Source organism: Notamacropus eugenii, chromosome 3 (genome assembly GCF_028372415.1).
Source record: "Notamacropus eugenii isolate mMacEug1 chromosome 3, mMacEug1.pri_v2, whole genome shotgun sequence".
NCBI lineage: Eukaryota > Metazoa > Chordata > Mammalia > Diprotodontia > Macropodidae > Notamacropus > Notamacropus eugenii.
The window spans coordinates 387,930,390-388,218,747 of NC_092874.1; the positions used below are offsets into that span (position 1 = coordinate 387,930,390).

Genomic DNA, 288,358 nt, shown 5'->3' on the forward strand with positions numbered 1-288,358 from the left:
GGGAATGGAAATATTTGGAAATGGAGGTGATACCAAAATTAAACATATGGATCTCTCTTTTTTTTTTTTTTTTAAAAAAAAGAGAGTGTAAGTTCTATGCTCCCAAAGCTGTTAAACTGTGTATACACTTCGACCAATAAAACTGTTATTAGGTCTGTATACCTCAAAGAAAAAAGGAAGAGGACCTATAGGTATAAAAATATAGCAGCTTTTTACATTGTTAAAGAATTGGATACTGAGGGGATGCCCAACAATTGGAGAATGACTGAACAAGTTATGGTATATAAATGTCAATCAATCAAAAAACATTTGTCAAGTGCCTACTATGTTCCAAGCATTGTTCTTAGTGCTGGGAAGACATAAAAAGGCAAAAGGTAGCCCCTGCCCTCAGGGAACTTCCAGTCTAGTAAGGGAGACGACATGCAAAGAAATGTATACAGAATACAAGATAAACAGGAAATAATGGGAGGAAGGCACTAGAATCAAGAGGAGGTAGGAAAGGTTTCCTGGTAAAGATGGAATATGAGGGAATACTACTGTTGTATAAGAAATGATTTTAGAAAAACCTAGCAAGACTTCTATGAACTAATTCAGACTTAAGTGAGCAGTATGGGGTATAAAATTGTCCAATCTGTAATAAAAGCCACTGAAGCAGACCTCCCAGACAATAGCAGTTTATTAAAGGGTCCCTAGCCCCCTCTAATGAAGTGGACCTCAGCTCTTCCTCATGATCTGAGATATCCCCAGGGCCTTTCTTTTTATAGGACTTGATACCCAGACATACAGAAGAGGAAAGTAAAATGCAAAATCTCATTGGTTGGTAGACCTTGATTTTATGTAGAAAGACCAGAAAACCAGCAGGATGGGCAAAGGTCATCTGTGCTGACTAAGTGATCATAAGATGGATTCCTCCTCATGTTGGGCAAGAGAGAGTGGTCTGGAGATATAAAAATAAGTTTGGGGACTTTCCATATTGTAGCAAAGCATCCCACCCACGCTAGGTTTGGCCACAGCGATTGCAGCAAAAAGATGAAAATACCTTGGTCAACATTCTTGTGGTCACTCAAGTGAACCTTATAACTGTTAAATAAGTGATGAACAGTAAAATCATAGTTTTCAAGTTTGAGGTCCACTATAAGAATGAATCTATCTTATCTAATTATCCCTACACTATTCCTATATGATATATGTGAAATATACATTAATATATTGTCATTCTTGCACAAATAGTGGACTGGACTAACTAAATATATATCACTAGATGAGAAAATCACTAAAAATTACTTATTGTCATTTCCCCTATGGAATCACATTGAACTGATTAATACTGTTTGGAATAAAATAGTTGTTTCAGCAGAACCAGGACAACAATTGGTATAGTAATAGTAACATAGTAAAGAAAAACAACTTTGAAAGATTCAGTAACTCTAATCAACCAAAATTCCAAAGAACTCACGATGAAAGATGCAATGCACCTCTGGAGAGAGAGAGCTTTATGGACTCAGAGTATAGATTAAAATATTTTTCTTTTTTTCCCCTCTTTATAGACGTGGTTAATTCAGTAATTTGTTTTGTTTTAATATATTTTTCTGTCCATCTATGTATACTACATATGTGTGTATATACACATATACATACACACACACATATATATATATACACACACTTATACATGTATGTATGTAAAGGGTTTGTTTTCTTGCCTTCTCAGTGGGTGGAGGAGGGGAAATGAAAGGGAAGGAATCTGGAACTGACAATAAAGTAAAATAGAATTTTTAAAAAGGATTTAAATTTCTTGAGGGAAAGACTTTTCATTTTTTGTCTTAGTATGTCCAAGATATTCATATGTACATAAATATACACACATAGATACACAAACATACACATGTGCACATACATATATGCTTCCCCCTTTTTCTGCCCTCTTCACTCTCTATCCTGTATTATGCTCAACTATATTGATTTCATATCCACTCATTCCCCACAATTTGACCATTAATTCCTTGAGGACTAGGAGTTTTTCACTTTTGTGTTTGTATCCCCAATGACATGTATACTGCTTGGTACACAATAGGTGCTTAATAATTTATTTAAAATTTAGTCACAAAATCATAGAATCACAGAATTTGAGAGTTGAAAAGGACCCTAGTGGGCAGCTATTCCAAATCACAAACAAAAGGAAAATCAGACTATCCCATACCTCACAAGTGGTCATCCAACATCTTCTTGAAAACTTCCAAGGAGGGATAAACCACTACGCCAGAGGCAGCCTATTCCATGTTTGAACAGCTCTGATTGTTAAGTTTTTCCTGAGTTGAATCTACTTTTGCTTCTTTGTAACTTCTACCTAGTACTCTTAGTTGAGCCATTTGAGGCCAGGCAGACTAAATCTAATCTCTCTTAACACATGAGAGCCTTTCAAGTGCTTGAAAATGGCAATTATATTTTCCTCCCCCTTAATCTTCTCTAGGCTAAACATCCCCCAGTTCATTCCAATAATCCCCAAATGACATGGATTCAAGACCCTTCATCATCCTTGTATCCTCCTTTGTATGCTCTTCATCTTAGCAATAATTTGATTTTGAAAGAATTTGGTAATGAGGTTGTTAGGGTTGTTTTTTGATATGTAATATAATGAGGACTCAATGAGGATTTTTTTTTTTACCAAGGAGATCACATTAATCCAAAATATTTATTAAGTACTTCTATGCACGAAGTGCTATCATAAGCACTCTACAAATATTATCTCATTTGATCTTCACCACAATCCTGTGAGGTACATACTATTATACCCCAGAGCCAGACAGCATTCACTTGCCCAGGGTCATATAGCTACTAAGTGTCTGAGGCTAGATTTGAACTCAGATCATCCTGATTCCAGGTCTATCTCTGTATTCACCATGCCTCCTAGCTACCCAAAAGGAATGCTCATGGACCGTGTTCCTAGATACAGACTTCCTATGTAAAAAGTAGGGAAGAAAAAATTTGGATTTCCTTGATAGTATAGTCCCGGAGCCTAGGCTTCTATCCAGAGGAGGGAAATTTCCTGAGTCACACCAACTTTGGGAGATGCATTGCGGGTGACTTCAAGTGCAAGAATTACCAGGTTTGAGAATTTGGGCATCAGAATTTCTGGAGAGAAAGGGAGTTTTCTGAACAACAACCCTTTTGGGGAAAGAAGTGAATCGTCCACATCATTCCTGACCTTCTTAGACAACAAAGCCACTATATGTTGAGGGGTGGGAAGAAAAGAGCCTGGACGTTGCCAGTCCCTGACATCTATTATTATAGTGAGTGATTTAAATAGCACCTCGTAAGGGAAGAGGATCACTCATTCAGTAGACCCTCAAATATGTTTGCATTGCTGGGGAATCCAAACCACAGGGTTTTACTTTGAGTCTTGAAAAGATGATAGGATTCTATCAGGAGAAGGGACTCACCAGAAAGTCAAACAATTAAACCAATGGCAACCCCAAATTCAATTTCCTTCTGAGGAAGCTATTTGAATACTTTGTGTTTCTGTGTATTTGTGGGGTCCTTTGATCATCTGAATCTTCTGTGTTTTCTGTGGGGCGGAAAAAGGGTTGTGCTATGCCTAATCTGAATTACTGCCTTCAGTACCTATATAGGAATTGGGACTCTATTATCCACATTTGGATAAACCAAGACCAGAATTCTACCTAAGTTACCTTCAGAGATTTTCTAGGAGAAAAGTTCAGGTGGGAACAGGAGAAACCAAAGAAAGAGAAAGTGATCCCCTTTGATCAGCCTCCCCTGACCCCTTGCCACACACAGCTGCCAGGTCTGTGTGAGGATTACTAATCCCTAATAGGATCCTCTTTGGAAGGAACTGGATCAGGTGTTAAGCCATTATTACTGCTCTCAATATTCTTATTTTATATCAGATTCAGTTCAGATGTAAATGGTCTCATGACAAGTTGCAATTCTACTTTCATGTTTAATGTTCAGCAGACTATTTCACAGGTGGATAAAATTATTGCTTTTGTAATAGAATAACAATGTTGGAATATAAACTCATCTTTTGCAGGCTCCTGAAATCATCTCTGGGAGAACTCCAGTAGCAGACAGAAGAGTAGAGAGAATATAGAATTCATCTTATTGCTCTACAGTTTTTATTACTTCTACTAGGTCTCTTTCTCTCTCTCTCTCTCTCTCTCTCTCTCTCTCTCTCTCTCTCTCTCTCTCTCTCTTTCTCTCTATCTCTGAGGTTTTCATAATTTGGAGATTATTAGCAATATGGCAACATCTATTAGCAACATCATTCCTAACTTTTGTGGGTCGATGTTATGTTCAGCAATTCAGTCATCTGTTATTAAAAATAAATTTTATGGATATATATTGTTTTATATCACCTACATTTCCCAAAGTGTGTGTTTGTCCTTCATTGCCAAAAAAGACCATGCCATTAGAGAAATAATGACATGACTTGCACTTGACTTTGTTTTGAGTGAGGGAGGGCTGTGCAGGTCACCAGCCTCACCTCCTCCAGAGCCATCTGAATACAGTGACCAGATATTCATCAGGATGACTGGAGATGACCCAGGATGAGGCAGTTGGGGTTAAGTGACTTGCCCAAGGTCACACAGCTAGTCAGTGTCCAGTGTCTGAGGTGAGATTTGAACTCAAGTCCTGCTGGCTCCTGCACTGATGCTCTATCCACTGCACCACCTAGCTGCCCCAATTTCCCAAGGTATTCCTCCCTGAGAGACATCCCTCATAAAGAAGAATTCAAAAAGGGAGAACGTTCATCAAAATTAAACTACATATTTAAAAGTTCTGATGTTCTATTCAGTATTTCATGCCTGAAGCCCCGCTGTTCTACAAAGAAGAGAGGGCAGTACATTCTTGTGTCTTCTCTTTGGAACCAAGCTTAGCTAAATAGTTCTACAGATTCAGCTTGGATTTTCCCCCATCCACTTAATTGTTATAGTTATCGTGTAAATTCTTTTCCTGGTTCTGCTTGTTTCACTTTGTATCAGTTCATAAGACTCTTCCAGTGCTCCCCTGTATTCTTTCTTTATAGTCACTATTTCTTACAGTAAGTAATATCCCATTATATTCCTGTACCACAATTTGTGTAGCTATTTCCTAATCAATGAATATTTAATTAATTTGCATTTCTCTATCTTCATTAAAAGTGCTATTATAGGAGTCAGAGCCAAAATGGCAGAGTGAAAGCAGGGACTCGTCTGTACTCATCCACAAATTCCTTCAGATATCTCTAAGAAGCAAACCTGAACGAATTTGAGAGTGGCAGAATCCACTGAGAGACAGAGTATGGCGGATTTCCAGCCCAGGACAATCCAAAAGATTGACGAGAAGGATCTGTTACACTGGATTGAGGAGTGCAGAACTTGAGGAAGGCACCACTGCAGCAGCAGCCATAGCAGAGTGGGAACAGCCCAGGTGGGCTAAATCACCAAAAATAATATGGATTCCCAAATCACTCTGCACAGGACAGGAGTCCAGCAGAACTAGGTGAGAGAGAACCGTGAGACCTGCGGCAGAAACAGCAGCTGTTCCTGGGGCAATCAGCCCACAGACTAAATGTTTGAATGTCACCTACTTGAACTTCTGGAAGCCAAGATGATGGAGTAAACTGTAAGTGCTCTCACCCTCCCTTGTTAACCTTGAAAAACCCAGAGAATATTGCCCCTGGAAAATTCCTGGAATAGTGGAGCCAGCAGAAGGGGTAAACAGTCTTTTAGCTCAGGAGGCTAGGGAGATCAGTAGGAAGGGTCCCTCTTGCTGCGACTGAAGTGGACCAGTGCAGGACCAGAAGTGTACCAGCAAGCCCCACCTGAGTGGACCAGCAGGAGATCCTGAGCCCCAGGGGGATGGAGCCAGTAAACATCAACACCCCAGGCATGCCTTAGCACAGACAGGGGAATTGGGCAGACACCAGAGCAGACAGGGTCTGTGCAACCCTAGGGGAGGAGGAGACCTCCAGCAGCCAAACCACCCCTCCCCTACACTTCACACAGTGAGCTTCAATGTAACCCTTCAGACTTCACCTGGCTTCAACCTTGGCACATACCAATCAACTCAACACCAGATAAGCTGCAGGATTATATGACTTCTAGTTGAAAAAACCAGAGGCCACAGAACACAAAACCGGTAACCAGGACACTAGCTACCAGCACAAGAAACATTGGACAGAACTCCCGGTGCCCTAGAAGCAGAGATCCACCATAAAAGCCATGAAAGAGGCAACCACCATGAGCAAGAAGCAAATTAGAAAAACAAAGTCCTTAGAATATTATTTCAGGGACAGAGAAGAACAAAATCCAAATTCAGAAGAGGACAGCATTGACACTGTACCCACATCTGAAACCTCAAAAGGGAATATGAACTGGTCTGAAGCCCAAAGAGCACTCTTAGAAGAGCTCAAGAAGGATTTTAAAAGTCAAATCAAAGAGGTAGAAGAAAAACTGAACAAAGATTTTAAAAATACAATTAGCTCCTCAAAAAGTAAAATTGGCCAAATGGATATGGAGATAAAAGTGCTATTACAAATATTTTGGTATATTTGGGTTTTTCCTCCTGTTGGGGGTATCTGCCTGGTAGAATATCTGGGTCAAAGGGAATGAATATTTTATTCTCTTTGCATAATTCTAATTGCTTTCTTGAAGGACTGGATGAATTTACAGCAGCTCTATCATACATCAACAAGAATTGTGTCTGTGATAATACTTTGATTCTAGTATGGTTTATTTGTTGAATTTTCAAAGATCTTTTGGAATGTGTGTTTGTAATATGCAGATTTGTTATCTTTTAGATTATTAAGGAAATTGAGTTCCAGTAAGCATCCAGAAAGTTGTTCAAGCATGAGGGACAACAATAAGTATTTTTTTTTTAAAAAAAGACCTGACAGTTGCTACTAAAAACCAGAAAATATCTTGGAATACAATATTCCAAAAGCAAAAGACATAGATTTACAACTGTGATAGGTGAAAACTGAAAAAACTGAAATAACAAAGGTTCAAGTTTCTGAGCCTATCGATTTATTAATCAGTGTATGCCAATTACATAATAAATCAGGATTGAGCCTCCTCAGCTTGGCAATGTACCCCAAATACAGAGGAGACTGGCTTTTTATGCATTAAAAGAACACAGATAACAGGATATAAACCAGGATACAAGATTAGGTAATCTGGTTTCTAAGTGGAAGAAAAATTAGGGACTTTCTGAGTTGAGGGCAGAGAGGTAGCAGGTGGACTTTCCTGGATGTGAAACAGGATGTCACTTAATTCCAAGGATTAGCAAGCTGGTGGAATTCACAGGAAAATGAAACTTAAGTGTCAAAATCAAGTCAGTTTTACAAGACAGAATTAGTTTGGTTAAGAATTTCTCAATTCTCCTTTTGATCCATGGGAGAGGGGGATAATGGACAATGCTTTTGTGCTTTCCCAGTCACCAGTGGAATGAAGCAGGGCTATGTGCTTGCTCCCATGCTTTTTAGCATGATGTTTTCAATAGTATTTTCCGATGCTTTCAGTGAGGACAAACACGGCATCAAGGCCAGCCATCATACTGATAGTAAATTATTTAATTTGAATTTAATTTGAAAAGGCTACAAGCCAAGACTAAAGTGGAGGGAAAGATGGTGTGTGACATTTTGTTTGCATATGATTGTACACTCATCTGATTGTGCATCCTCTGAGATGCAACAGAATATGGATTGATTTTCTGCTGTTTATGCTAATTTGGACCTAACAATTAACTCCAAGAAAATAGAAGCTGTCCACCAGCCAGCACCGCACCATCCATACATGGAACTATCCATTACAGCAAATGGGGAAATTTTGAATTCTGTGGATAAGTTCACTTACCTTGGCAGTATACTTTCCAAGGATTTACAGATAGATGATGAGATTGATTTATGCATTTCCATTGATAGCTCAGCATTTGAAAGTCTCCATAAAAATATATGGGAGAGAAGAGATGTTAGATCACCTGCCAAACTGAAGATCCTACTGAGCTGTCTTGCTGACATCATTGATGTATGCCTATAAAAGCTAGACAGTCTACCAGCACCATGCCAGAAAATTGAACCACTTCCTCTTAAATTATCTTAGGTAGATTCTTAAGATTACCTGGCAAGACGAGGTATATGAGGTACTCTCTTAAGCTAACTGTCAAGTATTCAAACTACTGCAGAGAATGCAACTTCAATAGGCTGACTATGTTGTAATGCCAAATGTACGTTTGCCTAAAAGACTATCTTACAAAGAACTCATACAAGGCAGCCATTCACACAGTGGTCAGAAGAAGCGATTACAAGCATACTCTTAATATCTCTCTGAAGAATTTTTGGTATCCATTGTGAGACATGGGAGACATTGGCACAGGACTGCCCAGCATGACTTACCTGTGCCCTGTTACAAAAGCAGAATTGTAGTAACTGGAAAGAAACATAAAATATGCAAATTTAGAGACATCTCCCTCCCAAATGGTCATATGGACTATTTGTGCCCAACCTGTGGCTTTGACAAGGAAAGAGAGAAGGGATGCTATTTTTTAGTTCTGTGTTCTCAACCTTCAGTATTTTAGAACTTTACAACATGCGGCCAGCAAGGCTGATAAGATATTATGATCCAGCCTAAATACAAAGTCTCAAAGGACCTCAAAGATAAAGATACCATAATTGGTCTGTGCCACTGTTTTCCCCTAATAGCAAATTATTATTATAATCTATATTAAAACAAAATATATCCCATTAAATATTTAACAGTTTTCAAATATCTACTTTTATCACATCCTTTTAACAGCTCAATTTGTAATCTAACAGCATCCACAGTAAAAAAGAAGTTATCTAACAGCATCTCTGACAATTGTTTCTCAAATCTGACAATATCAGAAAAATTTTTAGAAACACAATATCATGTATTTAAAACATGAAACAAAGCTAATTATAAGTCAGTTGACTTCAGTTCAGTTGAACGTATTTCCATATTATCTTACATAGAAAATCATCCATTTTATCACCTTTGGCATTTTATGCTAATCACATCTAAAAACTTGGTATAGACTTATCCAATATGGAGCAATTATCTTTAATTAAAGAAATAATAATTATAATAGTTAACATTTACAGCCTGCTTACCATATTCCCAGCACTGTGTTAAGCACTTCACAATCAGTATATTATTTGATCCTCACAAGATACCATTATTATTTTCCTCAGGAAACTGAGGTAAACTAAAATAAGGTAACTTGCTTAAGATCACACAGCTAATAAATTTTTGGGACCAGAGGGCAACTAAGGTTTCCCTGCATTTTTCCAGCAAATTTTTTGTTGCATTTGATGCCACAATTAATAGAATATCCTTTACCACATCATAATTAAGTTACAGGACAAATTTCAACCAAATTAGATCTGGATTTACAACCACAAAATCAAAATCTTAATTTTCCAGGGCTATTAGACACCGGAACTTTAAAATTTAAAGCCCAGAGTTAGTAATTAACTCATTTTCAGAGGTTTATGACAGCACTTTTGCCTTTCCATTAACTTTTAATTTATTTTTTTTCAAAAGTCACCCAGAGGGCCAAATCAATTCCTTTCATGTTCATAACGTGGCCCTACCCTCTCTTTTCCTGAAGCTTCTCATTTTTAATCCCAGCCAAAAATAAGAAAAAGCTCCAAGTAGTTGCCCCAAATTCTCTTTCCCTTGCTTTGGGGCTCAGAAGGTTTCAGAAACAGAGTAATGTATTTCCCAAACATATCCAAGACTACCTAAAGAACTAGTCTTCACTCACTGTATTTCTCTTTTGTAATTTAACATAAAAATTTTATACAGCCCTGATTAATTGCAGTAACCATTTTGGGTCCTTTGGTGACCTTGCTTCTGATTTACCTAAACAATTAATTCTGTTATAAAAGGCTTTGAAAATTCTACTTCAGCCTTTCCAAAAGATATTCCTAGTTCCTGATCTCCTCCCTCTCCCACTCAATATGGTAAAAATCCCCATTATTAAGAACTGAGTCTGAGTCCTGATGATTGTAGGGATGGGATAAGTGGTCCCACATGACTAGGGGTGAGGTTTGTCAGTCTTTCCTCAGAAGCCCCTTTTTATTATAAATCTCCCTTTCCATACTTAATTAAATTTCACTTATTTTTAAGTTGCTTCCTGATTTAAATAAGCCTTTCTCTTTTCATGGTCAGGAAAGAGTTAATAATGGGCAGTTCTTAAGCAACAGACATATAATTTTTTTTCTCAGTGAAGTTGTTTTCCTTCCTTGCACAAAAACAATAGTTCTGTCAATCTCCAGGAAAGAGTGATAACTCTCTGTAACTTTCACTCTCAAAATCTTATTCTTATTTTTCCTTAAGACAAATGCTACAGAGCAGTACCATGAAACTCACAAAGACATTTCAACATTTGTTAAGCTTCTGCTAAGTGCCTTATCATTCAGGACATAAGAGAAGGGGCTGAGTTTCTTATTCAGTACTTGCCTCAAATCTACTTATCTCAATGGAATCAACTCTTCTCAGACCTCTTTCTCAGCTCCAAATTCTTCCTTCCAGAAAGGGGAGAAAGATGTTTAAGCTTATAATCAGCAAGCCTCCCAAATCTTCTAAGATGTTTTTAGCAGTTACCATAATTTGGAAACTTACAGTAAAATTATTATTTATAATTACAAATTTAGTCTCTAATGCACTTATAATGCCACAAATCTCTACAAATCAAGAAAAGTTTTCTTTCTTTGATTATCTAACTTTATCTCTATAACCCCAACCTAACCAGGGCTAAAGTGACAGAAAGAAAATGTCTTACAGTGCTTTTTCTTTCTTTGTTTTTTTTAACCTAATCCCTCACTGAAAGCTGCTTACTGGGACAGAAAGTTTATCATCAGAGTATGAAAAGCTGGGAGAACTGTTTCAAGAATGAAACTACGAAACTTCATTAATTTTCCTTAGCATTCTAAATTCTTTGGCTGTGGCTTTTCAGCAGTCTTTCTGGCTGGCTACATTTTCCCCTTAGAAATCTTCCAAGGTAACAAAATCTACAAATGGCACTAAACACAGCACAAAATAAAGATTTTTCTAAGCATTTTGCAAAGACATAGAAATATGATAGGACGGGAAAGGTTAAGGTGCATAATTTTCTAAAACTTGTAGTTATTCAAAGTCCCTTCTTCAAGTCAAATTTGGGACCTGATGGGGTGATGGAGCTTGGACCTCTAAAAGGAAAAGACCAAGTCTTTGAAAGCAACCCAGCTCAGATTGCTGAGGGCTCATCCAAGGCTTCAGGCCCATTGCAGCCCAGGTAGATAACTGACAGTCCTTTCACAGTTGCTCTTGACCCACCCCAGACTACTTTATTCCTTTCACTGTTGCACCTGGCCTACCCCAGACTCTTTACCACTCCTTAATAACATCCCGATCTTTTCACTGTCCCTTCTCTTGAGTATTAGTATCACTCTCACCTTCATCAAGTTGTAGATTCACTAGGAATCTCACTGGGTGTTACAGTAAACCTTGTCACTTTGACTGGAAGATGATTGGAGTGCTTGAATTCTTTCCAAGCAGAAGTCACTCTGCATCCTGACATTTCAGGGTTCCCAGCAACCCCAAACCACATCAGACCCATTTGGATTTTTATATATTATAGACCGATCTCAATTTCTTTAATAATCTAAAGTGCCAAATGCCAAAATAGGTTATAAACTGAATTTTTTGCAGTTTTAAATCAAATTTGACACCACTCAATAGCTTCTATCAGTCTGTCAGTCACTGGCCAATATGGTTATTTGTGATACATGGTACATTTTTCTCTAACTTTAGTATAAGCTTGCCTGTTCTCTCAAAAAGACTTCTTGGGAAATATCTGCTTCAACAATGTAAGAGCTTACCTTAGCTTTGAAGAATTTTAAATTGAAGGAGAGTTTGACCTCAGCCTGGCTTAGCTCGCCAAAAACTGCGACAACTGAAATCTGAAATAACTGAGGAAACAAAGGCTGGAGCTTCTGAGCATATCTACTTATTTATCAATGCATGCCAGCTGCAAAACAAATCAGGACTAGACCTCATCAGCTTGGCTTTGGACCCCAAATACAGAGGTGAGACAGATTTTATGCATTAAAAGAAAACAATGGGATACAAACCTGGATACAAGATTAGGTAATCTAATTTCTAACTGGAGGAAAGATTAATTATTTTACCAGTTGGGAGGGGGTTGATTGAGCTTCAGGAGTAGAGAGGGAGGTGAACAAGTAAGTAGACTTGCCCAGATGTGAAACAGGATGTCACTTAATTGCCATGATTAGTAAGCTGGTGAAATTTGCAGGAACGTGAAACTTTAAGTCTCAAAATGGAGTCAGTTTTACAAGATGCAGTCAATTTGATTCACACAGTTCTCTCACAACCAAGAATAACTTATCCTGAAAGACTGATTATAATTCTAGGGGACTGGAGGTGGGGAATAGATTTTTAAAGTAAAGAACTTGCGATCATTTAAGATGAAAAGACCACAGTTGAGTAGGAACGTTGAAATACAAACATAAGAATCAAGAGAAACCTAGAAAGGTAATTTTATTTGAGCATGTATACTCATGTACTCCTAAAATTCTATAGTGATGACCCCTCCAAAAGAGGGTCATTGAAACATTTGTTTTAATTCACAAAAGGGAATAGAAGGAAGCACAGATGAACATAAGAGTTTTGAAAATAATGTGTGGAATTACATCTTTTTTTTTTTAAGTAGCATGAAATGGAGATTCACCGGTTTTTATCCTTTTTTGGCTCCTGATGTATGTGTTGAAATGCTCTTTCTTTTTGGCATTTATGTTCATTCAAAATAAAAACAAAACAAAATTTAAAAGGTTTTAACTGTTGATTCTTGCAAATTGATTGTATCTGTCTAGGTCCTCCCTAACCATACCATGAATAACTATGCTCTTTCCTCTAACATCACCCCTGCCCTTTTCAGGTTCTGGAATTATGATGAAATCAGCTGCCATTGTTCCTGGAAGGGGTGTGCCAATTTATTCCTTATGGCTTCACCTACCACTTACCTGTAACTACCTAGATCAACTTGCTCTTTCCTTCCTGTGTCCAAACCTCTTGTTTTTGAATGTTTTATAAGCACCTTGGATATGCTTTTGTATAAATACACTGAAGGCAGAGACTGTTTTTACTTTTTCTGTTTGTATTCTTAGTGTTTAACACAGTACTTGGCACATAATTAACATTTAATAAATACTTTTTCACTCATTCATATTTAATTATCAATATTTGCAATCCACAGTGGCATATTGTAGTTTCTACTATTTCATTGCAAAATCTACATCCATCTATAAATCTAATCTCTAGAAGAAAGACCTTTCTTTAATTTCTAATAGTAATGACCGGGTCTTGTATTACTATCTTAAACCCCTACATTTCTTTAAACAAAATCACGTGACTCAGCTTTGATACTTGACATTTCTGCGTCCACATATTATCAACTGCATTCATGTGGATGATGCCCCTGGAGGCCCTTTGAATTCTACTCTTAGAACTGTTTAATAGTCTCCATTTGGGGATCACATACAACACTTTTGGTTACATTTAAGAAATCCAGTGGCATCTATCTAAGGTCAGTCTTTTTTTCTTTTTCTCTGTAATTTGTTCCAGAAGTGTTCCCTAAAGTTTAAGAACATCTATCAATCCTCTTCCTCCTTCTGGGCAGAGAAGTGTTCATCTTTATTACTACTTCTGCTTTATGGCACCCACACACACACCGGTCCATGGCTACCTCCCCAACTTGGAACTCAAAGTTTGCAAATTAGGTCCCCAGGGGTTTATAATACTATGGATCTGTACCCCTAAAACTAAAATCCATGACCCTCTATTGGTGCATTTACTTTTCAGTAGTAGACACAATTAGCACAAAGCAAGGACATATACTAAGAGGGCATAATAACCATAGGAGTGATAAACAATTCTACCATAAACTTGGGACACACATTCCCACGTATTTACATAGCATCTATGAAAAGAATGCGCACACACTTAAAGCACACTGGTATTGATGTGGCCACGCTAAGTCATATTTCTTGCATTTCCAGCCTCCACTGTCCTTTCCCCTTTCTTTGTGTCTTTATGCTGCTTCCTATTGGGTGAAGCATCTGTTCCACTGACTTCCCTGGGACTACACCTTTCTGCAATTAGACTTGTAAATGCAAGGACTAATTTTCCCTTGAAACTATGGTTAGCACTCTTATTTACTGCCAACAGTTACACACCTTGAAGCTACTTCTCTAATTTCCCTACTTTTTCTGACTCTGTTGGATATGTTTGTCCTCTACTGGGTGAGTAGCTCTCATCACTGCTAATGTAGAAAAAGGAGAGAAATCCCCTTCCACATTCATGTCATTATGGTCCTCTAGAGGAAGGAGCAGATCAACTCCACAAAACTGCTTTCTTCCTGAATTGTATATCAGACTCAGTGTTGTTGTTTAGTGGTTTTTCAGTGATGTTCAACTCTTGGTGACCCTTTTGGGGATTTTCTTGGCAGAGATACTCGAGTGGTTTGCCATTTCCTTCTCCAGCTCATTTTATAGATGAGGAAACTGAGGCAAACAGGGTTAAGTGACTTGCCCAGGGTCACACAGTTGGCAAATGTCTGAGGCTGGTGTTATTGTTGGTATCTGAAGTGCTACTTAGTATCTTCCTAACTCCAGTAGGTTTGCTTTTTAAGGGCCACAGGGAGTATGGCATAGTCAATCTTTTTTTAAAAAATTATTTATTTTTAGTTTTAAACATCCATTTCCACAAGATTTTGAGTTCCAAATTTTCTCCCCATCTCTCCCCTCCCCCCATCCCAAGACATCATGCATTCTGATTACCCCTTCCCCCAATCTGCCCTCCCTTCTGTCACACCCCTTGCTTCCCTTCTCCCCATCTCCTCTATTTTCTTGTAGGGCAAGATAGATTTCTATAACCCATTACCTGTATAATTTATTTCCCAGTTGCATGTAAAAGCAATTTTTAACATTTGTTTTTAAAACTTTGAGTTCCAACTTCTCTCCCTTCCTCCCTCCCCATCTATCTCCACTGAGAAAACAAGCAATTCAATACAGCTGTATATGTGTAGTTATGCAAAAGACTTCTATAAAAGTCATGTTGTAAAAGACTAACTATATTTCCCTCCATCCTATCCTCCACTTCATTTATTCTAGTCTCTCTTTTGACCTTGTCACTCCCCAAAAGTGTTTACTTCTAATTACCTCCTCCTCTCTTTTGCCCTCCCTTCTGTCATTCCCCCCGCCCATGCCCCACTTCTCCCCTTCCTGTAGTGTAAGACAGATTTTCATACCAAATTGAATGTGCATGTTATTCCCTCCTTAAGCCAAATGTGATGAGAGTAAGCTTCACTTTTTTCCTCTCACCTCCCTCCTTTTCCCCTCCTTTGAAAAAGCTTTTTCTTGCCTCTTTTATGAGCAATAATTGACCCCATTCCATTTCTCCCTTTATCCTCCCAATATATTCCTCTCTCATCCCTTAATTTTATTTTTTTAGATATCATTGCTTACTAATCAACTCACCCTGTGCCCTCTGTCTATATGTATATAATCCTTCCAACCATCCAAATACTGAGAAAAGTCTAAAGAGTTACAAATATTATCTTTCCATGTAGGAATGTAAGCAGTTCAACTTTATTAAGTCCATTATGATTTCTCTTTCCTGTTTCTTTTCATGCTTCTCTTGATTCTTGTGTTTGAAAGTCAAATTTTCTATTCAGCTCTGGTCTTTTCATCAAGAATGCTTGAAAGTCCTCTATTTCATTGAATGACCATTTTTCCCCCGAAGTACTATACTCAGTTTTGTTGTATAGGTGATTCTTGGTTTTAATTCTAGCTCCTTTGACTTCTGGAATATCATATTACAAGCACTTTGATCCCTTAATGTTGAAGCTACTAGATTTTATGTTATCCTGATTGTATTTCCACAATACTCGAATTGTTTCTTTCTGGCTGCTTACAATATTTTCTCCTTGACCTGGGAACTCTGGAATTTGACTACAGTATTCTAGGAGTTTTTCTTTTCAGATCTCTTTCAGGAGGCAATTAGTGAACTCTTTCAATATTTATTGTACCCTCCATTTCTAGAATATCAGGGTAGTTTTCTTTGACAATTTCAGGAAAAACGATGTCTAGGCTCTTTTTTTTTTTGATCATGGCTTTCAGGTAGTCCCATAATTTTTAATTGTCTCTCCTGGATCTGTTTTCCAGGTCACTTTTTGCAATGAGATATTTCACATTGTCTGATATTTTTTCACTCCTTTGGTTTTGTTTTATAATTTTTTGATCTTTTCATTAAGTCATTAGCTGCCATCTGCTCCATTCTAATCTTTAAGAAATTATTTTCCTCGGTGAGCTTTTGGACCTCCTTTGCCACCTGGCCAGTCCTGCTTTTTAAGGCGTTCTCCTCCTCATTGGCTTTTTGGGTTTCTTTTGCCATTTGGATTAGTCTATTTTTTAAAGTGTTATTTTCTTCAACATTTTTGGGTCTCCTTTAGCAAGCAGTTGACTTGTTTTTCATGATTTTCTTGCATGATTCTTATTTCTCTTCCCAGTTTTTGCTCTACTTCTCTTACTTGATTTTCAAAATCCTTTTTGAACTTTTCCAAGGCTTGAGACCAATTTATATTTTTCTTGGAGACTTTGGATGGAGGAGCTTTGACTTTGTTTTCTTCTGTTTGCATGCTTTGGTCCTCCTTGTTACCAAAGTAAGATTCTATAGTCTGATTCTTTTTCCGAGTTTTGCTCATTTCCCCAGCCATTTACTTGACTTTGGAGCTCTTTGTCAAGGTAGTTCTCTGCTTCCGGTGGGGGTGGGGGGTGTACTATCCACTGCTCTATTCCTCCACAATCTGTGGGCCTAGAGCTACAGCAACAGTGGCTGCAGCTGCCCCTGCTGCTGCTATGGCTGCTTCAGTTTCCTCCACCCCTTCCCCCCTGTCACCCTGAGGCCTGCACTGGTCCCACAAGCTTTTTCCACTAACTCTCCAATTTATCCTCACCATTTTGGGATGGTGAAGTCTGGAAACCACCACAGGTGTGAGAGATTCAGTCCCCCCAATGCCTGTTCAGGTGCTCTCTGTGCATGTGTGGCCCACACTGGACTGCACTCTGCTCCCAGCATGGCATGATAGACACTTCCTGGAGACCTTCTAGGCTGTCTTGGGCTGGATATTTGTTTCACTCCATCGCTCTGTGGGTTCTGCAGCCCCAGAATCTGTTTACAGTCATTTTTTACAGGTATTTGGCTGGGTATGGCAGGAGCACTCTAGAAAGTCAGTGCTGTTATTCTACCATCTTGGCTCCAGCATAGCCAGTCTTTAGCTAGTCAATAGTTACTCCTCTCTTTCCATCAGGAAGAACTCTTCATACTTCTTAAAGGGGTAACCAGGTGTAGATACATTAATACCTCATCTCTGTTAACCAGTCTCCTTCTGTGATTTTAATAACTGAGCAGGAGGGTGGGAGAAATCAATTGCTTGGGGGACCTTCTCACTACACTATTACTTCCATTACTACTACTATTAATACTACCCTCTTGTTCTTATCTTTTCTGATGAAGTTAAGATAGAAAGCATCCAGGGTCTGCCAGAGTCATTCTCAAGGTTTCCAGAGGACAGGAAGTACTAGGGCAATCTGGATAGGTATCTCCCATCTCCACCATGAAGCAGCTTTCATCTGTAATCTACGTTCCCATCAGCCTTGTCCTCCTGTCTTCGTCCTTCTACACAACTTTCTTAGCAGAAACACACAACTCCTCGATGGTTCCTTCTCTGGTGTCAGACTCGGCATTCATAGCATAGTGCTCTAATGTAGATTTCTGCTCTAAGGCTGCCCAGTGCTGTAAGCATGGAATGGATGAAGATGGTTGGATTGCAGCAGTTATTGGCTGGAGTCTCTGGTTTCTTACACTCATTTTGCTCTGCGTGGGTAAACTCCAAAAGATAACACCTGATGAATCCAAGTAGACACAAGCATAAAATTTGGGACTCCATGGACAAAACTAGCAAACTCCACCAGTTTCGTACATGAAAGGAAGAAAATAGCCTTGAAATAAGATTTAACTTCCATTTTCAGCAAGGATAACAGTACTTTCACACCTAGTTTCAAAAGGTTACTATTTAATCCTGATAGTTTTCCTCTCTCTATAGCTTAATATCAGATTTGTTTCCATAATTTGCTGAATTGAATCAACAGGAAGAATTTATGAACTATCAGTTGTGTTCCCAGCACTATCTTGACACTCAAGGATACAAAAAAGGAATAACCAAGAGCCATTCCTCAAAGATAAATGATAACAAGATAGGGAGTTTTGGAGGGAATTGAAAACTGTAAATTACATTAATTGCCATTTGGAAACTTGCTCCAAATCAATAATAATAAGAGAAATACAAATTTTAAAAATTCTGAGTTTTCACCTCTCACCCTGAATATTAACTAAGAAAACAAAAATGAGGATAGTGCTGAAGGAGTTGTGGGAAGAAAGGAATACTTGTACACTGTTGGTAGAGCTGTGAATCAATCCATCCATTTTGGCTATCCATCTGGAATTATGCAAATCTGTGACATTACTTCATACTTTTTGACCAAATAAATCTCTCTGCTAGATATATACCCCAAGAAGTTCAAAGATGAAAACAGTTTCTGCAGGACTCTGTGGTAACAACTGCTACAACAAAAGCTGGAAACAAAGTCAAGCAAAAATCATCTGGTATATAAATGTAATAATTCCTGCTACATAGAAAGGAGAAAAATCAGAAGAAGGAACTGGAGCTCTGAGAAACTGAGAAAGCAAAAGAGAAATGGTGCTAGGGAATAATTAAGAGAACATAGCTGCCTCCCTTTGACAGAAGTGTGGGAGAGATATACAAAAGGAGACTGTTAGAGCCACTATCAGGTAGTCTTGTTTAATGAGGTTTTTTTGTTTGTTACAAAGAAGAGTTTGATAAGGAAGAAGGTGGGACAGTGGTATAGACCAAGAAATAACTGTGATGTAAAAATAAAAGGCATCAGTAAAACAATTTTTTAAAAAAGATAGAAAGCATCCAGAGGCAAGTTACCATCTTACTATTATTCTTTTATACCTAATGTTCTGCAAAACCATAAAATAGCTCCATTTCTTTTTTCAAAAAATTTTTTTCATTTACATACAAAAACAATTTTTAACATTTGCTTAAAAAAAAATTTGAGTTCCAAATTCTCTCTCTCCCTCCCCACACTTTTCTTGAGAAGGCAAACAATTTGATATAAGTTATACATGTGCAGTTCTACAAAATGAAAAAACATTCATCATGTTGTGAAAGAAAATGCAGACAAAACAAAATCCTAAGAAAAATAAAGTTTTTTTTTTTAAGTATGCTTTGATCTGCATTCAGACTCCACCATTTCTTTCCCTGGAGTTGGATAGCATATGTCATTATACCTCCTTTGAAATTATCTTGGATCACTGTATTTCTGAAAACAGTTAAGTCATCAGCAGTTGATCATCATCTCATATTCTGTTACTGTGTAACAAGGTTCTCCTGTTTCTGCTCACTTTGCTTCGCGTCAATTCATATAAGTTTTCTCAGGTTTTTCTGAAAGCATTCTGCTGATCATTTCTTACAGTACAATAGTATTCCATCACAATCATATACCACAACTTGTTCAGCCATTCCCCAATTGACGGTCATCCCGTCAATTTCCAATTCTTTGCCTCCTCAAAAAGAGCTACTATAAATATTTTTATATATTGAGTCCTTTTCCTTTTTTAAAAAAAATATAATTTATTTATTTTCAGTTTTCAACATTCACTTCTATAAGATTTTGAATTCAAATTTTCTCCCCATCTCTCTCCTCCCCCACCCCAAGACAGCATGTACCCCAAACACCCCAATTTGCCCTCCCTTCTATCATCCCCCCTTCTCTGATCCCCTTCCCCTCTATTTTCCTGTAGGGCAAGATAGTTTTTATACCCCACAGCCTGTACAACTTATTTCCCAGTTGTATGCAAAACCAATTTTAACATTCACTTTTAAAGCTTTGAGTTCCACATTCTCTTCCTTCCTCCCTCCTGACCCACCCTCATTGAGAAAGCAAGCAATTTGATATAGATCATACATGTGTAGTGATGCAAAACACTTCCATAACAGTCATGTTGCGAAAGACTAACCACATTTTCCTCTGTCCTGTCCCATTCTCCATTTACTCCATTCTCTCCCTTGACCTATCCCCCCACAACAGGGTTTGCTTCAGATTACTCCTTCCCCCACTCTGCCATCCCTTCTCTTATTCTCCCTATCCTATCCCCTTCCCCTCTGACTTCCTGCAAGGTAAGACAGATTTCCTTACCCGATCAAATGTGTGTTATTCCCTCCTTACGTCAAATCCAATGAGAGTAAGGCTCATTTATTCCTTCTCACTTCCTCCCTCTTTCCCTCCATTGTAGAAGCTCTTCTTTGTCTCTTTTATGTGAGATGATTTACTATATTCTCCTTCTCCCTTTCTCTTTCTCCCAGTCCATTCCTCTCAACACTTAATTTTATTTTTTAGGTATCCTCCCTTCATATTCAGCTCATCCTGTGACCTCTCTCTCTCTCTCTGTATATATATATATATAATATATATATATATATATATATATATATATATATATATATATATATATATATATATATATATATATATATACATACATAACCCCACACACATTCATATATGTATGTATATGTATGTATTATATACATACACATACATACACACATATATACACATATATCTACAGGTATATAATACACACACATATATGTGTGTGTGTGTGTGTGTGTGTGTGTGTGTGTGTATGTATGTATTCCCTCTAACTACCCTAATACTGAGATACTGAGAAAGGTCTCATGAGTTACAAATATCATCTTTCCATGTAGGAATATAAACAGTTCAACTTTACTGAGTCCCTTATAACTTCACTTTCCTGTTTGCCTGTTCATGTTTTTCTTGATTCTTGTATTTGACATCAATTTTCTATTCAGCTCTGGTCCTTTCAATGAGAATGCTTGGAAATCCTCTGTTTCATTGAAATTCCATTTTTCCCTGAAGTATTACATTCAGTTTTGCTTAGGTGATTCTTGGTTTAATTCTCTCTCCTTTGACCTTTGGAATATCATATTCCAAGTCCTCCTATCTTTTAGTGTAGAAGTTGCTAAATCCTGTGTTATCCTGATTGTGTTTCCACAATACTTGAATTATTTCTTTCTGGCTGCTTGCCATATTTTTCTCCTTGACCTAGGAACTCTGGAATTTGGCTACAATATTCCTGGGAGTTTTTCTTTTAGGATATTTTTCAGGAGGTGATCAGTGGGTTCTTTCTATTTCTAGTTTACCCTCTGGTTCTAGAATATCAGGGCAATTTCCCTTGACAATTTCTTGAAAGATGATGTCTAGGCTCTTTTTTTGATCATAATTTTCACGTAGACCAATAATTTTTAAATTATCTCTCCTGGATCTATTTTCCAGGTCAGTTGTTTTTCCGATGAGATATTTCAAATTGTCTTCTATTTTTTTTCATTTTTTTATTTTGTTTTATAATTTCTTGATTTCTCAGAAAGTCATTAGCTTCAATTACTTCCATTCTAATTTTTAAGGAATTATTTTCTTCAGTGAGCATTTGGGGCTCCTTTTCCATTTGGCCAATTCTTCTTTTTAAGGCATTCTTCTCCTCATTGGATTTTTGGATCTCTTCGGCCATTTGGGTTTGTCTATTTTTTAAGGTGTTATTTTCTTCTACATCGTTTTAGATCTCCTTTAGCAAGCTGTTGACTCGTTTTTCATTATTTTCTTGCATTGCGCTCATTTCTCTTCCCCACTTTTCCTCTACTTCTCTTACTTGATTTTCAAAATCCCTTTTGAGCCCTTCCATGGCCTGAGATCAATACATATTTCTCTTGGAGGCTTTAAATATAATAACTTTGACTTTGTAGTGTTCTTCCTCATCATCATTGTAACTTTCTATAGTCACAGATGTTTTTTCTGCTGTTTGCTCAGTTTTCCAGCTTGTTATGTGACTTTGAATTGTTTGTTAAAATAAGGTTCTGCTTCCAGGGTGGAAGCATTCCAACCTGCAAGGGTTTTGTGCAGCTGTTTTCAGAAATACTTCTAGGGACCTGTAAGTTTTCAGTTCTTTCACAGTGGTATGATCTAGGGCAGGCCTGCACAATATGTGGCCCATGGGCAGCATTTTGTAGAGGCCTGCTTTACATCCTCTACATTTTTTGCAGACCACCTGAAATTTTTAGGAAGGCTGTAAGTGGCCCTTGGGCTGAATGTTGTACAAGCCTGATCTTAGGAGAGGGGTTTGCTATTTTTTTGGCCTATACTCTAGTCTGTGAGCAATCATAAGCACACTTTTCTGCCCTGGAACTGTGAGCAGGGTTCCCCTATCCACTGCTGCTGCAAGCTCTGCTACGCCAGTGCTCCTCCTTGCCTCAGGACTGCCACCCAGAACTATGACCTGGATATAAGTGTGGGCAAAGCAACAGAGTCCTACCTCAGTGCCAGCAAAAAGACCCCGGTAATTTCCTTAGCTCCAGAATAAGGCACTATTGCTGATTCAGTCACCCCCAAGATCTGTCCCTGGTTTGCTGGGGCCAGGGTTATGCTGGCACAGTCTGTGCTGGACTGCACTCCACTCTCACCCAGGTGCAACAGACTCTTCCTCCTGACTTTCCAAGTTGCCTTTGGTATCTGTGGGCTAAAAGGTCTGGAAACTATCACTGCTGCCAATGATTCAGCCCTGAGGTATGCTTCTGGTTTGCTGGGCCTGGCCTCCTCTGGCTCAGCCTGAACTGGCAGGGTCTGTGCTCCTCTCTCACCCTTGTGCAACAGAGCTTTCCTGCCAGCCTTCCAAGATGTCTTAGGCCTGTAATTTATTTCATTCTGTCTTTCTGTGTGTTCTATTGCTGTAAAATTTGTTTAGAGTAATTTTAAAAAGATATTTGGAGGCTTTTGGAGGAAAGCTCAGGTCAGTCCCTACCTTTACCCCACCATCTTGTCTCTGCCTCCCTGGATTTTGTATTTGAAAATCAAATTTTCTATTCAGCTCTGGTCAGCTATTCATCAGGAATGCTTGAAAGTCCTCTCTGTTTCATTAAATATCTATTTTCCCCCTGAAGGATTATACTCAGTCTTTCTGGGTAAGTGATTCTTGGTTATAATCCTAGCTCCTTTGCCTTCTGGAATATCACATTCCAAGTCCTCTGATCTTTTAATGTAGAAGAGGCTAAATCTTATGTTATCCTGACTGTGGCTTCATATTTGAATTACTTTTTTCTGGCTGCTTACAATATTTTCTCCTTGACCTAGGAGCTCAGGAATTTGGCTATAATATTCCTGGAAGTTTTCATTTTGGGATTTCTTTTAGGAGGTACTTCATTTCTAAATGAATAAAAGTATTGCAATATCCAGTCATCTTATATACTTGCACTGAAAGTATCTTCAGGAATAATATTACAGAGACAGGATTTCAAAAGATGGAATGTTCAAGGGTCTAGAGGTGTGCATTTTAGATGGTGGTGACAGTTTTACATTAGATTATCACTTTAGGAAAGTACCACTTATCTGAGTCCCAATTTTCTCTTTTGTAAAATAAGAATGTTGAATGAAAACTCTTTGGGAGTTCATTTCTAATTCTAATTGAAGCAATAAGCACATATTAAGTGCTTACTATATGTCAGGTACTGAGCTAGGTGCTGTGGGAAGAAACAAAATGGGAAAGGGACTGAACCTGTGATTTCATTGATATATATAGAATTCCCAGGGGAGGAAACTCCTTCTACCAATACAAGTCAGCACCTTCTCTGCAATTAATAGTAATAGATACTATTACCTAGAGCACTGAGAGGTTAAGTGACTTGCCAAGAGTCACACAATCAGTATGTGTCACAGGCAGGACTTAAAGTCAGGTCTTCCTCTCCAAAGCTGGTTCTTTATCTGCTATGCAAAGATAAGAATGAATTATTAAATAACTATCTTAAGGTAAATATTAAATTAAATGAATAAAATGTTATTAAATAAGAGTAATTATTAAAATCTAGATGAAATGCTTACCTGTGTTCTACCTACAAATATATTAAAAATGGGGCAGCTAGAGGGTACAGTGGATACAGCACCAGACCTAAACGCAGCCTCAGAAACTTACTAGCTGTGTGACCCTGGGCAAATCACTTAACCCTACCTCATCTGTAAAATGATGTGGAAAAGGAAATAGTAAACCCCTCCAGTATCTCCGCCAAGAAAACCCCAAATGGGGTCATGAAGAACTGGGTACAATTGAGCCACGATATCCAAAATAAACATAAAAGGATGACCAAGGGAGGTGCTCCCAGTCTGGGTGAGTGGGGGAATGTTCTTCACCTGAAGTCCTGAATGTATGTGTTTGTTTGTTTAATTCTGACAGCTACATCCAAACAACTGGTTTTCTAGGAATTCCATATATTTTTATTTTATTCCTCTAATAGCAGCTAATACTCATACAGCACCTACTATGTGCAAGGTACAGTACAAATATCTCATCTGAGATTCACCCAACCACCCTGGGAGGTAGGTGCTGTTATGATCCCAATCTTACAGATGAGGAAACTGAGGCAGACAGATGCAGTGATCTGCCCAGGGTCCTTCAGCTAGTGAGGGTCCGATCTGGAGCCCTCTCCAGGGCTCTACCTGGCTGCCCCGTAAGCAGTCCTCAGGGAAGGCTTGCGCTCCCAGCGCAGGTGGCCTCTGCTTTCCTGGAGCATCTCTTCGCAGCCCTTGGGATGCAGGCATGGTGCACAGGTCCTCGGCGCTTGCGCTCTGCCGCCCCCAGCGGTCATAGGCAGAACTGCGGCCCGGCGCCGGCGCAGGGAACGCGGCCTGCGCTCCGCTCGGCTGCGCTCCGCACGTGGGCGCGCTATGGAGAGGTAAGGCCGGGGCGCGTGGGGAGGGGCAGCGCTAATGGCCCCTCTCCCCTTCGCCAGCCGGGGCCCCGGCGCCTCCGACTCTGCTGGAGCGAGGGCCCGATCGTCCGCGGAGGCGAGCCCCCGCCCTGCAGGTGCAGGCCCAGAAGCCCCGGCCTCGCGTAGCACGGCAGCCCGCCGGGCTTGCCCGATGCGCGGCCGCTGGAGTCTCCGCGTCCCCACCTGGGCAGCCTGCGGCCCTGCGCACCGGCAGAGGGGGAGCGCCTCCCCGGGGCCCCTTTGTGCCCACGCCTCCCTGCCCCTACCCCTTCCCTCCTCTGCCCCAGTGCTCCCCCTTCCCTCCTCTGCCCCTTCCCCGCCCCGTGCCCACAAGCGCCCTTCCCCCCTCTGCCCCAGTGCCCCCCCTTCCTTCCTCTGCCCCTTCCCCCCCCGTGCCCACAAGCTCCCTTCCCTCCTCTGCCCCAGTGCCCCCCCGTGCCCACAAGCGCCCTTCCCTCCTCTGCCCCTTCCCCCCCCCCGTGCCCACAAGCGCCCTTCCCCCCTCTGCCCCAGTGCCCCCTTCCTTCTCTGTGCTCTAAGCCCGGTGCCCATCTCCATCCCTTTTCTCCCCCAAGGGGCACCCCCCCCCCCTCCTTTCTGTGTGCTCATAAGCTCCCTCCCCTCCATAACCCCATACCCTGGTGCCCTGGTGCCCTGGTGCCCCCTCCCCACCCCTTTCTTCCAGCAGGCGCTCCTCCCCTCCTGCCTCCCTCCCCCACATCCCCTGGGTGCCCTGCTGCAGCCGGGTCTTTCCCCTCCAGGCCTGCATACCCCCTTTGCCCCCTGTGTGCCCATCATCTCCTTGCCCACTGTGCAGTGCAGGTGCCCCTTATCTCTTTTTTATGCCCCTCCAGCCCATACACCCCTCTTTCCCTGTGCTTGCCTCCTTCCATGCCCGGGTGCCCCTCTTCTGCACCCTAGTCTCTACCTCTCCCTATCTACAGCCCTTGAGCTTGGGCACAGCTCCCCTATATCCCAGTCCCATCCATGTGCCCATCGATCCCTCAGGGCCTCCTTCTTCACTCTTACAGACTGTGGGCTTTCATGGTGCCCAGGGTTGTCTGGCACACCATAGGCGCTGAATAAAAACTCCTTGACGGATTGCTCTCTAGGCTAGATAGCCCAGTATGTGTTGGGGATTTTAAAATCTTAGCCCTACTGCTTTGAAAAAAACAAAATGCAATTTGGAAATTTTAATCAGTAAATTGTGTCTCAGTCCTGGGGTAAAAAAAACAGGTTTTATTTATGCCCTGGCTGTTAAGCAGAAGTATCTGGGGTATTTTCATTCAAAACAAATAGCTCTTAAATGACTAAAGGCCTCCCAAGATTTAAATGAGGACAATTAGATCAGTAGGAAACCACAAAAGAAATAGCTGAATTTTCAGAGAGATGGGAACATACAGGTCTCTGAAGGGAAAGTTAAATACGTCCGGTGCCGCTCCTGCTGCAGACATCGGCTAATGATGCAAATCATCTTTCTGCCTTTTGCTTTCTTTGCATTATGTGCCTATGTAAGTATATTCTCTACACCCAATTAAGGTGGTCTTTTTGAAAAATGTAGAGGGTGAAAAGTTCCCTGTTTCCAACGTGTCAGCTTTTAAACGAGCCCATTTGTGTCTCTTCGCTTATTGTGCGCTTTGTTGTTATCACCAAATCACGTTCATTTTTCAGCTCTTATGGGTATGCCCTGGCATTATGTTGGACTGCAGGGCTCATGGGCTGATGTGGACCTTTTCTTTATATATTTTAGCTGTCACTTAAACGACGCTGCCATGGAAGCCAGACCAATTGTGACCTCCAAACAGAAGGTTGAAGTGGTTTGTGGTGTCCCCACCCAGGTGGTCTGCACAGCTTTCAGCAGTCACATCTTTGTGGTGGTGACTCAGTATGGAAAAATGGGCACTCTGGTCTCTCTGGAGCCTAGTACGGTAGCCAACGATATCTGCAAGCCTGCCATCACTACTCGAGTACTCCTCGGGCAAGATGAGGTAAGGTAGTCAAGAGGGGATCCCAAAGATGAGGAGAAGCATCTCCTTAGTAGATTTTGAGATGACTTCAGGGCTGCTGAATGTCTGGAATATTCATGCATCACTTCTGGGATGGCTTAAGAGTTATTTCCAGGAATAGTGTCTTCTTTGTATGGGAATGTTCCCTGTGTTCTCAGTCAACGCTTTGGTTGCTCATTTGGCCCTCTGTTCCACAGAAGAATGACTATATTGCAATGCTCCATAACTTGTTTCTGTTCTTTCCCGTAGTCTGAACCTTTCCTAGTATTGTGACTTTAAGAAATGGCTGGCTGGACTTGTTCCAGTCTGGAGAGATGATCAAAGAGATTTAATGAAGGTCTCTTTGCAGACTTGCCTTTTCCTTAGCCTTCCCAGACTAAAGATAAGCAGGAGAGACCTGGGGATTGGAAGGCATGAGGAAAATATACTTAATGATACTACTTCGTCAGTTTGTTTGCAAGTGGTTGTTCTGGGTGTATTTTCATTGGTGCTGAATCACTGTCACATCAGATGTAATGTATGGTAATTTAATGGCGGTGCAGGAAACCTGTCTCTGTTTCTAAATAAGGGATGCTTGATGGAGGTATTAAGAAAAAAGGCACAATTTCTCACCACTAACGTGACTCTCAGTGACTTTTCTCCTTCTTTTGCCTCTCCAGCCCCTTATCCATGTCTTTGCAAAGAACCTAGTGACGTTCGTGTCTCAAGAAGCAGGAAACAGGCCTATTCTCCTGGCTTTGGCCTTGAAGGAAAAAAGTGTGGAAGGGGTGAAAGCCCTGAAGGAAGTGATTCGGAGCTGCCAGGTGTGGTGAGACAAGGCCCTGCCTGCCAGCTGGATATTCCTGAGGAGAGCTCTTGAATCAAGAAGTCATATCCCTTCCTCCGAAGGAACCTTTCATTTTCTTATGGCTCATAGCCCTTACAGCTGAGAGAGAATTGTTTTCACATCTCAGGACAAACTCAGTTTGGTTTTGATACTAATATTGGGGGAGGGGGAATAAGGGAGGGAATTTGTGAATTGTTTTCCATTGAGGTACACAGAGTTGCGTGTATTTGATGGATAGGATCCCCTGCTGGATGGGATCGCCTGTGTTCTGTGTACAGCATCAGTTGCAGGAGGAATTTGTAAAGAGAAAACAAAGCCATGTAATAGTCAATGCTCATCTTACCTACTTTATCACTTTTCTTCTTATGTAATAAAAATCTCAATTGCACAGGCCCCTACATTCCATAACTATGAATGTAATTAAAAGTACGCTAGGTGTATGAAAACTTGTTTTGTAAGGAGTAATAGGTATGTGACTCACATTGTTCAAATAAATGCTGGAAATCAGTTTTAGCATTACACAAAAATTAGAATTTTTAGGTTCCACTTTTTTTCTCTCTCCCTTTTCCTAGGGTTCTTCTCTTTGTAACTTCTGGAAAAGAAAATCCGTAATTAAGTGTTCTAACTAAGAATGGCAATTCTATGCATCAAGCATCAAACAGGATCCAATGATCATAGGCCCAGAAGGAACCTCAGAGGCCATTTGGTCCAGCATCCCTTATTTTACAGATGAGGAAACTAAAGTTCTTTGAGATGAAGTGACCCACCAAAGGTTTCACAGGTAGTGTCAGAAGTAGGATTTAAACCCAGGTCTTATCGAATCCAGAGCCCGAACCCTTTCCACTGAACTTGGCTACCTCTGGCATTCCATTGTCCTTAATCCTTTTTCTCACTGAACCTTACAGAAACCTTTTTTTGTTGGTAGAGAAAGTAGCAGTTTTACATGGTTGTGCCCAACAGCAAGAAGCTTAAAACCAGTAAATTGGGTCTTCTTGCAAATTGAAAGGACTTTTATAAGAAAACAGGTGACATAGGATGTGAGTGACAGAAACTTGCTTTTCAGGCAAAACCCAGGCTTGGTGCAAACAGGGAATAAATGCATTTAGACTTACTTCAAACCACTGTCTTCTGTTCATAGGAAATAAAACTTAAGACTTTATTCTTTGAAATAGACTGGTAAGGAGCTTGACATCAGAGAATTGGGAAAATGTACTTCTCACCTTTTATTGCAGACATAGGAAACTAGACGTATAGGATACTGCATACAGTGCCAGCTCCAAGAGATGTTGTTTCTTCTGGGAACCGGTTTCTTTTGAAATTTTTGCCACAAGGGCAGGGTTCATAAGGAGGTAGAAAGGAAAGATATTCATAAATGAATGTGATAAACAAAAGACATTAATAATTTTTAACAATAATGGTTAGAAGTATCTGACCTCAGTTCCTTTATAAGGTCACACAGCAATACTTGAAAATAATTTTTCCTCAGACTAAATGCTTCAGAAATTCTCCTGGGATTGTCTTTGTCTTATAAACTCTTCTGTGATGTGATTGGAGGGAGCATTTTAAACCATTGGTCCAGAGGAAAAATAATGACAAATTTGCAGCAAATGGGAACCAGGTAAAACTAATTATCTCTCTTATTGGCATATCAATTTGTGATTTCTGACATTTGATTTGTTTTGTTTATTTTGCTTTTTACCTTACAACCTTGATTTCTGTGTAACAAATGAAGAGACTGAAACTCAGGGTAGAAGGTGTGTCAGAGACAAAGACCAGACAGAGTTTGCTGTCTTTGAGTTTCTAGGTTTTTAATTGGTACCTAAATGAAGACTGCTCAGCCTGTTATCCTTTTTAGATTTTAAAGCTGTAACCATGAATCAAGGAAACTGATTTTAAACAAGAGCTCTTGAACGACAGTTGTGCCTCCATGATTCTGACACTTATCATGAATGTGGATCTGAAACTGGGGTGTTACTGCCTTCTGTAAGACGTGTTTATTCACAGCCACCTAGAGCTGGATGGTCGCTGTTAAAAACAACAGCCAAACCTGAGATTAAATGCCTCAGTCTGTTAAGCCAACACCTTCTTGCTCCATCCTTCTTTATAAATCAGGGCATGTGACTGGTGTGCAAAAGGCACCTGGCTCCCGCCTTCCGTCAGTGCTCAGCTCACAGCTACTATAATTCAGTAGGTGAGATACATGCACCAATAAAGAGATCTATAAACCTGGCGGGTTCCGCAGGAAGGAGCTGTCTGCTTTTTAGAAATCGTTATTCCTTTAGCAGGAAAAGCTGCATAAGGTGCTTACCCAGTGATCAAACTGTAATTACAACTTTTAGCAGGTTTATAGCCAGGAGTAAATAATAAGAATTGGGCTAATTTTCCGTCCCCCATAGCACTGCTGGTAGATTCAGGCTGACTTTTTCTAGGCAGTGCCCTTGGACAAACGGTGTGATTTGTCAGCTACTGCTTTATGCTGAACTGGTAACCAGAACTCCTATTAGACCCAGCTGCTCCAATTCACCCTTTGTAAAAAAAGAACTTTGGGGATAAGGGTTCAGGGAATTGCCTCTTGAGGGGAGGCTCACAAAAAAAAAAAAAACAAAAAACATGTTCACTTGTAGTCTGTGATGGACTTTCAAGCATTTTCTCTGCGTGTTTTGAGGAACCTTGGGAACAAATTACGACAGATAACCCATGGAATAAAATAGAAAACACAAGGAGGTAAGCTTGAGAGTGTGTTGGCTTTTGTTATTTGTTTGGAACGTCACAGTGAAATTGGAAATCAGAAGAACAGTGACCAGAAAAGTGACGAGAATGATGGACCGGATCGATGGGAATGAAATGAAAAAAACCCTGAATAATGTGGAAGATGACCACAGAAAGGTTTTCTGTCATCTTGGTTTTATAGTTTGGCATCACAGTAAGAAAAATAGAAGACAAACCTCGTCTGTGTGTATATGAAGGATAGTTTCAGTCTAAAATGAGGACTCATAAATTCCAGAGAGATTGTGAAAAGGTAGAGGGCATTCAATGAGTTGGAGAAGTAGGAGAGCTTTTCAGAAAGCAGCTTAATTTTGTAACTCTTTTTTACGAGGATTTTGCTATTTTATGTTACCAGGACTCTGATGAAAATAAGTGAATCTGAACGATCCCCCACTTTGAATTATTGCAGTGAATAGCAAAAAACTGGGTGTACCTGGGGGTGTGTGGGGGGGGGGGCACATCTTGTCTCCGCAGAAACGGCAATGGCTCAATGTTTAGAACATTCATCCTAGAGTCAGGAAGACCTTTGATCAAATCCAGTCTCAGACACTTATTAGTGGGGTGACCTTGGGCAAGAGGTTTACCCTCAGCTTCCCTCAGTCTTTTCATCTAAAAAGAGATAATTGCATCTGCCTCCCAGAGTGGTTGTGAGGATCAAAGGAAGTGATAATTGTGAAGTGGTTAGCATAGTGCTTGGCATTTAGTAAGCACTAAACAAATGTGAGTTATTATTATTAAGTCGTATTCTTCGAGGAGGGGAGAAATGTGATATTTTGGAATGGGGAAAAGAGAGAAATTGGAAGAGGGACAGTGGAGGAGTGGATAGAAAGAAAAAAAGGCTCCAGGAGAAAAGAGGCTTGAACTAACAAAGGCACCTGGCAGAAAACAGGGAATCGTGCCCATGTTAGAGGGCACAGGGCATGTTTGTTAGCATTGGTAAAGAAATAAAGAGTCTCCTATGCCCTTTATGAATCATTGACAAGGTTCTGCTTTTTGTTGTTTTTTTTTTTTAAGAGGCAGCATGTTAAGGACAAATGGTCTTCAGATAGCTTGAGAATTGAGGAGAAATTTATATAGGAGAGAATACAGTGGGCTCTGGGTAAATTTGATGGGCCCCAGGTGCTGTAGGCTGGCACAGGCATAAGGACAGAGGCTGGGGAGTGAAGGAAAGAAGGCTCTGAGGAGTACAGAAGAGGAAGGAGGGACTTAGGGTTAGCAGGGCGGAGCTGGATGTACCTGTAAGCTCAATAGGTACAAGACTGGGAGGAGTTTGGTGCTTAGGAAAAAAGCAGATGCACTATTGGGAGTCTTGTAGAAGCCATTGGAGAGGGGACTAGGGCTGTCCCTTGGGAGAAATTGGGCCAGGATAGCTTAAGAGGGAACTTGGCATTTCAGGTGGAAAGTGGGAGAATCTGATTAGGATTTCTCTCCCCTGAATCCCTTCTGCGCTACTGTAGGATCTGACTAACCCTCGAGAAGCTGGGAGAGGCAATCAGGTTGGAACCAGAAACTAACCAGTAAGGTGAGTTACCACCAGGGAGAGACATACTAGAAAAGGGGATTGCTTTTGAGTTAACTGGGTGAGTCTGGTCACCTGCCTCACTACTATTCTCTGAATCTTGGATCCTAGGATTTAATAGGTGTTTGCATAAAATGAGATGGGGTGTGGGGGAGGAGGATAGAGAGAGAACATGCACCTTGGAGAGTCTTTACCCAAGTCAGAGAGGAGAAAAATCACAACCCCATCATCCATAACCCCAGATGGGCCAGCTGTGTCTACATGTCAGTTCTTCCTCACTGTGGCCCAAGCCAAGCTTGGGAACTAGCCCATTCATTCCTTCCCTATTTACAAGGAAGTTTCCCCAAACCCATAGACCTACCAGACTGTCCAACTCTATTGGACAGGTCAGAAAGGTACCTCTTTCCTCTCCACGTCATTTTTACCCAGAGCAAAATTTTTAATATGCCCTGCAAGTAAGAACAAGTCCTGAGGCAACAACCTTCTAGAAAACTAGCAATTGGTTCCTAGAGCAAAGCTGCCCCACAGGCTTTTAGGAACAAAGGCTACGGATTGGAGAACGCCCTTTATGAAAGCGAGTTGAGCACTGAGACCAAGAAAGAGTTCACTTGTGACAGACAAATAGGAAAATTGTAGAAGTAAAGACAAAAAAAAATGGAGAAGGGTGAAGAAAGAGTAGGGCATAAAGAAAAAGATGTCCCCAGACAGAAGGGAGAAAGTATGTCCCTGGGACCAGGAGACACAGTGGTCACTGGTTTTACTCATTCTTTGTTCCCCATGATAAGTGAGTGCCAAGAGAGCTGCAGATTGACGGCTGGGTATGTGGAAGTTGAGCACAACAGAAAGGCCAAAGGTGTGCTTGTAATGAGTAGGAATGTAAGAAAACCTGAAATAATTAGAGTGTGCTAGGAACTGTTTGCTCCAAGCCTAGAAATAGCAGGAGATTTGATTCTACCATCCCACCCCCAAGGCTGTTTAGCTGTATGTGCTATGAGATATCCATAAACATGTACATATTGTTTTTCCATCCAGTTCAGTGATGGTGCTGAGACTTATCTATATAGGAATAGATGGAATAGGTCCTGGGCCAAGTAATCTATGACAAAAGCAGGATTTGAACCCAAGTTCTCTAAGTCCAGATCGAGCACTGCTTCTATCAGCCAAACCTTAGGGAGAGCTTGGCATGTAGCCCTGAGCAGAGCATTGGTTCCATATTAGGTAAATAACCTAACTTCCAGTCTTCAACCTTTAAGTACAGTGGAAAGAATTCTAGATTTGGAATCAGAAGACCTGTGTCCAAATACTAGCTCTGCTCATTATTGCCTAGGTGACCTTGGACAGATTAATGTCTTTGGGACTCAGTTTCCTTATCTGTAAAATTAGGAGGTTGGGCTAGATGACCTATAAAGGTCCTGATCAGTCTAACTTTATAATCCTTGTTAAGACTGGAAAACCTATCCATTTGTTGTAAAGGGGCAAAGATAGATCCCAATCATTATCAAATTGATCAATCAACAGGCAGTTATTAATTGTCTAATATTAACCTGCACCGTTCCTATGACTGGGCTGGGTAACAAGGAAGTGGAAGACACCATCTCATTTGACAGAGCTCCTGGACAATAGGGACTGGTTTTTGAATTTCTTTATATCCCTATCACTTAGCTCAGTGCCTGGCAGTCAGTCAGCATTTATTTAACATTTGCCAGGTGCTATGTTAAGTGATGGGTATAACCAGAAAGAGTAAAACCCGTCTGTTTTCTCCAGGAGTTCACACTCTTAGTGGGATGAAGTCGGTGTTTAAGAAATGCTTATTGATGTGAAATCCCTATTGGCTCAAGGTTTAGGGTTTTGAAGATCAGGTAGCCAAGAGGAAGACACCTTCATCATTTCTCTTTCCATATTCCTAGTCTCCAGTCCCAAACTTCCCACCCTGATTTTAGCCTCACAGATGCCCCACATTGGAACTGGAAAAGTTCAATGCTCAGTGACAAAAGAGTCCCAGAGCAGGAAATAGTCTTTGGGGCTGCCCAGGAAAGCCTCTCTGGAATGTTTGGGACTAGCTCCAAGAGCCACAGGGGGCTGGAGGGGTTTTTTTTTTTGGTTGTTTTGTGTGGGTGGGTGTGTGTTTTAAGAGAAAATAATGATATCTTACCAGCTAAATCCTTTTATCTGGGCAATTAACCACAGTCAGAATGGCACAAGGTCTAAGATGACTGAAGGCCAGGAGCCAATTTTCAAAAGTAGCAAAAAGGATATTTTGGTGAATTCTTGTTAAACCAGTGCAGAAGTTTAAAGTGAATTTAGAAGAGGTGATAAAAGTAAAGTAACTGGAATAGTTAAAAGGTAGTGTGGCTGGGTCAGCCAGTGAAATGGACAACTGTAAATGGTCAAGGTAGATATTGTTTGGCTGTTTAGAAGGGGCTAGACAATGTCATGAACACCTTAGAGCTGAGTGAGCCAGAAATCCCTCTTGGGCACTAGTTGATTGGGGGTCAGGGAAAAAACATTCAATAATTTGTCTGAAGTGTATCTGCAACCATCTCTTGAGAGACTGGTTCAAGAACTGGAAGCCAGAAGGACCTTAAGGTAGATTGGCGGAATTTCTGAATAGCTGGGGCTGTGCCAGAGGAGGGGCTTTGTTAGACCACCAGGGCCAATTTAGGTGAAATCTGACCCAAGGCTCTTAGCGGTGCCCTCCCCCGGGGGTGGGTGTGGGACCTGACGCATTCTCCTCCTCTCGAGCGTTCATCTTTACCTGATCTCTGTGATTTTCAGAAAGTTCCAGACAGCCTGCCTGGGGAAAAGGCCCTTCTGCAAGAGAGTGTCTAGGGTTTCCTTCTTTCTTGCAGTGCTCTCTGAATGGTTCCACTCTCACCTGCTTCCTCCCCAAGGACATCATTTTCCAGTCCCCTCACTTTCCCAAACCCAGTTTCCTTTGTTCATTGTGAGTGGTTCTTGGCACAGCTGCCACTCTTTCCCACTCTTCTGGTGGCTGCAGTTACCAGACTGGGAAGTTGGACCAGAGGAGGAGAAAGGAGAAATGCCATGTCGTAGGGGACCTCTCAGCTCACCACACCCTACTGCAGATTGGTAGACAAATCTCCCAAATTTGGCATCCGATCCCTTAGAAGAGAAAGTATGATAGAGAATGACTTATTTCTCAGGGAAAGAGAATTTTACCTGAGCTTAGGTTCCAAGTTAGAATTTAATTTATTTGTGGCTAGAGCTGGTCCAGGGATAAAGTAGGTCGATCAATCTGCCTGTGACTCCATGTCTGGAGAACCCCCTCCATTGCTGTCAGACCCAGGCCCTTGGATTGGCAAAATACCTCAGACAAATGACAGGTAATGATAATGGTAATAAACAATAACATTTTTGTTAGAGGTTCTTAACCCTGCTTGTGTCATGGATCCCTTCCCAGAATAAAATTTTAAATAATATTTTAAAATGTATACATACATACATAAGGTTACAAAGAAAAACAATAATATTGAAATATAATTATCAATTTTAAAAAAGTTCCCAGACACCAGGTTAAGAAGCCCTGATTTACATAGCATTTTAAGGCATACATTAATATTATCATTATAAGGGTCACATTATTATCTCATTTGAGTTCCATAGCAACCTATATTTTTACAGATGAGGAAACTGAGGCCCAAAGAATTTAAGTGACTTGCCCTGGATCTTCTCACTAATGTGTCAGAGACAGGATCCGAATGCAGGTCTTAGGGACTTAAAGGGACATCTACCATGTCACCCAGATAGAGAAAAGGTGGTAGTGCATTAAACAGAAAAATTAAGGCTCATATATTACCATTGCCATGTTAGTTATGATTGGGATTGATTACCTGGAAAAAATTACATCCTTTAGTTACATTTATCTCAACTCTGACACTTAAATTTAAAAAAAAAATCCTATGTGACCTTGAGCAAGTGACTTGACCTCTGATCCTCAGTTTCTTCATCCTTAAAATGACATTGGAGTAGGTGACCTCTGAGGCCCCTCCCATCTCTAAATCAGTGATCCTGTGTTTTTCTCCTTGGCTTCTGCTTTATGCTGACATACTTCTCTGACTTCTGTCTTTCTGGTTATTCTCCGACCTCTGCTGAGCAAAGTTGCCTCTGACATTCATTTGTAAATGTTAGCAGTCTAATTTCTCCATCCAATTCAGTCTGCCCCAAGCTTTGTACCTCACAAAGAGTGGGCCTGACTGTGTCTTGTTCCACAGCTCCTCACCAGCGAAGCCCTGAACAATGCTCAACTTCAAATCAGGTGGGACCTGGCTTTGAATCCTGTCTCAAGATCCTAGCTTTTGTGAGGCTGGAAAATGGAATCTCTCTGGACCTCAGTCTCCTTCCCTGTAAAATGAGAGTGTTGTACTTGACCTCAAAGGTCCCTTTTTAGCTCTGTATCTCTGATCTGGTGGAAGCAGTCCCTTCGGCTTTTTTAGGTTAACTCGATATAAAAGGGACTGTGGACTGCATTTATGGCAAAAAGTTGGAGGTGGAGAGAGGATAGATTTGAGTGCACTTTCAAGCTTGACTCCTGTTCTTTCATTTGTACCTGTGGTTCAAGGAACACCTCCTTAGGCCTGGCCTCAGAGATATGTGGAGTAGGGAATTGTACCACTGTGAGGGGAAGGACACCAGGAAGCCCCCCTGCCCAAATGTAGCTCTTGGACAGCTCTGTCCCTGAAGTCTTAAGTGCTACCATCTTTCATTTCTTTTGAGTTAAGCCCTCTCCCTGGGTCATCTTTTGAAAATACAAATACTACAGTGAAAGAGGTAACCAAATGTTAAGTTCCTAATATGGAAAGGGAAATGCACTTATCAGGGACTTCATTCCTTAGCCAGAGAGAACAGTGCAGCCTGGGAGCTCAGGTTAGGGGTAGGAGTGGAGAGAAGAGGGAAAGAACTCTACTAGGAATTCAGGGCCAGTAAATACAACTTTGCCAAAGACTAGCTTCAGGCTTGCTCTTTTTAACTTCATTTGAACAGCTACCCGGTGGTGTAGTGGATAGAGTGTAGGACTTGGGGTTAGGAAAAGCTGAGTTCAAATCTTGCCATAGGTACTATGTCACTCTACACAAGTAATTTAACCTTGGGTTTCCTCATCTGTAAAATGAGGACATTATACTACATAACCATTGGGGTGTCTTCCAGCTTGTGAGCTATAATTCTAAGGCAATACTTCCTCTTGAGGTGCTAAATTCCATCAGAATACAAGCTTTTTAAAGACATGGATTGTTTTTCATTTTATTTTTATATCCCTACTGTGTAGTGTAGAGTTTCAGTTTGCACATATTATCTCATTTAGGCCTCATCACAACCCAGAGGGGTAAATATTATTACCCTCATTTTCCAGTTAAGGAAACTGAGGAAACAGAGGTTAAGTGATTTGCCCAGGGCCACCTAGCTAGTAAGTGTCAGGCAGGATTTCAGTGAAAGTGTTCCTGACTACCATGTCACCTAGCTAGGGAAAAAAAGATGTTAGGGAGTAAAATCAGTAATAAGAACGTAATACACAGTTATAAACAAAGTCTCATTTAAGTGTCTCGAGCCAAGCAATCTAAATTTTTATCCCTAAATATAGCTATGAATCTGCTTGAAATACTCAAACTGTCAGATGAAAAAAACCTCACATATAAAAATATTAGCTGGCATTTGTATATTACTTTAAGGCTGGTTGCAAAGTTATTGACATGTTATTTCATTTGGTTCTCACAACCCTATGAGATAAATCATTTTATGATCCTCATTTAGATGAAACTGAGACTGAAGGCATTTAAGTGATTTCCCCAGAGTCACACTGCTCTTAAAGTACCTGAGGCAGGATTTGAACCCAGACCCTCTGACTCTAGAGCCTTTTCTGTACCATGAAGAATCATTTCAAAGGTAACCTAGTCTTTTTTTAGGACACTAAAATCCCTACAGCTCCCAGTAATTGGAGCTGCATTATGGCAAATTAAGGCCTAGGCCAAACTCATCAGGGCTGTGCTTTGCGATGAACCTGCCTGATGCCCAGTCTGATACCCAATTCTGGTTGCCTGTGCTGTGGGCTACAACCCCCTTGCCTTTTCCCCTCTGACTCCTCCAATACATATGCAGATCACAGGCAGATGGGTCATTAGCTGCCCTAACTGACCAGCCTCCTGACACAGCTGGCTTCTAATTATGCAGCAAAGGCAGAGATTCTGGCTCAGTCCAACCCAGAGGTTTTCCTTTTTAATTAGTGTTGTTATAAACTGTTAATTAAGTTTTCCAGCAGCAGCAGTTGTTCCCTCTTGGAATGGAAGTCCACAGTGACTGGAGCAGTCCTGCTGTGTGCTGCCCTCACCAGCTTCAGTTTGGGATAACACATCTTTGAGAGACCTCTCTGATTTTAAAAGGTCTCCTTGCAGAGCAGAACATCTGTCTGCAGCCACCTAGATCTAAAGGACATACAAGGAAGCCTTATGCCTTGAAGGCGAGATCTGGGGTTTTATGGGACCTGGGCAACACCCATAGTGACTATAATAAACACAACCTTCCTGCTTGCTGGGACTGCTTCCAATGGTGCGAGTTAATAAAATAATAGAATGTAGACAACAACCATGGCGGCCTTGGGTGAATGATGAACCGTTGTGACCTCTGGTTCCTATTTGGAGATCAGATAAGGGCTATATTTGGAGTCAGGACTATAGCTCATATCTGGTTACTATTGGTCTCACCTTGGGTAAATCTGGACCTTAGTTTCTGTGTTTGCAAAATGAAGGGATTGGAATTATATGACCTCTACTAGACTCCCTTCTGGCACCAAATATAAGATCATATGGCCCAAGTGAACAAATATTTCTTTTAAACAGATGCTATGAGCCAAGCCTTGTGCTCAACAATGTACATGCAGCTTATAGCTTGTCAGAGAGACTCGAATGAAACAATTAGATAAAAATACAATGAAGTGTATGGTTCTTAAGGGCACAGGTCATGTAGCTGATTAGTATAATTGGAGTTCAGAAAAGGGAGACTATTAAGGTGGAGGGAAAGAGTCTGGCTATGTAGGCAGACAGACAGAAATAATTAAGAAAGGGCCCTGCCTCCAAGGAGCTTAGAATTTCAGAGACAGAGCAAATGAAACAGTGGAAAGTACTGGTCTTGGAGTCAGGAAAACCTGAGTTCAAATCCTTCCTCACACACTTACTAGCTGGTGTGGCCCTGGGAAAGTCTTAGAGCCAGCCTGCACAACATATGGCCTACACTGCTTGCACCCCACCAAAGGATTTTAGGTGGCCCTTGAAAAATGTAGAGAATGTAAAAGAAAGTGAAGATGTAAGGAGTGCTTTGTCCGAGCCCACTTAACCCACCTTCTACTAGTCATTGTTGTGCCAGTCGGGCAGCTAGGTGGTGCAGTGGATAGAGCACCAGTGCAGGAGTCAGGAGGACCTGAGTTCAAATCTCTCCTCAGACACTTGACATTCACTAGCTGTGTGACCTTGGGCAAGTCACTTAACCCCAATTGCCACATCCTGGGTCATCTCCAGTCATCCTGATGAATATCTGGTCACTGGATTCAGATGGCTCTGGAGGAGAAGTGAGGCTGGTGACCTGCACAACCCTCCCTCACTCAGAACAAAGTCAAGTGCAAGTCATGTCGTTATTTCTCTGATGGCTTGGTCTTTTTTGGCAACGAAGGACTAACATACACATCATGCCCATCATGTGCTCACATTGCATCCAGGGCCATCCCTAGTCATCCTGGTGAATATCATGCCACTGCAGCCAGATGGCTCAGGAGAAGACGGTGACCTTGCACAGCCCTCCCACACTCAAATCAAAGTCAACTGCAAGACATGTCATCATTTTGATGTCATGGTCCTCTTCGAGGGCAAAGGACAAACAGCAAGCCAGTCATGTAACTTGGCCAATGGGTTGTCACTATGTACACTCTCCTGTTTGCCACATGACCTGTAACAATCAACCATCATCAGTCTGTCTCTAGTTATCTTGACTTGGAAAGTGAGCCACTAGAATGCTATCTGTGGCATGAAGAAGTTTAGCCTAATTTAATTTTGACCACAACCCACTGCCAAGTTGTACAGGACTGATTTAGAGGAACAACCACCTCCTTCATGATTGACCCTGTGCCTCTCTTAAGGAAGCCTACAGATCTGTCTGCCTCAGTTTTTTTCGTCTATAAAATGAGGATGATAAAAGCACCTCCCTCCCAGACTCCCAGGGTTGTTTTGTGAATCAAATGAGTTCACATTTGTAAAGTGCTATATAAATGCTAGCTATTAACATTATTATGGTTGTTGTGATATGAAAAAAGACATACATAAAAGTGCATAACTAATCCTAGATGTCCAGGGTAAGATTTCTAGATATCCCGATTCTAAGTCCTGGTCTTACCCAGGACCTCAGAGTTGAAGGGGATCTCAGAGTATGTAGTTCAAATGATCCCTAAAACTTCATCCCTCTGCAACACCCTAGACAAGCGAACTTATTTAGAGCCTCTGCTTAAAACACCCAAATCGTAAAGAAGCCCATCTATTACCGGTTCCATTCCAGGATTCCTCTCATTGTGAGGCAATTTTTCTTGACACTGAGCAGAAATCCTGCTTCTCTATCTTTTCTACCCACTATTTCTAGTCATACCCTCTGGGGCCAATTAGAGCAAGTCTAATCCCTCTTTCACAAGATAGCCCTTCAAATATTAGAAAGCAACCTTCCTGTTCCCCCTAAGACTTTTCTTTTTATAGCTAAATATGCATAATTTCTTCAGTAAAGTTTCCTGTGCTCTGGACTGGGAATGAGGGTAGAATGGAGGGAAGGAAATAAGCGTTTATATAATACCTGTGTGCTAGACCTTGTGCTAAGCACTTTACAGGTATTAATTCATTTGTTCCTCACAACAACCCTGGGAGGTAGTGCTGTTATTATCGCCTTTTTATAGCTGAGGAAACTGAGGCACATCCAGGTTAAGTGACTTGCCCAGGGTTCCCCAGCTAGTAAATGTCACAGGCTGGATTTGAACTCTGGTCTTCCTCAGGTCTACCAGAGACAGCACTTTCTCCATCTACTGCGCCATATAGCTCTAAGCCCCTAACCATATTGATTGCCTGTATCTGAACATTGTTTATAAAGGTGTTAATTTGGTGGTCCAGTCCTCTAAAGTAGCATATAGTAGATAAAGGTCTAGTCCTCTAAAGTAGCATATGGTGGTTAAAGGACCTGACTTGAAGTAAAGAAGACCTGAACGCAAGTTGTGCCATTTCTACTTGCTAGCTGAGATCCTGGGCAAATCAGCCACAACTTCACAGGGTCTCTCAGCTACCCCTCGGTCTATAATTAGGTTGTTGATCTGTATCATGGGAGAGCATTTCTCCATAATAATGAAATCAGTGGCCTGGATAACCCCTAACTCCCTCCCTTAAAAGTCTACCAATGTTCTTCCTAAAAATGTATTTGGAACTGAATACAGTATTCCAGATGTGATTTGATTAGGGCAAAGTTTAGATTTTAAACTTTAGAGGGAGAGCCACCTCCCTCCTACTAGGCAGACACTGTGCCTCTCTTGATGGAGCCTATGTTAAAATAAACCTCCATTTACTACACTGCTCTGTCTCTAATTTGAAAGGGAATCATTCCTTTCAACCAGTCATTCAACCAGTTCTGAGTCATTGTGCTCCATATCGATCCATCTTGTCCACAAAGAGATCATGAGAGCTCTTGTGAAATACTTTGCTGAAATCTTAGGATACTTAATCAACCACATTCCCCTGATCTACCAGTCTCCTGACCCTGTTTAAAATATACAATGAGGTTAGTCTGGCATGACCTGTTTTTTGATGGAGTCATCTTAGTGATCACTACTTCCCTTTTTGGATGTTCACAAACCACTCATTCACTACCATCTTCTAAAATTTTGCCAGAAATAGAAGCCAATCTCTCAAACTATTGTTTATAGACTATTTTCATTTGTTCAATCAATTTCTATCTGACTCTGTGACCCCATTTGGAGTTTTCTTGGCAAAGATACTGGAGTGGTTTGCCATTTCCTTTTTCAGTTCATTTTATTGACTAGGAAACTTGAGGCAAAGAGGGTTAAGTGACTTGCCCAAAGTTGCACAGCTAGCAAGTGTCTGAGGCTAGATTTCAGCTCAGGGAAATGAGTCTTTCTGACTTCAGGCTCAGTGCTCTATCCACCTACTTTCTTCCTAAAAAACCAAACAAACAAAAAATAAAACCCCAAGACATCTACCCTTCTCTTATTTTGCAGCATCTCTACCATTCTCCACACTTTCAAATACAGTATCATTCAAGGTTGGGCCAACTAGGTGGCTCAGTGGATAGAATGCTGGGCCTGGAGTCAGGAAGACTCACCTTCCCAAGTTCAAATCTGGCCTCAGGCACTTACTAACTGGATAACCTTGGGCAAGTCACTTACCCCTGTTTGCCTCAGTTTCCTTTTCTGTAAAAAATGAGCTGGAGAAGGAAATGGCAAATCATTCGCACCATCTTTGCCAAGAAAACCTCAAATGGAGTCACAAAGAGTCAGATATGACTGAAAATGACCAAACAACAACTAACTCAAAGTGGTGGTGGCTCTGTAGTCATTTCAGTTAGTCTTTTTAGTACATGGGATTAGATCCATTCAAGACTGATGACTTGGAACTCTTTGAGGGAAGAAGCCAAGTACTCTCTTCCTATCTCCTTACTTATCTTGGGTTTCGACTCCTCATTGACTATTTTGTTTTGTCTCTTCCAATCTATAGACCATTCTTCTTGGCAGAAAGAAAAGAAACAAAAATATTAGTTGAATAGTTGAACCTTCTTTCTGCAAACCCGTATCTTAATCCTACCAACCCCAAGCAGCATTTTCTTTGATCCTTCTCTTTTCTCCAACATAGAAAGCCTACTATGCCTACTTCAAAGTTCTGCACACAGAGACAATCAGTAGATGTTAACTGATTTTTTTAAGCAAACCAGAAAATAGTTTTCAAATTGCATTTCAAAAGTGAACTTTCTACTTTTTTCTACACTGTCTTAAATACATGCAATATCACCTCACTCCCACCCTGGAAGTCAGTAGTAAAAAACCTTTCCCCACCCCCAAATACAACATAAACTCTAGTTCAGAAGTTCCCAAATTTATTTGGCCTACTGCCCCCTTTAAAAAAAAATAACTCAGTAACCCGCTGGAAATCTACTTTCTTTAACTCTTTAATGTTTTCTTTACATTTGCATCATTTCAAAAAAATGTAAATTTTTAAAAAATAATGCATCTTAAATTTAATAATTTATGGTAAACTTATGGGGTTTTCCTGCATTGACATTTTGATGATGCAATATTGCCTCATGTAATCATATAGAACTGTATTATAAACAAGTCATTACATGCACATGTTCCTGCCGATGCATGTTGGACTTCCTGGCAATGTGCAATACTCTTGCCTGCCAACACTTGCTTGTTAAGATCTGTCAGTGGACTTGATCACTGATGGGTTATAATTTGCATTTTGTGTGTTTATTTGGAAAGTAATGTAATCACTATGATTTTACTATGTTACATAACAGATGAAATATGTACAAATAGTTTTTCAAAATTTTCCTATGCTTCCAACACCCCCTTATTTTTATTCAATACCCCCCAATAGCACCCAAGGCTACTACCGCCCCCTCATCATCATCATTCCAGCGCCTCCCAGAGGGTGATACTTCCTACCTTGGGAACCTATGGGATCAATATAGGGTTTCCCAAAAATCTTAGTGTAGGTTTAAGCCTCTTATATACTTTAAATAAGGGCAGCCAGGTGGTGCACTGGATAGAGCACCAGTGCAGGAGTCAGGAGGACCTGAGTTCAAATCTATCCTCAGACACTTGACATTCACTAGCTCTGTGACCTTGGGCAAGTCACTTAACCCCAATTGCCTTGTCCTGTGTCATCTCCAGTCATCCTGATGAATATCTGGTCACTGGATTCAGATGGCTCTGGAGGAGAAGTGAGGTTGGTGACTTGCACAGCCCTCCCTCACTCAAAAAAAACAAAGTAAAGTGCAAGTTAAGTCATTAGTTCTCTTATGGCATGGTCTTCTTCAGTAACTGAACACACATAGATACTTTAAATAAGTACCTTGGGGCAGGGACTGGTTTTTAAAATTTGTTTTTCTTTTCTTTTGTTTTTGTCTTTGTGTCCTTGTACCTAGTACAGTGTTTTGCATATATTAGATGCTTAATAAATGCTCAAGTTATTGGATTACTGTCTAGAATGAGAGAAGTGGTTGTCCTCCCTAAACTTTGCCCTAGTCAGTCTACCCAGGGAATACTGTATTCAGTCCCAAACACTATGTTTTTAGGAAAGACATTCACAAACTTAATCAGTATAACATCTTTGACTGGGATGAAGCCCTAGACTTGGAATAAAGAGAGATTTAGGTTCAAGCCCAACCTCAGATCCTTCAGACCCTGGGCAAGTCATTTAACCTCTAAAATAATAGCTCAAATTCCTAGGACTTATCTATATTGGTAGTTCCCTACACAGAAGAAATCTTAGATCTCTGAGGATGAGTTGGAGATAGTGATGGGGTACAGGCTCTGGAAACCCTCTTGAACTCTCCTTGAATCTTCCCACTTGATCTGGCATTGCCCTGAGGCTGTAATCCCCTCTGTCACTCTTAACCTAGCCCAGTCCTTCTTGTCTATTACCTCCCGATGACCTCTGGCTACCTCCCATCCTTGATCCTATCTAAACCTCATTCTCTTGGTTCCTGGCCTCGGACCTCTAGTCACACCAGACTACTGACTGCTCCCGTCAAGATCCTCCCCAGACCCCTCTTCCAATGACCCCAGACTACTTAGCCAATCCTAGATCCCTCCCACAGTCTCTAAGATCCATCTCAGCCTCTGAAGATGTTCATATTCAATTTGGCCTACTTACTTGTCAATATAAGAATCACAAACGCTCAGATTCCTTAAGAGTCTGGCTAATACGGTGGATTTGTTTTAATAAACCTTGTCTTTGGCTAACAGAAGGCTTGGGCTGAATTCATTTGGGCAGGATCTGCATATCACTATTTCAGGGTCCCAGCACCCTAAACCTCAACAACCCAACTCTAGTAGAATGACTGTTTAACGTAAAAAAAAAAATCAGTGGAAAACATTTTTGTCATATTAATCAAATTTGAAGGCGATAGATAATTCTGAAAAGATGTAATTAGACAGAAAAGACAAGCCAAATCTAGGAAGTTGAAATTTAATAGTGATAGGAATACTGTTCATATAAAATATAATATTCTCTTCTCTATCAAGAAGATACCTCCTTCTTAATAGAGATAAGTCTACACAAGTCTTATAGAATTTGGGTGGTAAGATGGCACTGTACTTTGCCCTGGTAAATCTTAGAATAATGTATTCATTCTTTGAGGGAGTGGGGAGGTAGGGGATAAGATTGGGACATTTTTAGGAAGCATATTGATAAACTGGAGTGTCCAGAGGAGGGCGACCAAGGTACAGTATCAGAGACCACTTTCTATTAGAACTGGTTAGTGGAGATCTTTAGCTTGGAGACTTAGGGAGGAGAACATGACAGCTATTTTAAAATATCTGAAGGATTGTCCATTTGGAAGACAGTGTCCTCTTGTCCTTGGAGGACAGAAGTAGGAATACCAGGGATGAGCTGCAAAGAGGTACATTTGTGCTCAGAATAAGAAAAGACTTCCCAGAAATCAGAGATGTCAAAAAGTGGAATGGTTTACCCCAAGAAATAGTAGGTTCCTCTCAATAGGAGTCTGCGGGCAAAGGCTGGATGCCCACTCGCTGGGAAGTTTGTATATGGAGGGAAATCCAGTTCACAATATGAGCTGGGTTAGGCCAGTCTCTGAGGCTGGTTCTATGTTCTGAAATCCTCTGAGAATTACAAAATTAATCATTCTTGTGCCTGAGACGGGATTTGAGACATCTTTTTCTGGAGGCATAGGGTGCTGAATTTCCGAGCCCAGAAGACCTGATTTCGAATGTTGTCTTAGACACTTATTTAGCTGTGTGACCCTGAATAAGTCATTTACCACCCCCCACCTGGCCTTTTGACCCCAGTCTCTTCATCTATAACAATACCTATGTCACAGGGCTGTTGCGAGGAATCAATTAGATGAACTTTGCACACTTTAAGGCACTATAAAGATGCTCCACCTAATTGCTTCTCAGCCAACCCATGTAGCAAGGGGGACTTTTTCTAATGCATTACTGAGATTCAGGTATAACATATCTATGACATCATCTGATAAAGAATGTTTAAAACTGACATTTCCATGGGTTTCTAAAGTGCTTCGCCTCTTTTATTACTCATAACAAGCCCACGAGGCATGTGCTCCAGGCAGGGGTGTTGTGAGGTTCAGATGGAATGCTGGATTTATGGGCATTTATATAACACCTTCTCTGTGCTAATAAGCACTGTACAAATGTCTCATTTGATAGAAGAACTCAGGGATATAGGCGTTACTATTATCTACTTTTTACTGTTGGGAAACTGAGGCAAACAAAGGTCTAGTGACTTGCCTGAGGTCACAAAACCCAAGCACTTTGTAAACCTTAAGACTTAAAAATGCTAGTTATTCACATTCGTATTCAAACTAGTCTTAATTAAGCTCCTGGACTTCGTTCCCTGAGGCTTCTACTACTCCCCAGCTGAGCTCAAAGTTTTATGGAACCATTGCGGGGTGTGCTGGGAAATGGTTAACCATCAGGCTGGGGGTGGGGAAAATGGGTTGCTGGAGGACTACGTAGGCAAACAAACTTTTAATTCAATCTGCATTATTAATACTTTCTCTGTCTAGACTGCCCACAAAACTATAAATCTAGTCTCCATTTATCTGTGGAGAGTGCACATTTCTTAGGTGTGTGTCAGGGCTCCCACTGAAAATTTAACTATCAATTCTGGCTCTCTAAAGCAGGTCAGAACAGGCCCCAGCACACTCTTTGCTACAAGTGTTATCAGTATTTTAAAGTTCGGGAAACCAAGACTCAGATGAAGTAACTGGTCTATGAAAGCATGGCATGTAGTGGCTCAGAAGTGCCACCCAAATGCACCACTGCCCCGATTCCAGGTCCAGAGCTCTTGGTGGTTTATGATTCAAACTCTCCCATCTGATCTACCAATAATGTGAGCCTACCAAAAGAAGGGCTGAACTTAGTCTGGCATGCCCAGTTTTTCATGACGCCATGCTGGCTCTTGGTAATTACCACTTCCCTTTTTAAGTGTTCAAAAAAACACATCCCTTTCATAATAATACTTTCTAGAATTTTGCCAGGACTTGAAATAAAGCTCAACAACTTGAAAATCTAGGCATTTGGTTTTTTTTGTTTTTTTTTTTTTAAGTTAAACCTAGACAGCTGGAAACTCAATGGGCTATTGAGTGAGGAAGACCTGAGTTCAAATCCAGTATCAGACACTAGCTGTTTGACAGAGGGCAAGTCACTTAACTTCTACCCTATTTTTCTCAATTGTAAAATGGGAAGAATAACAGCATCTCCCAGGGTTGTTTTGAGGATCAAGTGATATATTCATAAAGCACAGAGCCTGGCACATAGTAGGTGTTTCATAAAAATACTTATTCCCTTCCTTTTCTGTTCTTTTTTCTATTTTCTTTTTACTATAAACTTATCTCGAACATTTCAGTAACAAAAAAAAAAAGGGTGATTGTATATGCAACTGAATTTCTATTATATAGTTTTTTTAATGTATATTAAATTTAACGCAATAGTAACAAAACAGTCCTGCTTATGCGTCCCTTTCTGTACATCCTTTTGCTCCCTGGTGCCTTTTCAGTGGTTCATAGTATAACTTTCTTTTTTTTTTCACCACTCCCATTACCCACAACTCCATACCCCCATGTGAGATGGAGGTACATTCCCATAAACCCAGCTACCAAGGAAACTCAGGCTGGATCACTTGAGCTTAGGAGTTCAGAGATGCAGTCTTTCCTTTGCACTAAGTTTGGCATGAATATGTGAATCACAGAGTTTCCAAATGGGAAGGGGAAACTAGCCCAGGTAGAAAAGAGCAGAGGCAAACTTCTCTGCCTATCAGTAGTGGGATAAGGCTCCTGAGTAGCCCCTACATTTATAATCTAAGCAAGAAAGGGGGAACCAGCCTTGTAAAAAAATAGACACTCCCCTTATAGCCAACCATTAAATATAATAAACCAAAGCAAAGAAACATATTGGCTATATTTATAAAAATAAGATTTTCTGGTTCATCACCTCTCTTCTAAGAGGTGAGAAACATACTTCTTCATCCATGTTCTAAAACCACTGGTTCATATCTCTGAAGTTGTTCAAATTAAAGCAATAGGTATCATTTATATGACACTACAAGGCTTGCAAAATACTTTATATATATCATCGCCTTTGATCCTTCCAAGTTTATGACAGGTGCTTTTATTTATCCCCTTTTTATAGCTGTGTAAACTGAGTCTGGGGCAGCTGGGTGTCATGATGGGATAGAATGCCAGTTCTGGAGTCAGAAAGACTCATCCTCCTGAGTTCAAATGTGGCCTCAAAAGTAGCCTTACTGGTTGTGTGACCCTTGGAAGTCACTTAACCCTGTTTGCCTCGGTTTCTTCATCTGTAAAATGAACTGGAGAAGGAAATGATAAACCACTCTAGTACCTTTGCCAAGAAAACCCCAAATGGGGTCATGGAGGAAAAGCATAACTGAACAGCAAACAACAAAAAACTGAGGCTGAGAAAGTTGTCACTTTTTGTGATACTTTCCCAGTATCACACAGTTAAATAGTGACTGAGACAGGATTTGAATTCAGGTCATCTTGACTCCAAGTCTAGCAGCACTCTAACTACCATGTGAGTGAGTTACCTTCCACCATCATGCCAACTGCTCTCCTGGTTCTGCTTAGCAATCTTCTGTTTTTTTAATACCTTGGGATTGTAATTCACACAGGGTTAATAGCTAGAACTCATTGAGGACAGCTAGATGCTTTCTTACTAATTTCTTGTTTCTCGTTTATGTAACAGTACAAATGGTCTACGATCTGGGTCCAGGATTGAACAGGAGATAGAGAATGGGCTAGATTGCCTGTGGGAAACTTTCCAGGTCTTTTAATGATACCAAACTTCAGAAGTCCGTCTTTTTAGCACCAATATCTTTCCAAGGATGTTGTATGTAGATGACCTGCATACTCTCTTGATATCCATTCAATGTCAAGATGCATAGAGTAGCTAGAATATTGGGTAGGCCTCTTGTGGCAGATTTATAGGAGAATACAGACAAGAGTCACAGACCAAGAGGGGTAAGCATGAAAAAGCATGCAATCTTCATCTTTGGAGGAAATACCTACATTGAGAAAATCGCAGATCCATCAAAGTGTCAAAGAAATTTAAAATTCCTATTTGCCATTTTTGTTTCCTTTCTAAAGATCATCATCCCATCTCCCCTGAGCTAGGCAGGTGGGGCGGGGGCCAGTGGTTAGAGTGCTGGGTCTGGAGTCAGGAAGACTTGAGTTCTAATCTGGCCTCAGATACTTCTTAACTATGTGACCATGGGCAAGTCATTTAACCTCTGCTCAGTTTCCTCAGCTGTAATAAGGAGATAATAGTTCCTACTTTACAGGGTTGTTGTGAGGATGGAGTGAGATCACATTTATAAAGTTCTTAGCATAGTGCCTGGCACATAGTAGGCACTTAATGAGTGCTTATTCCCTTCCCCCTCAGAGCATTGGTCCCATTCCTCTTTTCTCCTCCGTCGTAGCTTCCCTCTTTAGCCTCAGCTCATTTTGAGCTTTAGTGCTTTGGACACCATTTCTATATGACCACAACACACTTTGGTATCCATCATCTGTTACCCACAATTGGCAGCTGCCTTCTTTCTCTAAGCTTGGTGGTGAGTTCATTATGCATCCATATGGGTCCTTGGGACACTCTCCTTTTTCTACCGCTTCTTTGCCTTTCAGCTCCCTGTTAACCGTTTTTGTTCTGTCCTCCTCAATTCAAGGACCATTTAGCTTGGTAAATAAAATATCCTGTTATTATTCTGTCTGCCTTAAGTATCAAACCCACCTTCCTTCATGGATGTTCCTTTTGACCCCAGCATAGCTTTCTTTAAAAGCTCTTTTTGTTGTCTCCGGCTCCCTTCACCAGTCTCAGCTTGGTCTAATCTTTAGGACTTCTGACATTATTTCAAGAGATCCATGCCACTCTTTAGGATTAATCCTCCATTATCCATCCTTTGGCTCCCATCTTCTACACATGCAGGTCCTCTTAAAATCTAAGTCTGTCAGTGAGTTTCTTGTGTCTCCACAATGGTTACTTTAGAAAGATCCTCTTTTATTTCCAACCGAAATCATTTGTGTTTATATTGTTAGATTTCACTCTTCAGAATTTTGAATCCCTCCTGGGCTAACTTCTCACACTTTCTCTGGACTCTTTGAAATTTGTTTTCTGAAAATGTAGGCTATGTATTGGAAAATGAATGTCTGGGTTTCCTCTCCGCTATCATGGAGTCTAAGATGGAATGGTCACTTATTCCCTTTACTTTGACAACTCCCACCCCATGATACTTGCATACAAGCAATTTTGAAGGCATGCAACAAAATACTCCAAGTCAAACAGTCAACACTGGATGTTGATACAGAGACCCTGAGGCCAAAACCTGACTCTGTCACTTACTATTTAGGCAAACTTGGGCAAGTAGTTTAATACCTCTGGGCTTCCATACCTTTTTGGTGGTTGGGGGGGTGGGGATTAAATGAGGGGGTTTGAACTTGGGGGTTCAAGGCTTGGAGGCTTGAATATGCTTTCTGAGGTTCCTTCCACATCTATGACCTTATCTGATGCTTGGAATTGCCATTCCATGATAAACCAAGCTTACTGTATTAAGCACCTACTGTGTGCTAGGTACTAAAACTAAGAAGCAGAGATACAAAGATACCTAATGAAAAAAGCCTTACTCCAAAAAGCCTGCATTATAATGGTGGGGAAATAAAAGTTCATACATAAATAAATATATACAGATTATAGTAAATACAAAGTAGTTTGAGAGGCAGAGTACTAGTCATTAAAAAGATCAAGAAAAGATTCATAAGAAAGTAATATCTGAGCTGTGTCTTAAAAGAAGAGAGAGAATCTATGAGGAGGGAGTGCATTCCAGGTATGGGGGATGGCTGATGCCAGGACACAGAGGAGTGTCATTGCAAGGACCAGAGAGGAGGCCAGTTTAGCTGGATCATAGAGTGAAGGGGAAAGGAGTAATTTCCAGTGAGGCTGGAAAGACAGGCTGGGTCAGGTTATGTAGGGCTTTAAAAACTATAGAGAAAAGTTAGCCACTGGAGGTGACTGAATAGGGGAGCGTCATGTTCAGATCTGAGCTCTAGGAAAATCATTTTGGTAGCAGTGTGTAGGATGAATGGAAGAAGACGTAAGGAGACCAGTTATGATACCACTGCAATATCTAGGCAAGAGGTGATGAAGCCCTGAACCAAGGTGGTGGCTGTGAGAGCAGAGAAAAGAGATCAGATGAGAGAAATGTTGTGGAGGTAGCGAATGGGTACATGGGGTCAGGGAAAGTGAAGAGATGACTATAATGCCAACGTTACATCCTGGAAGATGGGGAAAATGGCTGAAGATGGGGAAAATGGGAAGATGGGGAAAATGGTGGAAGATGGGGAAAATGGTAGAAGATGAGAAAAGAGGGAAGAGGGAGAGAAAAGAACACAAGAGAAAGGGAGGAGAGGATAGAGGGATTTACAAGGAGGAACAGAAAAGGAGCAGGGAGACAATCAAAAACTGAACTTTGGTGAACACCTGCAGTTAGGAGGCCAGAAAAGAAGAAAGGATTGGAGAAGATTAAAAAAGAGTGAAATTAATTTTAATTCATTCCTTTTTTTAAAAAAAGCACTTTATATAGCACTTTAAGAGGAGTAAGAAATGTCATGAAATCAAGGAAGTTATCCTAAGTGAATACAACCCCAGAAAGGCTTCAGCTCACTGACTGGAGATGCTGGCATGAAGTGGCTGGAGTTAAGAGGAGGAGGGGGCCTACAATAGAACAGAGTTCTTGGGCATCAGTAATGACAAATGACGCAAAAAAAGGAAAAGCCTGAGGTCCTGGGCTTCTCCTCCCAACCCTCAAACTCATCTCTTCTCTTCAGAGGAAGGAGGGAGGGAAAAAGTACCATTGAAACCGAATAGGGTGGAAGTGATGGACTCAGTATGCAGAATGCAACAGACATTTGTGGACATGGTCCCCTGTGGGAATTCCTTCTGCTTTATTAGGCATATTTGTCACACAGTTTTGTCTTGTTCTTTTTTTTCTTTCTCAATGGGGAGGAAATGGAGAGAGAGAAAAAATAAATACTTGTTAATTGAAAAAAAATAAATTAAAAAATGACCAAAGGGGGTTCATTTAAAGCCATTTCACCCAGGCCATCCTACTGCTCTCCATAGCTCTTCAGGACTAATAATTCCTTGACTTCACTTGGTAACATGACCCAGTGCCTGACATCTTATTGTTGGGAAGTTCTAATTAACATCTAATCAGAGTACTTCCTGCTATACTGTCTGTGAATAGGAACTGAACCATCACAATTCACTGGGTGGGATAAAAAGTGAGTAATAGTCATGGACTTCACCCTTTAAATACTGCCAACCAGTTAGAGAAGTAATAACAGCTGTATTATTAATAACAGCAATAAAATGCCTTTTATGTAGATGACACAATCTACTTAGCCACCATCAGTACAACACATACTCAGAGTAGTATTTCCAGTAGTGGGGATGGATTTGAACTGAGTCATCTATACTTGTTGGGTTTCCCTTGTGGGACCAACATCAAAGCCTTTGTGAGAAAGCTGTCTGGGATCTGGGGTACAAACTGAGGCTACAGAATAAAACAAAGTTAATTGGCCTGTGTGGGAATCAGACATTCACCCTAGCTTAATTGACAGTATATTCTAATCTACCAGGCCACTGGGCCAATATACTTGAGATCACAAGGAGACACGTGGAAAGATGTCCTAGAGGCAACTAAAATATATGAGGAACTGGAAGGTGAGTGAAATATCTCAGTCAGAGAAGTAAATGAAAGGGTCATCAGCAGAGAGAAAGCTAATTGGAGCTTTGGATGAGTTTTTGAGGAAGAATGTATAGAGAAAGGTAGAGGACTGAGAGTTGAGAATTGTTCACAAGGGATGCGATAGAAGAAGCAAAAAAAGGAAGTCGGTGAAATAGGAAGAGAACCAGGACAAGCTTATTATCTTGGGCTCTAAGGAAGGGAAGAACTTCAAGAAAGAGGAGGAAGTCATAGGCTTAGTTACCCTGATTCCACTCTCTGCCCTCTCCTGCCTGTCCTCCATGGAGCCACCAAAATAATCATCCTATGACAGGTCTTTCCTCTACTACTCCAAAAACCTTTCATGGATCCCTAGGATAAATTACACACTTCTCAGCCTGGCTTTTAAAGTTAAAATGAAAATCCTCAACAACATTAAGGTCTTCAATAACCAGCCTCTTTTCCAGGAAAGGGCAATGACATGAAAACCCAGAGAGGAGAGAATACTCAGGAGGGGCAGGTGATGCTGCCAAGAAGGGTGAGGGTTGAGAAACAACGATTATATTTAGCAAGTAAAGCATAGTGGGAGGTATGGAGACTGGTCAGTAGGCAAGGGTGTCTTGCTTGTCCTGGAGAAGGCAAGGAGATGGAGGGGACAGTGGAAGAGATGGAGGAGTTATTGTTTTGAGAGAGCAGCCCAATGCTGGAGGTGTTCCTGGGGTGGGGCCACACTAAATCAGCATTGAGATAGTGACTCTCAGTAAGTAGCGCTGGAGATGACCTAGGAACCTGGCAAGTGCCCCAGCCGTTGGGAGTCTTGGCATTGTGGGAATGCCTCTGACCTGCTTTGTAGAGACAATCTTACCTCAATCCCTGGTGCCGAATATTTCTGGGGTCTCACCTCCAATGCAACTGACCTATTCTGGGTTCTTGGGATTGGCAACACATCTAGTATTAGCCCAAGCTGGGAAATGCTCTGTCTCTTCAGTTTAGGTGGTTCAATTCTGTTTGAGTACCCATAGACCTCTACAGTTATCTAACACTGATTGTTCTGCAGACTGAAATCTGCCCTGGGACTATCATTCTGAAACTCAGAACTTTTCCCTCCTGCACTGGGACATTTTTTTTTCCATTTCAGCAGAGAATGTTTCAGAATTTCCCACAGTAGTTACACCCTAATGGGGCTTGGGGGCAGGAGTGGTAAAAGCCAGAAAAAATAGGAAACCTCCAATATTTGCCTGGCTAGTTCTGTGGATTAAGAAAAACAGTGAATTTTCTCAATATCCAATTTCACCACTGGATCATAAATTCCTGACCAAGAGAGTGGAGGCATAAATCAAACTGCATCATTTTATCCCTACTTCCCCTCTACCACCACCACCACCATGCCCTCTCTCCACCACAATATGTGAACTCAACCACGTTAAAGTAACAACTCCCAAATGGGAGCTCTCATTTTACATAGCACAAAAACACTTTTCTCTTAAGAATCTCGGGATGTAGGCAATGTAAATTCACATTTTACCAATGAGGAAACTGACAGAAATGAACATGATTCACTGAGTCACACGTCACCTAGTGAATAAACAACAGGACAGAGCTGGGATTTAGACTCAGGCCTTCTGACAAGATTCAGCATACTTTCCAATGTCTGAGGTGGAACCTACCTTACAGAAGGTTAGCAAGCTACTAAATTCACTTGGGGAGAGGTTAATGTAGCAGTATGGGCTGCTGGTGTATATCAGGGGTCTGGGACTTCGACCATTGATTTCCCCATTAAGGATGTGTTTTAGGATCACAAATTTCAAGCTGGAAGGGACCATAGAGGTCATCTAGTCTAACCTTCTGATTTTACACATGGGGAAATTGAGACTCAGAAATTATGTAACTTGTTCAAGCTGACATGGCTAATAAATTGATAGAGGCAAGATTTGAACCCAAACCGTCTGCCTTCAAATCCACCATTCTTTCCACTGTACCATAAGAGGCATTGTAGCAGTTGGAAGATTTGAATCCAGGCCCACTGTCTCCAGATCTACCACTTTTTACACTATACCAAGAGAGCTTTCTATGTATTTGTTTGCACGTGTGTCCCGTTATAGATTGTGAACTTCTTGAGGATAGTGACTGTTTTTGTCTCTTTGTGTATTCCCAGCACTTAGTACAGTTCCTGGCACATAATAGGTGTTTAATAAATGTATATTAAATTGAACTGAATTGACTTTGGTCTGGAACCTGGTGGAGAGGGAGGAGGGTTGGATTGGTTGCAAAAGAAAGCAAACAGAGCTACGGCAGACTCAAGATCCTGAGAGTCCCTCGCTTGGCCTCTTAGGATTTTGTCTGTGGCTGGTTTGGAGGCCTGAATAACATCCACTGGGGATGACTTTGGGCACACTGCCCCATTAGTAAACATTGCGTCCTTGTTTCATGTCCTAGCATGTTGGCGAACTGGGCTATGCTTTGTTAAGGGGTGGGGTCCCTCCAATGGGCCAAAGGGAACAGACCTGTCTCCTTTGAATAATATTTAGTCTTATCTCTAAAAGATGTATCAACACATCTCTGGACTATTTTCCTTCATCAACAACCTAGACAGACCAGTTTAACTTAAGAAGGCCTCAGTGCTGAGAAGATGGTGAGTCCTAGGGAGGACTTTTCTGTTCATTTGCTTCATCAGAGAGTGGCCCTCAACCAGAAGCCAAAAGACCTGTTGTTCAGGCCTAGCCCCACAGGGCTGCTGTGCCTGGGTTTCCCCACTTGGAAAATGAAATACATGTAGTTAGGCCCCTCCCAAGGGTGTTGGGGGATGAGCTCACATCTGCAGTGCTTTAGCTTCAAGGCACTAGAGAGATGTGAAGTATATCGTGAATGTGATGAATTAGATCAGTAAAAATAAAAAGCAATTGCCCCAGCAAACCTTCTCCAATCCCCACCTGTCCCCATTTTTCAAATCCTGGACTATCCCAGAGGAACCTTGGGAGAAAGTTTAGTGCCAACAAACAGATAGATGCGGGATTCTTGGTTCCAAGGCTATGCCTAGGTCTCTCTCAAGGTAAGCTAGTAGGGCTGTGTTATGAACGTGTCTTTGTCACCTCCAGCTACTTAGAACCCTGCTCCAGGGTTGGGGGCATTTAAGGTAGACAGTGTGACAAAACATTGGCAATCAGGGGACTCAAGTTTGAATAACAGTTTTGCTGCTTACTACTTAGAAGAGAAGCAGTGTCATACAGTGAAAAAAAAATGGTCTGGATTTCGAATCCTTCCAAGGACACGATACTTAACCTATATTTCCTCATCTTGCTCCCCAGAATTGTGGTGAAAATCAAAAGAGGTAACATTACATGTCCCCACGTAAATATCCACTTGGACAAGTCACTTAGTTCTCTCATCTGTAAAATGAGAAGGTTGGGTCACTTGTCTCTGAGGTCCTTTCTAGCTCTAGATCTCTAAGGTTCCTTCTCTTTCTAGAGCCTATGCTTTCCATTTAGGATCATAGGACCATTGATTTATAGCAGGAAGGGACCTTGGAGGCCAATCTTTTCATTTTACAGGTGAGAAAAGTGAGGCTCAGAGACATTTGTCCAAGATCACATAGGTAGTCAGCATCAAAGCTGAGATTTGAACACAGCTTCCGTGGTTCAAGAGTCCTTAAAGTCCCTCAACAACTTCCTTCTCCCTCCTCCTCCTCCTCCTCCTCCTCCTCCTCCTCCTCCTCCTCCTCCTCCTCCTCCTCCTTCTTCTCTCTCTCTCTCTCTCTCTCTCTCTCTCTCTCTCTCTCTCTCTCCTCTCTCTCTCTCTCTCTCTCTCTCTCCCTCTCTCTCTCTCTCTCTCCCCTCCCTCTCTCTCCCTCCCTCCCTCCCTCCCTCCCTCTCTCTCTCTCCCTCCCTCCCTCCCTCTCTCTCCCTCCCTCCCTCTCTCTCTCTCCCTCCCTCCCTCCCTCTCTCTCTCTCTCCCTCCCTCTCTCTCTCTCTCTCTCCCCTGTTTCTCCTGTCTGTCTCTTTTCCTTCTCCTCTGTCTTTAAGTCTGTCTCCCTTCTCTCTCTGCTTTCTCTGTCTTTCTTTCCCTCTCTTTCTCTTTCTCCTCTTTCTCTGTGTATCTTTCTCTCTATCCTATCTCTTTTCTCTGAAGTCCCCCCTTTTTCCTTTTAATTTGTACACAACTCTGTCCACGCCTTACCAATTCTGGGTCTAGGAGCCCATAAGCTGCCTCTCCACACCCACACCCAGACACAGGTGAAGTCAGCCCCCAGAGGCTCTCATGGAGGACAGGGGGAGGGCTGGGGGGGTCAGGGGAATCCTTCGGACCCCAGCCCGGGGAGCCTCTGCCATCTGCAGGCAGTCAGGGAGATCTTCGGGCTGAACAAACAGGGAAGTGGATACTGTATCTAGAGAAAGGACGGACCGAGGTAACACAGCGCTAAGGAGGTTTCCTTGGCTCTCGGCCCCGGCCCGGCTCGGGCTGGGAGGCGCATCCTGACGCTGTCTGGGGCTCAGAGGTGGGGCTCCTGGTACGGGGTGGTGAGACAGCAGGTGACTTCCTGGTAACTCTACCCTCCCGGCCGATCTCGTCTCCCTTCCCTCCCCACTCTAGGTGCGGGCGCCTGGGGAGGGCAAAGCTTTGAAGTCTCCCCTGGGGCCGGTCTGCGCTTCCTGAGCCAGCCCCGGAGCTGTCTCCGCTGCCACGCGAATGCCTGCGCTCACCGGGCCCTGGGACCCCGACATGCCAGTGTTCCCCAGCCCAGTCACCGCGGGGCCGAGGTGACGCTCTGGGGCTTTCTGCTGGGCAAGGTAAGGGTCGAGTGCAAGCATCCCCTACAGTTGGGAGGGCCAAAGGAATGGGGGAGCGGTGTAACTGAATTGACTTTCTAGACAGACTCTAAATGCAGTGACTGGGCCACTTGTTTTTGTTCCTGGTCATAACTACAATTCCCAGTGGACTGAGTGCTCTTAGGAGATCTCTTTCCAGCACCAGCCCCTCCTCATCCACGTCCCCCCACTTCACCCCGGGACCTGCAGATTTGCTGAACTGTCCGGCAGCAAGCGCTCAGTGCTAGCAGGGTGGCCCGGCATGGGGTCAGAGAAAGTGGACTTGTTGGGAGGAGGGGAGGGCACAGTCCCAGGGAACCTGAGAGTGGCCGGTGTGAGAGTCCTACTGCGGTCGTGTGGGGAGCTCAGGCCGCCTCCTGCTCATCGCCGCTCTGGCTGGGCACTCTCCGGGCAGGTGCTCCCCTAATCTGCCATCCACCTGCAGGCTGAGGCACTGAATACACAGGGAGCTGTGTCCAGGATATTGGGCTGGAGCGGAAGGAGGGCCTGGTTGGAGCCATCTGGGGAGGGTGACTAGGCTTTCTCGGGTTCCTGGAGGCTCAGCAGTTTACTTGAACAAACATTTTAAGTGCCCACTGCTTGGTAACCCTTAATCTCTTACTAGTGGGTTGCCTTATCTCCCTTGGGGTATGGCTAATATAATACATGCACTCCTATCTCACAGTTATTATGAAAATCAAATGTAACAATACATAGTTAAGTCTGTATACAGTATACATGTATACGTATACATGAATGCATATATATATACATATGTGTATAGATGAGGAGAGAGGGAGACAGACATAGAAAGTTTAAGAAATAGGAAATGGACTTGTGATTTCATTAGGAAAGAAAACACCCATTGAGGAAGTTCCTTCTACCAAAATTGGCACTGTACCTGTAACTTACAGTTTTAAAGGATTGCCTGGGGCACCAAGAAGTTAATTGACTTGCCCGGGGCCATACAGCCAGAGGGTGTTAGAAGTGGGACTCAGGAGTCCAAGGCCATCTCTTTGTCCACTATTTGTAGATTTTAAAAGTACTTATAAAAACGTCAGTTATTATATTATGGGCAAAGATCTGAAACTGACAACTAAATCTGAAATAACTTTATTCAGTCTGACAAGCGTTTGTTAAGCACGCTTTGCGTACAGAGCACCAGAGGTACAGGTGAGATACAAACACTCCACTTAGACCTGAAGTAGGCCCTCTCCAGCTCTGGAGGGATGATCTGACTATTGTATTCGTTGTCTCCCCTTCCCGTCTCCTCTCCTTCAGTACAGGTGAATTCAGCCTGCCCTCAGTCCTCGTCTTCTGGGAGCTTCTAATCTTATAGAGAGATGTGATAGGGGGAGGTCTGGAGAAAAAAGAATGCCAGCTTGGAAGTCAGAGGAGGAGGGTTCACCCTCTTTCTAATGCTTTTCTACATTTGCTGATTCACTTAATCCCCCTGGGCCTCAGGTTCCTCACACATAAAGTGTAGACATTGGACTCTGAGGTCTCCTCTTGCTCTAGGATCAGATCTGATGCACATTTATTTATTTTTATACTGTTGTCATTTATGTGTGATTCTAGAGAGCCAGCTGATCCAAAGCCCTCATTTTACAGATGTCAGAAAACTGAGCCTAAGAGACTTGCATAAAATCACACAAGTGGTAAGCACCACAGGCGAGATTTGAACACAGGTCCTTTACCTCCAGGGCTCACGTGCCTTCAGTTTCTCTGCACTGACCCTCTGTGCTGGCAGAGTGCCCTTAGGAGGGTAGCTCCTATTTGGGGATGGGGGTATAGAGCTAGGACTAAAGGGAGGTTTCCTGTAGTTCTGAGAGTGGGACAACCAACCTACTAAGCATTTGTTTAAACTGGACCTACAAATATCACCAGCATTAAGAACGATAATAATACTAACAGCTAGAATGTACGTAGTGCTTTAACATTTGCAAAGCAATTATTATCTCATTTAATCCTCACTGTGTTCCTGTAAGGGGGGGTGGTGCGCTATTGTTAATACCATTTGAATGGGGCCAAGAGGCTGTGCAACTTAGCCCCACAGCTAGTTAAATGTTTGAGGTAGGATTTGAACTCAGGTCTTCCTGACTCCAGATCAAGCACTCTAGCCACCCTTCCTCTACCCATATAGATTGGCACATTCTCTGCAACTTTATAGTTGCTCAAGATGGAAAACTGGGGGCAACAAGAGGTTAAGTGACTTGCCCAGAGTTATAAGGTTTGTGTTAGAGAGGGATCTGGAACCTAGGTCTTCTTGGCTCAGAGATTAAGCTTTCTGTTTATGACATCAAACCCCTTCCTTAGGACAAGCTTTTCAGATTTTTCCAGGATCTGAATGTCTGGACGCAAGTTGACATCTGGGGATTTGGGCCAGGGTTTTGTACTACCGACAGAATAGGTACAAGCTTCAGGAGCCCTACTTTTAGTAGTCAGTGGACACTGGGGAGTTTGGGCCCCATCGCTGCTTAGGAACATGCAAATGCTAGTTCTGGCAGCCTCCGGTTCATCCTGCTTTGGAAATGAGGTGGGAGAGTTGATGTTTAGAAGACTTTTGCATTCGGCAGAACCCAAGTACAAGATCCGAACTGAAATTATGAGGAGGGATAGGGCTGCAGAGGGCCCTAGCAGGCTACTCATCAGTGAATTTGCTCTGAATTGGCTTAGGTTCCCCCCACTCTCTTTTCTTTCGCTTCATTCTTCATTAATCTCCCTTGGCCTTCACTTTTTCTTGATGTCCTGACAGGGGCCCAAGTCCACTCCTCCTTCTGCTCTCTAACCTACTCCCTAACTCCTCCCCTTCTTCCTGCTGCTGTTACCCTTCCTTACCTTTGTCCTCTTTCCTTCCTCAATAGATGGACAACAGCACTGGGGTACCTATGGAAGAGAACTCTACCATCCAAAGTACCATGCTAACCTCCCAAATGGCTGAGGGGTTGCGGCATACTAGCATCCTCCCATTTGTAGACCCAGGCTTCCCCACCAGCGGGGATGGCCCTCATCTCAGCAGGGCCTGGAACAGCTCCCAGGACTCCAAACAGCTCTTCCTCACTACCCCCCTTGCCCGGGGCATCTCAGGATTGTTTGTGTGGTCAGCCCTGGTGCTGACCTGCCACCAGGTAAGGCTCTCCCCTGCCTTTCTAGATTTCCCTAAACCTGGAAAGCACTTTACATGTCCTCCATCTAAACATATCTTTCATGTAAAATCCATATCCTCCTGTGAACAACCAGCATGAAAGCTTCACAAATTTTCAATGCTCCCCACATTTGTCCCTTGAGTTCCAAACTAAACCTTGGACAGGGAAAGCGAGTCCTGAATAGTTAGCATATGATCCTAGCATCTGGTTGGGATTGTAAAATCATTGGTTTAGATCTGGAAGAGACTTTAGATATTATCAAGGGGTGGGGAACCTGTAGCTTCAAGGCCATATGTGACCCTCTGGGTCCTTAAGAGTGGCCCTTTGACTGAATCCAAACTTCACAAAACCAATTCTCTTAATAAAAGGATTTCTGTAAAACTTGGACTCCGTCAAAAGGCTGCACCTAAGGACCTAGAAGGCCACATGTAGGTTGAGATTGCAGGTTCCCCACCCCTGCAATCCCTTCATTTACAGATAAGGAAATGAAAGCCTAGAGAAATGAAATGACTTGTTCAGGGCCACACAGATCCTTAGTTATTCTGTCTCCAAATCCAGCATTTTTTCCATTATGTCACATATGGACAAGAAATGCTTTTCATTTCCTACTCTATGCAAGGCATGTGTTGTATGTTGGGGATACAAAATCACTACTCTCTAGGAACATTTATTTTTTCCAAATTTATTATTTGTTTTCAGTTTTCAACATTTACTTCCATAAGTTTTCAAATTTCTTTCCCTCCCTTACCCCTCCCTCCCCAAGATGGCATGCAATCTTATATGGGTTCTACACATACATTCTTATTAAACACATTTTCACATTAGTCATGTTGCATAGAAGAATTATAGTGAATGGGAGAAACCATGAGAAAAACAACACATAACAAAAGAGAAAACAGTCTGCTTCATTTTATGTTCTGACCTCAGTTCTTTCTCTGGATGTGGATGGCATTTTGCATCATGAGTCCTTTGGAAATGTTTTAGGTCCTTACATTGCTGAGAAGGGCTAAGTCTTTGCACACTCTGGCTGTTACTGTGTATAATGTTCTCCTGGTCTTCTTGCTTCACTCAGCATCAGTTCATATAAGTCTTTCCAGGTTTTTCTGAAGTCTGCCTGTTCATCATTTCTTATAGCACAATAGTATTCCATTACCTTCGTGTACCACAAGTAGTTCAGCCATTCCCCAATTGATGGGCATCCCTTCGATTTCCAGTTCTTGGCCTCCACAAAAAGAACTGCTATAAATATTTTTGTACAGAGTGGGCCTTTTTCCCATTTTTATGATCTCTTTGGGATACAGCCTTAGAAGTGGTATTGCTGGGTCAAAGGGCATGCTCATTATTATAGCCCTTTGGGCATAGTAGGAACATATTTTAGGAGAGGAGATGAAGTGTTTATCAATCAGTCAATCAATGAGCATTTATTAGGTGCTTACTACGTGCCAGATCCTGTGCCAAGCTCTAGGGATACAAAAAAAGACAGTCGTTGCCCCCAAGGGCCTTGCAGTCTAATAGGGGAGAAAACAAGCCAACAAATACACACAAAGCAAGCTCTGCACAGATTAAATAGGAAATGAGCATAGGGAAAACACTAGAATTAAGAAGGGCTGAAGAAGGTATTCTGTAGAAGGTGGGATTTTAGTTGGGGCATAAAGGAACCCAGGGATTTTAGTAGTGTGAGTAGAGGAAGGAGAATGTTCCAGGAATAGGGGGGTAACTAGAGAAGATGTTCATGGTACAGCTAGGAGGCCAGTGTCACTGGATCAAAGAGTAGGTATCAACAAGTGAAGTGTAAGAAGACTGGAAAGGCAGGAAAGGAAAATGTTATGATGCCAAATAGAACATATTGTATTTGCTCCTGAAGGCAATAAGAAGCCACTGGAGTTTGAGTCACGGGGTAACATGATCATTAGGACTATGTTTTTAGGGAATTTATTTTAGTGGCTGAATGGAGAACGAATTGAAATGGGGAAAGACTTGAGGTGAGCAGCTAGGCTGTTGAAGTAAACCAGGTGTAAGGTGATGAGGGCTTGCACCAGAGAGGTGACAGTGTCACAGGTGAGTTGTTGAAAAGGTGAAATCAATAGGCTTTGGCAACAGATTGAATATAAGGGGTAAGAGTGGAAGGATCCAGGATGATTCCTAGATTTTCCAGTCTGAGGGACTGGGAGAATGGTGTTGCCTCTATGGGGGGAGAGGTTTAAAGTTTAGGGAGTTCTGTTTTAGACAGACTGAGTTTTAGATGTCTACTTGACATCCAGCTTGAGCTGTCTCAAAGGCAGTTGGAGATTTGAGATTGGAGGTCTGCAGAGGTTGGGGCAGGATAGGTGGATTTGAAAATCAGCAGCATAGAGATGGTAATTACATACATGGGAGCTGACAAGTGAAGGGCCCAGGACAGAATCCTGAAGGACACTTCAGGACATTATCTCAATGAGGATCCAGCAAAGAAAACTGAAACTAGGTAGGAGGATAGGTAGGAGAAGAACCAGAAGAGAGTGGTGTCCTGAAAGTGGAGAGAGAAGAAAGTATGGAGGAGAAAGTGATGGACAGTGTCATAGGCTGCAGAGAGGACGAGAATGAAGACTGAGAAAAAGCCATTGGATCTGGCAGCTAAGAGATCAGCAGTAACTTTGGAGAGAGCTGTTTTGGTGGAGTGATGAGATCAGAAACTGGATTGTAAAGGGTTTAAGAAGAGACTAAGAGGAGAGAAAATGGACTCATGATGTAAACAGTCCTTTCCAGTAGGTTAGGAATAAAGGGCAGAGGAAATCTTGGACAATGGTGGGGATGGAAGGATCCAATGAGAGTTTTTTCAGGATGGGGGAGACAAAGGCATATGCAAAGATAAGTGACATTATTAAGTAATATATTCTATTAACAAAAATTACTCTGGGTTGGGACAAAGAGAGGTAGTGTGGTATAATGGCTAGAGCACTGATCTTGGCATCCTGGACAATCTGCATTCAAGTCTTGTCTCTGACATACCCTGGCTGTATGATGCTTAATTTCTCAGTGCGCTAGGCAACTCTGTAGGCCTATAAGCTGCAGGGAAAGTCCCAACTTGTACTGACTGAAGGAGTTTCTTCATCCATTGAAATTCCAGCTTCCAATCCTATCTCTCAAGCAGGAGGCAGTACTTAAACTCGGCCTTAAAAGAAAGGTGTGATTCAGGAAAGTAGGGAAGAAAGTGGAGACCTAGAGGGAAAGGTGGCAGAGGAGACATGTCAGTTCCATGAAGACAAGGATTGCTTTTTTCTTTGATTTTCATATTCTTAATAGCACAGGACGTGGATTGTAGTAGACACATAGTAAATGCTTCTTGCTTGGCGATGTTTTCAGGGGATAATGAATTCACCAATTGGATTCCAGAAGAAAATTCATGTAGGACAGTAGCGAGGGCTAGGTTTATTAAAAACAAGCTATGGCCTTTTTCTAGTGTAGACAGTAGATAGCCAGGGAAGGTTTGAGTCTGGAGGTATGGAAGACTAGCACTGGGTGTATCGTGGAGAGCCATGTTTTAGGAAGATGTTTCTGGCTGTGGGGTGCTGGGTAGGGAGAAATTATAATCAGGAGACTTGAAATAATCCAGGTGAGAGGTGATGAGGGCATGGACTAAGGAAGCAGGTAATAGAAGGAATGAAATAATGATAGCTGATAATCTCATATTGCTTTATGGCTAAGAGTCATGTAAGGCAGGTAGTACAAGTATTATTATTTTACAAAATGAGGCACAGACTCCAGTAATTTGCCTGGGGTCACAAAGGAGGAGGAGTTGGAGGGATGAGTTTTTCTAGTTGAAGGATAAGAGGTACAGACCCGGTGCTGCATCGGGTCTTTGGTGCAGGTGGTGGTTACTACTGTGTAAAAGAGACAGTCATCTTCTCCTGTCTCTGCTTCCCACCTGTTTGGGAGCTCTGAAACCCTGGAGCTACCAGCATGAGGGAAATGGGGCAAAGCCCAGCACTGAGCACCTGCTGCTGGAGCAGAGCCCTGCTATGGGGGTGGGGAGGAGAGGGAGGCAGGGTGTCAGAGGGACAGGAAGGCTCCAGCTGCCACTAGCATGATAGCACCAAGTGGAAAGGACTTTGCCCAAGCTCTGGGGAGGATGCCATTTGCCCCTCCTCCTTAACTGCCCTTCCCCCAGGCACAGGTGGATCAGTCAGTCAGTCCCAGGATGGAGAGTAGTAGATTCCCTCTATGGCAAGGCAAGCTTTATGAAAAGCTCCTGTGGTGATTTTAGTTCCTATCTGGCCATCGCCCTGTCCTTTAATGGAGCAAAGAAATGAGTTGTGACTATTCAGCATGCGGTAACCTAGGCTCTAAAAATAATCGTAAGCCTGTGTATTTCTACAGCTTTCAGATGCTCTGCAAAGTACTTTCCCAACATCTCTATGAACAGGGCAAGAATTATAATCCCTACGTAACAGATATGGCAGCTGAAGCCCACACTTGCTTAGTGAGCCTCTAAGTAAGTTCACAGGGGAAGTTGATGTTAGAGCTGGGACCACCACAGAGTTCTGACAACCCTTAGAGGTATAAAACACTTCAAAGCACTTTGGCTTCTATCCTCTTATAAGAGAAATCGCAGAAATATTATTGTTACCCTGAGGTAGCTAGATGGTGCAGTGGATAGAGCACCAGTCCTAGAATCAGGAAAGAACCTGAGTTCAAATTCAGCCTGAGATACTTATCAGCTGTGTGGCCTTGGGCAGGTCATTTAACCCTGATTGCCTCCAAGTTAAAAAAAAAGTTATCCCATTTTATAGATGAGAAAACTGGGGTTCTGGAGAAGTTAAATTACCTCCTAAGGCCCCACGACCATTAATACAGGAACCAGATTAAGAACCTAGGTTTTCTGCCTCCAAGTTCTCTGTGTCCTTATTTCTTGGTAATATGCTTGGAAGCAAACTCTGTTTCCTTAGTGGTTTTGTATCGCTGGGACTTAGCACAGTGCCTGGCACATAATAGGTCCTTTATAAGTTACTCATTGGTTAATTGATTGATTTAGCACCTGCTCCTTTTTCTCAAGCATCTATCACAATTTCATCCATATAGTGGGAAACTAGATGGTGAAGTAGAGAAAACACTAAGCCTGGAGTCAGGAAGACCTGAGTTCAAAATCCAGTCTCAGATATTAGTGTGATCCTGGGCAAGTCACCTAACCTCTGTTTACCTCAGGTTCCTTATCTATAAAATGGGGATATTATAGCACTTACCCTCTAAGGTTGTTGTGAGGATAATATGAGAAAATGATTGGGAAGCAGTTAGCATAGTGCCAGGCACATAGTAAATGCTATAATAATGTTATTATTATTATTGATAATAATAATCAATATTTATTGATTGACTAATTTTGATTTTCTATTCCTCTTTTCTTTTCTTACCTGTTAGCACATTATACACCCTGTGGTGGTTAGGCTGAAGTCTCATTGCTCAATCTAGTAAAAGACTTAGGGAAAGATGGAAAATTTTGGGCATTTTTCTGATTATATGTCAGTCACAGAATTTCAGAGTTGGAAGAGACCTTGTTGTCCATCTAATCTGTTTCATACCACCCCCCACTCTCCTAAGAATCCCTACTAAATCACACTCATAAGTGGTCATCTATTCTGTACTTGAAGACTTCTAGGAAGGGAGAACTCACTTAATCTCCCAACCTGCCCCTTTCCTCTTTTGGATGACTTAATGGTTAGGAATTTTTTCCTTATAAGTCAAATTTTTCCTCCTTGAAACTTCTACCCTTTAGTTTTGACTCTGCCCTCTTGGACCAAACAAAACAAGTCTAATCTCTCTTGCACATGACAGTTCTTTAAGAGCATCTGTAATATCTTTCTGAGTCTTCTCCATATTATTCAGTCATATTTGACTCTTTGTGACCCCATTTGGGGTTTTCATGCCAGAGATACTAGAGTGGTTTGCCATTTTCTTCTCCAGTTCATGTTACAGATGAAGAAACCGAGGCAAATAGTATTAAATGACTTGCTCAGGTTCACATGGTTAGTAAGCGTCTGAGTCCAGATTTAAACTCAAGAAGACGAGTCTTCCTGAGTCCAGGCCCAGTGCTCTGTGCCCTCTGGCACCACCTAGCTGCCCTCTTCTCCACGTCAAATAGCCCCAGATCTATCAACCACTCTTCTCATGGTTCAGATGTTAGGCGATTCGCTATTCAGATTGCCTTTCTCTAGACATTCTTCCACTTGTCAATGTCTTTCCCAGAAGGCAGTGCCCTCACCTGAACACAGTATAGTGAAGTCATATCATACTTTCATTTAATTTATTCAGCATCTACCCCCTAGGGTTGTTGTGAGGATAAAATGAGAAAATGATTATAAAGCACTTAGCACAGTGCTTTATACATACAGCTATATGTGCTATATGAATACTATCATTATTATTAACTATTATTAATAATTGATATTTGTCGATTGATCAATTTTTATTTTCTATTCCTCTTCCTTTTTGTTACCTGTTAACATATTATACACCCCTTGGTGGTTAGGCTGGAGTCTTTTCATTGGTCCAAACTAGTAAAAGCCTTAGGGGAAGACGGATAATTACACTCACTGAAATGATGCTCCTCGGCCAGTGGCCTCTTAGTGCTGGGGTGACTCCCTCCCCATCTCACTACAGTTCCCCAGTGAGCTTGACTGAGTGAATGGGGCACACAAGTCCCAACCCCAGAATCTAATCCTTGGGTGAAAGGTCTTGGGGCTCTCTGTGTTTCTGATCCTTTATCTTTTCTCCTTCTTAATCTTCTCCCCTACCCCGATCTCTGGGCACACTCATACCCCCCCACCACACTGATGCAGAAACGCTCTGCCATTTGGTATCAACAAGGACACAGAGGTCTTTGTGATAGGGAGAAATGGTTCCACCGCAACACTGGAGAACGAGGTCCTCCTTGTATGGAGAAAGCCAATCTCCTTTCCATCAATCAGAGACATGAAGGTCAAGGGACTTTTATGAAAGAATGTCAATGTCCTGTCCCCCATTTTCACCCTTTACTCACCTTTTCCTTTCTCTTGGTGAGGTTCTTGGCTTGTGAGGGATAAAATTCTCCCCATAAGTTAAGTTCCAATTGAATGAGAAAGTAAATGCATGCATGTTAAGCTAATTAAAAGTGGCAAAGGCATAAAACTTACCACTGGAAGACACGAACCATAAACCTGTGCTCATCAGTTTATGTTTTAAGAAAAGGCTCTCAGATCACACCTATCAGATTGACTAACATGACAAAACTGGAAGATGATAAATGTTAGAGAAGATGTGGGAGAGTTGGAACACTAATTCATTGTTGGTGGAGACGTGAGCTGATCCAACTATTCTGGAGAGCAATTTGGAACTATGCCCAAAAGGCTACAAAAATGGACATATCCTTTGACCCATCAATATAGCTTCTGGGACTCTATCCCAAAGAGATCACAGAAATGGGAAAGGGTCCCACATGTACAAAAATATTTATAGCAGCTCTCTTTGTGGTGGCCAAAAACTGGAAATCAAGGAGATGCCCATCAATTGGGGAATGACAAATGAATGTAATAGAATACTGTTGTGCTATGGGAAATGAGAACAGGAAAACTTCAGAGAGGCTTGGGAGGACTTATATGAACTGATGCTGAGTGAAAGGAGAAGAACCAGGAGAACTTTGTACATAGCAACAACCACAGTGTGCAAAGAATTTTTCTGGTAAACTTAGTACTTCATTGAAATGCATGCACTTAAAAAATTTCCAATGGACTCTTAAGGCAAAACGCCTCCACATCCAGAGAAAGAACTATGGAATTGGATTGCAGATAGAAAGAGACCATTTTCTTTTGTATTATGTTTTGTTTTGTTTTGTTTTATTTTATGGTTTCTCCCATTCATTTTAATTCTTCTCTGCAACATGTATTTAATAGGAAAGTACATGTCGAACCTATATGAGATTGTACTTGTCTCAGGGAGGGAGCGGGGCATGACAGGAAGGAAAGGGAAAAAAATCTAAGATATATGGAAGTGATTGTAGAATACTGAAAACAAATGAAATAATTTAATTAAAAAAAAGAGTCAACCCAATATGGTGAATCTTTAATAAATGTTGTTTTACTTTGGCTGAAAAAAGAAAAGGCTTAAATCTCCTACTGAGATGAACAATATTCCTATGAGAAAGAACTGAAAACAACTCAATTTAAGAGATTTTTCAGACCATTTTGACTGTGTACAGCTTTCATCTCACTTTAGTCTTTGGAACCTGAACATGTTATAAGATACAACCCCATTATGCTCCAGAATATAATCTTACCAGCACAGAGTATACTGGGACTCTCATCTCCTTTTTCTATTGGGCTATTAATGTGACCCAAAATTTCATTAGCTTTTTTTTTTTGGATGGCCATGTCATGATGTTGCCTCATATCAAGTGTCCCCTCTATTAGAAGCTTCAGATAGCTTGTAGACAAATTGCCGCTCCCCCCCATCACCCCCATTTTGTACTTGTGAAATCTATTTCTTGAGTCTGAGTATATGACTTTATATTTCTATTCATCCCTATTCCATCTTATCAGATGTAACTCAGAATTCTAGCTTGTCAAGATCTTTTTGAATTGTGACTGTCTCTTTCGGTGTATCGACCATCCTTCTTAGCTTTGTGTCCTATGCACAGTTCCTAAGGATGCTGTCTATGCTCTTATTCTAGGTACTGATAAAAAAGTGTTAAACAGCACAGAGCCTTGGAGTATGCCACTGGAGATCTTACAAATGGTCAATGGTTAAGTCTGGTCTTCCAGCTAGTCCTCAATCTGGTTAATTGGGCTATTCTAATTGTAAATTTTGCTCAAACACAGATCTCTTTTGTGTGAATAACTGGGAGCTGATTAGAGAACTTGGCATATGCAGGTGGTCAGTGTCCTCATGTTCTCCCTTTAAAAGTCACTTCTCTGAAAGGAATGGATACGTGAGAGGTGCAAAGTGACTGATAAGTCTGTGGATTTGGCCTTCCCAGAGATATCTACATCTTAAGGGTGGAAGGCATCTTTCATCCATTTCATTTATCAGACATTTATTAATAAATCATTCAATCAGCAAATATTTGTTAGGTACCTACTGTGTACCAGGCACTCTGCCAGGTGCTGGAAATACAAGGACAAAAATGAAATCCAACATCTGTCCTTGAGAAATTTTGCATTCTAGCAGGGAAACAACATGTAAACATAAGGTTAAAGTATATGCAAGATATATTCAAGAAAAATAAAAGGTAATTTTGGTGGAGAGGGGTCAAGAAAGCTTGCATGAAGGGGGTGAATGGAAAACACTTGTCACTGAGAATACAAAAATACTTTGTCCTTTAGCTGGTCCTTTACTCTTAAGGAGAGTACATTCCACTGAGTTGGGGGCAATATGGCGGGTACACAGATAAGTATAATTCAAGCTAGGGTGTGATTCAATTCAAGTTATCTACTACTTATTCAGCATCTAATATATGCCAAGAACTGTGCTACTCCTGAGGATGTAGGGACAAAAAAAGCTTCCTTCCCCACATGAAGCTTTAAGAGATGTACCTATCTAGATAAATAAATGTAAAATGCATTTCAAGTAAATATAAAGTAATTTGGGGCATCAGAAAGAGCCTCCAGTAAGCATTGGCATTTGACCTGAGCCTTGAATGGTGACTCCATTGAGGCAGATAGGTGGTGTAGTGGATAGAGTGCTTGAAGTCATGAATATGTGAATTCAAATCCAGCCTCAGATACTTACTGGCTGTGTGATTCTGGGCAAGTCACTTCACCTTTGTTTGCCTCATTTTCCTCATTTGTAAAATGGGAATAATAGTAGTACCTACTTTCTAGGGTTGTGAGAACTGAATGAGATAATATTTGTAAAAGTGTTTAGCACAAAGTAGGTGCTATATAAATACTTATTCCCTTCTTTCTTCCTCCTCCCAAGAAATAGAAGGGAGCATTTGTTGTGGAGGCAGAGGAAAGATCAGAGCTCAGGAGTAGACCTCAGAGTCACTTAGCCCATCATCTCTCTCTCCCCTTCATTTTACAGATGAGGAAACTGAGGCCCGGAGAGGTTAAGTGAGTTGCCCAATGTCACACAAGTAGTAAGTGTCAGAGTGGGGGATTTGAACCCAGGTCCTCTCTCCAGGGTTCTTTCCACTCTAACATGCTGCCTTTCAAAGTACTCTAAAATAATCTGAGGAAGAATATAGCACTTTAAGGTAAAGTGGAATTGGGTGGGGGGGAGGAAGTGACTTCCCTGGGGCACCTTTACTGAGCATGAAGGTAGCCCTACTTGCCCTTCTCTTCCCCACCCATCAGATCTACCTGCACCTGAAATTCTACACAGTGCCCAATGAACAGCGCTATATCATCCGCCTCCTTTTCATCGTCCCCATCTATGCCTTTGACTCCTGGCTTAGCCTACTTCTTCTCGGAAGCCACCAATACTACGTCTATTTCAACTCAGTGCGGGATTGCTATGAAGGTGAGCCCATGACAGGGTGCGGGGGAAATGCTCAGGGAAACTGAGGCTTCAGAACTGTGAGGGACCTTAGAGGTCACATAGAACAAGGAGTCCTGGGGAGTGTGTACCTCCAAGGGCTACAGGAATCTTGGCAAGAGGGTTCCAGGGAATATTTGGCAAATAAGCTTATATTGTCATATTGAAATTAATTACCTGATCTCTTAATTTTTTTCCTGTATTCTTATGCATGGTAAACTCTAGAAGTTATTTCCTTCCTTTCATAGTGAATGGAACTCTATTTTTGTATGCAGCGATACAAGGTAAAAGCTAGAATTTTTTCCTTTGACGTCGGTCTCTTCATTTTCTTACGTTCCTATATATGATAAACCTTTGAATGTATTTACTTCAATATTGAATAAGGGATAAGAGAAGGTTTACTAAAAGGGCAAGGGGTAGGAGACCAAAAAAGATGGAGACATCCTGATAGAAAATCACACAACCACAGAATCTTGAAGTTGGGAGTTCAGAGGCTACCTTTCATTGTTTTTCTTTAGTTGTTTTCAGTTGTGTCCACCTTGTGACCGACCCCTGTTTAGAGTTTTCTTGGCAAAGATACTGCAGTGGTTTTGCAATTTCCTTCTCTAGCTCATTTTACAGATGAGGAAACTGAGGCAAACAGGATGAAGTGACTCGTCCAGGTCACACAGCTAGAAGTGTCTGAGGCTAGATTTGAACTCAAGTCTTGCTGACTTGTAGGCCTGGTATTCTACTTTACCACCTAGCAGAGACTACCTACTTTTTTCAATCATATATGAAAAAGAATATCCCTACAACATACCCCTTTGAGGAGGCATCCAAACTTTCCCTGAAAGAAGGAAACAAGCATTTATTAAACACCTACTATATGTCAGGCACCTTAGATGCCTTAGGAATGTTATCTCCCATTTGATTCTCAGAACAACCCCCAGGAGGTAGGTGGTGTTATTATAACCATTTTAGAGTTGAGGAAACTGAGGCAGGCAGCTGTTAAGTAACTTCCCCAGGGTCACATGGGCAGTAAGTGTCAGAGTTCAGATTTGAACTCAGGTCTTCCTGACTCTAGACCGAGCATTCTCTCTACTGCACCATAGAGCTGCTTCTAATAAAGATGTCTTCTAATGAAGAATACCAAAGGAGAGGCTTCATTCTACTTTTGGATAGGTGTTCAGAAAGTTCTTCCTCATGTCAAGTTCTCTTTGCATCTCTTCAACTCCTGCTTGTGGCTCCTAGGTCAACCCACTAGGACTCACTAGGTCCGATGAGTCCAGTCCTGCTTCCATAGAATAGGCCTTCGTTAACCTTGAGACAGAAGCCAGATCCCAGCTAAATCTTCTCTTCTTTAGGTTTAAACATTCCCAGTTCTTTCAGTCAATTTTCCTATGGTGTGATCTGGAGGGGGAGGCCTTTTACCATCCCTGTCCTCTGGAAGATCTCCAGCTTTTCCTTCCTTCGTTCCTTCCTTCCTTCCTTCCTTCCTTCCTTCCTTCCTTCCTTCCTTCCTTCCTTCCTTCCTCCCTCCCTCCCTCTCCTCCCTCCCTCCCTCCCTCCCTCCTTCCCTCCTTCCTTCTCTCCTTCCTTCCTTCCTTCCTTCCTCCCTCCCTCCCCTCCCTCCTTCCCCTCCCTTCCTCCTTCCCTCCCTCCCTCCTTCCTTCCTTCCTTCCTTCCTTCCTTCCTTCCTTCCCTCATGCATGCATTCATTCATCCATTTATTTATTTATATCATTTAAAAAAATTTTGAGTTCCAAATTCTCTCCTTCCTTCCTGCTCTTCCTCCATCCAATAGCATATCAGTTATACATGTGAATTCATGCAAAACATCCACCTCCAGCTTTTCATTCATTCATTCATTCATCTATTTATAACATTAAAAAAAATTTTGAGTTCAAATTCTCTACCTCTTTCTCCTGCCCCTCCCTCACCCAATATGATATCAGTTATATATGTGAAGTCATACAAAATATTGATCTCCAGCTATCGTTCATTTATTCATAACATTCATTTTGTAAAAATTTTGAATTCCAAATTCTCTCCTTCCTTCCTACCCCTCCCACACCCAGTATCTCAATTATACATGTGATATTATGCAAAAAACATTGATCTCCAGCTATCATTCATTCATTCTTTTACTTATTACATTCATTTTGTAAAAATTTTGAGTTCCAAATTCTCTCCCTCCTTCCTACCCCTGCCCCACCCAGTATAATATCATTTATACATGTGAAGTCATGAAAAGCATTGATCTCCCGCTTATCAATGGTTCTCAGGAAATGTGTGAACCAGGGGTGATCCCAGGACTTAAGATGTGGTTTTACTAGGGCAGAGCTCAGGGGCATTATCACCTCCCTCATCCTGAACAATAGCCATCTCATACTACAACCTCAGATGGCATTAGCTTTTTCCGATGCTTTGTTGTTATAATCTTGGTGCCTATGAGTATGGTACCACAATTTGCAGTAAAATTCCCAAATCTCTGCCCTCTAACTATTCTCTCCCTCCTCTTTTCCTTAGCTGATTTATTTTTAAAGCCCTGGGGTAGGACTTTACATTTATCCCTATTGTATATTATCTTCTTAGATTCAGCACAGTGCCCTGGCCTGATCATTTTGGATTCTGACTGCCTCATAGAACACATTAGCTATTCCGCCTCTGTTTACGTCATCTACAGGTTTAAGAAGCATGCACATTCATACCTTTGTCTGAATCACTGACAAAGTGTTAGACAAGCCCTCCGGATCCCTGGAGCGCTCTACTGCAAACCTCTTTCCAAAGTTGACACCCAACCACCAAAAAAAGATGATCTGTTATGAACCTTTTATTTTACAAAGGAAGATGCCTTATAAGAGGTCTGGAGAAGGGAAGTCATTTGGTCTAGGTCACACATCTGAACACCAAACCCATGTCCTCTGACCCTAAATCCACATTTTCCCACTTTGGAATACTGATTTTCAGCTAGTCACGAGAGATACAGAACTGGGCCAGCCTGGACCTCCAGCAGCATCTCAGCTCCCTGGCTTTGTTTCCATGGCCAGCATGCCTCTGGGACTTGGTTCTGTTTTTGGTTGGATCTGTCAGGGGACTTCTTTTTTTTTAAAGAGGCAGGGATCCTTACTAGAGACAGCTAGGTGGTACAGAGAATAGAGAGTTGGGCCAGGAGTTAGGAAGACCTGAGTTCAAATTCAGCTTCAGAAACCTAGCTATGTGACCATGAGCAAGTCACTTAAAATTCTGCCTCAGTTTCCTCATCTGTAAAACAGGAATAATAATAGCACCTATTTGTTGAGAGGATCAAATGAGATCATATTTGGCAAAGTGCTTAACATAGTGCCTGGCCCTTAGTAGTAGGTGCTTAATAAATGTTTTGGGTTTGTTTCCCCTTCATTATATGCCAGAACTCATAAAGTGAGGGAAAAGTGCCTTTGAGGCACCTACACACACTCATTCATCTTACTGTCACACATACACAATTCTTAAGTCATGAATCACAGGTTATTCTTATTATAAAGGACCCAATTCAATTCAATAAACACTTGTTAAGAAGTTATCCCTCCCTGGAGTCAGGAGGACCTGAGTTCAAATATGACCTCAGACATTTGCTACCTGTGTGACCCTACACAAATCACGTAATACCCATTACCTCCACAAATACAGAAAAGGATGAAGGAAGGTACAAGGAGTAGTAGTATTATATAGTCTCTACTTCCAAAAGGTTGCAATATCTTATAACAGCGAAGTTTACATTAATAAATGTATGACATTTTAAGACAGCAATAGCACAAAGCACTTTGAAAATTCACCATATGAACTCGGCTCTATAATAACACAGTTACAGAATTTTAATGAGTAAAAACACTTTCCTCACAATAGCTGCATGAAGTAGGTAGCGTAAATATCATTCTCATTTTATAGATTGGGAAACTGAAGCTCGGAGAACTTAAACGACCTATTCTGAATCACACATACATAGTAAATGGAAGAAATTGGATCCATACCCAGGACTCTTGATTCCAAGGCTAGCATGCTTTCTTACCATATCATTCTGCTTAAGTAGAAAGGAAATACTTATTAAGTATTAACAAATACTTATTTGTTAAGTACCTATGATGCACCAGGCACTGTGAAAAATGTTTTACAAATATTATCCTCTTTGATCCTGACAGCAATCCTATGAGTTAGGAGCTACCATGATCCCCATTTTACAGATGAGGAAATTGAGGCAGATAGTGGTAAAGTGACTTGTCCCAGGTCACACAGTTAGAAAATATCTGAGGTCACACTGGAAATCAGATTTTCCTGACTTGAGGTTCAGAGGTCTGTCACCCAGTGTTGAGATTGAATTTGGGCCAAAAAAAATTGTTGGATCTGGAGCCCTAGAATCTTGCCTCCAACACTCACTAGTTGTGACTTTGGGCAAACCATTTAAGCTTTCTGGGCATCACCTTCCCTATGTGTAATATGGAGATAATACTACCGGTAGTATTTAGTGGCAGTGTGGTATAGTGGATGGAAGACCAGCCCTGGAGTCAGAAAGACCTGGATTAAAATCCTACATACTGATTGTGTGATACTGGATAGTGCCTCCAGGCAAACCTCTAGCACTAAATTGCCTGTAGGGGGCGCAGTGAGACACCAGTTTCCCAAAGGTCCGCTATATGTGTCATCTTTGGGGTCTGTATATGTATGTAGGAGAAGTGAGGCTGGTGACCTGCACAGCCCTCCCTCACTCAAAACAAAGTCCAATGCAAGTCGTGTCATCATTTCTCTGATGTCACAGTCTTCAAAAACGAAGGACGAACACCACAACAACGGAAGGCATGAAGGAAAGGAAAAGGGATGAAAACTTAAAGACACAGGCCCCTTTGGGGAAAAAAAAGGAGAGTTCAGAAAGCATGAGAAATTTGAGGGAAGAAAGATTTGGTGCTGGGCTTTGGCAGTCTTATGTAGTTTGTATTCTGTGAGTACCTCACTGTTCGGTCCTGCCTCTTTATGACCCTGTGGATCTGAATATGGGGTTTTCTTGGCAAAGATGCTGCAGTGGTTTGTCCTTTCTTTCTCCAGAAGATAAAGGCAAACAGAGGTTAAATGACTCGTCCAGCTAGTATGTTTGAGGTTGGATTTGATTCCAGGCCCAGAGCTCTATCCACTGAGTCACCTAGCTGCCCTATGGTAAAATGGTTTCATATTTTAAATAGTCAACTGAAATCTGTTTGGTTGAAGGGAACCCACTGCAGAGGGGTATAGAAAAAGAAGGGAATAAAGGGGAAGGATGGAAGACCCTCGTGGTGTCATCTAAAATGGACAGCTCTCCTCCCATGTGATAGCATGTTAAGATGAGTTGAAGAATCTCCTATTTGGGAGTACACTGTGTCTGTTTGTCAGAGCTGAGCCTCCTCAGGTACCTAAGTAGTAGGCAGGGTACAAATACAGGATTTTGTGATATCTCCTCCCAACTGCTTATCTGTTTGTCTTTTTTTCCATCTATCTGTCCTTGCCAGCATTTGTCATATACAGTTTCCTGAGCCTCTGCTTTGAGTACCTAGGAGGCGAGAGTGCCATCATGGCTGAGATCCGTGGGAAGCCTATCAAGTAAGTCATTAATCAGCAGCAACAAGTATTAAGCACCTACTGTGTGCCACGCACTGGGCATACAAAAATAAAAATGAAGCAGTCACTATTGTCAGGTGGCTTCAGCATGAACCCAGATGTCCTGAGGCCTCATAAAAACGCAAGCACACCATGAACTGAGTCCAAACTAGGAAGTCTGAACCAAATCCTGAACCAAATCAAGCAATGTTGTTTCCAAAGAAATATTTCACTGGTGTCTTTTGTTTTTACATTACCTTCAATGCTGAATATTTCACTCCCTCCTTCCCCTGTCCAGTGAGCTGTCTCTGGCAGCAAAGAAAGAAAAAAATTTCAGCAAAACCAACCAACTTGTCATTTATGTCTGATGTTATTCCATATGGCCCCCTACTTCTGCAAAGAAGACAGGGGTGTCAGGCGAGAGATCTAAAAGGATAGTGCTATCTTTCCTTTTTTTGGAGTTCTGTTTTTCTTAAGATTTCAAAGAATATGAAAGCTTGAAGAGACCTTCAGTTTCATTCATTCTAACTCCTTCATTTTATAGAGGAAACGAAAGTTGGGTGTGAAAGCTGTGACTAGAACCCAGTTCTCTTGATTCCCAATATATTTATCTTTCCATTCTGTCACGACGCTCCCTCAGAACCAGATTTTGGCCCATTTGGGATTGTACAGATGTGTACATGTTTTATGGATAAGCAGAGTATATTGGGAGGACATCAGTGCTCCCTTAGCCTAATACTCTGAGAGACAGGCAGAAAGAAAGGAACTGGGTAAGATGAATGTGGATGGAGACCAGTGGACAGTTTTTTGGGTTTGTAAATTTCTATCTGAGTCTCCTGAGCCACCCTGCCTGCACTGTGCCCTACTTGGTCTCTTTTCCGATGTGGTCCTCCAGCTGCAGCCCTCATGCCCACTCTAGTGGGTTAATCTCACTCTGTTTTTTAGGTCCAGTTGTTTCTATGGTACCTGCTGTCTTCAGGGGATGTCCTATTCCATTGGTTTTCTTCGGTTCTGTAAGCAGGTGAGTCATGGGGCCATGTGAGCTTGGTGTTTAGGTATGGGCTGGCCCTACAGGATCACAGGGCTGCCTTTGGCTGACGTTCCCTCTTTCTTTTCACAGGCCACGCTCCAGTTTTGTATTGTGAAGCCCATCATGGCTCTGATCACCATTATCCTGCAGGGGGTTGACAAATACAATGATGGAGATTTTGAGTAAGAACATGGAAAGTAGAAGCAAGAGGGTGGGAGAGGGCCAAGAGCCAAACTGGGGTGCTATGTGAGAGAAGAATTGAGTCTAGGGGCCAGAAATGGAGGCAGTCACCATTTTAGAAAGAGAACTCTTGTGGGGGCTGCTTAGGTTAGCAGTGACATCTCATTCAATCAACCTTTGTTCAGTCATTTCAGTCCGTCTGATTCTTGGTGACTCCACTTGAGGTTTTCTTGGCAAAGATAATTTGCTATTTCTTTCTCTAGTTCATTTTACAGAAACGGAGGCAGAAAGAGTTAAGTGACTCGCTCAGGGTCACAATCTAGTGAATGAATTCGCATCTGAACTCCAGTCTTCCTGACTGCAGGCCCAGTGCTTTATCCACTGTGGCATCTAGCTGCCAATTCAATGCATGGAATCATACATTTAGAAGATGGTCAGAGGCCATCTGATCCAAACCCCTCACAGAGTGAGTAAGTGACTTACCCAAGGCCACACATGTAGTAAGTGTCAGAGACAGGATTTGAACTGATATTCTCTAACCCCAGAGTGTGCTCTTTCAACCACCCCTTGCTTCCCCAATTCAATTCATTTTGGTACAATCCAGTATGTGTCCAGTACTAGGCTCGGTGCTGGGGATCCAAAACCAAAAACTAAGAAGTCCCTGCCCTAGAGAAGCATATAGAGAAGACAACATGTACAAATATTGAAAAATACCAAATGACGAAAGTCACCAGAAGCCTAGCAAGGACTTCATGTAGAAGGTAGGATTCTAAGGGGCAGAGGTAAGGATTGGGGCACATCCTGGGCATGAGAGACAGCCAGAATGAAGGCATGGAGACAGATGGAATGCTGTGTATGACAGGCAATATATGAGGACCACAGTGTGTGTGTAAAAGGGAGGAATGTGAGGAGCTAGGATGGGGCCAGGTAGGAAAGGACCATAGTGAATATGAAGTAGTTTAAGAGGGAAACAGGAATAACTGAGGAAAGGCATTTTAAAATGGGGGAAGGGTGGCAGCTAAGACATGCTTCAAAAGAACATAGTGGTTCTATGAAGCAGAGTGGAGAAAGGAGAACATAGCAGCCATGGGAGACTCCCTGTTCTAAGTAATGGAGGAAGAAAATAGAAAGGTTATGTCAAGAAAATAGCAAAGGAGCAGCTAGGTGCCCTGGACTCAGGAGGAATCGAGTTCAAATCTGGCCTCAGACACTTACTAGTTGTGTGTGATCCTGGGCAAGTCACTTAACCTCAACTACTTTAAAAAATCCACACACACAAACAAATGAGAGAGAGAGAAAATAACAAACAGGCAATTTTTTTATGTGAATGTAGAATTTTTGAAGGGGTAGTAGCAATGTTGAGATCAGGCTGAAGAGATTACTGGAGCCAAATTGTGAAGGACTTTGCTTTAAATGCCAGAGGGGATGGTATTTTATCCTGGAGGCAATAAGGAGCCATGAAACTTCTTAAGAGGGAGGCAACACACTCACACCTGGACTTGTCAAACACTACGCTAGAAACTCAGGGAAAACATAAAAAGAAAAGATCTGGTCTCCACCCTCAACCAATCAGTAATAGCATTTTCAAAATACCTAGTATGTGCCAACTTCTGTGCTAAGCACTGGGGATACAAATGTAAAAATGAGACATTTTTCCTTCCCCTTAGTAGGGAGCTTATATTCTAACCACTGACCTTCAAATATAACCAAGAAGAAAGAAAACACATACAAACAAAGTTAGGTACACACACATCACCCAGAAGAGCAAGAACATTGATAAACAGGTACAAATCAGTGTAACATAAGCTAAATACCTCCTTGTGGAGAGGAGGGAGAGTCAGGAGGGAATGAGGCTGGCTAGAGTTACTCAGGGATGCTTCCTGGAGAAAGGAGTTCTGAAGGAGGTGAAGAACCCAGATTGGTAGGGCTGGGAGGGCACACACGGAATATGGATTTAGGAGGTTGAGAGTCTCATGTTAGTACTTCCCCTTGAGAACTCTTCATCCAAACAGAAATGGCCTGGTTGCTGTCCTCTGGACATGACATTGTCTTCTCTCTGCTTCTGGGACTCTGATCGGGGGTAGGAGAACTAAATACAAGCAGTAAATCCATGTTGGGAAGTAAAACTTGAAACAGGAGTTTGAGAAGATGGAGGTTACTGGGGGGTCTGCGTGGCAGGAGGAGCTGACCCATCGGCTTTCTGTGAATGTCCTCTCTCTTTGCCGGCAGTCCCCGCACTGGCTACCTCTATGTGACCATTGTCTACAACTTCTCGGTGAGCCTGGCCCTCTATGCCCTCTTCCTCTTCTACTTTGCCACCAGTGACCTTCTCCAACCCTTTGAGCCCGTCCTCAAGTTTCTAACCATCAAAGCTGTCATCTTTCTCTCCTTCTGGCAAGGTGGGTAAGGATGGAGAGAGTGAGGTTGCTAACCTTTCTCCTCTGACCTCTTTACATAGGAAGGGATGGGACCCTGAAGAGAGAGTCACCCGAAAAATGCTGCCTATAACTATGTAAGCCCAGCATTTGGCCAGGCAATTGGGGTGGTGAGGATGGGGGTGACTTGGAAGGGATTCCTTTTAGAAGACGATGGACTCTCCAGAGAAGGAACTGATGGAACCTGAGTACAGGTTGACGCATAATTTTTTTCACTTTTTCATTTTTCTGGGTTTTGGGTTTTTTTGCAACATAGCTAACATGGAAATAGGGCTTGTGTGATTTCACATGTATAACTGATGCTACATTTCTTGCCTTCACAATGGGTGGGGGACAGATGGGAGGGAGAAAGAGAAGTCAGAACTCAAAATTTAAAAATGTAAAAAATAATTTTTTGAAAAAAGAAAGCAATGGACTGTAATGGAAAGAGCCCTAATTCTGAAGTCAGAAGTCTCAGCTCTGCTATTTCCTAGTTTGTGATTTGGAGCAAATCATGTCATTTTTATGAACCTCAGTTTCTCCATCTACAAAATGGAGCTACTAATGTTTATGCTACCTACCTCCCAGGAAAAAAAGTGCTATACAGAGCACTATATAAAGATCTATTATAATTTGTCTTCACTAATCCTCTCCATTTATGGGTGAAGAAATAAGTCCAGAGAAAAATATAATGATTTAAGTGCACAAAGCAACACAGTTGGGTGCTGTGTAGCCGCAAAAACAAAGACATTTCTTGTCCTTTCCAAAATATGCTTAGATATTATGCTTTTATCTTATATAGGGAATGAAATCCCCTCTCCAAAGAGAACCCATTTAGGCATAGTTCATTGTCCTATTGTCAGCTGAGTTTCAGCTATGTCTATAATACGGTACTGTGCTGGGTGCAGTGAAGGCAATGGGGCTCATGGTAAGGGACAGGAGATTCTGAGTACATATTGTTGTTCAGTTTTCAGTCGTATCTGACTCCTCATGACCCCTTTTGAGGTTTTTGTGGCAGAGATACAAGAGTAGTTTGCCATTTCCTTTTCCAGTTCATTTTACAGATGATGAAACTGAGGCAAACAGGGTTAAGTCCCATAGCTAGTAAGTGGCCAGATTTGAACTCAGGAAAATGAGTCTTCCTGACTCCAGGCCTGACACTGTATCCTCTATATGTTAGTACATACAGAAGAGATAAAAGGCACAGGCCTTGCCCTCAAGTAGTTTATTTATGTCAAGCGCATTGATGAGATGAGAAGGATTCCCAAATGCTCACAAATGCTACCGTTCCATTGGTGCCCCATTCCCTTATGGGCTGGAATCATTCTTTCTTTTCCCCTGGTCTTCATACCTCGTGATGACTTCTAAGTTCCATATCGGTGCCTTGGAATAAATGTAAAATTATGGAGAAGATGATGAACTCCCTTGCATTTGTTCAACAAACATATATAAGATATATGACTGACATAAGTGATATAAGCTATATGAGTGATATGATAATAAGATACATGAGGGACAGAAGAGACTTAAGATATATAAGTGATATAAGATATATGAGTGATAGAAGTGATATAAGATATATGAGTGATATGAGGAAGAGGTCACTTCTGGCTGGACTAATTAAAGAGGAGCCATTGGAACTAAGTCTTAAAAGATGGGTAGGATTTTCACCTCACAGCCAGCAAGTTGGCAAAGGTGACCAAAGATGTAGATAGACACTATTGGGTGGAGTATGGGATATGACTTGATCTAACTATTCTGGAAAGCAGTTTGGAATTATCATAAAAAATTTACTAAGATATCACACACCCAAGATATATCTTAAGGAGGCCAAAGACAAAATGAAAGAGTTCAGATTCACCAAAATAGTCATAGCAGTACCTTCTGGTGGTCGGAATGAGCTGAAACAAATTAGATGGCCATTGAGTAGGGGAATGGCTAAGCAAGTTGTAGTATGTGAATGTAATGGAACATTACCATTCTGTAAGAAATGATGAATATGACTACAGAAAAGCATAGGAAGATTTATATGAACTGATACAAAGTGAAGTAAGCAGAGCTAGGAAAACATTATACATGACTACAGCAACGTAAACAGAAAGAACTCCATGTCCTCTCCCCACCCCACCTCCCAAAAGTGAAACTGAATGCTGTATAATTAGAATGACCAAGAAGCTTGATCTTGGAGTAAGATTAAGAAAACCCATCTCCATCCATTCTTTTTAGAGATGGGGAATTATGAGTGTGGGATAGTCTATATACTATCAAACTGGTCAATGTTCTGATTGGTTGTGCCACACTACTTTTTTTCTTCCTTCTCTTTATTTTTTGTTATAAAGTATGATTTACTAGAGAGAGGAGGAAAAGAGAGAGGGATTTATTCATAAGTAAAGGTGATCAGGAGACATCAAATAAAATGCTTAGTTAAAAATGAAAGATAAGAAGGATTTCAACTAGCGGAAAAGAGGTGAAGAAAATAGACCCTTTCAAACATACAGAAGCGTATGAGCAAAGATGCCTGCCCTTGCTTGGAAGGGACATAGGGAGATCTACAGCTAGAGTGACAAGAACAGAACTTTGCTTTTGAGGGTGCCAATAGCATTGATCCCAGAAACATTTCTTCTCTCTAGCAGCTACATCCTGGCCCAACCCTACCCCTGAATCCCCAGCAGTAACCCTTCCTTCAGTAGATTAAAAATTCCCCATATCCTGGTGTTTCAAGATGAACTTGCTTCCATATCCTAGAAGAACTCCCCATCATACCACATACATACCCATCACCTTCCCTTATTTCAGGTACAAAAATTCTTAGTTATAACTCTACCAAAAAGGCCATTCCAAATGAATTGAATAGAGTTCATTTTCTATTAGGGGAAACACACCCAACCTTATATTTTTTCATGGTGGTGGCTGGGGTAGCTGTGTCTCCCATGTTACATGTCACCCATGTTGTTTTTCCTGGCCAGTCTGGCTCTAATGAGACTCTCAATGTTGCTCTCATAGGGATGCTGCTGGCCATCCTGGAGAAGTGTGGGGTGATCCCAGAGGTACAGATCATTGATGGGAATGAAGTGGGCGCTGGGACAGTGGCTGCTGGCTACCAGAACTTCATCATCTGCATTGAGATGCTCTTTGCCTCTATCGCCTTACGCTATGCCTTCACATGCCAGGTGTACTCAGAGAAGAAGGAAAACTCGCCAGGTACCTTGCTCAGGCTTCAACCTCAAAGAAAGACTATCCCAAAGGCAAATGGGTGGGATTGGGACTTCCCAGTTTGTAGAGGGCATGATCAGCATGCCCTAGGGTCCCGTCAAGCTCAGGAACCAGGACATAAAGCTTGGCATTAGGAACGACCAGACAAATTAATGCTTTCTGGGGTTTTGCCTCCTTATTAGGAAAATCCTGGCCAAATATCTGGGGCTGGATGGAGTTGAGGTTGGACACCAGTGAATTCTACAGCTAATCCAGGAAGCTGAAAATGGGGATCAGGGCAAGAACTTCATTTGCAGCATATATCTCATCCTAGAAAGGACAATAGAGGTCCTCTAGTCTAATCCCATTTTATCGTTTAGCAATCTGAAGCCCAAATACGTTAAATAATTTATCAAAGGACAAAGAAGCAGAATTTGAACTCAATTCCTCTGACTCTTTGAGACACCATGCCATAAGTGATAGGGATTGGCCTACGAGCCAGGACGACCTGGGTTCAAGTGCCACTCTGACACATATTGACTATAGGAACCTGGACAAATCACCTAACTTTACAGTGCTGTATCCAACTCTCTGAAGTTGGAAATTGTGGAGAAGATGCCAACCTGCACTGGTAAAGGGATTTTCCTCACCCAGGAATCCCGTGTTAACAAAATCAGAGGTTTATTTCCTATCCCTATCTTTTGACTCCAAATCCAATGGTTTTGGTTTAGCTGGTTTTGTTTTTCCCCTACCACACCAAATCCTGGCAGAGAGATTCAGGGAGGGAACTGAGCTCAAAGGCTAGGCAGTCCCTGTTGGTCAGAATGAAATGGAAGCTGAGAGGAGGTTGGGCCCAATTGGAATGGCCTTGACAAGGATCTGGAGTAGCAATGCTTATACCCCTTTTGTCTGTGGATCATTTGCACAGGCAGCAGCAACACGTTCACGTGCTCCCAAATGGGCAGGAAAACAATTACTGCATAGGATAGGGTTTCTTGATTGGACCCCAATGAGGTGCTATTTTTTGCTTTTTAAGTTTTTTTCTATTAAAAATTCCAAGCAAATGATTGCTTTGGTCCAGAACCACAAGTAGAGAAACAATCATACTTTGAACAGGAATATAAGGATAGGGTCCTCCTGGATCACACTTAGGGAAGTGCCTCTTTGTGAATGGCTCATTTAAAAAGTGATTGGATCCAAAGGATAGAGACCAGCTGTTCTGTCTCCCATGGGTACGAATAAGAGGTAATGAACTTGAATTGCAGTCAAGAGAGTTTTCAAGAAGTTATAAGCCACTTTCTGAATCACAAGGGTTCTTATTAAGCTACTGGACTCGGAGAAAAAGTGGCATTTATATAGTTCTCCCAACAACTCTCTGAAGTAGATATGACAAATATTAATTACTGTCTTCATTTTGCAGATAATAACAGCTAGCTGTCCTTGACACTTACTAGCTGTGTGACTATGGGCAAATCCTTGAACCACTCTGAGACTCAGTTTGTTTATCTGTAAAACGAGCATAATATTTGTAGTACCTACCTCACTGGACTGTTACAAGGCTCAAATGAGATTATGTATGGCACTTGACAAACTCTAGGGCTCTATGCAAAAGTCAATTATCATTATCTTTAAGAGTAACACAGGCATTCAACCATTTGAGGAGGCCTTAAGTGCAGGCTGGTTCAGAGATAGGGAGCTGGAGCAGGAGACAGGAAATTGGGTCTTTCCCTTCCTCCTTTTCAGACCTAGAGACAGAATCAGAGAATTTATAGTTAGAATTTACAGTCAGCGGCCATACCTGCAAAGAAATCACACCATTAGATATTTGACAATACAATCTCTAAAAGGATGGAACAGCACAGAATAATCACTGCCTTGGGAGTCAGAGGACCTGGGTTGAAATTAATGCTTAGTGTGCTATCTTACGTTGGGCAAGCCTTTTAACCCCACTGGACCTCATGTTTCCTGATTTAAGAAATGAGAGGGATTAGTTGGCTCTGAGGTCAGCTGCAGATTGTGATCCTGCCACCTCCCAAGGCAGCCTCTTGTAGTTATAAATGGGAGGTTTTTCCAGACCATGGGAAGGTATTTCTACCCCTTCATATTAGCCTTGGACTCATTCTAACTTTTTGCCCTCAGTGACTGTGGCTCCTATGCAGAGTATTTCCAGTGGGCTCAAGGAGACCATAAGTCCTCAAGACATTGTCCAGGATGCCATCCACAACTTCTCGCCTACTTACCAGCAGTACACTCAGCAATCTATGCAAGAGGTCAAAATACAGGGGCAGAATGGGAACATGACCCCTACTCCCCAGATTTCTGGGGGCAAGAAGAACAAAAGCATAGAGAAGAGGATGTTAATCCTTTCAGATGAGCTGTAGGTGAGCCTCTGAGGGAGCATTCTGACCTTGGGTGTGGAGGAGCTGTTCTTGGACAGTAGTCAACACACTCCACCAAGTACATGTGGACTGTGAGGGAGGGGGTACTGCATTCTCCTACCACCATCCCTCTTATCAATCCACCCCCTAAGTTCTAAGAACTGGTCTTGACTGAGAGAGGAAGAACTTGAAACTGCTCAGGAGAGATCTTTTTCCAAAACTAGTTCTAAGACTGCTGTGACCTTGGAGTCTATAGTCCTGCTGTGTTTTCATATTTGATAGACTGTCCCCACCCTCTCACCCCCTGTCTCACAGCTCAGAGTCTTTCAGTGACTGATAATGTACTTCTTGCTGGGCTATTTGACTGGGTTCAGTGCCTTCATCTGAGCTCACCAGGAGAGAACTCTCCTTTCCACAGTCAGTCAATCAACAATCATTAGGCATCAAGTGTATCCCAGGAACTGTGGTAAATGTTGAGTATATAGAGACAAAAAAAATTTTATTCTCCTTCATAAAGGGACTTCTGATTTTGAATAGGGAGTCTGAGGACTGGGGATACCTCTGAGCTGAGCTGACTTCTGTCCATATAAGAAGACTCCACCTTTGATTCAGAGGAGCTGGTGTCTGTTCCTTCGTTCGCTTTCTTTGGAGTATTACAGGTGGCAGCAGACAAGGAGAATCCTTGGTTTACCCTAAGTTCAGAGTAATGCTAGGACTTACCTGGCTTCTCCCATGCCAGACAGTGTTGTTCCTCAGTTACCCAGAAGCCAGTAGTGCTTTTCAAAGTTCTACCCCCCAGCTACAGCCAAAAACTAGAATGGTCTAAGGGGCTGCATCAGCCAAGCAAAGAGCTTTGGACTGGAATCTGTCAGAAGTGCCACCAAAGACCCTCCCCCTATCTCTGACACTGCTTGCTACATGTCCCCATCCTGAAGCAGATTGAACCAGAGACCCAGACCTCACAAGCACGAGACCAGAGTGGGAGGGCTGTCTCAATTAGTCTGTAGAAATGTGTATGAGAGAAAGGGACTCCCTCCTGGAAATCTGTTGACTTCCAAGGAGTGAACCTGTCTAGGTTTGGCTGAAAGCAGAGCTGTTGGTGAATTAGGAACCCATTCCTTCCCCTTTGGGGCTGTATAAACAGCCATCAGAGTAGGCTGCATGGCAGCAGGGGGAGAAAACTTGTTTGGGTTCAATCAGTTCAGTTCAATTCAACCCAACACCAAAAGTATTTTCCTAAGTACCTACTATGTACAAAGCACTAGGGATAGAGACAGAAATGAAAAGCAAGTGTCTACCCTCAATGAAAACAAATAAACAGATAAGTAAATACCGTAATTTGAGAAAGCAGATTAGGAGAGACAAAGCCATTAACAAACTAGGGGGATGTGGTGGCACATGAGCCACCTTGAAAGAATCTAGGGTCTCTAAAAAGGTGATGAGGTGTTCCAGGTATGCGGGGAGAGGGACAACCTATGCAGAGACGTAGGGAAGGCAGATGGGAGATGGAGTGCACAGTGAGGTCCAGGGAACCGAAAACATGCTCAGAGACTTGAGTAGCCTACTGGAGACCCAGTGAGTAAAGGACTGTCTCCTGGACAGATATTCGGGGAGCATTAAAAACAAACTAAATGTGACCCATGGCCTTTCTTTTCCTCTCCCCAAAGACTGACAGTAAAATTCTCTCCATCCCTTAGATAGAAGGGGATTGACAGATAATGGGGAAAGTGGGAACTAACAAGCTTTGAAAGTTACGTCCAAAAGACTGATTAACCTTTAAACAGCATCAGACTAGTGAAGTCTCACTCTTCAGTGACCAACTTGGGAATCCCCAGGTACTTCCTTGTCTAGGAAGTAACCCACACGATGCCCTCCTTTGCCAGCAGTGCCATGTGTCAGAGGATGGTGACATATGCCACAACGTGTCACAAGTTTCCAAGTGAATTGCTTCTATTTATGTATAAATGGGTTTTTTTGTTTGTTTCTCCATGCCCCTCCCCACCCCTCAGTGATTTGTCTGGCTTCTATTTCTGTGTAGTTGACCCCTTGGCTTAGCTAGACCTCATGGGGGGTCAGGCTGAAACTCTGCTCTGGGCTGAAGGGTATGGAGGAGAAGCATGGGAATTATTTTGTGCTACCCCTGAGTTTCCCCCAGCCATCAAAGGGGCTGCACTCAAAGCTTGATGTCAAAGCCACTCTTTCTCTATGTTACGTGACTGTGTTTTTCAGAGGTGATGTCATTTATTCTTACGAGGTCATTCAGGGGGTAGGGACTGTTATCCCTTTCTAATTGAGGGAAAATGGAATACTCTCCTTACTAGATAACTGTGCCCAAAGTCACCCCAAGTGAGCTAAGTTATGGCTAGAAGGGGAAGGGAAATGACAATGGACAGATGTGTCACTGGATTAGGCTGTGGATCCCTGGGACAACCTTGAGGCAAGAGAGTTCTCCAGGTTCCTTAGGCCAGTGTCTGTTTTCAGGTCACAGTTAGCTGAAGAGGAAATGACAACGTCTCCAGTGCTCAGAACTCTGATTCCCAGGGGTCATTTGGAGAGTGAGAATCCAGGCAGCCTGACTCTTAGGCTAGTTAGTTCTCTGTTCCTGAAACACCCCTCCCATTCCCAGTCCCTGCCCCCCACTTCTGGCCATCTCTCACATGTACCAACAGCAGGACTTTGTGATAAGATACACCAGTGACTTTTCCAGTCCAGCCTCTGCTTAGCTGGCTGGGAAAGTCATTCTCTTATCGCAATGTCTCCACTGCTGCTGGCAAACCTGAGAGTCTGCCTTCCCTCTCTCCCCACCCCTACTTTGATGGGACCACACCCATGTTTCTGCTTCTGTGATCAGTCTCAATGAAACACAAGGTCAGCAGGTTTATTTGGTAGAGGGGAGACACCACACCCTAGAGGTCAGCGATCCAAATCAGGCACCAGATGGGTTTAACCTGAGACCCCACCACAAGCAATGACATTTTGAAGGGCCTGAAAGACCACAGGCAAATAAGAAAAGTCTCAGATGTGTTGATCTGTCATCCCCTCATCCTGAGGTGGCATGAATGGCAACAGGTGAACAGGAATGCCACAAAGCCCCTCTCAGTGGTCCTCCACAGTTCACTAGGGGCCTAAAGGCAAAGAGGTCAGGCCTTTGCCCAGCAGTATGGCAAGCTTAGCTTGTGAAACAGCTGAGGTGGGTCAGAGGCTGCGAATTATGATCCTCCTGTGGATGGAGACTAGTCCATTGTATCCAATAGCCAATTGCCTCAAGTGAGGCAATAACCTTTCCTTAGAGGGGATGCAATAAAACCCATTTTCCGATAAGGAGTGGGGAAGTGGGCAGCAGCTGTTAAAGCCTGACCAGCTGCATTAGGCAAATGAAGCATGTTGGCTTTGGAAAAGGCGACATGCTCAGACTAAGGTGACGTAATACTCTGGTGAGATACTTATGTTCAGATGGTAAGCCTGAATCACTACCCTTGGCATACGTGGAGAGAGTGCTGGGCTTAAAGTAAGGAAGACCTGGGTTGAAAATCCACTTCAGAAAATTGCTACCTTCATGACCCTGGGCATGTCACTTAACCTGTCTTTGTCTCAGTTTCCTCACCTGTAAAATGAGGATAATAGCACTTACTTCACAGGACTGTTGCAAGGTTCAGGTGATGTCATGAGTGCAAATCACTTTGTAAACCTTAAAGTCATAAACAGATGTCCATTCGTATTCTTTAGGGTAGTCTAAAATAAAACTATGCTGGTTCTCTGTCAGCACTTCTGCAGTGAACACATGCATGTTGAGTATCACAGGGTTATCTCAAAAGGGGGTGTGGGTTAGGATGGTCTTTTATTTTCTCAAGCTACCCTTTCTTTTTTTTAGGGGAAAGGGAAAGCAAGACCCTTTTAAAAGTCTCATGCCCTCAAATGGCTAAATAAATGTCCAAGTGACGTGAACCTTATTGCTGTGGGATAGGATGAGGGGTTCCAGACTGAGTCTGAGTTTGCCCATCTCTAGAAGGAGAGAGTTGTCCTTTAATGTTATTCTATGATCCGATACCCAGTCCTGCTACTCAGAGACATAGGACCTTGGGCAAGTCATTAACTGGATCTGTTTTTCCCTCAAAGTTTCTTTTGGATTACTAAACTCAACCAGAAGTGTCAAACACAGGGCCTGTGGCCCATATATGGCCCACTATACTCCCAAATGTGGCTCAAACCAAATTGAGTGTAACTGAGAAATATTTGACAAAAAAAAAATAAAAATATTATAAAACAGATGTGGTTTTCTCTCAGTATGTGGCCAACAGGCATCCTTATCTACCATTTAGCGGTCCCTGTTTCTGCTTGAGTTTGACCCTGCATCAGATGCTTTCCAAGGTCCACTCAGGCTTGAATATCCTATGATTCTGTGTCTCCAGTTTCTGCAGGCTGCTGAAGCCCTAGCAATTTTTTGGTCATGTGGTCTCATCACTCCTTAGCAAGCCAATCTTTCAAATTCACACTCCAAAGGTTAGGCAGAGGTTAAAGATGGGAATTTTAACTTGGAAACTTTCAACATTCAGCGACCATGTCCACTTGGGAGGTGTCAGTCCTGTAGTTCTCAGCTAAGATTCATCTAGCTTTGAATCTCATCAGGGAGATGTTACAGGAGCTAAACCTTTTAAAAATGGTGTTGAGACATTTTCTTTCCAAGAGTACCTACTAGCTCACCTATATTAGCTCCCTAGGATGTGATAATTCCTGGGACAATAGTTTATCAGGAAATAGTTGTGCTTCTGGCCAGAAGCTCAAGAAGATACAGGCCCAGTTTTCTTCCAAAACCTTTAGAGTCCTGGAGAACGAACCATTTTTTTGCAGGTCTAACATGCTGACCCTAATGGATTTAAAATTCAAGATTTTGGAAGTATGACAGAAAACATTAAGTGGCTTTCACAAACCTACTTGGTTAATTCAGTTCCCAAATAAATTAAGCCCTCACCTATCACTGAGGAGCTTGTTGGTCACATCGTTGCCATCATCTAACATTTATATAGTGCTTACTATGCTCCAAGCCCTGTGCTAGATGCTGGAGATACACAAACAAACGGGAAACAGTTCCTGCTCTCAGAGGCTTATATTCAAATGGGGGCCAGTGAATCTGAATCATCACATCTATTCTCAACGGAATGGAACTGAATTTTTCCTTATCTTCCAAATGTCAAAAGAACTTGAGGAAAACTTCTGGCATGTTGGATGGATCCCCATGGCAAATTTATGGGAGAATATGGAAAATAGTGCACAGGACGGGCAGGCATGGGTTGACTGATCTACATGTAGGAAACCCCCATAGGGATGAAGTCATAGATTCAGTGGATTTAGTCTTAATTAGTCTTAAAGGTAGAACCCAAAACTTGGAAGGGAAGTCATCTCATCTAATCCATACCTCACCCTTAGGTTAAGAAATATGACTAATAAAGCCTTCATCAAGCTAGTGCATCAATAAAAATTTGGAATGGTTAGAATTTGGTTTTAAACTATGAGAAACTTTCACTGTACAAGTACTAAAATAAATTTCATCTAATGAGACATGAATCAAGAGAGGTACCATGGTATAGCAGACAAAGTACTGAACTTGAAGTCAGTATAACATGGGTTCACATCCCACATGAGACACTTAACAAAGATGTGTCACTGTTGGCAGCAAGTCACTTAACCACTCTTACAGCACTCCTCAGTTCCAAAACTGTAAACATTATGGTGGAGGGGGGGATATGGGGTAGATTCGATGGTCTCTAAGGTCCTTTCTGGCTTTGAATCTGTGGTATTGTGATACAGAAAAGCATTGGTAAGTGGCTACAGATGGAATGCATGCATCTCCCCTTTTACAGGCAGGATGCAGTTCTACTTCTTGCAAGGGCAGGTCAATGCAATGCTGATTTTAAAAAAATGTGTAAATATGAACCTAGCTGTGCACAATTTGGAGGATTTTCTCAGGCCGGATTGGCAAAGTTTCAAATGTAGCATGATGAGGTTTCGTCCTTGTTCTGTTGGTGTTATGGGGCAGCAGAATGCGCACTGGGATTGGAGTCAGAGGATCTAGGTTTGAGCCTCAGCTCTGCCACTTACTACTTGGGTAACTTGTGTGGCAAGCCACTTACCCTCCAGGGGTCTGCTTGCTCCTCATGTAGGGAGCTGGGTATTATGATATAGATCATGTTGGACATGGCAGTCAGGAAAACCTATGTTCAAATCCTGCTCCAGACATTTAATAGTTGGACAAGGCATTTAACCATTCTCAGTCTGCTTCCCCATCTGCAAAACGGAAATAATAAGTGCATCTATATCTTGGGGTTGTTAAGTACCAAATGAAATGACACATGAAAAGTGCTTTACAAACCTAAACACTGCTATGAAGTGAGAGCAATTAACTAGATGTTTTCTAAGGTCTGTTTCAGTGTTAAATCCATGCTATGCCCTCTTTTCAAAGTGTGTGTGCCTGGGGATGACCGTGTTTCTTACTGTCCTAGGAGTGAAGGTGATGTGGCAGGTGTGCTAGAGGTGTGGCAGCCCACAAGCACCCATCAATCCAAAGTCCAAAAACAATGACTGAACACCAGGACAGATCCAAAACCAGAAAAATGCTTTATTGGAAAGGTACAAAACCAGTCACAGCAGCTAAATGTACAGCAATAAATTACGTTGTGGCTGTCAGAAGAGAAAAGTGATGGACACAAACACTGGGCTATATGCCTTACAAACAGGAATCCACATTATTTGATATATTTTCAATAATTTATATTATAATAAAAAAGCAGCACAAAAATAAATATTGAAATGAAATTACTGAATAACCACAGAGGACAGAATGAGCTGGTGCTAAAAACTTAAAACAGACTGTCCCTATCATTGGGGGGAAAAGTAAGCAAAGGAATTGCCTTCTATGGAAAGGTCCCAGAAGATTTAAGCACAAGAGAAAAAGGAAAACAAATCCATGTTACAAAAAGGCCATGGACTTTTTTTCTTAAATTAAAAAAGAAAACCAACCAAAATATTAAAATTGTGACAATGAAGTTTCAATGATTTGAAAGGGAGGGCAAGAGAGAGAGAAAAACTGTCAGCTCTTCCCCAGGCCAGCCTATGCCCAACACCGCCTTCAGAGGGTCCCAAACTCTCAGTACTGTCCCCTGGGACAATCACCACCCCCAGGGGCGTTCTCTTGCCCTTCCACTAAAGGCATTGCCCCTACTTGGCCTCCAACTTCAGATGTCAGGTATTGATCTGCCGTTTGCCCATACTTTCAAAATTCCTTCAGGCAAGTACAGCTACTGACTTCCTCTAACTCTTGGATATAATGTCCCTGGTCCTCCACCCTGCATTCTGGGAAGGGGTTTACAGGTCAAGAATTCAAGGTAAAAGCTGACTCATCCATGCACAACACTGTCCCTCCCATCCTGAGGAGGCATCAACAATGTGTGGAAAAGGTGACACAACAATACTAAAAGTCTACCTGCCTTTACTGTATCACAAGCAAGGAGAGCAGAAACACTCCAGCCTTGGACACCAGAATGAAACCTACCCTGGAAAAAGGGGGTTGGCAGGAAATCCTGTTGCTTGGGAGGAGTATCTGTGGGGCAGATTGCAGGGTGGGGGAGAGGATTTGGCTGGAGCACCTGGGGAATGAAATGCCAGGGCATGACATCTGGTGGGAGTTATGGCCCTGGTTGGGGTCATCCCCCGAGCCTAGAGCAGTGGTTCAGAGGAATGTCATGCAGAGTAGTTTAGAATGCATGGGCCTTCGAGCCAGAGCCTTACTCAGAATGGAAGAGGGAAAACGGTGTGGGGAGCAGCCAACAAATCCCTCCTTCCATAGAACCTGTGGTTAGGACTCATTTGCAGAAGTTAGGGATAAAGAATGGAATACACTCCCATTCTCTACCCCTAGGTCAAATTGCCAGGTCAGGGATCCCTGACCTGACAATTATTTTAATAAAGATTTACAGTATCAAACATGAAAAAAAATTAATTTTGCTTACGAAAAATCTGTACGATAAAATGTGTATATAATTTATATATATATATATATATATTTCCTTTTTTTCTCTCTCTCTTTAAATATTTCCACGTGGTCCTTATTGATATCCAATATGGATTACCTACCATGGCTATGGTATCAACAGCTTTATTAACACTCAGGCCTCTTGTTTTGGAAGAATCCAAGTGCTTACTGGTAGAGACCTGGCTCTCAGCTTGGCCAAACCCTTTGGCACTCTTCCAGGAAATGGAAAACTATTCAGCCACATGGCAGTGCCACTGGAGAAGTTCAGATACTTCTTGTCTGATTGCAACAGAAGAGACACAGAATGAAGATTCAGCCCTTGGGGCCCGTGTCACTCCGATGACAGCCTCTCTACGTGGTTAAGGACCCTTAAGGTCCTCTGCAGCTTGTTTGTTTTGTTTAGGGAAGGAGGCAGTAGAGTAAGAGGGAAATGGGAGCAGGGAGCTGGGGAAATAGGGTGGGACGAAGGTTTCTTTCTGATGAACCCAACAAAGCTCTCTCCAAGTGCAGGGCTGCTCTTGAGCTGTGGTATACTTAAGCCTCCCCAAAGCCGACTGACAGGAGTCACATTCCACTCTTCTTCTCCCCCTCCCACCCCATAGACAAACATATACATGTCTACACATAAGAGTAAAGAATCCAGACTGCACCTGGTAGACCAGAGCACTTAGCTGATGCAGAGAACTTCTATATAGAATATGCTTCCTGACTAGGGAATGGGACCCTAGCTCAGTTTCATTTCCCAACCTTAACAGTCAACACCAATCTATTAGCAGGGCAGGTGGAAGATACAGAAGTAGTAATGCTAAATAAACACCTTCCCAAATGTTCAGTGAAGTTTTCCAGAAAGTGTTCTGAGGTTGCTTTTACTACTCCCCATTGGGAAAGAGCCACAGGAAAACATTACTGTGAGATCTTTGCTGGCTCAGTTGCTCAGGACAGAAAAAGCAAGTTAAAGGCTTCAGACGATGTATGAGCACCAGGGTTGCACAGATTCCCCAAATCTTTGATGCAGTGGCCAAAGAACACAATTAGATTCTCAAGGATTCATCTGGTAAACCCCAAACTTTCAGTCATCACGTTCAAAACACACTTCCTCTCTGAAGGGCACAATCTACCTTCTTTAGTCAATCAAGACAACAATAATTTCCTCAAACTACATTCTAGTCTCTTCTGTAAGACTCATTTTCTATTTTTTCCAGTGACACAAGATAACCTTTAGCCTTGACCCCTTCTTCTCTAGGTCCTATTGGCTCCCCACACCACTCTCTTGGCCCACACAAGGCTACTTCCTGTCTCATCTCAAAAGAACCACTACTATTTCAGGTGTACTGTACATGAGAGCATCTCTACTGGCACCCAATGATGCCTTTCAGCCACCAAATACCAGGCCAGAGCATCTGGCGCCTCTGTTCCTCTCTCTCTCCTCCCCTCCCACAACACCCTTAATCCCTTTTCATCTCTTTTTCTTGGAACTAAAGGTTTGCTTATGTTCTTCTAGTCTTCTCCTCAACAAAAACCCTTTTTTTTTAGTATTTCCTCTGGGTCCCTCAAAATCACCATGTTTTGGAGACTCAGTGTTCTCACTTACATGGAGAAGGGCTTGATCCCTAGAACACAAGACACTATTCACGAAAGACTAAAGTAAGGAAGCTGACCTCAGCTCTGAAATACCTACCTGCAGATCTGCTCTAAATCAATGAACAAGTACACTGGCTCCTCCTCTAAGCTTCCCTCCTCTCTACCAGTGTCCAATAACCTGAATGCTGCTTAGGCAGCTGGTCCCATGGGGGCAGGCTCCTCACTGGAACAAGAGGAGGTTGTTTTTGCCTTCTTGTGCTCTAGAGCAGTCACCCCTGTTTGTATACAGGGGTTGTCTAGATGTCCTGGTTTCCCTAACACACATGCTATTTCCTTCCTGCTAAAGCTCTCCTGCTGGTTATACTCTCGAGACCATCCTGAACATTTTGTTACTCCTTAAATAACACCTTTGTACTCACTCAGTCCTCTGTGGAACAGACATCCCCTTGCCACTGCTCAGTTTCTGCCTGGTAATACTGCTATGATATCTCCCCTGGGGAATCCTGTGCACACGTGTGCATGAGCACACACACTAAAGCCTACCTAATACTTTCCACACCTCCTTCACTGGAGCACCAGGGAATCCTAAGCTAACTGCTAAAACAGGGCTGTGAGTGCATTCTAAATGTAGAACACCTGGAAGAATTAAGCTGCACTACATGCCTTCTGTTCAGGTCTTGCTCAGGCAGGGAAGCCAGGCATATAGTCATGTCAGGAACCTGAAAATTTATTCCTCATGACTGGGGGACATAGGAGAGAGAAGTGAGGTAGGGGAGAGGAGAGGCTGGGGGTAAGGGGAAGAAAGCTGAAAATAGATTAAATTGTTGAAAATATGAGTTAAAAACTGAGAGCCTTCTCTAACTGGTACATTTCAAATAGATAATGTTTACAGGGTCACCCCCTAAGTTTCATCATAAGCACAAAACAGATGTGATGTTGCCTCTTCAGGTGGGCAAGGAGATGGTGCAGAGGTCCCCTTGAACAAAGTTGCCATAGGCTGACAAAGGAACATGTTGGAGTAATGCTCCCTTGTATGATGAATCTTGGGGTCCCACAAACATTTCCTGGCTGCCAAATGTCCAAGAGGCACCTCAAGAAATAAGCTTTTCCTCAATAACAAGATCTGCTATAGTCACAAAGGGGTAGAAAGAAAGGTCTGGGAACAGGGAAGAAAGGTGAAATAGGAAATGGGAGTTGAATGGGGTAGTTCAACAAAAGGTCTTTCCTTATCCTACACCCAAGCTCAAATTCTTGTCATAAACCATCAAAGGCCACTGTGAAACAGCCATTGAGGGTCCCTTTGCAGGTGATTTGCACTGTTTTTGAGGAAATACATCGACTCAACAGGACAGAGGAGACTCTCACCAAACACAAGAGACATTTCCTCGTCCCTTCCTCAAAGGGTTGCCAGTCCTACCCGCCCTCACCCTGCCCACCCTCTAACCCACAGCTGCTTGGAGCACTAGGATGCAGCTGAGAAGGGCACCGAGGTGGATGAAATCTCAGCTGATTTGACAATGGTGATGACGCTGGTGGTGGCGACCTTGGTGGGAGCAATGGGACCACGGGCCACGGTGCGGGCGAACGTCTGCAATGCTTCGTATTTGGAGCGCAGGGCATCCAGCTCCAGCTTCATGCTGCTATTCTCTCGGGCCAGCTTCTCCACCTCCTGTTGCAGCTCCACCCTCTGCCGTTCCAGCTCCTCCTTCTGGGTCACCCGCTTGATGCGACAGCTTGCGGCATAGCCTCGGTTCTTGAGTGTGCGCCGGCGCTGCTTCAGGCGGATCACCTCCTCCTTGGTGAGGCCCCGGAGGTGCTGGTTGAGCTCTCGCACAGACATTGACACCAGCTCATCATCACTGAGCACTGGGGCGTTCTCTCCTGACTCCTTCTTAACCTGGGAAGATATTGGTAGCCATGAAAATGAGGAGTATGCAGCCTAGGGGACTGTAAGTGCAAGGAGGCAGATGACTCGGATGGCTAAAGTGAGCTTTATACAGAGGAATCCAGAGCAATCCCTTGGAGGCTTTATGAAGCTATACAAGGCAATGTGTGGAGTTGTTCCCTATAGCTGCTCAAAGGTAAAATATGGCATCTTGGCTGTACTTAACCAGCGGTGATTTGGAGGGATGGCATTTTTCTCATAAAGAATGTATACAAGAACATTACAGAGTTACTCACTATTCACTGAAAAACTAATGAATAATATGTAAATAACCTAGGCAAGCTAGGAATCTGGCCTGGCCAGTTGGTTTGAAACATGTATATGACAGGCTGTTTTAGAATCCTCCACTAGCATAAGTACGCAATAAATCAACTTCAAACCTCAATTTGAGAAGTCACACACCCCACAGCAAAACAGAATACCTCCTTCAACTTCTAGAAAAGAAGTCTATTAAATCCACACACTGTTACCAGAAGCCTCTATACTAACAACAACAACAACAACAAACCCAACCCAAACAAAAAAACCGGTTAGATGAACAGATGTGGGAGACAAAAATCTTGCCCATAAATCATTATCTATGCCCTTGCTTCTCTCCATGTTACTAAGCATTACTGCTCCAGAGGAAAAGCTTCAGATGTTCCTTTAAGTGCATTTGAGAGGTTGTGTGTGCTCAAAGAACAGGATCAATGAAACATTTGCTAAGTATCTACTAGGTACTAGTCACTTTACTAGGTGCTGGAGATACAAAGACAGAATGTGAAATAGTTCCTGTTGGACTATTTAGAGCTAAGTCTCAGACTACTGATTGCTGGTCCAAAAAAGTAGTCCTCAGGCTTTCACTCTAAAGCATCTAGGAAGCAGAACTTAAGTGGTCTCAATATTCTCCCACCACCAAGTGGCACCAAATTGGCAAGAAGAAGGGGCCTTCCTATCTTTTAAATTAGGCAGATACTCTAGATACTGTCACCATCTTTCCCTTACTGGGTTTCCTACTACCAATTCTCATCCAACAACACCTAAACACAGGTCCTTGTTAGGAAGGTAGGGTCAACCCGTGTACTCTGGAATAAAGATACCCATGCTCTTATGGACATAAAATATTATTACATACAGGTGATTGTTGGTAGAACCTGATTCTGTCATAAGTTTCTGGAAGTTTCTTGGGATCTACCTGAAACCACCTAAAAGGAATTCCTTCTTACCTTTAATGCCTTGTTCGGTTTAGGATTAGTCGTCATAACCTGGGCACAGTCACCTGGACAGAACTGATTGGAAAATGCAACTGGAAGAAAAATAAACAAACAAGCAAATACAGGTTAAGTAATGGCCAAGCTCAGACACCAGAAGGATCTTCTGATAGGCTACTTTCAGAGGAGTTTTGTTTTCCATTCCAAAGATGATCTAACTATAAACATTGTTCTAACCATGATGAAAGCCGCCCCACAGTTCTAAAAGTCACACATATTCTAAGGGTACCACCCTAAAAGTGATGTTACAATGCAACTTTCAGTCATGGATACTTTGTTCTTAGAGTTCAGGAGGCCCCATATATCGTAGTTAACAACAACTACCTAGCACCAGCAACACCCTCCTCTCACTGCAATAGCCAGTGGTCAGATTTTCAATATTCCTTTTAGTTCTGTACTGCAGGAAAAGTGTCTTGTTTTTAAGATGAAACACCACCCATAGACATTCCTCACTCCGTGTTACTCCACCTCATGGAACAAGGAGCTACATTTTCAGCTATAACGGAGATTGACAGCATGTTTTGAGAACTGAAGCAACAGTTTACAGCATGGTGATGGGTGAATACCTGAAACCTCTTGCCTGAGTAACAGCACTGCTCAATATTTTATAACAGACCCACACCCTGAGAAACGTCATTTCCCGCCTTCCCAAGGTCTATAGTGATAAGCCCAGAGACCTGACTGCCACCACAAAGGTAGTCCCCTCCAGTGAGATGACAACCTTTGATGTCACCTTGCCCTCTCACAATGAACTCTGGTTTGGAATATCTGCAACCCAAACCTAGCCCCAGGCCCCTCCTCCTGGTACCCTGCCTCCAGAGAATCGATGCTGCCAGGTGAGCCCGCCCATCGAGTACCTACCGCGGAAAAGGGCACTGCAGTTGTGACATCACCACCTCCTCCTATGCTGCCCTCAACATCCTGACCCCACGATCTGAAGAGCATGGAAGGACTCCGGCTGAGACTACCCCGTGGTCCCTGATGAGCAAGGGAGTCAATGAGCTGGATTTCGAAGCCTGGAGCTGGAGAGTGAGATGGGCAGCAGCAGCACTGGGTGTATGGAGGGAGCACACAGACTGTGTCTGGCGGGAGTTCTCCCCCCAGCCACCCACCAACCAGCCCCCTCCACCCTCCCTTCTCATTTTCACGTCTGCATTGTGTCACACATTCTAATCATTCATGAAAAAACCAGCCAAAGCATCCCAAGCATGATTCCCCTCTGATAGTTGCCATGGTGACCTTGGGAAAGTAGCCAACCCTGAGATGGTAGTCATGGAAACAGAGAAGCCCAAAAGGAATAATGACTTTGGGTCATGTCTGTGCAAAGACATCACGAGGTCGACAGACAGTAAACAAACTTATTCATATCCCCAAACAACTGGGGAAGGGGCTAAAGGGCCAAGGGGTCAAGAGGTAAAGTATGAAAACTAGGCTTGGTGGCAAGCTGCTTTGCTTGAGTATGAACAACTAATATATATGCTGCCACCTCCCTCCCTTAACTTTCCCCACCTGCACCGACAGGCAAGGCAAAATGTGATGGAAGAAAGAGATTTAGAGAAGTTAAACCTCAGAGATGGAGAGGATCCTCTGACTCCAAAGATGGGGCCCACATTAAAATCTCTATTTTTGATATGGACTAGACAGGGTGGGTAATTTTCCATTTCCCCAGCCTGCTTTGATCTCCCTGCGTCTGTCTCACTTTCATTCCTGCAGCACAGGCTGCCAGGAGACAAGCTGTGATAAATGAGCCCCTGGCACAGAATCCCTTGGCTGCAGCAGCACCTGGGACCCTCTGCCCTCTGATCTTGCATTCTACTCTTTCTCCATCTGTCCTTTCTGCACCTTGTCTCCAAGAGGACTCTTTTGTGGAGATGGATGTAGTACAATCAGATCTTCAAAAGAGAACCTACAAGAATAACCCCTACAGAACAGCCCTTAGTAAAAACATGACTGCATTCTCTATGAGCATGTTAATGATACAGAATCACCAGGAAAATAAAGACAGTCATATTCAGATGGGCATCTTAGGGCTACTTCCCAATTGTCAGAAAGAACTTAACTCTTAAATATAGCTGTATGCCTACGTATGCATGCAATGGGAGAGAGTGTAGTGGAATGCTCATCGACAAATGGGAAGAAACCTGTTCTGGGATTCTGAGTCTGTCCTTATCAGTCTGACATGACATAACTGCTTTTCTGAGACCTTTCCCCCTCCAACCAGGTACCAGAAGTCAAAATGGCTTCAGAGAAAATAGTGAGGAATCAGCACTGCTCAAACTGCCCCAGTGACCGACCTGCTGGAGCCTGGCAGTTGGGAAAGTGATGAAAAACTTTTCCATGTCAAAAAGGAACAGGCTTCAGTATCTATTCCAACACACACACACATACACAGAGTCAGAACACACACACACACACACACACACACACAGAGTCAGAACACACATACACACACACACACACACTCAGAACATAAGGCCCTGCAGTCAGTCTGTGACATAACTATGCAATGAGTCACCAGCTGTTTACAGAGTTTGAGAGCTCACATTCCCACAGAACCAGAAACCCCTCCCATCCCTACAAGGATACACATGCTGAGTCCCCACTGCTTACACTTGGCAGAAGGAAACCGGAAAAGGAAAGTCAAAGTGGAGAAGAGGGGAACACAACTTAAATCCACTAACTGCACAAAAGAGCATCTTGATTTTCACTCATTGGACTTTTGAGTTTTCAATGCAAAAGTTGAAAACTTGATTGGCTACTTTAGAACCTGAGAGAAAAGGTCAATCTACCAAATAACTCCATAAATGATGAGTGTGTGGTCCAATAATACATTTAATTACCAAAATGTTTGTTACAAGAAGTAGAAATAATATAGATATAATAATAGAGGTTAGTTCACACTGTGAATTCTCTATCTACAAGCTCACTCACCTTCCACAGAATTCTATTGAGGCTACACAGACAGTATGCAGATCTCCCTTTCACTCTGATGATTTCAGGCCTCACGCAAGTCATTTAATCTCTCTAGGCCTCAGTTTCCTTATCTATAAAATGAGGAGGCTAGACTAGTTGTCCTCTAAGGTTACTCATGGCTCTCTATTCGTGGTCCTATGATAGGCCTATGGCCCTCCCCTTAGCCAAGCACCGGCCTTCCTAGGAGGGGCTTGTACCTCTCAAAACGGGAACTTCATCCTATCTCTCTCTGTGCCCAGATGATTTCATTCAAAGGAACTTATTAACTGCAAAACAGAGGGAAACTGTTGGGTTTGTAACAGAGAGAAAGATGAGCATATACCAATACATAACTGCTATTGTCATCCTGGATACCAAAAATGGATCATCTGCCCACAAAGTGTCAGTGATATCACAGGAGGGTGTCCTATTAAAATGTTTATTGCTTTTGTACATGGGGTAGTCAACTAGTCATTTTAACATCAAAAGCTTTGGCGCTTAATCTGACAGGTTCTTAGGTATGTATATGCCAAATGAACAAACCTCTACTTTCACACTATCTAGTACACAAGTCCTTTGATAATCAAGCTATATGAACACAAAATAAAAGAGAAGGAAAAAAATGTGAACCCCAAAGCCCACAGACAAGAAGACGCTGGAATCTCAAAGTCATCACTAGGGGACCAGATAAAGTGAAGTGAGAGTAGAGAAGGGTCACGTAAATGGGCTGGGAATCAAGAGTCTAAGACAAGGTCTTTTTTAACCTTGGGTCCACAGACCCTTGAGGCAGCTGGTGGATCAGTGGATAGAGCACTATGCTTGAAGTCAGGAAGACCTGAGTTCAAATTCGGCCTCAGACATTTTCTAGCTGAATGACCATGGGATTGCCTGACAAAAAGCTCCACTGGAGAAGGAAATGGCAAGCCACGGCAGCATCTTTGCCAAGAAAATGCCATGGACATCTGGTCCGTGAGGTCAAAGAGAGTCACACACAATTGACTGACTGAACAACCATGGGCTCCCAAGGAGTCTATGGACAGGTTATAGGAGGACCTGTGAACCTGAATGGGGAAGACATTTTTTTATATTTTTATTTGCTAGGCTCTACCTGAAATTGAGCATTTCCTTCAAATTATTTAAAAATATTCTTCTGAGAAGGGATCCATAGACCACCAGACTGCCAAAGGAGTCCATGACACAAAAATGGTTAAGAAATTCCTGATCTAAAGGAAAAACAAATGTCTCCTCAGCAAGTCTCTCTCTTTCCCTTGTTAAATTTTACTTTTAGAAAACAAGACAGATAAGACACTGCTTCCTTGGACAGGGCAGGCCACCAATCACCAAACTGGGGCACAGACTCTTTCTGGAAGGCTTTTAATGCTTCAGCAGAATGTACTTACTAGCTTTTCTAGTAATCAGACTGTTGTTCCCCTAGCGCAACAACTTGGTGTTAAAGGAGAGATCTTGGTTATTGTCTTAGACTATCTTAACTCTGGATAGGCCAGGTTATTAAATTGAGAATTTGAGAAAAAGTTGAGTATCACTTTATATCTAGGATCATACTGTATCAGATCAGAATGGTAAGTAAAAAAGATGGGTTGCTTGACTTACAAAAATTGGAGGGCTTGCCAATTTCAGATTCTCTCCCGGTGTTTTCTTCTACTTTATTTCAGTTTCTAAACATTACCATTTTTCAAATTCCATACAAAACTATTTTAAACATAAGATAGTAAGACTCATACAGGGAAACAAATTAGATTGGTACCATTTTTTTAAAAAGTATAAAAAAGTGCTGGTTTTTCTTGGTCATGGTGACATTTTCCCCCCACTACTCTCCAGAGTCAAATCATGATTCCCAATACTTGTCTTCCAACAGCTCCTCACTGAAGGATTTGAAGTGTACTCTTTCCAAGGATAGGGCCATGAAGAAGCCCTGTACTGTTATTCTTGTCACTCCTTGGGTTAAGAGTCCTTCCACTTATGTCCTACTCTCAGTCCTCAACCCAGTTCTCAAAACATTTTGAAAAAGGAGGTCAGACTAAGCAAGCCCTAACTAGGCAGGAAGACTTCAATCTGAGGGTCTGACAAAAAGTCTTGAGTTAGCTAAGGATCAGTCTCTATAAGGGCAGAGAGGAAGCAAACAGACCACCAAGGGATGAAATTTTTCTGACCACAGTAATCCACAAAGACTATGTGCAGTAGAGATGGCTGTGATCTCCCATCAGTATGGAGAGCACTGCCAAAATGGCAAATCACTAAAGTATAACAATGGTACTCTACATCACTTGGTCTTAAGGTACACATAACTAAATGTACACAATTTAAAAAACCAAAATGGGTCTGAAATTTCTTGAAATAATATGAATAGCAGAACATATAACCTATTTACAAAGGGAGGGCAACCGAAGAGACATGTTTTGTATATGTCATAGAGATTCATAAATTTGCTGTTTGTAAAATTAGTAAAGTAGGGGAAAAAATATCCTTAAAATGGTACTTGGAAACCACTGACATTTAGGAAGTACCGGACCAATGGTCACACATGTCAGAAAAGTACATAACAAGAGCATTAATCAGGGCTCAAACCACAAGGGTTTTAGAGACTAGAGTCAACATTTTCAATTGTTTAAACCAAGCATTTCAGGGTATTGTAATTTGCCAACATGCTTTAAACAAGTGTTTTCCTTTTTACCACTGGCTTAAAATATGGGAGTACTGTATTAGCAACTGTTCACAGATACTGAAGCTCTCACTGGCAGTATCAACCTCCTATTATTACGTCTGACTTAAAATCTATTGGCAAAATTTAAGCATGAATAGGCATACTTACGTGTGGAAACATTTTTGGATTTTAGTGACATTGCCAGAGAATTTTAGTGAACTAATCACCATGTTGGGGGCTTCTAATTCTTGCTGCATTTAGCAAGTCATTTTCTCTCTTCTCTGCAGCTAATAACTAAGAGTGTTTATTTACCCTCTAGTTCTGCAGAAGCATCCTTTCTAAAGGTTTATATATTTACCACAATGTATCATTCACTGAAGTTTACCAGTTTCTAGACAAAGATAATCTTTCAATATTAAGATCATGAAAAAGTCTAAGTTTTTAATCTCAAACCAGAAACTGTACCTAAATGTCACTGTACATTCAATAGGTATTAACAGGTTTCTTAATTTGCTTTGGAAGAAAAAGGACCACATAAAGAGTCTTTGCTCTCATAAACAGGCTTGGGTGAAATCCCACAAGCTCTGCTTATTACGTGATAAAAATTCAGACACAAGGGACCTCCAGGGGGAGGCCATCTACTTTCCTGGGTCTTTTAGTAAAATCTGAAGGAAGAAGTTAGGGGCCAGGATAGAAATATAATAGGAGACTGAAGATGAGTGTTCCATATATAAAAATGGAAAATCGTAGTAGAAATGGAATTTCCTTCCCTTAGAGACAGTTTTTGAACAGATAACTCACAGTTGTACAATCTTGCCAGCCTAGGGATGACGACTACAGATCTTTTCCTGTGACCTTCTACTCTTAGTTTTGGAAAACTGTAGGCCACAAGTATCCTAACACAGTTCTACCATCTTTGTGATGACTGCCCTGACAGATAAGATTCTGCTTTCCAAGTTCAAAGAGAATTAAGATTTCTCCTCATAAAGAAAATCAAGTAACTGATCATACATTAATAGGCTCTATCTAATACTTCAAGTTATATAGTGAGATGTTGAGACTGCTTGAGAAGAGGAAAGTTCTATGTACTTATAAGGCTTACAACCATCTTCTTTTTGATGTCACAATCTTAGAAGAATATTAAGCTGTACATTTTGAGTTTCAATTTCACTTTCTCTCCCACCCCTTGTCACACATGATTTTAAACTCCTTTACTGAAGTTGTTCTGATCCTTACAGGTATCAGATGTGATGACTTTCAATACATGGAAGCACAAAGCACCAAAGTGGAAGAAGAAAGTAGTGATCTAAAAGAGATACATACGCAAAGCTAACAATCAAGAAGGCCGAAACAGCAGATGAAGTGTGGAACAATGACTTGCTACAAATAACTAAGGCATGGAATCTGTGTGGATAAATTATACCCTTCTCTAGCAAAGTTTATTTTAGCAAGCAATATAAAGTTGAGATTTAGACACTTTAACAGGTGTATAACAGCATAGCTCCAGGCATATAGTAGACATTCAACAAGTATCAGTTGATTGGGAATAACCCCAATTTTTTCCACAAACTTGATAAGGTACTACTAAGTAAGGTAAGTGGTAAAGTACTTACCACTCTAACCCTCTGGAACAGGAGGTAAGAAAAAATTCTTGAAGAGTGAACAAGTCATAATTGGTTCTCCTCTGCCTCTGTCTCCCAAGTAAGAATGCTAGGGATGTGCTGTACCTTGTCCATCCCCAGCATCATTATCATTTAACACCTCAAACAGCTCATTTGTAGCCGGAGGTTAGGCTTTGGCTACCTGCCCTCAGCTGTGGCATTCCAGTGGAACCCCAAAGCAGGCCTGACTGCTACTGCTATGAGAAGGCTGACCTACCTACCTACACTCTGCAGTTTCATTTCACATTTAATTTGACTGGACTCTGAGCTCCAGACTATTTCATCTCCCAGTACATTAATGGAAATGAATGTAGCACAGTTATGTACTAACCATACACAGAGAAGATACATAATCCTAGGCAGATAAAGGGCCAGGTAACAGTTAACTTTGGTGCTAATATTCTTCTGTGCCCAAGGCCCGCTATATTAGTTTCTGACTACTACAAAGAAAAGTTCTCCATCATAAAGTCTTCCACATCTAGGCCTGAGCTTCTTCATTTGCAAAATGAGGGAATTGGACTACATGACCTCTAAGGTAGGTCCCCAGCTCTAAATCTATGATCCAAGAACCTCCATCTCATGACTTTTTAGAAGTGCCCTCTCTTCCCCAAGACAAGTGACAATTGTTAATTTTCTAAAACAGTAATAAAGGGGAAACATGATGACACTGTGAATTATGAAAAGCAAAAGTATTTAGCTATAACTCCCATTAACAGAGAACAAGGAGGGTGGGGAATAGAGAAGGGTGAGTCACTGTTTACTGCTCCAAGGAGAAGCTACGCAGAAAATTCTCCCAGCTGGCCAGCTTTCCATTTCCTTTATGGACCAGAACCTGAATCCAGTAAGATGGTTTACACGGAACCCTCACACCCAGGAACTTTATCAATGTGATTTTAAAATAACTATCTGGAAAATAATCACAGTTATGCCTGAGTTTGTGTACAAATGTAGCAACCACCAGAGAAGTTATGGTTAAGGTGAGAATTAGAGTAGACAAAATTTTACGGTTTGAAAAAGGCTCGTGTCAAAGTTCCAAATAGTGTCAGAGAGAGAAATTGGATTCAGCCAATTCTGACACATAGTAAATGTTGCCTTCCCCAAATAATCTCTGCTCAACTCCCATTTTTAGCAACCACCTTGAAAGTCAAGCAATGCTACACTTGGAATGATTCCCTTAAAGCCTGTGCTGTGTTTAAGTATGGAAGGCAAACTTCATTCTGGGGAAAATTTCTGGTTTTAGTTTATAAAACTCCCTCCAAAAGGTTAATGAAAAATTATTATTTCATCTTACAAAGGAAAGGGTAAGGGAACATGGCAGATGGACAAGAAGGTATAGATCTTGTAATACAGTAGCTAAGGTTCTTCCTTCTGGGGCAATGTGTCGCAGGTGGCACTGAAGCTGTATGCATGCACAGCACGAGTTTACACTGCTGCACAAAATGCCATCTCCCTCAGCCCCCACCCAACAGGCCAAGCTCAGCTTTCAAAATTGTTTTGTGTTTTATTTTTTATACTCATCCAATCTTCTCTCTCACCAGGTCTATCCAAAAAAAAAAAAATCACTAGGTTTGAAATAAGCTGAACATGGTGTGACATTAAGCAACATCTGCACGTATCAGGATGTCCTTTAAAGATGATCCCAATAAAGCAGAGGCCTCCACAAAGCCAACAAATAGGACATGAAGACAATTAGACTGCGCCAGACAAACAAAGGTGGAGGGAAGGACAGTGTGTAAGACAAACTACACGTCACTCATAAAAATCCACTGCTTACAGGAGGAACTAACTTACCAACCTATTGAGTAACTCGGTACATATCTTAGTTTCTGTCTTGGCTACCAAAATCAGTATGAAAAAGCAAACCAATAAACCAACATCATAAAATTAAAAATACAAGGAATACGCAATACATGTCCTTCCAAAATCAAAAACTCCCTGGAGTCTGGGCAAATATAAAGTTAGCTTATTTGCTTAAAGTAAGTACTGTATGCAGTATCAGAGGAGTAGCAGCATGACTGGGTTTGCTCTTTTAGACCTACTGCCATTCAAGAAGAAACTCTACTAAGAGGAATATGAGTCTTCATTTCAAAGACTTGGCAGATAGGAAAGAGAAGGTCACATTTGCTCTTCTATGAACTTCCAATGTACTCACTCTAGAAATACTAATTGGAGACACCAAAGGCTGGAAGCTCAAAGCACACAAATCAAGCCACTACGTAAGTACTGAGACGATTTATGAATAAACAACAATGTAAGCGATATTTCCCAAATTCCTTCATTCTCCATCACAGCATGACTTTTGGTAAGAGCAGGGTTAAATCCCCTTTCCCTCTGGCTGATGTTGTATAACGCTATTGGATAGGAGCAATGCCAGTCATCTGTAGGAAGTGACTGTGGTAGGAAGGCTTTTCTGCATTACCAAGGGAAGAGAGACTGTACAAGTTGAACCGGCTCCCTCAGTGCGGAAGCAGCAAGGTAAATACATTAACTACTAAGCCAGGCTGGAGGCTGCTGGTGCTCTGGGGGCGTGGGGTACACAGCCTCTCACATGTGACCTCAAAGGGCTTCTCGGTGAAATAGAAGGGGAGGCAACTATCCTAAAATGTTCACTTAGCCCCCTCGGGGCAAATCTGGCCTCCGGGCTACCCTGGGATGGGAGGGCTGGTCTGAACGACTGAAAGGTAAAGGACGTTATTTCCGGTTTTGACCAGGCTGGCCTGGCTCCAGGGCTCAGGGGCTCTGGCCTACAACAGGAACCCCTTTTCCCTTATGAGACTATGTTGGTTGATATTCCAGTATCGCACCTAAGAGAGGAGCTTTAGGGCTTTGTTTCTTAGCATCGGCTTAAATGAACATATTTAATTTTGGAGATGTCATCTGACATGTCTCTAATCTCTCATTTGGTTTTAAAGAATTCACTTTTTTGAGAAAAAAGACAGGAGTTGGAAATCTCTTTCTCACCTCTGCCACTGATCTCTTGGGGGTAGAAGGCAGTCACTTTTTATGCCTCAGTGCCCCTGTCTGTAAAATGGGGAATTTTAAAAAAATCTTTATTATGCTTTTAACTCTTTAGCTTATAAAATGCCTGAGTACAAATGGGTATTAATGTGAATACTGTTATTTCAATCCACCCTTTCCTATCACAGCAAATATCCCAGACTAAAATTCCAAGAGTAAACATTAACCAAAATCGGTTTCAATAGATCGTCACCACAAGTGAGTGATATCACCTAGGGTTAGGCTCTCCAGTCATTTTCATACTGGATCACTCAGGTTTCATGATCCTGTTTAGAAAGGTCAACAACTTCTTTCTTTAGTAGTCTAAAATGATTAATATAAAAAAAAACAAACCACCAAATACTACCTAGGTTTCTAAGCACTCTTTAAAAAAAAAACGTTCTTCCTTCCTAGACTTTCTAAGCTGGAAAATAAAAACTGAATGAAACATGCCAGAATCTAGGGAGCTTTTCCTATCTTATGTCTGGATATCTCTAAATACAAGGGAGCGGCCTTTGAAGTTTCATTTGTCACAGTGTAACAATTTAATATCCTAAGCAGATCAGGACTACGTAGGACGGTCTGTCAGGGAGATCATACACCAGTGGCCTACGACTCTTGGTACCGTGTTTGGGTCATCTGCCTACAGTAAGGCAGTTATCGGGCTGAGCCTCCTCAGCGGCCGTCTGACATTCCCTAGGTGCTTTTACGTCCCTGGCCCCTGAGATGTAACAAGGGGAGGTGTTTCCTACTCCCGCTAAGAAGAGTCATCAGATTCCTAAACGTACAAGTTTGTGTGTCAAACTGAGCCCCCCAAAACCCCAAAGGTCAGAGTAATAAGTTACAACCCTGGACCATCAGATCATTTGCATATATGGAAATACAGCAGAACGGGTAATTGGAGGAAGATTGGAGGAAGGGTCCCGGGGGCCAGACGCCCAACAGAAGCAGCCCAGCCCCGGCCACGACTCTGGTTCGATGGTCACCCCGCGGTGCCCCTCCGGCCGGCCGGTTCCCATGCATGCTTACTCCCCACCCCGGGGATGCTCCCTGCCGCCTCCCCCTTCACCCCTGCCTTTCCTGCTCCTCTCGGATGGGGTGCGCCCGCAGTTTGTCCGGTCCCCTTCCTAGCCCCCCTCTGCCTGCCTTTTTTCTTGGGGCGCTTTCCCCGAACCTGGGGGGCTCCTCTGGCCCAGGGTCTGGGGGCGCCACGTGCTGGTCCCGGGTCTTCCCGCGGGGCAGTCAGCACGTGTCTCCCCCTCCGCCCCCTGGTCCGGGCACGTGTCTCCCCCAGAAGGATGACTCAGCGATTTGGGGGGTAACAGGGAGGGGGGGAAAGGAATCGGTCCAGGGAAGGGAGGGAGGGGCGGGCAGGGAGGATCTCCGGGCTCGCGGGGCGCCGGGACGGGACGGGGCAGCACGTGCGGCCAGCGCGGGCTAAGAGGAAAGGGGTCAGGGGTCGGGGGCCGACGACGCCCCCACCCCCCCGGCGCCGGAGAGTGGGGAGGGGGCACCACGCCCCCGCTGCGGCCGCCGCCAGCCTCGGATCGGGGCGGGTCCCGTCCTCCAGCGCCCCGCCCCCCCTCTGCCCAGCCGTCCGGCGGTGGGTCCGTTACCCCCGGCTCTGCCGACCCAACCGCCCGCAGCCGCCTTCTTACCTGGGGCGCGGGCACGCGGCGGGGCCTGGCGGGGGGCGGCGGCGGCGACGGCGGGGACGCGCGGCGGCGGCTCCGGCTCCGGCGGCTCCTCGCGGGGACGCGCTTTCCCACTTCGCCTCCTCCTCCTCCTCCGACTTCGGGAATAACAACAACCCCCCCAGTCCTCGGCATCTGACACTCCGCTTCCGGGATCGCGCGTCAGCGCGCGTCAGCTGGCCACGCCCCCTCGCCTCCTCCCCCCCGCCCCCCCGTCACCTCAGTCCGTTGGCCCGGGCGGCGGACCGAGGGAGGGGGGAAGGGGGGGAGGGAGCGGGAGGGAGAGGGGAGGGAGGGCCCCGCCCGCCGCGCGGCCGCCTAGCGCCTCCCGCCCCATTCATTCACACCCCGCCCCCCCCAGGCCCGCCCGGGCCGGCCGCCGGCTTGGGGGGAAGAGGGGAGAGACAAGTGTAAACCCCTAGAGGGGGGGACCGCGCGAGGTCACTGCCTCCCCCCAGCCCCCCGTCATCGAGACGGGCACGTGATCATTACAACAATAAAAAAGTTATAACCACAGAAACTTAGCATCCCTGGAGAGGTTCGTGGGCGCAAAGTTGCTTTCCTCCCCGCCAGGGCCCGTTGTACAGATGAGGAGACTGAGCCCTGGGAGATGGGCGGGGAGGGGGCGGGGCTTGCGCCAGTGATCGGCCTCCCAGGGGGTGAGCAGTGGGCGTGGCCGCCGCTTCTGCGAGCCCTCGGACCCCCTGGGGCGTAGCACCTTCTGTGCCGCCGCGCCGGGTCGGAGAAGGGTTCAGGGTCACCCCGCCAGGGCGGCCGGAGGGCTCCGGCTGCCCGGCACTCAGCCTTGGGCTACCCCGCGGTCCGGAGGCCTCTCGCCGGAGACCCGAGTCCTTGCTTTTTACTGCTGGTTGGTTTTAACAGGGCTAACGTGGAATGGACATGGTGCTGTTTGCCTTCCCGAGGAGCCGGGCAGGGAGGGAGCTGAAATGCTATAAATACATAAAAACCTGAAAAGAACAAAGATCATTAGGACCACAGGTTTACGTGCCAAAGGGACTTTAAAGATCTTTTACAAATGAGAAAATGAAGAAAGCCCCATGAAGTTGAGTGACGTGCCCATAGACCCTTACCCACATAAGGGTCTGAGGCAGAATCTGGGGCCAGGTCCTCTGGCTTCCAGGGGAGACGGAGGGCAGGAGTCTGGACCTTAGAGGGTCAAGTAACAGCGGGGAGAAACACCGTATTGGGAGTCAGAGGATATGGGTCTGAACACTTTCTGCATGTTTGATCTTGGGTGACTGTTAAGTTCTTTGTGCCTCAGTTGCCTCATCTGTAAAATGGAAAGGTTGGACTCTATCCTCTTATATTTCTGTTCTAAATTATTAAGTGCCTATGAAGCAGAGGGGAGAAAAGGCATGGTATTATAAAGTTTATAACATATAATAAATGAAACATAACCTAAGTTTAAGGCGGCACAGTGGATAGAGGTCTGGAGTCAGGGAGACTCCTCTTCTTTAGTTCAAATCCGTTCTGAGACTAGCTGTGTGACCCTGGGCAAGTCACTTAATCCTTTTTACTTCAGTTTCCTCATCTGTAAAATGAGTGAGAGAAGGAAATGGCAAACCCTTTCAGCATCTTTGCAAAGAAACCCCAACAAAACCCAACATCCAAAGCCCAAAATGGGGTAACAAAGAGGTGAACCCAAACTACAAGCCCTGATGTTTGTGAAGTTTATAGTCTAGTAGCAGAGAGTGTAGTCGGTGCCCAGGTAACTGTACCATGCCATCAGTCAGTCTATTTATTAGTCACTTACTCTGTGCCCAGTACAGTGTTAAGTGCCAGGGATACAAAAAGAGACAAGACAGTTCTTGCCCTCAAGAAGTTTAAAATGTTTAAATTCAAGTGTGAAAGGTCACTAAGGACTGGGGTGATTAGAAAATCCTTCGTGCCTACCAAGACACACAGAGAATTTGAGACTTCTAACTATAAACAATCTTCACTGAAATAAAGGGTGACCTATATAATTGAAGAAAGTCAATGTTTATGACCTGGCCATACTATTCAGGTTAATCTAAGGGTTGCCTGCTATGTTAATCACCTTAACCATATTTTACATAATTATAACTTTGAATACATGAGGTCACTTGTGCAGAATCATTATTGACACTGACTGAGTCCCAACTGTACCAAATGGATCAATAGCTTCCTTCAAAGCTCAGCCAGATGCAGCCTCCTACACGAGGTCTTTCCTAACACCGCCTCCCCCCCCACAACTGCTAATGTAATTAATCGCCGTGGTTATACTTTGTATACTTTTTGTTTTTATATGTGACCATGCATTCATGTACATGTTTTCTCTACTGGAATGTAAGGTCACCCCAGGCAGGGACCCTTTCTGACACAGTTCTTGGCACATGATACAAATGCCTGTTGAATGGTCAACTATTTTATGTAATGGAACAAAATAATATACATGGAGGAACAAAAAAATGGTACCTAAATATTGAGGGAAATAACAAGGGAAAGTAGGCAAGAAGGTTTAACATGATCAGATCTCAAATTATTTTATAAAGCAATAATTATTTTTTAGAATGAGATAAGTTAGAATAAAAAGGCTAAAAATAAAAGTTGGTCAGTGAAATAGATGAGGCAAGCAAAACATAGAAGGAAATCCATATTAGCTGTCTAGTTTAAAAGTTTCATAAGGAGGTAGTATTTCATTTGGGCTATAAAGAATGGGTAAGAATTTAACAGAGGAGAACTGAGCGACATCTTAGACACAAAGGAATAGTATAAGCCAAGCACGACTAGGAGGCTAGAACATAGGGTCTATAGCAGGAACTACAGTCCAGTTTAGTTGGAATATAAAATACTTGGAGAGAAGTACAGAGGAGCATGAGATAAAAAGGGTGAAAAGATCTGGACAGCAGCAGACCGCAAAGGACCTCAGAGAATAAATACTAAGCTAAGAAATTTGAACTTGACTCACTGGACCATTGGGAAACACTGAAGGGTTTTGGGCAAAGGAATGTCATTACCAGTTCTCACATAAGGAAGATGAGGTCCTGGGTAATGGAAAGTCAAGAAGAAAGCTAGGAAAGAAAACAGCTAATTTAGTTTTTAGTTGTGAAGTTTTTGTTTATTTAAGAATAATGAATACCATTAGGGCAGAATGTTGTATATGTTGTAAGAAGTGGGTTATGTTTTTGCTTAACTTTGTTAGAAGGGAGGCTTGATTTGTGTAGGGGGAGGGGATTATTTCCAGAAATGACTGTGACATAAAAACAAAGGACATTAATTAAACTAGTTTTTTTTAAAAATGAATGATGAGTCCCAAGAAGAAAAGTGGAAAAAGAAGAGGAGGGGGAAAATGAAAAGGAGCAAATGGAGAAGTTAAGAAGGAGGGAAAGTAAGTGAGGAGAAATAAATGTAGAGGGAAGGATGACTGTTACGTCTTAGCAGAAATTAACTAAACATGAGATTCTTCTTCTTGTCAAGACAAACTCCTTTATATGCACAAGGGCTCCTTTTCCATTCAGTCATTTCCAGCAGACTGCCTCCTCCACCATCCCCACTCACTAATTTTCAATCCCTTCCTATCTACAGACTGCTTCTCTACTGCCTTCAAACATGCCGATGTCTCCTTCATCCTCAAAAAAAACACCTCTCTTGATCCATCCATCCCTCCTGGATATTATCCCATATCTCTCTTCTCTTTTATGTTGAAACTCTTCTAGAGGACCATCTACAGTACGAGTTTCCATTTCATTTTCTCTGACTTTCTTCTTAACTCTACAGTATGGCTTTATTAAGACTAGTACCTCTGGTGTGAGGGCTGGTGAGTCCTTTTTAGGACTGCTTTCCAACATTTAGTATCCACCAGTTCCACCTAACTCTCCCTGTGACTCCAAGAAGCTGGAGCATCCCAGTAAACCATTTTGGCAGACAGACTAAACCAGGTTGAGGGTGACTGAGGGGTCTCAAACCCATTGGTGAGTTAGGGGTGTGTCTATCCCAAGCATATGAAGACTTGCCCTGGTGGAATGGACAGATGAGAACAGTTTGTCCCAATGGCAATGAAGGCATCTGAAGCAGGTGCTGTGGAACGTTTAGAGTTTGGTTAGACATCAGAGACCAGGGTCATCCTCTGCATCTTGAGCCACCACCAGTTGTCTTCACACTCTCCTGCCACTGGACTGTGATAACTGTGGAAGAGAGAGTGAGGTAAACGACTTAGTGAAATTCTGCCTCACTTGAATCCAATTTATGCACGAATCAAAAAACAACACCCATTCCATTTTACCTATCTCAAAGTTCTGTGGTGACAGGGAAGTGATGAAGCAGCAGGTGCGGATACCTTGGGAGCTGTACTCATAGTCCTCTACCCAGACAGCCCAGGCCACAGGGTTGTCTTCTCATTGGAAGCAGCAATGAGATTCAGCAGCCCTGAGTATCTGAGCAGCCTTTTAAGGATCTCCCTGCTCATCTCTTGGTGTGAGGAAGAGGCTAGAAAAGGTGCCCTAGAAATTGTCTGCTTACTCTACCTTAGCCTGATTGCTGAGGCAGGCAGAGAGCCCACCCTGCAGTCAACCACACCCCAAATGTCAAATTTAGCAACTCCACCCCAAATGTTCACATGGACTATTTTTGCCTGACCTATGGTAGAGCATTCTGAGTTTGTATTGGTCTGAACAGCTACAGCGGGACACATTGTAACTTGACTCTAACCATAGTGATGTCATTTTGGTCCTCTGAGAATGAAGGACAACACCCATTCAGTTGAAAAGTACTCCCTCCAAACTTACCAAATATCTTCTAATTGACAAATCTGATGGCCTTTTCTCAGTTCTTATCCTTCTTGACCTCTCTTTAGCCTTTGACAATATCAGTCACCCTTTTCTACTTGATACCATCTTCTCTCTAGGTTTTTATGACACTACTTTTTCCTGGTTCTCTTATTTATTTAACTACTCCTCAGTCACCTTTGCTAGATTTGCGTCTACGTCATACCATTTATCGTTGGGTGCCCCACAGGGCAACATCCTAGGCCTCTTCTCTTCTCCCCATATACTATTTCATTTGGTGATCTCATCAGCTTCCATAGATTCAGTTATTATCTCCATGATGATAATTCGCAGATCTACTTATCTAATCTAAAACTCTCTACTTGCCTCCAGTCCCACATATCTAACTGCCTAATAATGAATGTCTCTACACCATGTTCTACAGACACCTTAAACTCACCATGTCCAAAACTGAATTCGTTATTTTTCCCCTGCAAAACCCTTCCCTTTTCTTAACTTCCCTTACTGTTGAGGGTAGCACCATCCTCCCAGTCACCCAGGCTTGCAACTTAAATATCATTCTCATCTCCTCATTCTCTCACATCCCCCTCCTCCCAATCCAATTGGTTGTCAAGGCTTATTTTTTTTTTTGCCTTTGTAAAGTCTCCTCTGACAGTACTTCCATCCTGTTTAAGGTCCTGCCCACCTCATACATGGATTTTTATAGAGTCTGATGGTTTGTCTGCCTGCCACAAGTCTCCCCCTACTCCAGTTCATCTTCTACTCAGCCTTCAGTGACCTTGCTAAAGCACAGTTCCAACCCCTACTTACCTCCAGGATCACACATAAAATTACCTGTTTGTTGTTCAAATCCCTTCATAATCTGTCCATATTTACCTTTTGAATCTTCTTACACCTTGCACCCTCCATCCCCCATGTACTCTGAGATCCAAAGGACACCGACTTCTGTGTTCTTCCTCAAACAAGACACTCCATTTCCCACCTCCAGACATTTTCACTGACTGTCTTCTGCGCCCCACCCCTCATCCCCCAAGCCTGGAAGTCTCTCCTTCCTTCTCACTACCTTCTGGCTTCTCTGACTTCCCTCAAATCCCAGCTAAAATCCCACATTCTACAGGAAGCCTTTCCTGATCCCCTTTTATTCTAGTGCCTTCTGTCTGGACATTGTCTCTAATGTGTCCTATCTAGAATCTTTGTCAATAGTTGTTTATTGCATGTTGTCTCCCCATTAAACTGTGAACTCCCTGAGAGCAGAGGCTGTCTTTTACTGTTTCTTTGTATTCCCAGAGTTTAGCACAGTGTCTGGCACATAGGAGGCGCTTAATAAATATTTACTGACTGACTGACTATTCATGCATTTATGGAATAGTAGACTCATAAATCTCTGAAGGAGATTCCTACTTGGATGGCCTTATCATGGCATGAAGCTAAACCTGGGTCCTCCAGCGGTTCAGATGATGGTGGTGGTGATAACAATGATGATGCTCCATGTAATTTCTTACACTGTTCCTTTTGGCTAGTGGCAGACAATGTTTTCATCTTTTTAACAGATGGAGATTTAGATATAAAGAAAGCTCTTCCTACCTCCACAATGTCCCTCTCTCCTCCTACACCCCATGCCCACCTTCCACACTGTTGGAAGGCTAATTTCCCTTATGCATAAATGTGATCATTTGCTTATTTTATTCAGATATCTTTAGTGGATTAATCCCTGTTGCCAACTAGATAAAGTTCAATTTCTTAGCCAGGTATTCAAGACTTTCCACAATGGGCTACTGCCCTATCTTTCCAGCCTTGTGTCATACTACTGATCACCATGCTCCAACTATATTGGTCTGTTCATACTTGGCAGGCTCTGGGTCTTTGCCCATGCTATTCCTGGTACCTGAGATATTTTCCCTACTTTTCTTTGCCTGTTAGATTTCTATTCGTCATTTAAAGCCCAGCCCAAGTGCAATATCTTCCTTGATCCCCATCCATCTCTCCCTCACCAGCCCATAATCAACATTTTCTCAGAGGTAGTAGCAGGAATACCAGACTCATGAAGACCATAGTTGAAACTCCACCACTGACATGTGACCAGTGGCAATTCACCTAACCTCTCAGCCTGAGTTTCCTCATCTGTGAAATAGGAATAATAATACCTCTAGTATTATTCACAAGAAGGTGGTGAGGATCAAATGAGATAATGTATCTACAACATTTTTTCAAACTTTAAAGTGTTACACAAATATCAGCTGTGATTATTTGTATCTCCCTAATGAACATAGCAAGTAATACATATTTTACACATCTGTACTTATATCATACCTACTACTAGTCTATAAATTCAATGAAGGCAGGAATCCTGTCTTATATAAGCTTCGTGTCTTCACATAACACAGTGCTCTGTATACTATAGATACTTAATAAATTCATATCGAGTTAAATTATCTCTCTGTTAGAAACTTGAAAAACTTATTTCTTTCCTAAACCTTTCTACCTAATCCTCATTATTTCATAATGCTTCACTTGCCCATCTCTTATTCATTTAGGTTTTATAGTTATTGGTGTATGTGTCATTTATTCATATAAGACTTCAAGTAGCACTAGGGTGGGAACTGTACCTCATTTTAAAACTTTGCATTTCCCCAGGACCTATGATGGCAGTGCTGCACTTAGTAGATATTTTAATAAGTGTGTATTAAATTGAATGGAATAAAGATTGTGTAAATTGGGGGAAAGTAAGGAGTTAAAAAAAATCACCTGGGTGTGGACCAGAGAGGAAAGGGCATTAATTCATGTCAACAAGTTCCTTTCCCACCTCCCACTCCCCCAAAAAGCTAATTCAATACTAGGCTGCTTTAAGAAAGACATATTGTCCAGAACATTAAAGATGAACCAGAAGCATCTGTCATCATCGAGTCGAGTCATGGATGGATGTCTCTCTTCCACAACCTGTCCTTCTTCTCCTCATTGTCCAGTTCCTGCCAGGTACAAGGCACCCACTGTTAGCTAAATGCTGACCCCCTCTTCTCTCCCTCTGCTATTTGCCCTGCTGCTTTCTCTGTCAGAATCTAAGAACAACCTGGCCTTAGATTATGACATCCATGGAGGCAGGAATTGTCTCCATTTTCTCTTTGTAATTAGTCCCAAAGCTTAGAACTGTGCTTCATAAATAATCTTCCAGCCCACTCCATGCCACTAAGAATGGTGATAATCCCACTGTTATTTGCCCAGGTCAGCTCATCTCTGATCCATTGCATTCAGTTCTGGTGCCACATTTTAGGAAAGACATTGCCAAGGAAAGTTTCCAGAAAAGGGTAACCAGTATGGTGAAGGGATCAAAAACCATAATGTTTATATGAATATATGTGTGTATGAATACATATATATACTATACATATATGTGATTATGAGCATATATATATACTATACAAACATATGCAAATGCATATACATCTTTAAGGTTTTCAAAATATTATCCACATCTATCTATCTATCTATCTATAAAACATGTTGAAATTTAGGCCAAAATACATTATATATATGTAAAATACACTTACGTGTGTGTGTATGTGCATACATATATGTGTATGTGTGTGTGTAGAGAGAGATAATAGTTTTTATCTTCACAAAAAAATCTGGTAGCTGCCATTATCATCCTCATTTTACAAATGAAGAAACTGAGGTAAGTAGTGATTAAGTGTCTTGTTTAGGATCTCATAGTCACTAGGTATTGGAATGAGCATTTGAACTCAGGTCTTCCTGTTTTCAAGTATTCTTCCCTCCCTCCACCAAGTATTTTAACCCCTATGAAAGAATGAACAGTGTTTCGTCCAAAAAAGACAGGATTTAGGGGTTGGAGGTGGGGATGTCATTATCACTGCCCCTCAGGGCTTTTATGCAGAAGAGCATTTGGCTCACATTGCTTGACCTCAGATGACAGAACTAGGAATAGTGGGGGCAGTTAGATGGGTAGATTTTATGTATACATATACACATACATATATATATATATATGTATATATCATCCATCTATCCATCCATCTATCTGTCTATCTATCTGTCTGTCTATCTATCTATCTATCAATGTCTTGGGGCTTGCTAGAAGGAAACAAATTTCCTATTATTTAGGGCTGGACAATTATTTAGACTGGGATACCTTGGGAGGTTTTCAAAGGGAGGTTGGATAACCACTTGTCTGGGAATTCTCTCATTTAGGTTTGGATAGGGCTAGATGGTCTTTGAGATCCTTCCCCATGCTCAGATTCTGTCATTCTGTGGCTTGCTTAAAGTCAGAGTTATTAAAAGATCCAAGTCCAGAGCTCTAAAGTCTCCTTGGGTGGGCATTTTACATGAAGAACCCTCCTGTGTATTTCTAAATTGCTCTCTTAAATGAAAGAAGCTGTTTTAATGAATCAGCAGTTCTTTGTATTTTGAATTAAAAAATAAAAATAAATATTAATGAGCCAGCAATTGTAACATGTAAACATCCCACATGGTACATATGGCACCATGTATCCAGGTATTTCCAAGGGAATTGCAGGTGCTGACTGGTCTTTCAAGAGCCCTGGGCAAACACACACACAAATATATATATATCCATACACACACACACACACACACACACACACACACACACACACATATATGCGCACACGTATTCAAAGATGCATATATATGCATCTATATAGATATCAAGATATGTATATATGATATATAATCTTATTTAGGTACATGTACAGATACACATATACAAACATATTCAAAGATTCATGAATATATACATACATACAACTATATGCAAATATAAACTATACATCTTATGCGTGTGTATACACATTATATATATTCACATACATGCATATATACACACACATACATATACCTAGATGCAAAGATGCATACGCTCAGGGAAGTTCTTAGATTCTGTCAACCCATTAGTAATTGACATCAGCAGTTACATCAGGGAACACTTAGAGAGAACATAGAATATGTTCTTGTAGTTTAGGAAGTGCAAAGCACATATTCCTGACCTCTAAGAGGTCAGAATCTAACAGATATGAGACTTTCTAGCCATAATCACTTGCCTAAAGTGTTCCTCAGGAAGCCCTTTATAGAGCAGTTTTATCATCTGCTAATATTGTTGGGTCAACCTAGACTGGACAAGACCACAAGGGACTACTTTTTTTTCTTCTAGCAGATTTCTATAATCATGCCACTCCTCAAGATGGCACAGTGGATAGATTGTTGGTCCTGAGTTCAAATTCCACCTCAGGCACTTGTTAGCTGTGTGACACTGTGCACTTAACTTCTGTCTGCCTCAGTTTCCTCATCTGTAAAATGGGGATAATAATAGCACCATCCTCCTTGTGAGGATCAAATGAGTTATTATTTGTAAAAGTGTTATCGCAAACCTTGAACTATTAAAATGCTAGTTATTATTATTTTCAAATCTCCTATCACCTCCTTTTTGGCTCACCCTACAAAGCATAGACTTCTGATCCTGGCACTCCAGGCCCCAGGGCTAATCTATCCCTATAGCCAAATTTTAGAGTATTCCCCTTTTACAAGATGCAGTTTTACAAAGAAAATGCTGGATTTGCCATCAGAGGATTCAAAAGCAGAGTCTGTTTCTTACTATCTGTGTGACGCTTGGGAAAGTCACTTTGCTTTTTTAGGAAAAAATTTACTTATCTGCAAAATGACTGCTAAGGTCCCTTCTAGTTCCAATTCCTATTCTTGGTCCTCTGATTAGCCCCAAAGTAAAGTGAAGGGGAACATCAAGAAAAGAAAGATCCCAGCTCATAGATCATAGAGCCCCAGGAAGTACAAACTTGAAGCTCTTTCCTACTGGGGCTATTTTTCCCAGAATTAGTATGCTTTCTTCCCCTGCAGTCTACCACCCCAACCCCTAACTTTTTTTTTCTATGAAAATTGTTTGCAAGTCACTTTCTAGTTTAAACCAGTCAAGGTTTTCCAGGCAACACAGAATGACTCCTTCCACTGTTCCCACGTTCCCACCCCATCCTTTTCAGACTCAAAACTTAACACCTCATTCTGGGGAATGAAAGAGTTGGAAAAACATTGGAAAGGAAAAAAAAAATTGAGGACAATTTTTATTTGGTTTTGTTCTGTTTTGTGTTTAGGTGCTGTGGGAGGGACCTTTGACTGCCCAGCTCAATCTCCTCAGCCTCTTTCTATTGCTTAGGAACAGCTTTCCCTCTGAAATAATAACTTGCTTTTCTGCTGTACTTCAAGGTTAACAAAGCACTTTATCCACAGCAACTGTGAAAGGAAGACAGTATAAGCATCACTATATCCATTTTATAGATGAGAAAACAGAGACTCGGATAAGCTAAGTGACTTAATCTCACAAAGTCAGGAGCTGCTAGTTAGAAGAATAGTGTGGCATGGTGGTTGGAGTATCAGATGGAGGCTGGAAAAACTGGGTTCAAATGTTACCTCTCCAACTATGAACCATATGACCATAGGCAAATCTCTTCTGGATCTCAGTTTTCTCAGCTGTAAAATAGGATAGGATAACATTACCACAACATCGCAATGCTTTGTAAATGATAAAAATGCTTTGTGGCTGTTAGTTATTTTAGTGCTGGGGTTCTTAATTTTTTTAATATCCTTGATCCCTTTGGCAATCTGGTGAAGGCTGTGGATCCCTTTGAAGAATTGTTTTTAAAGTGTTCAGTTGTTTCACCTGAGACTGACTTTTGTGACCTTATTTGGGGTTTTCTTGGCAAAGATACTGAAATGGTTTGTCATTTCCTCATTTTACAGATAAAGAAACTGAGGCATTCGGGGTTAAGTGACTTACCCAGGATGACACAGCTAGCAATTGTATGAGGCCAGAATTGAACTCAAGGAGATGCATCTTCAAGCAGCTAGGTGGTGAAGTGGATAGAGTGTTGGGCCTGGGGTTAGGAAGACTCATCTTCCTGAGTTCAAATCCGGCCTCAGACTTCTCATGAAGTGTTGGACGTGACTGAAGCAACTCAACAGCAACCAATGAGTCTTTCTGACTCTAGGCAAGATACTCTATCCACTGTGCTACCTCACTGCCCTATGTTTTTAAATGCATAAAATGAAATACGAAGAATTATGAAGGGGTCCAATGATATTGAAATACAGTCATCAAAATATGTATATATAGATTTAAAAGGTCCACACAGACCCCATGCCGGGGGCCCCTGTTTTGATAATGCAGATCTGTAGTGACGTGAGTTGTTTTTTTTTTTTTTGTCCTTCATGTCATTTTAAACTGAGTTTTACAGTATAGTTCAGACACTAGCCTCACATTTACTTACTGAAGTGGCCTTGGAAAGTTTTTAAAGCTTGTTCCCAATGGAGCCTGCAGAATTTCCAAGCATAGAACACCACTTAGTTTTTGCCAAAGCTGGCAAACACATGAGGACAGAATAAACTTTTAAGTAAAACAATGAAAACTTATTATGGTTTTGTGACTCGTACACCAGAGTCCAGCAGGAATAGCCTTATTTTCAGAAAAGGAGCTTAGACAAAAAGAAGGGAGTGGGGTGAGAAGGAGCTAGATTTTTGTCGTCCCCTTGATTGAATTGAATCTCAAGGTCAAGAATCAACAGAAGGGAATGAGGAGAGGTAAAGGGCAGGGAAGAGCCCCTGGTAACTTTGGAGTCAGAGGTTTAATTGTTGAGTCGTTTTCGTCATTTCCGACTCTTTGTGACCCCATTTGGGGTTTTCTTGGAAAAAATACTGGAGTGGTTTACCATTTCCTTCTCTAGCTCATTGTACACAGTAAGGATCTGACTTACCAGGATCACATAGCTAGAAAGTGTCTGAGATAGGATTTGAAATCATGTCTTCCTGACTTCAGGCCCAACGCTCTATCCACTGTGCTACCCAGCTGCCCACTGGAGGCAGGGAACCAGGCTTCAAATGGAAACTCTTCTAATTACCACTGTGGTGATCTTGAGAAGGGCAGTTAGTTGGCACAATGAATCAAGCACTAGGCCTAGAAGCAGGAAGACCCTGGTTCATATTTGGCCTTACTTACCAGCTGGGCAAGTCACTTAACCCCGCTTGCTTCAGTTTCCTTATCTGTAAAAATGAGCTGGAGAAGGAAATGGCAAACCAGTCCAATAGCTCTGCCAAGAAAATGCCAGAAGGGTCGCCAAGAGTCAAACATGGGTGAACAACAACAGTCTTGAGAGAGTCATTTAACCTCCATGGGGTCTCAGTTTCTCCATCAGTACACAAGGATTTTAGACTAGAAACAGGGTATCTTAAACTTTCCACTCATAACCCCTGCAGCACTTCTTAAACTGTTTAAACTAGAGGATTTCTTTCAAGGTTCTTTCCAGCTCTGTTACTTGAATCATCCTCTGACTCCAAAAAGATGTTGGAAGGAGCATTAAGATTCAACAAAGCCGGGTTAATAGGTCTGGCTTTCTGCAGCTGATTAGCTCTGTGACTTTGGGTAGAACTGCTTCCTTCCATGGTGCCTCAGATTCCCCTTTTCTGGGATGAGAGAATTGAACTACCGATTGAGGAGATGGGGGTGGGGAAGCAAACTACTGACAGCTGCCTGTTTTTATACACCTGTGGACTGAGGGTGAGGTGTTGTTTTTTTTTACCATCTTAAAAATGAAGTTGTGGTACTTAAAAATGTAAAAGCAAAACCCAACATTCTTAGCTCATAGGCCATATAAAAACAGACGGAGGACTAGATTTTGTCCTCTGGTTGTATTTTGCCAAATCCAGAACTACATGGTCTCTAGAGTCCCTTGCAACTCATATATTCCATGGTTCTGTAGCTCTGACTTGGTCAGATTTCTTTTCTTGTTTTTGTCCATGCTGTTCTTATATGGTCACTTAAAAAAAAAAAAACCCTCAATAACAACAAATCCTTCAAATTAAATAAAAAGAAAAAACCTTAGATGTGGAGTCCAAAGTGGACTTTTTTCTTAGGAGTAAAAAGGCAGCTAAGTGGCTCAGCAGGTAGAGTACTAGATATGGAGTCAGGAAGATTTGAGTTTGAATGCTGCCTAACTTACTAGCTTTGTGACCCTGGGTAAGTTATTTGACCTCTCTCAGCCTCAATTTCCTCATCTGTAAAATGGGGATAATAGTAGCACCTACTTTCAGGGGTTGTTGTGAGGATCAAATGAGATAACATATATAGTGTTTTACAAACCTTTAAGTGCTTACATAAATATTAGTAATAATTATTTTCTCCTCCTCTTCACCAATCGCATTTTTTTCTCAATCAAGCTACTGTAACTACATTAGCTAATGTTCATTTCTTCCTTAGTGTCTTCCCTTTGAACTGAATGTCCAAAGGTTAGTCAGGGGCCCAGGAGAAGAAGATATTTATCTACTTTATTCTTTAGAGATTTTTCTTCATGGCCATCTGACAGAGAATGTGTGTCTCTTTCTACAGTATCCTTTCAGGCTTTGCCAGGTTATCATTCTGTTTGGGAATCACTGTTGAAATCATACGACCCATTTTGGTGATGGTTAAGTCCCAACTTGTCAGACAGGCCAAATGGTTATTCATAGGATGTTTTCCCTCTCCCATGGATCAAAGGACGTTGGTTGTAGTTTAGGAAGGGCCATATGCTAGGGTTCTTTTTACAACATAGGGGAAAGAAGCATGATGCATGATGTCCCTAACCCTACATTTCAAACTAAATCTGGGGAGTAGAAGTGAAGATAGATAGGACAGAAATGGACTTCTCCATCTACAAATGATTCATGATTCATTCAGTTAGAAAACACTTATTGTTGAATGAATGAATGAATGAAATAAGAGTGAAGAATGAAATAATTTAAACTTGAACAAACAGCACCCACTATTTGTCAGGCACTGTAGGGGTGTGAGAGAAATAGAAAGACAAAACTGAAACGATCCTGTCTTCAAGATCCTATATTCTAGAGGGGACAGGGAGAGGAAGGCATAACACACATAACATAACACAGATTCGTAAATGCAAAATGCATACAAAGTTAAGTTCTCAAAGAAAATGATTTTATTTATTCACATAACCTCTTCTCTCCACAGGGCCTCTTCCCACTCTTGCTAGAGGCAAATTCTCTCTGCCAAAATTTCCTCTCAGGTGAGTTTTTTTGCAGCCATGTTCATAATAAAAGTAGACATCTTAAACAAATCACTTGGCTTCCAGCAGGGCTGTTTGATACGTCAATATATGCTTGATTTGTCCTCTGTTTACCTCCCTAGCTGCCTCGTACTGTTACTACCCAAACTGGTGGGATGTTTTTGCATAGGTTTTCCTGATCAGACCCTCGGTGAGAAAACCTCTTGGCTCCTTCATACAGAGAGAAGGCTGAGGATTGATGCTGGGAGTAGCTCAAGGCCATCCAGTTTGTCAGGGCCTGGTTCAAAGAGCTCTCTTTAAGGCACTGAGGACAAGGCTTTGTCATCTGGGAACAAAATGAACCATAGTAGCCACACCCAGGTAACTAATAGCATTGAGGAGCACCACTTATGACTAATATGGATGTCATATGCAGAGTCCTTTAATCTAGTTATGGAGAAAGGAGGAAGCAGTAGAATCTCAGATGAACAAAGAAGCCCAGAGGTGGCTCTGAGTGTGTCTGGACCCTAACTTATTGGGCATTAGCCAAAGGGTAGAAGACTTGGTTTAGACAGCATATCTTCCTTATAACATTCACCCAGCATCCCTGGCAAGATGGGATCCCCCTGAGGTCTCAAAAGCCATCAAATATCGGCCCCTCAGTTTACAAATAAGGAAACTGAGGCCATGAGACTCAGTTATGTTTCCCTGGGTTACACAGGCACTGTGGGAGGTGGAATTTGAATGTAAGTCTTCTGACAGCACAGTGAATGTTCTTTCTACTCTATAAAGCAGCCTCCCAACAGTGGGAGCTTGATGCAAATCACAACATATTCTCTCCTCACCCACCAACCATCCTCCATCTTTATTCAGGAAAAATCAGGTTCAAAGGAGACTTGAAGGGGAAAAGAAATGACATAGGGTCTATCTTAGGTGTGAGTTCCTGGGTTATTTCTTTTTTTTTTTGGCTTCATGTCTCTAGCTCCTAGGACAGTGCCTAGACATGGCAGTTGCTTAATTGAATATGTACGGAATTGGATTACATTGAATTGAATGCATGCAAATATATGACTAAGTCTATTCTTTTGCCTTGGAAAGGTATAGAGGTTGATGGGAGATATATGTAAATATGAGACTCAGATCTCTCTTAGCAGCTTATCAGAAAACTAAGTCTTCACCAAATTATAACCCTTGTTGGTCAATTGTGACCCCATTTGGGGTTTTTTTGGCAAAGATACTGGAGTGGTTTCCCATTTCTTTCTTCAGCTCATTTTATAGATGAAGAAACTGAGGTAACCAGGGTAAAGTGGCTTGCCCAGCATCACACAGCTAGTAAGTGTCTGAGGTCAGATTTGAACTCAGGACGATGAGTCTTCCTGACTCCAGGACTGGTGCTATGTGCATTGTACCATGTAGCCAACTGAGGTACATAGCCCAGCCACCATCATCTTCGCCCATCCCAGTCCAGATTTGATGAGGGAGAAAGCCAGAACTCTATCTAGAAGTGAATTTTCTAGATTAGCTAGAAATCCATGAATTTCATCTTACCCCTCTCCCACGTTCCCAGTAATAACAAGGAGTTAGATGACCTCCATCCCAGGTGCAGCGTTTCGGGTTTACAGGACGCATAATAACAGATTTCCCTCGTTTGCTATTCCTGGTTACGCATTTATGCTTCGAGTCTATTGCACTTTGTAACCTTTTATGAAGAGGAGAGTCCCAGGACCGGAGATTGAGAAACAGAGCATTTAGATTCCAGGCAAATCTGTGCTAATCCTGAGAGAGCCTTGCTCCTGTTCTTTAAGGGTAGGATTCTTTTGGGTCACCAACAGGAAATACACAGTGTCCCCAAACAATCATGGTTTTCTATTTCTGTTGATTGCACTTCTGTGAAGTTAAGATATTTTCCTTTTATGTTTTTTTCCCCAATTTCCCTGCTCCCCAGGCTTCTTCTCCATCCTCTGAACTGACAATGAAATCATACCGCAAGTTGCCTACCCGTATGACTCATGCCCCTGGTCCTCATGGAGAGGAGGAAGAAGAAGAGGAAGAGGAGGGAAGCGAGCCTGGCTCCCCTGCTGCCAAGAAGACCCTGTTCCTCAGGTGGCAGTACCTAGGGGCTGTTGTGATAGTGGGAGCTGCCCTGTTGGGGGGCACCTTCTGGGCCATCAGTGTGAGGAGACTTCCTGTGAAGTCTCCAGGGAAGTGTATCTCTGTTCCTGAGTCCCAACGATTTGACTGCTACCCTGAACGAGACACAGTGGTGACCCCAGAACTCTGTCAGAAGAGAGGTTGTTGCTTCCTGCAGAGCAACAGCCAGGGAGGACCACCCTGGTGCTTCTACCCCCCTGATTTCCCCAGCTACACCTTGAAAACATTGAACAGGACTGAGCTAGGTTTCCTGGGTGTGCTGATGAGGACAGTGAAGACCTATTACCCCCACGATGTGCTAGAGTTACAGCTGCAGGTAGATTTGGAGACAGACACACGGCTACACATCAAGGTGGGAGAATTATGTCTTTCTCTTCATCATAGCATGGTAGAATCATAAATTTAGAGATAGAAGGTAACTTGGGGATCTCAGTCTAGTCCAGCTCCCTCACCTTAAAAATGTGGAAACTAAGGCCTAATGAGATGAAATGACTTTCTCAAGGACACATAGAGCAGCAAGGGGGTGAAGTGGATAGAGTGCCAGACCTGGAGTCAGGAAGAATCACCTTCCTGAGTACAAATCCAGCCTCAGTCACTCATGGGCAAGTCACTCATACTCGCTTGCCTCAGTTTCCTCATCTGTAAAATGAGCTGGAGAAGGAAATGGCAAACCACTCCCCTATCTCAGCCAAGAAAACCCCCAATGAGGCCACGAAGAGTTGGACATGACTGAAAGTAACTAAATAACAATGTCCCACAGGTCACTAAGCATCGGAACAAGGATTTGAACCTTGTCCTCTTGACTCGAAGTGTGTGACACTGAGGTCACTTGGAGCTTTTCTCCAGATCTAATGTTAAAGTCTTCCTGACTTCAAAATGATAAGTTTAACTTTAAGTGTGATGTAACAATGCATAAAAATCTGCCTCCACCTCTCCTAGCTTCTTTTCTCCCCATCTCAACCCTCAACCCAGAAATGGAAGGGAACGTGGTATGGACCTATAATTTCCCTGCTCTAAAGAGGCAGTTAGGTAGCTCAGTGGATAGAGTACTGCACCTAGAGTCCCAAAGACTTGGGTTCAAATCCGGCCTTAGACATTTACTAGCTGTGGCACCCTGGACAAGTCACTTAACCTCTGTGTGTCTTAATTGACTGGAAAAGGAAATGGCAAACTATTCTTTTTGCCAAGAAAACCCCATGGACAGTTTGGTCCATGGGGTCACGAAGAGTCAGATATGACTGAACAACCACAAGGAACTCCAGGTGAGAAAATTCCCTCTAGCAAGCTTGTCAACATATGCAAATTATGGTCTTGACGTATTGCCTGGTGGCACTGATATACCCGGACTTGCCCAAGGTCCCATAGCCAGTATATGTCAGAGGCAGCTTGAACCCTGATGAACAAGCCAATTACAAAGGTCTGGATCCATGATTTCAATGGAGAACATCTCATCTAGAAATGCACTTCACTGATGTTGGTCAGTCACTGGTCTTGTCATCTTAGATGCAGCTGTCTGGGGTCATTGAAAGATTTGGTGACTTAACTCGCTTGTGGCCACACAGCCAGTGTGTGTCAAAGGGGGGACCTAAAATTGGGAATTAGCTTGTCTCCAAGCTTTCACCCAGAATATATGCTGTGGACAATTTTCTCTTGATCTCAGCTACTTTGCACTTCACTCTGTTAATGTGACTGGCAACTTTCAGATGAGGTCAGGAAGACTGTTTCTGGGAGATAGGAGAAATGAGATGGTGGTGTGGAGAAAAAGGAAAAGGGACAAGGTGGGGGTGGGGTGGCTATTCATCTGTTTGCCTCAGGAGACTCAGCAGATTCCCTTATCTCTCTACTCCCCACTCCACTGCAAGCAGCCTCTCTCTGGGCCCCGTTTCTACTTTCCACATGTGAGCATGTGTGTCCCATCTGAATGCCACACGGTCACTTCTGCTGTCTTTCTCTTTGTCACAGCTGACTGATCCCAACAACTCCAGATTTGAGGTGCCTCTGGAAGTTCTACCAGCCATGAAAAAAGCAGAGAATCCTCTCTACAGCCTTGATTTCTCCAGGGATCCCTTTGGGATTTTGGTGAAACGTCGGGGGTCAGGAGTTGTATTGTGAGACTTTCCTCTGGTTTTTCTCTTTCTCCATTTGAGAGTGTTTGCATATGTTCTCCTTCCACCATTTTTGTAAAGGCCTGCAGCCCTGATCTACCTGTTCCTGAGGATGCCCCTGAAAGGAGTGGGTTAGTTTATCATCAGACTTTGACTCAGGTTTTTAGGTCCAACCTCACATTGGCCCAGATAGCATACTGCACTCTAGAGCAGTATAGAGTACTAGAGAATTCATGTCAAATTCTAACCATATTAAAATATAAGTGGGAAATGTTTAACAAAAATAAGCAAAAATGCAGTAAGACATAGACAATGTTAATTTGTGGTTTTCTAAGTCATTTGCAGCCTTCAGGGATCTGTTTTCAAATATGATACCATTGCTCTAGAGTACTGAATGACCTATAAGGTTAGAAACATCTTAGAGAAGAGATCTCTCACCATTTCCCCTTGACCTTTGTTTATTTATAGAAGACCTCTTTTGCTCACAGCCAATGAATTGAGTTCACTGCAGGTCTTTTACTATCTTGAGGGCTAATTGCTTTCATACAATTTAGGAAAGATGTTATGTCTTGGAGAGAAGCAGCCATGTGGCATAGTAGATTGATTACTGGACTTAGAATCAGGAAAATCTGAGTTCAAATCCTACCTCAGACACATACTAGTTGTGTGACCCTGGGCAAGTCATTTAACTTCTAACATTTTCTCATCTATAAATTGAGGATAACAACAGCACCCACCTCACAGGGTTGTTCTGAGGATCAACTGAGATAATATAAGTAATGAGCTTTGCAAACCTTAAAAAGCCATAAAAATGTTAGCTATTTATTATTAATCTCAGCAGAAGGGGATCTTAGAGATCAAAAAATCATAGACTGTTTGAGCTAGAAGGGACTGTATAGGCTGTATAATCCCACCCTCTAACTTTACAAAAGAAGAAATTGAAACCCAAAGAAATTAGATGGCTTGCTCAAGTTGATCAATTCAGTTGATCTGTGAAGAGCTGGTTCTTGGAGCCAAGTCTTCTGACTTCTTCCAGTCTGGCGATCTTCCACCTCTGCCCCACTACCTTCAGCAGTGTATAAGGAAGGGAACATTCTCTCCAGGAAGCTGACTTGGGGCCAAATTTCTTTCATTTCAATCAAGTCCACTGCCTGAGAAGATACTCTGATTTGGGCAGCATCTCATCAGGTAGAGGAACCAGGGTCTGAGGAGAAGCTATGTTCCAAATCAGAAGCATACCATAACACTAGAGTCAGAAATAGCAGCCCAGAAGACAAAACCCTTGACTTTTCTCCCTCTAGTTTCTGTACATCAATTTCCTTTTGCCTTGACTGACTAGAAGTCCTTCCCTCCTTGTCCCACCTCTCCCCTTTCTCATCTTTTCCTCTGAGGGCTGAGGGTCTTCTAGCCTTGTTAGAATGGAATTCCTGCTATCCCAATTCCAACTAAAAACCTCCTCCATAGAAACTTTAATTAGCAGAGAAAACACTTGATACCTCAACTTGAGATTAGGACAGAGTCTTTCTAGCGTTAGGGTCAACCCCATTATCTCTTCTTGATACTCAATAATTGTTAAACCTACCCACTCACCCCCACCTAGACACACACACACACACACACACTTCTTTCCCCACCCTACGATCAGCTAAAGATGAATGTCCAAACGTTACTAGCATTTCTGAGTCATGGTTTGGAAACCCAATAGTGATGGCTCCTGGTTTTTCAGTGGTTGGTGAAGTCTTTACTAAATATAGTTAGCCATTGGGGAAACACTTTGGTAAATGTAATAGGCTTACCGAGATTCTTCCTTTCCTCCCCATCCATCCCACTTTCCTCCCATGATCTCCCTTCTTTGCTTCCCACATTTTTTTTATTTTCCAAAACCCTTTCCCCCAAGTTCTCTCTGTTGCTTTTCCCTCTCTCCCTTTTCATTATCTCCCTTTCTCATTCCTTCCCTCTGCCCTTCCGTATCCCACTTCTCCATCCTTCCCTACCCTTTCATACCTTTCTTCTCCAGGTTGAACACAACTGTGGCTCCATTAATCTTTGCTGACCAGTTTCTCCAAATTTCCACCGTTCTTCCATCTGAGTTCCTCTATGGGCTCGGAGAGCATCGCCATGGCTTTCTTCACCACTTCAACTGGACCACCCTGAGTTTCTGGGCCCGGGATGTCCCACCCACGGTAGCCATTTTCCATAGTCCATTTCCTACCCTCATTCCTCTTCCATTCCCCCTAACCTTCCACCCTCACCTCCCTTAGGTTATATTTTCAGTCTATGAGGCTCTTCCACGCATCCTCTGAGAGAGCCACCAGATAGCTAAGCCCTTAACCTCTTAGTGGATGGGATTATTTCCAATGAGTACTCAGCATCTAGATGTGAGGATCTGAAATTCACAGCTGAGTGTACCTTTTTCTAGTGGCCTAAGGGAGTTGAGGGAGCCTCTGGTAAGTAATTTTCTAGTTTCCCTAATAAAGTCTCTTGAGCCTTTCAAAGCCAGGAGCATCTGGTACTCCAGTTGGAAGTACGAAACTAGAGCCTTCCTGGGTTCTAGAGATTTCTAGTCTGGATATTTTGCTAATGTCCCTGCCTCTCCAGGTCTGTATACTATTCCCTAAAATTATATGGCTCCATTATTACTATTATAGGGAAAGCTTATCAGAATATTTCTGCATATAAGATCTCCTCTGATATTTCCCATTGACAGACGCATGATTTTGCATATAGAAGGAATCTTAGCAATCATTTAGTATAGCCTCTTCATAGGGGCAGCTAGGTGGTACAGTGGATAGAGTGCAGGCCTGGAGTCAGGAAGATTCACTTCCTGAGTTCAAATCTAGCCTCAGACACCTACTAGCTGTGTAACTCTGGGCAAGTCACCTAACCTTGTTTGCCCAGTTTCCTCACATCTGTAAAGTTAACTGGGGAAGGAAATGACAAACCACTGCAGTGTCTTTGCCAAGAAAACCCTAGATGGGGTCATGAGGAGTTAAAAATGATTGAATAACAAACTTCATTTTATAGTTGAGAAAACCTAGGCCCAAATAAAGGAACATCCCACAGGGAGTTAGGGATGTGTTGTTGAAACCACACTCTTTCCTGGGATCTAATATATCTATTTCTTTCAGTGCTTTTCTTTTTCTCCTCCCTCCCTTCTTCATTCCTATACCCTTTTCTTTCCATTGCCTTGCTCTCCTTTAAACTTAATCCCCTTTTTGCAATCTAAATCCTAAAAGCAATTCTACATCTATGTTCCCTCCCTGGGGCAAAATTATTTACATTGTGCTTAATCTTGCCTTAGGATCACTAGCCCCAGGAGTGAACTATATTCTCCCTTTGCCTGCTGTCCAGTGGTGGAGTCAGACTTCTTAAGTGGGAGCTCTATTTGGATTAACTGGAGCTAGAATGAGCTTGGAGGGACATACTGTTGACTGTTCTTGACCTACTCCTCTCCTTCCCAAACCCTTTAATCGCTTTAGGGACCCAGTAAAGGAAAAGCAAGTAGATATTCTCACCAAATTTATTTCATTCACAGGAGTCATACAACCTTTATGGGGTGCACCCTTTCTACCTGAGTATGGAGGAGGCAGGTTCTGCTCATGGTGTTTTCCTCCTGAATAGCAATGCCATGGGTAAGTTGGGACTTCTGTTTCTCTGGAGCATCTTCTTGGTGAAGTAGTCAGGATATAACAGTTCCTATGCCATTAAAATGATCAGCAAGTATCTACTGTGTGCCTGCTATGTACAAGGCCCTGTACTGGATGCCATAAGTGATAAAAAATGACTAAGACAGATTCCTTTCCCTCAAGAGACTTACAGGTTGGACCATGGCACTAAGGTATGCATGAATGAAAAGCAAAATAGCAGCAGAAGACAGCATATGTGAAAGAGACTAGATTATATGGAAGAGAAATTGGATCATGTGGAAGAGGTTAGACTTGTTTTGCTAATCAGTTAATAAGCACCTACTATTTTTTTATTTATTTAGTGCCTACTCTGCACCAAGCACCTTCCTAAGCAATAGATGTACAAAGAGGTAAAAGACGATCCCTGCTCTCAGGGAATTCAGGATAACAGGGGAGAACACATGCAAACACTTATGTACAAACAAGATAAAATGATTTTGTACTGTTGTTCAATTGTTTCTGACTCTTTGCGACCCCATTTGGGATTTGCTATTTCCTTCTCCAGCTCATTTACAGATGAGGAAACTGAGGTTAACAGGATTAAGTGACTTGCTCAGGGTTACCCAGCTAGTATGTGAGGCTGAATTTGAACTCAGGTCTTCCTAAATCCAGACTCAGTGCTCTTCCTATTTCACCACCTAGCTGCCCATCAATACAGGATAAATTGAAGGGAATATCAGGAAAGGCACTAGAATTAAGAAGGATTAGGAAGAGTTCCTCAGAGAAGCTATGATTTTAGCTGGGACTTGAAAAAAACCAGAAGGGAGAGATGAGAAAGAAAAGTCTTCCATGTATGGAGCACAGCCTGTGAAATCGCCTGGAGTCTGGAGATGGAGTGTCTTATCTGAAGAACAGCAGGGAGGCTAGTGTCACTGGTTTGAAGAGTCTGTGAGGAGTCTGAAGTGTGAGAAGACTGGAAAGGCAGGAGGGGGATAGTTTGTAAAGGGTTTTGAATACCAAACAGAGGCGTTTGTATTGGAGTGACATGGTCAGATGAGTACTTTGGGATAATTAACAGCTGAGGAAAGGTGGGCTGGAATGGGGAGAGACTTGAGGTATAGAGACCCACCAGCAGGCTACTGCAACAGTCCAAGCTTGATATGATGTGGGCTTGTGCCAGGTTGGCGGCAGTGTCAGAGGAGAGAAGGATTCTACGTGAAAGATGTTACAGAAGCAAAATCATTTAGAATGCTTAATGAATGAATGAACCCAGGAAAGAAAGGAGGGAGAACATTCTTTGTGGGGGATGCCAAAGAAAGGTTGGTTAGTTGTTACAACCAAGGCTTTCTTTTTGACTTGGTTAGATGAATGTGGAGGGTCTGGGATCTTTACTGCTGAGACCTTCTGGCCTTGGATATAAACAGAGAAGACCCCAATTTTTCAGGGCTAATTTGGGGCAAGAGAAATAGCCCAAGACTCAGAGAACTGAGTGAGACATCTGTTTCCTGACTTGGGCCTGGTTCTTTAGCAATTTCTGAGCAGTTTAACCACACACACACACACACACACACACACACACACACACACACACACACACACACACACACGTGCTGAATCATTTGCTTAAAACTCCACTTTGCCTTGTGCCCCTTCTCTGGCTCCCTGCACCTCTCCAATCCCTTCCCCCACTGCCTCAGTATCCTCAGAGAAGAAATGTTTTCAAGCCCTTGGGGCAAGGGCAGCTTCTGGGGTTTGGAGATAGAAACCCACAGTGTGCTCTGCACACAGCTGGACCCTCTTCAGGTTGAGTGGTGGCCTTTGTAGGCCTTCTTGTGAGCCAATAGCCCAACTGCTGACCAGGGGAGTGAGTTTCCTCATGCCTCCCCTCTTTCTTTGGGGATGAAATATGGCATCCTTGCCTACCTCAGAGCAGGAGTTGCTGATCTCCTGACCTAAGACTTGACTAGCAGGTGGGGAGCCATCTAGCAATGAATATGAATCTTAGTTGTAAAAATACAGCTTACTATTACCCATATTTAGACATACAGGTAGAAGGCGCAGGTTCTAGACCTGCCTTTTCCATTAATTTGTTGTGTAATTGGGCAAATCTCTTTACCTTCCTTGACTTTAGTCTCCTTATCTGTAAAATGTCATTTCCTTGATGGGAGGGACTCTTTTATTTTTGGTCCTTGCAGATCTATGGTGCCTGTCATTTATAAGTCTCTGAATAAATGCTTGTTGAATGAATAAATGCATTTAGGCAGTTAGTTGGGGTAGTGGACACAGTGCTAGAGTTGGAGTCAGGAAGACCTGAGTTCAGACTCTGCCTTGGGTACTTCCTAGCTGTGTGTCCCTCGGCAAGTCAGTTAACCTCACTCAGCCTCAGTTTCCTTATCTGTAAAATGGGTATAATAATAGCACTTACCTCAAAGGTTGTGATGAGGATCAAATGTAGTCAAATTTGTAAAGCACTCTGAAGTTTGTGGAGTGCTGAAATAAATATAAATGTTAGCTATTGCCTTCATTATTATTATGAATGAAAACACCGCCACGTCTGACATCCTTTTCAACTCTGCCATTCTCTGCTTCTCTGATACCCAGTAAAAAGTATGTTCAATAAACACACAGTGTGTTAACAGCTAACATTCATTTAAGATGTACAAAATGCTTTGTGTACATGAACCCACCTGATCCTCATAATAACCCTATGAGATAGGGAATGCATTTTAAAGATGAGGAAACAGATTTAGTGAGATGAAAGTAACTGTCCCAGCTCAGTGACTGGGCTAGAATTAGAGCCTAGGTCTCCTGGCTCCTAATTCAGTTACCTATGGAATCCTACATATCTTCAGAATTGGTCTCTTGAGTGAGCAGGTCAAGGCTTAGCGTTCCCATTTCACAGATGGGAAAAACTGCAACCCAAAAAGACTAAATGACTTTTGAATGATACATAAAGGGGTATGGTGAAGTTGACATCAGGACCCAGGACTACCAGCTGAGGAACCCAACTTTTGACTCCAAAGCTAGTTCTTTTTCCTTGGATTGTTTCTTTCTGTGTCACATAACAATTGTTAGATGAGGCAGAGGCTAGTTAGGCCCAAGTTTCCTTCTTTGAAATTTCCATACGAGCTCCTGATCTGTCCTCTAGGGCCAAACCAAACATGATCTATCTCTCTTCCACGTGGCAACCCTTCAAATGCCTGAAGGCTGCTCCTGTATCCCTTTAAGTGAAACCTCGCCAGTTCCCCTAGTTGATCTTTACAAGGACTCAAGGCCTTTCACTCCCTTGCCCTGCTCCCCTCCCCCCATCCTGCAGTTACCAGGGACGACCAATATGACCTTGCTCCAATCAGTAGCGTCAGCAGCTTCAAGCTTCCTTCCCCAAAGCCATCATCGATTACTTGCTTCTCTCCTTGAGATGACAGTCAGTATGGCATTGTGGATAGAAAGCTGGCTTTGCAGTCAGGAAGACCTAGGTTTAAGTGTCACCTCTTTCACATGCTAGTTATGTTACCTTGGCCAAATCAATTAACCTCTCAATGCTCTAGGAAACCCATTTAGACTATATATTGCAGAAAATGGGCCAACTTGCATGGGTAGAGAGCATTTCCTAGCCAGGAAGTTCCCTGTACAAATGAAAACATAAATCCAGTCCCTGTTATTGAAGTAAAAGGGAACACATCATACTTTCAAGGCATCTGGATCCCAGTATTGCCGTTCAGTTGTGACTGATTCTTCATGACCCCCTTTGGGGTTTTTTTTGCAAAGATACTAGAGGGATTTTCCATTTCCTTCTCCAACTCATTTTACAGATGAAGAAACTGAGACAAATAAGGTTAAGTGACTTACTCAGGATCACACAGTAGGTAAACGTCTGTGGTTGGATTTGAACTTAGGGCTTCCTGATTCAAGGTGCAGCACTCTATGTACTATACCACCATAAGATGATACTAACTTCTCTTCTCTATTTCTTTCCCAAGAGGTGGTTCTGCAGCCTGCTCCTGCCCTGACATGGAGGACTGTGGGTGGAATTCTGGATTTTTACATCTTCTTGGGGCCAGATCCAAGCTCTGTTGTCCAGCAATACCAGCAGGTCATCGGTGAGTATCCCCACCTGTTTCTCCTCTACATCTCCCTTTTGCCCTGGTTTTTAGTGTTGCCTTTTCATAAAATCCTGCCTAGAGTGACCTTGGTGTCTGCCCTCAGTCCCATCCATTATGACTCAGTCACCTCCTTAGATTCTCTGCCTCATCTTTCTCTGTCAGTAAGACAGGTATTATCACTTGCTCTCTTCCCTGTCCCTGAAAGGTGGTTGTTGCTGTAGAAATGCCAAACTGGCTAGAATCCATAGAGAAGACAAGAGGGAATGAGAAGGGAGGGCAGGCAATTTAGTTATCTTTCAGTAAATAAATGGATTACAGATGAGTTTTCAAATTGTGCATGAAAAGAAGGTAGCAGGGATCTCTCATGAGTCCTTAAGGACAGAGCTCTGTCCCACTGATTTGGGCTTAAAAAGTACCCTTGGAACACCTTGTAAATTTTTCTGTGCAGTTAAGGTTAGAGCATCTTAAAAGGAAATTTGGCATTTGCTCAGTGGCCTAAATATTTTTTGAACTTTTCCAAGGTGAAGTAGCAGCAGTGGTCCTGGAAATGCTCCCCAGTGACCTGGCCTCTTGGATATTTACCCATTCTTCTCTGTCCACCCCTCTTGTTTAAGAACTAATCACATTCAATATGGACTCATTGAACATCAGCCATATTGGAAAAGAGAAAGGAAAATACAGGAGAGATTCAGGCAAATAACAATTCCCTTTTCCAACATGGTGAACCTTCAATGAGTCTAACTTACCTCCCTTTTCCTTTTTCTTTTTTTTAAATATGGAATACTTCACAAATGTATATGTCATCCTTATACAGGAGCCATACTAATCTTCTCTGTATCGTTCCAGTTTTAGTACGTGTGCTACAAGAGAGAGCACCTCCCTCCCTATTTCTTGAGGGCAGCTAGAGGATGAGTTGGCTGCCCCTTCAAATAGTGTTTCAGCGGTGGATGACAGCTGGCTGACTGGCATCTTTGGCTAGGATTTTCTATGTGGAAGACAAACCCCAGGCATGGGCATAAGGAGTCTGGAGAGCATGTCCTTGGACGCTCCTGTGTGAAAATGTTCTCTCAGCCTCCCTCTGCCCAACGTGAGCTTCTGCCTTGTTATAAAAGGATACGAGAAGCTGAGGAGCCATTCAATCACTCATTCACTCTGCAAATGCTTATTAGAACGTTATACTAGACGTTCAGGGAAATACAAATTTTAGGTAACAAAAAATCTATTTTTTTCTCCCTCCCACTTCTGTTCCCTCTGGGAAAATAATAACAGTAACTCAAATATGCATCGTCAAGCAAAACAAATTTCTGCACTGTACTCACACACACACACACAATCACTCACACACACACAAAACCTTTTGAGCAGCTAGGTGGTACCATGAGCACTGGGCTTGAAATCAGGAAGACATCTTCCGGAGTTCAAATGCAGATACTTGTTAGCTATGTGATTATGGGGAAGTCACTTAACTCTGCCTCAGCTTCCTTATCTGTAAAATGAGCTGGAGAAGGATATGGCAAACCACTCCAGTGTCATTGCCAAGAAAACCCCAAAATGGGGTCACAAAGAGTCAGATATAACTGAAATTACTAAAGAACAACAAAAAGATAAAGCATAATATCTTGGAATAAATAATATGTGTGTATATGAATGTGTATGTGTGTGTGTGGAGAGAGAAAGAGAAAGAGGGAGGGAGAGAAAGAGAGAGAAAGAAAGAGGAGAGAGAGAGAGAGAGAGAGAGAGAGAGAGAGAGAGAGAGAGAGAGAGAGAGAGAGAGAGAGAGTCTAATTCTGCACCCTGATCCCACTGCTTCTCAGTGGTGGGTAGCATAACTGTTGGCATTATCAGAGTTCTTTAACAAGTCTTTTTTGCCTCCAGTCTTTTTTCCTTCCTAGCTACCCCTCATTTCATGCTGCTGGAATAATCTTTATTGTGCATCTATCTGTTCACAGCATTTCTTTTCTCAAAAACCTGCTGTGGTTCACTAGTGCACGCAATTAGGTTTTAGTTACGTTACATAGCTTTCAGAATCCTCCTCAGTTTGGTGTCACTACATCATTCCCACCTTATCTCACAGTACTGCTCTCCACATGGTCTCCATGTTCGCCAAATGTACCATTGTGCCCTCCCTCCACCTGTGTGCCTTCACCCATCCTTTGAGTCTTTGCCTGAGTTCCTAGCCATCCTTTAAAGGGTATCTCAAACCTGCCTCCTTCATGAAACCTTTCTCAATCCTTCCCCTCCATTCTCCTTCCCCTCATACCTGATCAGTAATGGGAATGTAGGTTGCACAGTGGATAGAGTCCCCAGTCTAAAGTCAGGAAGATGCACCTTTTGAGTTTAAATCTGGCCTCAGACACTTACTATGTGACTCTGGCAAGTCACTTAACTCTTTTTGCTTTAGTTTCCTCTTCCATAAAATGAGCTGGAGAAAGAAATGGCAAGCCATTCCAGTATCTTTGCCAAAAAGACCCCAAATGGGGTCATGAAGAATCGGACTTGACTGAAAACAACAATAATGAACTTTCCCCACTGATTGACTTAGCACTTCGTTTTGTAACTCTGAGATGGGATGAGACTGGACCTATGATTTCATGGGTGTAAGGAACTCACAGTGAGAAAATTTCTTCTACCAGTGCCTGGGATGTGAAGAGGTTAAGTAACTTGCCGAGGATGACATAACTACTGTGTGTCAAAGTTGAGTTTATGCCAGTTCTTTCTGACACTAAGATGATCTCGCTTTATACCATGCTGTGCTGACTCTTCTGGTAGCTTCTTTCTAAGGTAATTCATTCCACTTTCAGACAGTTCTAATTCTTAGGAAATTTTGAGCTGAAATCTGTCTATTTATAACTTCTACACACCATTCCTAACTCTGCTCAATGGAATCTAGCAAAACATGAGCAATCCCCCTTCTGCATTGCCATACCTGAGGACAGTTCTCATGTGCCCTGAAAAATCTTTTATTGTCCAGGTTAAATATCTCAGGTTCCTTCTACCAATCCTTCGATGTCATGAACTGTAGTCTTTTCACCATCCTTGCTGGCCTACTCTGGATGCAGTCTAGCTCATTAACGTCCTTGCAAATGGTGGCACCTGGCACTGAACATGGTACTCTAGATATGGGCAGGCTATTATGTGAAATGACCCTATGCCTCTCCTCATGAAATCTAGATTCAAGATAATTTTGGTTTTTGTTTTTGCTTTTTGTCTTCTATGTCATACAACTGACTCATATTGATCTTGCATTTAGCTAAATCCCCCAATTTTTTCCATTGAAATATTTTGTCTAGCTATATGCTGTCTTCCACTTATGTAGAAGATTTTTTTAACTAGAATTCTTAAAGCCTTGAGCTGATGACAAGGCATATGGTACAAAGGAAGACTGTGACCAATAGTGTAGGTCATGGAGGAAGTTGAGAAAATAAAATGATTTTAAGGTTGAAAGAGGACAGAAATGAGGATGGGGGGCAGGAAGTACATGTGCATTGTATAGACCTTAGGAAATGAAAGATCGTTGAAAGATGATGGTAGAAAAAGCTGTGAATGTTCAGTAGAGAGCAAGGATTAAGGCCTTGACTCTATGAGTGAGGAGGAGCAGTTTCCAATAAAGAGTGTTCCAAGAGGAGTGCTATCAAGTTTGAGTGAAAGCAAGGAAACTGAAGAAACACTGCTTGAAAAGTTCAATATAAGAGTTAGTTACAAATAGGCAACAGATAGAGTGCCAGGCCTGGGGTCAGGAAGACTCATCTTCCTGAGTTCAAATCTGGCTTCAGATATTTGCTAGCTGTGTGACCCTAGGCAAGTCACTTAATCCTGTTTGCCTCAGTTTCTTCATCAATAAAATGAACTGGAGAAGGAAATGGCAAGCCAGTCCAGTATCTCTGTCCAGAAAACCCTAAATGGGGTCATGAAGGGTTGGACTTGCCTGAAACAATTGAACAATAAATCACTGAGATTAGAACAGAATTACAGGAGTTATGGTATAATGATCTATGAAGTAAACTGAATAGGAGTAGGCCTAGAAAAGATTAGTATAGTGGTGAACAGAAGAGGAAGGAGGGCTGAGAAGGAGATAGTATGGACATGCTGTCTGGAGGTGGTGAGATTGAATGAGGAAGGTCAAGGAATCAGTATAGTGTGAGGCAGCTTGGTCTTGTGTCATAGATTTAAAACTCAAAGTTCATCTAGCTCAACTCCTTAATTTTCTAGTTGAGATACTGAGACCCAGAGAAATTAAAATGACTTGGTCACTTAGCCAGAATTTGAACCTACATCCTATGACTCCCAATCCAGCACTCTTTTGTCTGTACCTTGTTGTCTCCCTTAATGAACTCCATAGGCATAATTTAACCAATAGGACTCTTTCATAGTTATGTGCCCCAGGATTTTGGAGTGTTCCCCTGAGAAGGCTTGTTCTCAAGTTTGCTCTTACTGCTTTCCTCTTATTGTGGGAGGGAATCTTCTGTTCTCTAGGAGGGAAGGTAGGAACACTGGAATAGATGATCTCTTAGATGGGGAGAGCCATTTGAAGGCTTCACCTTAGTCATGTGACTCCTGCTGTTCCCAGGGCCATTTTCCTCTCTTCCATTTTTTCAGAAAAAAATTCCACTATTTGTTTATAATGTCTCATTCTCCCTAACTCCCAACGTCAGGGAAGTTCTAGCTGCCATTCTTTTGGACCTTTTTGATTTCTCCCCCCAGGAACTTCATCGTTGGGAAATTCATCCTCCCTAAAGATCCAATCAGCCTTGTTCTTCACATCTCCTCAGTACCCTCTGACCCTTTTATTGAAGGGCAGAGCCACAAACTCCCAAGCCTCCATTTAAGGAGTAGGTCCAGGACAATCATCTCCTCATTTCCCAGGGGACTGCACCCCTTTGGGATTTCTTGGACTTCTCCATTATTCTCCTTCCTCTTCCTTTCAGCTTTCTTTTGTGTATTTTCTTCCCTCATTAGGTTGGAAGCTACTTGAGAACAAGGATTCTCTTTTTCATATTTGTATCTCTAGTGCACAGCACAGTGCTTGGCACATAGTAGGTGTTTAGTCAATATCTATTGACTGACCAATTGGCTTTTTAAAATGAAATTTTATTGCTATTTTATTTGTATAGTTCTCATGTACCCTTCCTTCCCTCCCTCTCGTCTCCATGAGCAATCCCTTAAATCAAAGGATAGAAAGGGGGGAAAATAGTTTGGCAAAGCCAAAAAACCATATAGAAAGAATTTGACATTATATTTGGTGTTTCTGATCCATAGTCCCTCCCTCCTCTGCAAGGAATCTAGCTGGGGTGAGAGGAGCGCAGAGAGGACATGTCTCCTTATATTTCTTCTTTGGGCACAAGTCTGGTCAATGTCTTCTGAGAATATTCAGCTTATTGTTGCATTGTTACATTTTTTCCTTGTAGATCATTGTAGTTGTTTATATTGTTTTCCTGGTTCTGTTTACTTCATATCAGCTTATGTAAGTCTTCTTATGCTTCTCCATATTCCTCATAGTCATTTCTTACAACACACAGCGATTTTCCATTACCTTCCTGTACCATAATTTGTTTAGCCAGTCTGCAACTGATGGTATGTAATTTGTCTCTGGTTCTTTATTACCACAAGAAAGGATTGATATAACTATTTTGGTGCATGTAAGAGAGCTGACCTGCTCATTTAACTGAGGGAAGATTTAATAAGCTAAGTCACCCCCTTCCATGAGGAGCTCTTCTACTGCCATCCTCACCATACTAACAAAGTGCCATCATTTCAGGCTTCCCTACTATGCCACCTTACTGGGGACTTGGTTTCCATCTTTGCCGCTGGGGTTATGGTGGCAGTGAACAGACATGGCAGACGGTGAAAAATATGAGGAACTATCTCATCCCACAGGTAAGGTCAGCGCATAAAGTGGTTCCGCTTCATGAGACTCTCCAGTCTGGGGCTCCCTTGGCTTATCACTTTGTGTCTCAGAGCCAGGAGTGGAAATGTGGTTTTACTGCAGCACAGCCAAGTAGGAGACAGAAAGACCAAAGTAGAAGGTCTCATAAAGTAATATGGTTTAAGGAAAGTAAACTCTGGCCTGAGAGTAAGGAGAACTTGGGTCTTGTCATGATCTCAGTTTCCTTATCATTAAGATGAAGGAGTCACTGTACTGTTCTCAAAAGTTTCTTTCAGTTCTTTGTTGTTGTATTGTGTCAGTTATATCCGACTCTCCGTGATCCCATTTGGGGTTTTCTTGGCAAAGATACTGGATGCCATTTCCTTCTTTAGTTCATTTTACAGATGAAGAAACTGAGGTAAACAGGGTTAAATGACTTGCCCAGGGTCACACAGCTAGTAAGTGTCTGAGGCCCAATTTGAATTCAAGAAGATGCATCTTCCTAACTCCAGACCTGGCACTCTATCCACTGCATCACCTAACTACTCGCTTTTAGTTCTAGCATACTATGATTGTAAATGTTCTCTAACTGCTGACCTCTAGCCTGGATTTGGAATCCGAAGATCTGGGTTTGTATTTTAGCCCTATACCTATGTGACATTGGGCATGTCACTTATCCTTTGTAGTCAGTCCTCAGTTTTCCCATCTTTGAAATGACAGGGTTAGTCTAGTTGGTATCTAAGATCCCTGCCACCTTTATATCTGTGATCCCCCATGACTCCAAAAAGATTTCTGGTATCCTATGCAATTTCCCTATTCTCTTTCTGTCTCTGGATGTCTATCTCACTTCTCTGAAGTAAATTTTCCATGTAAGAAAACTGCATTAGTGAAGGCAAAGGGAAGCCAGAATTTCTTCCTTGACCTGAATGAAGACAAAGTAATTTGCCTTCTCAGGAGTTCATTCAGTTCTCTCCACCAAGAAAGCTGGATGCCTCATGAGTATAAACTGTCAGAATGTGCCTAGGGTTAAAACTCATGTTGGATGGACAAAGAATTGGTTTTAAGGTCCAAGGAAAAAGATGCAGGTAGAGAAATAGAAAGAGAAAAGAAGGAAGGGATGGAATGAGTAGTAAATGCAGGTTCACAACATAGCCTGAGCAGAGCAAGTAGGCATCCAAACTAGAATCAGGCAAGGTTCTATGCACAATACTTCTGTGGGTAAGAAAGAACAGGGAGGATAAAAATCAAGAAATACTGATCTTAAAATGAACAGTAATAATATTTCAATTTGACAACTGCCTGAGAATTAAGTGGATGCTCTCCCAGGTATGTGACTGTAGCCAAATCTAGTGGCATCTCTAGTTCTCATTTCTGTATCTGTAAAATGGAGATAGCTATAAATTTCCTTCAGAGAATATTTTTGTTGGGAACTTGGTATGTGTAAGTTGCTGTAATGGTTAAGCCAGATGCAAAGATAAATGAGAAATAGTTTGTCACTTCAAGAAGCTTGTCATCTATAGTAGTAGGTCAGACAAAATATGTACACAGATAAGTAGGAAACAAAGTACAATATGACCAGTGTTTGGGATAGGTACAAACAAAATGCTCTAAGAGTACAAAAGAGGGAGGGAACATTTCTAGGCAGGAACATTAGGGGAGATTTCAGCAAAAAGGTATGTTTAATATGCGTAATATTTATTCTTAAGGATGGATGGTATTTCAATGATCAGGGATAGTGGTATGGTCCATTCCAGATGTAGGAGCCAGTATGAACAAAATTATGGAGGCATGAAAGTACAGAATGTGTTTAGGGATTAGTCCAGTTTGGGTAGCATAGTCTTGGGCGCTGGAAGTGTACAGGTGTACTTTAGAATGGGTGCTATGTGCAGGGAACATGCTAGAAAGTCAACAAAAGAAGAAGGAAAGATGTCAGAGCAACAGTGAGGGCTAAAAAAAAGAATGAGCCTAGAGTGAACCAATCAACATGGTTTTGTATCTTCAGGAATAGTAAAAAACTGAGAGGAGAGGAATGTTGATGATGAGGGTCATCCAGAAACCAGGACTGGCCAGATTTCCAGGGTATGATGAGGGCATCATTGAAATGATTAACCATAAGGTATAGGCTAGGGAGGAAGTAAAAAATGGAGCCAGAAAGGAAATAGTAGTAGAGGAGAAGGGAGAGACGGTAGAAAGAGAGAACAGGGAAGAAGTAAAAGGTTCAGTGACAATGGTGAGATTGAAGAACAAATCCAGTAGGTAAAATGTAAGCTTCTTAAAGGCAGGATCTCTTCAATTTTTTCTTGTATCTGAAGCAGTTCATAAAGTTGCCTAGTAAATTGTAAACACTTAAAAAAAAAATCTGTTGACGAATTGAATGATTGACAGGTTGGAGGGAGTGAGAACTCTGAAAGGCTAGGGAAATTGGGATCAAAGAGGGGAAAGCTCAGAATTGGAGATCTTGGAGGTGAAGAAGTACCTAGTCATTGTGAGGTCTAAGGTGTCACCTGCTAAAAAATGGCCACTGAGGTCATGAGATAGAAGGCAGCTCAAGCTAACACCAGAGTGTTAGAGCTGGTGCCAAGCTTTTAGTGATGAATCTCACAAACTTAGCTAGTCCAGCATGTGAATAATAGGTATTTATAAGTGGTACACACAAGAAAGAATGCTAGACTTGAAATAAGGGAGATCTGAGTTCAAATCTAGCCTCAGACATTTACTAGCTGTGTAATCCAGGGCAAGTCACTTTACCTCTCTTTGCCTCCATTTCTTCATCTTTAAAATAGGAGCTACCTCCCAGGACTGCTATGAGTATGAAATGAGATAAAAGCCTATGGCAACTTCAGGGCACTATATAATTGTTCACTATTGTTCTATATTTTATTGCTGGCTCTATACTAGAGATTTGGATAATCCAGGCTCACTTCTATACTATGATGAAGATTTCATGGGTGAGTGGGACATTAGTGAAGAAAGAGGTGTATACGTGAAAAGTGTATAAAATAAAAAGTGTATACCATCTAAGAAAGGGTGTTAGGCAATTTATGGTAAGTGCCAAGCACACAAAAGGCAAAAGCTATGAGTTCAGAGAAGGATCTGAGGGTTGGAGTAGAGTTGGACTTGGCTCGACATCTTCCCATATTTCCTCATTTTATTCTTTCTTCTAATTTGGTATTGGCTTTGATCCGTGGTCTTGTCAATGACTTGACTGTATACAGATAGCTGATTTGGAAATGATTACTACCTCATTTCTGGTCTGTTAAAATATGACAAAGCTCCATTTTTTTGTGACACTCTTTGATGTTCACAATGTTCATCACCTCCCAACTGTATGCTTGCAGAAAGTATTCATGATATATAGATGTGTACCTTCTGTATTTTTCACAAGCCTTTAGCCCTTCTTGTTTCTTATTCCTGAAACGCATTTTCCAGTTTATTTTTTATTTTCTATTCTCACCTTTCCACAGAATCTCTGAATATTAAAGTCTTTGTTGACTTAATTTTGTTTTTATTTATTTTTTAAAATTTTATTTTCTTTTATTCTTAATTCTCAATTCTCTCCCTTTTCTCTTTGCCAGACACTAAGAAGCAAAAAAAAATTATAAACATGTATACTCACACAAAACAAATTCCCATATTAATCATTCAAAAAAAGAAAGAAAGAAAAGGAAAAGGAAGGGAAGAAAATATGTTTCAATCTGCAATCTGAGTTGATCAGCTCTTTATCTAGAGGCAGAAAGTCCATTTCATCATGAGTCCTTTGGAATTGTGGTTGGTCATTATGTTAATCAGTTACTAATTCTTTCACAGTTGACTATTTTACAATATTATTGTTATTATATAATTTTTCTTCCAATTCTGCTTACTTTACTTTACGTCTCTTTGTACAAATCTTTCCAGATTTTTCTAAAACCATGTCTTTTGTTATCATTTCTTATAGCATTAGAATTCCATCATATACCATATCCCATATACCATAACTTGTTCAGCCATTTCCCAATTGATGGAAATACTTTTAGTTTTCAATTCTTTTCTACCATACACACAAAAAAGCTGCCATAATTTTCTGCATATGGATCTTTTTCCTCTCTTCATCTCCTTGGGAGTATAGACCTATTAGTGGCATTTCTGAGTCAAAGGGTACGCACAATTTAATAGCTTTTGGGGCATAGTTCCAAATTGCTTTCCAGAATGGCTGGACAAGTTCATAGCTCCACCAACACTGAATTAAAGTATTTGTTTTCCCATAGTCACTCCAGAGTTTGTCATTTTCTTTTTCTGTCATCTTGGCCAATATGATGGATGTGAAGTGGTACCTTAGAATTGTTTTAACTTGGATTTCTCTAATTATTAGTGATTTAGAACATTTTTTTCAATATGGCTATTGATAGCTTGAATTTCTTCTTTTGAAAACTGACCACTTACGTTGATTTAATTTTGAGGACCTTATTGCACTCTGTGGAATTTCTTATTGACAGATTATGACCTCAAACAAATCACTTAAGCTCCCTGGGCCTCAGTTTCCTTAACTGTAAAATGAAGGGGCTGGATTAAATGATCAGTGATCCAATAATATTGTGTAGGTTCACAAACTGTAGACATGTTCATGGTATGGTGTGGGTATTTTTATTTTGGTAAATGTTTATCATGAGCAAAGACATACAAAATGGCCCAAGTTTTCCATGAAATGCTGTTTTTTGTTGATTCTGTATGTATGATAAAAGCAACTCTCTCAAATCCTATATTTGCTTCTCCTGTGAGCCATTCTTTATTGAGCTGCAATTTCCTTTTGTGTTCTGGTTTTAATTATAGTGAGAATGCCAGAATTGGTGTGATCCAATTCCTCTAGCAGTATGTATATTCATTGGCTGTGGACAAGGATATCATATTTAAAGTGCTAGCAATCAAAGCCAATATTTATAGATAATCTATTGAAGAGATATGGGAAGATACTGAGCTTTAGCAGAAGTGGGAAGTCTACAAACATTGTATATCGCACATGCTTTCAGACATTTTTTATGTACTGATCAGTTATGCTGCTTCTTTCCCCTTTCTTCCTTCTCTCTCTTCTTTAAAAATAATATTATATGGGATGAGGAGAGGGGAAATTATAGTAATGTAAAAACAAAAAATATTAATAAAAACTTATTTTAAAAATATAGTCTATCTAAAACCTATGTGAATCTTGGCATTTTCTGCACCCTTTTCCAAACCTCTTTCATTGTTTATGAAAAAGTGGAGGGAGAACTACAAAGAACTAAGAACTTTAAAACTTTTTTCTTTGTTTTGTGGCTGGCTATGGCCAAAGAATTCATCGTGAAGCAGACATACTGGTGATGAGCCTCCCTGTACTTAGCTAGGCTGGTCCTTAGCAAGCAGACCCAGCGTGTAGCTTTTTGGCTGCTTAATAGGTAGCTTTAGTTTTGCCATTAGAGGTAACCTCAACTCTCTAATGTACTTGCCAAAATAGCTAGAAATATGAAAAATTTGTAAACTCCTTTGTTTCTGTCTCTGCATTGTATTCTGTTTTATAATTCATATGCTGTGTTCAGGAAAGAACAAAGAACCTAGAATTACAGAACTAAAGGGACTTGCTATTGTTCACTTGAATTTATTTTTAATCATATTTGCGGTAACAGCTACTTAAAATAACCTCTTTTCACATGTTTTGTAAATAGGCCCACATCTTAACAATTAGAACAATTGACCTAGAAGGTTTAGAAAATCTGAGATTTCCCCCTGTACTTGTTTATTTGGGTAAAAAAAAAAAAATGCAACCTTAAAGGTTCTTCTCCAGATAAAGTGTCTTCCATTCAATTATATAAGACCTCCTTAAAAGATGTAGCAATAAAAATAACTATATTTGATGCTTCTCTAAGATCAAATGGAGAGGAAAACAAGAAGGTGCATGCTTGCAAAAGTTTTTGTCAGTATATGAAGTATATTTATCCTATAAAGAGGCCAATGGAGGAGGGATTCCTTACAAATCAGTGATACTTAATCTTATTTATGTCTAACTCCTCTGGCAGACTAATAAAGCCTATGGATGCCCTCTCAGAAAGATTTTTTTTAAAACTCATAGTAGAAGGAAATGCTAAATTTCAGGTAGAGTTTTGTGAAAATAAAGATGTATTTTTCTAATCCCATTTCATCCACTCCTGGAAACTTATTCTTGTGTATAGATAGTAAGGTCCTCCATATGCATCTGTTTGTGGATAGCAATGTATTTATTGCATCAAGCTCCAGATCACTGTAGAGTCCCCCAAATGAGAACTGTAATCCCTCAAAAGAGTTTAGTCCAACTATCCACATAAGAAAAGCCAAGTGAATGGAGCGGTCTACTGTCTAGATTCTGATGTGTCGTGTACTATCCATAGAGCTATCCATAAGTACACATTATCTTGGATAGACACTGTGTATAGACAATGAACTGAGTCCATAATTAGAAAGGAGGAAGAGAGTAAGTCCTTCCTATATGCAAGACACTGTGTTGGTTTACTGAAGGTGCCAAGATCGATGTTACACGTCCTGCCCTCAAGGAGTTGGCAAGATAATGGAGAAAGAACAAGGATAGGAATGACTGTAGTATATACAAGATGAATCAAGTGGAGGAGATCCAGGAGCTGTGCTATGAAAATTTCAGGAAGCAGAGCTTACTTTTGCCTGTTGGATGAGATGGGGGATCACAGAAGGTTTCATGAAAGACCTAGCATCTGAGGTGGCTTGGGAAGGATAAGAAGGACATTGACAGAAAGAGGACACAGAGATGGGGAGGGGGGAATAAGGGAAGATGGAAATATGGAGCTGTATTTCTAGGTGTGCTGAGTAAAGAAATAACAAGGCTATTGACTGCCTACTTTGTCTGAGTCATTGAGAACAAAGGCTCAGGTTTGATGCTTAACATTTCCTAGAAAGAGAAAGTTGTAGGAAAGGGAAGTGATTGAACTGATATTTCTGGTGAAAGGAATTTTCAGATGAATCTCATTCAAACTTAAGGATGAAGTAGGGAGAGGAAGACAGGTAGAATTCTGAACTTTAGTCATCTATGCTGGAAAAGGAAGGTAAATGAAAGGGGGCAGGAAAGAATAACATGTAGAGTCAAAGAATTGGATATTGGATTGGGTAGGGAAGGGGATCAGATTGTTGCAGGCAAAATAAACTGTAGGGACTTACTGTTGCTTTAAAATGTTAAAAAATATTTAATTCCTTAAAATTTTATTATTTGATATCATTTTTGTTTTTGTTTGTTTTCCTTTCCCCATTCCCTACATCCTTTGTAACAGGGAGGGGGACAGGGAACAAGAGAGAGGGAGAGAGAGAAAAAAGAATGAGAACAAGAGAACAAGAGAGAGAATGTGAGAGAGAGGAATAAGAGAGAGAAAAGAAGGAGAGAGAGGAACAAGAAAGAGAATGAGGGGGGAACAAGAGAAAGAAAATGAGAGGGAGAGAGGAACAGAAAAAGAGAATGAAAGTAAAAAGAGAGAACTAGAAAGAGGGAGAGAGGAACAAGAAACAAGAGCAAGAAGAGAACAAAAGAGAGAGATGAAAAAAGAAAGAGAAAAGAGAGAGGAATGAGAGAGAGAAGCAGGTGAGTGAGACTCACCAGCTGAGGGTGGCTGTCTATGCAGCTTGTTTCTTGCCTGTGGTCCTCCACTTCTGCAAAGAAGAGAGGAAGGTACTTTTTCCTCTCACCTTTTCTCTCTTGATTGATATAATTGTATATCATTTAATTTGTGTTGTTATTAGGAATGTGTTAGAGCCAGCTCCAAGGAGGAGAGCTTAGCATTCAAATTTTAGTGTGAGCCTTTATACCTCACAGATGGTCAGTCTGTTTAAGAAAGTGATGGAGAAAATGCTAATAAATGCAAATTAAACTTGAACATGCCTCATTCAGCCAGTTGTTAAACCCTGGGGCAGCTAGGTGGTGCAGTGGATAGAGCACCAGTGCAGGAGTCAGGAGGACCTGAGTTCAAATGTCACCTCAGACACTTGACACTCACTAGCTCTGTGACCTTGGGCAAGTCACTTAACCCCAATTGCCTCGTCCTGGGTTGTCTTCAGTTATCCTGATGAATATCTGGTCACTGGATTCGGATGGCTCTGGAGGAGAAGGGAGGCTGGTGACCTGCACAGCCCTCCCTCACTCAAAACAAAGTCAAGTGCAAGTCATGTCATCATTTCTCTGATGGCATGGTCTTCTTCAGCAACAAAGGACAAACACACACAAACCCTGGCCAGCGCACTGATGGTGGTGGTTGTTGTAGTTGGTCTTTCTGTTTAGCTTTTAAAGTCCTTCACAACCTGTTTCCGGTTTACCTTTCCAATCTCATTCTACATGACTCCCCTTCCTGTATTTGACAGTTTAGCGAAGCTCCTCTTTGGGCTTCCTCTCCTATCTCTATGCCTTTTACATTGGCTAACTCCCATGCCAAGAATGCACTCCTACCTTACTTCGACCACTTAGAATCCCTTGTTTCCTTCATAACCTTGCTCAGGCAACACTTCCTACATGATGCATTTCATTTTCCCAGATGTTTGTGGTCTTCCTTCCAATTTTTAATTTTTGATGTTTCTATATCTTGCATGTATGTATTTATGTACATATTTTCTTCTCTGACACAATGTAAGTTCCTTGAGTGCAGAGACTATTTAATTTCTGTCTTTGCATCCTCAGTGCCTCCCTTGTCCTTGCACAGTACCTGGCACATAGTAGGTACTTAATAAATACTTCTTTATTGTTTGAAGAAGAATCTTCTCCAGGTAGGAAGGTGTTCTATGCAAAAGCATGGGCAGAATGAGAACAAGGAACAGGATAGTCCAGTTTGACTTGAACAAAAGGTACAGTACAAGAGATATGTAGTATGAGATAAATAGTATAGTATAAATAAAAATAGTATGAGAGAAAGCTGTACAGGTAGGGTAGAGGAAGATTGAAGAGGGCCTTGGATCAGGATTTTATATTTTGCTCAGTAAAAAATAGGAAGCCACAAAAGGCTTTTGAGAAGAGGAGTGACATGACCATAATACACTATTAGAAAGGTTACTCAAGCAATAAGGTGAAGACTGAATTGCAGTGAGAAATTGTAGACAAGAGACCAGTTAGGAGGCTGTTACAATAGTCTGGGCAAGTAGAGATGAGTGCCTGCAGTAGGTTAGTTATATAGTAGTAGAAAAGAGGGACCAGATCCAAGAGATTTTATGAGATATATATGATGGGAAGTGGCAAACTGATTAGATGTGTGCAGAGTGACAAAAAGGGAAAGATTAGAGATAGTCCCAAAGCAATGAATCTAGATAACTGGGGAGGGTGGTGATGCTATTAACACAAACAGAGAAATTTAGGTACAGTAACTACAAGAGAGTCTAGATAGGTCCTTCTACAAGAAAGCAATATAGGGAATACAGAGCCTTCTCTGTGGGATGAGGCTCATGGCTGAAATGTGGTTTTGGATAGGTATATTTTATTTAAAAGAACTAGACTAGATAAAGGGGAAGGGGTGGGGGTGAAAGGGTAGCACTATATTAAGAAAGCTTACTCATATGAGGAAATTTGGGAACCAGAGTGGGGATAAGAGTGAAGAGGACTGGGGTCAAAGTGAGTGGGTGTAAAAGGTGCAGTCAGATTAAAATGTAATTGGAAAATGTTTAACAAAATAAATGAAAACATAATACAACATAGATAATGTTAATTTGTGGTTTTCTGTGTCAATATGTGCATCCATTTCTCTTTGAGATTGGCTTGTCTGTTATACTTGAACAGAAAGAAACGAGATGAAATGTTTGGGAAACAGATCACAAATCTGGCATTGATGGGAAACTTCCATTATCCAGACCTTTGCTGAAATTCTCTGTTAGCCCAAAAGCAAAATGAACAGAAAACTTACTATATAATAGCTATTAACTTTTTGACTTGCCTTAATGATATTTTTTCATCCTTCAGAAGGCAGAAGAACCAAGAAGGGGAAACTATTGAATTGAATCATATTCTTACTAACAACTAAGAGGAACTGGAGGCTGGGATAAAAATAATGGGAACATGGTGGAGAGTGATCACTCATTCCTAGAATTTGTGATAGAAAAGTCAATCATTCAATAAGTACCCAGGAGCCAGGCACTGTGCTATGCATTGATGATACAAAGGAAGGCAAAAGACAGTCCCTGTTCTCAAGGAGCTCACAGCCTGATGGAGTATACAACATGCAAACAAGCTATAGATGGGACAAATTGGTGATAATCAGCAGAGGGAAGGCACTAGCTTTAAGGAGGATCAGGAAAGGCTTCTCACAGAAGATGGGATTTTAGCTGGAACTCAAGGGAATCCAAGAAGTGGCAATAAGGAGAGAGAATTCTAGGCATAAGGGACAGCCAGAGAAAATGCCTAGAGTTGGGAGACGAAGTTTCTTGTGCTGGAGACAGAAACTAGACATAGTCACACATGTGTCTTAGATTTTTGTGCTGGAGACAGAAACTAGACATAGTCACACATGTGTCTTAGATTTTTGGAAAAGTGGGTTTCAAAAGGTTCAGGGAATAAATGTCAGATCTCAGGTAAGGAGTCCTTAACCTTTTTTATGTCATGGGTCATTTTGGCAGCCTGGCAAAGTCTATGGACTTCATCTTGGAATAAAGTTTTTAAATAATCAAAGGAAGTATTAAATTTCAGTAAGAGAATAGTGAAAATAAAGATGTATTTTCTTTTCATTCAAGTTCACAGACACCCCCCCCCCCCAGGCTACCTATGGATCCCAAGGTTAGAACCTCTGTCCTAGATTAAATCAGCTCAGGTGGAATGAGAATATTTGAGACTGATATTCTGAAGGTACAAAGGAATATAATTCCAATGAGGAGGAAAAACAGGGAACTCAGTAACCAATTTAGATTTTTTAAGATGTATATACAGAAGAAGAAGATGCATATGAACATGTCATGGCATTGTAGAAAGAATGCCAGGGATCCAAAGCCCCGAATGAGTTAGGGCTGGCAAGGGAGGCTAGAGATGGTAAAAAAGACTCAAGTTATATTAGATGAAGAGACTCAAAGAGTGGAGAGGACTGCTATTTGGTATGAATGGAGAGCTGCTTAATTTTTATTTTGTTTCTGACTTCTACACTAATTCCTTTGCAATGGAAATGACACCTAAAAAAGGGCCAAGTAGGAATTGAGACCAAAGATAAGTAAGAATATAGTGAGAAAGTACCCAGCTGCCCTTGACGAATTCAAGCCCTTTGGCCCATATGAACTAAATTTTTAGGTAATGAACTAACTGGCAAATGTGATTATAAAGCCCTCGTGAGTGATTGTTGAAAGATGTTGGAAATTGGAGAGGTACCACTGGAGAGGGCATGTGCTATTCCAATGATCAAAAAAGGAAATAGACTAGAATCTACAAACTATAGACCAGAAAGCCGTACTTCACTTCCAAGGAAAATTCGAGAATGGGTCATTAAAGAGATGGTTAGTGAATTTCTAAAAAAGGAAATAGGGCTTACAAAAAGCCAGCACGGCTTTGTCAAGAACGAGTCTTGCCAGAATAAACACAGTTCCTTTTTGGGTAAAGTTACTAAACTGGTGAAAGGCAGCATGGTATGGAGGAACAGAGAGCTGGCCTGGCAGCCAGGAAGAACTGAGTTCTAGTTCTGCCTCCAAGACATACTGACTGCCTGCATGAGCCTGGGGTAAAACCAAATAACCTTCCAATGCTCTAGGTAGGAGCTCTCTAAGCCTCTAAATTGCAGAGAATGTACTAGCAGAATAAGTTGTAAGTATTTTAAGTATTGTACTGGCAGAGTAAGTTGTAAGTATTGCAAATATTGTACTGGGAGAGTAAGTTGTAAGTTTTGTACTGGCAGAATATATTTCCACACCTGGAAGTTTTCTATTCCAGTGAATTCACAGATCTAGTTCCTAATCCTATTTTAAAAAGTACATCATGAGAGGATTGCAGATTTATTTAGTAGATATTTTAACAAAGGATTTGAGAATCTTACACTCTTATTATGGAAAACATGGAGAAATGTAGACTGGACAGTGATACAGCTTTATGAATTTGGAACTGGATCATTTTATTGATGACCTGGATAAAAGAAGAAATGGCACTCTTATCAGATCTGCAGATGATATGAAGTTAAGAGATGTAAGTAACACATTGGATAATGAGTTAGAGTCCAAAAGGCCTCAACAAAGTTGGAGGACTTGACCGAATGGAGTTAAGATGAAATTAAGTAGGGATAAAGGTAAAGTCTTAGATTTAGAAAAAAAAATCAACTTTACAAGCACAAGGTTGAGCAAGCATATTTAGACAGCAGTTTGCCTGAAAAATATATAGGGGTTTTAGCAGGTTGCAAGCTCCCAATGAGTAAGCATCATGATGTGGTAAATAAAAAAAAAAAACAACTAATGCAGCCTTTTGCTACATTAAGGAAGGTATAACATTCAGGTATAAGGAGATACTGTGTACTCTGTCCTGGCAAGACCACATCTGTATATTTTATTCATCTCTGGGCACCTCAATTTAACAAGAACATTAATTTTAAAATTTTTTATGTATATTTAAATTTTAAATTTAATTTTAAATTAATTAAATTTTAAAAATTTTACATATATTTTTATCCTCCAAAAATTACATGTTAAAACAATTATTTTTTAACATTTTAAAAACAGTTTTGAGTTCCAAATTCCATCCCTCCCTGTCTTCCCCCCTCCCTAAGATAGTAAGCAATCAGATGGAAGTTAAACATGTGTGATTAAAACAAGGACATTCCTAAGTCCTTGATATGTTTGCTAATAAGATGTGTCTAGAAGAGGACAACCAGGATGGGTAAGGGCCTTGAGTCCTTGTTGTAAGAGGTTTAATTGAAGAGACTAAGGCTGTTTAGCTTGGAGAAGACTCAAGGGGCTGCAATAGCTATGTTCAAGCATTTGAAGCCCCTCCATATAAAAGAAGGATCAGATATGTTCCTTTTTCCTCAGAGGACAGAACCAGGAGCAGATGTGGATGTCAAGGAAAACTTCCTAATAATGAGAGTAGTTGAAATGTAGAAGGGACTGCCTCAGGAGGTGGTGGGGATCACCTTCTTTGTAGGTCTTGAAGAAGAGGATAACCACTGGTCAAGTATGTTATGGTGGGAAATCCTTTTGGGTATGCATTGGACTTGTTGGTGGCTGATGTACTGTACAGCTCTAAAACTCTAGGATTCTATGAAGTTAGAAAGAGAGGACAGAATTGGGCCAAGGATGGTGAATTCACATTAAGCTTAAGGACTGGCAGGACATCCAAATGAAGATACCTAATAGGCAACTAAAATATAGGACTGACATGGAGAGACATATATGAGTGATCAAAAACGAAGTTAGTGAAGCCAGGCAAACAACCACAAAACAATTCAAACTGAATACAGCAAAATTGTAAGACCAAGCTTGGCCTCAAAGAAGAGATATGAGAAGACACCTCCTCCACTTTGTGGGGAGTCATAGGTGTGGAACATGGCATATAATGTCATTTCCCACCCCTACCCCCCAAGCATTGATTAACTTTGTGGAATTTATTTTCTTTTAAAATAGTTTATTTGACAAAAGATAGCTTTCTGGTGGATGGAGAAAAGGAAGGGGATGAGAGAGGGAGAAATGTAAGCATTGCAAAAACAAGTACTATAAATAAACAAACTATTTAAAAAGAGAAATACAGGTTTGGACCTCTGGAGAAAAGTTGAGAGTAGAGCTCTAAATGTGGAGTTTGTTTGCCAAGTGATTTTAGTTAAAGTACAAGAGATGGATGAAATCACCAAGAGAGAGATGTGAGAAGAGATCTTTGGGGGGGATGCCTTCATTTAAGGGGCAGGCTCCTGGTCATCCTTCCCTTACTTAGAGTTAATCTGGATTTGTCTAATTACTTTATTAAACCTATATAGTTCTAGCTAAAAGGTATAAGTAATTAATGCCCATCGTTCATGAATTCTGCATATTTTCCTTAACATCTGACCTCAGGGAATTATATTCGTTGTCATATTTTACTCTTCTTCCATTCCCATGATGCTGAAAAAGTTACTCTTCCCCATTTTCTCCCCAAATGTCACTCAGTCATTTCTCTCTAAAGTCCTGCCTTGATCACTGCTTACCTTTGCCCCATTGATAAACAAAAGTTAGTGAGCTGACAGGTACTATTCATCCTTGGGTTCACATCCAGTCCTGGTGTCTTTTATTTTTGCCTGTAGACACAAATTTCAATTAAACAAACATTAATTGAGCTTATATTGTATATAATAATTAATCAATTAACAAATATTTTTTAAGTACCTGCTATGTACCAAGCACTACAATAGACACTGGGGCTACAAAGATAAACTCTAAATAATCCCTACGTTCAAGGAGATTATATTCTACTAGGGGAGAGAATATCTACAAACATTACTATATGCAAAATAAATACAAGGTAAATAGGGGGATGTCATTAATAGCTGATGGGACCTTCATGTAGAAGGTAGGTATTGAGCAGAGTTTTTTAATTATTATTTTTTAAATTTATTTATTTATTTTTAGTTTACAACATTCAGTTCCACCAGCTTTTGAGTTCCTAATTTACTCCCCTTTCTTCCTCTCCCCCTCTCCAAGAGGTCATGCAATCTGATATCTGCTCTACATATACATTCACATTAAACATATTTTTACATTATTCGTGTTGCCAAGAAGAATTACAACCAATGGAATGAACCATGAGAAAGAAGAAACAAAATGAAATAAAATGAAAGAGAGAGAGAACAAATAGCATGCTTTGATTTACATCCAGACGCCATAGTTCTTTCTTTGGATATGGATAATATTTTCCATTATGAGTCTTTTGGGGCTGTCTTAGACTTAGACTTGCTGAGAAGAGTCAAGTCTATCAAAGTTAGTCATCACACAGTGTGGCTGGAACTATGTACAATGTTCTGGTTCTGTAGAGCAGAGTTTTGAAAGAAAAAGTTGCTCAGAGGCAGCAGAGATGGGGAATTTCATTTCAAAAATGTGGGATAGCCAGTGCAAAGGTCCAAAGATGGAAAATGTTGTGTCCTGCATGAGGAAAAACAAGAGGGCCAATTTGACTGGACTGTAGAGTTCAATAATGGAGTATTATATGATAAAGCTGAAAAGATATGCCTGGTTGTAAAATGGCTTTAAAAGCCAAACACCAGAACTTATATTGACTCCTAGAAGCAACAGAGGATCATTAGAGTTTCTTGAGTAGAGAAGTGATATGGTCAGACTTACGTTTTAGGAAAATCATTATGATAGCTCCATGGGAGATAGTTGGAAGAAGAAAGAGATTTAAGATAAGGGAGGTTATTGTATTTGTCTGAGTGAGGGAATGAGGTTTTCTTCATGAGGATCATGGCCCTGTGATAAGAGAGAAGGGAGAACAAGAGTTCTTCAGGAGGTAGAATTGATATAACTCAGCAACTGATTGGATATGGGTCAGTGAAGGAGAGGGAACAACGAAGAATGACTCTGAAGTTACAAATCAGGGTGGATGGTATTACCCAGCAGAAACAAGGAAATGTGAAAGGGAGGCATGGTTAGTGGAAAAGATTATCTGTTCCATTTTGGACTGGTTGAGTTTGAGACGCAGATAAGTGGGATGCCCATATGGAGATATCCAACAAACAGTTGATGATGTGAGACTAGAGTTCATGTGGGAGATTAGGGCCGATATATAGCTTTGAGCATCATCTGCTTAGAAGGAGTACAGCATAAGAGAGAGAGAAGAGAAAAGAAAAAGGGTCAGGTCAGAGCCTTGGAATATGCCTAGTGGGTGGGAAATGGATATTGACCCAACTGAAGAGACTGAGGAGGAAGGAAAAGAAGGTGTCTTAAGGGCCTCTGATGTGCCGGGCACTACTTTACAAGTATTATCTCATTTGCTTCTCACAAAGACCCCAGGATGTAGCTACTACTATCAGTCCTATTTTAGATTTGAGGAATCTGAGGCAGACAGGAGTTAAGTGACTTTTTCCCCAGGGTCACACTGCTAGTGAGTGTCTGAGGATGGATTCAAACCCAGCTCTTTCTGACTCCATGCCCATCTATTGTACCACTTTGTCCCTAGGACCTTCCCTCATCCCCTTAGTTGTTTATACTCTTTCTCATCAAATTATCCTATATTTACATCTCTGTGTATATATTGTATCCTTTCTCCTAGAATGTAAATCCCTTGAAGGAAGGAGGAGAACCAAGAAAGAGCAGGGTCATCTGGCCTAGTCAGTCAATCTCCTTCATTTTACAGATGAGGAAACTGAGGCACAGAAAAGTGAAAATGATTTGCCCCAGGTTGCCCAGGTAGTAAATAGCCAACCCAGGATTCAAACTGAGGTCACTGACTCTAATTTCAGGATCTGCCTCTGTCTCTTTATTGCATTACACTGACATAATATCAGAAAGAGGCATAGAGGACAAGGAGTATGAAGACTTTTAAAAGACCCCTGGATTTAGTGGTTCAAATGCATAAAGGAGGGCATGATTAACAGTGTAAGGTTATGGAGGCAATGAACTCACAAGTACAGGTAAAGGAATACATTTAGCTAAGACCAAAAGAAAGGAAGAAAAAAATGGATGAGGGCATTGGAAGGTTTAGAATAGTGGAAGAAAATTAATATCATAGATCTGGAGTTAAATGGAAACCCAAGGTCATCTAGTCTAAACCCATTATTTTACAGATGAAGAAACTGAGGCAGGGAGAAGTGATGTAAGATGACTTAGCAAAGGTCAGGCACATGATAAGCATCAGAGGTGGTATTTAAACCCTGTTTGAACTTTGACTCCAGAGCCAATCCAAAGAGGAATCAAGGGGAGCAGGCATGGGTTTGTTGGCAGTTTACTAGTGTATCTTTTCTTTCCTGGTAGGATGCTCAGTGGAATGACATTGACCACATGGAAGGATCTCGGGATTTCACAGTTGACCCACACCATTTTGGCACACTCCCCCAGCTAGTTATGGACCTTCACAAGCATGGGCAATACTATGTCCTAATTCTGGTAAGGTGACTTCTAACTATCTGTGAAGGGTCAGGGCTGCTCCCTCTTTAGGGAGCTCAGGGGGGCTGAGTCAGAAGAGAAGGTCACACTGCTCCCGCCTTGTGAGAAAAATAACATAATGCTCTTGTCACTAAGGAAAGAAGCATGTTTACATCTACTCTTGGATGAAGCCAAAATCAATTCCCTAACTGAGCTCGAAGAGATCATCGGATCATAGACATAGCTAGAAGTGCTTGGCACAGAGTAGGTGAATAAATATTTCCCAACTTTTTTGTTCCAAGAAAACTTCATTAAAAAAAAGTGTTATGAAATCTGAGGGTAATTTATTATATTACTCATAATCTCTTAGGTTTATTCATAAAGTGCTTACAATAAATAGAGCAATAACTTTTGCCTTCAAAAGCTCCAAATTAAAATTTATGTTATATAACTATAGAAAATAAAACTTTATTCTACCTTCAATCATGGTAACTTATAAAATTATAATACTCTAATTATAAAATAATTATAGATATTTTAGTGTGACATTTTGCAAAAATTGAAACACGTAATCAAGTAAGACCTTATAATGCTTACTATTACCTGCAAGATTTTATTAAATGACTTTATTTTGTAAACTTTGCTGAACGTAAGAAACATTTTAATGAAATAAGTTATAACTTGTAAATTTAATTTTGATGTTGGACTTTTTATTTGAACAAAGGTTTGCAGTACTTGACTCAAAACCAGGCAAACATATTCTTAAATCTGGGTCCACATTGAGTTTATTTATTTTGATTTAAAACTAAAATGAAGTGAAAATGCTTGCTCACATATATATGTGGTAGATGGCAGGAGAATCATACAAACACTTGCTGAGAGATGGAAATTCATTTTAAAATTTTAGTCACCTAAAGAACTGATTAAAAATATGTAGCCAGCTATGAAATGTAATATTTATTTTTCTTCTGGCTAATGACAAGTGCTATATTAAAATGTGCCTAAGGTTCAATTGCATAAATTGTTTCATTTTAAAGCAATGTTTATATATAAACTAGCTTTTGTAAGGAAAGAATCTCTTCAGACATGACTTTCATCTTTTTTTTTTTTTTTGCTCCTGGCAAACCAGCTACACTCTCACAGAAACTCTGTCAGATGACTGACCAGCGTTGTTAACCAGTTCATTTGAAAGTTCACCGGATAGAACAGTAAAATAGTGGAGAATAATTTTAAATTAGAAAATAACCTTAATATTGCAGTGAAAGCCACATAAGGTTTGTTTCCGCAGAATATTTTTCAAAATGGCTTGTAATGTGTATGTCCAGTGCTCATGTCTCTGAAACAGCCTGAGAGTTTCACTTCCACAGTGCAGATGCTCATAATGCAGTAATCACATTTACACAGATGATGAGGTAACAGAAGGGTATGAGGGAGCTGCTTTGGTACACTTCATAGAAGGTAGAGAAGGGTGTGCACAAGCATATGACCCTCTGTTGAGAATCAGTTTGCACTCAAATGTTAAATCCTTGTGATGGTTTGGAAGCAATTTGATGACATGTTGAGAAACTGCAAGAACTTGTTGCCCCTAGTCAGAAGTTGTCTAAGTTAGAGTTTGATGTAACGATTGTAAGAATACCAAAATAATTGTGCCCATAATAAGGATGGATTCGTACCAGTGCAGAAACAAATTTATGATGTTTCAAACGTGCACATGTTTGTTGGCACAGAGGAAATATATATTTATAACAAAATCGGACAATTATTTACTGCTTAAGAAACAATTAAAGAATTTTTATCACAAACATCTTCGACCATTGCCTTGAATCCATAAAGAACCTAAATGGGAACCACTATACTACTTGACTAGTTGAATAAAAGGATCTCAGAGACCATTTCATTCAAAACTCTCATTTTACAGATGAGGAAAACTGAGACCCAGGGAGGATAAATGACTTATCCAAGGCCATGCAAGTAGTGTTATAGGTATGACTAGTAATCAGATCTCTTGATTCCAGAATGAGTTCTCTTTCTATTGTACTATGATACCTCCCAATAGCAACTATGGCTATCTTAATGCCACATGGAAATTTCTTTTGTGAAGGAAAGCTTTAATTGACCTTCAGAGAACTCAGTCACCCACAAGTAGAAATAATCACCCTGCCCCCCACTTTTATGACACAAATATAAATATCATTGGACTTGGCTTCATGGGATCATAGACTCAAGAGGCTTTGTCGTTAATTAGCTATGTGATCTTGGGAAAATTCACTTAACTTCTCTATAAATGAAAATAACACAGACATGTCAAAGGTCTTTTCTGTCTCTTGAATTCCACGGCTCTTTGCTTGTCTAATTTGAAATCTTTCAATTATATATAAATAAAATCCCCTTAAGATAGAGTCACTCCTTGGATTTGGATCTCTAGGACATAACCAGTTTCTTTTTATGGGTTTGCCCAAGGGAAGTACAGCACATTCCTTTCTTTTCCATTTCCCCTGTGATCACCTCCTCTCAAAGCTCCACCCTTGAGGCTAGTTTGGGTGGTTTAGGGATTTCCCCAGCATACTACTTTCCAAAAAGAAAACGCTCAATATTCCTCTTGCACAACTGGAGTTCCAGCCAAGCTTTAAATGGCTCACGTAACAGGAAGCAAGCACAAGGAGCCACAAGCTGGTCAAGCACTCTGCTCTCATGACCCCAGTGTTAACAGGATTCATGGACTAGGGACTTATTTAAAGTAGGCCATAAGAATTCTCTTCTGTTTCAATCCCTTTGGGCAACTAAGGACTTTTCCTATTGCTCTACAGCATCACTTTCCACCATGAGGCTTGTGGGAGGGAGTGCCATAAAGATATCCTCACAGACACTTAGGTAATTGTATTCTGCTTTCTAAAAAATAAATTTTTTTTTAATTTTTAATTTTCCCACTGACTCCATATCTATTCCCAGACGGTCATTCCTTTATATTTTTTATTTTATTTTTTGAATTTTATTGTTTTCAATTTTCTACAATCACTTCCAGAAGTCTTAGATTTTCTCTCCCTCCCACCTCCCTCCCCAAGACTGCATGCAATCTTATATGTTTTCTATACATACATTCTTATTAAGCACATTTTCACGTTAGTCATGTTGCACAGAGGATTTAAAATGAATGAGGGAAACCATGAAGAAAAACCAAAACAAAACGTAAGAGAAAATAGAGAGAAAATAGTTTGCGTTATTCTACATTCCAATTCCATAGGTCTTTCTCTGGATGTGGGTTGCATTTTGCCTCAGGAGTTCTTTGGGGATGTTTTAGGTTCTTGCATTGCTGTGAAGGGCTAATTCTACCAGAAAAATTCCTCACACACTGTGGATGTTACTGTGTACAATGTTCTCCTGGTTCTGCTCCTTTCACTCAGCATCAGTTCATATAGGTCCTTTCAGGCCTGTCTGAATCAGTCTTCCTGTTCATCATTTCTTATAGCACAATAGTATTCCATTACATTCATATACTACAACTTGTTCAGCCATTCCTCAGTTGATGGACATCCCCTTGGTTTCCAATTCTTGCCCACCACAAAGAGAGCTGCTATAAATAATTTTGTACATGTGGGACCCTTTCCCATTTTTATGATCTCTTGGGGATACAGTCCATTGGCTAGACTCTTAGGGAATGTGGGAATTTTAATGGAGGGCCATACCTTTAAAAGAAAGAAATTAAAAAGGAAAAAGAGTAACAAGAGAATAAAAAATCCAGTAAGGCCAAACAACACATTGGAAAAAAGGCAGATATCATATGTAATGTTCCCCACTTAATTCATTCTTCTTCTAAATCAGGACAGCTGTGTTCTCAAGATAAGGAAGGTTGGCCAGTGGACTCCTATAACTTCTAGACTGTTTATAATATTTCTTTTTAGGGTCAAGATTTCTGCCAGATGTTGCCCCAATTGTAACTGCTGCTTCCCAAATGTCTTTTCAGGATCCTGGCATCAGCAGCAGTCAGGCTACTGGCACTTATGCACCTTATGATGAAGGTTTGAAAAAAGGGATCTTCATTAACAACACCCATGGACAGACATTGATTGGACAGGTGAGAGAAAACTGCATTGGACAGGTACAGAACACTAATAGCATTCAAGAGATGGGCTAGCCCCAGAATGATGGGAAATATCTGGCATGATTAGGGAAATGAGTGTTTCCAGTGGAATCACTCTGTAGTCCTTTTCTTTAGACCCATAGGACATGAAGTGATCACTCTCTTTCATCTCTGTCTTATTTGTGTAGAATCCTAGAGTGTGACTCCAGTGGGAGGGAAAGGCTCAGAGATCTTAAAAAGATTCCAGAAATTGGCTAAAGGTTGGGGATAACACTTAGCTGCTTTAAATATCAGGATTTCACTATCAACCTTGACTAGTTTGATTCTCTTTCATGATAAGTAATAACAACTAATTTAATGTCCATGCTTCTTTTCCTTTCTGCTTCTGGGGGACTAAGTTTGATGCAATAAGATGTCCTAAAAGTACCCAAAGCTCTGCAGAACCGAAAGAGTATGCCCCACACCTGCCTAGCACAAGGGTTTTTAATTTTTTTTGTGTCATGGACCCTTTGAGCAGTCTGATGAAGTCTATGGACCCCTTCTCAGAAGAAAGTTTTTAAATGCGTAAAATAAAATATATGGGATAGGGAACCAATTATATTAGAATGCAGTTATCAAAGTATTTTTAAAAAAACAAGTGCATAGACTCCATCTTAAGTACCCCTGCCCTAGAGTAAGAAGGGAAGTGGGTTAAAGGGTAGAGGTCTGTGGGTGTTTGGGAGAAGATAATTTATTCTTGCTTTCCTGGGCTATGTGGTAGGTGTGGCCTGGCCTCACTGCGTTCCCTGACTTCTCCAACCCAGAGACACATCAATGGTGGCTAGAGAACCTGAATTTATTCCATGCAAGAGTTCCCTTTGATGGACTCTGGATTGTAAGTTTCTTCCCTCTGTAGGGGCCTAAAGCGTCATAGGGCAGAGATTTTGACCTCTTCTCTACACTGTAAAGACTGTGATAGACTATTAATGCTTCATTACTGTTAAGCAACAGTGCTTCTGGCAGAAGAAGATCATATCTCAAAGAATTTTGGAAGATTTTTTTACCATTTCTGTGGACGTTTGCTTGTCTAACTTGAAATCCTTCATCTAAAAATAAATGAATAAAATCTCCTTATAGTGGCCACTCTGTGACTTTGAGTCTCTAGTATATAACCAGTTTTTATAGCTTTATGCCTTATACCTTTTTATACCTTTATATCCTTATACCTTCTTGCCTGAAAGCATCTCTATGTCCCTCACTGAGCATCATATCCCAAAGAAGCCTTAAGAGGGCAGAGTCAAAGGAGGATACTAGAAGATCACTTGGAGAGAGAAACTAGCCTTGTAACTAAAGCTGAGTTGCAGGAATATACCTGGGGGCTGAGATCTGAGGATAGAGTATAACATACCATCCCATTTGGGTTCTGCTACCAGAGTTTTCTGGCTAAAACCATCTAATGTTGAAAATGAACATTAAAGTCCTGTGTAGGTAGGCTGGTGTAGCCTTTCCCATGAATCCACAATGCCTATCTCTGTGTCTAGGACATGAATGAGCCGTCTAACTTCAAGGATGGTTCAGTAGATGGTTGTACCTCTGGAGAACTGGATAATCCACCCTACAAACCTGGTAAGGGTGGGAGGGAGGGAGGGATGTTTTCTCTCATGAACATCCATTCACAGGCCCATTGCCTCTTCCCTCTCTCAGCCTCTTTCCATTGCACTGCCTTTGGCTGGATGAGAAGTTTCTTGTTTGTGAATAATTTTTATTTTTCTGTTTCTCTGTCAGCTGTGCTAGGAGGCTCTTTATTTGCCAAGACAATCTGTGCCTCTGCAAAGCAAAGTCTGTCCTCCCACTATAACCTTCATAACCTGTATGGGCTGATGGAGGCCAAAGCCACTGCCAGGTGAGACAATCAAATGGCATTCTGGTGATGGGATATGGTGGTAAAGCTATTGGCTCTGGGGTGCTCAACTGAAATCTGTTCTTTCACATCATGGATAGGAAATAATATAAGCTGGAAACAAGTATCTTGGCATTAGAGAGAACGGTGGGACCTCTGGAGTTTTGGGAGTTTTTGGTTTTTTTTTTTTGGTGGTAGAGGTAGGGTGTGTTATGCTGGCAATGGAGACTAGGAAGCCATTATTATGAACACTATTACTTCCCCCTTTTAATTATCTTACATTTGGGGCTAGCACCATCATTATTCTTATCATCTTCATCAGCATCATTATTACTTGATACTGTTAAGCCTGTTATTGGCACTGAGGTGAGGACCCTAAAGAGGAAACTATAGGTGGTCTCTGCCATCCATAAAATCTGTAAATGGAAAGATGCTTAGAGACCATCTAGTATTTTAATCTCTCACTGTTTCATGTAACCCTTATTGAACGGATGAATGCAAAATCATTTATTAAGCATTTGCTATTTGCCAGGTACTGTGTTAAGCCCTAGAGATACAAATACGAAGGTGAAATAACCTTTTTTCTCAAGGCACTTAGAGTCTATTGAGAAGCAACACATAGGAGAATAGTGGCTCCCAAAATGTGATAATATTTGCAAAGTGATTTGCTAACTTGAAAGGACTATGTAAATGCTAGCTATTATTATCATTATTATTAGGGAGGGGTGTCTTGGTCTAGGAAGTCTCAGAGATTGGGGGTGAAACGCTAAGAATGTCAAATGAAACCCCCTTTCCAGAAGCAGTGGTGGTGTTGATTTTGTTTTAGTTCTTTAAGAAGAGGTAGAAAGGGGGAAGAGAGGGTAGAGGGTGACTGGCATGAACAAGTGTGGTCCTATGGAGTTCAGAGCTGAGTGGGTTAGTTGCTCCAGGGCATGGTCTCTGGGGGAGTGGCTTGCAAGGTAGAGAGATATCAGTAGGGTAGGAAACATGTCTTCAGTAGTAATGGCCCTTGGGAGCTTAGAGACCCCTTCATTTAACAAATGAGGAAACTGAGAGATTAAGTGACTTTCCAGGCACACCCAGTTGGCAAGTATCTAAGGCAACATTTGAACCTAGGGCTCTCTGATTCTAAGTCCAGTGCGTTATCCACTACTCATTTTTTTCTTTTTATTTCAAACCCTGAACTAGATATTTGGAAGATTTCTCCTATTGACCAGAGCACTATTTCTCCACTTGTAGGTACCCACAGCTCAAGTCCCTAAGGGACTTACAGTGATCCTACAACATTACCTTTTTTCTGCTAGGCCAGGGGTGGAGAACCTGTGCCCTCAAGGTCACATTTGGCCTTTTATGTCCTCAGGTACAGCCTTTTGATTGAATTCAAGTTTTACAGAGCAAATCTTTTTGTTAAGGGAATTTGTCCTCTAAAGTTTGGATTCAGTGAGAGGGCCTCACTTGAGGACCTAGAAGACCACATGTGGCCTTGAGGCTGCAGGTTCTCCACCCTTGTCCTAAACAATTCTCACCTTCTCTTGAGATATCCCAAGGTCGCTTACAGCAGAGATTAGAGTTATTCTGTAGACAGACTCCCTCTGTGATGGTGTATCTCCTAACCATTATTCACATGCCTGTCCTAGCCAGCAGTGTTGCCATCTGTTAAGGAGTGTTCCTGGTCCAGAGAATCCATCCCTACCTTCCACATAGTCTTCCCCACATACCTAGGAGAGTTATTTTCTGATCTAACCAATGTAGGCTAGCTCTTTAAAAAAAAAATATTAATTTGCTTTCAGTTTTCAACAATCACTTCCACAAGTTTTAAATTTTCTCCCCCTCTCTCCCCTCCCTCCCCTAGATGTCATGCAGTCTCATATGGGTTCTACACATGTATTCTTATTAAATACATTTTCACGTTAGTCATGTCACATAGAAGAATTAAAATGAATGGGAGAAACCATGAGAAAAACCAAAACAAACCAAAACATAACAACAGAGAAAATAGTCTGCTTTGCTCTGCATTCTGACTCTGGATGTGGATGGCATTTTGCATCATGAGTCCTTTGGAAATGTTTTAGATCCTTGCATTGTTGTGAATGGCTAAGTTTATCAGACATAGTCCAGGCTAACTCTTTTGATAAAATCCATCACTCTTCTTGCTATAGTGATATAGCAAGTGGTAGGAGTGATATAAGTACACAGACTACTTCCACATAATCATCTCATTTCTTGTGTTTCTCCAGATACCACTTCTTTAAGAAAAAAGGTCTGTATACCTTGGGAGGAGAGGAGGGTTCACAGGGAACAAAACTACAGTGTCTGCCTAAAAGACTACATTATTCCTTAAAATTCTTTTTATAATTCTTTCCCAATCCCGCACACCAATCTTAATGCTAGTGCCTTCTCTAGATATATATCTTGCTCATACGTAATTGTTTACACGTTGTCTTTCCCATTAGATTGTGAGCTTCTAGAGGTCATGGGCTGATTTTTCCTTTCTTTCTATTTCCTGCATATAGCAACCTGCCTAGCACAGTGTAGGTGCATGTTGAATTGACTCATCTTTGTGACTGAGGGACTGAACAGTGTGGCAGTGTTTAGGTTAAGTAACAGGTTGATCCCTCCTGTTACTTCCCATTCCCTGAAATTTCTGAGTACATTGGCTTGTGGATTGGCTTTTTCTTGTCTTTCAGTGCCTTGATTGCTATCCGTGGGAAGCGCCCATTTGTCATTTCCCGATCCACTTTTCCCAGTCAGGGTCGCTACTCTGGGCACTGGCTGGGGGACAACAGGAGCGAGTGGAAGGACATGTACTGGTCAATCCCAGGTAAGACTCAATCAAAAGTCTGTCCAGTCATCTCCAGACCCCTTGAACTTCAGGCCTCTTCCAGGCCTGACACTCTATGTTCTACAAAACATTCCCCAGAATGACTAAAAGTACCATGTCCAATTCTCATTACAACAGGAAGGAGTTTCTAGGTCTGTGGGTTGCTCTTGGAAATCACCTTGATTTTCTCCCTTCTGTACAATCCAAACAGCTGTTTCTTTGTGACTAATATGTGTCAAGGGCTTCTCATTCATTTTTACTTGCAGCTCCTGAGAAAAAGGGAAACTAGCTTTATGTTCTCTTTTACTGAAGAGGGAAATGAGACCCATAAAGAAGCAGTGATTTACTCTGAGTCATATAGTAAGTGAGAGAGAGGTGGGATTCAAACCTAGTATTTTCTGAGTCCCAAACAATGAAAGTCCTTTTTTTTCCTCTAGCCACCCATGTCATATACAAATACTAATTGTGTTTTCATTAGTCTTGATCTTGGGTTATCTCATTCTTTCCATTCCCAGGTCTGTTAAACTTCAATCTCTTTGGAATTCCCTTGGTGGGAGCCGATATCTGTGGGTTTTCAGGGACTACAACTGAGGAACTATGTACTCGATGGATGCAGCTTGGAGCCTTTTATCCTTTTGCCCGAAACCATAATACCAAAGATGTGAAGGTAACTCTGGGAAAAGTTCAGGGTTGACAAATAGCATTTCAAAGGGAATGCTTGAATGGCTCTTTCTAATACCTCACACCCTCTCAATCAATCAACAATAAAAAGGTATTTATTGAGCCACTACTAATCAATCAGCAAGCATTTATTAGGTGTTCTCTATGTGCTAGGTATTGCATATCTGAAGATAAAAACCAAAAATAGCCCCTGCCCTCAAAGAACTTACAGTCTATCCAAGAAAGACAATAGGTATATATTTAGACAAGATATAAACAAAATAGGCATGGTGATATTTTTTTAGGGGAAACAGGTACACATAAGATACAATTAAAATAGATACAAGGGGAGTCCCTGGAGGCATCAAAAAAGATTTAATGTAGAAGGATGCTCTTGAACAGAGTTTTTAAGTAAATTGAAGGAAAGAAGGAATTCTAAGAAGAAGAGGTGAAAAAGAGAGTGAGAGAGAGTGTAAGAGTATATTCCTGACATGGGGGACAGCCCATGGAATAGACAGGAGATTCAACGTCATGTTTGGGAAAGAGCAAGAAACCCATTTTCACAGGTCAGTAGAATGTGGGAAGGGGAGTAACAAGACAAAATTGGAAAAGTAGATTGGATCCAGATTACGAAGGATTTCAAAAGACAAATAGTGGAGATTATACTTGATACCAGAAGCAATAGGAAGCCACAGGAATTTATTGAGTAAGGCAGTGGCATAGTGAGACGTACACTTTAGGGGAAATCACTGGCAGCTGTGAAGAGGGTGGACTGAGAGGAGAGAGACTTGAGGCAAGGCATCTAATTGGAAGGCTATTGCAACAGTAGCTGAAAGGTGAAGAGAGCCTGAACTATAGTGTGAGTAGAGAGAAGGGGAGTGATATGAGAGATATTGTAGAAGCAGAAAGGACAAGATTTGGTGTGGCATTTAAAAAAATTGAGAGACATCTTCTGGGCAATTTAATCATTTTATTAATAATGCCAGCATGTTTACTAATAAAAGGATGGTCATTTGACCATCTTTCTTAGACCAAAAGCCCCTCATGGTGGTGGACTCACATTTTATGTGCCATTAAAAGATTACTATTCCTGGAAGTGGCAGTCAACTCTGATTAGTTAACAATTAATGAGAGAATGAATGTCACAATGAGAGACTGGATATAATACAATGAGGGCCTTGGGGTACATGACTTGGATCACCCAAATCTTGATCAAAGAGACTTATAAATTTCCATATCACCTGTCTGACAAAAGGGAGGATTCAAATTTCCCAGACTTGTCTGAGCAGACACAATGAGCAGGAATGCACCCATTAGCCTAAATTTAGAATTTCTTTTACTGTCTGATTAGATCTTAGCCATCTTGGCTGGGTAAGTCTTGGAAAGAGATTTCCCACACTGGTTGATTTCTAGATGAAGAAGTAGAAAAGGAGAAAAATCTTGGTTCTGCTTGAATAATTACTTATTAATACAAGAGAGAAATAATCATTTCTCACATTGATAACTTGTTGGACATATATATACGAGTGAGAACGAAGAATTGAAGAAAACACCCAAGAGGGCAAATGTAAGTGACTAGAAGGATGGTGGCACCTTTGATGGAAACGAGAATTTGAAAGAAGAGATGGGTTTCGTGGCAAAAGATAATAAGTTCAAATTTGAATATGTTGAGTTTGAAATGTCTATGTGACATCTGGTTTGAAACATCTAGTAGGTAGGTGTTGACATATGCCTGGACTTGAGGAGGGTGAATAAGGCTAGAAATATAGCCCTGGAAGTCATTAGAATAAAGATGATACTTAAACCTATGAGAGCACCAAGAAAGAATATAGCAGTAGAAAAGGGCCCAGGACAAGAGCCTTAGGGTAAACTCATTTAGGGGGTTTGTGGTGGATGATAAACCAACAATGGAGGCTAAGAAAGAGCAGTTAGATAAGTAAACTAAGAGATGAAAAGCCAGAGAGGAAAGAGCATCCAGGAGAAGTGTGTGGTCAACAGTGTCAAGTGTCAAATCCTGCAGAGAGGTCAAGAAAGATAAGTATTGGGAAAAGACAAGCATATTTGGCAATTAAGAACTCATTGCTCTTTTGATTGATGAAGTCATAAGCCAGATTGTCAAAGAGAGAGGAGAGGAAATAAACGTAGACCAAAACAAAAGAAAGGAAATAAACATTGATTAAGCACCTACTACGTACCAGGCATTATGCTCTGCACTTTATAAATATCATCTCATGATTCTCACAAGAACACTGGGAGGAGATAAGTGCTATCATTATTCCCATTTTACAGGTGAGGAAACTAAGGCAGACTGAGGTTAAGTAACTTGCTCAGAGTCACACAGCTAATACTTATTTAAGGCTGGATTTGAACTCAGATCTTCCTGACTCCAGGCCCAGCTCTCTATCCACTGTATCACCTAGCTACCTCTAAGTAAAACGATTACAAAAAAGACAGGGAGATTGAACTAGAACTGGACCTCAGGTTTTTTTTTCCCTGAATTTTTGAGCCCCTTGACTTGGATTGAGGTGAGAGTTCCTCCTTCTCCCACATCTTCTGGTTTCTGTTCTCATTGCAGAATCAGATGAGGATGAGTGTGACACTCCCTGAGCAGCCATTGTGTGCCCAGTCTTATGGGAGGCACCTTAGAGCTAGAAACCAAAGGGATGGAAGGCACAGAAGCACTGGACATAAACATATCAAAAAGGCCCAAGAAGGAAGCAATGCTTTGAGTACCAGGGCTAGTATGATCAGTTGGGAAAGGAGGTACAATTTCAAGGTTTCCACCCCCAAATAATACTTACTCATACCAGCTTGCGGGAGCATGGAAACTCTACCACTGCTGATTCATTCCTTTCCCTTGGGGCTTTGTTCTCTGTTAAAATGGAAACTCTCCTGGAAAAAAGTGATACATTTAGTCTGATTACTCATTCCATAGTAAGTTTTTATATCCCTTCTTTAATTCATTTTTGCTTTGTTGTGAGGTGAGAATGGGTGAGCAAAGGACATGATACCTTGAAAGGTACTGGGAATGGTTTTGCGGGCACTAACTTTTGCTCTAAAATTGTGGCTAGCTTTGACCCTGTTGAATATATCGGCACATAGGGGAAGTGACATACAGGAAGGTTCATAGTTGTATAGGACTGTCCGGGTGGATTTCCTGGAGGAGGGGAGTTTTGAGCTGGATTTTGAATAGATAGCATGGAGTACTGAATGAAACAGGCAGGTAGAAAGAGCTGGTTTCAAAACCTCCCTCCTTTTCTGTAAAATGAGAATTTAGACTTAATGACCTCGAAGGTCCTTTCTAACTTGAATTTGCTCCCATGGTTTTACGGCATGCCTAGTCCCATCCAGGTATGCTGAGAGTCAAGGGTAGGTCTCTGTTGACTGATAGCTTCTGCCCCATCTGATGCTTACACATAGCTACTGACACCACCAGAGAACACCTCACTCCACCATATGACGTGATGGAGAGGAGAGAGGGTAGGAGAATGGCAGGTATAAGGGAAGAAAAAATTTTGAACCATGTTAATTCTCTTGATTGAGGGCAGAACTGACCCTGTATCTGTTGGTGTCTTCGCCTCTTCCTGCATCATCCAGGGCATGTGTGACCTTCCCTGAGTGTCCATTGTGGGCCCTGTGAGGTAGAGAAGTAGGGAATACCCACTTCATTTGTGGGGTGTGCAAGTGGATTGGCTTGAGCAGAGCAGAGAGTTGATATCACAGATCAATGAAGGAAGGAATGATTGGGTTGAAATCCAAAAGTTTCACTGTGTACTTCTAGGTGGGGCCAGTCCTGCTGAAATGGCTTTCTACCTCTCTATTTACTTCTATTTCTTCAGGCCCAGGATCCAGCTGTATTCAGCCCTCCGGCTCGTGCAGCAATGAAGGAAGCCCTTATGACCCGATATGCGCTGCTGCCATACCTCTATACCCTCTTTCACCATGCCCACCGCAGGGGAGACACTGTGGCCAGGCCCATCTTCTTTGAGTGAGGATAGGGCTAAGATGTGCAGAGACAGTATGCTGGTGGCTTATGGTCTCTGGGGACTTTCACGGGACTTAAGTGGGTTAGAGTTGGGGTGTGTGGGAGGAATGCTATGGTTGTTGACAGATAATGAGAATCTGTACTTGACAGGAGTTAGTGTGGGGGGAGGACAGCTGAGGAATGAAAATCATTCAAGAGTATACATAGTAAGTATGTATGGGTAATATATACACATATGTGTACACATGTATGTATGTATACACATTTGTGTGTGCATAGAAATATTTATATAAATATTATATGTTCATATGGATAAATAATATGATATGTGGGTACATGACTTTTCCTTCAGATTTCCACAAGACACAAACACCTACGCGCTGGATCGGCAGTTCTTATGGGGACGAAATCTCTTGGTGACTCCTGTATTGGAGCCAGGTGTAGATACAGTGATTGGCTACTTCCCCAGTGGACTGTGGTATGACTATTATACAGTAAGTAGCAGAGTTAGATGGTCATGGCTGAAATGGAAAGGCTTGGGGATGGGGATTGAAATCTTTGGCCAAAGGCTGGATTGCCAGCCAGGCTGGTGTACAAGTAGAACTTCTTCCGTAGGCTAAGGGCCCAGGGTACTCAGAGGCCTCGTCCTCAGACATCCATCAGGAGGGACAGTAGACTTATGAATAAGAGGATAAAGTGAAAGTTTAGCATCCTTCTTTCCTTAATAGTCTCATTTGCAGTAGAGAGGGCCTCAAACCAACATGGTAGAGTATCATACAAATGTTTCATAATTGTCACAAAATGTCAGATGGACTCACATACAGTGATATTTCCTCTCACTTTATAGTCTAGGTGAGTTTATGAAGCCATCTGTTTCACAGATAACACACAGGAAACACTGGAGTTTTGGGACTCCAGCCTCTAACAGGCTCACTCTTGATCTGGTCAGATAGGCAGACTGCTTTGGAGGGGTTAATAGTCAGCTTTATTCTAGTCTAGTCTTCTCAAATGGTTGCTGGGAGAACCAGCTCCTACAGCCTTCTCTAATCACCCTTTTCGCAGAGGCCAGTGAGAAGGGGGTACAGCTACCCCTATACCTCAGTGAGATCAATTGAGACAGGCATAGCTTGTGCACTCCCCTAAATTCCCTCAAGCCTCAATGGGTGCCAGTTGAGGCTCACACAGATTCCCCTATGGGTTCCCCCTGATTTTCCCCACTCACTGACCAGTACCCACCTGCTTTATAGGGCAATAGACAAAAAAGGCAACCTGCCAACATTAAACTCACAAGTTAACTTTAGCAATATTCTTATTCTGTATAAGCATTGTAATATCCCATTATGTCACCCCTAATCTCATGGCACAGCCTCATTAGGATTATCTGTCACGACGATTCTGGGACACTAGCTAGAACCCTTGGGACTATTCTGGGAGTTGTTATCTAACACCTGAAAACTAGACATTCCCATGGCCATGGATCCTGAGAAAGTAAATTCTAAAAGGATAACAAAATCCTCCTTACATACACCATCTTGTAGAGACTGATTATTTCCTCCTAAGATTCTATGCCTTACATTTGTTATTCACTTGCCTTCAACTTCAGTACCTACAATTAGGGTGTACCTTGGGCTGTCACAAGGTGGTGAGTTGCCTAGACTTTTTTCAGGAAAGGAAAACCGAGATAGTAGAGTTAAAGGAATGGTACAGTAGCTTGTGTTTTTTTTTTTTAATAAAGTGTATTTCCTATAAAAGCAAATGCTTAGTTTTTCACTGACTACTAATATTTACATAATTTTAAAAGGATATTTAATATAGCAAGACATAAGCAGACATAAATGATTTGCTATGGTGTGGTACTTTGCTAAACTTCAACTGTTTTTCGTTGGTATTCCTTATTTTGCCTTTATTAATATTAGTAATAACTAACATTTATTTGGAGCCTTAAGGTTTGCAAAGTGCTTTGTACAGATTATCTCACTTGATCTCATAACAGTACTGTGAGATAGGTACTATTATGGTCTCCATTTTATAGATTTGGAAACTGAGGGTGAAAGAGTTTAAGTGACTTAGGGTCACATAGCTTCAGGAGATGTCTGAGGTAGGATTCAAACTCAAGTCTTCCTGTATCCAAGTACAGCGCTCCATCCCTACACTACCTAGCTCTCTTTTTAAAAAGGGTCCTTTGCTCACTTATATGTTGATTACTGAACAACTTCAACAATGGTGAATTAAGGGCCTATCATGTAGAACACTATTCTAGGCCATGGGGGAGAGAAAGAAAGATTAAATAAGACATAGTCCCTGCCCACAATATGGTAGGGAGATACAGTGCATATGCAAATAACTGTGTTGCAAAATAATACATGATGAAGTACATGAGAAAGATGCAAACCAAGTACAATTCTTAGGTCCTGGGAAGGAAGGGGGATTATTACACATGGAAATAATCAGGGAGGAAATAGCATTTGATCTGTTACTTAAAAGATAGGTAGGCTTTCAGTAGAGGGAGTCAACTGGAAGTAAGGAGGAGAGACATTCCAAGCATAGATAATGATGGGAGCAAAAGCACAGAGATGGGTTAATGCTGGCTATGCATGGGAGATGGCTAGTAGTACGCTTTAACTAGGGTGTAGCTCAAACGGAGGGAAGCCATGAAATAAGACTGGAAAGATGGAGTGGCAAAGGGCCTGATGAAAAGCCTTGACTGCCAGGCTAAGGAATTTCTATTTTTACTTGGTAGGCAACAGGGAACCACTGAAGTGTATGGAGCACAGGAGTAATATGATTGTGTCTATGACTAAGATAAGATTAATCTGGCAGCTGTTTGAGGAATGAGTTGGATGGAGGAGAATGCAGAACCAAAACAGAACGGTTTCTAAACAGTTATAAAGTGGTTTCCTCATATAACCACATATCCAGATTCCGCTTTCCAAATATGTATTTGTGGTCACAAATGAGAGACAGACAGACCAACAGAAATAAGGGGCGGGGGGAGAGACACAGAGACAGAGACAGAGACAGAGAGAGAGACACACACAGAGAGAAAACAGTCCTGTGAGAGGTCTCTTTTGAAAAAAACCCATTTCTTATAATACCTCAAGGAGCTATTTCTGTCTCTATCCGCTCAGGGCTCATCTCTGCAAAGCCAGGGAGAAAAAGTGAAGTTGGCAGCTCCCCTTAACCATGTAAATGTACACATCCGTGAAGGTGCTGTTCTCCCCACCCAGGTAGGATTCTGGTACCTTGGAGAAATTCTAATATTCTCTTCTCTGCTTCCCTGCCCCCATCCCTCGAGAGTTGTTGGGCACCTGTGGGATAAGGAGCTCCCTAATCATCAATCCTAGTATTCACAGGAACACAACAGTTCATTATGTCTATTTTCTTGCTTTGACCTTCCTTGGTCAGATGAAAGTAACTATTCCATTTAAAAATCTTAAGAAGGAGATTCCATGACTCCCATTGGTAATTTTAATATCTTGTGCAGTCAAGAAATTCTTCCTTATTGCTAGCTTGTATCATTTGTGCTTTAAATACATTTCCTCTCCTAGTTTGTACTCAGTAGAGATGAAAATACCTGGCCCATTCCTTTTATAAGAGCTCTACGTTAATTTTCAGACTCATCAATCTTTCCCTTTAATACATAAATCCCTTAATCTTATAGGTATTAACTCTTCTGTGATCTTCTATGTCAGAGTCAGAGAATTTTATACCTAATGAAAGAAATTTTTAGGTTATCAAATCCAGAGGTCAAACACTGGGGCCACAACACCTCCAAGAGCTGCCCAAACCAGATGAAAATGTAATTGGAAAATACTGAACAAAATAAACAAAAATTCAATAAAACATAAATAATGTTACACTTTAAAACTAAGTTATATTATCTGTAGAGGTTTCTGTGGACAGCTTAGTGGCCTCTGTTTCTGTTTGAATCTGACACCGCTGATCTAGTCCCCTCTCCTCATTTCATGGATGAGGATCATAAAGGTCAGGAAGGTTAAGTTACTCCCCTAACGTCACACAGTTAATAAGTGGCAGAGCCATTATTGTCAGACTCCTACATGAGCAGTCTTACCTTAATGATCAGCCATGCCCTGAGAACTAGGGGACCCAGCACATGTCCATTAGGTTGATTTTTCTCCCCTTTGTCAATCTCAGAAACCAGACGTCAACAGTTGGATGAGTAGTGGAAACCCTATGCTTCTGGTGGCTGCTCTGTCCCAGGAGGGCATGGCCTGGGGAGACCTTTTCTGGGATGATGGGGAGAGCCTGGATACCTTTGAGAGAGGCAACTATTCCTATGTGGTGTTTAACGTCTCACAGGTAGCGTCAAATTAAATCACTTTTAAAGTACCTACTGTATGGCTGGTAGAAGGCAGTCTTGCTGAAAGTATTGATTTTCTAGAACAAGAGACAAGTCTATTGTTGTGTATAATTTGGACAATAAAAATTTGGAGAAGCGAAAGGGAAAAGAAAGAGAAGAGAGGTTTTATCAAGAAGATGAGACTTGAATTAACTGATCAATTAATAATAAACATTTATTAAATGCCTATGATGTGCCTGATATTATGAAAATACAAAAAGACAAAGACAAAAATGAAACTGTTCCTCAAGGAGCTCACATTATATATTGGGAAGCAATGTGTGTGTGTGTACAAAATAAACATATATTAAATCTATTTTAAAAATACAAGGTAATTCAGGAAGAAAGGAGGCACCTACACCTACATGATCAGGGAAGGCCTCATGAAAGTCTTCATGAGGTGGTACTTATGCTCAGCTTCTTGAATGAATTATATGATATGGATTGGAAGAAAACAGAATAAGGTATATTGGAAAATATCCTGATTAAAATCTCCAAGCAAAGGTTCTAGCCACAGAAGCCAATATCTTTGGACATTCCGGAATCATCATCCCTAGGAGAAGCTATGTCAATCCAGAACAGGGAAGGGAGCATAAAACAGAGAAGATCATGCCCTTCAACATGAGGGGGAGAGAGAGACAGAATGTGGGCCCTACCTCAGCTCTCTGGTACAGTTGTTTCATTGTCTAGCCACATCTCATTCACAGAATATTTTCACATCCATGGTTCTTCGCTGCAATTTGGAAGCTATTTACATCATTGTGGATGGACTAACAATCTATGGAGTGCAAAAACAGCCTCAGGTGGTCACCGTCAATGGCCAAGAAATCCCCTTCTCCTACCTGGAGAATCAGGTAAGACTTGTTTCTTGAGTCATCCCCAATTTCCTTCTCTTATGGTCGTGTAAGTTCTCATCCCTAGCTCCAACTCTCTCTCTAACCCTTGTACCTCTCCCTCCTTCCCTTTTTCCTGCTTTGATTCTGAGCACACATATTTCCAATTGACCTGGAGAAGCCCTTCTCCTTCTTGATCACTTAACTAACTCCTTCTGGGTTACAACTGTTACATGATCTGGAGTTTCTTCTCCCCTGACTTTCTTTTCTTCCCTTCAAGAAGATCAATTATCCTGTTTAGGGAATTGGGCCATATTTCTGGTCTTAAAACTTATTGCTGCAAAAAGCATTGATTCATTCATTCAATATGCATTTATTATCTACTTTGTGCAAGGTGCTGGGGATACAGATGCAAAAATTATATTCTGCATAGATCATATATATATATGTATATACACATATATATGTGTGTGTGTGTGTGTGTGTGTGTGTGTGTGTGTGTGTGTGTGTGTGTGTGTGTGTATACCTGTTTTCATTAGATTGTAAGCTCTTTGGGGTGAAGGACTGTTTATGCCTTTGTCTCCCGATCACTTAGCACAGTTCTGGCACATATTAATCACTTAATAAATATTTCTGATATGAAAATGAAATAGCTGCTGCCTTCAGGAGACAGCACATAGCAGAAGAAATAACATTTATACATGTAATACAAAATATGTGCAAAGTAAATGTTTTTGATGTTTTCTCTGGCTGTTCCCCATCCCTGGAATGCTCTCCCTCCTCTGTTCTCACCACTGACCTTCCTGGTTTCCTATAAATCCCAACTACCTATCTTCTATAGGAAGCCTTTACTAACCCCCCTTAACTTCAGTGCTTTCCTCTATTAATTATTTCCTATTTATCCTATACATAACTTGCACGGTAAATATTTGTGTGTTGTCTTCCCCATTAGATTGTGAACTCCTTGGGGGCAAGGACTGTCTTTTGCCTTTTTTTGTATCCCTAGCACTTAGCACAATGCCTGGCATGCTGTAGTTGCTGAATAAATGTTTATTTATTTATTTTTATTAATTGATTTTATTTATTTTCAGTGTTCTACAAACACTACCATATAACTTAGTTTATTATTTTCCCCTCCTTCCCCACTCCCCAAGATGGCATGCAATTCTCTATAGGTTCTACACATACATTCCTATTAAATACATTTTCACTATAGTCATGCTGTGTTGAAGAATTAAAATGAGTGGCAGAAATCATCTAACAAACCAAAACTCAAAACACACACACATACACACACACACACACACACACACACACACACACACACAAATGATCAGCTACATTCTACAATTGAATTCCATAGTTCTTTCTCTGGATGTGGAAGGCATTTTGCCTTAAAAGACCATTGGGAATTTTTTTTTAAGTCCTTGCATTGCAAAGAAGTTCCAAGTCTACCAGAAAAAGTTCTTGCACACTGTGGTTGTTGCTATGCACAAAGTTCTCCTGGTTCTGCTCCTTTCACTCAGCATCAGATCACATAAGTCTTTCCAGGCCTCTCTGAAGTCTTCCTGTTCATCATTTCTTATAGCACAATAGTATTCCATTACATTCACATACCATAATTTATTCAGCCATTCCCCAGTTGATGGGCATCCCCTTGATTTCCAGTTTTTGGTCACCACAAAGAGTGCTGCTATAAATATTTTTGTACATGTGGGACCCTTTCCCATTTTTATGATCTCTTGGGGATACAGTCCTAGAAGCGCTATTGCTGGGCCAAAGAGTATGCACATTTTTGTAGCCCTTTGGGCATAGTTCCAAATTGCTCTCCAGAATGGTTGGATCAGCTCACAGCTCCAACAACAATGTATTAGCGTTCCAACTTTCCCACGTCCTCTCCAACATTTATCATCTTCCTGTTCTGTCATGATAGGTGTGATGTGGTACCTCAGAGTTGTTTTGATTTGCATCTCTCTAATCAAAAGTGATTTAGAGCATTTTTTCATATGATTATAGATATCTTTAATTTCTTCCTCTGAAAATTGTCTGTTCATATCCTTTGACCATTTATCAATTGGGGAATGACTTGTATTTTTGTACATTTCACTCAGTTCTCTATATGTTCTAGAAATGAGGTCTTTATCACTGACAATAAATGTTTATTGATTGATAGAAAGTAGCCAAGTGCTCCATTCCTGGGTGCCTTTTGATATGCTGTATCCTCCACAGATCTCCTAGTTGTTGGGTAGCTGATGCTACCCAACAAGAGCAAGGAGAACCATAGTTTACTATTGCTGAAACCAGTGTTGTATCAGTCATGCCTGACATGGGACCAGGGGATGGTCAAAAAGGGAGACTTAATAGGAAATGTGACTCACTGAAATGAATTCTTTTATCCCACAGGTTCTCAGAATGAGTGGCCTTAATTTGAACCTCAGTCGGTCCTTCTCCATCAAATGGATTTGAGATCCCAGAACTTTGTGCCTAGGACTGGGGAAGACTGCCAATCCTTGCTTATTATGTTCCAAAGTGCAAATGTATGCATGTATGTGTGTTTGTGTGTATAACAAAAGAGCCTAACATGGGGATGCATGGTGTCTTCCATGTATCACATCATGCAGCTGCTGGAAGGTCTCCCTGTCTGAAGCAGCTCAGGAATAATCCTCCCTTTCCAAACCAGACAGTGGACACTGCAACTGTCCTAACAACTGTTAAAGGCTTTCAATTCCCCAAGACCCCTCCTTTCCTCATGGCCCAGAACTGTGATTTTGTCAGATCACACACTTCGGTTGGGTACCCTATAGGACCCCAGCCAGGGTTTTCCATTTCAAAACTTGCCTACACTTTATCCAGAGGCATAGGTCCCTCCCTGCAGTCAGGTATGGAGTGTTTGCTTTTCATTTGACCTCAGAAATACTGTCCTTCTTTGCTGCTGAGATTTGATGGAAAGATGGTATTTCATGGGGGAAAAAAATGACCCTAGTGATTCTTGACTAGATTCCACTGACTATTACCTAACAGTGCCTGTATATATCCCCTACAGAAGATGCTCCTTCCTCTTGACAGCCCTTAGAGGCTGGGTGGGCTTGTCAGTGTCCTTGGGGGGGAGGTTTATCATTATCGAACTGTGCAACCTTGAAAAGGTTGGGGAACACAGAGAGAGGCATGTAGATCTGGGGTCAGGAATTCTCATGTGGTCTGAATCATATTGTAAATATACTTGTGTAATTCTTTTGATTGTTAATTGTAAAAAGTTATTAAATGAAGTCCATGAAGGAATTTTCATGGCTCAGGCACTTGTGGTCTCTTTTCTTTGGCTTCAGGTGCCCTCCATTGGTTGTGGGGGTTGTAGTTATGATAAAAAACTCTTGGAGACTCTGTAAATGATAAAGTCCCTTCCACCAGCTTTAATTCTCAGATCCTAGGATGTGTCTTCTAGAGCCCTAGCATAGAGGCTTTTCTCATCTTGTCCTTCCCATCAGAACACCAGCCTGAGGACCTCTTTGAAAAGAAAGCCAAGGTGATAGCATTCAGAGCAGGAAGAGACTTTAGAGATTATCTTGATCAAGGTGGTTGTGTTTTTTTAACAAATTTTTTTTTTAAATTTCTGAATTTTCTCCACCCTTCCTATCCCTCTCCACCCACTGTGAAGTCAAGAAACATGATATCAGTTATATATGTGAAATCATGCAAAATGTATTTCCATATGAGCTATGTTGCAAAAAAAAGCAAGAAAAAATCAAAAAGTGAACAAAAATATCCCTTAATCTGCATTCATACTCCACCAAATCTTTCTTTGAAAGTGGATAGCATTTTTCATCATGGGTCCTTTGAAATTGTCTTAGATTACTATATTGCTGAGAATAGCTAAGTCCTTCACAGTTGATCGTTGCACATTATTGCTGTTACAATGTTCTGGTTCTGCTTGAACTTTACTTTGAGCATGAGTTCATATAAGTCTTCCCAGGTTTTTCTGAAACCATTCTGCTTGTCACTTTTTTATAGCACAACAGTATTCCATCACAATCATATGCTACAACTTGTTCAGTCATTCCCCAGTTGATGGACATCTCCTCAATTTCCAATTCTTTGCCACCACAAAAAGAGCTGCTATATTTTTGTACATGTAGACCCTTTTCCTTTCCTTTTAAAAAAATTTCTTTGGGATACATACCCAGTAGTTAGCCCAGGGGTTCCTGATCTGGGGTCCACAAATAGATGCCATAGACATGCATGAATTCAAGGGGTCCATGAACTTGGATGGGAGAAAATATTATATCTTTATTTTCAATAACCTTTAAATGAAAAAATCGCATTCCTTTCAATTCATTAAAAGCATTGTTCTGAGAAGGGGTCCCTCCAGAAGCTTCCCCAGACTGCCAAAGGGGTCCACAACACAGACTAGATTCAGCCTTTCTGTCACCCAGGGGTGGGGAATCTGTGCCCTTCTAGGGTCTCAGATGGGATGTTTTGTTTGAATCCAAGTTTTACAGAACAAATTCTTTTATTAAGGGGATTTGTTCTATGAAGTTTGGATTCAGTCAAGGGGCTGTACTTAAGGACCTAGTGTTGAGGGGGCGGAGCCAAGATGGCGGAGTAGAAAGACGCACATACACATAGCTCCGAACCCACAACCAATAGGACCTAGTGTTGCCTTGAGGCTGCAGGTTCCCCTCCCCTGTTCTACCCCAATCTTCTGCCTTTTATAGAGGGTGCAATTGAGACTCAGAGGACTGAAATCAATAGCTTAAGACCATGTAGCTAGTGTAGGTTGTTGTTCAGTCATTTCAATTATGTCTCACTTTTCACAACTCCATTTGGGATTTTGTTGGCAAAGATACTGGAGTGGTTTGCCATTTCCTTCTGCAGCTCATCTTACCGGTGAAGAAAATGAGGCAATCAGAGGTTAAGTAACTTGCCCAGGGTCACACAGCTAGTAAATATCTGAGGTTGGATTTGAACTCAGGTCTTCCTGATTCCAGGCATGGAGCTCTAGCTACTGTACCACCTAGCTGCCAATATTCCATCCCAGCTTCTCTGATTTCTGAAACAATCAAATAACTGGTATTCTAATCACTATACCCTTTTATTTGGAATTAGTCTAGGTATGTACTTTGTATGTCCTTTTGAAATGAAAATCCTCTCTACTCATACCCTCCAACTCAGGGCAGTGTCCAAACCCAGTGATAATCATAGTCGACGTTTATATAGCACTTTAAGGTTTGTCAAAGTCTTTATACATAGAATTTCACTTAATCCTCACAACAACCCTGGGAGGTAGGTGATAGATCCCCATTTTGTAGATGAGGAAATGGAGGTTCAGAAAAGTTAAATGATTTACTAGGCTGGTAAGTGTTGGAAGTCTTTGTGATTACCAATTCCCTGCTTCACCAGGCTGACTCTCCCCACCCAGCCACTTTACCAACTATCACTTGCCTTGGCTAATGTGCAGCTGCCACCTCCCAGGTAAGGAAGGCCCTTGCTCCTGGGCTATTCCCCAATTTCTATTCTATGATGACTTTATTCCCTTTTGCCACTGCAGTACTCTGTGTTCATGTCTGCTCATCTGTGTAATGCAGAGGGAATGTTGAAAAACAAATGGTTGCCAGTGTATATGAAACCATGATTTGAGGTACTCAGCTTAGCCCAGGGTATAATTAAGTCACCAATGCTGAAGGAGAAAGAACATTGAGTCATAACATTTTTTGATAAGGGAGAAAACTAAGACAGACAGGCCTTGAGTTGCCCAAGGTCACACAAGGAGCAAGGGGGTCAAGCCTGGCTGATAAGTGATAAGTAATCCCAGGAATGTTGTTGTCCCTCCCTTCTCCATTTCATAGTTCATCCTTTTGAAACTCATTTCAATTTAATAATATTTATTAAATACCTGCTTTGTGCAAAGCACAATGTTGTTGTCGAGAGAAGGATGAAAAATTGCAATGTTCTACCAGTGTTCAGTCAGTCAAACATTTATTAAGTGCCTACTATATACCAGGCACTGTGCTAACTGATGGGGATACAAAGGTGAAAGTCTCTGCTCTCAGAGTTCGCAATATGATAGAAGAGACAATATGTGTATGACTATGTGTTATATGGTTGGTTGGCTGTTGTCCTTCGTCTTCAAAGAGGACCAAAATGACATCACCATGATAAAGTGAAATTTCAGTGCATCCAACTGTGGCCAATCAGACCAATACGAGCTTGGAATGTTCCACCACAGGTTGGGCCCAGATAGTCCATGTGAATATTTGGGGTGGATATCCCAAATTTGCACATCCTGCATTTGCTTTGTGCTGTCTCAATTTTGCTTTGCTCAAAGAGCACAGCACCCTTTCTGATGTGGGCATACAATGCTCAGCGGTCCTATGCCAGTGTCCCCCATGTTGCACAGTCAGATCCAAAGTTCTTGAGAGAGACCTTGAGAGTGTTCTTGTATTGTTTTATCTGGCCACTGTGTGATTGACTGCCCCATGGAAGTTTGCCATAAGATAGTCTTTTTGGCAAGCATACATTTTGCATTCAAACAACATGACCGGCCCATCAGAGTTGCATTCTTTGAACCAGAGTTAGAATGCTTGGCAGTTTAGTTCAAGTGAGGACTTCAGTGTCTGGTACCTTATCCTGCCGGGTGATCCTCAGAATCTTCCTAAGACAGTTCAAATGGAAGCGATTCAGTTTCTTGGCATGGCACTGGTAGACTGTCCATGTTTCATAAGCATACAACAATGAAGTCAGCACAATGGCTCTGTAGGCCTTCAGTTTGGTCGTCAGTTTAATACTTCTTCTTTCCCAAACTTTTCTTTGGAGCCTCCCAAACACTGAGCTAACTCTGGCAATGCGTGCATCAACCTCATTGCAAATGTGTACATCCCTGGAAAGTACACTATCAAGGTAAGTGAACTTATCCGCACCTTTCAAAACTTCTCCACTTGTTGTAACCAATGGTTCCACATACGGACAGTGTGGTGGTGGCTGATGGAACACCTGCGTTTTCTTGGTGTTAATTATTAGGTCAAAATTAGCACAGGCAGCAGAGAATTGATCCATGCTTTGTTGCATCTTAGTTTCAGAGGCAGCATCGAGTGCACAATCATCTGCAAACAGAAAATCATGCACCAACACTCCCTCCACTTTGGTCTTGGCTTGTAGCCTTTTCAAAGTGAAGAACTTACCATCAGTACAGTAGTTGACCTTGATGCTGTGTTCATCCTCATTGAAAGCATTTGTCAACATGGCTGAAAACATCATGCTAAAAAGGAGAGCAAGTACACAGTCCTATTTCACTCCATTGGTGACTAGGAAGGCACTAGAGCACTGTCCATTATCCAGAACCAACGCAAACATGCCATCATGAAAGTGATGTATAATATTGATGAACTTCTCCAGGCAACCAAATTTTGACATAATTTTCCATAAGCCCTCATGACTAACAATGTCAAAGACCTTGGTCAGATCTACAAACATTGTGTACAGACCTCTGTTCTGCTCCTGGTATTTCTTCTGGAGTTGCTGGGCAGCAAACACCATATTGACTGTTCTACAGTCCTTTCTGAAGCCACACTGGCTCTCAGGTATATGACCATCCTTTAGGTGAAGGGTCAGCCTATTAAGGAGAACTCTAGCCAGAACTTTGCCAGCAATGACTAAGACAGAGATCCCCCTGTGATTGTCACAGGACTCTCTATTCACTTTACCCTTAAAGAGATGGACAATGGAGATATCCTTGAACTCCTGGGGGATAACCTCCTCTTGCCATATAATCTGGAAACTTTCAAACAGCTTTTGTATGATCAATGGGCCCCCTACCTTGTAAATCTCAGCTGGAATAGAATCAGCACCAGGTGCTTTGCCATATGAAAGGAAGGATTGACTTCAACCTGAGGTAAATGGTCAATGACCTCAGCATTGATTGATGATGGTTTACTGAGAACACTAAGGAAGTGCTCAGCCCATCTCTCTAGGATCATGTCCTTACCACTAATCAATGTGGCTCCATCAGCACTGAGTAGTTGTGATGCACCATAGGTTTTTGGTCCATAAATAGCTTTCAGGGAATCATAAAAGCACTTTGGATTGTTACTATCAGTATAAAACTGAATTTCATCTGCCTTCTTACTGAGCCAGGAATCCTGCATCTTTCTAAGCTTTGCTTGTACTTTGCTTTTGATGGAATTAAATGCTGCCTTTTTAGAGGTGGATGAACTATCCTGCTGGTAAATCCTGTGGAGTTCTCATTTTTCATTTAGCAGCTTCTTAATTTCCCCATCATTTTCATCAAAACAGTCTTGGTGTTTGCAAGTGTTCTGACTTAGATGAGCAAATGCAGTGCTGTACACCAAATCTCTAAAAGCTTCCCACTCCTTTTCTGCTCCACTATTGCCAACTGTGTGCTGGCTCAACTATCCCTCCAAGTCAGCAACAAACTATTTGCACCCAGAGAAGAGCTCTAATTTGTTGAGATTAACTCTTCTGGTGGTCATTTTGCCTTGGGGGTGGCACTTTTGAGGAATGAGAATATTTAGCTTGGAAAGAATATGTCTATGATCACTCCAGCACTCTGCACCGCACATTGCCTTTGTCACTCTCACATCTTGTCTGTCTTGTCTCCTTACAATCACATAGTCTATTAGATGCCAACGTTTGCTGTGATGGTGCATCCATGAAGTTTTATTGCATTTAGGTAAACAGAAAACAGTGTTGGTGATGAGAAGGTCATGCAGTGTACAAGTCTTCAGCAGTAAATGACCATTGCTGTTGCTGTTTCCAACTCCATTCCTCCCTAGGACTCCCTGCCAAGTCTGGTAGTCTGAGCCTACTCTAGCATTAAAGTTGTCTGGAATTATAAACTTGTCCTCTTTTGGCACACTGACGATAAAGGGTTTCCAGGTCTCCATAAAATTTTTCTTTGATTTCATCAAGGTTTGTCATGGTGGGAGCAGAGGCACTGATGATGGTGGCATGGCATTTTCCTGTGAATGGCAATTGCATTGTCATGAGTCTGTTATTCACTCCTTTTGGCAGGCATACCAGCTTTCTTACTAGCTTAGTTTTGATTGCAAAACCCATGCCAGCTTCATGGCACTCCCCTTCACTACTCCCACTCCAGAAAAAGGTGTATCCATGCCAGCTTCAGTAAGTTGATCTTCATTTGCCAACCTTGTTTCACTTAAGGCTGCTATTTGGATGCTACATCTGTTGAGTTCTCTTACAACAAGAGCAGTTCATCTTTCAGGTCTACTGGATTTTGTGTTGTCTGTTAGTATGCCAATGGTAAGTGGAATCATCTTTGCAGATGTTTTCATACATTTTGTACATTTTTTTGTGTTTCAACCACATATTGGGATTCCCTGCCTGCCATGGTAATCAGGCCAGGATTGAGTACGCAGACAATGTTTAGGGCATCTTTTCTGGCCCCCTTCCTCACACCAGGAGGTGAGCAGTGCGATCCTTAAAAGGCTGCTCAGACACCCAGAGGGCTGCTGAGTCCCACTGCTGCTTTCAATGAGAAACAACCCTAAGGCCTGAGCTGCCTGTGTGCAGGGTTGTGACTACAGCTCCCAGTGTAGCTGCACCTACTGCTTCATCACTTGCTTGTTGCTACAGGACTTTGAGGCATAATAGTAAAATGGTATGGGTGATGTCTTTTGATTTGTGCATAAATGGGATTTAAGTGAGCAGAGTTGCACAAAGTCGTCAGCCTCACTCTGTCCTCCAGCGTCATCATAGTCCAGTGGCAGGACAGAGTCGAGATGGCTGGTGATGGCTCAGGCTTCAGTGGATGACGTTGGCATCTTTGGTGTCTAACCATGCTCTAAGCACTCCACATTGCCTGCTTCATCTGCCTTCATGGCTGTTCGAACAAATTGTTCTCATACGCCCATTCCACCGGAGGAAGTCTTCACATGTTTGGGGTAGACACCCCCCTAACTCACTAATGGGTTTGAGAACCCTTGGTTACCCTCAATCTGGTTTGACTGGTAGGCCAAAATGGTTTACCAGGTTGTGGCCGCTGCACATGTTGCAGCTTCTTGGATCCACAGGTGAGAGTTAGATGGAACAGGTGGACACAAAAGGTGGAAGCCATCACACCAAAGGCACTGGTCCTCCCTGAACCACCCTACACCCCAACAATATACATACATATACACATACATATATATACATACACACACACACACACACATATATATATACGTATAAACGCATATACGTGTGTATATCTCCATATCCCCTTTTACCTTTCCAGTCTTCTTACTTCTTACTCCCCACCAGGTATTTTGCATTCTAGTTATACCGGCCTGCCGACTGTTTCACATCTCTCAGCTCTGGGCATTTTCTCTGGCTATTCCCCATGCCTGGAACATCCTCCCTCCTCTACTCTGATTATGGACCTTCCTGACTTCCTTTAAGTCCCAATGAAAAACTCTTCTACAGGAAGCCTTGCCCAACCCCTCTGAATCCCAGTGCTCATCCTCTTTTAATTACTTCCTATTTGTCCTGTATAGCTTGTTTTTGTTTATGTGGTCTCCCCTATTAGACTATCAGCTCCTTGAGGGTTGGACTGTTAGTGCTTTAGCACAGTGCCTGGAATACAGCAGGTACTTAATGTTTAATTGAATGAATGAACATCTGACCACTCCTTCTGAGTCTTCTTTGCTCTGTCTTCATGGAGGTCATGCTTCTAACCACAGGTGTCCCATAGAGCTCTGTCTGGGCCCTCTTCTCCTCTCTATATGGTGAATCTCATCAGCTCCCACGGTTCAATTACTCTCTCTCTGTTGATTTTTAAACCTACTTATCCATTCCTAACCTCTCCTCTGACTCACATCTCAACCAATCATAGGATAAGTTGAACTAGATGTCCTGCAGACATGGTACACCAGATACACCCCAAAATGAACTCATTATCTTTTCCCCAAAACATTCTAAACTTCCCTATTACTGTCACAGGTACCACCATCCTCTCAGTCACCAAGGTCAAAACCTAGGTGTTTTTCAGTCTCAGGGCAACCCCCCATATCCAACGTATTCATAAGCCTAACCCTACATGATGAAAACCCTAAGACTGAGAATATAATTATTGCATGGGAAAGATCTAAAGAAGGACAGCCCATTCCTAGGCACAGGGGGATAAGCAAAGGCCTGGGAGAGGAGGCCTCTGACACGGACATCACAAGGAGGATTTCAAGGCTGGCAGAATGGTTGGCCGAGTCGCTTGTCTGTGACACAGAGGCCATGAAGGAGACTTGCGTTAAGGAAGGACAGATTGTGGAAGGCCCTGCATGACAGGCTATTCATTCTAGAGGCAAAGGGAGGCCCTGAAGGTAAAGCTGAGCGGCGGGTTTAGGTAGCAGAATCCACTGAGATTAGAAAGGAATTTTTATTACGTATTTATAACAGGTAAATGTACATTTGTATATTCACTTATTCAACATGAATTTACACGAGGACAGAATGAGACGCCGCAGCATGAATGGGGGACGTTCTCGGTGGATCACCTCTTCTCCTTCGGAACCAGCGCGATTCCCCTTCACCCGGACCTTTCCGGCACCGCAGGCCCGCTTTGTGGGGGGGGTGAGTGATGACTGGTGAGGACGCCCCTCCTCACAAGGCAGATGCGCGCATGGAGAAGCTGGATCCGCGTGTCCGAGGCAGGATCCGAACCCAGGCCTTCCTGACTCCTGACGGAGGACGGGGGATCCCCTCAATCCCTCCCTGCACGTCCCTCGGCGGGGGGCAGAGGGGGGACGTTCTGGCTAAAGGCTGGCAAGAGAAAATCCACGGATGCCCACGTTCCCCCCTGATCCTTATCCCTCCCACGGCTGGAGAAGTCCCAGGGAGAATGAGGAAGGCTCCTAGACTGCTGGAGCGCTTGAAGGGAGGGGACAGAGCAAGGCTGCCACCGCCGCTTCGGGGCAGGAGAAGGGACTCCCCGGCTCTCCCCGGTCCGGAGCATGCGCGGTTGGGCACGGACCCCTCCTGGGGAAGGGGCGGGGCGGACCAGAGCGAGGCTGCAGTTCCGCCTCCCGGCCGCGTGACTTCGGGGAGGCGCTGTCGTCACGGCAGGCCCCGCGCTAGGCTCCGCCCCAATCCCATGCTCCTCCGAGCTATTTTGGTTCCGGGACGGCGCGGAACTCGAGGTGGGGGGAGAAAGAGAGGAGAGAAGAGAGAGAGGGAGAGAGAGAGAGAAAGAAAGAGAGAGACGGAGAGAGCGAGAGGAGGCAGATGAGTTTCCGGATCCGGCGCGGCGGTGGCGGCGGTGGCGGTGGTGGCGGCAAGACTGAGGGTCCGTGTTGTGGGCTGTAGGTGGGTGAGCTGGGTGCATTCGCCGGGACACCCCGCCGCCCGGGCTCGGACCTCGGGCTCCTTTCTCCGGCCGGAGACGTCACCCTCCCCGGGCCCCGCCCGGCTCCCTCTTCCTGAGACGACGTGCACCCCCCCCTTCCCATAATCCTCTTCGGGGGAGGCTCCCCTGACCTCAAGGCCCCCCCTCTGACCACCGCTCCTCCCTCCCCGCCCCCTTCCCCTCTGGCCCTCTGAGCCACCGTAGGGGCGTCGGGCCCCCTCCCCCCACCGTGGCCGCCTCCGCGCTCCGGCCCGCCTGACTCCCGCCCCTCTCTCCGCAGGCGACCCCGCGGCCCCCGGGAACGCCAAGCTGGGCAAGATGAACCGAGCCAAGCCGACCACGGTCCGCAGGCCCAGCGCCGTGGCCAAGCCTTCTGGTGAGCGCCGGCCGCTGCGCCCCGGGTCACCCCCCCGCAGTGCCCCCATCCGTGAAACGGGGGTGTCGGCGTTGAGAACTCCGGGGTGACAAGGCCCGGAGGGCTCTGTGCCTCGGTCTCCTCATTTGTAAAATAAGGGGTTGGGGCGTTCCCTTCAGCTTTAGATCTGAAATTCTGTGAGTTGAGGAGACTGAAATCCGGACCCAGCGGACCTGGGTTCGAGTCCGGTTCTGTCACTTTACCCCCTTGGGCCTCAGTTGTAGGACTCTTCAGGCCATTCTGTGTCTGCACAGAGGATTTCCCAGTCTTAGCGCAGTTTTAAACTTGTAAAGAGGAGAGCTGCATGAGAACCTTCGCCGGTGCCCTGTGTTACTGGGCGCGGAGCTGGGACCTCCGAGTCAGAAAAGACTTAGGTTGGAGTCTCTGCCAGTGATTTCAGTGGTCCTTCCTCCATGGGCAGTTCATCTAACCCTTCTTCCCCTCGGTTTCCTCCTCTGTAAAGTGGAGACGGTAATACCCCAGTATACATAATAGTATATATTTATGTAAGACGTATCTCGAGGCAGAAGGGAAGTGATGGAAAGTGCTTTGCAAACTTTAAAGCCCTACATACAGTTTCTGTTATTGTACACAAAGAAAAGAGTGAGAATATTTGCTGAGATAAATTTCTGGTTTTTTAATTCTGATTAACGTAGTGCTTGTAGTAAACTAGAATTCATTTAAAAGCCAAAGACAATTCTTAGAAAATGAGCCTCCAAAAGAAGTCGCCCAACCCCATAGATGCCCTCATGTCTTTTGTGCTGTGAAGCCTTGATCTCAGATTGCAGTTTAAGGAGAAATGGTATAGCTTTTACAGGAATGCGGGTTAATTTATAAGAGAGGCATGATATAGTGGAAGGAACGCTGGACAGTGGGTTAGGAGACATGGATTCTACTTCCAGCTCATTACCTGTATGACCTAATGGGTAAATTACTTCACCTCTTGGCCTTAGTATAAGATTAGATTCAGGGGCAGGAAACTGTGGCCTTCTAGGTCCTTGGGGTTTGACCTTTTGACTGAGTCCAAGTTTTACAGAACAAATCCTTTTATTAAGGGGATTTATTCTGTGAAGTTTGTATTTAATCAAAGGGCCCCACTTGACCTAGAGGGCCACAAGTGACTTTAAGGCCGGAGGTTCCCCACCTCTGGATTAGATGATCTCTACGGGGACCCTTCAGTTTTGGGATTCTGTGATTTCTCTCTTTTTTTCTCTTCTGTAGGGCACCCTCCACCAGGGGATTTCATTGCATTGGGCTCAAAAGGCCAAGCCAATGAGTCAAAAGCAACAGTAGCATTGCTGAAGCCAGCTCCCTCAGGTTTACCTTCTGAACGGAAGCGAGATGCTGCATCTGCGTTATCTGGAGCCTCAGCCCTGACTGGCCTCACAAAACGTCCCAAGCTTTCCTCTACTCCTCCACTCAGTGCCTTGGGGCGCCTGGCTGAGGCGGCTGTGGCAGAAAAACGAGCCATTTCCCCCTCTATCAAGGAACCATCTGTGGTACCAATTGAAGGTAAAGTAATTTTCTGTAGACTATTCCATGTAACAAGTCTTATGGGTAATCAGTTCAGCAAGTACTTAACTGAGTATCCACTGTGTACTTAACACTGTTTGAGTCACTGTGGGACTTGAGAAGTAGCTTGGTGCTTTGGAAAGAGCATTGGACCTGAAGTCAGAAGAGACCTGGATTATGAAATGGGGAGGATATGCTTTTTCACAGGGTTATTGTGAAACTCAAATCAGTGAACATATGTAAAGTACTTTGTAAACCTATATAAAGATTGGTTAAGTCTACAAAAACTCAGATGATATGTGCAAAGCACTATATTAGGGATACTGAGATAAAAACAAGCCAACAGCCCTTGCCCTTGAGGCCCTTTCTTATAATAGGGGATCCATCATGTAAACAGGTAAGTAAATATGAGGTAATTTGAGGGAGACAGAGCACCAACAACTGGGGAGATCAAGAAAGACTTTTATTAAGTAGGAGGTGACATCTGAGTTGAACTTTGAAAGGAAGCTAAGGATTCCTAGAACTGGTGGTTATCAAGGAGTGTGTTCCAGGTTGGAGGAAGGGGGGGGGGGGCAATGAGCATAAATGCAGGGGATGGCAAGCTGAATTCTGGAAGTGGATAGTGTCGAAAATTCTGGAAAGGTAAACTGGAAACATTGTGAGGCCCTTGGGAAAGTTGTTTAACCTTTGTAAGTCTAAGTTTTCTCCTCTGTAAAATGAGGGGAGGAAGTCAGTGCAGAGGGGGAGGTCAAATATGAGAGAGAGCAGTGGACCAGACAATAGTCCTGAGGAATAGGAACTGGACTCAGGAGCACAGGTGGAAGGTCGACCTTGGCAGATAGGAAGACCACTTCATCCTCCAAGCCTGGAGGGAAGGAGAAATGAATAAGTGAGAACTTAGGGCCCTGAGAGTCTTACCTCCTGCTTCACTGAGAAAATCCCAGCCTCTCAGGAAGAGTTCTCCAGTCTCACCTCTTCCATACTTTTAAAACTTGAGAGAAGGAGTGGTAGAAGGGGGTTAAGATTTTGAAGAAATTGTTTGGAATAGCTATTACTAGGTCTTTCATAGAGTGGTAAAAGGAAAGAAAAGGATTATATGCATCGATGAGGATGTGCAAAGGTTATGAAGCACGATGACTCCAATCAGCAGTGTTCTGTTGCTTTATTCAGCTACCTTTCTTGGTAGCTTTTAAGAGAGAGGAGCATTGGGTTCTGAGTCAATAGACCTGACTCCTAGCCCTGGGACCCTCTTCATTACTGTGTGACTTTGGGTCACTCATTTATTCCTGTTGACCCTCACTTTCATAACATGTTTCTTCATCTTACAAGGTTTTTATAGGAGGGGCAAGTGATATTATGTATGTATGAAAAGGTTTTGTAATCTTTATGGTGCTTTAAAAATATCTGGCATTAATTTAATTTAACAAATGTTTATCAAGCACTTGCTGTGAGTGAGTCACTGGGGGTACAGAGACAGGAATGAAACAGTTCCTGTCCTCACGGAACTCACCTTTTACTCTGTGAATACAACATACATAAATAGGACAGATATTCATACTTGTACCAATACAGGTAAGGAGAAGTATAGTAAATTGAGGGGGGCAGAGAATGCTAGCAACTGCAGGGATCAGGAAAGGCTCCATGGAAGAGGTGGCATATCTGTCTTGAGCCTTGAATCTCTTCAAGACTAGGATTCTAAGGGGAAAGAAATAGTTCAGTATTGGATTCAGGGAATGTCTGTAATCCTGTTTGGCTAGGACGGAATATGTGAATGAGAATACTATGGAATAAATGGAGCTGACTCATGAAGGGCTTTAAATGCCCTGTTGATCAAATGATACATAATAGCAAATGAGGTGATTGATGGGCAAGTTAAAAACACTGTATAGGTGTGATATATTGTTATTGGTTAGCTTTGTGACTGTCTTCTCTGATTTAAACAACTCTGAGAAATACTAACCTTATTTACATTGCAGAATAGTGAGGACCTAAAATGAGACAATGTACACATATGTGAAAGTGCTTTTAAAAGCATAAAATACTGAACGATTCTATGTTCTTGTTTGGAAAGTCATGTGGATGTTCACTGAGATGCTGTGAATAGTGAATTTTGAGTTTGAATTACTCAGGAGATAATAGTAGCTGAAGAAATCAGCTCTGTGTCTCTTTTTGGTTTCTCAGTTGGACTTAGCACTTGGTTGTTCTTGACAGTTCTGCCCACAGTCTTGCTGGATGAGATTGAAGCTTCAGAGTCAGAGGGAAATGATGACAGAATTGAGGGAGTCCTGTGTGGAGCCGTGAAGCAACTTAAAATGACCCGGGCCAAACCAGACACCACACTGTACTTGAGCCTCATGTACTTGGCGAAAATCAAGCCCAACATATTTGCCACAGAGGGAGTTATTGAGGTAAGAGATGTGTGGTAAACTGTTTAATGGAGCTTAATGAAAACTGTAGTCCTCACTTCTGTCCTCTTAAGATCCCTCTTTTGTATATATGCTCTTTGATTGAAGTCACATTGATTCATTATGGTATTTTTTAATGGCTAAATAAAAGGACAGGATATATGAGAATTTCCCACCTTGGCTCTTAACTATTACTCTCCTCTGTTATGATATGACGAAGTGTGATCTCTGGGTGATCTCTTCCAGGCATTATGCAGCCTTCTTCGCCGGGATGCCTCCATTAACTTCAAAGCCAAAGGAAACAGCCTGGTTTCTGTGTTAGCTTGTAACCTGCTTATGGCTGCATATGAGGAGGATGAGAACTGGCCTGAGATCTTTGTTAAGGTAAGCCCTTCAAGAAACTTGAAGCCATTATTTAGGGTGATGAAGGGAGTGTGCAAAGTGAAAGAAGATGGACATATTGGGTACGCCAGGAGGGATAATAGGTTGAATGAACGTGTTTTAAAAAGGCCTGCTTTTCTGCTTGTCATTAAGTTACGCTGTCATTGTTTCTTTGATTTCACTCAGTATTTGTTGAACATCTATAAAGTTAGGAACCTTGGGAAATAAGTGAAGTATATGACATTCCATCCTTACAGAGCTTACATTCTATTTATCTGCTCTATCTACATTCTATTTATCAGCTACCATTTCTGTACAGATGACAGAGATTTAGATCTCTGCATCTAGCCCTAAACTCTCTTCTAAGCTTGAGACTTGTATTTCCAATTGCTGTAGAATATCTCTCTACATTGATCATAGGATCACAGATTTAGAGTCATAAGGGACCTGAAGAGCCATCTAGTCCAATTTCTTCGTTTAATAGATCAAGGTTTGAGGCTCAGAGAGATTAAGTGACCTGCAACATTGTCATACAGCTAGTATCAGAGGCAGTACTTGAACCTAGGTCTTCTTAACTCCAAGAATACCACTTTAACCATTATAGCATGTTGATGTTCAGTAGCATCTCACACTCACTGGGTCCAAAACCAAATTTACCATCTTTCTTCCTAGTCAAATCCTCTTGATTTCCCTATCTCTTTCGCGGACCCAGAATTCACCCATTTTCACACATTTGAATCTTTGGCCTTAACTTTGTTTCAAATGCTTACTAGTTGTGTGACCTGGGCAAATCACTTAACCTCTGATTACCTCAGTTTCCTCAACTGTAAAATGGGGATAATAACAGTACCTCCCAGGGTTATTGTGAGGATCAATTGAGATAATATTTGTATAATGCTTAGCATAGTGTCTTGCTGCATAGCAGGTGCCTATATAAATGTTTATTTTCTGCTTCTTTCTTCTTCATACCTGTGAGTAGATGCAGCTAGCTGGGTAACTCACCTCCTCCTCTCCTGTCTGCCTCACCCTCCCCTTCCTTCTCCTCTCCAAAGGAAGGTAAATTTGGATGGCCAAAAGCTGCCCAGTTGACTTGGGTTTTACTGGCTCCTTCCCTTCCCTTCCCTTCCCTTCCCTTCCCTGTCCTGTCCTGTCCTAAGTGAGTACCTGCAAAGACCTTGGCCTAAAGGGCCCAAGGTTTCCCAGTGCATCCTGGGTCATCTCCAGTCATCCTGAGGAATATCTGGTCACTGGATTCAGATGGCTCTGGAGGAGAAGTGAGGGTAACAGCCCTCCCTCACTCAAGACAAAGTCAAGTGCAAGTCATGTCATCATTTCTCTGATGGCATGGTCTTCTCTGGGAATGAAGAATGAACACAATCTTCATACCTTATCTCATCTTTCATATTCAATCTTTCTGTTTTATTTTGAACATTACCACTGCTGTAGACCTGGACCTCATTACTCTCTGCTTCAGCTACTACAAAAACCTCCTAACTTGTTTTTCTACTTCCTAGTCCCTCCTTATTTCAGCCTGTCATTCACACTACTTCCAGATTAAATCTTCCTTATGCACAGACCTAGTCCTTTCTGCTAAACAGTCCTTCAGTGATTTCTTGTTGCCAGTTGAATTTCCTTAGTCTGTCATTCAAGGCCCTTCACATCCTCATTATATGGAGAGTTGGAAAGGAGCTTGGAGACTTTTGTCCACATGGTATCTGAAAATGAATGAATCCCCTTTCTAATCTATCTGATAGGTGGTCATCTGCCTCTACTTGAAGATCTGCAGTAAAAGGGACCCCCACTTTTTTCTAAGATAACCTCTTCTACTTTCAGAAAGCTCTAAAAGTTAGCCTCTCTCCTTCCAGCCTTCTTTCCCACTGGCCCCTTACACATCCACATACTCTGGATAAACTGAATTTCTAGTCTTGTACATATTTAGCCTTTTTTCACTTCCTTGCATTTGCTGATGCTATTCCCTATGCTTAGAATACCATCTCTTTTCTTCTTGTTGATGTTCATCTTAAAATGCCACTTCATTTTAGAAAACCAGGCTTCATTCCTCTCTAGTTAGTAGTGATTGAACCTCACACAGCACTTGTAGTTTCTATTACATTGGAGCTGAAAGGGAGTTCAGTGGTCCCCTAAATCAACTTCCTCATTTGCTATCTTACAGATGAGGAAACTGAGCCAGAGAGATTATGTATCTTACCTCAGGTCACATAGCTGTTAAGTGTTAGATGTAGGACTTGAACTCTGATCTTCTGGCTTCACAGTCTGCAGTCTTCCATTGTACCATACTGTTGTACTGCTCTTAGACTATTCTTACAGTTGCTGCATTTTAGTTCCTGTACAGTGTCATTTGTATGCCTATTGCACATTTGAATCAGATCCTCCTGTTAGATTGTGAATTCCATGAATGAGAATAGGGATTATTTGCTCTCCCTCCCCTTCCCTCCCCTCCCACTTTTCCTCTGCATCTAGCATGAGCTTACATTGGGGATTGAAGGTTCCCTTCTGAAACAAAAGAGAAATTCAGGAGAATACTTAATAATGTGGGGCAAACCATAAGTGTTCTCTCTTCCTCTTCTGATTATCATTTTCTTCTGGTCTTGCCATTCTGTCCAGGTTTACATTGAAGATTCCCTAGGAGAGCGGATCTGGGTGGACAGCCCTCACTGCAAAACATTTGTTGACAATATCCAGACAGCATTTAACACCAAGATGCCTCCTAAAAGCATGTTGTTACAAGGAGAGATGGGGCGAAGTGGAGGAGACCTCAGTGCTGGTAAGATGCCAGAAGAGATGGAATTTGCAAAGAGGATGAAAGTTAGTGGTTATGTAGTGGGTAACTTGGCTTGACTATTCTCTGTCATTTAAGGTTCAGCTCAGGTATTGCTTTCTCCATGAATCCTTCCTTCCCTGATTTACTCTTCTCCTCCATCTCATTTCCTTACTCACTTCTCTCCTTGAGCACAAAGTACTTTCTTTCTGCTTAGTTTTTTATATAGGACTTTTTCTGGAACTCTCCTTTGCCCTTATCCCAAGTAATGTACTTTTTTTTTAAAGTATATATTTTTCCAATTACATGGGAAGTTTTTAACATTTGTTTTTTAAAATTTTGAGTTCTAAATTTTTTTCTCTCCCTCTTTCATTGAGAAGGCAAGCAATTTGATGTGTTATACATGTACAGTCATGTAAAACATATTTCCATGTTGTGAAAGAAAATGCAGATAAAAAAGAAAACCAAGAAAAATAAAGTAAAAAAAATATAAGATAGCATACTTTTTTGTGCATGTGTAGCCTCCTTTCATGCTTCCCTCCAGTAGAAGGTATATTCTTTAAGGGCAAGGCCTATGTTACTAGCTTTGAGTCCCCAGCACCTCTTGTATCCAGGTATATGCTTGACACACAGTAGGTAATTAATAAAGCTTGAATTGAAGAAAGGGGCTACAAACTTCTTTCTGTGGAAGATATCACATGAGCTAGGTGTTGAGGGTGCTTCAGAATCGAAGATGAAGAGAGTTTGTATCACTAGGATCTCTATCTCTCTAGGGAACAGTCCTCATCCTTCCCTTACGGAGGAAGAAGACAGTCAGACTGAACTGCTAATTGCAGAGGAGAAGCTGAGTCCAGAGCAAGAGGGACAGCTCATGCCCAGGTATGTGGAGTCTGATCATGACTGCTGTCAGTGAATCTGGGATACAGAGAGGAAAATGGTCCAGAACAGGGGAGGGCTTAGCTACTGCTTCTGAGGACACAAATCATTTCTTCCCATTTAGTCAAGGTGCTCTCTGCTCTTAGTTGAGCTTCAAGAGGCTGTGAATCAGAGGCTTTTCCTCACTTGCTGGGAAGACAAGAAGAGCCAGACTCTAATTGACTTAGTCTTGTCTTCTCTCCTTTTCCTCAGGTATGAGGACCTTGCTGAGAGTGTGGAAGAGTATGTCCTTGACATGCTTCGGGACCAGTTGAACCGTCGACAGCCTATGGATAATGTTTCCCGGAATCTCTTGCGGCTCCTAACTGCAACCTGTGGCTATAAGGAAGTGCGGCTGATGGCTGTGCAGAGGCTGGAGATGTGGCTTCAGAACCCTAAGGTAAGCAGCTGCACTGGAGCAATTAAAGGAATTTACATTGGAGTCCACCATGGTCTTTGTGTACGTGAATATCTGTATGTCTGGACCTGGAAGGGTAATTGTGTCCTTCAGCATTTTCACTCATCTCTCATCCCTGCAGTTGACCAGGCCAGCCCAGGATCTGTTGATGTCTGTCTGCATGAACTGTGGCACTCATGGTTCAGAGGACATGGAGGTTATTTCCAGCCTCATCAAAATCCGGCTCAAGCCCAAAGTCCTCCTCAACCACTACATGCTCTGTGTCAGGTAAGAACCTTGAAAAAGAGAATATAAGGATATAGGGCAAGAAAAGTTTTGTCCTAGTATGTGTTCCTCGTAATCATTCATTCTGGTCTTTGGCATTGTTTCCAGGGAACTGCTAAATGCCCACAGGGATAATCTGGGCACTACAGTCAAGTTTGTGATTTTCAATGAACTCTCAAATGCAAGAAACCCAAACAACATGCAGATCCTATACACTGTGCTACAACATAGCTCAGAACTGGCCCCAAAGGTACTCTTGGATAGCTTTCCTTCACAACTGATTCTAGGCCATTTTCATTTCAGGGGCAGAAAGTAGCAGGCTGGAGGAGATCCAGCCTCTAATTAAGAGTAGAATTTTTAAAATGATTGATAGATTGGCAAAGTGTCAATAATTGAATATATCAGCATCTCATGCTCGATTAATTTCTAGAGCCCTGACATTTGGCTTTTTGTGTTATGACCTCTTTGACTGATGGATAGTCTTTGTAAATATGGTAATACTTAATAGTAATTACTTGGTTCCATGGGTTTTTTCCTCCTGAGAATTACTTAGGCCCTAGAAAAAGAACTGATGATGATTAATGTTAGGTTAACACAAAGCGCTGAAGTAAAGCACTAGTTTTGTGCAAGGTGTAGTAGTAGATACCATGTCAGTTCTTATATCTGACCTTCTGTCATCTTTGGCAGATAGTGCAGTTTTTCAAGGAAAGGGTTTAGACCATTTGGAAATTTCCTACTTTTGACTGTCATAGATTTAATGCTTGACTTTTAAAGATGTTGGATTATGTATGATCTTAACAGGACTTTGTCTTTACTTTCTTTGTGGATCACTTTGGCCATAGTTTCTAGCAATGGTGTTCCAGGACCTGTTGACTAATAAAGATGATTACCTGAGGGCTTCCCGGGCCCTACTTCGAGAGATAATCAAACAGACCAAGCATGAGATTAATTTCCAGGCGTTTTGCCTTGGGCTCATGCAAGAACGCAAGGAACCACAATATCTAGAAATGGAATTCAAGGTACTCATATCTTTTCTTGGTGCCTTCTGTGTTTGGCTGCTGCATTTCATGTAATTTTGATTTTTTGGTCAGCTTCTTAGTGAGATTTGAATGAAGAGCAACCTTCTCATTTTTCTTACGTCACTGGAATTCTTATGTGACTGTCTTTTATTTGGTTCATACAACAGTTTTTTCTCCTCTTTTTTTAATACTTTTTAATGCTAATACTTGGCCTTTCTGTACTAATTATATCAGCCTTCTCTTGCTTAATTTAGGAATATCACTCTTTACTACCTTCTGTCTCCTCTAGTTATAGATGAATTCCTTGATTATTTCTTGCCCTTTCATCTTTTCATTATTTTTACTTTCCAGTACTTTTTTCTACATGTTTGACTTTCCCATTGTCCTTTCTCCTTGTATACTGAATGATTTGGCAGAAAGTATGCCTGATATGAGGCTCTCCTGATGTGAAGTTGTATTAAATTTTGGTTTTAGGAGCGCTTTGTGATCCACATAACCGACCTGCTGGCTGTATCTATGATGTTGGGCATAACGGCCCAAGTGAAGGAGGCTGGGATTGCATGGGATAAAGGAGAAAAGAAGAGTAAGTCCTAGAGAGCTGACTTCTTTTGGAGACAAGTCAGAGAGAGTAAAAGATGGTAGGAAAGTTCTTCAAGAGTGGCAGTGACCAGAGACCTAGGTGCAGGTGGCATTCAGAGCCTCTTAGCACCTAAGGGGAATCTCAGAGTCGAAACGCAATAGAGCCTATTTGCAAAGAAGAGTGTTAAAGACAGCAAGAAAGAAGACTTCTTTTTCTATTTCTACGAGTATAATTAGAATGTTAACGTAAGCATTTCAGCTATGGATTCGGGGGCTGACTCCTTAATTGGGAGACTTCTCTTAACTTCTTTTACTGCTCCTGTTTTGGTCATTGCGGGTTTTGTGAGTACTTCAGCAGAGTTTAGGAGGTGAATGGGAAGGGGGTGGGTGACATCTCAATCTTTTTGGCTAATACCTCTATTCTAATAGAAGCTTTAAGGAGAAGTATCTTATTTGATTAGTCATCTATTTCAGTTGTCTAAAATTTTCTATTACCTTGATCGTTAGATTTGAAGGGAATTTGAATTTGAAGACAAGACCTTGTCCAGAGGTGTCCAGACTTGTTGCCCTTGGCCTCAAGCTGCTGAGGAGATTGAACTGGATGTAAATGTCATTGGGAAATGTTTGGCAAAATAAAAAAATGACATAGATAAGGTTAATTTGTGTTTTTTCTAAATTATTATGCTGCCCACGTAGATCTGTTACCTTTAGAGTTGGACACCACTGATCTTAGTCTAGCTCTTTTATTTTCATGGATGAACAAATGGAGGCCCAGCAATAGTGGTCTTCCGTCATTTTAATATAGGGATAGAGTTATTGGAGGCCTAGGAAGAGCAGTTTGCTCTATTTTTAATATAGAGATAAATATCATTGATTTAGAGAATTCTGCTGAGAGAATTCCCTCTACTAATGTAGGTCAACACCTACAGGTCAATATATAGTTATAGAGATAAGTTTCTTAGCGTGCTGTGGCACAGTTAAATGAATTGTAGTTAGTCTGTGTCAAAACAGGACTTTAGGTGGTCTTAGCTCTGAGTCTCACTGTCTGTTCACTGTGCTTTGTCTTAATACGGTGAATGTTAATAGCGCAAAGGGCTTATCTTTTATCTTTATTGCATTCAGGGCTTACTTGGACATATGTCCACGGTAGTTCATGTTTTAATAACTAGACTTCATGCAACTTTACCCATTTGTGTTTGTACTTAATATTTTTGGACTTTCCTGATTTCCCTGCCGGATAAGTGATATAGTTAAGATTTTCCTCAGTCAGACCACATATAGCATATGAGGTTACATATTATGTTCTAGATTTATGTGTGTGCCCTACCAGACTCCCTATTGGACGGTAAGGTCCATGAAGGTATGAGGTGTTTTATCTAAACTTCAGCTTTCCCCTAGGCCCTAGCAAAGTGCCATGCTCACTGTGGTTACTTAATGAGTGTTTGCTAAGTTAAATTACAAAGCCACACACTGCCCTCTCCTTTTTTAAGCTACCACAGTGTTGCATCTGATTATTTGCTTATCTTTTTCAGATCTGGAAGTGCTACGATCATTCCAGAACCAGATAGCTGCAATTCAGCGTGATGCTGTCTGGTGGCTCCACACTGTTGTCCCTTCTATCAGCAAACTGGCTCCCAAAGACTACATACATTGGTATGAGTCTTGATGGTCTTGTGTTAAAACTGCGTTCAGAAAACAAAAACAACCCTCTTCCCCAAATATTCTTTCTGTGGATTGTGTCAGTTTGTGCCGTATGGTGGGATTCAGACTAGAGCAGCAGGAGCATGTGGTGGGTGACCATTCACACAACCCTCTTCATTGACTGCTTGTCTTTAGGAACTGCTAGTGAAAATAAAGTTAAATGATCCCATTATCCTAAATGACAGCTACTTCTGTCTCTGGGAGGCTCACGTAGCTCTTTCTTTTTCCAGTTTTAGGAGGGAGTGTTCTGTGTCTTGTTTGGAATTATGTTTTTATGAGACTAACGCATCACATGAAGCTTAGATTAACATTTACTTGTCTGTAGTCTTGCTTATGTGGTTGGCACTGTTAGGGACAGACTATGAGAAGCTTCAGAGCATCTTTCTGCTCTCAGGAGATTCTTGTTAAAAGCTTCTTGGTAAGCTGAGAAGTCTCCTGAAATCCCTAGAATAGAGTTCTTCATTCCATTTGGGGATCTGTGATTTTATTGGAATAAAGACTCCTGGTGCTGAAACTGGTCCTGGAGCAGCTGGTGGCTCAGGATAGATCACTGGACGTGTAGTCGGAGTTCAAATCTTGCCTTAGACACTTACAGTGAGAAGTGGGACAACTCACGGGATCTCTTTTAGCCTCAGTTTCCTCATCTGTGAAACGGAGATAATAACTGCACTTAACTCCCAGGGTTGTTGTGAGGATCAAATGAGATAATGTATGCCCGTCTTAAAGTGCTATATGAAAGTTAACTAGTACCAGCGATGCAGATCAGCAACTCCTCTACAGTTTATAGTCCTGGAGAACTACTTGAGACACAGAGGTTAAGTGCCTTGCCCAGAGCCACGTAGCCCGGATGTGTCAGAAGTGGGTCTTGGGCCTAGGACTTTTGACTCCTTCACCAACTACCTATCAGTGCCTTGTTGATAGAGCTCTCAAACTTTGGCAGTGGCCTGTGATGGTAGCTTCTTATATGCTGAATTCCTTTATTTCCTCGTCTGTGCAGCCTCCACAAAGTGCTCTTTACAGAACAGCCAGAGACCTACTACAAATGGGATAATTGGCCCCCAGAAAGTGACCGCAAGTATGTCTATTTCATTTTCTTTAGTTTAGGACACCCTGTGGGTAGCTGTGGAATGTGGATTTCACTTGAGCAGTTGTTAGAACTAAGTAGTTGTTTCTAAGTAGACGTCCTGGTTCACTTATATTAGGTCTTTAAAGATTTTTTTTTTCAGTTACCAAGCATCTATTTTTTTCTCCTGCCACACCCTCCATCCTCATCCCTTGGGGGAAAAAAAAATCCTATAACCCTCATGATAAATAAGCTTAATCGAACAAATTCCCATAGTGGCCTGACTCAAAAACGTATGCCTTATGAAGATGGCTTCCTAGGGTTTGGGAGGAATTCCCCAAATGGGGATTATTGGTGTCCCTCTAGCCTTAAGCAGTGGTTCCCACAGGTTTTAAAATTAAACTGGAACAGCAGTGACATCTCCCTTCTCCAATTCCAGTTTCTTTCTCCGCCTCTGTTCAGAGGTTCCCATCTTGGAGGACACATTGATGCGTATCCTAGTGATTGGGCTGTCCAGAGAGCTCCCTCTGGGCCCTGCTGATGCCATGGAGCTTGCTGACCACTTGGTGAAACGAGCTGCCGCAGTGCAAGCAGATGGTAAGTTTCTGTTGGGGTTCTCATCAGGCTGCTGCTTGACTTCTCACCAAAACTGACTCTCTACTTTGATACTTAGCTTTTTCATCCTGCAGTTTTATTTGTTATTCTAGACATTGGTCTCCCTCATAATAATTATGTGATTTTTTTACTTGTCTTATTTGAGAAAGGTCAGGCAAATGACCACGCCTCTTATCTAGGCCTCCTTATTTGTAAGGAAGCTTTTACCCTGGGGGTGTTATTCATTTACCAGCCCCCAGGAAATCCCTATCTTAGGCTGTAGGCAAGCAGGCATAGGATTTCAGAGGTACTAATGTCTATTACATACATTTAAAGGGGGTACTCTTTTCTCCTTAGATGTGGAAGTCCTAAGGGTAGAGAGGATCCAGCTGATTGATGCTGTTTTGAACCTATGCACCTACCATCATCCAGAGAACATCCAGCTACCTCCTGGGTAAGATCAGAGGTCAGCCTCCAAGCTGGCTATTTTCTAGGTAGAATATATCTCTCTCTGTATCTGGTGTGTATCTGGTAAGAGGGACTTGCTCTCTCAGGGGTACTTGCTTCTTGAAGAAAATGGAACATAAAGATTAGATGGTCAGTGATATCCTTTGCAGAAGTAGCAGAACTTTTGTGTCACCTTGTATTTGTCTTGTATGTATGTTGTATTTACTTCTTAGTGCACAAGTTTCTTTTTTTGGAAACATACCCAGCATAAAGGATGGAATATAACTCTTTGAAGTTCAAGAGCTATTTCATTTTTGTCTTTCTATCCTCATCACCTAGCAGCAGCATATAGTAAGTGCTTCATAAGTGCTGCTTGTTGTTCAACTAATGGGTTGGAGTCTAGAGACTTTAATTTTATTCTGTTGTGTGATTTTAGGCAACTCAGTCTCTGTGCTTCAGTCTTCATATGTATTAAATGAGGATAATCCTTTTAGACTCTTCTTCAAAGGAAACATATCTGTGGAGATAATCTGATTTTATTCAGTAATTGAAATGGACAGTTTTGTATTTGTGTATTCCACAATAAATTAAAGAATAATTTTGCCCAAATCTGTTATTCTATAAAAATGTAGCAAAATACGACTAAAATTCTGTTTATGGATTCCATTGGGGTTATGGATCTTCTGAAATTTGTAGTGAATTTTGATGAAATTTGGTAGAAAGGTAAAGGGTAAATTTTTAGATTGAGTGAAGCCAACAATTCATAGCACTGGTCTATGTGAACGAATCCATTTTACAAGTAATGAATCTGAAGTGTGAAAAAAAGCATTCTTTGTAACCATTCCTGAATGTTGTTCATTTGTTTTCAGCCATGCCTGATTCTTCATGATCCCGTTTGGGGTTTTCTTGGCAAAGATACTTGGAGTAGTTTCTTTTCCCAGCTCATTTTACAGATGAGGAAACTGAGGCAAACAGAGTAAAGTGACTTGCCCAGGGTCATAGCTAGTAAGTTTCTGAAGCTAGATTTGAACTTAGGAAGTTGAGGCTTCCATACTCCAGGCCCAGTGCTTTATCCACTGTGTCACCTAGTTGTCCATTTCTGAGTGATGTCATTCTAAAATCACTTACTGGTTCAGAGTCTAATAGCAGGCCCTAAGGACATTAATCATTTTCTATTCAAGGTGACAGGTTGCCTCTTCCTGCTGTGGTCTATCTGATCTGTGTTTACTTTAGTGCTTGTTTTCAGAGTAACTGTGCTCTGATTGCTATTTTCCACTGTTATTTCAGATACAAGCCCCCAAATCTTGCTATTTCAACCCTCTACTGGAAGGCATGGCCTCTCTTGCTGGTGGTAGCTGCATTTAATCCTGAAAATATTGGTAAGTATACTTATTATTTTTTATGGCACGAATATCACTTTTTGGAATGTGGGGGCTTTAGTGCCAGCCTCATGGAATGTGGACTGCAGTCTAACTTGTGGGGGATTATCCATGAGGGATGAGGAGGAGCACAGGTGGAACACCATAACTAAAGTAATGTCTGTATAGAGACCTGACCTTCCTGCTGTTTTGAGCATCGACAGGTGCCCTGTTAGCTGTTAACAAACAGCCTTGTCTAATTCTTCACTGCCTGTTCTTTGATGCTGGGTGTTTACCCTTTAGGTTTGGCAGCTTGGGAAGAATACCCTACTCTGAAGATGCTTATGGAAATGGTGATGACAAAGTAAGCCTTTTCCCTCTGTATAGTTTTTATTAGATCAGAATTAACCTTTTTTTTCCTATCACAGACCCTTTGGCAGTCTGGTGAAGCCCATGGACTCCTCAGAATAATGTTTTAAAGTGCATAAAATATATAGGATTACAAAGGAAACTGATCATATTGAAATATAGTTATCTATATTTGCGTGTGTGTGTGTATTTTTTTTTTTTAAAGTTCATAGGCTTCAGGTTAAGAAAAACCCATGGTGTAGATCTTGAATTTTCAAATTCAGAAGTCCTGTCTGCACTCCATTCTGCCCTCTCCTTTTTAATGTGGTATTGATTATGGGGACAGACACACAGGAGTTTACTGAAGTGCTCTGGAATGACATTTACTGGACCAGATTGAGGAAACAAAAATCCCCTCTGAAGTAGTGATGATAATAGTAAGCTTTTTGAAGTTGATCTCTGTGGTAGAAAAATCTTAGAATAGCTTTAGCTTTTGTCATTGTTTTTGACAGCTTCATTGGGGCTGCCATGGTGACATCTCAAGTTGTGGTCAAGCAAGTGGTATCATTATGAGTTTTGATCCTTTTTGACCTTCAGTCCTGTCTAATGGGACTTAGCATTTGACACAGGGCATGATAACAAGTTCTTTCTTATTTGGTCCCTAGTAATTATTCGTATCCTCCTTGCACCTTGACGGATGAGGAGACCCGGACTGAGATGATTAATCGAGAGCTCCAGATTTCCCAGCGGGAGAAGCAGGAAATCCTGGCATTCGAGGGACATCTAGCAGCTGCATCCACCAAGCAAACAATCACTGAGAGCAGCAGCCTCCTCTTGTCTCAGCTTACCAGTTTGGATCCCCAGTAAGGCATTCTGCTTGGACAGTTTTCCTCAGTCTTAGCAAATCCTTTACCTCCTGTTTTTCCCCACTTTTAGTGTCCTCACTGCTCTCTTTTACCATTTAGGTGCTTGTCTGAAATTATATCTTAAGATATCTAAGGGTAAATCCAACAACTATTTGTTAAAAAGCCTATGTAAGCAGAAAAGAAAGAACAGGATAGGGATCTGTATTTGGAAAGGATCTCTAACACCTGTCTCGAAATACCCTTTCCTTTACTCTGGGTGGATTACCTTTTTTTTACATTTTTTTAAAGCAGAGCTTTATTGATAGATTTTCCTTAACCATAACCTAGATTTCTCTATATATCTTTCTGCTTCCTACAGAGCCATTCCTTATAACAAAGAATTTTGGGAGGTACAGGGGAGAAAAATACAAAGAAAGAAGAACATTCAGCCAACGAGTGGCTTGTTTTATCCCATGTTGTGAGATATGACATAGTGGTCCATTGTGATTCAAAACCAAGGTTTGTTAATTCACTTTTTTCTCTTGTAGGGGCTCCCCACGAAGACCCCCTCCTCACATCTTGGAGCAAGTAAAAGGTCTTAATCAGTCCCTCCGCCTTGGTCACCTGCTATGTAGGAGCCGAAACCCAGACTTTCTCCTTGACATCATTCAAAGACAGGTGAGTAAACGGAGGTTTCAGAATGTTAAGAGTAGAAGGCTGCAAGGATATTCAAGAATGACTTTAACTTCATAGAGCTAGAAGACGATGGAGAATTTGGACCAGACCTGCACAGTATGTAATTTCAGGCAGCCCTTGAAAAAATGTAGAGGGAAACATTCGATGGGCCTAATGTGGACCAAAGGCATTTTTAGGGGAAATTCAGTTTGCTTTCAGTCCAAGGACTTGAATGTTCTGTCATGCTAGCAGTAAATCAGAGTCACTTTGGTGTTCTTAAATATAATGATGATACAAATGTGATCACATAAATATATGTTACATGTCTGTATTTGAGGGGAAGTATGCAAATGGACTGTATTTATATTTATGGGACAGGAGATTTGGATTTGTTTATCGTAGAAGACTAGGGAAGATTTGAGGTTTAAAGAATTAAAAGAGAATGCTTTGATACTATTTCTCATTGTTCAGCTGTAGTTATTCAGTCTTCCGAGGTGCTTGAAAAAATCTTGTTTCTTTTTAATAGATTGTTTTCTCAAATATCTATTTTATATGGCTTTAACTCTGTAAGCCACCTTATATCCTTTCTGACTCTGTGTAGCTGTGTGTGTGTGTGTGTGTGTTTCTGCGTGTGTGTGTCTGTGTATGTGTGTGTTCTGCAGAGAGAGGACAATAAATTCTTTACTTAATATTCTGTTTTCTACCCACAGGCCTCTTCCCAATCCATGCCCTGGCTGGCAGACCTGGTTCAGTCCAGTGAAGGCTCCTTGGATGTGCTGCCGGTACAGTGTCTGTGTGAGTTCCTGCTTCATGATGCTGCCGATGATGCCACCTCAGGGGAGGAAGAGGAGGAGGGAGAGAGCAAAGAGCAGAGGGCCAAAAAACGTCAGGTCAGTGCTCCCTCAGGCAGGAGCTCAGCTCTGAACCGAGCCTCTCCACTCCAATCTCATCAGAAGCAACCTCTCCTGTCTCTGCAGAGACAGCAGAAGCAGCGACAGCTGCTTGGCCGCCTGCAGGACTTGCTGCTAGGCCCCAAGGCTGATGAACAGACCACCTGTGAGGTGCTGGACTACTTCCTGCGGCGCCTTAGTTCCTCTCAAGTGGCCTCCAGGGTTTTAGCCATGAAGGTAAAATTCACATGGAAACACTGATTGGGAAAGGAATTTGTGGTCTTCAGAACATGTTCTCCTGACCTTTAGCAATGTGAAATCTTTTATTCAGTATACCATGCTAGGCAGATACCCACATACAGTACCATGGCAGCCATAGTAGATAGTCTAGTAGGGTTCTCTATAATGAAGTCTTGTAAATAGGTACTGAAAAATTAAGAGCCTACCTTTACAGGGGTGATACCATTAGTAAAATGAAAGAGGGCAAGGCAGAATCTAAAATTTTTTAATTCACTTGTCTGGCATACCTACACTGTATGAGAACTTGAGAATTTCATTTTGAGATTGTCAAAGTAGACCAGATTATCTTTATTTTCTGGGAGTTTGAGGGGAGGTTGGTGGTTCTTGTTAAGAAAATATATCCCAAATAGTTGGATAGAAGATAGTTTTTTGCCTTAAGAAAATTCCCTTAGTTTTACAGCATAATTCCGTGACACAAATTTCTGTTTCTCTGGAATCCCATTTGGGAATCTTATCATGCTACCCAGATTGTTATAAGTGACGTTGTTTCTGGCTAAAAACATCAGACCTTTATGGAATCTCAGTCACAGGTATCTTATGTGTACATTTGTAGGGGCTGTCCTTAGTGTTGTCAGAAGGTGGGCTTCGTGATGGAGAGGAGAAAGACCATCCCATGGAAGAAGACTCTGGTGATTCAGAAATGCTTCAGGGATACCAGTGGTTATTAAGAGATTTGCCACGACTACCACTGTTTGATAGTGTCAGAAACACAACAGCTCTGGCCCTGCAGCAGGTGAGAGTACACAGAGGCATGTCAAGGGAAGAAAGGTGCCAGCTACCTTTGAAGGTTGTATTGAACTAGGGTGGGGTGGTGGTGCCCAGGGAATATGGCAGGACCTGTTGTGCAAGGATCAAGTTTCTCCTTTTGCTGACGATTTCAAGAAAATCTTCTCATTCTAGGCTATCCACATGGAAACGGACCCTCAGACTATTAGTGCCTACCTCGTGTACCTCTCTCAGCATGCCCCAGTGGAGGAGCAGGGACAGCACAATGATCTTGCTTTGGTGAGAATGGATTGGGATCATTGTTGGTGTGTTCTTTAAGGATGTACATTGCAGTTCTATCGCTGTGAATATTAGTTGTTTGATTGTTTGTAGCCACTTAGTATGTTTTGTCTGAAGCTTGGCTCTAAATCAGCATATGCTTGAATAATGTTTCGAATATGCTAGGATTGGAGATGGGGGCCGGGAGTTGATGAAGTTTTCTTTACCACCTACAGTATTGACTGTTGTTTCAGAATAGGAGTAAGCGTCTGTGAAGTTTTCTGTTGTTACATCATACTTGGAAATACAGTGTTTAAAAGAGGTTATTTAGTTTTTGTATGTGCTTTGCCTGCAGTTAGGCCAAACTGCCACAAAGGTGAGCAGTAGTGCCTTCATTTTGTCCTCAGTGGTAGCAAGGCATGTGTGGTCACGTAGGTTTCCACACATTGCCACTATCTCCAGTACTTAAAGGATCAATGATTTTATTGGTGTGGATTTGCCATCCCCTTGTGGCTGGCCACTCTGGTCATGGGCCTTTCTAGTTCTAAGCTAGGTTGGTGCTTGGGCATCAGGCATGAAGTTCATAACCCATTCCCTACTCAAAACCCAGCTTGTGTTGTAGGGCCATGCCAGAGCTTGCTTCTGGCTGGCCCTGCTTTCAGGGTCACCTTGCATTCCCCAGTGAGGCAACAGGAAAAGGCGAGTGAGTGCAGGGCAGGGAACTTGTACCAAAACAGATCTTTTACGATATGTGGTGGGGTGAATGTGTAAACTTTTGTGTGGAGGATTCTAGACATGAGACCCCATCCCAAGAGATGATCTTGTATCGATGCCAGCTGGTTGTAGAACAATAGATCTGCAGTTAGAAGGGACCTCAGAGGCCATTATGTTAAATAATTTGGAATAATTGGAAACCTGTGGATGGACCTAACTATTCCTTTGTGTCATACAGAACCTTAGTATTTGAGGTTCTTCTGTTCTTCTCCCATCAGTTCTGTTTTAACTAGTTGTATAATTTTGGGCAAGTCACTTAAGCCCCTCTGGGCCTCAGATTTTTCATTTAAAGTCCCTGGTACAGCATTTAACTTCCATAGTTCTGGCAATCACATATATAGTTTTATAACTTAAAATCTCATCCTTCTTGCCTTCCCTTTCCATGATTATTTTTGTAGTTGCCTTGAGTTAATGTGCAGAACAAGCTTAAGTGTTTTATCCACTAAGCTAGAGATTCTTATAGATCCCTTTGGCAATCTGGTGAAAACTCTAGAGGTTTAAGAATAATGTTCTTAAATGTGTAAAATAAGATACACAGCATTACAAAAGAAACCAATTGTAGTTAAGTATAATTACTAAGATATTAAAAAAAACAAAACAAGTTCTTGGGTGCCAGGTAAAGAACATCTGCATTATACTCCTTTTACACTTCTGTGGGACATCTCTGCTCTCATTGATCTGTTAGATTCCTGTTGTCTAATCAGTTATTCATTTCAGTATGTATAAATACCCATGAGGGATGCGAGAGAGAAGGCAAAGTCTTCTGTGGTAATAGAGACTTGGCTGGGAGGGAGAATTCTGCTGACAGAGCAGCAGGGACAGACAGGATGATCAGCGTGCATGGGGAAGATCAGATGATTGCTCTCAAGGAGAATTTACAAAGTTGTCCCTCTCCCCCAGGATGTGGCCCGGCTAATTGTTGAGCGCTCCACCATCATGTCCCACCTCTTTTCAAAACTTTCCTACAGTGCAGAGTCTGATGCAGTGCTTGTGGCTCTGCTCTCTATCTTCTCACGCTATGTGAGGCGGATGCGCAAAAGCAAAGAGGGGGAGGAGGTTTATAGCTGGGTAAGTAATTGCCTTCTTGTAGGCTTAATCCTTCATCCTAACACTGCTGTCATAAAATGGAGGTGGGCTGGCTTCTTGTCCTTTGGTCACTTGTCCCTACCTTTGCACCCCTCTAGTCAGAGTCACAGGACCAGGTCTTTCTACGATGGACCAGTGGAGAAACAGCCACCATGCATATACTTGTAGTCCATGCCATGGTCATCCTCCTCACACTGGGGCCTCCACAAGGTGAGTTGCACTTCCTGCTTGGAACCATGAAAAGAGATAGCGTAAATCCCTGAATCCTTAATATCTTTTTCTGAACAGTTAAAGGCAGTCTGAACCCCACCTAGAAAACTAAAGTATTCCTGAGTAACTTTAATGATGCCCACTTACTAGTCTTATTTCTTTAAAGTTTGATTGGTTTCAGTCTATATTGTCTTCCATCATTTTTACTTACAAATTTAACTCTTCTGGAGACCTTCCCCTGAGCGCTGGATTTTTTTTCTTAATTGACCAATGAGGTGGATCTGGCACCCCCTCTCTGTTGTTGCTTTTTACTCGGTGGGAAAACTGGTATATAGAAAATGGAATCATATGTTTAGAGTCTAAAAGAAACCACACAACAGGTAGAGAAGAAAAGCAGTTCTGTTTCTCTGGTAGAGAAGTGTAAATATTGGACTGTATTGAATTGAATTAGACCATGAGGCTTATTTTTCTGTGGCCTCTTTTGAAGCAGGAGATGGTGAGTTCCATGCTTTACTGGACATCTGGTTCCCAGAGAAGAAGCCCTTGCCAACTGCTTTCCTTGTGGATACATCTGAGGAAGCCTTGCTACTTCCTGACTGGCTGAAGCTTCGAATGATCCGCTCAGAGGTACCTCGGCTAGTGGATGCTGGTAAGCTAGATTCCATGCCAGTCTTTGTCTCAGGAGTGTCTTATTGGAAAGAGCATGGATAATGGAGAGTTTCTAGGTATTATTAGTGCAAGGTTTAATCTTGGACTCATTTGTGGGGGCCTAGAGGCCAAGGAATCCCCAGCATCTTGTCTTCCAGAGAATACACGGGTGTAGTTTATGAATATCAGTTCCACACCTGATGGACCACTCCTCGGGCTTCTTTGCCACCTTGGGAAGAGTGAATAAAGTTAACTTTAGCTTTTGCTCTGTTGGACTACTGTTACCAGGTTTTCTAAGAACTATGAAAATCAGCATGTGCCTAACAGAAATCAAGCTTCAGGCACAGAATAGATAGAAACTTCTTTTTGTGAGCTCTTGGTTAGATTGATTTCTTTGGGATCTAATGCTTTTAAAGGAATTCTGAGTACATATGTTATAGGCATATTTTATGTTTTCTTAGCTTAGTGATTTAAAGTATTTCATAGAATCTGAGAGAAAGAGGATTTCAGAGAGTCATGAAGACCAGGGCTTTTTAAACTTTTTCCACTTGAGAATTCTATTCCTGGTGAGGCAGCATTAGTTGACATGAACACATGCACAGTGCGAAATGCGTATGCTTTGTTTCCAGAACCAAGGCTCTAGTGAAGTTGCTGGGATACAATACGGGCAAGCACTGCCAGAAACACCTCAGATTCACTGCATGTTTGATTTTTAATTAATTTTTGATCATTACACATTCAGGAACCTTTTACTGTTGCCAAATTTTTTGTGATGCCATGTGAAGTTGGTACTCAGTTTAGATGCGCTGTTCTAGACCAAACCATTGCTAAGCAAGGTGGCAAGTGGTCATCACCCAGCCTCCACTTGGCCTCTAGGGTCAGGGAACTTACCACCTCCAGAGAAAGCCCATTCTACATTTGGACAGCTGATTATTAGGAAAGCATTGTTCTCATCAAGCCAGCGTCTTCATCTTTGTGATTTGTAGTATGGTCTTTATTCTGCTCTCTGGGGCTAAAGAAGATAGTTCTGTCCTTTTTTTTACATGACATGTTTGGACGTGGCTTCTTTCCACTGAATCTTTTCTTCAGGCTTAACCTCCCCAGTTCTTTCAGCCAAAATGATGTTGAATCCATTCACACCATCCTTGTCAGCCTCCTTTGGACTTGGTGTGGTTTTGGAAGGGAGTTAACATTGTGAGCAGCTGTAGAAATTTTAGAAGTAAGTATGAGTAATGACCCAACAAAGGCATTGCAGACAGATGACAGTTTTGGTGGATTCATTAATTATTTTTTGGTCCTTTAGGAGCCACAATTGAAATTCTCATAAATTTTGTCCACAAAAACAAAATAATCTAAGTAAGAGCCTACCAGAAAGGGAAATTAAAAAAAAAAATTAGCCATATTTAAAATGTTACTCTCAGGGTTCTAGAGTCAAGAGCAAGTGTATAGCTTAGAGGACACATGATACAAATCATAGTGATGGGGAAGGGGAGGAGGAAATAAGCATTTATACAGCATCTACTGTTTGCTAGACACTAGATGTTTTGCAGATGCCTCATTTGAGAGTGTGGGAATCAGGTGAAAGTGGATGGGAAAAGATTATCAGTTAACCTTGTAGGGAAACAGGAGTCACAAGAAGGCATCATGTAACCCACAGAGTTATGAAGGGGAACATTTGGCTTGGCTTTGGAGGGGAATTCGGGGGTGGGTTTGTGACCTACTCCTGGCATGGATGTGATCCTGGGTTCTTTGGATCCATGCCAGCAGAGCATAAGCTTTGAAAGAGTTTGCATTATCCTGAAGTTCTTCAAGTATGGTACTCAGCAGCTGAGTGTCTTCTGAGGAACCAGCCTAGGTATGTTTGGACAGGCTCATCACCTAAAGATTGGTCATCACATGATGAATTATTTTGGCCTTTGAATTCATGAAAGGATCTACTAAGACATGAAAGGATTGCTATCTATATCGGAAGAGGGAACGCCCTGATGGAATCATGGATCTTTTAGCGCTTGCCTCTGGAGCTGCCTCTTTTCTCCCCTTCTACCTGCTTGCCTGAGTTACTGCCCAGCTGCCACTGGTCATCAGAGGCAGGAGTGGCCTGGGCTGTACAGATGTGACTGAAAACAATACTCTCCCAGCCTCCTTCCCTCCCCCTTATATTTCTCCCCAGTCCCCTTCTAGTTCTCTTCCCAAGTCCTCACTCTCATCTTCTATTTGCTGAGTGAACCTGTTGATTTCCAGCATTGCAGGACCTGGAGCCTCAGCAGCTGCTTCTCTTTGTTCAGTCTTTTGGAATTCCTGTCTCCAGCATGAGTAAACTCCTACAGTACTTGGACCAGGCTGTGTCCCATGATCCACAGACCCTGGAGCAGAACATCATGGACAAGAGTAAGAGCTGCTCCACTTGTATCTCCTAGCCCAACCAGGATCAGTCAGTCAGTTGCCTACTGCGTTTGCTGAATGATGAACAATACACTGGGCACAGTGGGGGAGGCAGAAAACATTGAGGGGCTGGGGTTGCCCTTACAGAGCTAATAGTCTAGTTGGGGAGATAAAACTTACATGAAGCAATTAATGAATAATTAAGTGCTAATCTGTATGGTAGTGGTTATAAGTACAATAGAAATTAAAAAAATAAAAGCAGAGTGAGCTGGGGTAGTCAGGCAAGGTTTGCAGAAGGAGAGTCTGGTCTCTGGAGCTAGATTTGCTATTATGAAAGCAGATTGCCAGTTTCATTGACCCAGCTGTCTGGTAGGCCCAACAGGTTAATGAGTAACCCATATTTGGGGCATAAGCTGTTGTCTCAGTGTTGTATTTGGTCCACTTTCCCACAAACTGAGGCTTTGCCAAAGGAAGATCTTGCCCGAAACCAGCATTTGAGTGACTGTCCTCCAGCCTCCGTTTCTGTGGGAAAGGATCATACTTCATAATTGTGTGTTTATGTTGTTGACATGTTGCTTTGCAGATTATATGGCTCATCTGGTGGAAGTTCAGCATGAGAGAGGAGCCACAGGAGGCCAGACTTTCCACTCTCTGCTCACTGCCTCTCTGCCGCCTCGGCGAGGTATGGCACAACATGCCCCAAGCTTTTGTCTTTGTATGCAGAAGAAAAAATCCAGTTTTCTAATTCTGATGTGAACGTCCTGAATGTGACTTTTTATAGCTATTCCCTTTGTTACCCTCAGACTAGTGTCCCTGTATGCCTTGAGTGCTCACTTGTGCCCTGATCCAGGCCAGGACGCACATGAGATTCTAAAGGATTTTATTAAAGATGCTAGAGTGGAGCCTGGATGTGAGCCTCCATTTGTGGCCATCCTTTGTGTAATTCATGTTTATGTGGGATTTTATGGTTACAAAGAATTTTCACATTTGTTGTTTTACTTGATCCTTGTAAAAATTTTGTGAGCTAGGTAATGTTAATATTTATCCCCATTTTATAGGTGAGGCGTAAAAGAGATGAGTTAAAAGTAATTTGCCCAAGGTCACACAGCTATGACTCTAAAGCTCAGTGTTCTTTTCCTTGTGCTTTTGGTTTCAAAAGATTTCCTCCATCCTTAGAAACTGGTTGTCATTTCAACACCTTTGTTTTTATCTTCCTTCAGACAGTACAGATACACCTAAACCAAAAAGCAGTCCAGAGCATTCACAGAGCCAGGGAAGGATTCGAGCCATCACTCAGATCCGGGTTCTGGGACCAGAGGATGACTTGGCCAGCATGTTCCTTCAGGTATTGAGACTAGATCAGAGAAAGAAGCAAAAGCTCCTGCTTTTCAGGAGAGAGATTGGGCTTATATGTATTTTTCCTTTGACTCATTCCAGTCATTATTTTCCTGTATTACTGAGTAAGTCTGAGTCCTAATTTCCTTAAACTTGAGAAGGAATGTTTTTAACATGGAGTCACATTCAAATCCTGCCAAGTAATTGTTATACCTCAGCATGTTCAAAATAAAACTCATTATTTTCCCCCAAACCCTTTCCCACCCCTACGTTCCCTGTTGAAGAGGGTGACACCACCTTCTAGTCCCTGAGGCTCACAACCCTCAAGTCATCCTGGATTCCTCACTATCTCTCACCACCCATATCCAAACTATTAAGACATGGATTGATTTCACCTTTGCAACATCTCTCAAATATGCCCCCTTCTCATCTCTGGCACTGCCAGCACTTAAGACCTTGAGTGCTGCAGTAACCTGCTGGTGGGTCTGCCTGCCTCAGGTCCATCCTCCATTCCACTACAGTAATCTTCCTATGGCTCAGGTCTGATCATGTTACCCCCTTACTCAGTAAACTCCAGTGGTTCCCTATTTATTACCTTCAGGAGCAAACACAGAATGTTCTGTTTGACATTCAAAGCTCTTCATAACCTAGCCCCCTCTTACCCTTCTGGTCTTAATTGTTCCCTAATGCATGCTCTTCCATCCAGTGACACTGACTTCTGGGCTGTTCTGTAAACAACACCCACAGTCTCTCACCTCTGAACAGTCTCTCTGGCTGTCACTCCCTCCTCATCTCCACCTCCTGGCTTCATTTAAGTTCCAGACAAAATCTCACCTGCTCTAGGAAGTCTTCCCCAACCCATCTTAATTCTAGTGCCTTTCCTCCACTATTTTCTATTTATCCTTTCTATGGCTTATTGGTATATATCTGCATGTTCTGTATCCCATTAGAATGTAAGCTCCTTGAGGGCAGGGATTATCTTTGGCCTCTTTTTATATCCCCAGTGCTTAACCCAGTGCGTAACACATAGTAGGTGCTTAGTGAATGTGTATTTCATGACTGACTAATACCTTGGAAGACTGGGTTAATTTTGGAAGCAAGCTGACACCATTTCTCTACAGGGAACTGTTGTTGATAGAAGCTTAGTTGACTGAGTCACTCCCTGCAGAGCACCTTAAAGACATCTTTCCTTTTCCTTACCTCCAGTGGGCAGGGCCTACTTGTTCATCTCCTTGTAGCCATATCCATGTGGTCACCAGGCTTGTGGTGCTTGAATGATTATCATTAGATTGTTTCTGAGACCCAGAAGAAGGACATAAACTTTTACTTTTCTCTAAATTGGAGGATTTATTGGATCTCAACATTACTTTTTAGAATCTTTTTTGGCTATGAATCTTTTCATAGGATTCAAGGGACAGCTCTTGAGGTTCTGACATTGGTTCAGTCACAGAACAGCAGGGCATGTTCGTTCTTCCTGGAGTGTGCTTGCTTGGAGGTCTTGTATGTACCTTAACTTGAGGTCACAATCACAAATCTTCAGAGTGGGAAGGGAATTCTGAGGCTTGTAGTGTGGCCTATAATCAAACAGGGACTTGCTCTCCAGCATCTCTGAGAATTGGCCATATGGCCTTTGTGGGAAGACCCCTGGTGATGGGGGACAGATGAGGCAGCCCTTTTAGAAAAACTTCCATAATTAGCATGTTTTTCTTTATATCAAATCTCTCTTTGCTTCTTTGTTCCCTCTGCTCATTGCTTCTACTTCTGGCCTCTGAGGCCAATCAAGACGAGTCTTTATTCTCCCAGGAGATTGACAGGGACTATTGTTTTTTGTATCCCATTAGCCTAGGATAGTACTTGTGTGTAGTAGGTGTTTAATGAATGTTGAATCAAATTTCATGTGACAGCTGTTCAAATATTTTAACAGCTATCATTCTCTTCCTGAATCTTCTCTTTGTGAAGCTGAGCACCCTCAGTTTCTTCAGCCAGTCCTCATGTGGTACGATCTTAAGGCTCTTTACCATACTAGCAGGCTTCCTCTGGACGGTCTTACTCATTGTCCTTCCTAAAATTTGGCAGCCAGAACTAAACACAGATATCGTCTGACTAAGGTAAACTGTAGAGGGCTTGTCACATACCAAGACCCTGACACTAGGCCTTTCAGTGTGGCATAAGATTGCACTAGCTTTTGGGACTGGCAACCCATATTGAGCTTATAAATCACTCAGATCTCTAACTCTTTGCAGATGTCCATCTGCTTTTTCAGGATCAGGCCATACTTTGTTATGCATTCTCCATCTTGCTCCTCCATCTTACATTTACTTCTTTTTAAGTTCCTGGTTTGTTGATGAGTTCCCTATCTGTTAACATCAGTCTCTTTGAACAGGACCTCCCCTTCTTCCTATTTAGAAGTGTTTGAGTGTGTGTTTTCAGAATTTCATTTTTTGAGAGGTTTTCATTTCACTTAGATTGATTTCCTCTGCAGAATTTCAGTCCATATGATCCTATATATCCTTTTTCTAAACCCTTTGAAATATCTTACCACATTTATAGTATATGTCAGATTGTGCTGGCATTCCTTCTTCATTCTCACATATTCTAAAATGGAATGTGGTCAGTTCTCCTACGACCTATAATTTTACCCAGTCAACCACTTCCTCCTTGTTTGTGAGAATCAGATACAGAATAAAAGTTTCCTTATTGATTACCATTAAAAGTTTATTAATACAACTCAGGAAATTGTTAAATGCTACGTTTTGGGGATGGAGGATAAGGGAGCAAGCGAGTCAACTAAGTTTGTGATCTATTTCCTTAGTTCATTATCTGTATCTTCTTTATGTCTGTGTAGTCATAATATATTCCAATGACAGTATTGCTCTTATTTTTAACTCTTGATAGTTTGCTCAGTATTGTCCACCATGCTTCCCTGCTTTGACTCCAAGATTCCTTTACATGAATTGAACATAATATAATACTACTCTATCCCCTTGCCCCTTTTACTTATTCTGTTCTTTTTGAATAAGATATATCCTTGTAGAGGCATATTCCAGCTATGGGTCTCATTTCACCAAGTCTTAGTGATGCCCATGAGATCAGTTTTGCTTTTTTGTCTTAGTAGCTCTGATTTACCTTGCTTATTACTCATTTTGTGCATTTATGTACAAGTATACCTTTTTGGAGATAGAACATGTTCATGGAGTTTGATAAGCTTAGGCTTAGAAATGAATGGGCTGGGTTGAATGGGTTGTACCAGATGTTTAATGTGAATGAGGGAGTTCAGTTCTGAGACTTGAATATTTCCCAAGCTTCCTTATATAATGTGGGAAGGAAGTATTTCCTAGTTTTGTTGTTATTCTTGCTCTGAAACTTTTCCTTCCCTTTTTTCTGTCCCAGCTCTTTACTTTGAGTCCTGATCCTCGATGGCAGAATTCAAACCCCCGTCCAATTTCCCTGGCCCTACAGCAGGCCTTGGGGCAGGAGCTGGCAAAGGTCCGTCAGGGAAACCCTCAAGTGACAGGTATAGCAGTTCGCCTCTTGCAGGCTGTATCAGCCCTGTTGAATTCCCCACACAGCGGGTCCTTGGTGATATCAATGCATCGGAACCACTTCATCTCCTGCCCCTTGATGCGTCAACTGTACCAATACCAGGTAAGCATTTCTGATTTCAGTTCCTGTAACATACAGTGCTTGGTCCTGGGGATAAAAAGGTGAGAAACATCATAATCCCTGCCTTTATGGACCTTACCCTCTAGCTAGGCTAATGTATTACAGGTTAGGAAATGATCAAGTGCATTTTGTTGTGCAGTTGTATCTGGCTTTTCATGACCCTACTTGGAGATTTCTTGGCAAAGATATTGGAGTGGTTTTGCCATTTCCTTCTCTAACTTATTTTATAGATGAGGAAACTGAGGCGAACTGGGTTAAGTGACTTGCCCAGGGTCACACAGCTAGTAAGTGTCTGAGGCCAGATTTGAACTCAAGAAGATGAGTCTTTCTGACTCCAGACCTGGTGCTCTAGGCACCACATCACCTAGCTACCCTGAATAGGTGCATAGATTCAGGAAAGGAAGGATCGCATCTAGTTAGGGTCAGTGAAGGTTTTGTGGAAGGAGGCGCAGGTCTTTAAGGCAAAGGAAGAGGCATGTGAAGATGGGAGTACAGTATGTCATGGCATGTGTAAAGACCTGGAGGGGGGAAAGGACAGGATTGAAAGAAGGGAACAGTAAATAGTAGTGTGGTTGAAGCACGGAGGGCATGGAGAGGAGTACCCTGAAATAAAGTTGCATAAGAAAGGGGAGGAGTGGATCCATTTATTTAAATAATGAGGGATTGGCCTAGAAAATCTTTCAAAGTTCATTCCAGCTTTATCATACTGTGATTTTGTGAAGCAACAGATGTTGATATTTTTAGGGTAAGTAACTTGAATAGTTTTTAGGAAAATCATCAGAGTAAGACATGAGTGTATGAAAAGGTGTTAGTAAACAAGTTTTTGGAGCAGAGACATTTAACCAATATAGAAAAATGGATTATTAAATGGAAATTTTGGTTCATAGTCATCTCTGACTCCTCCTTTTCCCTCACTTATCTCATCTTTGATGACTTCCTCAGTCACCAAATTCAGCTGATTCTGCATCTGAAATATCTCTTGCCTCTTATCTATTCCCTCTATCCCTACCCTAGTTTCAGGCCTTTATTACCTCTCACTTGAATCATTTCAATAACCTGACCTGTGTCCTTCTAATCTCTTCACTTGCTAATCCGTTCTACCCACTATTGCCATTTTAATGCTCTGTAAAGCACAGGTCATGTCATTTCTCTGGCCAAGTCTTCAGTGGCTCTCTGTTGCCTATTGAATAAAGTGTATGTTGTATGCTAGTCTGTAGTTCAAAGCCATGTATCTGGTTCCAGACTGCTTTTCTCACCTTCTCCCAGATTCTTGTCTTTCATACAGTCTATACTCCTGACAAAGTTACTAACCATTTCACAGACATGTCCTGCCTGTTGTCTCCATGCCTTTGCTCACACTGTCCCTGACACCCAGACTCTCTCCCTTCAGATGTCCACCCACTGATATTCTTGCCATTTTTCAATGCCATCCCCATGAAGCTTTCACCAGCCCCACTCCCTGCTGAGTTAATCTGCTCATAAGATTGTAGTTGTAGAGCTTTAAGGGACTTGAGAGGTCATCTCATCCAGCCCCCTTTTATAGATGAGAAAGCGGAGACCCAGAGAGGTTGTCACAGTCATAAAGGTGACTTTTTGATTGAATTGGATTCAAACCCAGGCCCTGACTCCAAATACTAAGTGCTTATCATATTGGAATTTGTATTATAAAAATTTGTGCATGTATCTTATCTTCCCTACTAGGTGATAGGCTTCTTGAGGGTAAGAAGCATTTTTGTTAAGTTCCTTCACTAACCATTACAGGGTCACTGTCCTGAGGCACCCAATTGTTAATAGGCATGCCCACAAAAATATTTGCATAGTCAGTGTAGCAGGTTGGTGATCTATTGCTGTCTTGGTCCCTGTTCCACTGTTCATACCTAGCCATACCCTATGCCTTTGGACATCAATTTTTTAATCTCTGAGATTAGCAAATCTTGCCCCTACTTGTTCTCAAGGGCTACTGTGATGATTTTTGAGAGTTTCTATATATGAGGACTTAGGTGATGGCAGTGCTTTAGTTCTTTCTCATTTTAAAAAAAGAAAGGTAGAATGTTATTACAGGTATCCCTTCCACATCACAGGGTTTAGGGGCATGGCACCCCCACAATCTGGAAAATCCATCTGAATTATTGTGATATTAAAAGATAAAATATGTTGATATTATACAATGCTATAAATATATTTTATGCATTTCTGAGTTTCTAAACCTTTTCTTTGTCATGTACTGACCTTTCTGTGTTGTCTGTGGCTTCCAAAAAACTCCCCAAAATTTCCCGTTTAATTTCTTAGGCTCACCTATAATACATTGAAACCACAATGGGGAAAGTCACTATTTGGAAGGGATAACTATATAGGTAATGGGTGGCCTCACCAATTTATACACAATCAGAAGGCATTGCCTCTGTGGTTGGGATATTTGTTCTCTTGACTTCTGCACCAATGCTGCTCTTACTAATTGTGTACTGTTAGTCACGCTGGTCCTTTACTTGTTTGCAGCGTTGCGTTCCACAGGACACGGCCTTCTCTTCACTGTTCTTCAAAGTCCTCATGCAAATGCTACAGTGGCTGGAAAACCCTGCGGTGGAAGATGGCCCTCTCCAGGCCCAGCTCAAGTTGTTTGCAGCCCAGTACTCTTCACGACACAGGATCAGTGATGGTACGAAGAGTCAGGAGAAACAAAATATGGGGCTGAAAATAGGAAAAGCTCCCTAATGATTTTTTTTCATGTTTTTTTCCTATCTTATATGGAGAAAATGATTTTCTCATTAGCTGAAGGGAATTTGTCAGAGCTTCTGTGTCTGCAGGCATTTGAAATGGCAAATAAGGATGTGACTGAATGATTTCATAATTTAAGAATTTAGAGTGACAAAGTTTCCTTTAGGGCCAGGTCTCCCTGGCCAGGGAATAAAGAGCCTATGTGGTACAGAGAGGACATTTCTTGAGAGTAGACAGTGCTCGATCTTGGGGAATTCCCCTGGGTGGAACAGATTGTCAAGCCAGGTAGCCACAGCCATAAGGAATGTGGGGCTGAAGAGGGTGGAGAATCCTGCCTATGACCAGAGTGATGATGCTGAGATATTTTTCTGTAGTACGAGGTGGATTCTTGCACCTGGCTGAAACGTTGGCTTTCCATCGGGATTCTGAGGTGGTCGGCTCCACAGTGCGTGCCATCATCGCCACCCTGAAGTCAGGAGAAAAATGCAGTGTGGAACCTGAACTTACTGGCAAAGGTACAGTCTTATGATAGAGGAAGTCTCCTTTAGAGACTTCAGGGAGTACCAGGGGCCTCAGGCTCCCTGCAGAAGGAACCCTTGTGATATTGAGGACAGGAGCATATTCTTGATTGGTCCTGGAATGGAAAGAAAAAAATGAACTACATCTTTCATTACTCCTTTTAGTTCTTGATCATCTGTACCTTCCCCACTCCAAGGGGAATGTACTGTCCCAGTAATAAGTGGATGACATTTATGTAGCAGTATGAGAGGCAGCCTGATGTATTGGGTTGACTGAAATGTCAGGAAGACCTGAGTTCAGGTCCTTCATCTGACACTGCTAGTTTTGTATGTGTCAGGTAACTTAACCTCTCAGTACTCAAAGCAGTTTTATAAGGCTATGATTTGCAGAGCAGATGCCACACTGTATTGGTAGAGGCATTTCCTCTATTAATGAAATCACAAGTCTGGTCTAAATATGCATATTGATAGACACACATGTATAGGTACGTGCATATATGTATGTATATATATACATATGTATAGCTTGAATCGTGATGTGTTTTATATACATGACCAAATTTGATTCTCCGATCCTGTGCCATGTAGGCATTATTATCTCTATTTTATACATGAAGAAACAGATTCATTGAGGTTCAAATTATTTTAATTCAACCAACAGTTAATAAACACCTTCTTAAGTAAGGAATTGGTAAGTACTTAATAGCAGTTTTTGTAAGGTGACACAGATGAACTGTTAATAATGAGAAAAATGGCAGATAGGATTATAAAATGTTACTATGTGATAATATTTGCAAGATTTTGGAAAACAGATACCATAAAGTTGGAATGGGAAAAATGTTCCAGTTTTCAAAAGAACACAGACTCTAAACTGTAAGCCAGTGAGCTTCAATTCCTGGGAAATTTCTAGAACAGATCGTTAAAGAGATGAGTGAAAAAATAAGAAGTGATTACAGAGTCATGCCAGAATATTCCTCTTTTTGCAGGGTTAGTAAGGTAGTAAAACCTGGAATGTTAAAGCTACTGTTTATTTAGATTATAGCAACAAGTAGATAAAATTCTTCATATTGTTCCTGTGGAAAAATTGGAGATAAACAGTCTAGCACATGGTACAGTCCAGTGGATTTAGAATGGTCAAGAATAGTTCTATGTCACCTTGGCAAGAGTTCTCCAATCTAATCCATTGGAAATCAGTCATTGGCCTGGGACTGTTTATCGAGGTGGGGAATCTGCAGCCTTAAAGTCAAGTTTAACATTTTTAACAATGACTTGGGTAAGTCATAGATGGCATGCTCATCAGATTGGCAGGTGACTGCTTTGAAGGATAGCTAATATGATGGGTGACAGTCTGGATCCCAAAAGATCTTTACAGACTGTCTTGTTTAATAAGATAAAATTCTGTAGAAATAAATGCAAAGTCTTTAACACTTAAAGGCAAAAAATCAGTTTCAGAGGTAAAGGATGGGGATAGGGGTGAGGGTGGGGGCAGAAGTGGTGGTGTGGTGAACAGTTAAATGACAGTTTGTTTGAAAAAGATCCTAGGTTTTAGTGGAACACAAACTTAGTGTGGGTCAGTAGTGGAATGTGACAGCCCCCAAAGCTGATGTCATCTTGGGCTATATCAAAAGAGCCAAACTTCCGGGATTAAAGAGGTAATGATCTCTTTGTATTTTGTCCTAGTCTTCCACATCTTGAGTATTGTGTTTAGTTCAAGGTGTAAGAAGAAAATTGAAATTGAAGCTGCAAAGTGTCCAGAGAAGAGCGGCCAAAATAGTGAGGACCCTGACCCCATGTTGTGTGAGGATAGGTTAGAGGATCTGGGTACCTGGAATTGGGGGGAGGGAATATGATAATTGCCTAAAGATATTTGAAGTGCTGCCATGAGGAAGGAAGGTTGGCCTTGTTCATTTTGACCCCAGGCAGTAGCTCTATAAGTGGAAAGGGAGATAGATTTGAGATGTTGTGGAGGTTGACAAGACTTAGCAACTGATTGATGATTGGTGGTGAGAAAGAGGAAGAGTCAAGGTTCATTCTGAGGTTAGGAATGTGAATGACTGGGAGGTTGCTGACATTCTCAACAAAAACGAATAAGTCTAGTAGAGGAGTGGCTTTGGGGGAAATTGGTAATTTAGAGCTTGGGTTCAAGAGCTAACATAGGATGGAATGGAGAAATTTGATAGTCATCTCTTTGGATTTGCTCCTTGAGCTGTGGAATGCAAGAACACTAAGACATTGCATAGAGAGAGAACAGTGAAGTAGAGAGTGCCAGACAGAGCTGTTCTCATGCTTGGGCATAACAGCAAAGATGGAGATCCTTTGATCTCAGAGAGGTAAAGGATCAGAAGGAAGCCAAGGGAAGAGAGAGTATCCAAGAAGAGGGGCTGATCAAAGTGTCAGAGGCTCACAAAAGGCCAGACTCTGATCATAAGAAACTTTTTCTAGAAGTTAAGCTGTGAAAAGCTTGGAGGGGCAGCAGGGTCAAGTGAAGGGTCTTGTTAAAGATGAGTGAGGCCTAGGTCTATTTTCAGGCTGCTTGGAAAGAATAGATAAGGAGAGATTGTGAAGATGAGAGAGATTCAATTGAAGGGGCAAGATTACTGAGGGGATGGGGTAAAGAACACATACTGGAGTTGCCCTTGATAAGGCGAAGGGATGCCTTATTCTCACAGACTACAGTAAATGAGTAGAGAATGGAGGACCGTGTGCACAAGAGATAGGAGCTCCATTTTCTCGGTAGAGGAGGAGACCAGGTCCTCTAGTCAGCGAGAATGGGGAAAGAAGATGCAGAGACTTGAGGAAAGAAAAGACAATTTAGAATAACTGCTTTGGAATGTGATTGCATTTCAGTTAGGGAGGATAAAAAGACTGGTGCCTCATTGAAGGTTGGTTGAGATTATGTGATGTCAGTGTGTAGTGCACTAGTGGAGGAAAAGAGAAGATGGATGGAGGGTAGGACTTGCCTAGGGTTTGGATTTGGTGAGACATGTACAGTGATAGGATATGGCAGCAAGAGATTCAAGGGGAGGGGATGGTATCTAGTTGAACTAATTGGGCATGGGCTTAGCACAGTGAAGGGAGGAAGGTAATACCAGAACACAGAAGCTGAGAGAACAGGAAGATAGAGGAGCTGGAGGCAGCAGTGAAGGAAGCAGAGGCAGAAAGAGCAGGGATACATACATCAGGGAGAGGAATCTCCCACCTAAGATAATGGAATTGTAGTTAGAAGGGATGTGGACACCTAATGAAGTTCCTGCATTGGAAGGAGGAGGGGGCACGGTGAGAGGGAGAATAAAGAGGAAAAGACAAACTGGAACTCCTTGGAAAAGCATGGAGAATGACTTGGAGATCAGCAGATAGCTGATGATGGTAAGTGCCTCCAGCCTGGCACATAGTAGGCACTTAAATAAATGGTGATTGATTGATTGATGCAGACAGATGAAGTGTACCTCAAGGGAGGAGAGGTTGCTGAGTGAATGGTGGCAATAATATGGTCTGACAGTGGCACTGAGGAACAAGGAGTGTACTTCCTCCTCCTGGCCCAGTGTGTTGGGGGTCATGAGAGAAGGATCAATCTGGAATGAAGAGGATTGCCAGGGATGCATTGACTTCAGGAAAGAACTAGGTTTTCTTGAGTACAAGAATCGAGTGTAAGAAAGGTCCTAGAATGAAAGAACATTAACATTCGAACTGGAGTTCCAGAGGGCACCATAGAGGGCATGGGGGGAGCAGTGGCAGAAAGTGATAGGATTGAGGGCATTGTCATTGGGGGAAAGGAGATTGCACTTCAGCAGATATGACTGAATTATAGTGATGGGGGGAGGGAGAGATTGAGCGTTTGTTAGTCAGGATGAGGGAAGTGTCATTTGACTGACTCTTAGTGTCAGTTAGATCTGAGTCAGATATCTGAGTGAGTAACTTATGTTTGGGTCTTCAAGAGTCTGATGGAGTTCAGACTATGCCATTTGTTTCCATCATCCTAAAATGAAGTGAGATGATGTAAATTCAGAATGCCTTACTTACAGAGGTTGCACTTAGCTCTTGATTGGACCTGGTGTCCGAGGTCTTGTCATTGGGAAGCCTGGAATCTGGGGTGTTCAGTGAAAGGACTGAGACATTGTTGCTTATCTCAGATGGTTTTAATGTAATAGGATAGGAAGTAAGTAGTACCCGTACATACAGTAGCAGAGAAAGAGATTTTGGTTTGAGGAAGTCTCTAAATTCAAACTCTGGATGCTTTTTGGTAGCATTGAGAGTTGTAGCATTATTTTTTTCAGATGGTTTGCTTACCCATGGCAGTGCATGTATTTTCTCCATCGTAAGGGGGCCCATTAGAGGCTGTTGGGCTAAAATCCCTCTCCTACATGCATTGATAGAGAAAGGAGAAATATGTCCTTGGGCCTTGAACCCATCTGTGGGCCACTTCTACTTAGAGTGGCTATGGAGGGCTACAGAGTTCATATGGCATTGGACAGAGTTGATGCATCCGTTGCATATGGAACCAAGTTCTAAGGATTCTGGGAAGAGGAGAGCAAGGAAGATTCCACATCCAGTCCCTGTCAGGAACTAGAATATTCTTGATTACCACTCAAGAAATGCCACTTCCATTTCTGGCTCAGCATGGGCAGGGACTCTGTCTCATTTGATGTTTTATCTTCTTCAGTGCACAGGACAATATTCTAAACCTAGTCAATACTGAATAAATGATTATTGAATGAATTGACCGCTGTCACACAGACATGTAGTAAGTGGTAAAGCCAGAACTTGAACCCAGGTCTTCTGACCGTTTTGCTCAGTGTCCCCTCTATTGTGCCGGCCTGCCCTCAAGGAGCCAGAGGTCCCATGGCTTTAGATAAGTAAACGTTTATCAGCATAACTATGTGTCAATAGAAATTTACTACCTTTACTACATTTGTTAAAAAAGGATAATATCAAAAAAATAAAATTCCTAACTTTTTCTAACCAAAATGTTGGGTATTTCACAATTTGGAATGTTCTGTTAAACATTAGAAACTTAATTGGCCATACGGAGTGGTTTGTATTGAAGCTACCCATTCCTACTCTTAAGCCTTCTCAGGAGACTAACCTTTTAAGTTTTCTTCAAAGCTGTGTTGTCATAGTGCTATTGGTTGCTAGCATTTTCAACTATGTTTTTTCTTTAACATTTCTAGTCCTTCAAGGTCTAATTGAGGTGAGATCTCCCTACCTTGAGGAGCTCCTGGCCATCCTCTTCTCCTCTACCCCAGAAACTGTCTCCAAGTTTCCTTCCACTAAGCCAATTGCTGTTGTAAGTTCCTTGCTGCTTCAAGAAAGAGAGGAGACTTCAGGGAAAAAGGAATTGGACAACTGTAGGTGAGTTGTGGGAAGGGGAAAGCAGCAGTCAGCCCTCTCTGATTCTAGTAGTACTTTCTGTGACACTAGGATTGTCTTGTCTTCTCCAGTGGCACTGAAACTGCCTGGCCTGGTCCCTCCTCAGGACTTCTGATTGACTGGCTTGAAATGCTGGATCCTGAGGTGATCAGTAGCTGTCCTGATCTCCAGCAGAGGCTTCTTTTCTCTTGGAATAAGGTTTGAGTCCCTCTCTTGGCCTGACTAGGAAGATCTCATTTTTCTGGAGCTTAACAGAATCTTGGGAAAGGGTGTCATTGTCATATATGTATACACAGAAAGGAGGAGTATGATGGATTTCCTGAAGGAAGAAAGGTTTTACATTATTTAACTAATTAGGAACTTAATATCTGACCCTGTTTTCGCCATTTCTTGCATTTGTTTCCTGTGTGGTTTCCTGCTATCTAGTGTGAATCTTTCAGTCTCCATTTTTGAATGGGCAGAAAGATGAGAGGAAATTTTCTATAGCACGTACTAGTTTATCTTCTGAGAAAACTCGACTGAGCCTACTGATGGATTTTTTTTTGGTTCCAGCTCATATTTATTTATCCTCTTTTTAAAGAGTTATTTAAGAAAACAGTTTGTTTCTTAATCCATGTTTGATGTAGCCACAGAATGTTCTTGGAAACTGGCTTTGTTTTCCAATGTCAGACTGATTAGTAAACACTTTTTTGGTTTTCTTTCTCCACAGTCCAAAAGTCATTCTGGCTCTCAGATACTGTCTTTCCGCCCATACCTCTTGGCTCTCCTTACGCACCAGTCTAATTGGAGTACTCTTCATCAGTGCATTCACATTCTGCTTTGCAAAAACCGGGAGCAAAGGTAAGTGAGTACTCCTACTTCTGAGGAAACCTGGTTGTAGGATTTTTTTTTCATCAGTGTAGATGCTCTTATCCTTTAAATGACTTTTTTTTTCCTTCCTGATTGTTACATGAGGCACGCTACTAACAGTGTGACTTGTGTTATCATAATGGCTTACCTTCACACACCTTTTTGGTGGACAAAACCTTACAGATTCTTTGGGTTCCAATGTTGGCCAATAAGTAGAGGATATAAACTTATTAGGAAATGATGAAAAGAAGACTCGTGATCTTGTTGTAAACATAGTATATTGTGTATGCCATCTACAGAGTATGACTGGCGGATCCAGTAGAAGCATAGTCATGGTCCCTGACACTTGTGTTCCTGAACCCTGAGGTGGGGCCACATGGAAGGTGTTCTTGAGTCTATAGATTCCTGTCTCTTCAGAGAGAGCAGTACATCTTTTGGGCAGATTCATTTTCCCTGAGTCTTTGTGTTTTTTTAGCTACCCTTTCTCACTCCATTGGAGAACTGAAAAGCATCAGTAAGAACAATGTGTTTGGCTTCCTTTGGTTTTGATAATTTAGGGTTTGACCTGTGAGATTGTTTACAAGGGAAAAGGAACTACATAGCACCTTGTACTCATGTCATGCTGTCTGTGGCTTCTGATTTACCCCCAAGGAGAAAGCCATGGGGATGTTTTTTGTACTAGTGGAAATCTCTTTTGCCCCTTTCTCTTGGTGTAGAGGTGAGACTCTCTCCCTCCTCCACGCACATACACACACTTTCATATTTAGTTCCCTACAGATTACTTCCTGTTTCTAAGCTGAAATGGTATTTCTGTTCTGGTTTGTCTTTTTTTCTCAGGTTTGACCCATCTGCTGCTTTGGATTTCCTGTGGGCTTGTATTCACATTCCTCGAATCTGGCAGGGAAGGGACCAGCGAACTCCTCAGGTACCAAATGATGCCTTTCCAGATGAGTGAATGGAAATGTAACTGAGTGTTTTCATGTTTGGAGTCCAGTATCTTAGTCATCATCCTTCAGCAAATTGGATTTTTGCCCTTTGGGATAGAGACTCTCCTGACTGCTGTCTGTACTGTGTTACAGAAACGACGAGAAGAGTTTGTGCTTCAGGTCCAGACTCCAGAACTGATAAGTTTGGTGGAACTGATCTTAGCTGAGTCAGAAACCAGAAGCCAGAGCACTGAAGATGCCTCATGTAACCTTATCCAGTCACGCTTGCCTCTGTTGCTTAGCTGTTGCCATGGAGATGTTGAGAGCATCAAAAAAGTAACAGAGTACCTGACAGGCAGTATCCAGCAATGGGGAGACAGGTGAGGACCCCTCAATATTCCTTGGATATCCTTCTGTTTGAATATGAGTAATTTAGACAGCAGACAAATGTAATTGGCAAGGATTCTTGGGTCTTGGCAGTCTGGCCCTGACTGCTTGTCTTAAAACATGACTGCTAATCAGAAGGTGCATTTTCTTAGCCCCCGAGTTGTAACCTGTAACCCCAGGGAATGGTGTCTCTGATCATGATGAGATCATTGTTCCTTTGCATTTGATGGTAGCTTAGAAGTGGGGCATGATACCTACAGAAAACCAGCACATATTGGGCTGTTGAACATTGGTGGGCACTAGCCTCATCTTGGTTTGATCCCATTAAGTCTTCCACAAGCCTAAAATACTGCATGAAGTTCTTCAGACATCCTTAAGGAGCTCAAGGTTTCTGGAATATAAGGAATATAATATGAGGAATATAACCTTAAAGGATGCTTTCTCTTTCAGCTTGTTAGGAAAACGCTGCCAAGACCTTCTCCTCCAGCTCTATCTGCAGCTGCCAGAGCTACTAGTGCCCATGCCTGAGACGCTGTTGAACAGTGAGGGTGCAACCAGTAGTAGCACCTGCAAGGTGAGTGGATCTGAGTCGGAGCCATTCCTTTTCTGCAGCCGAGGCAAAGCAAGTGTGTTGTACCTGTAGTGACAGGTTCAAAAAAGAGAATGGAGGCAATTATCCAGTTAATTCTTCATTTTCACTTGGATTTAGTGTTATAAAGTTACCTGGGTAATTCAGGTAGAGGTGATTTTTTTTTTCCAGTTGAATACCTCTGCTTTAAAGTATAAAATGTATTTGCCTAGAATAGATGATCAATGACCTTGATGTGGGTCCTGATGCCCTTATTTTTATCTGTGTCTCCTGAAGACAGAATTTTGACCTATTACACTCTCTTGTAATAAGCTCCCACCCTAGCAAGGTAATTCAGTAACCTTGAAGCATCCTTTTCATCATCGTCTTCAGTTTATAGGGTTGATGAGGATAGATATCCTTACACACATTTGTTTTGTTGTGAGTGCTATTTGAATAGCCTTAATGCTAGGGAACTTGAACTGTTGGGAACTGGAAAGCTAGTTTTAACCATTAAGCTCCAACAAGAAGAAAAAAATTCAGTAGCACCAAGGAAGCTTCTTTCTCTAAGATGGATTCAGGAGCTCTGAGTCCATTGGAGAAAGAGAGGGGTAAGTTTCATTTTAAACTAAATTCCATCCAATTTCTTACTGTGTACCTTCTCACCACTTAGTCATTGTTTGATACAAGTAATAAATAAGTGATGAGTTGTTTCTGTAGTAAGGCCATACTCTTCATAGATTAAGATCCTCAATCTCCCTTTCAGCTTGATGCTCTGGTTCATCGGTTCATCCTCCTCCTCGCAGATACCAGCGACTCCAGATCTTCTGAGGGCCGAGTGGCAGATGCCAACATGGCTTGTAGGAAGTTGGCTGTGGCACACCCTATCCTGCTACTGAGGTCCTAGTCTTTTCCTCCTTCTCTGCTTGGTTAATGGGTGGGAGAATTTCTGCATTTATCTTTAAGGAGTGAAGTCACATTCCCTCTCCCTATCATAGAGTTCAGAAGATAGGAACACCTCCCTGATTTCTAGCCTGAATCGGTGACAGGCTGTGGTGATCCAGTAGGAATGAGGATGAACATAAGGTATTTTACCCCTCTATTTCTAGGCATCTGGCCATGATAGCTGCCCTGCTTCATGGGCGAACCCACCTCAACTTCCAGGAGTTTCGTCAGCAGAATCACCTGACATTCTTCATTCATGTCTTGGGGATCATAGAGCTATTGCAGCCACAGGTGTTTCAAGATGAACACCAGAGGGCGCTTTGGGACTGTCTTCTCTCCTTCATCCGATTGCTTTTGGTAGGTGACCATTGTCCTTTGCTTAGTTAATTGTTTCCTGAAGGCCTTTGATCAAGGCAGGGAGTTTGGTGCAAATATTGTGCACAATTGCATGCTATCTGTGTCACCCTTTCGACTTTGTGTGAACGCAGGAATATATAGCTAGGCAGCAGCATCTGCAGAATGTTAGAGTACCAAAAGTATTGCTTCTGTTTAATGTGGGATATGTGCAATCACATGGGTTCTTCCCTTCAGAATTATAGGAAATCCTCCCGTCACCTCGCTGCCTTCATCAGCAAGTTCGTTCAACTTATTCACAAGTATATCACATGCAATGCACCAGCTGCAATCTCCTTCCTGCAGAAGCATTCTGATTCACTCCAGTAAGTGTCCCTTTTGTAAAGTTTTTCCTTTCCTAGACCTAGTCTCTGGGGTCTAAATATTTACATCCCAGATAAATAGAAGCCCACAGTGGAAAGCTGGGAGCCTCTCAGATATTTAATCTCCCTGGCTTTTGGACTTAACAGATACACTGATCCTAATGAGGATGGATTCACAAGGAAAAGCAAACTCTTTAAATCAGTAACCAACAAGTCTGAGACTAAAGAGTAGTTAAAAAAAAAATGTTAACCATGGGGGTCTAACCTCATATATAGGAAAAGGAAATCTTAGCCAAGTTTTTTGGGTCTAAATTGAAGAGCATGAACAACAGATGCTTCTTTGTCCACAACAGCTGTTCTAGAGACGTTCCCTCTCTGTGTATAATTGGCATCTACCTGCACCTTATTTTCTTCTCTATATTTGCCAGTTTGTCACCCTACTTTCTTTCTCCCTTTCTCTCTAACCCTTATAATTACAACTTTCTTTATCCAGTCTTCTGCCTATCGTCGTCTTATTGAGCCGAGAGCTAGTGTTTTCTCTCTCCACAGTGACTTATCTTCAGACAATGGTGACCTGGTGATGCTGAAGTCTCTCTTAGCAGGGCTGAGTCTTCCCAGCAAGAATAGTGTTTCCGACCATGGCTCCGATGAAGAGAGGGATGGTGAGTTTAGGGAAGGCTACTTTCTAAGGGTTACCATAGTGGATTATTCTGCAAGGTCAACTAGGTATATCAGCTTCTGTGAGGAAGATTTTAGATTATATTGAAAAAAGACATCCAGGACCCAGTTGTTATTGCTAAGATATAGGCACCATAAATTTCTTTGGCCATTTTATTTTCACTTTATGTCTTTATTTCCCAAAATTCATTTGGCTATGAACCAGGCTTCCTTCTCAGGGCAAACATATAATCTGCATAATGGGAATCAACCACTTTTCCAAAAGGAAATTCTGTTTGTGTTTGAAATCTTTGTTCTAAGCTGAGGAGAATGGGTTCAGAAAAGAAATTGGAGAATGACAAGAGGAAACCTTCTACACGGAACTGCTTCCCAGCAAAACATACCTCTTTCTGTGCCAGTATATCTAGGATGAATTCCAGTTTTGCTGTTCAAAAGAGGTGACTGTTTTTCACCTTTTTTTTCACAGTTAAGGAAAACATTGCTGGCATCTTTTTTTGCTGTTGATGTCACCATCCTAACCCTTAGAAACTGGATCCTCTATAAGTCACTTATTTCAAAAAATACTCCCCGCTCTGAAGGCAGTTTTAAAAGAGTTCAGAAATATTTTGAATAGGGCATAAGTTTAGGTGACTGTTTTGAAAGGGATATCATTCAGTTGGATATTTAATTTCTGGTATGCTTAGAAAACAGCTTTCACATTATACTTCATGCATTGTGATTGTTGACTGGTTTTTGTGGCAGACAGGACTAAATCACTTTAAGAGACCAGATTGAAACTCCCTGGTTGTTCTAACCATACTAGAGTCTGGAACCTGGAGTCAGGAAGACCTGAATTCAGATCTCACTTCTGCTGCTCACTAGCATTTCTGAGCCTTACTTTCCTCATTTGTAAGATGGGAGCAGTAGTACCTGTAGTACCTGCTTTACAGGACTGTTAGGATACTCTGAGGGTTTTGCTAAATTTAAAGGACCTATAAGTGTTAGTTGTTTTTATTGTTTTTCTTCTAGATGACACTTCTGCTGGCTCTCTGCCTCTAGTCAGTGTCTCTCTTTTCACTCCTCTGACTGCAGCTGAAATGACCCCGTACATGAAGAGATTGTCAAGGGGCCAAACTGTAGAGGGTAAGCCCAGTTGAAACACAGGCTAGGAAGTATTCAGTTATATCTGTATCTCTAGAACAGTGTATTGTAGAAAAGCCCCTCAGCTTTCCCTCATGGTCATGAGCAGCAGCCACACTAATGAGCAGAGATATGTGTACAAACAACCGAAGGAGATTTTTAATTTGGTGTCAGACCTATGGTAGAACGAAGATGTAAGCAGGTAGAGAGAGCGTAGATCTGAGCAAGGTGAAGTATCTGTTGCCCTTTGACAGCAGCCTCAGCCTGAGATAGATGCTCAGAAAGACTGAGGAAAGCAGCAATTCAAATCAGACATTTATGAAAGCATATACTTTGTGAAAGGCACTGTGCCAGCCACCAAGGATACAGAGACAAAAAACAGCCCTGTCTCTGTCTTCAAGGAGTTTTTATCCTGGTAGATTAGGTTAAAATTTCAAAGTGAGGAAGTCATTTAATCTCCTAGAATCATAGATATGATGGATGATATCAAGCTATTCCCAAAAACAAATGGGGTTTTGGTGTAAAATACTAGGGGTCAGGTTTTGACAGGCCAAACTCCAGAATAAACTAAATGTGAAGTGAGCCACCACAGGGAAATTTTGCAATTGGGTTAGACAACAGATTAATTTAAATGTTTGAAGAGCTCTAGTATTGCTGCAGAAGCGTAAACAAAATGACTTGAAAGTCCTCTAAACCCCTAATTTCCTGCATTTCTTTGGTCTTACACAAAATAAAGAGAAATTAAGTCCAGGAAACATTAATTCACCATTGAGGTAGATAGGGAATGCACAGCATGTGTTTTGAATGTGACTTTTTGAGGAAACACATTACACAGCACAGAGCTCCTCCGTCAGTCTCAGTGTGGGTTCACTCTTAATTACTGGATATCTAGGGATGCTTAACTATTACCTGTTAGTTTGGTGCTTTGCTGTATCATTTTCTGTCTCTTTCACACCTTCACCCTCTTTTTCTTTCTGCTTAGATATCTTGGAAGTTCTGAGTGACATAGATGAGATGTCCCGGCGGAGGCCAGAAATCTTGTCCTTCTTTTCTGTAAGTGCCATGGAAAGGAACTCTTGTCCTGTCCAGCAGTCATATCCAGTCAAGCTGGCTCACTCCTTTTGGGTCATAATCTCTTTAAATCAAAGCCCAGGGTTCCCACTGCTACAGTGGACTCACTTCCTTTAGTCATCAACAGGAGCCCCTCTGTGCCCCTATTCTTCAAGTGCCAGAAAGTGTGACTGGAAGACATTGAAAACTCAGCTAAGAAAGACCATGTTGGCCCTGACGTATGAATCCCAGGCACTTCATCATTGGTCTTCATCCACTCACCAAGATGCATCAAGATTGTTTTTTCTTCACCCATTTTCTGCTGAGCATAGGGATCTGTCTCTCAGTGTGAAAATAGCAATCCAGTAATGACTTCTCCGCCTTTCCTTCTCAGACTAATCTGCAAAGGCTGATGAGTGCTTCTGAAGAGTCCTGTCGGAACCTGGCCTTCAACCTTGCCCTACGCTCAATACAGAACAATCCTAGGTGAGAAATAGAGGGGCAGTCCAGTCCCACTAGCACTTCACTTCACACACCTTGTATATCTCGTCTTTTATTGATGAACTTCTTGACAAATTGTTTCTTTTGCTGAAGGATTGGAACCAGGTCAGTGTAGAAAAAACTCTTGTAATAGAGCATAACTAATGGCTCAGCCAAATAGCTAAGGTGAAGATCAACACAGAAAAATAGCACAGCTTATGAAGTCACCCCATCTGGGTAGAACGGTTTTAAAAGAAATTTTACATCTTGTCCCTTAAAAAAATGAAATCAGCTAGGGCTCTATCTGCAATACTATGGGATGAAGTTGTGGGGGTCCAAAGGACAGAAATTATAGGTTTACCACATGCTCTAAAGTGTGTCCTGAAATGGGTTTAGATGATAGAATTTTAGTGTTGGAGATCTTCCAGCCCTCATTACCTATAAGATGAAACTGATCCCTGAAAAAGTCCTGGCGCTTCCATTTACCTAACAGACTTGTGGTTCATATGCATTAATATGTGTGGAAACTCATCACACGTACACAAGAAAAGAACAGAGATAGGACTAGAACCCAAGCCTGCCAGGAATTGTGCCCCCTTCATCTTCTTTACTGTGAGCCGTTAAGGCTCTGTTCCTCAGTTCTCACTAAATGGCTCATCAAGGGCTTCATTGTTAGAATCAAATGAGGCAGGACCAGGGCTGCAGTCATGGTGGTGCTGATGGGAGCCTGTTTGTGTATTGTAGCATTGCTGCTGACTTTCTGCCCACGTTCATGTACTGCCTTGGAAGTCGGGACTTTGAGGTGATGCAGACAGCACTGAAGAACCTGCCTGAATATACCCTCCTGTGCCAAGGTGGGCTGTTTCCTTTCCAGTATTCACCCGATTTGGCCCTACTAGCCCAGTCCCCAGTATCTGAGAAGCAGAGTCCCATTGTCTTGTTGGATCCTCTTAATTTTTTTGTCCCCTAAGGGGCTCCCATTGTGACCATTATGGTCTCAGGTGGATGGGAGTAGGGATCATTTGACCAATCAGAGAAGGACCTGTGGATTCTGGGTCCTGTGCTATAATTGGTCCTAGGAAATCCCTTGTCCTTTTTTTTAAAGAAAAGGGTAAGAGCTGGAGGAGCTGAATTTTTGTTTTGGGAAATAGTTCCCTGACAGACTGATCAGCATCATTCTCCTCTGGTCTTGCACTGATTGAGTACCTACTGTGTTCCCTGGAGAGTGGCACTGCAGAGCCTGAGAGCTGTGCTCATGTTTCTGTCCAGTTTGAATCCCCAAGATGCCCTGAAAAGGCAGCTGGGACAGTCCCAGAACCAGAGCAAGCCAGTCAACTTTCTTTTCTTTGTTTCCTTTTTCAGAGCATGCAGCTGTGCTGCTGCACCGGGCCTTTTTGGTTGGAATGTATGGACAGATTGACACTAGTCCCCAGATTTCTGAAGCTTTAAAGATTCTGCACATGGAGGCTGTTATGTGACTGGTCATGGGCAGGACTTTTGGTTGGTTTAAAGACACTGAACTATCTCAAAGGGCCAAACCCTAAGAGATTCAGGGTCTATTTGTGGTCTCATTTTGGCGAAAAGCACACATAGTGCCATGTGAGGGGGGGGGGAAAGGAAAGGGAAGGATACCCATTCCAAGTGCTTCCCACTGGGGACCATCAAGGCTTTTAAAGCAATGAAGAGTGGCCACCTGTGGTTGTTGACTCTGGTCCCATTTGTTGGGTAACCAGGGCATCGACTTCTTTGCCAGTTGTTCAGTGTGGAGAGCGTTTTTGCATCCCATCATCTCCTCAGACTGGAGTGCTGCACAGACACTAGATGTCACAGTCACAAGGAGAATGTCTTGGCCAGTTCTATTTGTTTCAAGCCAGTTTCTGAGTCAGCATCAGAAGGGACACAGGGTTGGGGTGGGTTGTTTTTTTAATCAAACTTTCTAAATTAAATCTAATGCCTAATGTACTGCCTGCCTAGACGTCCTCTTTGACCTGTCCTCCTTCTGTTTCTGCCTAATGTCTGAAGTCTAAACTGCTGAGAATGGACTTGAGGAAGAACTTGGCCCAGTGGCCCAGCTTGGATGATGAGCTGGAACCACAGTGACCTTTGTTAGGGTCTCACTTCTGATGCTGTCTGTGAGCCTCAGTCTCCTCATCTCTAAATTGGGGATCATCATTCCTGTATGACCTACCTCACAGGGTTGTTGTGAGGCTCAGATAAGCTAATGCATGTAAAGCACTTTGCAAATTCTGAGCAGCTATAAAATGTCAGTTTCTTTTCATTAAACTGCCCACAGGTAAAGATGAAAGAGTTGGGAATTTTAGTCCAGAAGGCGCTCTGCAGTCTGTCCCCAGTGCTGCCATTTGCTGAATGGTCGCACAAGATTCCAAGCCCCTCTGGATCTCTCTTTAAAAAATGAGGACAGTTTGAGAATTGCTGGGGCCAAAATACTCATCCCTCCAAGTTAGCTGGGGAGTTACCATGGGGAGAGCAGCATAAAGTCTAGCACTAGCCTTGTACCTGAAACTTTCCCAGCTTGGGAAGCTTGAAGGCTTTGAGACTCCGGGGTCACCATAATGAGGAAGTTTTTCCATAAAGGAGGATAGAGAGGTCTGCGGTGGGGGCATGAGAGGCTGTGCTTGCTTATAGTACTTCAAGATTGTATATGTGACTTGCCTTTGACCACTTTCCAGAAACTAAAAGGTTTATAGATGAAGAGCTGGAAGGGACTTTAGGGGCATCTAGGCCAACCCCCTCATTTTACAGTTGAGGAAACTGATACCCAAAGAGGTTAAGTGATTTGTCCCACAGTTACATAGGTATTAATCATTGGAGCACAATTCATGCCTAGGTCCCCTGACTCCAGACCCAGGTCTCTTTCCATTGTATCAGTCTGCTTCAGGAGTGAGTCAAGGCTGTGAGAAAGGTCTTTATTAGGAAAACACACAAGAGAAATGTGAAATGGTAAAGAGGGGAGCCTCCCTGTTCTCTCCTGATTATAGAATTGAGAAACAGCCTGCACCAGTGAATTCATGGCAACCACAGGGCAGCTACTAACCGTCCCTCTTATGATGAGATATGCCTAGGAGGGGCTGCCCTGGACACAGCCTGTCCTTGAGGGACTTGTTCCTTGCCCTTCTCCTCGAACTTGCCTAGTCTCTTGGGTGGGTATGTTAAGCACCTGCAGCCAGGCTCTTCCAGTTCTCAGAGCACAGATGTAGGGAAGAGCAAGGAGGGGGCCTTGTTGGAAGGAAGAGGGTGAGAGATCTGTAGGCTTAACCAGATCAAGTGCTGATTTGCAATGTGATCTTTTAAATAGAGCAATTAGAGCAGTTGCTAATGATGCAACATACGCCCACCTTCCAGAGTATCTGCTTTGTAACAGATGAAGACACTTGAACAATTACTGTTAATTATAAATTAAGGGAAGCTAAAGCTGAAAAGAGCTTCAGCTTGAGCAAGTGGTTTCCTGAGGGAGAGCCCTCTTCTTATAATGAGAAGGTGGCAAAAGCTGTGATATTTAGTGCTTTTGTAAAAGTACTCCCTAACGGATGTGTGTCAGGAACCTGTAATCAATTTACAAAGTTGGTCACCTTTGGCCATATCTAAGAAGAGATGAGAGAAGAGGACCATCTCTGTCGGGGTGAGATAAACAGATGAGAATGCAGGCACAGCGCTACAGAGCGGGGAACAAACAATTGTACTTGAGCCCTAAATTGGAGTGGAGGGAATCCTAATAATAAGCAACCATTCTAAGTTGACTTTACACGCATGATGTCATTTGATCTTCACAACAACCTTTTGAGGTAGGTACTACAGCTATTCTTCCCATTTTTCAGATGAGAAAACTGAACCTATCTCTCTTGATTCCAAGTCTTTGAAGTTCTAAGGACTTTTCCTGTCCTTTCCATCACATCACACTGCCTCTTTCTTGGGATTTTAGGCTTTACAAAGTGTAATATCCAAAGTGAGGGAGGTAATAATCCCACTGTCTTCTGCCCAAATAAGGTCACATCCAGAATTCCATTCTAGGCATTGTATTTTATGTGTTACACTGACAACCTGAGAGATGGGTGACCTTGATGAAGGTCTCAGAATCATTTTCATAATGATTTACATGTAGGGCTTTTTGGTTCACCAAGAGCTTTTCATGTACTTATGTCACGATTCTCAACAATAGCTGGGTAAGGTTAGGTGTAATGGATGCAAGGTTTAGTCATATTTTACAGGTAAATAAGAGAATTGTTTGCAGGAGCCTTCTTTCCCATTCCAGATTGCTACTAGAAGTAACAAAACCATGCTGTGAACTGCCATTTTGAATGGCAATCCTATCCATTCCTGATTAACTCTTTACCATGTGCCTAGTAGCTACTCAGAATCTCTCTGCAAGTCCCCAACTCCACGCCCAGCATGCTCTTATTAGCGAATGCCCTAGCTGCCCACCTTGAGAAGATAAAGGCCATCTCTTGCAAGCTCCTACATCTTCATGCCTCAAAACCTCTCTGATTTCACCTATTCTACCTTTTCCTTCTAGTCTGAGTGGATGATATAGCCTTTTTTGCCAAGCATTCCACTTGTATCTTTGATTTCATCCCCTCCAGTATCCCTTGGGACAGACTTCAATCCTTGGATCATTCTGTCTCAATCTATTTGTACTGGTTCCTTTTCCACATGCATACTCACATCATGCTGGGTTTATTTTTTAAATCATCCATTGACCCTACTAATTCTGTAAGTATCATCTCTGGCTCTATTTTTGTGGTGCCCAGTAATAATTCACCCACTTCTATCTGTCTTCTATCCTGACTACTTACCGAAACCAGTCACCAGTGACTTCTTACATACCAAATCCAATGATTTTTTTTTAAGTCTTCAGCCTCCCTGACCTTTCTTTGGGAGCTTGGACACCCCTTTCTGAATACTTTGCCTTTCGGCATCTGTGACACTACTCTCTCTACTGTCTCTCACTGGATTGGTTTCTCCCAGCACTCAAGAATGAGTGGCCACTGAGGTTCTGTCCTCCGCCACCTTTTCTATGTATTTTCTCTATTGGCAAGCTTGTCTACTCCTGTGTCTTCAGTTACCCCTCTGGGATTTAAACAGGGGTATATACCTAACCCTGATCTTTTGAACTACAGACTCCACATCTCCAGTCTCCTAGACATCTTTGTCTCTGTGCTGGTACCTCAGATTCAACATATCCAAAATTTAATGTATCATCTTTGTGAACCTGCCTCATTTCCAACTTTCTTATTTCTGTTGATAGTAAAGGAAGGAGATAGGGACAAAGAACCCAGAGCATTTTCCTCAAGGATTAGGCTCCATCATGGTAAAGCATGTCCTGGAAAACACAGAGATTGCTGTAAAGGATGATGAGGTGACATTAACTTCAGAAGTTTATGAGACAGATTCATCCAAACATCTGAAACACACTCTTGGTGTTCCCAAGCAAACCTCTAAGCAGATGTCAGACAGAAAGAGGTTTGGAGATGTTTTTATTTGCCCGTGCACCCGATCCTTCCACAGCCCTGCCATTAAAACGTAGGTGATTGATGGCCATGGTCATAAGCCCTTAGAGTTTCAAGGAACCCCAACCCTGACCTGAAACATGAAACTCCTTTACAACATCATCCAGCATGATATACATGAGTTCAGATTCTGAATCCATTCCTTCACATCTTGTATGATCTTAGGTGTGCCTTAGTTTCTTCTATAAAATGTCAGGGAATAGATTAGAGAACTTCTAAATTCCTTTCCAACATGAAACCCTATCGCTCAGTTGGAGGCAGTGTCACTAAAGGCATATGCCTATCTACCTTGAGCCAGATGTTTCAGGAACTATCAGTGTTGCCTCTAGTGTTTTGAATTACATTATTTTTCCTCTACTGTGAGGACAGTAGAGCTTGAGGATCTGAACCTCAGTTTTCATGATTGGTACTAATCTCCAACTTTGAGAATTTGTTGGAAACCATAGTTGAAGGGAGGTAGGCAGTTGTAATACCCCTAACTAACTTCCTGCTATTCCATTTTAGGAGCCCCAATTCTCCTATACTATCCAGAGGGAAGGGAATATGCATTTATTAAGCACCTACTATATGCCAGGCACTAAGCTATAGTCACTTCACAAATACTATCTCATTTGATCCTCACAACAATTGTGAGAAGTGCTCAGGGTTATCTCCATTTTACAATTGAGGAAACTGAGGCAGACAAGTTTTTAGTGACCTGCCCAGGGTTACACATTCCTTTCTGGGCATTGTACTTTATGAGGTATGTTGACAACCTGAGGTGGGGGGTGACCATGATGAAGGTCTCAAAATCATTATCACAATAACTAGGACTTTGTTGTTTACAGAGAGCTCTGCATTTGGTTTTCTTTTTAAATTATTATTTATTTGTTTTCAGTTTTCAACAATCACTTCCATAAATCTTAGATTTTCTCCCCTTCCCTCCCCAAGGTGGCATGCAATCTTATGTGAGTTCTACACATACATTCTTATTAAACACATTTTCACTTTAGTCTTGTTGCATAGAAGAACTAAAATTAATGGGAGAAACCATGAAAAAACTCAAACAAAACATAACACAAGAGAAAATATTCTGCTTCATTCTGTGTTCCAATTCCGTAGTTCTTTCTCTGGATGTGGATGGCATTTTGATGAAGGGCTAAATCTACCAGAAAAATTATTTGTGTACTGTGGTTGTTGCTGGGTACAAAGTTCTCCTGGTTCTGCCCCTTCCACTCACCATCAGTTCATATAAGTCCTTCCAGTCCTCTCTGAAGTCTTCTTGTTCATCATTTCTTATAGCAAAATAGTATTCCATTACATTCACATACCACAACTTGTTCAGCCATTCCCCAATTGATGGGCATCCCCTTGATTTCCAGTTCTTGGCCACCACAAAGGGAGCCGCTATAAATATTTTTGTACATGTGGGACCCTTTCCCATTTTTATGATCTCTTTGAGATACAGTCCCAGAAGTGATATTGCTGGGTCAAAGGGAATCTGCATTTGATTTGCAACAATAGTCTGGTAAGGTAATGGATGCAAGGTTTAATCATGTTTAGAGGTAAACAAACAGGTTTAGTTCAGAGGACTGTTTGAGATCAAATTTGAACTCAAGTCTTCCTGATTCCAGGTCCAGTGCTTAAACCATTGCGCCACCAGCTGTAGACTTATCACAGGCAGTAGAAGAAATACTAGAAGTCCTGCTGACTAGGAGAGAAACCCCTGTGCTCCATTTGCCCATCCACTTCTCCTCACATAATACAGAAAGGTTACTTGTTCTAGTCCCACTAACTCTCTATGATCTTGGATAAGTCTCTTTACCTTTTCAGTTTCCTCATTGGAAAAAAGAAGGGGTTGGACTGGATGATCTCTAAAATCCCTTAAAGCTCTAAGATTCTGTGATTCCCTTCCATCTGGGAGGTCTTCAGTAGCTCTAAAGAATGCAACAGAGGGCCTATGTTTTTAAAGCCAGGGTCTTTATTCCTTTATTCATTGCCAATCAGCTTAGTTGGGATGCTAGCTGGGGATCTCTCTGGCATGAGAGAAAGGCCAAGAATCTCATTCTCTCGAATTACTCCCCAAGAACAGGAGTGCATAGCAAAGTGGATGCACAAGTTTCCCAAATGCCTCAGATAAGCATATTTGCCACTCGGTTCTGGTCTGTATGGTCCCTGCGCTAGGTAAGGATCATATCTTTCAGAGGCAGCAGGGATAGGTATTCAGAAACTGCTTTAAAAAAAAGTCAACAATCCATTCCCAATCAAAGTTGCATGTAAGGTTACAGATATAGCAGGATCATGTGGCGTGATGTGGTTGAAAGTATGGCGTTGGGAAGTTGGAAGACCTCAGTTTGCACCGCAATTCTTTTACGTACTAACCTTGGATTAGTTTCTTCCCTCTCTGCCCTTCTCTTTCCTCCTACATGAAGATGAGGGGCTTGGGCCAGATGACCTCTAAGGCCCTTCCAAATCCTGTGATCTAATGCTAAACCTTAGGATCATACAACTAGAGTCCGAAGGGGCCTTGGAGATTGACTAATTCAAATCCTACATTTTACATATTGTGGAAATTGTGGAGTTGTTATTTGCCTCTGTTCCTGTGTTACATTGGTCAAGACTCCCCGCCCCCTCAGATGATCTCCAAGGTCCCCTCCAGCCCATGGATTTGGTGGTTGATTGGGCAGTAGAAGTTGGGAGACCTTATTTAGCAAACTGTCCCTATGGATTTTCTTGTTTTGTTCCTTCTTCCTGCCCCACTTGCCCATGTCCAAATTTGAGCAGGGAATACAGGCTATCTAGGGCTGGTGATCTTTCCAGACATAGCAAATCAATCATGATCCCACAGTGGGAAAAACAGGAGTCTGGGTGCTGACTGAGCTTCCCAGACCAGCAAGGAACCCCAAAAGTAGCAAAGGCTCAGCTTCCCTTTCCAAGTGAGCCTCACTTTGCCCTGCCCCACCTGCCTACCTCCAAATCTGAGCAGGGAATACAGGCTTTCTAGGAAAGGTGATTGAACAATGCCTCCTCTGTGGCTGCAAGCTAGAGGCAACCTTTCTAGATGAAGGGAAATCTCAGGAAAGGAGCTATTTTGAAAGGGAGTAAGTGATCCAATATGATGTAGTAAGAGGTGGGAACAAGAAAGAGGACAGAAAGAAGACATGGAAAGGGATGAGAAATTGAGAGAGTCCACATGCATTTATTAAGCACTTATGGACCAAGAACAGACCTAAGTATTGGAAATTCAAAATACAATTAAAAAAAAAGAAAGATGGTCCCTGCCCCAAAGAAGCTTACTTTCTAATGAAGAAAAACAAATGGGAGTTGAAAAGCAGGGGCATAGGGAAGAAAAGAAGAAACTTAAGTGGAAAAGTCCAAGGATCCAAGGAAGGAACATGGCTGTCCTGGGGACTTCCTCAAAATAGAGGTTCTGGGAGGAATTCACCCACTGGAGGTGGAGGCAGCAGAAGAAGAGGTATCTTCCAGGGTGAAAAAGCTACTGGACCTGGAGAAGTCTGGAGGATCAAGAAGGGGAGAGAATAAGAAAGAAAAATTGTGAGAGAGGCCACAGATCCACAGGATTTAGAACTGAAAGGGACCCTTAGAGATCACATAGTCCTAATTTCATGAAGGAGGAAACTATAAAAAGGGAGTGATTTGCTAGAAGTTACACAGGCAGTAGTAGGTGGGTGTGTCAAAATTAAAGCTGTAGGCCTTCTGATGTCAAATCTAGGCCTATTTCTATTTAAGAGAATGAGAAGAGTGGGAGTAGGGGGATGTAAGCTATAGCAAGGGTTCCTTGCTGATTAAGTTCCTTGGTGGTAGGAGTTGGGGGTTCTCTTTCATCTCTCTTCTAAAGAACTCCATATTCTATCCTTTGGCCTCAAAATAGCTCTGTTGAGTAATAAAGGAGAGGATAGGGCCTTTTCCTTTATATAATTTGAGTCAAAAGGGATTCCCATAGTCAAGAAGTCCAACCCATGCATGAAAAGACTCTCCACTATAACATACATGGCTAGTGGTCATACAGTCCCTCCTTGAAGATCTCCAAGGAAGGGGGAGCCCACCACCTCTCTAGGTCACCTATCCAACCTATGGACAGTTCTAATTGATAGGAAGTGTTTCTAGCCTAAATTTATCCCTTGGCAACGTCCAACCCATTTCTCCTGATTATACCAGAACCAGAGCAATTTGAAAGCTCCCCAAGGCAGTTAATCCATATTTGAAGGAAGCTATCATCACATCCTCCCTGAGTCTTCTCTAGGCTCAGAATCTTCATTTCCTTCAACTCGTCCTGCACGTTATCATGGACTCGAGGTTCTTCACTATTCTGGTTGCTCTCCTATGGACACCTTCCAGTTTATCAATGTCCTTCTTAAATTGTGGTGCCCAGAAATGAACACCATCATTCCCTATGAGGTCTGAGGAGGGCAGAGTACTACAATAGTGAATGCTCCCTGGAAGCTATACCCTTCAGTGCAGAAAAGGAATTCGGAGGATGAAACCAAGATACAGAGTGGCAACTCAGTGGTCAAACTCAGATTAGGAATCTAGTTTTTTAACTCCCAGTTGAAGAAGTAAGGATTGGGGAAATTGTTCTTCTCTCACATGGCCTGCCCTCACCTCTTCCCCGCCCCCAACAGAAGTGAATTCTACCCTTTACTCCTCCTCCAGCCCCTTCTACCACCCCTCTAGTCCTTTTTTTCAAAGGCCTCCAAGATACTGAGACCAATAGGGAGCAGCACACAACCCTGCTCTGTGGGAAGGAGATGCCTGAGGGAAGGAGAGAATTGTCAGGTCAAGGTTAAGAATGTAATAGAAGAAATATTTACTAAGAAATTCAATCTGTATGGGGATCATTCTTTGCTAATTGCTGGAAGAATTTCTTTGAAGTAAAGAAATAGCTTGACTGAGAGGGAAGTTGGGGAAAGTAGAGAAAGTTGTGGGGAGGATTAGTGATTTGATTCAGAAGAAAAAGGTGGTGATGAGAGGGGGAGAATGCCCTGTAAGGGGGCAGTTTGAGCATCCCACCTGCCTGGGGAGGGGGAGAAGGATTCCTGCTGGTTGGTTCTTTCTGTCCTGTGCAGGCTAGTCAACCACTCTTGGCATACCTACCCAGCTCCACCTCCCTTCCCCCCAGTTTATTTCAGTCCAGCCCAGTCTAGCCCATACTCTTTCCTTGGGCACAGGTAAGAGGACCCAAGGGGAAGGGTCAAACCTGCTGCTATTCTGAAGGGATTGGCAGGATTCCTTCCTCCAAAAGGGATTTCCTCTGTCTTCATGAGGCTTCCAGCTCCCTGAGACTGATGCCCTACCTGGCTGACTCATCCTAAGAACTCTCTCATACCCCCTCCAACCTGAGAGCATCTGGAGTTTTCCCAACAGAAAAAATTGGGGGGTAGTTAATCTGGAGAAAAGAAGATGGATCTGCAGATGGGGCAAGAGTGATGAGTGTTTTCAAGTATTTGATGGTCTGTCCTATGAAAGAAGCCTCAGACTTGGGTCACTTGGTACCTGAGATCAGAGCTAACAGCAATGAGTGGAAGGTATAGAATAGCAAAATTAGGCTTGATGTGTAGAAAATTTCCTAATAATTGGTCAATTTGAAGTGGTAAAAGAAAAAAAGACCTCCTCACTTGGGGTCTTTAGGAGAAGAATAGATAAGCCACTCTGGCTCTCTTCTGAAAATGATTCTTGTTCATATGTGGCCTGGATGAAAGGGTCCTGAAAGTCCCTTCCAACTCTGAGATTCTATGACAATGGACCAGTCCCATGGTAGATAAAAAAGTGATTGTGGGGTCGGGAGGATCTGGGTTCAAGTCCTACTTTTGACAGGTTCTGACTGTGGAAGCTTGGGCATGTCGCAAGCTCTCAGGCAATGGCTTTAAGCAGCAGAGGAAGTGCTTACCTTTATTGATAGAAGATGTTTCCTCATTATGTTCCCAGTCTTTTACACACTCAGGAATTGATCTCTTTGGGACTGAAGGTGGGAGAAGTCTTGCATTTGAGAGTCTTGGGGCTCATAAGGGATGAGACCAGGAGGAAGATAGGGAGGGAGGAAGCAGCAACTCTCTCCTGGGGATAAAAAAGAAACGGGGAAATTAATGAAGAAAACAGAAGCCACTTCAGCTAGCTAACCTCTCTTTACTTACTAGTCAGTTACTACCTGCCTACCCCAGAGCTAGGTGCCAGGAGAGGGATGCAGAGAAATCTAAAATATCCTCACCTATCAGGAGTTCCTAGATGCATGGAAATTTTCCAAAGGACTGGCTCACTTGTCCTGTCTTGGCGTTTTTTTCCCTGAGAGCTGAGTCTGCTATAGCCACCTGATCACCTCTAGTCTCTGTCTTATCTTCAGGTTGATCAGTCTGATTCTCCTCCAACTAATCCTGATCTAAGAGGGAAGGCTATTCAGCCCCAAGGCATGTTCAGGGAGCTCAAGGCCACTGTTCTCCACCCAGCACCAATCCTCTCTGACTCTAACCCAGGTCCACTCTTCCTGACTCCTTTCTTTGGCTACCAGTTCTTCTCTCTGTGGGACCAACACCAACCCTGCAAGCAAGCAGTGATACTGGCCAGCCCCATGTCAGATTCACATTCAGGAGACTTTCTTAAGTAAATGGATTTTCCAACTTTCTCTTCTCCCCTTCTTGGGGAGAATACTGGGAAGAGTCTTGGTCTTAGGTGGAGAGATAGCTTTGGCAGGTTGGAATTATGCTCAATTCAAGACACATTTTTTTAAAAATGATAATTCTGGTCCTTTATTTCAGAAGTGTTTTAGTACAATTATAGGACAGTTACAGAGTCACATTTAATCTATTAAAAACATTTAAGGTATTATAGGAAATATATCTTGACTATCAACACAATATAATTAAAATATTTGGTTTTTACAGTTAACATGAGACCAACTAACCCATTGTGCTGGTTATTTCTTCATATAGACACTGTTCTTGTCACAATATGTAAGTAAATATTATAGAAGCTTTAATCCATCGATTATGAAAATGGTGCTATATATACTTCCCTTTCCCCTATGAAATAGGACTAGCCTGCAAATATCAGAAATAAATGTTTCTTTGTGAAAAATCCACAATATTAGAATTCTAAAAAGAACAGTCAAGACACATTTCTTAAGCATCTATCCTCTGCAGATCTCTGAGGGAGAGGCAAAGGTTAGATACGACTCGGTACCTGGACGCATGGTCTATGTATAGAAACTCACATTTCTAGAGGCTTTAAGGTTTACAAGATGCAAGAATCCTGTGCAAATATGATTATGGTCATTTTACAAAAGAGGAACTTGAAGCCCAGAGGGTAAGACCAGTCTAGGATCTCATGGCTTTTAAATGTTCAGACCTTGCTTTACTCAAACGCATATCTCCTGATTCCAAATCCAGTACTCTTTCTTCCTTTTCCTTATTTTTATTGCTATCTTGTTGGGTTTTTTAAAAAATCACTTTTGTTTCTTAATATATCCCTACCTCTTCCATCCCCTCAGCCAGTCATCTCTTGTAAAGGAAAGATTGAAAAAGAGAGAGAAACTGTTTAACAAAATCAACAGACACATCCACATTTATATCACTTGTAGGACTGTTTATTTCTCATCCTTACTTTTCCACCTTTTTAAAGAAAAAAGTTCATTTTCTCAACTCTTCTCCTAGTCCAAGCTTGGTCTTTACAGGATACAATGATACATATGGATTCAAGTGAAAGGTTACAATGAAGATCAAAGACATTCTTTTCAAATAATAAAATTTTATTGATGTATTTAGTTTTGGGGTCACCAACATTTCCATATGTATGCCCCTTCTCCCTCCTGGATAACGATCCCTTACAACAATAAAAAAGCAATTCCATAAAACCACTGTGTCTAAAATATTTGACATTATATGGTATGCTCCATACCCCAGATCTTCCATTTTTGCAAAGAAGGGAAAAGTACCTTCGTTAACCTTGGCCATACTAATTTTCTAGCATTAATTTTCTATTTTTTTGTTTTGTTTTGTTGTTTTTTCCACTGACATTGTGGGAGCCTTTGTCTGTTTTCTTGGTTCTGTTCTTGGTTCTGCATAGATTCATAAAGTTCCATGTTTCTACGTATTTATTATATTTACCTTTTTAAAATTTTTTTACAGCAAAGTCATATTCCATTATATTCACTCACCACAACTTGCTTAGCCATTTCTCAATTGCTAACCCCCCAAAATTTAGTGTTTTAAATATTCTGGTGCATGCATATGGAGTCTTTCTTCTTGTCATTGACATTGACATCCTTGGAATATATACCCAGAAGTAAGATTTTGGGGTCAAAAGGTATAGACATTTTAATTAACTTTCTTGCATAATTCCAAATTGCTGTCCAGAATGGTTGGACCAATTCACAACTCCATCAACAATGCATTAGTTTCCCTCTCTTTTCACAATCTCTCCAATATTGACTATTTTTTGCTTTTCCTATCTTGGCAATTTGCTAGCTATGAAGTGAAACCTCAAGGGAGTTTTGATTGCATTTCTCTTAATATTCATGATTTGGAGCTTTCTTTCATACTCTTATTTATAGTTTGTATTTCTTCTTTTGAGAATTGTTTCTCCATATGCTTTGACCACTTGTCTATTGAGTAACGCCTTTTGGTTTTATATATTTCTTCTAGTTGCCTGTATTTCTTGGCTATCACACAACTATCAGAAATACTTCTTACAAAGATTTCGTTTCCCAGTTCACTACTTCCATCCATCTGAGTTGCATTAATTTTGTTCATGCAAAAGCTTTTCAATTTCATTTGTAATAACCTTATGGAAATTATCCCTGATAAATACAGCACCCATTTGTGTATATATACATACACATACATATACACATATGATACTAATTATCTCTTTTATCTTTTATCTCTCCTCAAGGGTATTCCTGAAGGGGAAAACAGGTCACCAAAGAGCAACAGATTGATGATGGGTTAAATAATTCACTCTTACATTTCAGTGTCATGGGGAGACTGTGTAGGTATTTTCTGCTTCTTTCTAAGGATTAACATGAGACATTTTCCTTGACAGAAAGGGGAACATTGACAAAGCAACAGAGAACCAGGGTCAATTTCAGCACCTGGCAACCAGAGGAAAGGTCATCTGTCCTTGAGAGCACCCCTTACCCTAAAAGCTATATGAGGGAAGCTCTGGATCTAGGTCTCATCGAGACCAGAGGCCAGGTAGGTGCCTATTGTGTGGACTCATTAACAGAACATGGATATAAACTTGGACACACATGTACACAGTCATATAAGCATAGAGATAATCGTCCAGACACACAGACATATAGATGGATAAATCAGATGCAGAAAGACACTCAGCTAGAGAACTGTATTGTGGTACAGAACAAAGAACACTGGATTTGGAGCCAGATAACCTGCATTCAAATTCGATTCATCCTGGATTGCTGCTGATGTGACCCTGGCTAAGTCACAACTTCTGTGGTCTTCAGTCTCCTTATCTGTAAAATAAGAGGACTGGCCAAGATGTCCAGTAGCTGTGAGTGGAGAAAACAGAACAGATTCATGAAATGTCATGGAAGTAGAAATGATAAGACTGTGTCATTGTGGGGTAAGTCAGAGTTCAAGGCTTAAGGAAGACACAGTGGTTTCAAATCTGGATTATTGAGAAGAAGGTAATGCCTTGACAGAAATAAGAAAGTTAGGAAAAGGAGAGGATTTAGGAGGTGAGATAGTTCTGTTTTGGATATATTGAATTTGAGATGACTAGAGGACATTCAGTTCAAAATGTCCAATAGAGAGTTAGTGACAGAGGAGAGAAAGTAGAACTGAATACAGAGATCTGGGAGTGAGGTGTAGAGAGATGAACATTAAACCCACAGGGTTGGATAAAGTCACCAAGTGAGAGAGTGTAGAGAAAAAAGAGTGAGAAGAGTCTTGGGCACACCCAGCTGTTAGAGACTATAACATAGATGATGATCCAGCAAGGCAGCCTGTCCAGGCAGGACAGAACTGAGCAGGTAGGTGTGAGATAATAATGATGACAGCTAACATTTATGTAGTTCTTTCTGTGTGCCAGGCACTATACTAATTGCTTAACAAATACCATCTCATCTGATCCTCACAACAACCCTGGGAAGGCAGGTGCTATTATTATCATCATCCCTATTTTACAGTTGAGACAGACAGAGGTTAGTTGGTTTGCCTAAGGTCACAAGCTGGTAAGAATCTGAGGCAGGATTTGAACTCAGATCTATGTGGTATTATCTACTGTACCACCTAACTCCACAGAGTGCTAAAAGGGGAATGAGCTTGGAAAGGTAGGCTGGAGCCAGATAGTGAAGGGTTTCAAATGCTAAGCTGATGGGTTTGTAGTTCATCCTCAAGGTAAATAGGGAGCCACAGAAGCTTCTTGATCAGTGTAGCAATGTGGTCAAAAGTGTTCTTTTCATGATTTTCTTGCATCACTCTCATTTCTCTTCCCAATTTTTCCTCTACTTCTCTTACTGGATTTTCAAAATCCTTTTTAGCTCTTCCATGGCCTGAGACCAATTCATATTTTTCTTGGAGGCTTTTGATGGAGGAGCTTTGACTTTGTTTTCTTTTGTTTGCATGCTTTGGTCCTCCTTGTTACCAAAGTAAGATTCTATAGTCTTATTCTTTTTCCAAGTTTTGCTCATTTCCCCAGCCATTTACTTGACTTTGGAGCTCTTTGTCAAGGTAGTTCTCTGCTTCCAGTGGGGGTGGGGGGTGTACTGTCAGCTGCTCTATCCCCCCCTACAATCTGTGGGCCTAGAGCTCCAGAAACAGTGGCTGTAACTGCCACTGCTGCTGCTGCGGCTGTTTCAGGTTCTTTCGTCCCCTCCCCTGGTCTGCCACCCTAGGGCTGGGACAGGACCACTCCACTCTCCTGCACTGGTCCCACAGGCTTTTCCCACTAACCTTCCAATTTGTCCTTGGTGTTTTGGGGTCCTGAAGTCTGGAAACTGCCACAGATGTGAGAGATTCAGTCTCCCCAAGGCCTGCTCAGGTCTCCTCTGTGCTGGTGCAGCCCATGCTGGACTGCCCCCTGCCCCACAGTGGCGCCATAGACACTTCCCAGTGACCTTCCAGGCTGTCTTGGGCTAGAGATTTGCCTCACTCCATCATTCTGTGGGTACTGCGCCTCCAGAATTTGTTTAGAGCCATTTTTTGCAGGTATTTGACTGGGCTTATTGGGAGTGCTCTAGAAAGTGTGTGCTGTTACTCTGCCCCCCAAAAGTGTTTTTTAAGGAGATTATTTTGGCCACTGATGGAAAATGAATTAGAGAAGGGAGAGACTGGAGCCTGCAAGTACAATTAAAAGGCTGTTGCAGTAGGGAGATGAGAGGTGATGGCCCTATGAGTGAGTAGGAAGTAGAATTTGTTAATGCTTGGCTAGTGATTGGGGAGGGGGAGGACAAGAGAGGGGAGAAGGATGACATCTAGGAGCTCCACCTTGCCCAGTATCCCTGTGCCTAGAAGTGAGAGGTGGCACTAGTGATGGTAGAAGACAAGTGATTGACTTAGGAAACTGAGGCCTCCAGAGATTTACTCATGCATCTAGTAAGGTTCTCTCACTCCAAAACAGCCTATGTATACATGGATAAGTGTGCATGGGCGCCATATTCCCCTAATCACCTCTTCTAGTCTCTCTGGCTCTTTTTTTTCAGGCTGGTCCAGTCTTAATCTCTTTAAACTGACTCCTGATCTGAGAGCCCAAGACTAATGTACATGCATACACATATATGTATGTGTATGTATAAGTGTGTGTATATGTAATATACAAATAAACGTATGTATATATAGATGTATTTGTGTGTATACTTATATTTATATTTGTGTATATGAATTTGTCTTGGACTTTTTAAAAATGTGGTTCCAAAATTGCTGTGCCAACATAAGGCAGCTACTCAAGGTGCATGGGCATTCCTTAACATAGGCCATCACGAATATTATTCTGCTATAAGAAATGACAAGGGGGATGGTTTCAGAAAAACCTGGAAATAGGAATTGTCGATGTATACGTATATGGTCCCACACCACCAAACCCAAAGTAAAAATTCGGAGAAATAAGAGTCAGAGCTAGCCAGAGCCTTGTCATAAGACGAAAGCACAGGGCAGATGATTTTCCCAGAACTTAACTCAAGTTGCTGTTGCTCTGACTTTTCGGTCATGTCCTTCTCTTTGTGATCCCATTTGGGGTTTTCTTGGCAGAGATACTAGAGTGGTTTGCCATTTCCTTTTCTAACTCATTTTTTTTCTTTAACAGATGAAGGGCTGAGGCAAACAGGGTTAAGTGACTTGCCCAAGGTCACACAGCTACTAAGTGTCTAAAGGCAGATATGAATTCAGTGCTTAACCCAAGATAGACATTTTAATATGTGCCCAGAAAGGGCCACAACTCTAAAGGAATATGTAAGTTTCTTGAAAACTTTTAAGACTCAATAAAGGGGGAAGAAGGCTCCCAGAAAAGATTAGGTGCCAAAGGGAAAGAGTTGAGATGGTGGAGAAGGGGGGGTGGTTGGCTTTGTTAGGCACAAAGATGGGAATGTTGGCTTTGCCTTTGAGCTTCTAATCATCTCTGCTTGGGTGAGTGACCTACATGGGAAACTTTCCCAGTGTGCCATTCCCCTCAGGCCTTGAGTTTGGCTAATTAAGAAGGCAGTGTTTTCAGGGAGGGAAGAGTTGGGGGTGGGTGTTGGAGGGGGGTGGAAAGTAGTGGAGAAAGAGAGAATTTATGATTGAAAGAGGAAGAAAGAGTGAAAGAAAATGTAGAAGAGAGAGAAAGAAAATGGAAGAAAAAATGAGGAGAAAAGAGAATAAGGGAGAGGCAGAGAGAAGGGGGAAAAATAATGGAAAAAAGGAGAGAATAGGAGAAAAGTGGAGAGGTAAGGTGAAAGAATAAGACGAAATGAAGAATGAGGAGAAAAAGGAGATATTGAGATAAGATTTAAACAAAGAAAGGGAGAGAGAAAATAGAGGGAAAGAATGTCAGAGAGAGAGAAAATAAAGGAGAGAATTAGCAAAAGAGAATTAGAACAGAGGAGAAAGAAAGTGTGAAAAAATGACTGAGAAAGGAAAGGACCTGTCAGACTGAGTTCCCCTCACCTGGACTTGGTTTGAGGTGGTTTCCACTCCTCTTCCCTACACAGCCATAGCTTTAGCCTTCATCTTCCTTGTGTTTTTCCCACCCCCTCTTCGTTCGGTACCCTGGCAGAAGCTCTACGGTGATGTCTTTTCCAGGCCCGTATGTTCCTGGATCTGTTTGTTTCTCATCATTCCTGTCTCCTCTTTCCATCATGATGTCCAAGAGATAGCAATGTAAACAGTATTGATCCTGCATTGGTGGAATAGATGGCTGCCCACATGGTATAAAATTATTGATCTTTAAGGCTCCACCTCCTCCAAAATATCTCTTCTCTACCATCTTTCCAAGGCCCCAGAAAGTGAGGTGATTTGCTCAAGAACTCACAGTTCCTCTCTCCAGGGAGGTTTAGCAAGATAAGTGTCTTAGTGAGGTAAGAAGAACTCTGGATTTAGGCATAGTCAGGACTGAGTCCTCCTGGCTTGACCTCACATATACTTTTCTAGCTTTCCTTTCCTCATCCGTATAATGGGGCTAATAATCTCTGCTGTATTTCTCACAGCACCATTGTGAAGGTCAGATGGCATAATGGATGGGAAGCTGGTTTAAAAGCCTTATGTAAATGTGTAAGGAGTCTCAGAGGTTAGAGCAGGAAAGGGAAATCATTTAGCCAAACCCTTCCCACCCTCCTTTGCACCACTATTCCATTTTATAGATGAAGAAATTGAATTCCAGAGGAGAGGGGGCTTAGCCAAAGTCATAGGGAAAGTAGTGAGGAACCAGGACTCCTAGTCCGGCCTAGTTAGAGGCAGCCAGGGCTGGGCATAGTGGAGGAAGACTTAAGATGCTTAGTTGTGTGACCCTGGGCAAATCACCCTGCCTTAGTTTCCTCATCTGTAAAAATGGGCACCTCCCTACCTCCCAGGATTGTTGTGAGGATAAAATAATATTTGCAAACTTTAAAGCACTATGTTAGATTCTTTTAATTATTGTTATTTGTCTAGAATTCTTTCCACTGTTGTTTGTCTTCTGTTTTTGAAGAGTAACATCACAGGTAATGTCTTAACTTGTGGAACTGGATATAAGTGAGGCAGAGCTATGCAAGGTCATCAGCTCTTCCAGAGTCATTGAGGTCCAATGTCAAGAGATGGTCCAGGATACAGGGATGTCTTCCATGTCTGACCAAGCTCTAAGCGCTCTATAGGGCCTGCTTCAACCCTTTGTGGCTGTTGGCTGTTGGAACAAATTGTTCTTATCTGCCCTTTCTTCTGGGGGAAGTCTTCCCATGCTTGGGGTAGACATCCTCCTGACTGATGTGAGGCCATCAGTTACCCTCAACCTGTTTCAGCCGATCTGCTCAGATGGTTTTACCTGGGTGTGGCCACTGTGCTCGCTACAACTTCTTAGAGCCACAGATGAGAGCTGGGAATGGTTGGACACCAAAGGTGGATGAGCAGCCCTGAAAAGGAACCACATCAGAGGTGTCCTGAACTTCTCATACACCCCTCTTTCCACAACACCACTTTGGCTGTCATGTCTCCAGATGGTACCTAAGGAGTGGTTCTAATGGTGGAATCATAGGCTAGTAGGGGCTTCCCAATTCACTGTTGGGAGCTTCCCTCTCCTGGGCCTGAGATCAGTCCCTGTGTGTACAGACAACGGCCTTTGACTGCTTTCTGAGGTCATGCCCATACTTTTCACCCACGGCCACTAGAGGGGGTCACAGCTTTTTAAAAACGTGCATACTATTTTCTAAGATTTTGGTTGCTTAGTTGTTTGACATTATACGTGACCAACCCATTTGGGGTTTTCTTGGCAAAGATGCTGGAATAGTTTGCCATTTTCTGGCCCTCTTTCCACTGCAGCACCTACCTGCTGTCTTCTAAAAGTAGAACTGGCCTTTAGTCTTACTAGGAGAGATGGTCTGAGATTTGAAAGGATGTTGGGGTGGGAGTGAGAGGATGCTAGGAAAATGAGAGGTCAATCAAAGGAAGGAGGGGTCATTCTCTAACCTACACCCAGCCCAGAGAAGGCTCCCTGGGGTTGTCCCAAGGGGATGTGGGAAGGTGGGTGGAGTTTATGAAAACAGCATTTAGGGAGGCCAGAGACTTGGGGGACAATTGGCTCCAAGTTCTATTGTGAAGTTCTGAGTTTCCTGCCTTAGGAAAATGGATTGAGAATTGGAAGGGATCTCAGAGGCCATCTTGTCCAACACTCCCATTTTACAGATGAAGAAACTTGAAGCCTAGGGAAAAGTCTAGGATCATAGCCGTAAGTATCAGAGGCAGGACTTAGAACTCAGGTCATTAGCCAATACTCTTTCTGCTTCTCTAGTTCCATGGCCCTCCTTAGCCTTAAACTGACTTGTCCTGTGTCTTATTCCTTCAGGGCTTCTGCTGTCTGATTGATAAACCAATCTCCTTGTGGTATTAACAGTAAAAGAGAGGGGAGAACTTTAGCCTCAAGCAATAATAATTTGGATCAAGGGCTCAATTTGCAGCAAATTGACCAAGGAAGAAGCAGAATGGAGTAGGGTTCACATTCCTGCTATGTCACTAGCTTACTGTGGGATCCCAGGCAAATGATCTCCTCTCCTTTCATCAGAGGCAGCTGGTGGTGCAGGGGATAGAGCTCTGAGACTGGAGTCAGGAAGACCTGAGTTCAAATCCAGCCTCAGATATTTATGAGCAAGTCCCTTAACCTTTGCCTCAGTTTCCTCAACAATAAAATGAGAATATAATAGCATTTACCTCAAAATGTTATAAGGATTAAATGATATAATATTTGTAAAACAAAAAATGGTGCTTAGCATAGTCCCTGGCATGTACTAGGTGATATTTGAATCCTCATTCCCTTCCCCTTATTGACAGGGAAAATGCAAGTTTGGAACAGACTCAATAATTTGTCCAGCATCTTTTAAGCTCCCCCTCTGTACCAGGCTCTGTGCTGTCTGCAGGTGTAATGACAAAACTGAAATGGTTCCTGCCCTCAAGGAGCTTCCATTCTACTGGGTGTGGGTAGAGGGAGGAAAGATCTAAAGGCCCTTCTAGCTCTGTTTATAATTCTGTAATTGCTATTTGAGGGTATATAGAACCATGAAGGGTGGCTATATGATGCAGTGGATAGAGTGCCAGGCCTGGAGTCAGGAAGATGGATCTTTCTGAGTTCATATCTGGCCTCAGACATTTGCTAGCTGTGTGACTCTGGGCAAGTCACTTAGCCCTCTTGGCCTCATTTTCCTCATCTATCAAATGAGCTGGAAAAGAAAATGGCCAATCATTCCAGTATCTCTGCCAAGAAAACCCCAAATGGAGTCAGGAAGAGTGAGACACAACTGAAATGACTAAACAATAGAAGTATTAGATAAGAATGACTTTCTGTCTTGGGGGGGTGGCATTTTCAGAGTGGGGAGGTCTAGACCTATGACTTTACTGGTAGAAGGATTGCCAGGCAGAACCCTCCTATGCCTTCTCTGTAATTTATTGTCTCGGATGGATTGGTTAAAGCACTGGAAAATTAAATGATTTCCCCAGAGTTGCCCAGCCAGCCAGGAACAGGACTAGAATCTAGGCTACTAGCTGTCATTCAGTTTGTGATCATCTCGCCCTCCTTCTCCTTGTCTTCCTCCTCTTTTCCTTCTCCTCTTTCTCCTCCTCCTCCTCCTCACTTCCTGGCCTCTGGAAGATTATAACCTAGCTTCAGAGGCCTTTGATAAAACAGGATAGCCCTGGACTTGGACTTGGAAAATGTGGAAAGGGGAATTATCCTGGTTCTGCCACTTATCATTTCATGTTTCTGAGCCTCTGTTTCCTTATGTGCACAATGGGCATAATGATGATACTTGGGGTTCCTACCTCATAGGGTTGCTCTACATGTAACTAGGAGTAGGGGTAGATATTATACACACATGATCAGCTGAATGACAAGGCAAGAGCAAAATAAAAACCCGGGAGGAGGAAAGAAGATGTCATGAACAATAATGATCATGCCCTGGATGGGGGAAGGATCGGCTAAAATAGCTCTGGTCAGCTGAGGACCAGGCCACTTACTCCTGTATGTGTTCTCCTAACAGCTGGAGTGAGCCACGGTCTGTGCTTAGTGGGAGGATTGGGGGTGGTGGTGGTGGTATGCTAGCTTTTTATCTGTAGTAAAACAACACTCTCCATGAACACATATTAACTGAAGCATAGGTTCCGCTTAAGTAAAGTGGAAAGTGGTGTTCTGTTTATTTGTGCATCTTCCAACAATCTTTGGGTTCAGGTCTTTGGAATCTAGTAGTAACCAGGCTGGCCTGGTTTCCCAGATCTTGGGAGAAAAGGTCCAGATGTTCTTCCTCTCCTCCCAGTCCTTCACCTTATGGCTTCTGGTAATTCAAAAGGATGGGAGGAAAGAAGAAGGGAAGGAGATTCTGGAATAACTTGAGAGCTTAGTTTTAGTTTTACGGTAAGGAGTGCCATTTATTTTTTTGAAGAAGAGCCAGGAATCTCAAAGCCAGATGGCTGAAGCACCAATTATCAGCTTCTAAGCATCTGCCCAGCAGCCAATCTAAGCTGGAAAGGACTTCTCCTCCCCTTCTTTTCCCTTAACCAGCCTCCAGCCCCAATTCAGCAAGTTGGTCATTCTTTTTAGTCAGTCCCACTTAGGTGGGTGATGATGGTGGTAGTGGTGGTATGCAGGGGGAGGAAAGGGTCTATCTTGGAGTGATCAAGAATCCTCAATGGCAACCTATTATCTACTGCATCAAATTCACTTTTCAGCTCAGCATTCAAGGCCCTCCAAAGTCTATACAACCAATGCTCTTTCCCACCAACAAGAATCCTCCACTGCGATCAGTCTCACAGTCTCCATCTCTCCCATATAAACTGCACCATGCACATTTTCACTTGTTTCTTTGCTCACAGCCCTTGGCTTCTTTCCTTATTCTCTACCCATCCTTCAAGGCCCATGTCTTCTGGTGTAACTCTTTGCCAGGGCCTGGGAGGATAGGCTGGGGAAGGGTCTTACAGGCTGGGTCTAGTGGAAGCTTGTCAAAGCCAGTCAGAATCAAGGCCTAGAGAGTCCATGAACCCTTCATAGATGCTCCTGTCAGATGAACTACACAACACTCCATATTCCTTAGGCTTTCCTCTATCTCTATCTGTTTACCTTGTTCCTCCTGCCAGGAATGCCCTCATTCCCCACCTTTACTTGTCTACTGTCTTCTAAAGGCGAGCTCAGATACCCCTTCCTCCATGTTTTTTCCCCCTATCTCCCTGGCTGTGAGGTAAAAACCTATTTCCCTTGAGTGCTCCCTAAATTTGCGAGCCTTTGCCAACTGTTTCCTGTGGCTAGGATGCCCTTCCCTTCTTCTTTTTGCTTGTTGAACTTGCACTTTTTTTAAAGTCCAAATCAAGTAGCATCTCCTCCATGCAGCTTTCCTTGATCTCTCCCACCTTCCCCTCTCCATAAAAGAAAAACCTACTCCCCCTCCTCCCCTCAGCTGGGTGGTTCAGTGGATAGAGCAATAGCTTACAGTCAAGATGTGAGTTTAAATCTGACCTTGGACAGCTGGCAAGTCACTCAACCTCTGTCTGACTTCATTTCCTGAACTGTAAAATGAGAATAATAGCTGCTACCTCTTGTTGAGATAAAGTGAGATAACACTTGTGAATTGCTTAGTACACAGCAAGTGCTTAATAAATGCTTGTCCCCTTCCTTCAACCCTTCATATAGCATTTTTATTTTGCCCTCTCTGATGCCTTTCAGCAGTATTGCATATTGTAGTCATCTATGCCTTGGTCTTATTCTTCTACTAGATTGGAAGTTCCATTAGGGCAAGGATCCCTCTCTCCCAGTGCCTAACAGTGCTTGATATACAGTAAGCGCTTAATAAATATTTGTTTATTTTAAAGATCAAAGGAGAAAGTATATCAGCTCCTGAGCTCACATGCTTCTTTGTTGACCTCACAGGGTTGTTATGAAGGTCAAATGAGATCATGAGTGTGAAAGGGAAGGAGTTCTTGAGTCCAAAGTCTTTTTGTGGAAAGCTAGAGGGTTTCCATGGGATGATCCCACCTCCCACGTGTCTCATATCCTAGCAGAACTAGGGAATAATTTCAGCATGATCCAGTAAAAATTATCTGTCCCAACGTCATTTCTTCATCCATGGACCATCAGCTGGAGGGAGATGGTTACAGGGAAGCAGATTAAATGTCCACTCCTTCCTCCTGTACTTTACAGAAATGTGAAATAGTGCAAATGCTGCTAGATGTTGTCTATGTATGGTTAGTCTTGCTAAATTGCTTTTTAGTAGGTCAGAGCACTGGGCTTAGGAGCCAAAAAGACCTGAGTTCAAATGTCACCTTAGACACTTATTAGCTATGTGACCCCAGGTAGGTCACTTAATTTGCCCCGGCCCCAGTTTCCCCATCTTTAAAATGGGAATAATGATAACACCTACCACACCTCTCTCTCTCTCTCTCTCTCTCTCTCTCTCTCTCTTTCTCTCATTATTCCAGTTGTTACAGGAGAACACATGAGTAACGGGCCTACTTCTCAGCTGACCAGAACTACTTCAGCTGGTTCTAATCCCCTCTGAGAGATGATACTTACTACTTTCGACACCTTCTTTCCTCATCCTTTTTTAATAATCTTTGTTACTGGAATGGCTTACTGAGTAGTGGAGTGGGGAGGGACATGTTTGCACATGAATGTATGACAAAGAAAAAAGGTAGCAGTAAAAATAGAATAAAAATTTTACAAAAATTACATACAAAAAAAAAGAAAGACAACTTTTGAACACTTAGAATTGTTCCAGAATGGGTGGTGCCATCTCATGAAAGGGTGAGTTCTGTAACTCCAGAATAATAGAAAACATTCATCTCCGTGCCTGTTGTGTGTAAACCGCTGTTCTGGGAGTTACAAATTTTCAAGAAGATGTAACCCTTCACAAGTTCACAGTACAGTTCACCAATAAAAGATAAACATAGAGGAATTTTGGGAGGACTTTGTGATGCCATTATTATACTCAATGAGGAACCAAGTAAAGAACTTCCTATACCAGTAGCCTCTCATTGACTTATATTCTTGCCTGGGACGTGGAGGGGTTAAGTAACTTAGGATATGTGTTGGAGGAGTACTCAAGCCTAGGTCTTCCTTGCTACAGTCAGCTTCCCATTGGAATTGCTGTATTTACTCTCTACCTTCTCCTTTCTACAGGTGGGGTTGACATTTGTTCATGCTCACCATGACACCCTCTGCTGATCACTTAGGAATACTGTGGGGTTGTAGAACCAACAACCATGAGGAAACAGGGAAACTGAGGTCCAAGGAGATCAACTGACTTGAACAAGGTCATGTATCAGAAGTAGAATTTGAACCCAGTTGTCTGGGTCTAGACTGGTGCTCTTTCCACTCCTGTCCTTTATGCCCTGCCTCACCCTTAAAATGACCTCACCTGTATCTCATTCTTTCCAGAACCTGCAGATGAATAAGAGAAACTGTTTTGTTGCAAACTGTGAAGTGCTACATTAATACTAATTATTAATATTATTATTAGTAAAAGCAAAAGAGATCAGGCAAACTTTAACCCATATTTGCTGAGTCATTTGCACAAGTGTATTAGAAGGATGCCAAAGAAAGTGCTGGGTGTGTTCCAGGGGAAAGGATATTGATTACTGACTGTGAGAATAAGTGACCTGAGGAGGTAACATTTGAGACAGGCTATAAAGGATAGATGCTTCTTGACAGGGGAAGATGGGAAGGGAGGCCATTCAGGAACAGGGCACCCAAGAAATAGTCAAGCAAAAGACAGATAACCTAAGAGACTGTAGAAGGAGGAGGTCTTCATCTCTAAGCGGAGTTATAACTAGGAATTGTTATGACAAGGGAAAGCACCACAGACCTCCCATGAGGGGGCAATGGACATAAAAGGTCCTCTCAGTTTTTACTGAGGGTGGGGCAGGTGAGCTAGAGACCCTAGCACAGCTTCTGGAGGGCTGTCTTCCAGGGAAATTAGAATGGGGAGGGGCAGAAGCCACTTACCCTGTAAGTACTATTGGCGCCTTTTAAATTTGGTGCATTCTGAGTTCAGCTTTCTGGGCCAAAGTCCCAGTCATGATGCTTTAGTTAAAGCTCTAAGATTCCATGTTTCCAGTCCAGGCTGAGGAAATGGGGACATGCTGAGTTCTCTCACTGGCTTGTTGGGTTGCCTGGGAGGTAGTATACCTCTCTGGGAGCTAATAACGATAATGATGGTAATCACTTATATAGCACTTTGAGTTTTGCAAAACACTTTAAAATACTATTTTATTTTATCCTAGCAAGAACCCAATCTAATCCAATAAACATTTATTAAGTCCCTACTATATGCCAGACACTGTGCTAAGCATCAGAGGTACAATTAATAATAAAGTCCCTGCTCCCAAGGAAATCCCAGTCTAATGGAGGTTAACCCTGTGTGGTAGGGGCTATTATTCCCATTTTACAGATGAAGAAAATGATCAGAAAGAGATTAAGGAACTTGCAGAGGGTCACACAGCTAGTAGTATCCAAGGCTGAACTGAAACTCAGGTTTTTCTAATTCCAAGTTTGGTACTCTATGCACTATGCCACCTAGCTGCCTCAGGTTCTCCAGCTCTGTTATGGGGGTACAAGTATAAGGGAGGAAGAGATTCTCCACGTCAGCTGCACCAAGCTTGGAGCACCAAGCATCTGTCTCTTTTCTTTCACTCCTTCTCCTGTGAGTCTCCTCCACAATCTTGCCAACCACTTTCCTGTTCATACCACAGATCACGCCCCAGGGGAAATTCTGCCCTGGGGCCCCACTGTCCCCTCGAGGATTGTTTTTCTTGGATTACTATTTCAGAACAGTCCTGCCAATCACCATTTTTACCAGTTCTCTCTGACTAAGTCCTCCATAGCCTTGCCAAAAGCCCTGCCTCTCCATTCTCCCAGCTATGGAACCAGGAACTATGATGGGATTAACTTTTCCGTTGTTTCTGGTTGGGATGGGGTAGGTCAATCTATTCTCCTAAAGTCCCACTCATCATCCTTGTAAGTTTCAGACCAAAGCGATCCTTCCCGGACACCCTTCACCACTGTATGTTGTCTGCCCCTTCGGAATAAAATCTCTTTGAGGGCAGGTACTATCTCTTCTGGTGTTTGTATCCCACTCACTCAGCATTTAAACGTTTAATAAATTCTCTCTCTCTCCTTTCTTCTTTTATTTCTTTTTTATCTTCCTCTTTTCCTTTCTTCCATTTTCTCTTTTTCTTTCATTCTCAGCTTTTCTTTCTTTCTCTCCTTCTTTCTCTTTCATTTTCTCCTTCATTTTCCTTCTCTCCTTTTTCTTCTTTCTCTTTCCTTCTGTCCTTCCTTTTCTTTCTTCTTTTCCTTTATTTTCCTCCTTTCTTCCTTCTTTTTCTTCTTTCCTTTCACTTTCCCTTCCTTCCTCTTTCCTTCCTTCCTTCTTTCTCCTTTCCTTTCCTTTCTTATGTTCCCTTCCCTTCCCTTCCCTTCCCTTCCCTTCCATCAGTGACCTTAGAAGGCTCAGGAAGGCAATCATGAGCTCACAGACCTTTTCTGCTTAATTCTGATGACTCATGTAGACTGAGGAGGAAAAGGAAGAGTCTGTTGAAAAGCAATACAGACAGGCCCCGCTTTAAGAAAATGAAACAAACCTTTACATTTACCAATCAATAAAAAAGAGAGTGATTTTAGAAGGATGCCTAACTTACTACCTTCCTCTAGCCTGTATGCACATACACTTAGACATCATTGAGGGCAGGAAATTCCTCTTTTGTGTAAATGCTGTTTCATGTAATATTTCAACACTGTCTGTTTTATGCAATGCAGGCTTTGTGAAATGAAAATATTTGGAAAAGAAGATTCAAATATCATCTGAGAGCCTCTGATGTCATCTTGTCAGTCAGTCACATGTTAGAGAGCTGCTGTTTGCCCAGAACTGTGCTAAAGATTCCTGGTCCCTGCTCCATAGTCACTGAAGAGAAACTACATTCATAAAACAGAACAAGAATGACGTAGCAGAAAAAAGGAGTAGGTGTGATGTTAGGAAACCTGAGGTCTGATCTCAGCTAACTTACTGTGTGACCTAGGGCAAGTTAATTCACTTCTCTGGGTCTTAGTGCCCTCACTGGTAAAATGGGGGAGGTCAATAAGATGGTCCCAAAGCTCTTTCCAGCTCTAACAAAATGTGATGCTGTAATACCCATCAGACCCTAGGATGGTGATCAAGGCTCTAGCAGGTGCATTCAGCAGTAAGATCCGTCCAGCTCTACCACTTAGCAGTCATGCAAGCTTCCTTTCTTTACCTCTCTTGGCCCCAGTTTTCTCATCTGTGTTATGGGCTAGAATAGAGAGTATGAGAGTGGGGAGTAATAATCTCTACCCTAGCCTGTTTCACAGGAGTGTCATGAGGGTCAAATAAGAAAACAGATGTGAAAATGCTTTGCAAATTGTAAATGAATAAATCATCTCTCTGTGCAACACTTCCAAATCTCTATGCCCATCTCTCATGTCTCTTGTTATAGGAGCAATATCTCCCACGTAGCAGTATCTCCATCTGCCCCAAAGGCAGGGAAACTGGCCCCAGTCTAGGGAGTTAAGCTCAAGCTATTCACAGAGCTTTCTAATCTTCCCATTAGAAATCAGTGCCTTGAGACTGGATGGATGCCCCATTTTACCATGGAAATCACCATAGCAAACACACCCTGCTGATGGAATCCTAATAAAGCTGTCCCCAACCCCAATATTCTAAGTTCCTTATAGGCCCCACTGAACAGCAGGCCCATTGCCCCTACCTAGATACTCCCCCCCCAATATTCTAACTTCTTCATATATGACTCACCACTCATTAGAACAATAGGTGTGTCCATGAACCTCATATTTCTCATGGGACAGCAGGTGTGTCCATGTGATGGGATCCCAGCCACTGCCTCTAGTTAGCCACTGTCCCCAGACCCATTCCTCATATTTTCCACAGACACAGTAGGTGTGTCCATGCATTCAACCACAACCACATCCATCTAGTCTTAGACAGAACCATAATACTCAGCCAATCAGAAAGCAATACCACCAGGATGCCCAAGCAGGATGTGGCCCCCAAAACAATAGAAGGGACTTTCCCCTCAGTAGGCACCTGTGCAGTAATAGTAAAAAACTGACCTAGAGTGAACTTATGACATGGAGAGGCTTATTATAGTAGCATTATCAAATATACATACCCCACCCAAATGGGTTCTTCTGTATGCATTGTGGGTAATCACATGCACAGTTCACCATGGCTGGGACTTCTCTCCTATTACCTAATCCCTTGACAGACTCCTGCCTTTTTAATATTCATAATTTCTGTTATGCAATTACATCTTTACCCTATACAAATTCATCTTGCTTTTTAAAAACTTAATTTGTTTCCAGTTTTCTACAATCATTTTCATAAGTCTTAAATTTTCTCCCCCTAACTCCTCCCTCCCTCCTCAAGATGGCTTGCATTCTTATATGGGTTCTACACATACCTTCTTATTAACCATTCTCTGAAGTTGCTGGTTCCTCTTGGAACTTCATGAGAGGCATCAATCTCAATAAATGCCTATACTTGGATTAAAGGTGGTCTGACTTGGAATTCTTTGATGTGGTTCCACCACAACACATCATGAAACTACAACACTACTGACTAGATGTGTTTGGAGATGAAAGGGGACTGAATTTTCTTGAACCAATGTTGTATCATTTCTGAATATCTTTTCCATGCTGTGGCCAAGTAAATCTCCTTTTGTTAGATTGATTTTGAGTGTCTCACTTCATTCCAGTCAACAGCCTGAAATATGAAGCTAGCTTGAGTCAGGCTTAGCCAATAACATTTCTTCTAAGCTCTGTGTCCAGCTCCATCTGGATGTCCCATAGGGATCTCAAACTCAGCACATCCAAAACAAAGCTCACTATCTTTTCCCCTAAACTCACCCTTCCTCTTTATTCCCCTGTTTCTGCCAAGGGTACCCCCATTCTTCTAGTCACTCAGGTTTGAAACCTTGGAGTTGCTCTTGGTTCATCACTCTCCCTCACCCCCTTAATCTAATCAATTGCCAAGTCTTGTCTATTCTGTTGGATTCAGGAGAGGCCTCAGTCACACTTTACTCAAGATTTGACTTCCTGGACTTCCCTTCCCCTTCACCAATCACCTTTCTCCCCCTTGGATATCCTTTCTACCTCTTATTTCCAACTCCCCTTTTAGTGAAATTTAGTAACGTTCTCATTAGCTGTTAGATCAGTGACTAATAGGGGGAGAAAAAGCACCCAGGGACATAGAGGAATTTCTATGCCATTGAAGGACTGGTCATTGTTGGGGGTTTGGAGACTTGGGACAAGAAGCGAAAGCTGCAGGAAGTAAGCATCCCCCATGATTGCTACTAAGGAGATAGGAAAGAATTCACCTAGAGCTTGTGTGACCCAGGACTGTGCCATTGAGACCCTTTAAATGTTCATACTGGGCCACACAGCTAGGATGGGTCTGAGGCCAGATTTGAACTCAGGAAAATGAGTCATCTTGACTCCAGGCCTGACACTTTATTCATTGCACCACCCAGCTACCCATTCATACATCTACAATCAGCTATAAACCATCCTTCCCTCTTCATGGTTACCAAGGATAACAGATAGAACTGATTATCTCTCCCCAAAGTTATAGGTTTCTTTTCCTGTGAATACCAAGACCCAAGCTTGATTTACACATGTAAAAATGTTTTTGGTGCAATGACCTACGGTAGAACCTTCCAAACTTGAACTGGTCTGATCAGTCAAAGTTGAACATACTGTATTTGCCTTGACTCCAACAGAATGATGTCATTTTTGTCCTCTTCAAGAACAAAGGACAATGGTCAATCCACCCAACCAACTGGTTGCTACATTGTAGTTATAACTCTGGGGGAGAAAGTGGAGACTTGATGAAAGGCTGCTACATACATGCATACATATATAAATATATACCTACATAAAATATTTTGCTAAATTTTTGTAAATTTTGAACCAAAATGTCCACTTGAAATATTAATATAGTTATTTTATGTTATAACAAGAATTGATGCTATTTTTATGTTAAGAATTGGTTTATGTGTTAACAAAATCTTCTTTTGTATTAAAAATGTGAGAAAAAATAAAGACTTGGGCATATAGACTACATTTGTGCTTGTATTGACATAGGGAGCCTCAGGATGGGAAAACTCCCTCTAGCAATGCTGGTCAGCACCTTCCTGACAACTCTCCCTATTGTGGTCTTAGAGCACTGAGAGGTTGAGGGATTCACTCAATCTCCCAAGCCAGGATGTATCAGAGTCAAACTTGAACCCAGGTCTTCCTGTCCTGGAAGCTAACTTTACCTCCACAATCACAAAAATAAAAAACCAAAGCAATACTTTGCCCTCAGAGAGTTTCCAAATGTGTAGAAATGAGTATTATGTGAGGCAAAAAAATAAGGAGGAGGGATAGATGGAGGAAATAGTGTAAAGGTCAGATCAATATATCTTGATAACTGATTGAATATGAGAGGCAAGGAAGAGAGAAGTTAGTTGCCAAACTCGTAAGATTTTGAATGCAAAAGACTGGGCTCATGATGTCACCACCAACAGAAACAGTGAGATCAGGAGGAGGAAGAACAGGTTTGCAGAAAATATACTGAACTTAATTTGGTCATCATGTGTTTGAAGCACTGGTGGAAGAGATATCCAGGGGGAGATTGCCCTGTTGTCATTGGAAATGTCTCGATATCTGGGCAGTCATGACCATAAGAAAACTGATGACTTTTTGGACTTGAGACCAATTCATCTTTATCTTTGGGGCTTTGCATGTAGACATTTTGACACTGTTGCCCTCTTCTGAGTTTGTGTTTTGACCTTCTCTGTGGCCATAATAGCTTTCTATGATCAAGGCTCTTTTCTGGTTTTTTTCCCCTTTTTTTTAAACCTATTATGTGACTTTTAAAGTTAAGCTCTGCTCCTGGGGCACAGCTTCTCGTGCTGGGGCCCAGGAGCTTGGGCACTGGCTTTCTGCACAGGGGCCTCAGGTGTTGGTGACTTGCTCATTGCACTGGGGTGGTCTGACCCAGCTGTGCCTATTGTGCTGGGGCTCCCAGGCTGGCAATTTGCCTTATGTACTGGGTCTGGTAGCCTCGCAACTGACCTGCTGTGCCACTAGCCTGTTGAGCCAGGAACTCAGGACATCGTTTGCTGCTCTGTGTTGCTGATCTAAGAGCCTCCTGCTGGCTTGCTTGGACACCATCTGTATTGGGTTGTGCTCTCCTTTAGCCCAAGTGAAACAAACCTTTTCTGAAGTCCTTCTACATTATCTTAAGCTGGAAAATTGTTTCACCCCACCTTATTGTAACTTCTGTTGCTCCAGAATCCATTTAGAGGCTTGATTTAATGTTGTTTCTGAGGGAAACTGGGGAGATCTTAGGCAACTTTTTGGCTTTTCTCTGCCATTTTGGCTCCACCCCAACATAAACTTTTAATCATAGAATTTTATAGCTGAAAGGGCCTTAGAGATCATTTAATCCTGCTTCCTTGTTTTATAGATTAGGAAACTGAAATCCAAGTCATAAAATGAGTTAGTGGAAGAGCCAAGACTTGAACTCCCAGGCTTCCTTCATTCCCAGGCTAATGTCCTTTTCTTGACCTTAGCCTGTCCATAGTGGCTGTTCTGAGTCAGAGAGATGGTCACATGCTTCCTCCTCAAGGGTATGAGTCAGGAAAGTAAGAGAAATGAGCTGAGGGGTACCCTCTGTGTCCCAGGAGTCAGGGAGAAATGAATCATGAAGATTCTGGAGGCCCAGCTGTTGGGTCTGAGCTCCTATGGAGCAAGGCATAGTACAGGGACAACAGGACTGTCCTATCATACCCCACTGGGGTGGAGATGGGAGTCTTGATTTATGTATCTGACTCACTTTTTAGGGAGATGGAGAAAGCATCAAGGCTGTGGAGGGCACAGTTTTAATCCCTTGGTCCCATTTCTCACCCCCTGCTTATATATACACCTTCTCCCCACCTTCAGCTCCCTCCCGTCTTCTCTTTCCTTCCACTTTTGACTTTCCTCTTCCTCCTTTCTCCTCTCTCCATTTTCCTCTTGCTTTACTCAGCCTCCTCCCTTTCCTTCTCCCCTCTTCTCCCTTTTCTTTTTTCTTCCTTCCTTTAATTTTCCTTTTTTCCTCTTCCCTCCTCTTTTCAACAGTCTTTCCCCTCAGCATTTCCAGGACAGTTGCAGCACAGAGGCAGGAGCTCACCCCCATTTTCCTGTCTCTTGTTGGCTTCCTGTCCTCTCATCATAGCTAGATATTCTCAGCTTCCTTCCATCTTTCAGCTTGATCTCCTGCCAATACTGCACGTTCAAGAATAAGCTGGAGCAGAGAGTTCCTGCTGCTCATCCTTTGGTAGAACAATCATTGATTTTAGGGTCAGAAAACCTGGGTTTGAGACTGACTTTGCCAACAACTTGCCATATGACCTAGAGCAAATCACTTCACTTATTATCAGCCTCCATTCATTTTCTTAGCTTCAAAATAAGGAGATCATATATCAGATTGCTTACCATCTCAGGGAGGGAGGGAAAAGATAGAGGAAGGAGGGAGGGAAGGATAGAATTTGGAGCTCAAAACTTGAAAAAAAAAAACCCTAAATTTAAGCATTGTTTTTATATATAATTTGAGGAAAAGAGAATATTTTTAAAAAATATAATAAGGAGGTTAGACTAGAAGAGCTATAAATACTTCAATAGCTCTAACATTCTTGTGTTTGGGGAACTACCTTATTCTACTCTCATCATCTCTGCTAACCCATCTGAAAAAGCAGAGTCACTATGATGATAGTAGGGACTAGAGTTACTACTTTATCCCTTCCAGGTAAATTTCTTGTATTTTTACAGAGGCCATCTGGAGAAGTAGTATGTAACTGAAAGGAATACCTAGATCTAGTGCAGCCCCTGAGAACTCTGACTGTTGCTCTTGGACACTTTTTCTGGGTATTTTGAGGATGACAGCTGTGTAAATACAGCTTTGGATCTATTACCAGGGCACATGAATCACTACTCTAAGAGCAAAAGCATTTAATTAGGACACAAAATAATTCAAATGATAAGAGGAAATCAAATGCCCCTCTCAATACACGAATGGGTACAGCCCATTGGCAAGTATTATCTTCTGTCCCTCTGGTCCTGCCATAGCCCTAAATTTGCCCACTATCTGCTCAATCCTATGGCTCTGGTAGGCAATCTTGCTTTTACTTGTTAGCCAATACACATTTATTAAGCTCCTACTGTGTACCAGCTACTATGCTAAGTACTAGGGATAAGAAAAGTGATTTTGCTTTTAATTGTTAGTCAATTAACATTTATAAAGCTCCTACTGTGTACCAGCTACTGTGCTAAGTGCTGGGGGTAAAAAAAAAAAAAAGAGGCCAAAAAAACTGTACCTTATCTCAAGGAGCTGACAATCTGATGGTGGAGATATCATAGGTACAAACAAGCTGAAGCCTAGCGCTCTTCACAACACTCCCTACTCGTTGGTATCCTTGCTATGTGATACTACCACTCTTTAGCCAGACTTACCTCCACTTGCCAAATTGACTTCCTAAAGGACAAACCTAACTATTTCCCCCCATCCCCTTTACATAGCTAAATAATGAAAGGATAGAACATAGGTTTGGTGTAAGGAAAATGTGAATTCAAATATAATCCTCAGACACTTATTAGCTGTGTGATGCTGGCCAAATCACTTAACCTCTGTCTGTCTCAGTTTCCTCAACTGTAAAATGGAGATAATAGCAGGGCCTCCCTCTCAGGGTTGTTGTGAATATCAAATGAGATAATATTTGTAAAGTGCTTAGCATGGTGCTTGTCACAATTTAATAAACAATATTGATATTAATTAATTTATTAATATGATACCAATCAATTAATAAAATTAATTTATTAATCAATATTAATTAAGTAATATTAACATTAATAAATAATAATAAATTATTTCCCTTCCCTTACTCAAGAAGCTTTAGTGATTTTCTATTGCCATTATGATAAAATATGAACCCCTCAATTCAACATTTAAAAATTTTAATAATCTTTCTTTCCTGATTTCACACTATTCTCCCTTACACTCTCTGTATTCTAGCCAAACTCATATACTCTACTGTCCCCTATACATAATATTTCATTTCCCAACTCAGTGCCTTTGCACAGGCTGTGCCTAATGCCTGGAATGCTCTAGGTTCTATCTAGGTCTCTTCAAGGCTGGACTAGAATGTCATTTCCCAAGGGAGATCTTTCCTGCTCCTCCCCACTTCCACTAGGGCTCTCCTGGCTCCTTTCCCCCTTTACTTGTATCTGAATCATGTATCTATAGATGTGTTGCTTCCTCCAGTAGAATTTAAGCCCCTTGGGGGCAGGAACTATCTCATTTTTGCCTTTGTATCCTAGTACAGAGTCTAGCACCATGACTGGGACTTAACAGAGGCTGTAAAAAAAAAAATTCTCATTTAATTGAAATGAATTGCATTGAATGTAATCCAGGGAATTTTTCCCAGTGATCAATGCTCTCTTTGCCCCAGAAGTCAATAGTCACTGAAGTCCTTCAGGACTTTTTCTCCTTGACCATGACTTCTGTGGGAATAAGGGAAAGGATAGAATTTCAGATACAGTGGCAAAGGGACCTTTCTGTGCCCCTCATGTGCCATTCAGGTGACTATTCAGGTGACGACCCATTTTCTATGAGCTGGACCTGGCATTGCGATGGCAGCAGTAATATAATAACAGCTCACATTTATAGAGTATGTTATGGCTTACATTTCTATAAGGAAACCCATTTTATAGATGAGGAAACTTAGGTTTCAGAGAGGTTCACTATCTTGCCCTAAATCACACAGCAAGGGCAGAAGTGAATGCCAGGTCCCTCGTGTTTAATGCATCAGGTAGCCCAGGTGCAGCAGATAGAGAGAAAGGTCTCGCTAGTATAGCAGGCTGAGGTTTCTGGGCCAGAAGCCAGAGGGTTGAGGCATGATGTCAAGAAAATAAATTCAGGTTAAAGGGAGGCAGGGGATCAGAATGTTTGCTTTACTGCCTGTGTGGAGGAGTGAAGCAAAGCCACCCCCAACTTTAGAGCTTCCTGGTCATTCTAAATTTAGAAATATTTGTTCTAATATATAAAGACACTCGGCCTCTACCTAAGTGAATAGATGAAAGGATTTGGGATTCCAGCTAAACTCAAGTAGATCCTAGAGAAACTAAAGACCATAGCAGAGCTGTATGAACTGAAGAAGACTGAAAGAACCAGAAGAACAGTTTATAATAAAAACAACACCGTAAAATTAAATTGAAATGATTTAAAAACTCTGATAAATGCAATGACCATTCATGAATGCAGAGGACCAACGGTGAAACTTGCTGCCTACCTCCTGACAGACATGGGGGGGTGACCCAGAGTGAGTCCTCTATTTTTTGAACTTGGTCAGTGAGGGAGTTTGTTCTGCTTCACTATGAAGCTTAATTACAAGAAATTTGTTTTTTTCTTCCTCCTCCCCCCCTCACCATGGGGTGGAGAGTGGGATGGAAGGAAGAGGAAATGGATGTCTGTCAATTTAAATAATAAAACTTGATTTAAAAAACAATATAGAACTGCCCAAGGAGAATGCAGGATCTGCCTTTTGAGGCCACACCACTTAGTTCTTCTTTCTATCTGGAGGCAATTGGGATTAAGTGACCTACCCAAGATCACACAGCTAGTGAATATCTGAAGCCAGATTTGAACTCAGGTCCCCCTGATTCTAGAGCTGGTGCTCTATCCACTGTACCACCTGATTGCTTCTGATTTAGCTCTTAATGGTCCTGAGTAGAAAGAACAGTGGTCTAGAAACAAGACAGCTTTAGTTCAGATCCGATTTCTGTGGGATCATGACAATGGGCAAGTCATTTAAAAAACCCCAAGATTGTTTCCAAATAGTGGTCCTATCTGCCTCACAGAATCATAGTACCAAAGGATTATGGATCACAGATCTAGAGATGGAAGGATCCTCAGATACCGTTGAATCCATCCCCCTCAGTGTACAAATGAGGAAACTGAGGCCAAAGTTGAATAAATTGGCTAAAGGTACTTAGGTAGTTGGCGTTGGAGGCAGGACCTCTCTGACTTCAGAATCAGTGCTTTTTCCATTTGTAATTTTGTTGTTTAGTTGTTTCAGTCATTTTCAACTCTTCATGACCCCATTTGGAGTTTTCTTGCCAAAGATACTATTGTTGGCTGTTTCCTTCTCCAGCTCATTTTACAAATGAGGCCAACAGGGTTAAGTGACTTTCCCAGGGTCACACAGCTGGTAAGTGTCTAAGGCCAGATTTGAACTCAGGAAGATGAGTCTTCCTGACTCCGGGCCCAGCGCTCTGTGCACTATGGTGCCACCTAGCTATCCTCCATTTTTAAAGCACTAAATGAATGAGTCATATTGTTGTTTTGTTTCAGTGATCTCCCCCAAAGAGACGATAAGGTATTTATGACTACAACTCACTTTTTGTGAAATACTTTGAGGTTTTGAAAAAACACTTCTCTACAGCAACACTGTGAAGTAGGTATGCAAGAATTATTGGTTCCACTTCACAGACAAGAAACTGAGGTCTAGAAAGCTTAAGAGATTTACATATGATAAAATACCAAGTGTTAGTTCAGAGCTTTCTGTCCATAGCAAACCATAGCACCAGAAGAACTCCAAGTCCTTAAATCCACCTTCTCTCTTCCTCCATTAAAACAAGAAAAAAACCACTTGTAATAAATACTCATAGCCAAATTAAAGAAATTCCCACATTGACTGTGTCCAAAAAAATATATCTAAATATATCTCAAACTGTATGCTGAATCCATCCTCTCTCTGTCCAGATGTGGGCAGCATGTTTCATCATCAGTCCTCTGGAATCACTGGGTCATTCCAGGTAGTTATTGAAGTGATCACAGTTCTTAAGTCTTTCAAAGTTCTTTGTCTTTACAATGTCCTGGTTTTATCCCCTTCACTCTGTATCAGTTCGTACAAACCTTCCTAGGTTCTCTTGAAACTGTCACTTTCATGATTTCTTATACACAATAATATTCTGCCATATTCATATGTCATAATTTGTTTGGTTACTTCCCAACTGATGAGCACCCCTTAGTTTCTAGTTCATCACCACTACAAAAAGAGTTGCTATAAATACTTTTGTGCAAATGAGTCCTTTTCCTCTTTCTTTAATTTCTTGGAATATCCGCCTAGGTCAAATGATATACATAGATTGTTAACATTTTGGGCATAGTTCCAAATTACTTTCATAATGGCTAGACCAGTCCACTAAGATTAAAATTAATCAACAAATTTTCTAATAACTGTGTACTAAGTACCAGGCACTGTGCTAGGCTCTGAGGACACAATGACAAGAAAGAAACAGTCCTTGCCTTCAAGGATCTTATATTTTCTTGAGAGGCAATATGAATGTGTAAAGGACACACAAAATACGTAGCCAGCCCCAAGCCTTGCTTTATGACTCTCATATATACAAGAAAACACAAAATAATTTCAGAGATGGGGAGGTATGGGCTATCAGAAAGGACTTTATATAGGAGGTTACATCTGACCTGAGTTTTGAAGGTAAGCAATCTATAACAGGAAGTGAAGTGAAAAGGCATGGAGGAGAGTCATACCTAATAAGCCTGGAAAGATGTGGCTTTAAATGTCAAACAGAGGAGTTTGCATTTGATCCTACAAGTCATGTAAAGAAATAGTAGGTGTATGTAATGCTTAACAACCAGCTTTCCAGAAAAAAGTTCAATATGTTTAAATTTAATCTGCATTATCTACATTTTCTCCATGCCTTGCTTAAATCTAGAAATTAATATGTGATACAACCGTAGCCTGAAAGGGCCAGGGCCTCCCATTGCCTCCTGGGTCACCTCCAGTTGTCCTGATGAATATCAGGCCGCTGGACCCAGATGGCTCAGGAGGAAAAAGTGAGGCTGGTGACCTTGCACAGCCCTCCCTCACTCAAATCAAAGTCAACTGCAAGTCATGTCATCATCTTGACGTCATGGTCATCTTCGAGAATGAAGGACAAACACAAGAACAAGACAATTAATACAACAATAAATCAAACCCTGATTTGCTGATTTCCAAAGTGCAAGTGCTCACACTGAAAATTTTAACAACTGGCTCCAAGAGCCAGTATGAGCTGGCTCCAGCATAGTCTGGGTAAATGTAAAGTATTTCAATTGAGTTAAAAAGAAAAATCAGGTCAGGGGAGGTATTGTCTGAATAAGAATTCTTCTGAAAAACATTTGGGAGTTTTAATCGATTACAAATTCTGCATGAGTCAACAGTGCCTTATGGTAGCCTAAGAAACTTCATTGAGAGGGGCATCCTCCAGAACTGATGGAATCTGAATGCAGATTGAAGCATACTATTTTTCACTTTTTTGCATATATTTTCTTTTAAATTTGTGTTTTCTTTCATAAAATGACTAATATGGAAATATGTTTTTCCTGATTGCACATATAACCTATGTCAAATTGCTTGCCATCTCAGGGAGAGGGGAGGGGAGAGAGAGAATATGGAACTCAAAATTTTTTTTAAAAGAATATTAAAAGTTAGTATCATGTGTAATTGGGTAGTTGGGAAAAATAAAATATTATTAAAAAATAAAAAGAATTCTGAACTTAAAAATTATTTCAACATTTCCATTTGATTAACAGAATACAAAGGAGTATTGCATATGAAATTGTCACTCTGTTTCATACAACTTTCTTTTAAAAAGTATATAGTAGATTCCATGTTATTTTTAAAACTATCCAGCTTGTCTGTGTTCCTTCTGAACTTCCTTCTATTCCTTTTGGTACGTTAAAAAAAAAAAAAGGTCAATGGCTTTTTTTTAAAGCATTACTATTGCTAATTTCTCTCCCTCCAGCTTCTCCTGTCATTGAGAACTAAGAGTAAAAGAAAATCTTGTAACAAATAAACACAATCGAGCAAAATAAATTTACAAAGTATCCACATCTTTAAAAAAAGACTTTCTGCACCCTGAGTCCTCCCAGTCATCTCTTTGTCAGGAGGGGTTTCATGCTTCATCAAAGATTCTGTATCTACATGGTTGGTGATTACGCTGAGTTTTTAATCTTTCTCAACTGCTTTTCTTTATAATGTTGCCACAGTTTGTACGGCTTTTCAAGGTTTTGCTCACTTCACTAAGTATCAGCTGTTGCTACCCAGGAAATTCTGAAGTAATTCCTCTTTGATCATTTCTGATGAAACAATAATATTCCATAGGATCTGTGTGCGATTATTTATTTAGCGGTTCTCCAATTAATGGGGACCCCCTTAGATCCCAGCTTTTGCCTTCTCTTGTCTCCCCTTTTTTTCCTTTTCATCTCTACTTCAAGATCAGGAAATTTGTTTTTCATTTTTCTTTTCCCTCCCCTGTATTATCATCTTTTAACACCCTCCCTCAGCCCCACCTTTTTTGTTTTGATTTCCAAGATCTATTCAAATATCATGTTCATCTGTTGTTGTTCAATAAATAGCGGCCAACTTTTTTGTGACCCCAAGACCATACTGTCCATGGGGTTTTCTCGGCAAAGATACTGGAGTGGTCTGCTATTTCCTTTCCTAGTGGATTAAAGCAAGCAGAGGTTAAGTGACTTGCCCAGGGTCACACAGCTAATGAGTGTCTGAGGCCAGATTTGAACTGAGGACTTCCTGACTCCAGCTCCAGCACTCTATCCATTGTACCATCTAGCTGCCTCTTACATATTAGGCCCGCATGGTGCTTTTAAATCATTGAATTTAAACAAAAAGGCAAACTCAAGAAGTTTCATTGGCTCACTATTGCTTCTAGGGGTAAAATAGAGGCTGTTCCAAAAATCTTAACAGCTTAAGAAATTAATAGCTTAAAACTGCACTAAAACTTTTGGGACACCCTGTATAAACTCCGGTTGTCATTGAAAGCCTTTCAGAATATTGCTCCAATCTTTTTGTTCCCCTCGACTGGTCTATATCTGTATCTCTATCTATCTATCTATCTATCTATCTATCTATCTATCTATCTATCTATCTATCTATCTATATATGTATACATAAATACATACACATACATATGTACACATACATATACAAAGACATGTGTTTATACATACACACAGGATGGTACACATGTATATATACACATTCATACATGTGCACACACATGTATATGTACACATATGTACACATACACAATGTATATACATATGCATGACACAAATGTGCATTTATACATACGCATAAACACAATAAGCAAACATGCATATACACACATGTGTACACATGCATGTGTACATGCAAACACATGCACAACCACATGTGATATGTATGTGTGTGTAATGTATGTATTCCTAACTCACAGAATCTACATTCCAGATGAAGTACCCTCCTTGCTGATCTTTCTGCAGATGCCATCTCCTAGTGGGAATGCTCTCCCTCCACAGCTTCCTTTAAAGCACAGGTCAGGTGATAGTTCCTAAGGAGGCCTTTCCCACTCTCTCTAGTCTCTGAAATGAATTTTTATTCATTCTCTACCTATTCTGTATACAGAAAGTCAGAGAGATGCAGTGTAAAGAGCACTGGATTTAGAGTCAAAAGACTTAGGTTCGAATCATGTCCTATCTCTGTGACCCAGGACAAGTCACATAACTTTTCTGGGCCTCAGTTTCTTCATCTGTAAAATGAGAGAGTGGGACTAGATGGATTCTGAGGTCCTTCTACTTTCTATACTATTTTTCTAGACATCTGCATACATGTTGTTTTCACTCCTTGAATCCAGGGACTTTTATTTTTGTCTGCTCAATACCCAGTATAACTCCTGCGTAAAACTGACACCTAACAAATATCTGATGAATTGAATTTAAAAAAGAAACTCAAAAAGATTCAGTGGCTCCCTATTGCCTCTAAGGTAAGATCTGAACTCCTTTCAAGACCACATGGGTAAAAACAAACATAGAGGCTTACCAGTTGAGTCATATCATGTATTTTCGATGTGTTTGTATCCAGTTTCATAGACCACAAGACACTTGCATGACGGTAAAGCGATTGAACCTATAACTGATATTCAGATGCTCAGAATAGCCCTGTGAAGTAAATCAAGGCAGGGATAATTCCCATAGTTTGGATGAGGATGCTTTTGGAAAGCATCCTGGAATAAGAATTGGGTCTTGGGTTTTGTTCCCAGTTCTACTAGCTGTGTGTGAATTTACCTTATTTGTGACATGGGGGTAACAATAGTTGAGCCTTAGAAAACTGAGTGACTTTCCCCGAGGTCATATGGCTAGCAAGTGCTAAAGCTGGGATTAGAGTCCAGGTTCCAAGACTCCTTATTTTCATTTTTTGTACATAGCTGATGTGGGGATTTGTTTAGCTTGACTATGCATACTTGGTACGAGTTTTTTCTTTCTTTTTTAAGTCACATTGGGCGAAGTGGTGGTGGTGGGGGAGAGAGGAGGCAGATTCAAGGACTTTTTAACCAAGCTGGCATTTGGAACACAGACTCAACCCAAAGAGAGGCCTCTTGAACATTTCTGATCCCTAAAACAGGACTCTTTCATGCATGTTTTTGTCTTTTCATTCACACTGTGGACTCTTTCTCTCCACCCCTCCCCCAGAGTCTCCACATAGGGCTCTCTATGTGGCCTGCTCATTGAATGCTGACCCATTGACCTCTGGGTTCCAGGAAAGAGGGTGGGGAGGTTTACAGAGAAGGCAGACAGGGAAATGGAATAGATAGGATTAGAAAGAGAGGGAGAAAGTAAAAGGGAAAAGGACTTGAGAGAGACGAGAAAGAGCCCTTGGAGCAATATGAAGTCAAGAAACAGCTATTAAGCCCTTCCTATGTGCCTGGCACTGTTCTAAGTGCTGAGGATGTACAGAAAGGCAAAAAACAGAAAACCTCAAAAAAATAGAAGCCAGTTCTTTCTCTCAAGGAGGTCACTATTGAATGGGGGAGATGACAAGACAACAACTAAATGCAAACAAGATATACATATATATACATATATATGTATATATGTATGTATATATGTGTGTGGGTATGTGTGTGTGTGTATATATATATATATATGATGAAATGGACAAAATCTCAGAAGGAAGGGGCTGAAGTTAAGGAGGCCTGGGAAGGGACTTCTTGTGGGTGAGACTTGAAGGGAGCTGGGGAAGCCAGGATGGGAAGAAGGGGAGGGAGAGCATTCCAGTCAAGGAAATGCCTGGAGTTGGGAGATATGAGAACAGAGTCACTGGATCACAGAGCACGGGGAGAAGATGGAGGTCTACAAAGGCAGAAAAATCAGGCCTAACCATAGCAAGCGTTTATATGGTACTTTGGGGGCACCTAGTTGGCAAAGTGGATAGAGTACTGGGTCTGTAGTCATGAAGACCTGAGTTCAAATCTAGCCTCAGATGCCTACTAGTTATGTGACCCTGGGCAAGTCACTTAACCTTGTTTGCCTCAGTTTCCTCATCTGTAAAATGAGCTGGAGAAGGAAATGGCACAAACCACTCTAGTCTCTCTGCCAAGAAAACCCCAAACAGAGTCAATCAAACAGTGACAACATATAATTTTTTGAGGTTTACAAAAAACTTCACCAATATCTCATTTTGTCCTCACAACAATCCTGGGAGGTAGGTGTTATTATCATCATTATCCCATTTTTACAGTTGAAGAAACTGAAGTAGACAGAAGTGACATGACTGGAGTCACATAGCTGAGGTCAGATTTGAACTCAGATCTTCCTTATTCCAGGTGCTCTTACCCACTGAGTTATCTTGCTGTCACAGGTTATGGATAAGATTTTTAATGGGGAAACCAAGAAAGAGAGAGAGATAAGACTTGGTAAGGAGAAAAGAAAAGGGGTAAAGAGAAAGGGAGAAAGGAAAAGCGGAGGGGAGGTTAGAATTTAGTGAGGAGGAGATAAAGATGGATATACACACACACATACATGTATGTACATATGTATAAGCTGAAAGGACAATAAAAGAGGAGGATCAGAGGCAAGGTGAGAGATCAGTGTGAGAAAAACCCAGAGAGTGACATGGGAAGGGATCAGGCTAGAGGAGTATTATACAAGAGAGCCCAACCTCCCCACCCCGCCCCCTCCAAGCAGTGAAATCCTGGCCCTGGGTCAGTGACTAACTTGGCAGCTGTTAGGGAGTAAGTGACTCACCCCCAGCTGCCTGGGAGGCCCAAGCCAGCTCATTAGGAGAGGCCAGCCCCTGCCTGCTAATCTTAAGGGGTCCTTTCTATGCTCCCCTCTCCATACCCTCCTGCTGTAACTCCTAGGGCTGGGATAGAGAGAAAAAAACTACACACAATGGCAACAATTTACGTCTCTGTTTCATCCTAGTCAGTCAGATTCACCCTTGGCCCAGACCCTCACAATCTCCCAGGACTAGGAGATATTTGGGGGCAAAACAGGAATTTTGGTTCCCGAGTACTGATAAAGAAACCTATCTCCCTCTTCTCTAGAGTGGTGAACGCAGTCTGCATTGTCAGATGTGGCCGGCATGCATTTGCTTTTCTTCTCTATACTTTTTTGTGGATCCCTCCACCTTTCATCTGATGCCCTGCCTGGTTTCAGCTCCAAGGAATGAATACCCCATCCCCCTGGTCTCTGGTGTCCTGCTCCATCCCCCTTCTTGCCTCATTTTGCACATTGTCTCCTCCTTTAGAAGGAGACCATCTCCAGTCGTCTTGACCTACATCTTGTTTTGGCCAAAAACCCTGAGGCTCTTCCCTGCCCAGACTGATTTTTTTTTTTAAACTGGGCATTAACTAACCATTCCTCGCCTCATTACTTGCCTAACCTTAAACAGTGAATGGGTGTTGCCTCGGTCAAACTGAGACCTAGGAAAGACCTTAGCTTAAAAAGGCTAAGGTCCCCCACTGCATTCTGGGCCATCTACAGTTATCCTGATTTGTAACTGGCCAGTGAACCTAGATGGCCCCAGAGGGAAAGGTGAGGCTGGTGACTTTGCACAGCCCTGCCTCACTTAAATCCGATTCACTGGCAAGTCCTGGTCTCGCCTCCCTGATGTCATGGTCCCCTGGGAGAATGAAGGACAAACAACAACAGACAAATTTCTTGTTAAATGGAAGGAGGAGGTCTATAGGAAGAGGAGGAAGGATGTTGAGAAGCGACAGGAACATTGAAACAACAAAAGTGTCCAACATTTTGGGAACTCATCCTGCTCTTCTTGATATAGCTCAGCTCTCACCTCCTCCATGAAGCCTTCCTTGATACTCTTCTACAGAGGAAAGTCTTCTCTCAAATTTTCCTAGGATACCTTTTCTGGATTTCTCTATTGCTCCTATTATCATGCTTATACCAGGGGGTTGTAATCTTTTTGACGACTAGCATTTGTTTATCAACTTGGTATTTATCTCCAGCACCAAGCAAAATATAATATAATACGATATGATATGATACGATACAATAAAACATAAGATTATAATATAATACATAGGACAATACAGTACAACATAATATAATATTTAACATTTATTGACTTGAGCCAGGTGACAAATTTCTGTTTAGAGTTGTTCAATGTGACAATATCTCAAGTTTTGCTGTAAGATTATAAGCACTTTTCTTATAACTTTGTGATATAGATAGATAGATAATAAAATGTGCCTATTTTGTAGATGAGGAAACTGAGTCAGTGACTTGCCCAGGGTAACACAGTAAGGACTGCAGACTTACATCAAACTTATTGGATTGATTTTCTTTCAGTCCTTGACTGCTCAAAGTCAATTCAACCCTCAAGCAACAGAAAAGGTGGAGGTGGATGAGAAGCCTCATCTTCCTCCACGTTTTGTAGTCTCCCTGTAATCTTCCTATAATCTTACTGGGGAGTCTACCTGTCCACCGTGAATGGATGTGAAGATTAACAAAGGCCTTCCTGATTTCACAACAGGTATTGTTCTTTATTTAAGGTGAGCTTGTTTCTCCCTGTTGGGGGCTTGTTAGACTGGCTCACTTCTAACAGGAGAGAAGTTGTGTTTTCACCCAAACTTAAGGGAGAACATGAAGAATCCCACAGGATGGACAATATGAAAGTATGAAGACCTTTATAAACTGATGTATACAGCACACTGAGCAGGATAATTTATACGATACCAACATGATAGAGAGAAACAGCTTTGAAAGACTTTAAGACTGATCAACACAATGATAAGCTATGACTCTAAAAGAAAGAAGATGAAGCATGCAACTCATTTCCTGAAAGAGGTCCTTGATGTTACTAAGCTGGGAAGAAAAGATGGAGGACCTGGCAGCAAACGGAAGGGAATGTGGTTGTATCCTCATTTCAGCAAATAAAAAAAAAATGTCTTAACTGTTGTCCATGACATGAAAAGGTGAATGAACTCAAATGAAAAATGAAGAAATTGTAGCAATTTAAAAAATTAAAATTTTTAAAAAAATTAAAATTTTTAAAAAAATTTAAAATTTTTAAATTTAAATTTAAAATTTAAAAATTTAAAAAAAATTAGTGGTGGATTAGATTATTTAAAGGACAAATGGAGAAGTGTGTGTGAGTGTGTGAATGTGTGTGTGTGTGAGTGTGTGTGTGTGTGTGTGTGAGTGTGTGAACAAAGGAAAGTCCTGAATTAAGCACATTCAGAATCGATCCAATTAACTTACCTAAGTACACTACCTGTTGAAGCAGCTGTCTTGGATTTTTTAAGGCATGAAGTTTGTCTCCCTGTGTCAGAGCATTTTTAATTTCCAAATCTGCATCATCATCGGTACTTCCCTGGAAAGATTTTTTTAAACTATAAGATTATATAGCACACACACAAAAAGAGAAAAGGTGGAGGCGGAAGAAGCCTCTTTCCTCTATACCATGTAGCCCCTAAAGCCCAATATCCCTGGCTCTGCTTAAGTTGTTGGACAGGTGATCAAGAAAGTGGATAAAGAACAGATAATAAGATGGGAGAAAAAGTGTCTCAGTCAGATGGTGATTAAAAATGTTGAGGGGGGGATGTTGTTGAGTTGTTTTTCAGTCATTCTTCATGACCCTATTTGGGGTTTTCTTGGTAAAAATACTGGAATGGTTTGCCATTTCCTTCTGCAGTTCATCTTACAGATGAGGAAACTGAGGCAAACAGGGATAGGTGAATTGCTCAGGTTCACACAGCTAGTGAGTATCTGAGGCCAGATCTGGACTCAGGAAGATGAGTATTCTTGACTCTAGGCCTGACATTGTCTACCACACCACCTAGCTGCCTCGTCATACATCTACAATAAGCTATAAACCATCCTTCCCTTTTCATGGTTACCAAGGATAACAGGTAGAATGGACTATCTCTCTTCATAGCTACAGGTTTCTTTGTGATATCAAGGCTACCTTTGACTTACCTATGTAAAAATGTTTTTTGGTGCAGTGACTGGAGACTGGCCTTTGATTCTACAGCTACAGAGCTCTGAAGGTTCATGGTGTAAGTAGGAAAGGGAAATCAGAACATCTGTCCCTGATGTTTGTAAAACAAGGTCATTTTAACTCTCAACCTTCCTAAAATTATTTAAAGGTCTGCATTTTCCTCTGCTCAGCCTACCAGGCCATTAATCAAAGCAGGGAAGGAGTAGAGAAAGTTGATTCAGATAAGGGTGACCAATAGACCTCATGCTCATTGGTGAATTGGAAGGATATCCACCCCAAGCACGTGAAGACTTCCCCTGGCAGAATGGGTAAATGAAAATAATTTGTTCCAATGACCATGAAGATGGCTGAAGTAGGCTCTATAGAGAACCTAGAGCTTGGTCAGACATGGAAGATGCCAAGGTCATCCACTTCACCCTGGGCCATCACCAGTCATCTTGACTTTTGTCCTGCACCTGGTCTTTGATGATTCTGGAAGAAAGAAAGAGAGAGAGAGACAGAGAGAGAGAGAGAGAGAGAGAGAGAGAGGCTGATGACCTTGTGCAACTCTGCCTCACTTAAATACAATTTATGCGTGAATCAGACATCACAAGTGATGTCACTGCTCCTCTTTGAAAACAAAGGATGAACAACAGATGAGGTAACTGATATTTAGGGATAGTGATTCTCGGTAAAGACCATCCTGCACCAGCATGATCCAGAGAGAACTTGGGTGTCCTGACTCCCAGTAGCACCAACTACCTCAACTTCCATTTTCCATCTTGCCTGAGGGTAAAGAGAATGATTAAGGCCTGAGGGGAAATCAATCAAATAAGCATCCCTCAAGTTCCTACTAGAAACCCAAGACTGTGTTATGTGACAGTTTTTTTTTGGTTGTTGTGTTTTGTTCAGGACCCATGATAGAGAGGAAGCATAAAGAAGTGGCTAAGCTTCTGGACTTGAGGTTGTGAAGATCTGGATTCAAATCCTACCTCAGTCACTAGTGGGGCCACCTGGGGCAAGTCACTTAAATGATCCGTGCCTCAGTTTCCCAATCTATAAAATGAAGGGGTTGACTTGCCTCTAAAGTCTCTTGCGGCTCTATGATCCTGTTATCTCATGATGTCATTGGCATAAGGGAACTCCCAGGAGGAAACTCCCTCCATCAAAACAAAACAAAACAAAACAAAAAAACCCCAAACAAACAATGAGGAACTTTTCTGCAGTTTATAGTCTGAATGAATATAAATTAGTTACTTACTTAGAAGTTAGATGGGGGAGCAGCTAGGTAGCACAGTGAAAGATCACTGGACCTGGATTCAGGAGGACCTGAGTTCAAATCCAGCTTCAGATACCCACCAGCTGTATGACCCTGGGCAAGGCACTTAGCCCTGATTGTCTCCAAAAAAAAAAAAAAAAAAAAGAAGGAAGTTAGATGGATTGCTTAGGTTTATGCAACTACCCTATGTCAGAAGCAGCACTCAAACCCAGATTTTCCTGACTCTGAGGCCAGTTTCCTATTATCTTACATTCCTTCTAGTGAGGGTACAAAAAAAGTGTAAGGGAATACCTGCACATACATGGTCTATAGTAGAGGCATAACAAGGACTTTTTTAATCTGGTGGCAAAAAAAACATTTGTGGGGTATGGGGGTTGTTGTGACACAGAGGCAGTCTGGGAGGAGAGGGGGACAAGAGTGGGCATAGCAAGTCTGAGAATGCCTGAGCCAAGGTGGGAGGCCTCCTTTCCACCAGAAGCACAGTATTTCAAGGAAGGGGAAGCCTCTTGCATGTTCTCCAGTGTCCCACAATTTGGTTCCCCTACCCTCTCCTGGGATCACCTTCCCTGAAATCTTCATAGGGTTGTAGATTAGCTAGAAGAGAAAGATGTGGAAATCATGGTCTCCAATCATAACATTTATATAACACTGACATTTATATAGCACTCACTGTGTGCTCAGGTACCATACTAAGTGCTTTACAAATATCATTGGGGCAGCTAGGTGGTGCAGTGAATAGAGCACCAGTGCAGGAGTCAGGAGGACCTGAGTCCAAAGCTCACCTCAGACACTTGACACTCACTAGCTGTGTGACCTTGGGCAAGTCACTTAACCCTAACTGCCTCATCCTGGGTCATCTCCAGTCATCCTGATGAATATCTGGTCACTGGATTCAGATGGCTCTGGAGGAGAAGTGAGGCTGGTGACCTGCACAGCCCTCCGTTACTCAAAACAAAGTCAAGTGCAAGTCACGTCATCATTTCTCTGATGATGTGGTCTTCTT

At 41.9% G+C, this 288,358-nt stretch overlaps 5 protein-coding genes, 1 long non-coding RNA gene and 1 other non-coding gene across 19 annotated transcripts; 4 read left to right on the plus strand and 3 right to left on the minus strand.

Moving 5' to 3' along the window:
• The first annotated feature begins 24,873 nt into the window (after window positions 1–24,873).
• On the plus strand, window positions 24,874–28,355 carry PSMG3 (proteasome assembly chaperone 3). Of its 2 annotated transcripts, none has more exons than XM_072597738.1 (3): window positions 24,874–24,960; window positions 26,747–26,984; window positions 27,662–28,355. In XM_072597738.1, the coding sequence occupies exons 1-3, from the start codon at window positions 24,953–24,955 to the stop codon at window positions 27,812–27,814; spliced, it is 399 nt and encodes a 132-aa protein (XP_072453839.1). In that variant the 5' UTR covers window positions 24,874–24,952; the 3' UTR covers window positions 27,815–28,355. The 2 variants fall into 2 exon arrangements, with proteins under 2 accessions (XP_072453839.1, XP_072453841.1); XM_072597740.1 differs by having other exon boundaries at window positions 24,934–25,091.
• Window positions 28,356–31,894: 3,539 nt separating this feature from the next.
• On the plus strand, window positions 31,895–93,307 carry TMEM184A (transmembrane protein 184A). Of its 4 annotated transcripts, none has more exons than XM_072597730.1 (10): window positions 31,895–32,116; window positions 57,742–57,938; window positions 60,821–61,084; window positions 71,404–71,569; window positions 77,080–77,170; window positions 78,113–78,188; window positions 78,288–78,379; window positions 80,607–80,776; window positions 83,795–83,992; window positions 86,123–90,629. In XM_072597730.1, the coding sequence occupies exons 3-10, from the start codon at window positions 60,821–60,823 to the stop codon at window positions 86,362–86,364; spliced, it is 1,299 nt and encodes a 432-aa protein (XP_072453831.1). In that variant the 5' UTR covers window positions 31,895–32,116; window positions 57,742–57,938; the 3' UTR covers window positions 86,365–90,629. The 4 variants fall into 4 exon arrangements, with proteins under 4 accessions (XP_072453831.1, XP_072453832.1, XP_072453834.1 ...); XM_072597731.1 differs by lacking the exon at window positions 31,895–32,116 and adding an exon at window positions 57,117–57,383; XM_072597733.1 differs by lacking the exon at window positions 31,895–32,116 and adding an exon at window positions 92,859–93,307 and having other exon boundaries at window positions 57,423–57,938; window positions 86,123–86,364.
• Window positions 92,955–111,244, minus strand: MAFK (MAF bZIP transcription factor K). Of its 4 annotated transcripts, none has more exons than XM_072597736.1 (4): window positions 111,094–111,242; window positions 100,025–100,141; window positions 99,119–99,198; window positions 92,955–97,865 (listed from the first exon to the last, which is right to left on the minus strand). In XM_072597736.1, exons 3-4 carry the CDS (start codon window positions 99,152–99,154, stop codon window positions 97,431–97,433), a joined length of 471 nt encoding a protein of 156 aa, XP_072453837.1. In that variant the 5' UTR covers window positions 99,155–99,198; window positions 100,025–100,141; window positions 111,094–111,242; the 3' UTR covers window positions 92,955–97,430. The 4 variants fall into 4 exon arrangements, with proteins under 4 accessions (XP_072453837.1, XP_072453836.1, XP_072453835.1 ...); XM_072597735.1 differs by having other exon boundaries at window positions 100,025–100,185; XM_072597734.1 differs by having other exon boundaries at window positions 100,025–100,213.
• LOC140497142 (lysosomal alpha-glucosidase-like) lies at window positions 108,401–182,705 on the plus strand. 4 transcript variants are annotated; one of them, XM_072597726.1, is made up of 22 exons: window positions 108,401–108,654; window positions 125,932–125,986; window positions 126,109–126,346; window positions 127,911–128,468; window positions 130,079–130,224; window positions 132,239–132,404; window positions 133,757–133,853; window positions 137,828–137,947; window positions 143,706–143,824; window positions 160,683–160,814; window positions 164,755–164,865; window positions 165,632–165,745; window positions 166,392–166,476; window positions 166,636–166,753; window positions 169,438–169,571; window positions 170,087–170,238; window positions 174,071–174,219; window positions 174,569–174,710; window positions 177,345–177,443; window positions 178,372–178,536; window positions 179,284–179,430; window positions 181,813–182,705. In XM_072597726.1, exons 3-22 carry the CDS (start codon window positions 126,323–126,325, stop codon window positions 181,873–181,875), a joined length of 2,841 nt encoding a protein of 946 aa, XP_072453827.1. In that variant the 5' UTR covers window positions 108,401–108,654; window positions 125,932–125,986; window positions 126,109–126,322; the 3' UTR covers window positions 181,876–182,705. The 4 variants fall into 4 exon arrangements, with proteins under 4 accessions (XP_072453827.1, XP_072453828.1, XP_072453826.1 ...); XM_072597725.1 differs by lacking the exon at window positions 108,401–108,654 and adding an exon at window positions 108,744–108,913; XM_072597727.1 differs by lacking the exon at window positions 126,109–126,346 and having other exon boundaries at window positions 108,407–108,654.
• LOC140497146 (uncharacterized) lies at window positions 114,448–117,042 on the minus strand. Its single transcript, XR_011964545.1, has 2 exons — window positions 116,772–117,042; window positions 114,448–115,295 (listed from the first exon to the last, which is right to left on the minus strand). It is a non-coding gene; the product is annotated as an uncharacterized lncRNA (long non-coding RNA).
• On the minus strand, window positions 138,720–138,826 carry LOC140497980 (U6 spliceosomal RNA). Its single transcript, XR_011964975.1, has one exon. It is a non-coding gene; the product is annotated as a U6 spliceosomal RNA (small nuclear RNA).
• Window positions 182,706–191,509: 8,804 nt separating the features above from the next.
• Window positions 191,510–240,313, plus strand: INTS1 (integrator complex subunit 1). Of its 3 annotated transcripts, none has more exons than XM_072597743.1 (48): window positions 191,510–191,695; window positions 192,036–192,131; window positions 193,392–193,682; window positions 195,894–196,090; window positions 196,334–196,471; window positions 199,094–199,253; window positions 200,021–200,126; window positions 200,376–200,562; window positions 200,702–200,847; window positions 200,953–201,094; window positions 201,687–201,863; window positions 202,338–202,446; window positions 203,975–204,095; window positions 205,141–205,218; window positions 205,646–205,803; window positions 206,158–206,254; window positions 207,535–207,626; window positions 207,909–207,969; window positions 208,619–208,816; window positions 209,347–209,476; window positions 210,184–210,363; window positions 210,451–210,600; window positions 211,217–211,396; window positions 211,564–211,668; window positions 213,322–213,489; window positions 213,606–213,717; window positions 214,205–214,366; window positions 216,607–216,753; window positions 217,331–217,429; window positions 217,968–218,092; window positions 221,473–221,727; window positions 224,242–224,401; window positions 224,835–224,975; window positions 230,147–230,327; window positions 230,417–230,543; window positions 231,055–231,185; window positions 232,032–232,119; window positions 232,274–232,500; window positions 232,958–233,081; window positions 233,842–233,975; window positions 234,185–234,377; window positions 234,612–234,739; window positions 235,286–235,398; window positions 236,423–236,536; window positions 237,516–237,586; window positions 237,978–238,069; window positions 238,808–238,917; window positions 239,426–240,313. In XM_072597743.1, the coding sequence occupies exons 1-48, from the start codon at window positions 191,635–191,637 to the stop codon at window positions 239,539–239,541; spliced, it is 6,678 nt and encodes a 2,225-aa protein (XP_072453844.1). In that variant the 5' UTR covers window positions 191,510–191,634; the 3' UTR covers window positions 239,542–240,313. The 3 variants fall into 3 exon arrangements, with proteins under 3 accessions (XP_072453844.1, XP_072453842.1, XP_072453843.1); XM_072597741.1 differs by having other exon boundaries at window positions 191,512–191,695; window positions 214,208–214,366; XM_072597742.1 differs by having other exon boundaries at window positions 191,520–191,715.
• The last annotated feature ends 48,045 nt before the right edge of the window (window positions 240,314–288,358 follow it).

Bases quoted from the DNA above. Each gene is read 5' to 3' on its own strand.
- PSMG3 (XM_072597738.1), top strand. The intron at 26,985-27,661 runs GTAAGGTAGTCA...TTGCCTCTCCAG, and splicing joins TACTCCTCGGGCAAGATGAG to CCCCTTATCCATGTCTTTGC.
- TMEM184A (XM_072597730.1), top strand. From the start codon at position 60,821: ATGGACAACAGCACTGGGGTACCTATGGAAGAGAACTCTACCATCCAA. The intron at 77,171-78,112 runs GTAAGTCATTAA...TCTGTTTTTTAG, and splicing joins ATCCGTGGGAAGCCTATCAA to GTCCAGTTGTTTCTATGGTA. The intron at 78,189-78,287 runs GTGAGTCATGGG...TTCTTTTCACAG, and splicing joins TTCTTCGGTTCTGTAAGCAG to GCCACGCTCCAGTTTTGTAT.
- MAFK (XM_072597737.1), bottom strand. From the start codon at position 99,154: ATGACGACTAATCCTAAACCGAACAAGGCATTAAAG. The intron at 97,866-99,118 runs GTAAGAAGGAAT...ATATCTTCCCAG, and splicing joins AACCGAACAAGGCATTAAAG to GTTAAGAAGGAGTCAGGAGA.
- LOC140497142 (XM_072597726.1), top strand. From the start codon at position 126,323: ATGAACCATAGTAGCCACACCCAG. The intron at 126,347-127,910 runs GTAACTAATAGC...CCTGCTCCCCAG, and splicing joins ACCATAGTAGCCACACCCAG to GCTTCTTCTCCATCCTCTGA. The intron at 164,866-165,631 runs GTGAGAGAAAAC...GCTATGTGGTAG, and splicing joins GACAGACATTGATTGGACAG to GTGTGGCCTGGCCTCACTGC.
- INTS1 (XM_072597743.1), top strand. From the start codon at position 191,635: ATGAGTTTCCGGATCCGGCGCGGCGGTGGCGGCGGTGGCGGTGGTGGC. The intron at 211,669-213,321 runs GTGAGAATGGAT...CCTCTCCCCCAG, and splicing joins AGCACAATGATCTTGCTTTG to GATGTGGCCCGGCTAATTGT. The intron at 237,587-237,977 runs GTAAGTGCCATG...TTTCCTTCTCAG, and splicing joins AAATCTTGTCCTTCTTTTCT to ACTAATCTGCAAAGGCTGAT.